Source organism: Podarcis melisellensis, assembly GCF_964234715.1.
Source record: "Podarcis melisellensis genome assembly, chromosome: 4".
Classification (NCBI taxonomy): Eukaryota; Metazoa; Chordata; class Lepidosauria; order Squamata; family Lacertidae; genus Podarcis; species Podarcis melisellensis.
In genome coordinates this window covers 48,335,852-48,603,403 of record NC_138531.1, presented here as the reverse complement: position 1 = coordinate 48,603,403, position 267,552 = coordinate 48,335,852, and the positions used below count along the sequence as shown (strand labels likewise).

The following is a 267,552-nucleotide window of genomic DNA, read 5'->3' as shown; positions in this document are numbered from 1 at the left end:
GGAGCTTCCTGCACCCAAGCGGAAGCAGCGGCGGACGTTTGGCTTCTGAAAAACTCTTTGTGGCATTCAGGAGCTGATTTGTTTGGCAACTAAGTCGTTTGAGGACCAAGGTACCACTCTATTCTGTTCTGAGTCTTGGCCTACCCCAACACAAAAGAAGCATACACAATACTTTGTTTTATTATCTTCCAAATTCTGCTCACCACCATATAAACATTCAACACTCTCTGACTATGTGAACAGGTTCAGAAGTGATAAATTGGGGGGGGGGGGGAGAAGTAGGATATGGTTGTTTCCATTAAAAGATGCTCCCTACCTTTGCCAAAAATGCTGAAAGGTGGAAGGGATTGCTTTGGTTGACAGCACAGCTCAACTTGAGGAGCCATTGGGCAGCAACTGAGCCATGGGGACTGACCTCAAGAGCTGTCTCTATGGGTTCATCCAGACTTCCTTTTAGGCACACATCCATGCTTTAAAGCTCTGTGTCTGAGTGGCAAAAATTTGAATGCCAATTGTTTCACTTCAGTGGTAAAACATGGGTTTTCCTGGGGAAAGCGCTGGGAAAAGAAAAATGCTCTGAACACAGAGTCCCAGACCTGTGCCTAGAAACACGACACAAAAGGAAGTCTAGATGAGCCCTCTATGTGTTGGAAGTGTTGGGATGCCACATAGCTTGGATTGAAGTATGGGAGAGGGGAGTAGAGAGAGGGGAAACACTCCTGATTCCTAGTTTTCCTGCTTCCTTCTCTTCTTCATGCCTCATTGGGAGAGGCTATATCTTTCCTTCGTCTCTCTCCTGCAGAGATGAAAGAGCAAGCATGGCTCTTTGCATCTCCACCTTAGTTAGAATCATAGAATCATAGAGTTGGAAGAGACCACAAGGGCCATCGAGTCCAACCCCCTGCCAAGCAGGAAACACCATCAGAGCACTCCTGACATATGGTTGTCAAGCCTCTGCTTAAAGACCTCCAAAGAAGGAAACTCCACCACACTCCTTGGCAGCAAATTCCACTGTTGAACAGCTCTTACTGTCAGGAAGTTCTTCCTAATGTTTAGGTGGAATCTTCTTTCTTGTAGTTTGGATCCATTGCTCTGTGTCCGCTTCTCTGGAGCAGCAGAAAACAACCTTTCTCCCTCCTCTATGTGACATCCTTTTATATATTTGAACATGGCTATCATATCACCCCTTAACCTCCTCTTCTCCAAGCTAAACATGCCCAGCTCCCTTAGCCGTTCCTCATAAGGCATCGTTTCCAGGCCTTTGACCATTTTGGTTGCCCTCCTCTGGACACGTTCCAGTTTGTCAGTGTCCTTCTTGAACTGTGGTGCCCAGAACTGGACACAGTATTCCAGGTGAGGTCTGACCAGAGCAGAATACAGTGGCACTATTACTTCCCTTGATCTAGATGCTATACTCCTATTGATGCAGCCCAGAATTGCATTGGCTTTTTTAGCTGCCGCGTCACACTGTTGGCTCATGTCAAGTTTGTGGTCAACCAAGACTCCTAGATCCTTTTCACATGTACTACTCTCAAGCCAGGTGTCACCCATCTTGTATTTGTGCCTCTCATTTTTTTTGCCCAAGTGCAATACTTTACATTTCTCCCTGTTAAAATTCATCTTGTTTGTTTTGGCCCAGTTCTCTAATCTGTCAAGGTTGTTTTGAAGTGTGATCCTGTCCTCTGGGGTGTTAGCCACCCCTCCCAGTTTGGTGTCATCTGCAAATTTGATCAGGATGCCCTTGAGTCCATCATCCAAGTCGTTGATAAAGATGTTGAATAAGACCGGGCCCAAGACAGAACCCTGTGGCACCCCACTAGTCACTCTTCTCCAGGATGAAGAGGAACCATTGATGAGCACCCTTTGGGTTCAGTCAGTCAGCCAGTTACAAATCCACTGAGTGGTAGCATAGTCAAGTCCGCATTTTACCAGCTTCTTTACAAGAATATCATGGGGCACCTTGTCAAATGCCTTGCTGAAATCAAGGTAGGCTACATCCACTGCGTTCCCTTCATCTACCAGGCTTGTAATTCTGTCAAAAACAAGATCAGGTTAGTCTGACATGACTTATTTTTCAGAAATCCATGCTGACTATTGGTGAACACAGCACTTCTTTCTAGGTGCTCACAGACTGTTTGCTTAATGATCTGCTCCAGAATCTTCCCTGGTATTGATGTCAGACTGACTGGGCGGTAATTATTTGGGTCCTCTCTTTCCCCCTTTTTGAAAATAGGGACAACATTTGCCCTCCTCCAGTCTGCCGGGACTTCTCCTGTTCTCCAGGAATTCTCAAAGATGACTGCCAGTGGTTCTGAGATCACATCTGCCAGTTCTTTTAATACTCTTGGATGCAGTTCATCTGGCCCTGGAGACTTGAATACATCTAAACTAGCCAAGTATTCTTGTACTATCTCCTTAGTTATTCTGGGCTGTGTTTCCTCTGCTGAATCATTTGCTCCAAATTCTTCAGGTCGGGCATTGTTTTCTTTATCAGAGAAGACTGAGGCAAAGAAGAATATATCCTACATCTAGTTACCTAGATGTAGGATATATTCAATATGTATATCCTATTATCAACTTAGATTTCTTATTTCCCATACTCAGAAGTCTCAGTGTGATTGCATAAAAAGTAAAGCATGCTCCTCCAAGCAGGTATTCCAGTGCACAGTTCAATTTCTGCTGATGCACTTTAACTAGAGATACCAGCAGCATCTCCAAAGTCCCTTTCTACCCCACCTCAAAGTTGAGGAAAATTAATTTCACTTCTCTCTCTTCCATACCTCTTTCCCTCCCCATCTGGAGTCCTCATAGGTCTGCCACTTTCTAATACCCAACACAATTCCTTTCCTTTTCCTTTTTCTCCTTTACAACAGATACAATGCCCATGCAATTCAAGGACCTCATAGTCAACCTGCTTTATTCTTTTCCATCAAATATTAAGCTGCCTGATTTGCAGATCTGGTGCAAACACAGCTCTGTCACTTTCCTTACCTTCATTCCCCTTTCCTCTGCAGCCTTGCCTCTTAATGCATTTGAAAATGGATGTGCCCTCAAATAAGAGCTATTGGCCTTGTTAGAGAAGCTGAGGCTAACACATCTAAGTGTATAAGGATATGATGATGATGATGATGATGTTCAGATGCAAAACTGGAATGCATGTCTTCCTTCTACTTTAGCTCATCATCTGTTATTTTGATTTATGGAGATGGATCCACAGAAACTACATGCCCTGTGATGTGAAAACTTAAGAGTCGAGGAGAGCGTATCACAGGACTTCCTTGCAGTGCACCTGCCGCACCTGAAATGTTTGGATGTTCTTGTTAAGTACACAGAGTTCTCAACTGGATACTCTGTAAACAAGAGCAGGTGGAAGGTTTTCACCAGTTTCTGCATTTTTCCTGTTCTAAGCAAATCATTTAGAGGGGGAGGAGATGCATTTTGTGTTTACTTGTGAAAGCTGTAATTTTCCAAGATGAATTGGAGGAGGGTGCTGGAAACAATAATTTCATTCTGTGCCCCTACATAAAATATGGTGTGCCTACCCAAAAAGAAGGAATGAATTAAGAAGCCTCTTTGCTTTTGTGCATCTCAAAGCAGACTTAAAGCAAGACTGCTTGGGGAATCTTTGTGCCTCCAGAAGTTGTTAGACTTCAACTCCCGTTGTTTTCAATGTGCATGGCTGATGGTCAGGGGTGATTTAGCTGTAGATCCAAGGGGGGGGGGCAAGGTGAAGAACATAAGAGTAGAATTTCAATGTATTTTTTAATAAAACAATATATGAGTTTTATACTTTTAACAAGCCAGGAAAATAAAAAAGCTTTAAATAAATACCAGGAGCATTTTAACTTTATGGTGGATTGTGACCAAGAGAGGCAGCTAAAAATGTAAGCAGCTATTTTAACATAAAAGTCTAATTCTGCTTATTAAATAAGATGATCTGGCAACTTCATGAAGCAGGCTTTATGCTTTAGTACTGGCACCACTTAATTTACAGCCTGTCTCATCCTGCATATCTGTTCTCTTCCATCTGTTAATGTTCTGCAGCTTTCCTTATGATAAATACTTGCCTATTAACACCCGTTCCCTCCTCCTAGCTTCCTTCAATTCTTTTCTGAATGCCCTTTGCCCTACCTGCAATTTCCCCTCTTCCACAACCAAGCTGCTTCTCTGAAGAAAGCTGTCTAGGTGTGAAGAGAAGGCCATGGGAAGGGACAAAGCTGGCATGAGTAAGAATAACTGGGCTGTAGCCAGAATCAAACTGCTTCAATAGCGTGGTTGCACTAACAACAGTTGTACGAGTTGTTGTGCTACCGTGCACTCATAAACTTCATACAAGTTGCTATATGTGATCTATTTTTACATCTTACTTACTTTTGACATAAAGCTTGCTTCACATGGTAAAAATAGATAAAAAGTAGACAGGGGTGGCTCCAACAGAGTCTGCCTGTGCTGCAGTATGTATTGTTTGCACACACAAAGTGAGACTGGCATTATAAAATCAATTATTTAACAAGCTGGAGTTAACATGAAAACAATAGGATGGAGCAATTAGAGCTACATGTTGCCTGTAAGAACTGAAGCAGGAACCATTAGTATCCACTTGCTCATTAAAGATCAGTTGTGTCGTAAATGCTGCTTAATAAGCAAAACAAAGTAGCCAAGAGTTGTATTCATAGCATTTTGAACAAGCCACATATATAAACAATTTCAAGAGGCTCTAAAAGTGAAATCCCTTGAGACCAGCATTCCGTGGCCTGATTTTCACATGTAAGATTCAGGTTCAAATCTCTGCTTATTCACTGAACTCACAGTCTGGGTCAAATTGTGTCATGTCCCAGGGTTCTTCCAGATAAGTGCTTATTATGGGATTGCTGCTCCTCATGCATGCAAATGTTTTGCTGCAGCCACATGACATGGTTGGCATCAAAATGCCAGCCTCTATTTCTCTTCCCCATTTATTCCCCATTTATACTTTCAGGGGGAAATCCAGGAAATAGTAACTAAAAATGCCATCTACCTCTTTGTGATATCTCAACTACCCATTTACAAATTAAGGCCCTATCTGGAAGCACCCATACCCTAACTTTCATGTCTTTAAACTCTGAGATTAGAATGGTATTTCTGTATTGACCAGGAAAGTGTGAAATTAACAGGAAGCATATTCACCACTGTTGTGTGACTGCATGGGTGATTCCAGTGTCTGAGCTTTCTCTGCAAGTTAGGAAAATGCACTGGAGCAGAGGAGTACAAGATAAAAACTAGCATCATATATTGGGATGTTGGGTAAAAAGCAAGCAACTGTTGAAAAATAGCTGATACAGTTTTTTGAAGACTTTCTGTAAAGAGGTATCATCTGCACAACTAATTAAAATTTTAAGAAGCAAAAATATAGCAGATTTGATAAGCCAAACACTTCAAGCAGTGGTAGACCTTGTGGTTTCAAATTTCAGTACAGTAGTGCCCTGTGCAACACCAAAATTTGGTACTCCCCCCACCTCTTGCACTCCATTCTAAGTAATAGTTGTGGCACCCTCAATGTTCCACAACCAGTATGACCAAACCAGTCACACTCCCCTAAATATGCCTCTGCTTCAGGCATTTTGCCTTGGGTAATAACAGAAATTAATCCCACAAAAGCAGACCAGAAGAGGGGCTCTGGATACATTACAAATAAAACTTTACACAGTTTTATGATACGGAGATCAGAGATGCTGGCAAACATGTATTCTAAATGGAAAGATGGGGAAACTTCACACAACAGGCATTAAACAGAAGATAATTGTCTCCAAGCACAGTATACATGGGCCAGAAATACATTGCCAATCATGGATGCCTAGAACATGTTCTCTAAAGCTTGGAGATGCATAGATCCCTTTCACAGTTCGTGCATTTAACACAGAAAACAACACTGTAGTTGCAGCAAAGATGGTTGCTGCTCAAAGGGTTTGGCTCCTTTATCCTAGGTGCATTAGACTGATATTGATGAATTGTTGTATTTGATTGAGGTTTAGCATTAGAACTTTTAGATCTCACACTGAAACCTGGAAATTATTTTCCTGGTAATGATTTTCCGTATACAGTATATGCCTCTTAAGTTCAGAACATACTGTGTCTCTGTTTAACCTATAAACCTCACTTAAACAGTGTGTGTTTACAGTTATTTATAAACACTGTATCATGTGAGCTGTCATAAAGCACAAACGCGTTCCTGAGCTGGGCCTCTTGCTGAATCAGGTCACTGACTTAATATTGAGTGTCGCCATCTCAAAGAGTAGAATCTGAACTCATTTGACTAGTGTTGATCAGAATTCTTTCTCTAAATTCACATGCAACACCTTAAGAGAACAGCTAAACGTTGTTAGCCAAGGGCTATCAATGCATGATGAAAGATCTGACTATATCCAAGACTAGTGATGCTGCTGGCTTACCTGATCAAGATGTGTCGTTCTAAATTGTTAGGTTTGTGCACTTTGCTTCAGAGATTAACAAATCCAAATAATGCTGTACATGTTCAGGTCTCCTTGCTTTAATGATGATCTTTTCAAACCATATTCTGAAAATCAAGCTGGAGGGCCCTGTTGTTAGCCAGGGTGAAGCAATCACCTTGGGCAGCAGAGTTTGGGTATCACGAAAGGACAGCAACTTGTGGTGTAGTAGTTAAGAGTGGTAGACTCGTAATCTGGTGAACTGGGTTCGCTTCCCCGCTCCTCCACATGCAGCTGCTGGGTGACCTTGGGTTGGTCACACTTGTCTGAAGTCTCTCAGCCTCATTTACCTCACAGAGTGTTTGTTGTGGGGGAGGAAGGGAAAGGAGAATGTTAGCTGCTTTGAGACTCCTTAGGGTAGTGATAAAGCGGGATATCAAATCCAAACTCCTCCTCCTCTTCTTCTTCATGATCTAATTCATTACGGTTGTGTTTTTATTGCCAGAAACAGGTGCCTGTGGGGTTTAGGGAAGAAATGTAGCTCTGTGGCAGAGCATCTGTTTTGCATGCAGAAGATTTAGGCTCAGTCCCTGGCATCTCCAGGTAGGACTGAGCATGTCCTCTGTCTGAAACCTTGGTGAGCCACTGCCAGTCCGTGCAGATGGTACTGAGCAAAATGGTCTAACTCATTGTAAGGCAGCATCCTGTGTTCCGTCTCAGAAATAAAATAACTTGACCAGCCTTATACGTGTTGCATCATGGTCTGCGGACACTGCGGGTGGAATGCATTATTTGCTGCACCACCTCAGGGAACAAAGTGTCTGGTGCTCACCCTATTTAAAGAAAAGGGGAGAAGTGACAAGAAAGAACCACATAATGAACCAGTCTGGGACATTTGAATGTTTGACCTCCACCAGTGAATATGGGTAAGTAGGGAAAAACATTTAATCACACATCGGGGGTTGGGGTGGGACTCCATCCTAGTAAGTCCATGGGTTTTCATAGCACAAATGGGTTAATATTGTTTGCATTTAGCAGTCAGGAGAGTATGCCAACTTGGAATGAGCTGTCTCAGGGTGTCTGAATACAACAACCCCATTAGTTTTTTTTTTAAAAAAATCTGATGTTCCTGTTATTTTAAAAAACAACAAATCAAAGTGGCATCTTTTTACAAGAAACTCAATACATTGAAGAAATGCAGCATCTCTGCTTCCAGACTCTCATCTGTATCTTGTGTGAAATGATCAATAGGGAACTTTAGCTTCAGGAAATTATTTCAAAAGGGGGAGGGGGAGAGACTGAATGCTTATATTTAACAGCTTGCTTATTACCACAAAACCCCAAATGATTTTATTTATTTGTAGAAGATCTAGAATATGCTAGAGTCCCTATGACTAAGGGATTTTTCCTCCAGTGTAATTAAGACTTCCTTGCTCACTCGTAACCATAACCACAAGGTTAAACTGTCCCCTCTGTTCTTGAGAATTTCATCTTTGAAAAATGCACTGAACTTCAGCCGCTGCCAAAATGCAGGGATGTGTCCTCCACAGGCATTTTCAGCCCAATGCAGAGCCACAGCCCAGGTATGTGACTAAGCCTTAGTCATATAAACAGAAAGTGCTCATGTTATATTAGTAATTGTCATCCCTTCTCAAGCTGGCACTATATAGTTTCCTTTTTTAACGAGCACCCACAGTGTTTCATAGCTGGTACACAAACCCGCAGACTATGAGTGCTAAAGACTCAAAGTACAGAAGCTCTTGGGGCAGAAGCATGTGGTTCTGAAACCCACAAGACCCCAGGAAGGCATTATTGGAGAGGGGATACAAATTTCAGGGGGCAGGGAAATGCTAATTGTCCTTACAGAAATGTATCCTCAAGAAATATATCCTCTCAGCCATCTGAGAGTTTTATCTTAATTTGCACCAAGCAGTAATGGGTAATAGCATTGTGTGAAATTTGGCAACAGGTGAAAAAAGTGTAGGGGGGATTGTTTTGTGATTTCCATTTAACAATGGAAAAGCCTACTGCTTTTTTAAAAAAATGTCATTTCTCACTGTCACTCAGCTGTATCTTATGAAGAAGTTTGCTGCCTACAAAAATAAGCTCACACTAGAGTAAACCCACTTCTGCTACAGGCTTACTATTTTCATTCTTCCAGAATTTGCTTCCAACAGATTCCATGTGTGTGTGTGTGTGTGTGTGTGTGTGTGTGTGTGTGGCCAACAATTATATCTGATGGGCCATTTGGAAGAGGGAGTGGGAAGCTGGCTAAAACCTAATTCCATCACACACCTGCACATTTTTCACAGTTCCCTAATGGAAAAATCCCACCCCCCTCACCATCCCTGCATATTCCCCTCCTTATTCCATATAGTTTGGGATGCAGTAAGATAATGCGAAAGGCTGTTGCCCAGCAACAGTCCCACATTTCTGGAGTTCTACTTCTGTCCTCGCTTGCCAAAAATGGTAAAAGACATGCAACATTTTAAGTGTGTTGGAAATGGTTTGAACACACATTCACCTACCTACTCATTTTGGCACTTTCTTCCCTCCTCCACCCTCCTCCCTCACCCAGCCCATGGATATCTCTTAAGCACTTCCATTTCCCCAGCTGCCTCTTGAAACAAGAACTGAGATGTGGTGAACATCACTCCTCTTCTTGCCTATTTAAAGAATAATTTATATTAATCTGACTGGTACGAGATCCAGCCACACAGAACTAGTTCCCATGCTCCTCAGTTAATGTAAGAGTTGCTTGAATTCAACATTAACAGGGCATATGACACCTGTCAAAGGGTCAAATATACCCAGGAAGTTATCAGCTGTGACTCATTGTGCTTACATGTAATGTAGATGGATGCTTGCTGTAAAAGAAAACTAGTTGAGCATTTTGTATATGTGGAAACTGTTACATCTCAACCCTACCCTGAAGAGAGAAGCCCTGAATTTGAACAAACTCTACTACAAGGAGTGTATATTTGGGGTGAAAAGTGAGTATAAAAGAAATGCCTGTTTCAGTTTGAAAGAAACCTAAAATGATAGGGTTCTCTTAGAAAGCAGAACCCAACATTTACAGTATATATTTCCTAGAAATTTATAAGGAGAAACTTAGTAAAAGGGCTGTAGTCCTTATGAGCTTGGAACATTCCAGTTCCGGCATTGAGAGAAGCTATTAAGTAAGAGCATCACAGAAAAAGCTACTTCCAGTCTGATTTTCATATTAGCTAAGGCACATTTAGCAGTAAGAAAGGGTCTCTTAATGCATTTCCAGAATAGGCCAAAAGACTTATTAGACAGGGAGAAGTTATGTTCACTGCAGTGAGCTGCTTCTGTTAAAAGTATATTTTTTTGCCTCAAACGAAAAGAAAACAAACAAGTGTGTGTTTGGGTTTATGAAGCTGAGCTCATCACCAGAAAATACACTCCCTCCACCACATGATGGAGCAGAAGGAACATGTCTAGACATGAAGCCTGTGTAATACCTGGGGCAATAGGTGTCTTTGCCAGAATTAACCAAGGTACTGAAGGAAGATGGCCAAGAAAGAGGAAAGGAAAGGTTTGGAATCCTTGACACTGAATCAAAACTAAATATTTTTGTGGGGAACAGACTGCCTCAGCATTGCACACATGTACTTATAGTTGCCAGAAGCAAAATATTTAAGACTCTTTACATCAGTTACCTTCAATATTCTTAAGATCTGTCAAGTTGTAATCTCTGTCTCTGTCTCTCTCTCTCCTTCTCTCTCTCTACATTCACCCATCTACACTTCTCTGAATAGACTGACAGACATAAATCGAAGCCCAAGCAAAATGTCGCAGTCACATAATCTTCCCCCCACCCCTGGCTAAAATGTGGAGAAATGAACAGTTTCCCAGGCCTCAACATGGTTGGTGCCAGCACATGGCAGGATCAGGCAGGTGCTTAGGGACCAGAATCACCTCTTCCAACAGTGAACTCAGATGGTGAGTGCTGAAACAAAACAAAAAGAAAGAAAGAACACTTTTTTAAAAAATGAAAGAGGCAAAAAGTGTGGAGAATGGATGAAAACTGCCCACCAATGCTTATGTATCCACCATGACGATTCATTTATTTCTTAAAATTTATGCACCACTTGATTGTAAAACGAAAACCCTCAAAGCAGTTTTTAAAAAGATAAAACAATAAGATTGAGAAATAATCACAACTATACTTTAAAAAGGGACGCAGGTGGCACTGTGGGTAAAACCTCAGTGCCTAGGACTTGCTGATCGTAAGGTTGGCGGTTCGAATCCCCACGGTGGGGTGAGCTCCCGTCGTTCGGTCCCAGCTCCTGCCCACCTAGCAGTTTGAAAGCACCCCTAAGTGCAAGTGGATAAATAGGTACCGCTTTATAGCGGGAAGGTAAACGGCGTTTCTGTGTGTGGCACTGGTGCTGGCTCGCCAGTTGCAGCTTCGTCACGCTGGCCACGTGACCCGGAAGTGCCTTCGGACGGCACCGGCTTCTTGAGCGAGATGAGCGCGCAACCCTAGAGTTGGTCACGACTGGCCCGTACGGGCAGGGGTACCTTTACTTTAAAAACATACAGAAGTTAAATCTGCTCATAGGATAACGGCCGTCTGGATTCACACAATGGTCATAGATTTTTATATTTCTGTTTTCTATTGCATGTGAATTTTATTTCCCTGGCAAATAAGTTAGAGCTGATGTATAGCTTTCCTGAATCCTAAGAGAGCACAGACCGAAAGATGAGAGTGGTCATTTTGGAGGAAACCTGGCACAGATTCCCTCTCTCCATCATTTTCTATTATGGCTGCTAAGTAGCCAGACAATATCTGGCCTAACTCACTCTAGAGCTTTTAAAAGCTGGTTGATATGCAGAACTCCAAGGGTGAAGCTTATCAGGCCTAGCAATAATTGCTGCAGGACAAGTGGCCCTTAAAGGCACAGATGGAGGGGCCAATTCAACATTTGTCAACCTTTTGTTCATGTAAATTTATTTGAGGCCTTGAAGTAATTTTTCTTTTCTTTTTTTGCCTTGAAGTAATTTTAAGATAAATTTGTCAGCTTGCATTTTCATCCTAATCAAAAAAGAAAATCTCATTCAGTAATTATTAGTAGCAGATTCTGACAAATAAATTAAAGCTGCACTGATCCCTATGTTTTGTTAATACAGTGGTACCTCGGGTTAAGAACTTAATTCGTTCTGGAGGTCCGTTCTTAATCTGAAACTGTTCTTAACCTGAGGTACCATTTTAGCTAATGGGGCCTCCTGCTGCCACTGCACCGCCACTGTATGATTTCTGTTCTCATCCTGAAGCAAACTTCTTAACCTTCTTAAACTTCTTTATTTCTGGGTTAGCGGAGTGTGTAACCTGAAGCATCTTTAACCTGAAGCGTCTGTAACCCGAGGTACCACTGTAGTCATTTTATGAACAAGACCTGCGTTGAAAAAAATAATCTGGTCCATTTTAGCATGTATTTGCTATGGGCTCTTGGGTAAAGGGGGGGGGGATCAATATATTGTTGTGTGCTACCTCAGTCTCCCAGCAGTGTAAGGTTCTAGGGATTTCAAGCCCTTACTCAGGATTCGGCTTTCTTGGAATGAGGGACAGCAGAGACTGTGGCGTCTTTAGGATACTGTATATGGTTTATTTACATGTACAACCTGAGCCTGCAGTGGAGGTGCTCACAGCATTAGCACCCCAATAAGTTCTTGCTTCTCTCATGTCCACAGTCTTGGATTCCAGTAGAAATCAAGCATGGCTCTGTCTCTCAACTGTCCAGCCAGCTGCCTGCTTCTATCTCATACACACAACTCTGACCTTTGTCTTTTGTCCTTCACACTAACAGCCAGTGAGGAGAGGGACCTACCCATTTGTTTTTTGCCACATTACCACTTCCTTTGTTACCTTAATGACCATTAAGGGCCTTTACCAAGAAACTTGCCTGGCTATACAAGCAACTGAATCCTTGTTGAATCCTGGAATTAGAAGAGACTCAGGCATACAGCCTACCCTCCCAAACTCTAGTGTTTAGCAAGTCCTATAAGCTAGCAGGCCAATAAGGAAAACAAATCCAGCTTCCTATTTAAAAGGAGAAGAGACTAGCAGTATGTCTGTTGCTAAACCTTGTTTCCATAGTGATTGCTAATAGATCCAAATTGTGTAACATGTTGCATTGTGTGAACTGTGTAGATGTTCTGTGTTCATGGTCACAAGCATTCTGATTTTGCTAAAAATGGGCATCTGAATCTGGTCCCAAGTTTGCCTTTGTGAAGCTGATACAGGATGAAATGGTTAAAGGTTAAAGAGGAGTAGAATCTGCAGTGCATCACAGAAATATGCTACCACATCACCTAAAAGGGATAATGTGAGCAACCTTGAGAAAGTGTTAAGACTGTGCCATTGTTTTTTCTTCTTCTTTCTTGCTCATATTTAGCTCTCTGATAAAGTCTGATTCAGACAGTATAATCTGTCAGTTTAGGAAGCAACACTTGTTTCACAACAATACACAGGTCAATGCATTTGTGAAGCATTGCCAGATCTTATGCATGCAACAGAAACACCCAATTATTATTCTGTTTTTCTGAGGTGAATGAGATCAGTAGTAGTCTGGTTGTGAGCTACCAAACTGAGACTTTACATGCCAAACTGCAGTCTTGTAACATCTACTCAGAAGTGGGATGAGCTGAGCTCAATGGGGCTTACCCCAGGAAGGTGGGTATATCAGATAGTATCCTTAGGCTGTTCCTATGGTAGCTGTTTAGCCCAGAATTACCATTCTTTGTTTGTTCACTTCTTATGGAGCAGCCATACGACAGGTGCTTCCAGATGGGTGTTTATTGCGGGATTGGTGATCTCCATGCATGCAAGTCTCCCCCCAGTATTACACTACATAATTGGCATTAAAAATGTGAACCCACATTCCTCACCTTAGTTTAATCTGGATTTACCCTTTCTAAGGAAAACTGAATAAGTTAAAAAACAACAACGCAACACAACCCACTGTCCGTGACCCATTTGCCATATCTCAAAGACCCATTTGCATATTAAACCCCCATCTAGAGATTTATAGGCACCCCACATCAGCAAACTGGTTTGTTGGGTTCCCCCAATTTTTCCTGTGTTCTTTTTTCCCTTTGGGGAGCTAATTTGATCTGACTCTTTTTTTGTTTTACACAGTAGAAGAGCAGTGCAATCCCATCAAGGTGTACCTGGAAGCTGACAGCAGCCAATGAAGCTTATTCTGAATCTTGTGGTGATTGTGTCTAATAAAAAGGTTCAATCTCCCATACGTGTGTTCTTCAGTTTGCATTTATGAGTGCAGCTAAAGGATGATGACATTTCAACACCTATGATTCACAATGATGGCTGATAATTTTTTTTTCCATGAGACTGTTAGCTGCCTTAAATACAAATGAACTGCAGTTCAACACAGGTCTTGGTGCAATACCTTAATTTCAGGTGACATTGAGATGCCATATTTTTTCTAGAGTAGTCTAATCATGCTGTAGATGAGCTAACAGTTTACTACGAAATTTATTTTACCATCCTTTGTCCTTAAAGGAAACCATCTAATTCAGCTTTCCAAGGTACGTAGAAGAACTGACTTAAAGTAACTGCTGTGGCTAATTATTAACCTCAGAGCCACCACAACTATAGGACTAAGAGTGCTGCTTTGCCCCTTTGCCTTTTCTTTTTAAAGAAATCCTTCTTATTAGTTGGGTTCCAGGTAGTGACTGTGGTTTGGATAGTGCTGCCATACATCCTGATTTATTTTCCTCCCTGGATTATTTTCCGGAAATCAGACAAATGTCATAGAAAGCCCTCAACAACTGTGGGTTCTCAAGAACTTCCCGGGTTTCCTGGTTTTTATTTTTTGAAATATGGGAACCCTAGGGTTTGGATACTGCTCAGAAGCTGTTTTGTAGTATTGTGAACAGAAAGTAAAAGTAGTAAAGTTTAAATTACAAAAGGATGCAGATCCTCATTGAGAAAAACCAGAAAAATAATGTCCAAACTATGCTTTGCAATTGCATCTTTCTATACTGCTTCTGCTAGTGAGACTTTACTGCTGAACCAGTTCAGATGTTCTAAATCTATCATGACGGTGATGGTTGCCAAGGACAATACAGTTTTTATTTGCATTTTCTTGCCTTTTTATATTTAAATTGTCGTACCGTATGTCTTACCTTTGTACTTACAGAGTCTCTAGTAGCATATTGATGATAAAAATTAGAATAATTTGACAGAGTGTTTGTGAACAATGAAGGTGATGAGGTGAAGTTAGAATGGTTCATAGGGTCTAGGAGAATAAAGAGTTCCAGACCATAATAGCAACAGAGCAATTTCACATCGGTGATTCAGTAAAAACTTGTTTACATTTATGCTTCCTTCCTTCCAGAAGGATTAAAAGACAAAATCTTCAGAGAAGGGCATTTCATGATTTATGTGTATTTAAATCTCTAGCGTGAAACACATAGAATCTCTCTGTGTACTGGAGAAGTGGGAGTCCATTGCTACAGCAGTGAAAGAGTTAAAAATTTCTGCACACTTACACACACAAAAAGCTACTTGAAATTCCCATATGATATAAATGATTATTTCCCATATGGTTAGATATTTATCCCAAATACCTGATGTTCAGTAAATGGCATGGCAATTAACAAAGGAAAATGTGTCGCAAATAGCAAAATATGTCCATGCATTGCTGGTGTCGCAAATTAGTATGGAACACTTTGTATAATTTTCTTTTTTTGCACTGCTGTCCCCTAATAAATATAATATTTCTGTAGAAAAATAACAGATGCTGGTCTCTCTCTTTAAAACCATTTCTCATTCTTATAAATAATATACAGTAAGAAACTGACAACTGTCTTCATTTAAAAAAAAAGAGGTATTTGAACCTTCATTGTGTTTGGACCATTTATCTAGAGACAATCTGGTTCCATAAGGGATAAGAAACCTGAAACATTTTTTTCATCATCTATTTTGTACACTGCAACTGCTTTGGTAATTCAGTGACACAATAGTAATAAGCAAAAGGAATATATGCGCTGAGAAGCAGTGTGGTGCAGTGGCTAGAGTGTCAGACTAGGCTTACATACACACATTTACCTGGGAGTTAGTCCTACTGAACTCTGTTGGGCTTCTGATTAGACATATATAAGATTGCACTATCATGTTCAAATTCCACCCTTGCTTGGACTAATCACTATCCCTCAGCCTAATCTACCTCACAAGGGTGTTGTAAAAATAAAATGGTGATCTGTGTGCATTAGCTTGAACTTCCTGGAGGAACAACAACAACAACAACAATAATTTTATTATTTACACCTCCCTCACCTGACTGGGTTTCTCCAGTCACTCTGGGCAGCTTCCAGCACATATAATAAAACATCAAATATTTAAAAATTCCCAATACGTCTGCCTTCAGATGTCTTCTAAAAGTTGTGTAGTTCTTTATCTCCTTGACATCCACAGGAAGGATGCCACTGCTGAGAAGGCCGTCTATAGGGTTAGTTGTAAATGAAATAACTAAATGGTCATCAATGCCACTATTTTTAGCTCTCTGGAACAGCTCTCTCTCTCTCTCTCTCTCTCTCTCTCTCTCTCTCTCTCTCTCTCTCTCTCTCTCTCTCTCTCTCTCTCTCTCTCCCTCCCTCCCTCCTCGGAGCTGACCAATGAGGCATTTATCCAATATACACACTTACTTTCCACCTCAAGAGGGTTTTAGGTAATTGTTGTTTGTCATTTAGCTCTGCGCCTGGTACTAATTTTCAGCTTGTCATCCTTTGACTCACAGGAGCTCTTTCCTCTCTGAAAAGGATGTATCTCCCAGCTGACCATGGAAAAAATGTAACATGCAATTCATCCTTTTTCCTGATAGCTACCAAAGATGAGAAGCAAGTTAGAACAACTTGATGAGGAAGTCCTGTCATTTCCAAAAGGAAGTGTGATTCACTGTGCAGGACATTTTTGGGAGCCTGAATCAGAGCTGTCGAGGAAGTGAGTTCTTGGACAGCTTAGCCTGAAACATCACATGGCTTAGGGTTAACTGTGACTTCTCCAGCAAGCATTCACGACTTCCTTCTGTAACCAGCAGAAGATCAGATTACAAGGCAGGGTGAAGAAGTGGAGGATGGGAAAGAAACGCTTCAGACTAAGAAGTGCTAACATTAACTGTTGAAAAACAGTTTATCACTCATTTTTGCAATACAAATAGACCAGGGAAAAACATGTTCCATAAGTCTGAAACATAAAGTCAGGGGGTGAATTAGAAAGGCTATTACTTTAAAATGATGTGATCCTGAAATAAATGCTAAGTAAATTGCTAAATAGCTCTACAGCACAGACTCCAAAAGGCAATATACTAGACCAGGGGTAGTCAACCTTTTTATACCTACCGCCCACTAATGCATCTTTCTTGGTGGTAAGATTTCCTTTACCGCCCACCAGTGCTCGATGGAAGAATGATTCAGCCTGTGCCGTAGAACCCCCTACCGCCCACCTAGAATCCTGAAACGCCCACTAGTGGGCGTTAGGGACCAGGGTGACAACCCCTGTACCAGACAGTGAAGACCTTCTGAATGGGTAATCAAATGTATGGTGTACTGCATAGCTTTCTTCACTCTGTCCTAACTTATTTTTATTTTTAGCTGCAAAACATCATTTAAGAGCTGTAGATTACTGTGGCAGAGTTTGGGCTTGTGACATGAGCACTGGGCCATCTTCTTTTCTGCCTCCCTGATTACTGTGGTGCTTGTTCCTTCTTTGTGCTGCCAGTCAGCTACCTCTCTCTATTCATTCCTCCTGCTTATGCACAAGGAATGCTAGTAGGCACTATGGAACTCTGAGGCTTACAGGCCTTGAGAGAGAGCGGTCATAAAGGGACGATAGCCTGGGACAGCAGCTCACTGTTCTGGTTGGCTCCAGCAAACGTCACAAGATTTTACAAGAACCAAATTTCCCATATAGGCATAGGAATACATACCCATGATCTAAATTTCACCGAATTGTTCTCCTCGTGGTAATGGGCTTGATGACTAGACCCTAGTAAAGTAGACTCATTACACACACACACAGACATGTCCTTGGGCCCTTCATGAGCAAAATACATAGCCATGTCAATTGGTCCTTATACATTGATGTATATACAGTGGTACCTCGGGTTAAGTACTTAATTCGTTCCGGAGTTCCGTTCTTAACCTGAAACTGTTCTTAACCTGAAGCACCACTTTAGCTAATGGGGCCTCCTGCTGCCGCCGCGCCGCCGGAGCACAATTTCTGTTCTCATCCTGAAGCAAAGTTCTTAACCCGAGGTACTATTTCTGGGTTAGCGGAGTCTGTAGCCTGAAGCATCTGTAACCCGAGGCACCGCTGTATTTTTTTCTAGGATAAACTATCAAGTCTTCTATACAGAGAGGGCACAAATATGCAGGATATTGTCTTATGCAAGCTCCTTTCAAATAGGCTAGCATGGAAGAACTTACTGGTGTGCTATGTCCAGAAAAAAACTGTGAATCCCCAAGTATGAACTATATTCTCTGAGTTAAGGGTGTCTACTAAGCTTTTTTTAAGATGTTGATTGGTATATAGCCACTGAGCTACAAACCTTGCATTTGATGAACGTCAACTTTCATGTTACATCGATTTACCTGACATTCAGTAGTAAATCTCCCAAGCTGTAATATATCAACAACTAGAGGTCTGATACCCACAAAAATAACTAAGGTCTTAAATGCTGGCAATAAGATTAATTTCCTTCAGGTTTTTTTTTTTCTGGGTTTGATGCAGCATTTAACTTCAAGGTACTCTGGGGGACAGGGGCATGATCATGACAAAATCTTTCTCAGACAATCTTTTTCAAAGTCCACCCATGATGCTGTCTAGCCAAAAGATTGCATCTTAAAACCAACTTACTTAAATTCCTCTTAATATTTATACACCACCTTTTTCCATAAGAAACTGCATATAAGCTATGCTGCCCACCTGCCCCAGATACCCCTGGTACTGAATTTAGACTAGTGTGACTACTATGGGGAAAGCAAAGTCGTTTTCATTTATTTATTGTTTGAATAGCCCCAGCTCTCAGAGTTTAGCTGATGTACTATCTAGCCCTGGAGAAGCTCAATTAACACTACATTATTAGTTTGCATATTTTACAGAGGATGGGCTAAATAAGGGTAGTTAAGTTGCTGCCAAGGAAACTAAGGAGCATTTCAGACAAGATCTTCTCTCTCATTCATTGCTGCAGCCCAAGGGAGTTGCAGATAAAAAGGGGAACGAGGCAAGTTGAGCTCAGGTTCAGATGCTTCAGACATGGCTGCTTACTCATTAGTAGGGACGAAAAGATATTCAATTCAATTTGCATTTAAATCTAAGAAATTGTCCCCTTCTGAAACAATATATGAACAGAAATACAGCTATCATTTGGAATTCACATCAGTTCTGCAACCAATATTTTCAAAAATGCAAGTTGGGCATGCAAATAAATATATTAGTGAAAACAGCATACAAACATGCACTATATTAGTGGAAATTGCTTACATAAATGTGTACATTAGTAACAAAAATGCATTCACATTAAAATGCTGGTGAATTTTCATGATTTTTTTTAAATTGCAAATTGCTATAGAAATGTGAAGAACTGAATTTAAGATTGGGAAGATTAAACCGGCAAGAATAAAAGAAAAAGCTTTCTGTGACTACACCCAGATTGTGCCACTTTCCATTAGCTATAGAAAAACATTCCTGTTCTGGCAAGCTTTAGTTGTGTCAGGCAGAAAGATTTTACATGGTGAGCCCAGTATAGGACTGTCTTTTATTTAATATTGTTTAGGTTTTATATTGTTGTTTTATTAGTGGTTGCAGCATTTTGATTGTTTCTAAACCATGCTGATTAATATAAATGCAGTAGAAGGATGGGATATAAAACTTTGAATAAATAAATATCTCTGTGGACATGGGAGTTCAAGCATTAAAAATCTGCTTTCAGCTCTGGTTCACATTCATTGCTATTATATTTTTTAAACACCAACTTTTTTTAAAAAAGGTTCTGTAGCTGGTTCAGCAACCTTGATACGTTTCAGATATTGTCAATTAATGTTAATGTCATAAAATGTTACTGATGCAACATAAGTCCTTTAAAATGAAGAGATAGATTTAATAGAATCGTAGAATTGGAAGGGACCCCAAGGGTCACCCAGCCCCCTGCAATCCAGGAATCTTAGCTAAAGCATCCATGACATATGGCCATCCAACCTCTGCTTAAAGGCATCCAAGGAAGGAGAGACCACAAGCTCCTGAGGGAGACCTGTTCCACTGTCAAACAGCTCTTACTGTCAGAAAGTTTTCCCGTATGTTTAGTCCGAATCTCCTTTCTTGTAACTTGAAGCCATTGGTTTGAGTCCTGCCATCCAGAGCAGGAGAAAACAAGCTTGCTCCCTTTTCCATGTGATAGCCCTTGACATATTTGAAGATGGCTATCATTTCTTCTCTCTGTCTCCTCTTTTCCAGGCTAAACATACCCAGCTCCTTCATCATCTTGGTTGCTCTCCTCTGCACACGTCCTAGCTTGTCAACATCCTTCTTAAAATGTGGACACGGATGTCAGGGGTTCAGGGAGAGAGGCGCAGATGAGGGAGGAGACTGAGAGCGAGGGGGAAGGATCCCAGGGCGACGAGGAAGAGGATGACAATGACCCGAGGTTGTCCATGAGTCCCTCCAGTGAATCGGAGGATTCCCAAAAGGGAGCCCCCCTGGTCAGGCCAAGGGGAGCCCAAGGGGGAAGTAGTCAGGAGCAGAGCAGTGGCAGGGGAACCCCCAGTGGGAGTTGGAGATCGGGACCGGCTTCTCCGCCGGAACGGAGTGAAGGGGGTGGAGCTACCAGTGTGTCAGACGGAGCAGAGCAGGAAGCAGAGAGGGGAAGGAGATCGGGGCAAGACATCCTGCCGGAAGGGGCGGAGAGTAGTACCGGGAGCAGTGTAACTGTCGAAAGGAAGGTCAGAAGCAGCGTACGCGCGCCAAGTTCAAATGTGGAGGCGCGCGGAAGTGAGGAGAGCCCGGGGAAGGAGCCTGGTCCCAAAGCACGAAGGAGGGGGGAACAGGCGTCAGAGGATTCAGCCTCTGGGGAATCCCGGAGGGAGGGAACCCAGGGGGGCAGAAAGACCCTGCGGAAAAGGAAGGAGAGGAAGAGGTGGTCCAGCACAAGCCTCTTAAACTGGTGTAGAGGCGGGACTGATTCAGAGGGGACTTCAGCGGTCTAAGCCTAACAGACGTAGGGCCACGGACCTCGGATGTAAAGCTGACAATGTTCTTCAATAAAAGCTTCTGTACATAAGCTGGACTGGACTTTGGTCTCTTGTGAGCTGGGACCTCGGGTGGCCTTGACAACAGTCTTCTAGTATGATCTGACCAAGGCAGAAAAGTGTGGTACTATTACCGGTATTTCCCTTGATCTGGCCTATATGTCTGTTAATGCAGCCTAGAATAGCATTAGCTTTTTGTTGTTGCATCACACTGCTGACTCATGTTAAGTTTGTGGTCCACCAAGACCCCTAGATCCTTTTCACATGTAAGCCAGGTGTCCCCTATCTTATATTTGTGCATCTGGTTTTTCCTGCCTAAGTGCAGAACCTTATATTTGTCCCTACTGAAATTCATTTTGTTAGCTTGGGCCCAGTTCTCCAATTTATTAAGGTCATTTTGAATTCTGATTCTGCCTTCTGCAGCATTAGCTACCCCTCCCAGTCTGCAAATGTGATGAGCATCCCCTCAGCTGTCCTCCAGTACAAGCAATATTGGCCAGGTGAACATGCTACTTTTTTGTAGAGGAAAAAAGGTTTTAAAACGAAATAACAGAATGAATGCAAGCATAGGACAGGGCACTGTCTTGGCACTGCTTATTTTTGATAGCTGTGGAGCAGAGCATGTTCTTCTAGTCTTTCCTTTCAATCGACTTCATCAGGAGGGAGCCAAAATCTGTGGCCATTTGTGTGGGAAACTTGGCAGGACTGAAATGCAGAAGCCAAGCTATGGAATGTGTTTTTCCAACAGCAGCATCTGGGCCCCTGGTTAACTTCCTGATTGATCTCTTGCCTGAGACAAGAAGCCAACCACAATAAATGCAGAAAGTAGTGGGAAAGAGGTTTGGACATAGCACATATCTTTAAAAATAGCAATGCAAATCCAAAGCATATTGCGAAATAGCATGCAACTTCAAAACTGTTCGGAAATGCATCCTCCTGCAGATTGCCATGTGTAATATTCCCTGGTTCATTTCTGTATCAGCTCCAGCAATAAAGCCATAGACTATAGCTTCATTCAGGGACGCGGGTGGCGCTGTGGGTAAAAGCCTCAGCGCCTAGGACATGCCGATCGCATGGTCGGCGGTTCGAATCCCCGCGGCGGGGTGAGCTCCCGTCGTTCGGTCCCAGCGCCTGCCAACCTAGCAATTTGAAAGCACCCCCGGGTGCAAATAGATAAATAGGGACCGCTTACCAGCGGGAAGGTAAACGACGTTCCGTGTGTGGCTCTGGCTCGCCAGATGCAGCTTGTCACGCTGGCCACGTGACCCGGAAGTGTCTGCGGACAGCGCTGGCTCCCGGCCTCTAGAGTGAGATGAGCGCACAACCCTAGAGTCTGTCAAGACTGGCCCATACGGGCAGGGGTACCTTTACCTTTACCTTTATAGCTTCATTCAAAGAAACAATCCGCAACTTCAAAATATTGTTTCAGATGCTTGGATTTTATGCAACTCAGTTTTTGTTGTCTAGTAGTAGTTGTTGGTGGCTGGGCATGACTTCCAGGCTAATTTTCTGAAGCACCCATGTCATAAGCATTAGGATATTGAATAATCCATTTTTGGAGGGGAGTGTGTTTTCCCACCATATTATATTATTTATTTGGAAGCCTTTTTGTACTGGATATCTACTGAAACTTTTAAAGTAGAGCATTCTGTATTAAATAGTTCCTGTAGCAACATTACAATGTCTACACTCTCTTTACAAGCAAAAACAAAATTGTTCATCACTATCCTTTATGTTTCCTAATAAGCTATCTATATCTCTTAGTTCCACAAGGCCTCTAGTGTGCAACTATAGTTTGCTTTTTTGTTCTGTACTGGGGTCAAGATTTAAAGGAATGAGATATATGTGATTCCATGTGTATATATGGTTGTACCTGGCAACAGAAAGGAGTTGGTGTTGGAGTGGTAGATTACTTGATCATTGCACAGAATAGATTTCCAATGGGAAGTGTTTATCACATCACATCCAGAACCAACTTTTAGCAAGGCTGAGACAGCCTCTTTTTAAGCCCTGTATAATAGCCACTCCACCACTTCTTATTTCACATACTCAGGGAAAACATGGAATTCTGTTGTTGACATTTTGATGGTTGATGTGAAGGAAAATATGGTGATATGGTTTGTTTGCTACTGAATCTGAGAACAGAAAGAGGAAGGGGATTGCCTGGCTACTCAAAATTGTTTTCTCTTCGATGTATGTGGGGGTGGGATAAGGAGGTAGGGAAATGGATCCCTGTACTTTTCCCTCACCCACAAAGAGAAAAAAAACTGCTGTTTGAGCAGATAATTGACCAGAAGGAAGAGCATTAAGCAACCCCCCTGCCTTTCCTCCTGTCAGATAACCACCTTTGTGAAGGCTGCTTCTGGTGAAATCAACAACAAAAATATGAAAGTAAATGGTGGAGGAAATGGTTTGGCCCTTGTGAGCCCTCTCACTCTTACTCCAGTCCTGTATTGGAGGTGTGTGTGTGTGTGTGTGTGTGAGAGAGAGAGAGAGAGAGAGAGAGAGAGAGAGAGAGAGAGAGAGAGAACGAATGTGGCTTGGAGGTTGTCATAGGCAGAGGGAAGCATCTGGTAATTCTTCCTTTCTAGACCCCCTTAGACACCTGCTGTGACAGGTTTGCAGGGCAATTTGAGGGTAAAGTTGCTTGCATTTGAACCACTCTTGATACAGTTCATAGGGAGATGTCCTGTGTACCATCTGGCTAGAAATTGTTTTGCCTATTTTCAGCTTGGGCAACCTTGGTTGCAGACACCGTGCTTGAATCATGTTCCTTGCTCTTCACGGCTGATATAGTCTAGCTGGAAAGGGTTAACTGAGTGGGCCCAGCATACGGTAAATGAAGCTTTATTCATTCATTCATTCATTCATTCATTCATTCCATTCCATTCCAGTTATGAATCACTTCCCATAAAACATCACAAAGTGATTTAACAATAAAAACATCAACAATACAAAGTTACATCAGGTTCATATGTAAAACAATTAAAACCATTTCATATATGAAATCAATTGCAGATCCAAGGCAGACACAGACTGGGATTAAAAACCTCCACTTTGCTTGAGTGAGTGGAGACTGCCATCCTTAAAGAAGACTCGTTTCTTAAGAAGTTGTTTCTGGACCCAGAGGTCTATGACAACTACCACCTGGTTGAAATAGCCCCTTCTTGGGGAAGTGCTTGAGAGGAAAATATCCATTCAACTTCAGATGCTCTTGGAGGATATAGATTACATTGACCCATTTCAGTCTGGGTACAGTCTGGGTTTCAGACTGAACCTTGGTTGCCCTCATGGGATGACCTTTCTTGAGAGAGGAACAGAGGAGTGTGACCCTGTTGCTTCTCCTCGATCTATCAGTGGTATTTGATACTATCAACCATGGTATCCTACTGAACCAACTCTGAGGATTGGGAGTCAGAGGCATGGTGATTCAGTTCTGCTCCTACTGGCAGGGTGATATTAGGGGACTGGTGCTCAGTTCATTTTGTCCTCCATGCTGTAGAACATGGACAAAGAATTAGCTGCACAATCTTATACATGTCTACTGAGCAGTAAATTACTCCCAGGTGTGTGGGTGTAGGTTTGCTGCCTGTCTTGGAGGAACCTGTTTGGAACGAAAGTGGGCTTATTTCGGGGGGGGGGGATGATTTCAGCTTGAACACCTATTAACTTAAGTGAGTCATGGGAAACCAGAAATTCCATGCTAACACAAATGTCATGCACTGCCCCACATTTGCAGTCTGATTTGCAGTCTATACATATCTTGTATTTTAAGAATTTAAGTATAATTCAATTGAAAAATGTTCATAATGCCCACTGAAATACAACAACAACAAAAACAATAACAACAACAACAAGTTATTATTTATACCCCACCCATCTGGCTGAGTTCCATGGGAAGACTTCAGATGGTCACAAATGGATTATTGAAGCTGTACTGATTATTTTTCACTCTTCCCTGAGAGGAGGACTAAATTTGTTCCTCTCTTCCCTTATACACTTTTCAGCATCAATGTATTCCTAAAAAAACCAAAAGTATAGGAGAGATTTAGAGCCATTTGCTCCTAGTCTGACAACACAAAGACCAACAGTAAAAATGAAGGAAACACCTCCATAAAATCCCTTATTGTAGTGACTGCTGAAATGCAATACCACCAGACAATTAGACATAGGTGTCTGTGATGTAAACAACACGACACAGAAACATTTTCCCATGAAGGGCAGTCTGGGTGAGGGTAAATAATAATAAAAAAGCTGGGACTGTTGAGGAAAATTAAAGAGGGTATATAATAAGAGCAATCATATCAGGTCATGCCGAACTACACATGATATAAGTGAGTTAACAGAACCCTAAAAGGGCACATTGCAAGTCATATGCAAGATCTTAGAAATTGGGTCCACTTCTGGGTGGGGCCGGGTTGCGGTTGGGCCACCTAGCCTCCTCCTGCCTCAGCATGGGGGCAGGATGGTGTCCCGTGTCCCGCTGGGAGAGACCCCGGCCACGTCAAGCTGCCCGGCAGCCAATCAGGTCGCTTGGGGATGTGGCTGGGGCCAATTTACGCTACGGCACGACTGTGAGGCTCCCCTTTCAGCCTCACACACAACAACTCAAAGAGTTTGGCATAACATGTTTGCAGATTTAGTTCTACTTTTTGCCTAATGTCTGGCATATGTGTTTCTGCAGGAAAGACTCATAATTGGCATGATCAGGAGAAAGAGTCTGGAAAGCTCAGTGTCTGCATAAGCTGGTATATTACAGAAACATGGTGGTTGTGCAGACCAGGTGCTGAGATAACAAAAATTCTTTTCTTGACTCTTTGACCATAAAAATGCAAGGGCAATTTCTTCATCTTTCAGAGGATATCAAGATTCTATTTGGCCTCAAATCCTGGTTTTAAAAGGTAGCTGAGGTTTGGCACAGAAAAACCTCTATAAAAGCTTTATTGGAGGTAAGCAGGGTGTCAAGGACAGAAATATTGTTATAATTTCGCTGTGCAGGAGATGAGGCTTTCCTTAGTCAATTAAGCTTGTACTTAACTGTATGAATAAAAGCATTCTAACCAGAACTGCGAGCTTTATTTAGGTTAATTGCTAGAGTAATAAACCAATTTGCAGTTGATAAATTGGGACAATTTTAATAGGTGCAGCTGAAACATAAAGCACTGGCTTGTTTATTTTCTGTGTTGTTGTTTTTAAATTCTGTTGTTACTGGAATAGCAGATGAAAAAACCAACGATGGCTTTTCTTCCTAACACTAAGCCGCAGCATTTGTTTCCTGAATTGTGAATTCTGACTTTTCCTTCAGCATCTGAGAAAGGCACCTGTGGTAATATGCAAATATATTTAATAAATCAACAATTTAGGTGAGATGCTTTAATAAACGGAATGCTCTTTTAAAAGTTTGAAAAATGTTTCAGGTGGAAACCTTGAAAGCTAAAGTTTTTAGTGTGCAGAATAATAATTTTATTATATATACCCTGCCCATTCTCTGAAAGCAGAGTTGGTCAAAGTTAATCAAACTTTTTGAGCTCTGCCCTGTTTCCTATTATTCCAGCTGTTTCACACCTTTATGAAAACAGTAGCAAGGGAAGACTGTAGTTCTTCAGCATTTAAATCCCATGAGGATACCATGTACCAGAAGTATGGTTGGCCTGACCCTTGTGCCTTTGCAGCCATGATGGGCTCCTAAACTCCTCTTCTAGGAACTGTTGTCTCCATGCTGAAAGTGGATCAAGTGCTGGCACAATAAACTTTGTTCAGACTGCAAGCTGGGCAATCAGTAAAGTATTTCCACAAGACTCTGCCTGCACAGATCCACTCAAACCGTATTCTCAGCTTCCCTGTTTGTTCCTGTAAACTGTTCCAAAGTTAAATTCAGTTGAAAACGATACCTGTTCCCCACAGACACTGTGGGCTATGAGCACAAAGGCCTAAGTGCTGCCTGCAGTGTCATCCTAGAAGTCCCTGATGTCAGCTGTAATGGCTGGGGCCTTGGTGTCCAATTGCATCGGAGGTCTGGAAATGTTTGGGGCAGCAAAGTAGAACAGCCTCTTGCCACAGAGCATTTCACATATTTTAGTAGGTGAAACAATTGCCTTTAAATCTTTGCAGAGGGAGGTGTGTCTGTCTGTCTGTCTGTCTGTCTGTCTGTCTGTCTGTGTGTGTGTGTTCTGGTATCCGAGTTCAAGACTTTCACAGTTCACACAAGCCCTCTTTGGACATTCTTCTCTGGAGTTCAGTAAACATTTGAGAGGGTTGGATTCAGGTGGCAGTGGAGATGATAGTGCTTGTTCCACCTGCCTCACTATTCCAGTTGCCCCGATCTGTTGAAGGGGAAACTTCTGAACTGGGAAAGACCTGTACTTGCGGGTGCTTCCTGCATGTTTTTTGGATTCAAGAAAATCAGGCTTAATTTGATTTAACTGCTAGATAAGTCAACTAAATTTGTAGTCTAAAATGCATGGGGAACTATTGAAGAAGGCTCTCAGATTCAGGTGTTCATTTTCCAGCTCATGGAGGGCAAATGGAACTGTGACAGGGTTATCATACTGGTTTCTGTTGCTCCCTTCCCCTGTGTTTACTTAACTTCAAAGAGGTATGCCCTTGTCTTGGATAAAAATCTGTTAGGTTGTTTTTTAAATTTGAATCAAAACCAATCACCTCCTCTCTATAGAAATTTGAACACATTCAATGAGTTTTATAAATAATAGAACTTGTGAATGGCAAGACAGAAATCCCATATGCATTTAACCCACTTTTCAAAGACTTTTCAGAACATTTCCCTAACTTATGAGTCTACTTCCCCCTATGGAAATCCATTTAAAAACTGAACTTGTTTTGACTAGTTCAGTAATGATGGTTGTGTGAATTATCTCATCACATGCTGGTTGCACTGGCTGCTCAAATATAAAATCAAAACTTAGAAAAAATAAGTCATTGTTTTCATACTGGCTAATAAAGTGTGGCTGGGTTGTTGTTTTTTCCCCTGTAAGTAGCTTTTTAAAGAAATGTAAATTTAGGGGGAAAGAAACCGTGGTCTTAGTTTAGTCCCACAAAAATATTCGTAGTAACTTCTGTTCCCTTAACTTAAAATAGCTTCTGTCTCTGATTCTAACCACATAAAGGCAGAGTTCCGGGCACTCGTCTTCCTTTGCCTTCATGATAATGACAATAAGAACATTTCTGCCCACTGATGTGGCAACGAAGGGATGTGTGTTTCCTGCTGGCAGTTTTTCCATTAATATGAAATTTTTCTCTTTTTTTAGCTTTTCATTTTGTTTGTCCTAAATCTCTTGCTCTTAGAATCATAGAAACGGTGGAGTTGGAAGGGACCACGAGGGCCATCTAGTCCAACCTCCTGCAATGCAGGAATGTTTTTGCCCAATGTGGGACTCAAACCCACGACCCTGAAAGAGTCTCGTGCTCTACAGACTGAGCTATCTGAAATCTTGCTAAGGTCTCTTCAACCATCTCAGTTCAAATGAAGTATCAATCATCTCACCTTGGTTCTAGGGGGAACATAATGTCAAATGTATCAATGTCACTATGGATTATCCATAGATTTGGTACCCTGTACTCTACTAGGAGCTGTTAGGGCTGGCACAGGGCACCTTCACACCTCTGTGTCGCTGCTGCAGTTTGGGACTTTGCTTTGACTCCATAGGCCAAATCTAAGTGACAATATTTCACACTTTGATAGTGTCTCCCCCTTAATCAGAGTTTTTTTTCCCAGCCAGAAGTCGCTGGAACTCTGTTCCGGCACCTCTCAGGCGAGTGCCATTGCCGTTATAAGAGAACAAGGGAGGTGTTCGTGGTAAGTTCCAGCATCACTATTTTTTAGGAAGATAGCACTGCCCTTAATAGTGTGTGTGTGTGTGTGTGTGTGTGTGCATGTGTGTGAGAGTGAGGGGGGGAGGTAACTAGAGCACCATGCTTTCTGTCATACAGCTGAAAATCTACTCTTCAGTTGTTTGTGTCCTTCTGCCTCCACGTTCCCAATCCTTAAGCATTTCAATGTTTTTTTTCTTTTCTTTTATAAGGCATTGTGGTCACACTAGTGTACACCTTTTTATTTTTTAAAAACTTGTACTTTTTGCTGACAAGATGTGAAATTGACAACAATGCTGACTATGTATACAACACAATAGCTTTGTACTGCTTGGGGCAGAAAAGCAGGTAATACAGAAAGGCAGACACAATATTTTAAGGGATTGTACCTGAGACTAGTTTGCAGAACACTATCAGCCAGCACCTGGCTCTGAGTAGCACAGTAGTGCCCTCCTACATTATCTGGAGGGATGTAAGGAATAATGTTTAAACCAGAAAAAGCATAACTTGTGAATGATTGTAATGTACATTAATAGAAATAAAGAACATTCCCAAGTGATAATTAAAGTGATTTGAAATGTTCATGTGATTTCGGCTTAAATCGAGAAAATCTACCTCCAGCTCATGTTGGCATTCACCTGCTCCTCTTACCTTCTGAAGAATTCTAATGTATTCATATTAGGCCTCACCTGAGCACCTAGGTACATTATGACAGAGCTGCAGCTGAAACAAGTCTCTTAGCAAAGACTTTCCCTTTCAGAGACATAGAATTACTCCATAACCACCTTGTCAGAACAAGATAATTTCAACATTTTTGGTTTATTAAATTCAGTGCCAATGTAGATTTGTAATATCTGTTTAAAATGAACTGTTTTTAAAGTCATTGCTTTGACACTCCTGGCTATTGTAGATGTCAGGTTTCTGAAAGGTCTAGGTTGTAAACCTGTTGAAAATGAGCAGATATGCCATGCTTCTCATTTATATTTTGCCTTGCTTCAGTTATGAGCCCGCGCATGTTGCCACTCAGTGCAGCAGGACAGAAAACATTCCTTCCCTCAGTTTCCCCTGACACAGAGAAGAGGTTGTTTGAACATGATTCCAGATTAGTGGCACTTGTGCTTTTTTTTTTTAGTTTAGTTTAGTTTGGTAGAGGCAGAAGCCAAAAGTGGCTTACTAACTGTGTGAGCTCAACAGGGTTTAAGGTTTAAGGCTGTATAAACATCAAGTAGCGAGCACAGTGAAGTGTTATGCAACTTGCCTTCAGGGGTAGTTATGTGTCATGAGAAAAATTCTTGTCAGGAAAGGTAATTAATGCATGGGAGTCAGGATAGATTATAATAATGGAATGTGAAAACTGTATCTCCCATACATAGGGTGTGTGTGTGCACATGTGTGCTAGTTTGCAGTTGCCTTGGGCAAAGAATGAGGACAGGCCAGCAATCCAGTTGGGAGTAAAGCATTTGGTCATTGCAATCTGCATTTTGTTCCTTAAAATAATGTTAGGACTTGGATTGTGCTGCCTTGCGAGGTATGGTTACTCACCACTATGTTCCACTGCTCCCTAGAAGCCAAGGGGGGCGGTGGCGAGTTTTTGGGAGACTTGTGCCACACAAAGAACAGAGACCTGCATCTCCTGAATTAGTTGGTTTCCATATTTGTCCTTCTACTATCTTTAATATATTGTATTGGTGGCCACACGATACAGTTGTGGGTATTATTTGGACCCAGATTTTGTTGGGACAAGAAATTTCCAGAGGCTGTTGGCTGGCTTTGCAGATCTGGGGGGGGGGGTTACCCTTCCTCACACTTAAATGGCATTCACACACACACACACACACACACACCAGAGAACTTCCTAAAGAGGTTTTGAAGGCAACATGGTTCCATGGCTTTGACTCTGAACAGAAGGTGGTAGTTGTCTAGAAGAGGTGGAACTGAGTCCTTCTTTCCCATAAACCCCACATTGGAATAAGACTCAGTCCCTGGTCTCAAGTATGAGACTAATGGTCTGAAACCCATGATACCAAACCACTCCCAGAGACAGTTCTTCGTGAGACTGACCTCTATGAGAAACCAAGTCCCACCACTCTGGACACTTTGCTTTCCAATGCCTGCTTTTCACTGGCACAGAGTCTGCACCAGGTAAAGAAAAGAAAAGGTGAAAAGTTCTATGCTTCAGCCCTGAAGACTGTTCCTTTAAGGTTCTCCACATCCCAGACTGGGCCATGAAGGATATAAGACATATGGAGTTAGGACCTGTTAGAGAAAGTTCCTTGCACCTAGTGATCTGTCCATGGTCCTGCAAGCCTTGTATCCAAGCCACTTGTTTCTTGTAAACTCTGGACCTGTATCAACTTCCTGCCTCTGGACTGTCCTGCTGGTTGACCCTTATTCTTGTTATCACCCCAGACTACTTGTTAGCTAGCCTGCCTCCTGGACTATCTGTTCCACCTCAGGACAAAACACATGGATCCCAGAATGAATCCTGGACCATTTGGGATGGCATCTCACTCCAAGAGGACTAGAATTAATGCTTTTCATCCAGTGTGATCTTATGTCACCACCTGCCAGTTCAAACTGTTGATGGGATTATAGGACATAACTACAGTACAAAAGGCTCTGCTGTTCTTTGCCCACCCAGATATTTTCTAATGTTTCAGGTTAAAAGGAGATTTGTGTATCTTTATTTTACTGTCATTCGCTTCCAGTGGCTCATCATGGCTGCAAATATAAACACTACAGGGAAGCAGCAGCAGAGCAAGTTGCCATTGAATTTCATCAGAAATGAAACTTGAAGTGAATGTATAAATTCCTTGGGCATCTGAGGAATTTGAAGGGATTTGGTAGAGTTTTGCTTTGGCAATTCTGCATGCCCATTGGGTGTCACAGCACTTGAGTATGTTGTTGGGACACACACACACACACACACACACACACACCAACCAATTGCAGGAAATGCAAAAATGAATTTAAGAGTTGCTTGTGAAAGTGGTTTCAGGTTGGTGCCAAGCTCTGTTCTAAGTGCTTGCTAATGGCTTGATAGCATGTCTGTTCGATATACACTTGGTAGGAAGCAGCCATTAAATATAGTACTAGTGGCAGGTATATCATCATCAAAACATATTCCTAGTGAAGACAAGATCAATATTTATTTAGATCTTCATAACTGGGGATGCCAAATATTAAGTAACCTAATTGCTAAGGTTATTGAAATCTCATTGACATTGCAGGTCGGCTTGCATTCCTTGCAGCAGGTTTGCATCTGCAGCCTATGTTCACACATGCTGAGTTATTCTGTGGCAAACAGGGTGTCCCTAGGCAAACAAGGGTGTGGTTTGGTTTCCATTCTCCTACTAGATCCTTTAAAAACAGTTATGTGAAAATCTTTATGGAACTTTCGCTTCTTCATGCAGTATGTTACTTTGAAGCGCATTGTACTATTGTTGTATCTGCTTATTTATTTATTTTTTAATAAGACATACTTCCTATGACTATCAACCCTAACAGCAAGCCATATTACTGAAGCCACAGCATCTCTGTGTAGTGTTTTATCACTGGATGCTAACCTGGTCCTGTAGGAATTAATAGGTCAGAAGCAGCACTTGGAATTATGCCTGGAAATTGGCATATCTTGTTAGGGCTGGGAGAGACCACTGCCTAAAACCCTGGAGGGCTACTGCTGAGCTAGATGGATGATTTCATTTGGTATAAGGCAGCATCTTAAATTGACGGCTAGCCAGTGAATCTGGAACCTGGAAATCACATTGTGAGGCCACAACATAGCAACCCAAACCAGCTACTCTTTCCATTGACAAAACAAAAAAATTCCTTCCAGTAGCACCTTAAAGACCAACTAAGTTAGTTCTTGGTATGAGCTTTCGTGTGCATGCACACTTCTTCAGATCTGAAGAAGTGTGCATGCACACGAAAGCTCATACCAAGAACTAACTTAGTTGGTCTTTAAGGTGCTACTGGAAGGAATTTTTTTGTTTTGACTATGGCAGACCAACACAGCTACCTATCTGTAACTCTTTCCATTGAGTTACTCTGTGAGAATGACACTGTGTAATCAAGCAGATGGAGCAACTACTCTATGAGGAAAGGCGAGAGAAGGTGTGTAAGATTAGACATGCTAGAGGTGTTTAAAATTATGGATAGTGTGGAGGAAATGGATTGGGAGAACACCTCTCCTGTAATACTATAACTGATATACATCCAATGGAATGGAATGCTGGAAAATCCAGGACAGACAAAACAAAGGACATCTTCCCACAGAGCATAGCTAAACTATGGAGTTCAGTCCCACAAGGGCCACCAGCTTGGATGGTTTTAAAAGAGGACTAGCTAGTCAACACTGGTGCAATGCACCCCACCTGTGTTTGCCATCAGTGAGCACCCCTTCAAATTACTCCTCACTATTCCTGCTTTTTGATTATATGACCAGTCAGTGGCCTGTTCCCATAAAACATCACAGCCCCAAGAAAAAGTGCTGACATCGTTCCCCCTTCTCTGGTTCTTTTGCTGTTAAGTAAAACAGCTATTGTGAGTTTGTTGTCTGGTAACTGTGAATGGTTCTATCACTGTGCTGTTGCCATGATGATGCTTGACTAGAGTGTGGGATTTGACAAAAGAATGTTTCTTAATGGATCTCCCTGTGAATGGACAATTAACCTGCAGGGGTAGGACCTAGTCATGTGTTTGGCAGATTGGGTATGAAAAACAACAGAGGACCATTTGGAAGGAAGACAGAAAGCCAGAAATGGAGGGAAAGAAAGAGCAATGAATGACTTGAAGGTAAATCTCCTTGGAGGGGATACCCAATTTGGGGGTTCGTAGTTAATGAAGCTGTTCATGCTTGTTGTGGTAAGGAATTCTTGTTCCGGTTATCTAAAGATTACCTTAGTTCACCTTCCCAGATGAAATGGAGATTTCTAGAGTCAAATAGCTGAGGCCAAGCCTCTAGGTAACTGCACCTGTGCTTGGAGGGGGAAATCCCAGAATTTTATTGAACATTTTCCAGTTATAGCAATCTTGTTCAGAGCAGTATGCTTTTCTGGACTGTTGTTAGTATCTCATTGAATATTTACTCCCTACCTCATCTTTCCCCAAGGCACCTGTGTATGTTTGTTTTTAATTTGAAGGAATTCTGCAACTAGTTAGAACTGTATATCTTAAAACTTTTTTTTTTTTGGTTTGGATTAAAGATCCCTTTGCACAGAAATACATGACAGTTTCCTTCTTTTGTTTATGTAAGAGCCATACTTGGTGAAAGATTTCCCTCATTAATTATCTTACTTTATAATCCTTGAATTGCCCTGCTCAAAATCACTTCTGTTTTGGAATGATCTGGCAGCTGTTCCCAATTCTAACAGCAAGTTCAGGCAGTGTTTCCACATAAACCTGCTTCCAGTGAGAAATAAACACAATGAAAAGTGACATAATTGAAACACAGGGCAATTCTACTTTGCACACTGCTGTTGTCAACTTGCAACAATACTGATGACTAAATACAGTTACTTGCTCTACTAACAAGCTAGAGTCTTAGGAGGTGGCCTTAGATCAGACCTTTCATTTGTCCATTGGACCTCAAGAGGCTCGCCAGGGTTTCAAAAAGGAGTCTGAAAAAGAAGAGGGAGCAGAGGTTTGGCTGGAAAATGTGGGTAATTGTTATATCATAGTTTTCATTTTGAGTTTCTTCATACCTGCTTTCTAATATGAAATGTCCAAAGTGTAAAGTGTATAAGCAATATTGATGGCTTGGATCCTAATTTAAGGAGGTTCATAGAAGGAAAGTTTCTCATCCACCCCTCCCTCTTGCAGCCCCCTGTGGTGGCCACTGAACAGAATCTCCAGCAAGTCAAGAGATCTTCCTGAGGAATTTGAGTTGGGGCTCAGGGGGCTATTGGAAGGATGGATAACTGGCCCATATGAAACAGAATAAAAAAACACACCTTCCAGTAGCACCTTAAAGACCAACTAAGTTTGTTACTGGTATGAGCTTTCATGTGCATGCACACTTCTTCAGATGCACATGAAAGCTCATACCAATAACAAACTTAGTTGATTTCTAAGGTGCTACTGGAGATGGGACGCGGGTGGCGCTGTGGGTAAAACCTCAGTGCCTAGGGCTTGCCGATCGCATGGTCGGCGGTTCGAATCCCCGCGGCGGGATGAGCTCCTGTCTTTCGGTCCCAGCTCCTGCCCACCTAGCAGTTCGAAAGCACTCCTAAGTGCAAGTAGATAAATAGGTACCGCTTTATAGCGGGAAGGTAAACAGCGTTTCCGTGTGCTGCGCTGGTGCTGGCTCGCCAGAGCAGCTTCGTCACGCTGGCCACGTGACCCAGAAGTGTCTACGGACAGCGCTGGCCCCCAGCCTCTTAAGTGAGATGGGCACACAACCCTAGAGTCGGACACGACTGGCCCATACGGGCAGGGGTACCTTTACCTTTACCCTTTAAGGTGCTACTGGAAGGATTTTTTTAAATTTTGTTTCAACTATGGCAGACCAACACAGCTACCTACCTGTAACTGACCCAAGTGAGAAAGGGATCTGTCCCTGATTTCCATCTTCCTCAGCAGCTTTCCATGCACTATCTATTGTACATTGTTCAGGAGGGCCCACAAACATCCAGAAAGGCTTTGGGAGCAGGGGGACAAAAGGATAGGAACCATTCTAACAATGCTGCATGCAGCATCTAGCCTTCTCCATCTCCCCACCAATCTGTTTGCTTCCCACTTTCCAAGGGTGCCCTATTCATATGCCATAACTCCTTCCAGATTCACACAGTGCACATTTTCTAGGCAATAAAGAATCAGCTTTGATATATACAGTAATAAGATGGCCAAGCTATCATGGGCTAAGCAATACAAATGTGATAGTGAACACTGTTCCAGGGACAGGGGGACCTATGGACCACCATACGCCATTATACTTCAATTCTCATCAGCCCCAGCCAGCATAGCCAAAGGCAAGCTGTAGCCCAATCTGGTGTGTGTGTGTGTGTGTGTGTGTGTGTGTGTGTGTGTCAGGTTAGCCAACAGTGTCATAGTCTATTGTTCTCAAAAGTCACTAATAAAAGCTGCTATAGAGCTATATGGGAACGTTCTCTATATGAACAGTGCTAATGTATGACCACACACAGACAGACACACACACACACACACACACACACACACACACACATCTAAATGGAAGCTGTGAAAGTGGTCTCATTTGAATATCTTCCCTACATTTTAACAAGCTATTTTTAAAAGTAATGTTTCTTAAGTGTGAGATTAGTTTTTCTTCTCCTTGAGAAAAAAAACTTCAATTTACATGAAGTTGTTAATGTAGGCATTTAATTAATATGGACAAGAAAATGCTCCAAGTCATCTGGATCCTGCTCCTTCCAACATATATAACGCAGCTTCCAACATATATAAACATCATACCCTCCTTGGTTATTTTTTCCTTGCTGGAACATATCTCTGAACTCTAATAATGACTCTTGGTTGGTTGCTTGGATGGATGGATGACAGAGAAGGGTATGTGGATGTATATTCAAGGATATGTGAGTGTGCATAGCTGCTGTTGTTGACATCCATCTGTCTCGGGAGATAATGGAGGAGTGAGGCTTTGGGGGTCAAAGTTAAACTGTTGGAAGGTTAGAGTGCTTGTTGTGGCTGTATTAAACTCAGTACATAACAAGACTGATATGGGAGAGCCATGTTTTGTTGCAGGTGAGGCAGATGAAAATGTCTGGTGGTGCTGCTGCAGGTACACCATGGCATTTCTTCTCTCTGGGCTCCTCCCAGCGGTCATTCCTCTTCTGGTCTCTATCACTCTGTTGCTCCTTTTCACCATCACTGTGTAACAGATTTCTCCTTCTCTTGCCATCCTCAGATTTAATTGTTCTTTCCCCCCAATTCCTTCCTGCTTTGAAGTAATTATTTTCCCCTTATTGCCCCACCATGGAATTAACTGCTCTTTTCCCTTGATGCAGCCCGCTCCCCATAAATTGCTTTCCCTCCAACCCCAAAAGGAACCCACTGGCCTTCTTCTCCCTTCGCCTGCCCCCCAATTCAAATGGCATTGTAATGCCATGGAAATGCATTGTGTCTTACACAAACAAGTTTTATTAATAAAACAGTAACTCAAGTCGGTTGGACTCCAGACAATCAAAGTGCCACACTGTGATTCAATTAAAAAGAGTTCTGCTCTGCACAACTACCTGCATGCTGCTGTGATGAGTCACTGAGGGAGGGACTGCCCCTCCCTCAGATGACTCAGAGCTGCAGTATGCAGGAGGTTCATGCAATTCCCTGCTAGAACCACTAACAGCAAATATATATATATAATGCAGCTTTACCAATCTGGTGTTCTCCAGATGTTTTGGAGTACAGCTCCTGCCAGTCCCAGCCAGAACAGCCATGTCCAAAATGTTTGGAAGACACCAGAACAGGGAAGGATAGTCAAATGCTCCACCACAGACTGAAGTTATACCAGAGGGAGCCATTTTGCCAGGCTGCAACACCACAAATTTATTCCTATTTTTTCTGAATAGGGCAATATGAACTCCCAGTTGATGTACATTGCCTGGAATAGAAGGGAAATGCACATGCCCAATTATTTCTAAATGCAAACAGGCAGCAGCTTCTCCTTGGAAAGCCAATTTTTATTTGCACTTGAGCTCTATTACTAAGGAAGGAATTGTGGCAGTACTTCAGATTCAAAAGGAAGCATAACATATAGGAATTGTATTAATTCAGTGTCATTACAGCATGCAGCATTAATGTAGTTCTGATGCAGAACCAGGTTCTGTGGTTAATGAATAACTTTGCAGCGCTGGAAAGAACCAAGTCTATCTCATTTCCAGAGCTTCAAAGGTGTACCCAACCCTGATGGAGGCAGGTACTGACTAAGGTATGGAGAATCAGAAGAGCCCAGACAGTTAACTAGGTTGTTTCCAAAGAGCTTGTGTTGACTGATGAAGCCTTTCCCTTTTAAAAACATACATACTGGTGGGTTGAGTTCAGACAGTTATTACAGTATCTTCTGCCGCCAGTGTAAAATGTGATCTTATTCATTATTTGGGAGAGATATTGGAATGAAATGTCAAAAACAAAAAACAAAAAAAAGTTTTTCTTCACTTGGCAAAAAGAGTTCATAATCCGTTTGCATACACTCTGCAACAGCATGGAAATTGTCTCCCCCTGAGCAATAATTATGGATTAGGTGATGTCAATATTTCTCAAAGAGATAAAGCAGGAGTGGCCATCTCCCAGTCGGTGGACCACATTCAGGGCCCCAATAATCTGACTACAGTGTCAGCAGTTCATTACTTTTTTTGGGTAGCTGATATTGTTGAGCCCCACTTCCCCATATCCTTTAACCCCAACTCCAAAACATTGCTTGCCATGGGATACTGTTATTAGAAGATCATTGGCTGAAAACTGTGAAAAGTAAGGAAGAACAGAACTTCCTGTATTGTGGAACAGTGGAATGAGTTCAAAAACAGTCCTATATCTAGCCCTGATGTATCATTGGCTGTGAATTCATCTATATTTCATTTTACTGTTCACTAGTATTACATGTAAAACTGAACATGTTATGACTACAGAAACCTGTGTCTCCTCCCTTTCCCCATCAAAAAGACTGCTGTTTACAATACTCTTTGAAATGCCTATTGACTTTATTAGCTGTGCATTACTTCTCATAGTCCAGCATTTGGGGTGTCCCTCTGCCCCTGGGCTAATATGATTCCCCCATTCATTGGGACAACACTGGCTTTTTAAAAGAAAGAAAAAAATACCTGATGTATTGCACAGAAATTTTTGGAAATTTGTATTACTGTCTTGCTCCAAGGGCTCAGTTTATCATTTTTAGGAACATGCCAAATTGCACATGGTGGTTTGGGACAGTACCTTTTTTTAATTGCAGATAATTACATGGCAGACTCTAATGAGTCAGTGGAAGGTTTTTCCCCTCCCTGCATTCCAATGAATTCATATGGGTGTGGAAGGGAAAGGAAGACTTGAGAAACAGTGTATTGGCAGAAAGACACAGATGTTGATTCTGAAGTATTACTATATAAGGCTTTTACTGACAATGGTACTTTCTTCCATGCTGAATTTGTAAGGGAGCCAATCACATTTCACCCAAAACTAGCCCTCAGCAGAACAATGGGGCATGTGCTTTCAAACTAGCTGACTTGAACATATCCTCTACAAAGAATCCTACACTTGCATCTCTTTTTATTCCTTTAAACTTATGGAACAAATATACAGCCAGATCCTATAAAATGCCATGGAAAAGTGGATGTTGCACAGAGGGTGCAACACTTTAAAAATGCACTGTGAGTGCTGTTCTATTTATGTCTGCTGATACTTTTCTCAGCTTGTTTTTCCAATACAAAGCCATGTCCCACCTTGGCAGAGTATTTTGCAAAAGGTAACCAGCTCTCATTCACTGTAAGAAAATCAACCAATAAAAGCAGTTGCCTCCAGGCAAATTTCTTGTCTTCATTATCAGAAATAGAAGCACATATGCTTGTTTCTAAATAAACAGCATGCTCTCTGCATTTCTCAAATAGTAGACCTCGTTTCAGTCTACAACGATACAAGCCATTTTTCACTCTTTGACACAGCATATTCCACTTACTACATAAACCAGGTGTAAGCAACATGGTGTCCTCCAGACATAGTTGGACTTCTACTCCCTTACTAATGTTAAAAATAAACAAAAAAAATTCTTTCCAGTAGCACCTTAAAGACCAACTAAGTTAGTTCTTGGTACGAAAGCTCATACCAAGAACTAACTTAGTTGGTCTTTAAGGTGCTACTGGAAGGAATTTTTTTTGTTTTGACTATGGCAGACCAACACGGCTACCTATCTGTAACTGTTAAAAATAAACTTTTTAGAAAGTACAAAATTGAACTGTCACATTGAAAAAAACAAAGATGTTAGATTTTTAGCTTCTTTGTATTGATAGATTTTATATGTACAGTGGTACCTCGGGTTACATAAACTTCAGGTTACATACGCTTTAGGTTACAGACTCCACTAACCCAGAAATAGTACCTCGGGTTAAGTACTTTGCTTCCGGATGAGAACAGAAATCCTGCAGCAGCGGCGCAGCGGCAGCAGGAGGCCCCATTAGCTAAAGTCGTGCTTCAGGTTAAGAACAGTTTCAGGTTAAGAATGGACCTCTGGAACGAATTAAGTACGTAACCCGAGGTACTACTGTACATAGCTTAAAGCAACAAAAGCCATATTTGGTCATATACCAAATGATGGAAGAACATTACTGTATCAGTTAGACATTGGGACTACTATCTGAATAGTTCCGTTGGAAATGGCTAGGGGTTATAGTGACCAAAGGATTTTGTTGGGATTTTTCTTTCTAAAGTTGGAGACTGTGGATGATAGTCAATATTAGTCAGACAGTAAACTCATTGAAATCATTGGGTCTCCTATGACACAACTTGGTTGGCTATCACTGAAGAAATTGAAATTTATTGAATATTTGATGCCGATTCCTATAAGCTAATGGCATAGTTGTGACTAATTTGCACAGGGGTTGCATTCCTGGGTCACATGCATGTCAGTGGAGTGTACATAAGCCCACCCCACCCATATTACGCCTTGTTATGCCCCCTGTTCTGCCCTCTTCTGGGTCCAAACAACCCATGCACCGGCTGTCGACCATCAATTAAACATGTGCAAAATGGTCTCTGCCTGTATTTTTTAAAATCTATAAATAAAGATTATGTAAAAGATACAAAAATGTTCTATATATTTGGAGAGAGGAGTCTTTTGGTGACACTACAGATTGGTGACACCACAGATTGCAGCCAATCAGGACCATCCAGAGCCAATTGCTGATGCAAACTTGCAAAGCCCTCTTTCCTGTGGTGTTTACCCCAGAAGATGAATGGCATGTTTGCACTGAATGCAATGAGAGAGATTTCATATTGGCCTCGCTGCTCTGGAAGTGTTACATCTGATTTCACTGCCAGATTTCAGTATCAAGTTATCGCCAGTTTAAAACTTACACAGCTTACCTTGCAGACTTTTTAGGAGCTCAGATTCCTGCTAGGTCATGCAAGTGCATACCACAGAAATGTCAGCTAGAGGTTGAAATGCAGAATAGAATAAGAGGAATGGAATCTGTGCCAGGAGACGATCACAGGAGTATAAGATGGTCACCAGGGGCCCACAAACTGTGGCTGAGTTTAGTAGCCAACCATTCTTTTCTAGTAGCCAGCTGTTTGTTAAGTCTAATCTTATTGCAATAATGCCTGCAACACTAAGATAATTTCTAGACTTATAATCAGAACTAAAGCAGTGAAAGGAATGCTAGATAGATAGATAGATGATAGATAGATAGATAGATAGATGATAGATATAGATAGATAGAGGCTACTAGCGTATGTGCTGCAAGCATTTTCATTTTCAGGGTCCCTCGCCAGCTCCTCCTCCTGTTGCCATGCTGACAGCCCAATCCTGAGCAGAGCAGAGGTTTCCAGCCTGACAACACATGGTCATTTGGCTCCTCTATCACTCTGCAGGATGAAAAATGTAAGTACTGTCGATGAGCTGGCAAGTGCATTTGTGGATCACTGATGTAATCTCTCAAATTAATACTAGCAGGGGAGACAGTTAAGAGTATCCCTTGGGAAATCAGGGCCTACCAAATTCAACCCTGTACTGGCCATAACAATAAATGATCTATCTGAATGTCTTGTCTCTGTCAAGACTTTCAGTAGATGTTGGGTTCTTGGGTGGGGGTGTTCCCCTATCGTTGAACTCATAAATTATAGTACATGCAGTCAGTGCTGTAGATAGCCTTGTGATATCTTGTTAAACATTGTGCCTTACCTTCCATACTATGCTGAAACAAGGTACGTGCTGTTTTGTCCCAGCTATGTACAGCAAAGGCATAGAATACTAACCATCTATTACTTGTAACTGTACTATTAGGGTTTTAAGATAATATTATTTTCACAAAGTTTCTTAACATTTACAGGCAAACTAAATATTTACTATCAAAGTCCTTTGTACCAGGACTCCCTTCACACGTCAGCTACGGACAATAAGCCCAAATCACACACCACAGCCTGAGAGATAAGCATGGGAATAAGAATATTTGCATTGGCGTAGGGCATAGTCACAGAAACCAGGGGTGCTGGAGGTGAGCGTGTGAGGCATTCCACTGAGGCTCTGGTGAGTGATTCCAACTTCAGTTTTGGAGTGAGAGTGCAAGATGACATGTTTGCTGAGCAGTCCACAAGACCAGAAATCTTTTCTCTATCATCACTATCTCTCTCTCTCTTTTTTTTTTAGTAGAGATAAAACCCATCCATTCTAAGAATGGCAAAACAGAGAGCTTTAGACTTAAAGATGTTTATCTACCAGCAAAACACTGTTTGAACGCTGAATAAAACACAATCTGAGGCATGTGGGAATAAGATGGCTATGCATTCATCTGGTGCACTATTCTATCTCTAACCCAACAATGAGAGAAAATATTAACAGACTTTTGATGCCCGTTGCAAAATTAGTATTGCAAGCTGAAAATGGCTATGAAGGGCAATTTTTTAAAAACCTATTATACTATTTGAACGTTCCACAGGCACCATATTTAGGCTTAAGAGAATGGGGGGGGGGAGAGTCATCTAAAGGAGGCACTAAAAATATGCAGCAATGGAATTTTATATGGCAAAGGAAACCCACTCCATCCCGCAATCCCTCTTATGTGGCCTTCCTGCCATCCTGCTCCGTGTCCTGACTCCTGAGCACCCAACCAACACAATACTCACCTAACCACTCCCCATTTACACATTCAGCCACACTATTCAGACCCCACCATGCAACAAATTCCCTACATCCACATGCCCTGACAACCCACCCTTACTCCACACACCACTGGCTCTGAAATACTGTACCACTGACCTCCTATAATACTTTAATCACTCATTAGAGCACAGCTTCACCAACAGGAAGATAATATTCCTCACAAAATGCCAGGCACCAAAAGAATCTCTCCATCTAAACAATCTTATTCTCTCCTCCCACCCTTCTAATATGTGACATCCAACTCTCTCTAACCACCCGTCAGAATCTCACCCTAGCCAGCTGCTCTCACCTGATACTAGATACTATCAGCTCTTCTGCAGAAATATAAACCAAGCCAAACCTCTCTAGGTGCTCCTAGTGAGAGGGAACTCACACAAATGTTGCATAGATGGCACTACAGACTGGATGACTGGATGATAGCAGGAATGCCAGTGGACTTTTAAGCAAAGCAGAAATTTTATCTCTCTCTTCAAATGCAGGTGTTGTTGGTAAGAGAAATGACTAAAGTAACAGGTAAAAACATATGCAAGTATCCTAAATTACTGATGTATTTTTGTAGGGGACAGTGTTTTAAAAATTATTAACATTTGTAGCTGTGGTGGCATATTTGATCGTATCACAATACTGGAAAAAACCAAGCTGGTTTTTACACACACACACACACACACACACACACACACACTATAGTGGCAGAAAAATTAACCCACCAGCTTCTTTTAATCTGTGGAAAAACAAAACAGGACTCCTTTAATGCAACATGGTCAGCTTTTATTTCTTATACAAATATCAGAGGCAATGCAAGACCTCTTCCAGACAAGTACAGGAAAATTTAGATCAATAGTTAATGTGTCTAACATTCCATCAGTTAAATCATTAGAGTGAATAGTGAATGCTTTCAGGTATGTACGACAGAATAAAAGTTTAATAGAGACACATCCTGCAACAAGAGCAAGTGCAGACCCCATGATTGCCGGTCATTTTTGTAATGCTGTTAATTCTGTTTTTAAAAACAATAGCCAAAAATAAAAAAGGGCATCTTTTCTGTTTCTTTGCTCAGTTTCTCTCCCCCCCCCCTCTTCTAGGCACTTTCTATATATAAATTGGACAATTGGAACCTGCACCCAAATGTTGCGGTGTGGAGTTTACACACTACATTTGACACCCATTTAAAAAGCATGGCTTTCTCTGTTAACCCTGGAAACTTTAACCAATCACAGAGCTATAATTCCCAGAACCAACTGCAGTTTCCAGGATCCTTTGGGTGTAAATATGCTTTAAATGTATGGAATGTACACATAGATTTCTGGAGATTCCTGGTGCAAAATTTGGATATTTTCAGCACATAATACATATAATCGTGGCAGAAAGGAACAATTGTTTTTTTAAAAAATTCAAAAGATATGTTTTAACTGAAAGTGGAATTCTGAGTCAGCTCCAATGACCTGGAGACACAGATGGACAGAGCATGCTCAAAGTTAATAATTTGCAAATTCTTCTGAAGCTATGTTGGACTGATCATGGATTTCATTGCATTGGTACTTCCTAGCATTTGCCACCTGTCTACTAAGCTTCAATTTCTCTTATTGACTGCTAATAATGATAGCTAAAATGGAAGCTTCATGGACTAAGGATTTGGGGTTTTGGATCCTGTACATACTGAATGAAGGTATCTACGAAAATACGAACTCCAAATTAGATATCATAAAAATAATTACCATATACTTAACAACTGTCTTGCATAGTATGTAAAGTGTAAATTTAAAATATTTAAAATTCCTAACATGTATAGTTTCATTAAACAAATGAGTGCTATTTTGAGAGAACAATCCTTTTTTTGTGTTCTGTCATGAATTTCATTTTGGCTATCAAATTCATGATTATAAATCCTAGAAGTGGAGGTTGTGCTTGGTAGTGTCTTTTCTTAAGCAAGCAAACTGCCTTTTTCTTGCTTCAAAGTCAAACCAGCACATAAGTGAGAAAAAAAAGGTGCTGGAAACTCATTTATCTCCTCCATGTGGTCAAATTTTTCCATTGTCAGTGTAAAGCAAGCAGTCCTGAACTCTCCCACTCAACCCCCAGCCCTGTGGTATTAAAGCTGGAGGTGGAAAAGTTGGCATTTTTGCTCCCATATGCAAAAGTGTTTTGAGTTGTACACGGAAATCGTTTGATCAAATGTGTTCAGGAGTATTTCATATGCTGTGTTGACTTGTATTGACATGGCACATTTCCCCACTGGGCTTCTTTGAGGAAGTGTCATAAACCTATTTACATAGCACTTTGTAGTGCTGAGTAACTCTTGCAGCAAGTCCCGACAGACAAAATCTATCTGATGCTTTGGTTGAGACCAGTCCATGGGAACATTTTGTAGTGAAAGAGTCATCAGGTTAGTGACTTTTCTCTCCGATATTCATGGGATCAAGTGGGCTTGTGAAAGGGCCCTTTCAGCTATAAAAAAGAGCAAGTTATCCTAGCCTGGAGAAATTACCCTAGTAAACAAGATTCAAATGTTACTTGTCCAAATATTTGCCATTATCTGATAGCGTGAGTAAAAGCTTGTGCAGCATAGCAATTACTGCTGGCACGTAAAACAGGACTGGAAACTCCAAGCTAGTGGACTATATACACCTCTGTAAAAGCTGTGCAGAAAGGGGATTGGGAGGATAATTTTTGCTCTTGCTAATTATTAAAGAGACATTTACATGCTCAAACACTAATGCATAAAAACACAAGAACTTGCTGGATCAGGCCAATGGCCCATCTAGTCCAGCAACCTGTTCTCACAGTTGCCAACCAGATGCCCGTGGGAATCCTGCAAACCATTCCCAGCAACTGGTATTCAAAGGCATACTGGCTCTGATGGTGCAGGTAGATCATAGTCACCGTAGTCTTTAGCTGCTGATAGACTTATCCTGCTTGGCAGTTGTTAGCAGTGGAAATAACATCTGAAGGGAACTGAACCCTGGCTTCACCATCAAAACTATTATACAATACAGAATCATCTTTGGTAGCATTCAGTTTACAGCTTCTTGTCTCTCACAGCTTTCACTTAGATCTGTTTTCAGATCTATTATTTGCTGAAGTAGGAAAACTGTAGCCTTCCAGATGTTGCTGGTGATGGGCACCAGAGTCTGGTCAACATTTGGAGGGCATTTTACCAACATATAGCTTGTCATAATGCCAGTGAGATTTGCTCCTTTGTATTGCATTGCAGCTGACTGTCATGGACGCAGTTCACTTTTACATTACAACACATTTTTTTACACCACGTGTTCCCAGCTGCTTTGGTTTGTTTTCTGGGACGTTTGAATTTTTGGTTGCAAATTGTTGTTATTTGGAAGATAACAAAAATACTCACAAAAACATTATTACCTTTTGTGATCTTATCAAGTACCTTGGATTTTATTTTCTTTGTGGAAAGTGATTTTTTTCATATTGAGGAAAAATTGACTTTTGTTGGCACCCCAAACCACAGCAGGGACCTTCTAACTTCTTTGGGGCATTTTGGAGATTTGGACTTTAAATAAAATGCAGGAAGTGCAAAAATTGAAACATTTCTGCACAAGCTTGTCATATATGAAAAATGCTAAAATGTGGAAATAGATACCTTTTTTGCAGATTAATCTCCTAGAGGCAACTGTATGCTATTTTCATAATAAAATTGTTGCCCAGAAGACCAAAGGGAGAGAGACAAATCTCCCAAATAAATCTTAAAGGTTGCCTAGCTCCAAAATCCTTGAAGTTATTTTTTCTGTAAATTGCCAGATTCATCCAATTAGAAGGTGCTATCGTTGCTGCATATTACATCCAATTCTAACATTTTTTTAAAAGTTGCAGATTGTGTTTTCATTTTGGAGGATTTTTTTTTAAGGTGCCCAGCACATAGACATAGACACATAGACACACAAAAAACCCCTAAAACTATTTGTAATTTGGCAGGCTTCCACTTTGGAGAGGGTACTATGTCTGCACCTTTCATCAAATTCTTCCAAAAAGAAAAACTATTTTTTATTTTTAAATATCCCAATAATAGTGAATGGGGAGGAATTGTGATTTGGATTCAGCACTTGAGCCAAGCTTCTGAAGTGCTTTGGAACAAATATTTCACTTTTCAAAAGTGCTAAAGGGAGCTCCAAACATATTAGTATGTTTGGAACCCTTCCTTCATTATAAATGTAACATATATGGCTTTCTGTTTTCTGAACAATATCTGTGTTTTGTAATTGTATTTGTTACCTGCTCTTTTGTGCCTTAGGCTCTGCTTGGGATGAAGGGTGGTTTTAAAAGATATGTATAAATGAATAAAACTGTATTTTATTTCCTTCCCTTTTTTGCGTTTATATCATCTTATCGCTATGCAACTGGATGAGAGTCTGTGTAGCCACATTCCATATACAAAAAAATTGAAACAACTTTCTGTGACTTTTTGTCAACAGATCCATCTTCCTAACTCACCTTTCAAATGGGCATAAACAAAGCAATAACTCCATTAGCATCTAGTATCCTCTACCAGAGATGGATAGATCATGCTCTTTCTGGTTCATGCAAATTTCACATGTGTTCTCTCCCCTGTCCACATTAATCTCTTTTTTATAATAAAAAAATCTGCATTAAAAATTGTATTTAAATGCATCTTTAAAGACTTGTTTTTAAAAAAAGAATTATGCATGATTAAAATATATTTATCTCAAATGTCACGTTTCTAAATGAATTTTAGCCTAAAGCACATATTTTTCATGTATTTTGCTATATTTTAAAGTCAAGAACTATATCACAACATGTGGATGACCGCAAAATCCAAAGGATGATTATACTTTGTTCTGCCTATTAGGAAGTTGTGGATCAGGTTAGTTTTTATTAGAATTTACAGAAATCCCTAAATAACACAACAAAATAGCTGAAAAAGAGCAAACGTTGGTGAAGACTGCATTAAAAATGTAATTGTTTATTTTCACAAAAACTTATCCTTACTCAACAGGGAAAGCCAGGGAAATGCCAGGTGGTTCCTGGACCCTAATAGGCCCAACAGGTTAAAGTAACATTAATATAATATTAGATGCAGGGGATATTCCACTTTCAAATATTCAGTGTTTTTAATTATGCTAAAGGTGAACTAAATTGTGTGTCTGAAGCTAACTGAATTCACACATCTTGGAGTAATCTATGAGGTTTGGTTCGTGTCACTAAGAAGATCCTATACAGAAAAGATGATCATATATCCAGTACCTCCACGGTGGTACTGAAGCATGGCAAATAAAAGCATCATGCAGTGATATCAAACTTAACATGATCAGGCAACAGAAACAAATGTTTACAGAGCAGATTTGTTATGTGCAAATGTAAAAAAACAATGCCTCTCATAAGAATTCGAAAAGATATGATACCGCTTTAGACATTTTCATTTTTGGCAAAGTGTGATTGGCATTGCTTTGATGTTGTTATGTATCCAGGAGGAATTTGGAACCGAGTAGGGCTTATAGGGGGTTGTTTATTTTGAAGATTTCTATTTTTAAATTATCCTAATAAAGCTTCAGGCACAAAAAGGGGGAGGGCTTAAGACAACAGTTCTGCTAATAATAATATTGGGCTGGATCCAGTCTCACCAAGTTAAACTAAGGCCCCATTGAAATCAATCTGAAAAGTAAGACCCATTAATTTCTATTGGGACTAAGTGCAATAGCTCAGTCTTGCCTCAACCCACTGCAGTTTTCTTTGAGTGTTTTTCAACTATGCTTTACTCAGCATAGACCCATTGATATCAATGAACATGATTAAGTTAGATCCACTGAATTCAGGGGGTCAGCTGTGAATAAAACTTAGTTTAATGCCACCCTTTATAACATTCCACCAGAGGCAATGTGTTTGGATATTAAGATTTCTGGAACCAGCTGTTAAGTGCTTAGACTGGTGGCGCATACCAACATGCACACAAGCTCAGCATCCCAAGTCAAAAATGTTCCCTCAGTACTGAATAGATGCTATCACAATGTCACAGGGCAACACTGAGATAAATGCATGGAGCTTGGGTGCCAAATCACATTAATAGAGCACAGCTGAATCCTGAGTACAATTGCTCAAAAGTGGTGCTGAAACCGGGAGCAGTAACTTGAATGAATTAATCAGTGGACATAGTTAAAATAGGGCTGCACCCCTTGATCAGATTGCTCAGGTAAACGCTGTCTTACTGTAATAAGGAATGAAAATAAAATATTGAAGATGGCTCCGTTCCTTGCCAAGCACTCCCTTGTCATTAAATAAATCTGTAATAGTGATTATGTGTGATTCTGCTGGTGAGGCTACCAGATAACAGCTTCAGAAAGTGGTGGTTCTTGACACCCAAAGACACTATTGTTGTATTTAATGTAATACCACCACCACCACTTGAGGTACTGTAATCAGTTATGCATGGCATCTGCAATATCCACAGGTAACAGCTGCAGTCCTGAACACTGCTGCTGGGGAGTATATTGATATAGTGATTTTACCCCTGATAGAACTACACTAGGAACTGAATTAAGAATACACATTTTATAACAGTTACAAACTATGAAGGTTTACAATATTTCCGTGTAACAAGCCAATGAAACACAAAGAAAACTGCAGGCTTCTAGCCTATTGCAACTGAACTTTACCAAGGCTTTTTATATTAATCCAGAAGTTATTAATCTCAAACTGTTGCATTTGGCTTCTGTTCCAATTTGACAGATGATCGTTTATTAAGTGTGCTCTCCATTCTCTCTTGAACATAGGGATGTTGCAAGTATTTTGAATGCTCACGAGCAGGTTCAAAAATGAGCTGGCCTTTATGAAATTGGAATCTTTTTCATTTAAAAAAATTGAATGAATATCTCACTTTAACTTTAACTTAACAACTTCTATCCTATCTATTCTATACCAGATGTCTACATCTGCTTATATTTCCCAAATTATAACAAATCATGCTTATCTATTGGCCCTTACCACATTCCCAGTGTTCTTCTTTCTTCAAATGCTTTGATATTTGTTATGTAGAGCACAAATAGAAATAAGCATATATGCTACGTTTCATGGAGTGGAGATGTTCTGGAATGGGAGACAATCCTTGGATTGAAAATAATAAGCTATTTGATGGAGTCAGTATCTCTCAAACTGGAAAGTGCACAGTCTCTGGAGGCATCTACAAGAAGAGGATCCTTGCTGAAGCTAAGCAGATCTGGTTGCTGCCTGGATGACAGAGCTGCAGGAACCACGTGGATTTTCCTGAGCTTCCCAAAAAGAAAGCAGAGGATAAATGTAACATACAACCTTTCAGAAAATCTAAGGAAAAAATTATCAGTAAACACCAAATGCATCAAACGGGCTGGCAGCATGGATGTCCACCTCTCGAGTACAAGCTTGGATTTGCAAACGGCATGTGAGTCATGAAGCTCACTTGTAAAGGAGGAGGACCATCTGCTAGTCATGAGCAGATGACAAATTTGATGCCTCAACACTGCTGCTTTTTCCAGATCTGTAAGTAAACACATTTTGTAACCTTGCTGATAACACTCTTCGAGCTTTCACTAATGGAAAAGTTTGAATTTATGCAAAGCATTGAAAAACATCTTATTTGAAATGCAGTTTTAAAAGCACCATCTCGGTTTTGACGGCAGAGATTGCGAACGTCAGCCTCCTAAGTGGAACCTGTTTTATTCAATCCATGAAAAAGTTATTCTGACTGTGACAAAGCAACGCACACTCTATGGAGACTTCTGATTTTGGAAGAAGCTAGGAGTGCTCCCTTCAGGGCGCTCCTTCTCTAAAAGTCAATGCATTCTCTTTTCAATGGTATGTTCTGTAGTGCAGCTCTGACCTCTGCTGGCCACAGACTTTAAAGACAACCCCAAAGGGAATAAGGCTGACTTCTTTTGCGGTTTTAAAGAAAACAAGCTATATTTGTATGAAACCACAGAATTCTAGTACTAGGACATCCAGTCCAATTCTCTGCACTAAGGCAAAGTCCTTTGCACCCAGACTTATTAGCCCACATCCACCAATTACTTTATCCCACATCCTTGGATTATTGCAGATTATTCCACAAGCAGAGTGCACAACCAATCAAGAGGCTCGGTGCCAGTAAAAAAAAGGGGGGGAGAGAGGAGAGAACATGTGTACTCAATCAAATCCAGATGGCTCCAGCAAAGGAATGGTGCCATATGGCAACATGCCACAGGGAAAGGCGGACATACGCCCCCATGTCGGGTCACCTGCCAATTTAAAGAGGAAGAATCTAATACTACTTAATATTTACACATGTACATGTGCTTCATGCACACTGTCAGAGTAATCCGTGCAAACAGCCAGCCATTATTATTCTACTATTATGGGAGATGGAAACAGAAATGGAGATACAGCAGTTGACGGCCACCCAGTTGTAGCAGGAGGAAAAGCTGACTTACTCTATGGCAAGGAGTTTATTTGGGGCTGGAGCATTGGAAGGTGTGCACAAGGGGAGGGGAGAGCAGAAGATGCCAAGGACAGCCACGACAGCATTGACTTTGTTCCTGGACTCTGCCATAATAGGGCTTCTATAAGAACATCATGGCTTCCACATTCAGAGAAATTCTTCCATTTGCTCAAGCTCTTGTGTAAGATTCTATACAAGTTCTTTTGCAGATCTCTTCAGGACCCATTAGAGTTTATATGCTACAGCCTTCTTCCTTTGCACATTGTTTCTCACACTACATTTCAGCATTGCACTGTGAGAAGGCTTTTGCTTGTTTTCAGAACTTCACACAACAGCCTTAATACAGTTTCCCCTCCCACTGAAGGTTCCTTTAAGGTTAAGGGATCCAAGCTCTTGTACCAACTTTGGGCTCATCCATGCTTCTGCTTGTGCCGTACCTTGTGGTTTTCCCCTTGACCCACACCTTTCCAAGGGAAGCAATGTCAATCCAGAGAAAACCCGAATTGCTATTTATTCTGATTGAGCACTAAAGAGTGGTTTCCCCCAGGAAAAAGCAGCAGGACAACTACTACTTCATCTGCTTTTCGATCTTATAAAAAGGCATGGGAGGAATTTGAAACCTACACTTCCAGCCTCTCACCTGCTGCTTTAAACAGGGGTCCTGTTTGGCACCATGTGTGCCAGGTCCACCCCCTCAGCACCAATGGAAGGGCAGGTTCTGCAATACCTTGCCCATCATAGGTCCATGGGCAATGCAGCCAAGACCTGAATGGTCCAAGCGGCTGGTGTTACTTTCTTTTCCAAATGCTTATTCTCCATTGATCCTTGCTTGGGATTCTTAGTTAAGAAGGGAATGGAAGGATGGCATAGATTGACTCCCCCAGCTCCAGATAAGCGCAGACCCATAACCTTTGACATATTAAAGCAAATTTGGAGATTATTGCCATCAATTTGCTGGTCCTGCTTTGTGTACAGTGATACCTCGGGTTACATACGCTTCAAGTTACAGACTCCGCTAACCCAGAAATAGTACCTCAGGTTAAAAACTTTGCTTCAGGATGAGAACAGAAATCGTGCAGCAGCGGTGCAGCAGCAGTGGGAGGCCCCATTAGCTAAAGTGGTGCTTCAGGTTAGGAACAGTTTCAGGTTAAGTACAGACCTTCGGAACGAATTAAGTACTTAACACGAGGTACCACTGTATAGGCTCTTCAGAGCAGTGTATTCCGTGGCCTTCTTTGGGGCACTTAGAGTGGGTGACTGTGTGCCTGTGCAGAATAGAACAGGTGGGGCTGGTTGGGGGCGGGGATTCTCATTACCGATATCTCTCTTTTCCCATCCTCTGTTTATATCAATATCCGGGCTTCAAAAATGGAGCAACTGGCCAAAGGTGCTTCTATTCAACTTCCCACAATCAGGTGTGTGGGCCCATGCCCAGTGAAGGATGTTAGGTGTTTTCTTCAGTTGTACCCCAGTGTTGATGGCCCCCTCTTCATTCATTCCCCTGGCCAGGAATCAATTCTCTAGGGCCCTGTGTAAGGCAATTACCAGGTGTGGCCTGCAAGCCCAGCAGTATGCCACACATTCATTCAGAATTGGGGCAGCCACCACAGCTTGAAGCTGCGGTGCTTCTATCAAGGATATAAAGGCCATGGGCAGGTGGTGGTCGGAGATCTACAGGAAGTATATACGCTGCCAGCATCAAAAACTCACAACCTACTTTATTGCAATTTCTTTGCAGGTTCTTTTAACAAGTATATCTGGATTAGCGGTCACAGTATTGTGGATTGGGCTCGGATGCACACCATCACCACTGGATTTGAAGCTGCGCTTGGGCTGCCGTCTAACATCTTGATCCACTAGTTTGGTCACCGGGGCATGAAGTGGCCTGCATTTATGCCCTTAATCCTGCTCATCCAGTTGGGGGAAAACAATTTGGGCCAATGAAAGATTGGTTAATGTGGGCCATAATTGAGGACTTGCAGATGTTCCTCAACTTGTACCCCTCCATAAGCCTGGGGTGGTCGGAGATGCTTGAGAGATGGCAGTGGCACAACCCAGACCCATTGGGTATTAACCAAGCTCAGAAAAAGGCTAATCACACAGTGAGGCAGAGCATACCCCAGTGGGGAGGTTGGGTAGTTTTCCACCACGAGATCACATTCTCAAATGAGGCATTGTTTTGGCCCAATGGCATGCATCTTTCCTTAGCAGGAAACAATATTTGGTTGAGAGATACAATTGAAGGAAACAGGGCATGGATGCAGATATGAGTGGTTTGGCGGTGAGCATTTGCTCGGTGGGTGGTTGGGCATTAGGGCAATCCTTTGTTTTGGATGGAAGGGAGGTTGTAGTCTCTGCCTGCCCCTCCATACGCTGGGGTATTTTGTTAAAGGGATCCGGGGGGAGTGGCCTGGGCCAGGGCCAAAGGCACTCCCCCAGACAGTGGTCCCTGTGGGGGTCACCCTAATGGATGTAAGTCTTAGGAATCTCTGCCTGGATTGATCACGCGTCACTTCCGACGGGCGGGCTGGAAGTATTTAGATTGCCCCATGCCCAATTCAAGCCTCTTTCATCTGTATTCAATAAAGTTGTGGCCTGTTTTGACCCCAAACCAGTCTCTGTGGTCTCTCATTATACAGGGGTATGGGAAGTCCGATGCCTGGTCCTGCAAGAAGAATTGTGGATAAGCTGTAAGTCTTTACATAATACTTGGATATAAGTATGGCAGTGCAAATTATAGTTGCAATTCTTGTTACACAATAGGAGCATCCAACATGTTCTATGGCAACCCGGAAATGGGGGAAAGAAAGGTGTGTATTATCAGGTTTAATAGAAATCTTAACGTAAGAATTGAACTCAGTCACAAGATTTCCCCAATGTGCCTCAAACTTGGCAAGTAGATTGGAAGATATCCAGACTATCTGAGTGCCCAGATCTTGTAGCACAGCCAAGCAGCCTGGAGGCCCACCTTTTATATCTGTAGCAAAAACCTTCCCTTGTATACACTTGTACTAGCTTACACAACAATCCAGTCATTCCTCAAGTATTTCTTTTATAACACGTTAATGAGTGTGCATCTAATAGCATGAGAGTAAGAGTGTTCTGCTTTGTATACAAGTAGTCAGCACCTGTAATGGCAGGTCAAAGGGAAAAAAGGGAGGAAGTGCTTTTTGAAAGACATGGAAGACTCCAGCTGGCATTCCTGCCCTCTGTCATGTGCCCTGCAGTGCTGTTGGGACCAGGCTCCAACAGAACAGGAAGAAACAGAAGAAAGGGGCAGAGTTGTGGGAACCAGGGTTGAAAGGGGGGTGGAAACTCCCATTTCCACCCCAACTTCAGTCACTTTGCAAAGGGGAACAGGAATGCTGACTGTCCCCTCTGGCCTTCCTATAGAACAGGAAGCCTCAGTGAAGGCTTGGCAGGACTTTAATCAGCTGAAGTGGCAGCGATTGAACAGAGGCATTAGGTTGCAGTGTTGTCACCTAGGAGCAGATACATTGGTACCTCTGGTTACAAACTTAATTCGTTCCGGAGGTCCGTTCTTAACCTGAAACTGTTCTTAACCTGAGGCACGCCTTCACTAAGGGGGCCTCCCACTGCTGCCGCCATGCCACTGGCCCACGACTTCCACTCACATCCCAGGGCAAAGTTTGCTACCAGGAGACCTACTTCCAGGTTAGAAGAGCTCATTACTGGAAGTGTTTGTAAGGAGGACGTACGTAACCCAAAGTTCCACTGTAATGCCCATTGCAGATGGGAACAGACCTATATGCCTTGACAGAGCCTGTGCTTATATTCCAGGTATTCTCACAAGGCAAGAGAGCCTTACAAGTAAGTAGTGCCTCATCTATAAAAGCTTGGTGGAATGGCGGAGAAACCTGTTGGGACATCTTTGTCACCTCTGTTCAGTTCTGAATTTCTTGCCTTGCTCCTGAATCATGACTCCTGAGCACTGCGTCTGCTGTGGAGGCTGTGCCGTTACTTGCCTGAATAAAGATCTCTTCCTTCCTTCCAAGTGCTATTCTCTGCCTGTATATGTTGCCGGGGAGCCAGGACATCACAAACCTTTGTTAATAAATGGGGGGTTGGTTGGTTAGTGAGATGTGTGACCTGAGTCTAAGTAAGTATACCTAGGTTTTTCAAACATGCCTTCTATACATCTCTGGCACACTTATAACAGGGCAACTAAGAACATCAGTGCTTTAAAATGTTTGCATAATAATTCCACTGTGCCTTTCCTCCTCTGTCTCCTGGCCTAATGACTATAAAAACCATCTAGGTCTGCCTTCCCTATTTTCCTGTCCATCACCTCTGAAAAAAACATGCTCAAGCCAGGAATGGAGAACCGGTGGCCCTCTAGGTGTTGCTGGATTCCAACTTCCATCTTCCATGACCATTGGATCATGCTGACTGGGGCTGATGGGGGTTGAAGTCCAAAACATGTGTAGGGCACAAGGGTGAAGAAGACTGGTTTAGTGTATAACATATTGTCTTCTCTCCATGTGTCTTCAGGTACGATAGCAGAACTGTTGTTATCTTGGGAACCACCCTGAGACCTGCGGATATAGGGCAGTATACAAATTTAATAAATAAAAATCTAAAAATATACAGTTACTGTCTCACACTTGTGTGCATGAAAAAGTTAACCTGAGCCCTGAACTCAAATTACCAGAGTGAGTGTGGCTTGGCACGTTTGCAGTGGCTTCTCCTCCCCCCTTTCTCTTTTTCTCTTCCTGCTTTCCTTGACAAAGGAGCCATGACGCTTGGCTCCCAACTCAGCACATGCTGCAAGTGAACTGAATCTCCCCAGAAGGGGGATTTTAAAGCCTGCATCTTTGCTAACCTGAAGACTGTGTGACTGTTTTTGTAAGGAAACCAAGTACTTTTCTTTTTAAGTTGTTTGGGACCTTTTCTCATCTTCACTTTTCTGCCAGCATATAGAGACTTGCTTGCTGAAGCTTCAGGAAACTCTCTGAGTAAAGCATACACTTCTTTGCAAAGTTAAGTGTCTGTGATTTATTCTAGCCTAAGTATTTTCACTTATTTAAAGACAAATGAGGGCAAATGTGCTCAGAGCAATCACCATTGTGCTTAACTCAGCTACTGGAGAGTAAAAATCTCCCTTCCAAACCTCTCTTCCCAACAAGAACATGAAAAATTTATACTCTGTGTGGAAAGAAAACCCAAGCTTTCATTGTTATTCACTGGAAAAGATGGTAAAAATTGGTCCCAAATAACTTTTAAATGGAAAGACAATTAAAATTATGACTAAGAAATGACAATGAAAGAAGGAATTAGAAGGGGAAACGGTTGGTGGGTAAAAACAGTTGCTAAAAACATTTGAGAGGAAAATACCAATCTCAAAAAACACCAATAACACAAATACTTATGGGGTTTCTAAAAATATAAACAATAAGCAGAGTTGTACATAAAAGGTTAAAAGTCACATTAGCATTGAAGTAAAGGGTAACTCTAGTTTTGAACAGGGCTTTCCAAGTACAGTTCCTCAGAAATTAACAGTTTTTTTATTGCAGCTATTATACAACTGAAATTTGTTTGCACCAAAATGTTTCCTTTACTTTGTATCAGTCTGATAAGTGATTTGTTCCACGGAGGGAAAGCCTTTTATCACCATAGTCCAGATGTATATTCTTGGCAAAGTCCACCAATTTAGAAGACTTTTTTCAGCTGAGAGTTTTGTTTGTGTGAGTGTGTGTGTTAACATAGGCAGCTCAAAAACGTCTTTTCAAAAAATCTGCTTTGTTGCTTCCCCTTCCCCTTCTTTCTTCCATCTTCCTCTGCTTCCCCTCACCCCTTCCCCCTCTTATGGTTTCACCTATAAAGAAGCCGCCAAGGGAAGCATTTAAAATATTTCTGTACCCACTCATCTCCCCTGCTGTGTTGAATAGATTCTTGCAATAACGTTTCATGAACATCCTGAACATCCAAGGGTGTGTATTCTAGGACGTGCAGGGAGTGAGCTGCATCTGGGCCCTAGCACCTAACAGCCCAATCCTTGGCATGTCTGCACAAATGTAGACACCAAATGTCCTCAGAAGTCCTATTGAGTTCTTTGGGAATAATTCCCAGGAAACATGGTGTAAGTTGTATCCTCATCTCTTTGGCTGTCAGCTTCCAGAAAATGAAATCTGAAATTACCTGTGATCTTCTTGAGTATTTTGGTAAAAATAAAGACAGAATATGGGACTTCATTCAGGGAAAGAGCTCCAAACCAAGGTTCTAGATCAGGGGTAGGCAACCTAAGGCCCAGGGGCCAGATGCGGCCCAATCGTCTTCTCAATTAGGTCTGCGAATGGTCTGAGAATCAGTGTGTTTTTACATGAGTAGAATATGTCCTTTTATTTAAAATGCTACCCTGGGTTATTTGTGGGGCGTAGGAATTCGTTCATTATTTTTTTCAAAATATAGTCCGGCCCACCACATGGTCTGAGGGACGGTGGACCGGCCCACGGCTGAAAAAGGTTGCTGACCCCTGTACTAGATTTTTTTAAAAAACCAAACATTTCATTTGTTTTAACAAGCATTATACAAACCCTTTTCTTCCCCCAGCCCAATATATTGGAGGACCCACTTTCCAGCTATATTTTCCAGTGCTAAAAAGTAAAACTGATGCAAAACTAATTCCAGTGACAAATGGCAAAAAATCAGGAAGACCAAATTTTTAATAAAAAATGGGGAAATTTTATAATTTATCTTAAAAACCATTGTAAACAGTTAAAATTGTTAGTAGGATTGGAATAACACTTGTAGTTTAATGGTGACTTTTGGATATAATGGAGATGTAAAATATTAGGATTATTATAAAAGATGCAGGAGGAAATGATTAACAATAGGACCCATAAAGGAGGGAGGGAAGTCCAGGAGATTCTATGGAATCTTGTCTTTATGTTGTATGTTGGATATGTGATTGTAATGTAAAACTGTAATTTGAAAAACCAACTAAATAGTTTTTTTAAAAAAAAAATCCAGTGACAAACATTGTTCTCTAGCATTCTCCACATTGACGATACTGGTTCATATATGAATTTTCCACACAGGTTGACCGCAGCATCAAGGGGTGACGTGTTTGTAAATGGGACATGGTAGATCAGGGCTAGTCAATGCAATGCTCTTCAGAAGGGCTATAACTCCCAACATTCTGGCTAGCGCTGATGGGTGTTGGAGTGCAACAATATCTGGAGGGCACAATGTTGACTTACCCTTGTTGCAGATCAAACAGTACCAACCAGAATTTTCATATCACCTTATGTTACTCCAAAAACGTATGTTCCTCAATAAACTCTATCTGTAGAACTATCTGTAGTTCATTAGATGTTGGTTGTGCCTTCATGTGTGAATCAGACTGATAACTTTGTAGATATGATGCCTTTATCTCTGAATCAAAATGTCTGCTTGTTCAGCAACTAGGTGTAGGTATATACAACCTCTAGAAACTAGAGAAGAATACATATCTGTTATCTGTTATCTCTTTGCCTGCTTTCCTATCAGTTTAAATGGGCACCAGGCACCACTGGATGGAAGTGGCTTCATGGTATCACAGGGAGCAAGCCATTCAGTGCTAGACACAGCTAGATTTGGCAGTAAACAGGTAGACTGGGTTTCCTTTCACTTTATCTATAGTAGGAGATTGTGTGCATGAAGAACGTGCACTTCTACAGGAGTCTCAATGCTCATTTTATGTACATCTGGGCATAAACAGAGCTATGGAAACACAAACACACATGACCCTCCTGCTGCCTGACTGAGATAGCAGTGCAGTGAAACTGATGGAATGGCATTGGCAGGCTCCGGCCACCATAGCATTTCTGCACTGTCAGGCCTCTTGTGTCTTTTTGTTTTCTCACGGTGAGAAGCAAGAATTCCCCACTTCTGTGACTTCAGCTCCTAAGCAACTGCTTCAGAGGAAGAAGGGGGCTTGGGCATTCCTCAAGTACACTGTGGTGTTCCCAGGCATTCAGTATTCCACAGGCCCAATATTCCTGCGCAGCCAGAAAGTGTTCCCACAAACTCCTGGAAGGAATGAGCAGACTAATTCAGGCTGCACTCTGTTCTGGAAACCAGGCATCATGGCAATAGTTAATGCAAATCCAAAGATTGATATTAATTATTGTTATCATTAAGTCACTTTACTCATAAAACTGACTCAAAGCAACTTACAATAGAAACACTAAAACCAATTGCAATAAGCACGATCAATAATACTTAAAACAAAGAAGCACTTCTATACAAATAAAAGATAAGTCCAGCAGATCCTGCCCCACTAAAAGAGGCCACAAATACTTAGAATTGTAGAGTTAGAAGAGACCATGACGATCATCTAGTTCAAATCCCCACACATAACATAGGAATCCTTTGCCCAACTTGGGGCTCAAACCTACAACACTGAAACTAAGAGTCTCATGCTCTACCTACTGAGCTATATTAAAAGCCATTCAAACTAAGGTCTGGGTGAAGAGGAAGCGTTTTTACCCAGTGCCTAAAATGGAGGAAAGACAATAAAGTACACTGGGATTAGGAGCTTCACCACCTGCTTGCATTCCAGTGGACAACTGCCACAACTAGGGGCAGGTGGGGTTGAAGCCACTCACTGCCAAGTAACCATAAATCAATAGGTACTAGGAGGCAAGAATATTCAGCTAAAGGCAGGCAACCCCCCACTGCAACCTTGATTCAGAACAGACTTAGACCATCTGAGTTATTCCAAAGAATACTTCTTATTAAAAAAACCCCTCAAGCTTGTCTCACTAGATCTTTGGGAACTCAGAAGTATCAGCCAAGAGTAGCTCTGCACCCTCTCTTCTGCCTTCCCTGCCACCCACTTTTCCCAAATGTAACATTTTAAAACAGAAACAAGCAGCAGGGGAGCTGGGGAAGCAGTGTGGGGGGAGTGTTCTTACATTTGTAATATCCTGGTGATAAAACAGACTCCAAGAGCTCTATTACTGTGACACATCCTGGGACCTATAGTTAATTCCTCTTAGATCAATAGGTTGAGGCAGGAAGAATTAGAAAGCATTGATTCCTGTGTTCTGGTTTCCTCAACAAAGGTATTTGAGTCAAGTATGCTCAGAACCCTCCATTTTGAGGTGCTGGAAACATGCCAAGTTAAAGGTGGGCCCTATTTTCAGTCTTTCTTGGCGCTAGCTTCCCGCCTGCTGCCACAGGAAGGTTTGAAAAGGGGAATAGGAAACCAGAAGGAGAAAAAGCTAGGGACAAACCTTAGGTTGGAGTTTGGTGCTCAACTTGTAACTTTCCAAACTGAGGGTGTTCATTTGTGTGTGTTCAAAAATTCAGTGCTATTGTTGAGCTTAGCCTTGAAGCTGCTCAACATGGGCAGACTTCATAGCTCCAAGTGCATTGACATTTAAAGATCTGCAAGTACTTTGCAACCACCTGACCTAGTGGCCTGTGGCTGGTTTGCTTTGTGGTGGGCCAAAGTGAAGTCACAGTAGACTTTTATGCTGAACTCCACACAAGCCATGAAGAACGGCCCTGTTGATCAGGCCAAAAGCCCATCTAGGACAGCATCCTGTTTCGTTTATGCATTTATTTATAGAATTTATATTCCACCCCTCATCACAAGTGATATTGGGGCAGATCACAATGTAAAAGCCAATATGGCAATAAAATATCATTAACACGTCCATCTGTCATCTCTCTCCCAAATGCTCAAGAAGTTAATAAAGGCCCAGAAAAAGAAAACAGTCTTCAGTTGGCACCAGAAAACTGACAAGAGAAGATTTGGATGCTTTGTTAGAGTGTTTTGCCTCTAGCTGCTGGTCCTGCTTGTTCTCACAGTAGCCAACCAGATGCCTATCAGAAGCCCTCACATGACATGAGTGCAATAACACTTTCACCTTGGTGGAAATAAACAAAAAAAGAGTGATCCAATTGCCCGATCGCAGCAGCTACCATTGGTGATATCCCCACCAGTGGGGCCCTGTGGAAACCCTCTGAACAGGTTGCTTTGGAGATGGGGAAGAGATGAAGCTGGGACAGTGCAGGATCTGCCACCACATGCCAGCAAAGGGCCCAATCCGGGCCTCTTCATTGTGCCAGGCTGAGAGCTAGAGTAGGTAAGATGTATTTCCCCCCCTTCTCCCTATCCTTCCGCTTTGGCCAGTGCACACAGAAAGGCTGTGGAAGTGGTGGTGGCAGCAATGCTGCTCCATTAAACCCACCACTGTGTGCCGAAGTCATCTAAATGGAAAATAAATAGATAAAGGGTAGGGATATTGTGTGATGGCAAGATTGAAAGAGAGGAAAGGGTGCAGCGGAGTCCACCAGCATCAGCATAAAGTTCAAGATTTGATGGTTCACTTGTGACTCACTAAGAAGAGCATAACCTACTGAATCACAAGCCCTCTTCCTTCTCCTTCCACCTATGTTTTCCTTGGCAATCTCCCACCTTGTAATGAATCAGGCTGACCCTACTCTAGGAAGCAACAACCAACAGCTTGAGGTGTTGTGGCCACAAGCTATACTGTCTGGTTCTCAGGAAGCTTCCAGAGTTCCAGGATTCACTATAACCCTCTATGCAGCCCTCACTGGGTCACAGTGTGACAAGAAGTTCTGCAATGTTTCCAGCCCCACCTATCTGGAATATTTTCCTGGAGAGGCAGTGAGTCACTTCCTTGTTAGAAATCTCACACCAAATTCTTCCTTTTCACTTGTGCTTACAAGATATTATTAATATTCTCTCTCTCTCTCTCTCTCTCTCTCTCTCTCTCTCTCTCTCTCTCTCTCTCTCTCTCCCCCTCCCCGTGTACAGACTTTTTAATCATCATATATGTCCACACTATCAACCACTGTGATAGACTTCAGTCCACATTAGATTACAAATCTTTCCACTAGCTGTATTTGAGACATCAGATTTTCTCTGGGATGTATCAGCTTCTATCAGTAATTTAAAATCCCAGATGTGCCTAAGTAACATCAACTTGTGTACAAAGAATTGTGTGCAAAGGTTATCAATTAACTACATGCTGCCAACACTGTCAAGTGCCTAGAGCTCAGGTGTTCACATGCTGAGTGTACCAGATTGCATAAGTGTACCAGATTGCTTGGACTGAATATGGACTATGCATGTACAGTTTGTACACACCTAGGTTCTGCTAAATATGTGCAGGTCAAGGGCAGGGCCAGCAGGCATTATATACATTTTGCTAATGCAGTGATCAAGGGAAGTAATAGTACCGCTCTATTCTGATTTGGTCACATCACATCTGAAGTACTGGGTGCAACAATTGAAGGAGGGTGTTGACAAGCTGGAATGTGTGTAGAGGAGGGCAACCAAGTTGATCAAGGGTCTGGAACCAAGCCTTATGAGGAACGATTCGGTATGTTTAGCCTGGAAAAGAGGAGACTGAGAGGAAATATAATAGCTATATAGAAGATGGAGAAAGCTTGTTTTCTTCTGCTCCATAGGGTAGGACCCAAACCAATGGATTCAAGTAAGAAGAAAGGAGATTCCAACTCAACATCAGGAAGAACTTTCTGACAGTAAGAGCTGTTTGACAGTAGAATGGACTCCCTCAGGAGGTGGTCAACTCTCCTTCCTTGGTGGTTTCTAAGCAGAGTTTGGCTGGCCATCTCTCACGGATGCTTTAGCTGAGATTCCCGCATTGCAGGGGGTTGGACTAGATGATCCTTGGGGTCCCTTCCCACTCTACAATTCTGTGATTCTATGATTCTATGAACTCCTATGCAGCTACTAGGTGGCTCCACTAGGTGGAGCTAATAGATTAACCCCAATACAAGGCATAGGTTTACTACAAATCCATGAAAAGTAGGCACTGCATTTTCTCAATTTGTGTTGGTTGAGACTTTATGGGTAGAAAGAGGCAGAAGGAGGGAGAATCAAAACAGCTTTGCATGCCAGCTCTGTTGGCCTCCCCATCTTTGATAGTGTCAGCTTTACTCCCTCCCCCCCACCACCTCATATCCATGTGAATCAAGCCTAAAATACTTCACTTAGTTGCACCTACCTAGAGAATGGGCTCAGAAAGAAAGAAGAATCGGTGGGGCAAGAGGAGAGTAGGGAGAACCTGGCAGTTCTTACACATCTTACTGCTGCTAATCTCCTTTCAAAAGAGTCAAATATAAAGTCATGTTCTTTCTTGTGAAAACATTACTAGCCTGTGGGTGTCAACACAACCTTCATTTCCAAGAAATCTGTTGCAGCCCACAGTGAGTCTAGAGAAATTACATTTTGATGACAGCGAAGACAGACTGCGAGCAAAACATTGCACACTTAAGCTGTGTAACAGCAACAGTCTTGTTGGCTTTTTTTTTTAAAAAAGACCATTATCTCCTGTTCTAAAAAGAACTACAGCAAAACAAGGACCAAAGGTGCATGTTTTCAATTTTTGCTTAGACCTTGACAGATACCCTTCTCTTTCTTCAGTTGCTATTCATTGAAAGGAAAAACCTTTCCTTCTCGCTTGGATGAAGAACAGCAAATGCCATTGCTCAGCTGCTGTTTCCTTTTACATGCTATGTATTATGTAATCAACTTACACAATCATCTCAGCTATAGCAAGTTAGGAGATAGCAATTCACCAAAACAACTATACAAAATACTTTGAATGGAATGAAGCTTTGCCGCAATAAGCTAAACTTGTGGAGAAGTATTGGTGGACACACTCAATTTCATGCATAGAGTTCAACAGTTCACAATATCAGCTGCCAGGGATTACACACACACACCAACCCTGCTGAAGTGAAACTGGATTTTTACTCTGATGTGTGCATGTGTGTATCTATCATCTGTCCCCTTATTTATCTAGCCAGCCTTCCCTTGTAATATGCAGCTAGCAACCCACTATCTTGAATAAATGGCTGATTATAGTAAACATAACTGAGTATCTAATATGCATGGCTCAATATCTACTCTGGCATAGTGCTACTCATGGTGAACTTTATATTCTTATTTTGGCATACTGCGGTCTAGATTACTTGAGTTAATCTGTAAAGGACTCATCAGTCCATGATCCCACTAGAGAACATAAGGAGAACTGATAATGGTTGAGGGCAGCTTTCACCAAATTAGTGCCCTCCATAAATTTTGGACGACAAATCCCATCCGTCCCTCCCTCCAGCCAGCACACTTTGAAAGCACCAGACTGGGGGAAGACTGGCCTAGGACTTCCATCCCCATGTTAAGAAAATACATTTAGTCATGATGTTCTTTCTTTTTCCCCCTATAGGAAATAGCATTGTGATAACATAGCAAATTAACTGTAATAAAAGCAATATCAATCACTAAACTATACTACATTTTAGTAGGGTTTTATTTATTTATTTATTTTGCCTCTAATGATATGTCACAGGTGGTACTTTAAAGTCCTATTTGACTCCAACATTTATATATTTTTCTCCATTTACACCCATGTGTGTGTAATACACACACACACACAACAACGGATGATCGTACTTCAATACTGCTGACAAAGTGAGCTCTAGCCCAAAAAAAGCTTATGCCGTAATGAAATTGGTTATTCTTTAAAGTACCACAAAACTCTTTGATTTGTTTTGGTGCCTGCAACAAACTAACATAGCTAACCCTCTGAAAATTTAACCTAAGACTCATTGCAGCATTACAGATTCATCGTGAAACACACAACGGCCCCGTTCAAGTGTTTGCGTTGTGTGTGAACTCTGCACATGAAGTGGGAGTGTGAAGATGAAGGCATGAGCTCCTCCTCCTAACTCTGCACCAGGAGGGGAGACTCCTGGGCTCCTCTTTGCAGATAGTCATGCTTCTGGATGGCAACAGGAGCAACGATGGAGGAGTGGAGCTAACACACTCATCCCCACGCATGTGGAGCTCAAACACAATACAAATATAAATAGGGCTGATATCACCGACTAACACTTAACCAATTTTAAATGAATCCCAACAGCGGTATTTAGAAAAAGCCAAAAAGAGAGAGTAATAATTGAAAATACCAGTAAATCATTTTAAACCACAGTGCAGTTTACAGGCAGAAATGCATAAAGCACAGTAGCCATGGCCATACAGCGTACACTAATACCCAGAGCTTCACCCACCCCATTCTTCTCCTCTCCCTCTAGCCGAGGTGGATTCCATCAATGTATATCACAAAGCCTGGGATGCTCAGAACCCATCTTTAACCCAAACATGCATTTGGGGACCATTTCTTTATTGATTTTAGCATATATTGTATGGAGGCAGCACTGTTGTTGTGATTCACCTTAGATCAGGTTGCAACTTAGTAATGGGTCCCAACTCATCAGCTAATAGTCTGCAGTGATGGGCAGTGGCTTTCCAAGGGTTTCAGACCAGAATCTTCCTTAGCTGCACACAGATATGCCAGAAATTGAACCCAGGGCCTTCTGCATGCCACTGAGCTACAGTCTTGTCCTCCCTTCCTGGCTCTCTCATGTACAACACAAATGCATGATTTTCAACAAGCAGTGCAGTGTCTATAGGAATATGTCCACAAAGAGCAATGTGGAAACTCAGGGGCTATGTAGTATTATTCTCCTTTTGATTTTGCAGACACTCCTTGTGAATTTTATCCTGTGGGAAGATACAACAATCTGCTACACTGAAAGTGTCAGCCAAGAATATATATTTATATAAAAGAATAGCGCTTCTTGCAGGACACAAATAATGCTTTAGAAAACAAGATTCCCGACAAAGATTTCTCAGCCAACACCACTAATGTTCACTGTGTCTGACAACAGAATATTGAAGAAAGCAGATAAACACTTTCCGGACATTATTTCAAACTGGAAAGCAAATAGTTATCAAGAGGCAAGAAATACAAGGACAATAGGAATGGTTACAAAACATCTTCCACAGGAAAAAAAATAATTGTTCAGCTTTTGAAGTTCAGATTGACTGATGGCATCAGCAGCACTCTCGTGACTTTGCCTATGTGTGGATCTGCATAGGCACCAATTCATTGTTTTAAAATACTTTTCTTAAAAAGAGGCTCAGATTATTATTTTGGGAAAGAGAGAAAATGGCAAGGAGCTGAAGGAGCATCAATTGTGTCCAGGCCAGCCAATCAAAACTCTGTTTCTCTAAAATGAAGCAGAAGGGGAGGAGCAACCAGAACGTGGAGAACAAACACCGATAGATCATAGAAGAAAGTGTTGGTTGCATCCTCCACCTAGTACCAATATCAGGAACAGAGGAGAAAAACTGCCAGTCTGGTTATCCCTTTACAGATGTGGCTTTGGCTCTCTAGATAGTTCAATCAGGTCTATCCTTTTGGAGATGCAAAATCAGTTCCAAGATGCTGAGTTTCCACATACTGCTGTCTTAACCATCTATTTCTGATGGTACCCTCCATGACTTGAGATGCCTGAGATTTGTACATAGCACTGGAACATTTTGGGAGAAGCACTTCTCTTTTTCTGTTACCAAAGACAAACAGCTGTATCCACTGTGAGTGCTTTCGGATGCATGTTTATTGAGGATGGGCACTTCTCATACATGAATGTTTATTGCAGCATCCACACATTGCCACCAGCATCAAAATGGCAGCCCAACAGTCCCTGCCTCCTGTTTATTCCAAAGTCACCCTGTCTGTGGAAAGTCAGGAAAGTTGTTGGTGACCTACCTGCATTATCTGAAGGACCTGTTTGTATTCTTAAGCACCATCTGGATCATATGGGTCTCACAAGCAACATTAGTAACTCTTTCTTAGAAATGAATCCACCAAGCACTGCCACCAATGCTTTGCATGCAGATGGTCTTGGGTCCAATCACTGGCATTCCTGCCACTTTCTGAAACAAGAGGCAAACCGAAATATAGCCATCCTTTGAAATTTGCGCTTCTCTGAATTTTGCAATGCAGTTCTTCAGCCATGTAAATATATATATATATATATATATATATATATATATGCATAAAGTGTGCATATAAATGCATATATTTATGAAAATAGCATACAAAATGTATTATATCAGGAAAGGCTGCTTTCAAAATTTGTATATTAGTGAAAAGTGCATGTAAAATATGCTTATTAGAAGAAATTCACAGTAAAATGCTGTATTTTTAATTGATTGGTGGAGGGAAAAAACACAGATCTATTGTAGTTTTATAAACTCCACCTGTTCTTCAGCTTTAACTCAACTTTTTACAACCCAAAAGTTTTTAGAATACAATTTAGAAACAACACTAAGCAACCTAATTGGTTTAAAATTATTTGGATCTGTCTTAGAACCTCTTGTGAATAGGCACAATATCTATTTGCTGTCCCCTAGGTGTTTTCCCATGGAATGATTGTGGTAGTAGACTGTCTAAAAAGGGAAGGGAAGTAAGCATGCCAATGCAATGAAGTAATTTTATTGTCAATAACATTCTTACACCCTCTCATCCCTTATCAAAGCCCAAAATGTAACTGAGCTTTTTCCAGGGCTGCTAAACCTAACTCCATCCATGACTGCCATGTGTGCTCATCTTTTTTAGGTTGCAATGCATTTTATACTCTCCACACAAATCTATACTGCAGCTGATATTTTCTAAATTATCCTCCCTCCTCAATTTCCTTATTGCTGCTGTTGCTAAAGTGTGCTTCTGAGCAGCACATGCACATCAAACCAAGCTTGTTTAATTTATTTAACTGGGTAGGCACCTTTAGAGATAATCACAAAGGGCTTAATTTCATGTGCTTTTGTGCCAAAGATTTCCAGGGGGTTTGAGTAAGTCAAAAATTGTTCTTACAGAAATAACATCCTAGGAAACATTAAAAATGAGTTTATTGCTTCTTGCACCGCTCCAATTGCAGCACAATCTTTTGTCTCCTTGGACGATCAAATTATCCAAAGGAACTATCACTAGATGCTTTAGACCAATTGATAAAATAGTTAATTGGGTTGACATGTGACCACTCTCTGGTCTAATAAGAACTTTCAAGTTCTCAAACTAAGAAGCTGCTGGTTGTGAGAATCATAAATCACTCTTATCCTTCAATCCAATATATGTATATAGATCCATTTCTGGATATTTTCCTGTCCCATTATAAACATGCAGATGAAACTTAAATGAAAGGGCAAGAGGAGACTGGCCTGCTTTATTAAGACCAGGGTTTTTGAAGTTCTGATGAATGAAAAGCTCAACGTTTCTGATGCATGACCCATTTTCTGATTGAACTTTGGGTATTCTGTATGAAAGCCAGATGCTCCATTGAGCTCTGGCCCTTTCCATTTCTTCTTAAGTTGCAGAATGCCCACAGATGTCTGATAATCTCCACCCCCTAATGCTCTTTGCACATCCTTGTTTAACAAAATTCTGGCCTTTGAATCCTACGGCTACCTGGTGTCTTCATCCAACTCCTAGCCACAAAAATATTTGTCCAATGAGACTTCTAAGCTTTAGCACCACTCTTGAGTTTTAGCAGATGCTATCCATGTGGCAGCTACAATCTTACTTTTAAAATGGGATTCCCAAGAAGACAAGGGCCCTATTCAAAAGTTCTCCCCCTCATACAATAAAGGGGAGAGTGGGAACATAATAGCTAGGTCTGCCCTCTCTTTGCCATCTCTGCTGCCAGCTTCACCACAATCCACATACTGGAGGGCAGGTGTCTGCAGCAGGGAATCCGGTGTATTCATTGAGTCTCCTCACCTGCTTTATTACCCTGCGTGATCAGACCTTCAGACTTGAACATACAGAAAACAATCAAATTGGATAGCTCAGTTGGTAGAGCATGAGATTCTTAATCTCAGAGTCATGGGTTCAAGCCCCACACTGAGCAAAAGATTCCTGCATTGAAGGACATTGGACTAGATGGTCTTCATGGTCCCTTCCAACTCTACACTTCTGTGATTCTATGCAGAGGCTGAAGAGACACCATGGAGGGGGCAGAGCTAGCTAGGATGTCTGCACTCTTCTCCCAAGCATGCCTGAACAGGACTAAGATGTCAACATAGGACAATTCTATTGTCCAGCATCTAGGTTTTTTAAGGGTGTGCACTGACTTTGAGAATACTCATCACCCTTAACTGAGCTTTGGTGAACCTGTTCTCAAAGCGCCACTGGCTAGTACTGGCAGAAGCACCGCACATGAATGCGCAGATAGTTGAAAGACATATCACCTTACTCAAATATCAGCTTTGATACTTATTTTATTATCTTCCAGATGCTCTTTCCAGTAACCTGGTTACTGTAAAGCTGAACCTCCAGAAATTGCTTTCTGAAAATTAAAGGAAGGATCACTGGCCATGCAGTGGCAACGCAATACTTCTTTCAATCCAGTAAGAAAAATACAGCTCACTAGGAAGGTCAAAAGTTAAAAGGAAAGCAACATTAAAGAGAATAGATACAACTTTTCTATTTGCTTTAACCTTGTGTGAAAAGCTCAAGGCAATCTCTGAACAAGTGTATTTCAGATCTTTTTCTTGACTGACATTTATTAGGTGCATTTGTCAGCAAGCACAAAATAGAAGAAACATGATTCTATGATAGGTGCGAGGAATCTGTTTACCACCATCAGGGAAATGTTGGAATGACTTTAAGGAGAGTTTATCATCACTTATCTTTGTGGTCTCATAATAATTTCACTTACCTTTTTATATCAGTTTGTTATAAAGATAATTTAAGGAAATATAGCATTGCTATCTTAATAACACCAGTGTTCTGGCATGTTCTATCAAATCTTATGCATGTAACACTATTCCCAAATAAAATAAGCTGTAGCTTATGATTGGCTGCAGCTGCAGGTGAGGGCTTCTCCTCCGCCTTTCTCCAGTGCCTCAGTGGTTTCTTAAAGAGACAGCTCCTCACCCTAATTTGGAGTTTCTTTAAACCTTTGAATTCACCCCTCCATCCCACATCTCTTCTAAAATGTGCAAAGATCTTTGCACACAGTTATATCTTCAAACATTCTGTTGCCGCTTCCTTGCTAGGATATGTGGATTGGGAAAATATCCCACATTGGCATTAGAGGTCTAGCAACATAAACCTAACCATTTTTACTCAGAAGTAAGTCCTATTGAATTCATTGATGCTTACTGCCAGGTAATGGGATTAGGATTGCAGCCTACAACAGGTTATCTGCACCTTCCTAAAGCTTTTGAATCCCTTGCTTTCTACATTTATTATACCTTTTGGGACTCCTCTGCTTAGCTCATTTCTTCTAAAATTCCCAAAGAGTTTTGCAATGCAGGTGTGTTTTTATACACTCTATGACCGGATCGGTGGGATACAACACTGACATTAGAAGTCTAGCAGCACAAACCTAGCTATGGCTACTTCTTCACCAAAAAAAGTTGCCATAAGGAAACCTTACCTTTGTCGATCTCCTGAGATGAAAAGTTTATGCAATGCTTGATTTAACCAATAGATGTCTCTGTATGCTTCAAAGTTCCTGGCAGGACATGCAGCTGTTAAAAGTTGGAATTTGAGCTGTGTGGACATTTTGACCCTGATCCAGAGGTGATTTGTGTGACTAGTGGTAAACCACTGTGGCTGGTATTTGGGTTTGATGAGGCCCTAAGCTACTGAAGGTAATGGGGCCCTTTATAGGTCTACCTGTCCTTCATCAACAACAAATTGTCGCTGGTTTTTTTGGGTTGAATATATGCTATATGCAAATTTATGGACCTAATAGTACCATACACAACACAAAACACTGTTGCTGTATGTAGATTTTATTTTATTTGTTTTTTATCTTATTTTTGGAAATGTACATCCAGTTTTTTCCCCTTTAATTTTTTTTGGGGGGGGCCCAAGAGAGTGGGGCCCTAAGCTATAGCTTATTTAGCTTATATGTAAATCCGGCACTGTATATGCCCAACTAGATGATAAGGCACTTCCTCCTTCACACCATTGAATGGGCATTAGGTGTCTGTCATTCAGATGTGCATTATAATGAAAAAGTCAGTCTTTACTGGATGTACATACCCACCTTATTAGTTCCTGATTTACCAGGAAAATCTGAGCATGAATGGCTGCTTCTGTGTGCTATTATTCCTTGTTGAGTAAGAAGCTGCATCTTTTATCCTGTTTTATTAACAAGCACTTAGCAGCTATGTGGACTGGAAAACTTCAGGTGACAAATATAGATAAGCAGCAAATGGAATAAAAAGTGGAACTTTTCGTACTACTATTATCTTGAAAAAGCTTGAATAAAATATGCAAGGCCTGCTGAACGTGAAAACATGGAGTGATGTACCTTTTTCTTTCATTTCTATCTTTAAAAAAAATTATAGTTGCAAGCAACAAGGTGTGGGTGTAGCAGCTGGGGCTGCATAAGTGCAGCTCCTTTGAAAAAGCTGCAAAACCCTGCCAATCTGCTCCTTGAAGGGGAGGGGGGTCTAACCCCTCCTTCTCTGCCTCAAACAGTCAATCAGTGCACTTGATTCCCATAAAAAGTGAGTGAACAAAATTTGGCAATTCCAGTGTGAGGGACTAGTGTGGAAGCCATCATCGCTTAAGTAATGGCTGAGACAGCACTGATGCAATTCAGGATAATTCTGCCTGAGGAAGCCTCATGCTCCATTGACTTGCATGTTGACTGGTTGCACTTTCAAATGCTCAAACGCTATACAAAACAAATGGATATGAAGTCAGACCTAAGTTGGAGCAGGTACGCCTGACTTTCATGTTAACATTCACTTTTCAGCTCCTTCAGGTCATACACACAGACATAACAGAGATATAATGCAATATAATTATATTGCAGGATCTGACCTGTCTATATACTAATGTCAATTCCAAGTTGCTCCACGCTCATGTAGACACCATTATTGCACAAAAGAGAAGTGCCAGCAGACTCAAGGCAACCCCAAGGTACGCATAAAGTACAAAAACAATTGTAGAGCTCTCACCCCACAGAGTAAGACCGGGGTGTGTGGATCTGACAACTGAGTGGAAGGGAGACTAGAATGGACTGCCTGGAACATGAGGACAGAGAAATATATATTAGTAGGAAAAAGCATCTCCCTGATTGGATAGATAACTTCCTGTTTTGCACTGGATAAACTAATTTAAAATGTCGCTAAGAACAGAAGTGAGATCTTCCCAAAGACATGGATAGAAAAATCAATTATTTTAATGTAGCTGTGACAGGGTATAAGTGCCTCTACCACACACCTTTTAAAAATCCAAACTTGAAGGGGGAAAACCAACCAAAATTGCAGAGATAAGAAACCCCAATAGCCCAATGAGGGCTGAGCAAGCCGAACAGATGAAAGGAATGTAGTGATTTGAACCCTGCGCAGGAGTACTTCCCACCATTTTTTAAAAAATTATTTTTTGCAGGAAAACACTTGTTATGATCTAAATTATTTCTGCTTCCTTTTAAAGTACCAGAAGCTTTTCCCCTTGGGACATACTATTCACTATAGTTTGCATTGCGATAATTAAAGCAAAAGCACGTACAAAATTATATATTTTACCCATAGCTATGCAGTTCAGCACTAAGAATAAATCTTCTTAGATAGAGTGAAACATAAGAAAAATCAGCAATTCTATCATAGTGATAATATATATCACCAAGAAGGGTGCCACATAAATCATTTTTTTCTCCGAAGAACTATGTACAGTACATGGTAAAAGCCATCCAGATAAATTGCTTTACTTCAGCAGAGAGCTTCACTAAACATGACAACTGAAATGGATATATGCCAATCATCTACCCTGCTGCTGAGCAGGTTCTCTGACTAAGCTGGCAAATTGTCACATAGGGCAGACCACACCCTTGATTCAGTTTTTGCTCCAGGTAGAGGAAGGGCTGCGTGGGTGTTACCTTGTTGTCATAGTCAGATCAGTTCCTGGTGAAGTTTGGACTTATGGCTCCAGTCTTCCCCTTGTAAGGGGTGGTGGAGAGATGATGGTATGCTCCCAGAGACTAAAGGAATCCAATGGATTCCTGAATGCCCTGGAAGATAGAGCAGGTAGCCCTGTTCAAGCTCTTGCCCCAGTGTGGGGCTTGATAGGGTTGCCCTGAGAGTTTCCTTCATTTGTACCTTGGTATACCAGTGAATTAAGGGCAGTGAAACAGTTGGGACAAATTACAGTATATAGTATAGTATAGTATAGTATAGTATAGTATAGTATAGTATAGTAATTACTACTACTACTACAAAATCATGTATAGAAATCCTAAAAGCTCTGCATACATCACATTTATATATACGGTATGAGATGTCCAAAATGTGTTGGATATTAAACTTTCTCTCATACCCCTTTGTTCCCTACTGCCCACCCTCATTTTTCTGAGGTTTCCCATTAAAGATAAAAAGGCAATGTCCCTCTTGTTCTTTCTTTGATAAACAAACAGCATCCCAGTAATCAAAGGTTTCAAATGATTTTCTTTCATGAGAAAGTTTCGAAGGAGCAAAAATGATCTTTATTGGAACTGGTTTAATGCCAGTGAGCTGGAAAACCTATTGCATAAGGGAGAGTAGCCTTCTGACTCACTAATTAATCTGTTATAGAACTACTGCACAACTTCACTTTTCAGTTTCTGGAATAAAGGTCTTTCCTCCTCTTGTTTCCCCCTTGTGACCCAGCGATGCTACCAATTTTCTTTCTGCTCTTATGAGGTCACAGTTTAAGTATAGCCACCACATGATAGCTGATAGCAAATCCCATTGTCATTTCATCTTTTTCTAGCTTGTTTCCTCTCAAGTAAATAAATATATGTGATGAGAATGAAGGTCCCATGGTTGCAGATCACATAAGATATTATTTACACATTCAGTAATCAAGCAATAACCATGATTTCCACATCAGTAAAAAGGTGTGAGCCTACTATCAGTATTGTTATTTTCACTGAAATCATTTCCAATCCTTTGGTTTTTCAAATACCTCAACCTGAGCTTAAGAAATACTCATCTCCGTAATTAAAGGTAGAAAACAGATTCAAGGATGTGCTGCAAACTCACCAAACGAAGAACAACATTTATTTTCTATAGTCTTGTGGTTTCTGGGCCTAGTTTCAGGCACATTCATGGGTTTTGGAAATGGTTCCTCAATACTTATTCTGACTTTAATGAGATTGTGGCTGAAGTTTTCTTTGGTGGTTTCATCTGGACAAAAAAAAGATAGAGATATATGTAGAGGAGTTCAAACATTTCGAGTATTTTCTTGGAAAGGAGATGAGTGAAATGAAATGTTTATGATTTGCAGCCCTTTATTTTTCTTGGGATGTATTCAGTCTTCAAATTGCTAAATTGAAATCCATTAAAATATTTGAAATCCATTAAAATATTCACATTTTGCAGCAGGAAACTGATTCTTCTGTTCAATAATTGCCACCGGAGTTAAGATATTCAGGCACTGAATTGGAGCACTTTACCTGCATGTGCAAAACAAGGTCTGCAAATGCCAAGGTCTTTGCTCTTCGTTTCCTTTCCTTTCAGCCTTTTTAATACTTCTGTCCTTGGTATGTTTGTTTACAGCTGTCAGTGAAAAGCAGCAACAAGCAGTCATTAACAGGACATTTTAATGCTGCCCAGGGAAACCACAATTGCTACTACCATTTGCCTTTCTATAAAACAACGCAACATTAGTCCCTGCATAAAACAGCACGAAATCCTTAAAGTTGTTATAATGTGGGTACATGTGAAGCTGAGTCAAGATAATTTCATTTTAGCAACAAGGTTGAAGGTGGCCCTTGTGAAAGCTAAAATGGATATTGTTTCCCCTAATGAGGCCACTGAACTGCTGACATTCACAGTGACTGTTGCATGGATTTATGTAGCACAGCAATGGAAGACTTTGAAGGATTTGAGTTTAAATCTGTGGTATGGAAACTTATGGGACCCGGCTAGGGCTGAAAAGCTTACTCATCAGCTAAAGCTCATAAAAGTTTTACAAATCATTAGAAAATTGGACACAACCCACCCGCTGCATCTTTTCATCTGGAAATCAGGTCAAGTGACAATGCATACTGCTGCCTCCTTAATACTAATGCTAGCACATTTTGCATTTTACAGAGCACGATAGTGAACCTGAGGTCCACCAGATGTTGTTGGCACTACAACTCCCATCAGCTCCAGGCAGCATGGCCAATGGTCAGGGTTCAGGGATGATGGGAGCTGGAGTCCAATGAAACCTGGAGGAACTGTAGAAACAATCAATTTATGTCAATATATAGGTATTATTTTGTGATCCATTTCTCCTTTCTGACAGCCATGTTGTGTTATGCCATGCACCCATGGCAGCCATTTTGTGCTGTGTCATGCCCCACTGCCATTAATTTGTGACCGGTGTCCATGGCACTTTCCCAAAATTCCAAATATGTCCACTGGACCAAATATGTGGTGATCCCTGCTATATATTCTCCCCTCACTCCAAATGCTGGCCCAAGCAAACGGAATATTGAGAGGATGGGAAAATCACACTTTGAATTCAGAAGCCCTGCTTCCCTCTTCCAGGAAGTCAGAATGGCACTTCCCTGGACACTGCAATGAAGGGAAAGAATGAAGGATAAAATCTGAAAGAAATAAGAAGGTATTCTCATGCCATTCCAACTGTGCTCCCCAATTCTATATATGCAGTTCAGCAACCTGAACACAACTAGATCCGTAATTCTAATCCTTATTTATTTATTTATTTATTTATTTAAAATGCACCAGACGTCTGAAAGAAAATAATAATAAAGACATATTGTAGGCGACTTTCACATCATATAAAGAATTATATCATTAAAATTTGGGGCTACAGAGTTCAGAAGCAAGATGAAAGCATTTCCCTTTTTGCAGTGGTTAGTTAAAACTGCCTTTAGCTTATAACAACAGTAATTTCAATTGTAATGAATAGTTTCAGCTAGCGTTTGGAAGAAGTATAATCCTTGGTATATAAATATCAGTAAGTCGTGCTGTCAGCGTCTGATGTGGTTGTTCTGTTTGAACATTGCGGCAGTTGTTCCTGCTTAAGTTGGACCTCCCTAAGATATCCTGTTTTCTGAAAGTTTCCTGCTGTGAGTAATTCTTAATCAGAATATCCCTCAAAAGCTGAGTAGTTCAAGAGTGCCATCTTGAGGTGCAATATGCTGAATGAATGAGCAATGACTGGCAGTCTTTGTAAGGTTGGAGGAATGTTTGCCAGCTCCTTAAATGGCGAATTAAGAATAAACAAACAAATGCACAGGTTCAACTCACTTCACTTCCGAATAGCCAGAAACCCTGGTCTTTGAACATTCTTGCTGGGCGTTTGGAAGCACTGTAATGTGAATCAAGGACCCACCCTATTTTCTACATTTGTAGTGTACAAGATGCCCTCGTGTAATCACCACCCCAAGTGCTTGGATTGCAGTGGGGGTGGGAAGAGAGAGAGAAGGATGCCATTTGGATAAGAGCAACTCTAATATATTCCAAACACCTGATGGAAATATAATATCCTAATAAACAAATAGTGGAGTAAAGAGAGTCAAAAGAGATGTTAATGGACATTTTGCAGATTAAGGGTTAGCATGGCATCAACAATCAGCATGGCCAAGCATCTACCAAGGGCCCAGCCCAAGGCCCAGGCAGAGTGCTCGGTCACAACAGCCCTGTGCACTTTTCTTTTACCGTTTCAACCCTTTTGTCCACTCTTTCTTGGGTCTAACAAATAACTGCAATGGTAACAAGAAGCACTCCATGTATTCCCCCCAAAAAACAACAACAACAACCCTGGCAATACATGGAGTCAGCACTGGTTGAGGCTGATGACTGGGAACCAGCACACAAATAAATATTCATGCAGTAAGGCCTAGCCACTAAATGACTATCTGGACCCAGTCTCAGCTCTAGTATAGCCCTGCATAGGCTCTACACCTCAGGTTTGTACAGTGGTATCTCGGGTTAAGAACTTAATTCATTCCAGAGGTCTGTTCTTAACCTGAAACTGTTCTTAACCTGAAGCACCACTTTAGATAATGGGGCCTCCTGTTGCCGCTGCGCCGCCGCTGCATGATTTCTGTTCTCATCCTGAAGCAAAGTTCTTAACCTGAGGTAATATTTCTGGGTTAGTGGAGTCTGTAACCTGAAGTGCATGTAACCTGAAGCGTATGTAACTTGAAGTGTATATAACCCGAGGTACCACTGTATGTTGGTGTGAGGCAAGTCAGTACAAAGTCTTGAGAACCCCAGGTTGTGGAAGGGCTGACCAGGAACATGGCCTATGATGAATCTGTAGCGGGTGGGGAGGGTTCCCACCTCCCTTACTGGCAGAGTTCCTTTCCAAAAAAAAGGAATAACAGGTTGCTCCCTGACAAGATGGCAGGCCTCATGCCTCCCTGAATCTGTCCAACTGCCTGGAGGGTGTATGTGCAGAAGGCTGCAGGGAAGAGAAGGGAAAACTTTCCATCTGTAAACTCGCTTATTGTATCTTAGGATCCAAGCCAGGGAATCTATCTTTACCTGATTCAGGTAGGTAGCTGTGTTGGTCTGACACAGTTGGGGGAAAAAATAAAAATTGTCCAGTAGCACCTTAGAGACCAACTAAGTTTGTTCTGGGTATAAGCTTTCGTGTGCATGCACACTTCTTCAGATACAAAAAATTTGCATGCACACGAAAGCATATATTTACCTGCTCTTGGATTTTCAAAAAATTGAAGTCTGACTCATTAAGTGACATTTGTGTAAACACTTCCCTTATTACAGCTTCACTAAAGCCCTGCAGACAGTGATTTGACTGGTATGCGCCAAGGGACACAGTCTCCCTTGTTCTTCCCACACCTTGCCAATCAGTGGGTCAAGAGACAATCCCTCCCCCCACATCCCTGATACATGCTGTCACTTTCTTATTTGCCTAAGGCTCCATCTCTCGTGCAAGCAGTATCATCCTGCCTCAATGGCCACTGTTTTCCCCACCTCTCTTGTACAACCACATTATCCCTGCCCTTGACTTGTGTCCTGGGGGGCTCTCACTACACCCCACCCCACTTTTCCCTGATGCACCCCCTGTTCGGGGCAAAGCATCACTGCACAAGGACAATACAGTACAAACACATTAATAGAGCCAATAGTAATATAAAAAAAGAAGTCTTTGTGGGCTCAGGATTTCTTTATTTTTTTTATTTTTTAAAAGCAGAGTATAGTACTCCCAACTGCAGAAGGGAACACACAGCCAAATATATATCAAAGGAGAATTTTCCTGCTGTAAACCTAAGAACAATTTGTCTTTCTCTATTTAAACCATCACTATTATAATTTGCTGTAGCAGATAAAAGAACAGTCTCTGAAAATGTTTATGAAGGAAAATAAACAACATCATTAGCATTTGTACAAAATGTTTCTTCAAGAAAGAAACCCAATTATTTTGTTATAATGCTTCTTATTAGCAACAGCTGTTTCCCAAAAGGCTTGTATAGTAGCATCAATCAACCAACATCAGAGAACATGTTATCTACTTAGCAGTATTTTTTTTTTTAAAAAAAAAGGCAAACACTTAATGCGAAAACAATAATTTGCTTTTGGAGGCTGTGAACATGCACAGCCACATAAGCCACTGATTTAATAAATAAAAACAAGAACCAGTATTTGGAAACAGGTATACAGAAAGGCTGTTCTTGAATTGCTGGAGTGCAAAAAATGGGCGGGGGGGGGGAGACACAACCGCTTATTAACAAGTCAGTGCTTACTACATGTAGCTACTTACCTCTAAGCAAGTAGAAGGGCAGTCCAGGCTCCCTGGGGAAGGCTACTTTCACCAGCATCACTGCTTTTGCAGATTTCCAAGTACTGTAGTTTCCAGGAGCAGAGAAACAGTGGAGTTACATTGTGGTTGGAGGCTACAGACAACTGCCTTGGTTGGCTTACAGTAAATAAATAAAAAAAATTCTGTGGAAAATGTTAGGATTCAATGTTGACTGGTGCATCAAAACTTTCAGGAAAAAATGTGTAAAATATTTGACAGAGATCTGGGAAATTGTCCTGGAAGGGTTATGATACCCCCTGAGAAGAAGGTTACATTTCAGGGGAAGTTTAGATTTTATGTTAGCCTCACAAGAAATTGCTTCTCTTCATTTTCACCAAGGTCAGATATACATTCGCTTTTATCTCCATCGGTATCAGAATTTAGTTGAAACTGTTTTATTTGTACAACTGTTTTAATATACAGTAATTGTTTTTACTGTTTTTGTATAGGCAGCTATTTAAACATATACGGTAATCTTGTATGGGGTTTTATTTTTTTGGTATTGTGTAATCACTTTGTAATGCAGCCCCCAGCCCTGCGCCATGACTGATGCTGGACTCTGGGGCCTCACGTCCTTCTGGCCCAAAGCCTTGCACCAGCCGTAATGGCTTCCCTCTTTCTGACAGTTTACTGCTTTGCAGGCCTTGGCTATGAATAACAATTGCCGCTTAGCTGCTGCATGTTAGGATTTGCTTGTGGATCTTGGTGAAACTGAATAACTATTTTTCTTAATTTCAAGGGGTTTACTAGGAAGACCGTGTATGCTCCTTAGGTGGTAGTAAAATGCTGGTTACTGTTTCATTGGCTTTCTTTTAAAGCAGGAACACAAAAGTTCATTTCCTTATTAATATTGATTTATGATAATAAAATTCACATTTTTTCAGTCCACCAACATTTCAACGTTGTAATCCAAGAGATTACTTACTGAACTCCTTGTTGTATTTTCCAATAAATGTTAAATAATGAGCATAACATCTTCCTGCAATAATAATAATAATAATAATAATAATAATATAATTCACTCAAAACAGAATCAATATATCTTGTTAAAAAGCAGCAATATTTCTAACAGCTTGGATAGAGCCAAATGTATAGTCAGAAAAGTGAAAGTAAAAGAGGCAGATCTGAAACAGCAACTAAAACAATTGTGAGGTGGGGGGGTTGAAAGACTGGTCTTATTTACAATAGCAACTATATTTAAAGTGGTCTGACATGGCTGATCTGAAAGCATCCACCAGATGAATCATAACACAGAAAATGCACAAGAATCTCAGCGCTGCAAAACGAAGCTGGTGTTCAAAGTTTTAACAGAACTAGTTATAAAGCTATTATCTGTTTACTCATCTTCCAGCAGAGTTATTTCCTCCTTGTTCAAAGTAGTGCCGGACTACAAAACTTGCGAGCAGGACTATGAACTCATCCATAATGGCGAAAAGCCACAGAATTTACAGCTCTCCTCTCCGCTAAACCACATCACACAATCACTGTCTTCATTGTGTGGATGAGTTTGGCCCACTTATGACTGAAACTCGTGTTTATTCATTGCTACCTTTCTGTCACAAAATATCTACCCACCTCTCCAGTGTGAGGCCACTGAGGCAATAAGTAAATAGAAGGCATGGCACTGTGTGTGGCTGACACATTTTCACCCATTAAGTTTTATGGTTGAGTGAGGAGAAGGGATTTGAATTCAGGACACCACAGTTCTTGTCCAGTTACTTTCCCACACTGACTTCCTTTGCATTCAGAGAAAAGGGGCAATGCCTTGGACCCCCAAAGGGTTCTTGGATTAGTCAAAATTTTAAAGGTTAGTTAATGAAAAGTAATATTATTTTCCCTGCTTGTAACACCTTTAATGTTTGCTTTTGTTACCTTCACAGTGTGATTTTGGGCTTCTGTTACTGATGCCACAAAGGCATAACATAAACATAGAGTATAATGAATCCAGAAACAACAGTAATAGCAAGAACTTCAAATGACTAGCTTGAAGAAGCAAAGCATTGACACTGGTGTTTTTTGCAAACATTATTTAAGTGTGGGTTTGCAGTTTATCCACAGGGACTATACCTTGTCGCAAAACATTAACATCCCTCATTGTACTCATAATCCCCTGAGTCATGGTACTATGGTTTGCTTGCAGAAATATTTGGCCAGTACATCCATTGAATACTTATCAGAAATGTATTGAAACCATAGTTTAGTGTTACAACGATGAGCCCAACCTTTCCCTGAACCATTAGGAGTTTGGAAGGCTTCCATTTTAAATTCACTCCAGCTTGTTAGTGGAAAGCAGCCAAGCTGGAAACCAAAGTTTATGACTATTATTTTCACAAGCCATAGGCTGCCCAAAACCTCACCCTTGGTTTTGCATTTCATCTGAATGCAGTCAGTGTCTTCTGTAAATTAGAAGAACCAGAAAGAACCGCCACAAGCTTTTACTATTCTGACATGTTGCACAATGGAGGGAGAAGGGTTTAACGGGTGTTTTAATTACTAACATACTTTGCAAAGAGGTTGACCACTTGGTCAATTTTTTTTTTTTGCATTTAATCACTTCCTCAAAATCTCTCTCTCTCTCTCTCTCCCCCTCTCTCTCCCTCTCTCTCTCTCCACTACTGCTCCAGCAGAGATTAATCCTCATGTCTAACAAAAAAAATAAGACATCATACAGCTATCCTAGTGACTCCATCAGAAAAGTTAGAATTCCAATTTAAGGAATACTTCAATTATAGCTAAAAACTCACCATGCAGAAGCAATTAGGATCTCCCCTGGCCAGTTTGGCGCCCAGCTTGCCTTCCACGTGTTTCACATGCAATCCCATTGATGGGAAATTTACTTTGTAGGTCACAGCCCTCGGTCTCCCCTGTAAATAGTTGGAAAGCATCAGAGTTGGTTGCTAGGTAACTCCCCCTGCTTTCTGCCTTCTCCTTCTGGAGCTGGCAGAGAAGCTAACCAGAGCGAGAGTTCAGCCGCTCTCCACTCCCAGGACGGGAGCTTGCTGCCTTCTCTCTTTCAACACAGCTCAACTTGCCTCTGCCAGATCTTGCAAGAGGCATCTTCCCACTTAGGAACTGGCCACAAAATGCCCCTCCAAGCGCTTGTCCAAGACGGGGCCTTTAAAATATAGACAATTCTGCCAAGTACAGTCAGGGAATCATAGCGCTCAAAGGCACCACCCCTGCAACAAGTCAAGCCCTTCCACTAACCACAGATCTGTGTCTACAGTCGAGAGGGTATAATGCACTGCTATTGTGATACAACTAAGCGAGGTTCAGGGTCTTTCTTCAACAAATGTATACAGACATACACATTTTAACGGGATATTTTATATTTTCAAACCAATGTATAACAATGTAGCACTTGGCTCACAACTTCCCTAATCCAAGGGTGATATCTGAGGTTAGTCATAGTCAGGGCAGACCCAGTGAAATCAATGATTTTATAGCAGTGGGTCGACTCTGAGTATGGTTAATACTGGATTTCACCCCACAGGAAAGAGAACTAGAGAGTAGAAAACACACACCATAGCAACCACCTTTCAAATCCTGCTCCAAATCATGGGAGTTTTACATTACAGTTCCCTTTACAGAGAAGTGAAAAATTCAAATCCAAACCAGCTAGGTTTCCAGTTGAACCCTGTAAAACAAAGATAGAACAGAGTACACCAAAAAAGCATATAAGATAAAAGCTTCTTTGAACCCACCCTTTGCTTTGTTTACCAGGCTGAGCCGAGCTGTTAGGGGCCTAATTATCCCAAATAAATAGATGCTGCTGAATTTCAGCAATATAAGTACCTCAGAAGAAGGAGGGGGAAGATTCCTCCTCCACCATCTTGGCATCCAAATGCCTCAGGGGAAAAAAAACTTTACTGAGCATGAGGAGCAAAACCTGCCCGTTCCCCACTTCCCCGCTCTATGGAATTCTGCAGCACCCACTATATTGCTATAAAATGCTCGTGCTGGGGACTGTCAGCCTGGTGTTCCTGTGTGCCCTTCTAGGCATCTCTCTCTCTGGCCTCTCCCTAGGCCGTGACCAACCTCAGGTCACGTCCCTTATGGATAATGCTGTTTAACACTTGCTCAGGTGCTCTTGCCGAGTTGGAATGTGTCCTTGAATTGTAAAAAGTCATTTTTTCCCCTAGATGAATAATAGTGAGGAGTGTGTTCCAGGACTGTGTGGAGGGTGTGTGTGCAGTCAGGTACACGCCCTGGACCCTGAAGGGCTATGCCGGCTGGTGGGGGACAGAGACCTGATTATTTGTTTGAATTTACCCTGGTGCACAGGCCTGGTGTGTGAAGAAACCTTTCAATTCAAATGTAGCCTACTGGACAAAGGTAAGAGCCACATCCATTGCTCTGCCCACTTTTGCCTCAAAATCTGGCAGAAATTTTGAAATAATTACTATAATCAAAGTAGAAATACAGGACGCGGGTGGTGCTGTGGTCTAAACCACTGAGCCTATGGTTTGCCGATCGGAAAGTCGGCGGTTCGAATCCCCACGATGGGGTGAGCTCCCGTTGTTCGGTCCCAGCTTTTGCCAACCTAGCAGTTCAAAAGCACGTCAAAGTGCAAGTAGATAAATAGGTACCACTCCGGTGGGAAGATAAACAGTGTTTCCATGTGCTGCTCTGGTTTTGCCAGAAGCAGCTTCTGGTTTTGCCAGAAGCAACTTAGTCATGCTGGCCACATGACCCAGAAAAACTGTCTGCGGACAAACGTCAGCTCCCTCAGCTAGTAAAGCGAGATGAGCACCGCAACCCCAGAGTCGTTTGTGGCTGGACTTAACTGTCGGGGTCCTTTACCTTTACCTTTTAAGTAGAAATACAGCACATATTAGTACTATTGTGGGGAAGACAAGGACCATGTGATCTATGGCTGCAGGCAGGCACACCATAACGTTTAAAGCACATGACTTCCCCTGACTAATCTTGGAAACAGTAGTTTGTTAATGGTGCTGAGAATTGTAGCTTTCTGAGGGGCAAGCTACAATTCCCGGTTTCTTTGAGGGAAGCCACATGCTTTAAAAATGTATGGTGTGTAGGTAGGTAGGCTGTCTGTCTGCTCAATTCAGGTACAAAGTGATGGTGGGCAAATTCAAATCCCCTGCTCTCCCTTAATTTGGCTTTATCTTTAAACCAAACTGGGCTTGGACATCCCTCCAAATAGAGGATTGTCCTCCATAAAGCAGGGCACAGGGCACCCTATAAAAGGCACTTCAGGCAGCAGGGCAGGAAACTAGCTCTGCTTCACGTATGGGAGAGCCCCCAGTAGTCAATGTAGGCAGACACAGAAGCCTTTTTCATAGGTTTATGGAGGGAAAGTGTGCTGGGGGAGGCGGGTATGTTGCAGCAGCTGGACCCACCACTGACCAGCATGCATTGAATCCACTGTGACCAGTCCCTCATGTGCATACCTACTGTAGTGTAGTACATGCTTGCCTATCTAGGGTAACTAGCAATCCTTCTTTCCTGATCACGTCTATAGAACTGATTGCACGGGCAATATCACATTGTGTTGGTGTGGTTGGATGTGACTGAACAAGTGAGAAGGGCTGTGGTCTAATTCAGAATAAGGCAGAGTCATGTATTATTATTATTCACGGAGGTTTCCAAACTGTGGTCTGTGGACCACCAGTGGTCCATGAACTACATTAAGGTGGTCTGCAGCATTTCTGTAAAAAAAGAAATAAAACTATTAAAAATCATACTGCATCTAGCATTGTGCATTGCAATTGCTGTAGCAGGCAGAACAATCATTCAGTTGTCCTCCAACACCTTCAGTAATTTTCAAGTGGTCCAATGTGGGATTGGGGAGCCACTTGTGTACAGGAATGGAGGAAACGGGCTGGAGACAAACTAAGGCTTCAGTCTTACACTTACTCCATTGGGCTTCCAGGTAGAGATGGGTATAAATGCCAAGACCAGTAATTAGGGTTACTAGTCCACCTGAAGGCATAGACAGCTTGCCTTATATGGAGTCAAATCGCCAATTTACCCTAGCTCAGAATTGCCTATATTGACTGGAAGCACCTCAGGGGTCTTTTCTAGCCGTGCCTGGAGATGCTGGTGTGTGTGTGTGTGAACCTGGGGTCTTCTGCATACAAATCATGGGCTCTAGCACTGAGGTACAGCCCCTTCCCCCCCTTTTTTAAAAAAAACTTTTTTAAAAAACTGCTCTTTTCAGTTCACTAATGAATGAACAGCATACCTAACAAGGCCCAACCTCTGTCAACCTCAATAAGGATCACTACAGCCTGGGTGCTCAATGAGGCATTCAGCTTGGAAGCGAAAGAAGACTAGAGCAACTTTAACTCTCTATAAAAAAAGAGAGATTTAACTGCTGTGTGTGTGTATTCCAGTCACTTTTAATACTTAAACCCAGGAGCTGAGTGCTAACAAAGCTTCAGCTAAAATGGAGCCACTGAGAAACAAGAGGGGAGTATCAGCATGCTTATGGGTACCACAAAGTCTTTAAAAAGCCTTTAAAAAACAACAACAAACCACCAAAATCTAAACGGGCAACCCTCCTCCCCAAAGCAGCTGAATGTGGAATGAGCATACAGTGGTACCTTGGGTTAAGAACTTAATTCGTTCTGGAGGTCCATTCTTAACATGAAACTGTTCTTAACCTGAGGTACCACTTTAGCTAATGTGGCCTCCCGCTGCCGCTGCATCGCCACCGTGCGATTTCAGTTCTCATCCTGAGGTAAAGTTCTTAACCCGAGGTACTATTTCTGGGCTAGCGGAGTCTGTAACCTGAAGCATCTGTAGCCTGAGGTACCACTGTACACAACAAGCACAGAATGTAGTGCAGAACTGAATGCAGCTCTCCAGACCATTCTGAGTGCTTTAAATACATTTCCATTGTTTCCTCACTTGCCGTTTGCCGCCCTGGCCTCCTTTGGGAGGAGGGGGGGTGGAATATAAGTTTGATTATATAAATAAACAAATTCCATCCTGTCCACAGTACGCACCCCAAGCTGCAACACTTCCCAGCCCCACCGCCTTCTGCACAATCACTGGCTCTGTTTTTCACCTTCCTTGAGTGTTTTTGCCCGACTGGAATATATCCTTGAACTCTGATGACGCTTACTGCTTGCCTGGAAAGAGGGAGCTATGTGAATATGTAGTGGAAAAAGCCAACTGTGCATTCGTTGCTCTGCCTGCTTTGGCCTCTGGTGGTGCCCATTACTGGCATGTGGACCCCTGAAGATTGGCATGTAGACAAAGTGGTCCTGGGTCTGAAAATGGTTCCACACCCAAGGTAAAGTGAAGGTTGGAAAAGGAAGAAAATAATGGCGTGTGGGCGAGAGGAAGGCTGGAATCCTGAACAGGAGCCCCCCACTTTTATGTGGGAGAATACAGTGCCCCATTGTGTAGCAAGTCCCTTTGCACAGTGCCAATAACGACACTATCCCAACTATGCTTGCTGGACTTTCCAACAGACAATCGACACTTGAAATCCACAGCCTTTGCTTGCTAAGTTCCTACCTACTAATGCTGCCCTAGCAGAAGCCAAAGAAAAACAAGTTCATAAAGCTGAACCAAAAAGTTTTAGATGTGTCTTGTTTTTTCGCATTTGGCCTCTATTTCCGTGGAAACTGAAGAACAAACTGGAACCAGCAGATGACATGGATTGTGCTGCTGGTGGCTTGTTCAACTTCCATTTCCATGGAAACTGATGCAAAACGGGGTGGAGAGAGAGGAGAGAAGGTAAAGGTTCATACAGACAACATTTTAGAAGTAGCTGTTTCTTCCTTCCACTTTTCTAGTCCTGTGAAATAGCAAGGCCTTGAAGATGCTGTACATGAGAGCCTGTGGACATGAAGGGTCCACTGTGCTTTCGCGTGATTAATTTTCCAAAGAAAATGCAGTATGCAGAACATTGCTTAATAAGCTTTGCTTGCATAGAAACCTTTTAACTGCAAACAAACAAACAAACAAAAAGAGGCGAGAATAGCATACAATCATAGTGTGAAATCAGAAACTTATCAAGGCCAAGTATGAAGAAATGTTTATATAAGCTTCATCATCACAGGTGATTATTTACACAACCTATTAAAAAAATTAATGGTGCAACATTACAAATGCTTACTCAGAAGCCAAGTCCCACTGTATGAAGTGGTGTGTATTCGAAAAGAAGCGTGCACAGGAGTGCAGCATCAAGCAATAAGAAGCTTCCCCTACCAAACCCAAAAATCAAAATAATGCTGCTTCAAGCTGTTTTTACTCCTTGCAACTGTTTTAATGCTATTTTATTCTTTTGAAAACTGTTACTGGATTTTAAATAGCTTTATGTCTACTTGTGAGCTGTGGCCTTAAATACCACTAATTTTTTTATTATTATTATTTCTGGTTTCCATTGCACATACCTCTCTTACTTTTTCTTTCCCTTCCACTTTTATTTTTTAACTTGCCACCACCGTTTTGTGCTGGCCTTCATTTTCAATGAATTTCTTCCCTTTCCCAGGTTGTAGTGCTATTTGTTCAGAGTTTTTTTAAGCAGCAGCAGCAGCAACAACAACAATACGATAAAATATTAATTAGTACTGTGAGAGGAGCCCATGGAAAAGCAGCTAAATACCTAAAGAACATCTCAGTCTGCCAGTCTTATATGCCCATAGTTAAGCCATGGAGGAAAAACTGTAAGCATGTGGAAATTCTCTTTTTAAATCTTTTGAACAACTGCTGGCCCACAGCTGAGCCTGTAGCGCCAAGAAAAACACCGGGGAAGCATCTTTTCCTCTGGCATCATGTACCTTTCATTTAAAAAAAACTAAAAGGCTTTGTGTTCCTAGAAATATGACCCTCTGCTATTTTGCTTCCTTTTGCTCATGTTTGTTTGCAGGGTCCTATTTGTTAGCTGCTTTGACGGCACATATTTATTTAAAATATTTATATCCTGCCCTTAAACAAAGTCCTCCGGGTGGCTAACAGTCAAAGACAACAAACGCAGAAAGTAAAAAAAAAAAAAATCATTTAAAAATATAAAAACAGCTTCAGATCTAGATATAGAGGTAACACAACATTTTGCAGAATAAATAATAAAAATAAGTAGTAGTAGTAGTAGTGGTAGTAGTTGTAGCTAAAAGGTCTAATAAGATTGAAAGGTGTCAAGAAAAACATAAAAGAAAGGTCCAAACAAGCCTTTTGGGGAGGACTTATTCTTTCTGGGGAGGTGCAACCACCAAAAAGACCCTATATCACACTGCACCTCAGTGTGGAATGGTAAATGGGCTTCTGCACTCTGGGCAGAACGTCATGCCTATCTTCACTTATGGGATGTGTCTCTCAATGTCATCTTTTGCTGCTGCTTGCAAAGGAAAGTGTGAGTTGCCCTCCCTCCCCAATAGAACTACCCCACTCCAGTGCACTATTTAATATATGTCTACATAGAAGCCTCACAGATTTCATTGGGACTTACTCCTTGCGTAAGTGGCCTTAGGGTTGCAGACTCAGGGATTTAATAACTATGTGTGGAGCTGTTGTTTCTGTTAGGCTAGTAGGTGGAGTTGCTGTCAGTCACTGAAATATATTTGACAGTGTTGCATGTTCAACCTTTCTTGTAATAAAATCAACGTGATGGACAACAACTAAGACAACAGGAAAGTGGAGCAGAGAAACATAATATGTTTGGACAGCAGCATGTGCTGTGGACCTTGGTTGGTCGCCTTGGTTGTCCAAGGGGCCTGGTAGGAATTTTTTCCACTTGGCAGATTGGCTCCAGCTACTTGGTTTTTCGCCTACCTCGTAGCAAGTCATCACAACTTTGTAAGGTTTGGCGGTTAGGCATTGGAAATGCGTTGTGTGTTGGAGGGGAGGTTGTGGCCATCACCTACCCCTCCCCTTGAAGGGTATTCCGTTAAAGGAATCCGGCGGTTGTGGTTCCTGTCCGATGCCCTGGTGGTGGCTAGGGCCATGGCACGACCCTCCGACCCTCCGGTGACTCTAGGGGAAAGTTGATTCGCATCAACAAGTTCCCTGTACAGGTTGTTAACCCTTGTGTGACTCCCTGCAGGGCGGGCAGGAGTCAAGTATCGTCTGTTCAGATCCAGTGCCTAAGCCAATACCACTCACATTCTGTAACCAATAAAGTTGTGGCCTTTTTTAGCCCATTAACCTAAAATACTTGTGTCCATGTGTCTTATTTCATCACAAAGCAGGGAGCGGGGTCTCGACTCACAACAACATTTTAAGCCAAGGAGCTGACAGTCACCAGCTATTACGTCAGATTTGAGATGACTTTGTTGTAAAAGCTGTAAAGTTTCACCCATGAGCATCCCAAAGCCACAAATGACTGTAATCCATGCAAATTGACTGGGTCCCTGTCCAGACTGATTGTGCAAGCAATAAAGCCTAAACAAATATGAAAGGAGCATAATGCACTTGACTCCCTGAAGCAAATGCATGATGGCAGCAGCAAGCTGGTGGCCCATGCATTTTCCCTATCACCCCAAGGAGAGCTCCCATGAACTGACTCTGTGTGGTTATTCCCCCATAACAGATACAATAAAAGACACAATGAACTTCAATCTCTCTCTTTTTAAGGTATATTCCCTTAACATAGTTGTACAGCTCTTCTTAAATATACCTCCTTACTTTTTATGCCTTCCCATGTATTTGGTAGGAAAATGCATAATTTGTTCCCAAAGTTTTTCTAGAACTTATACCCAGCTTTGGAAAGAAGGAAGAGAAGGAATGACAATATTTTTAGCAATAAAATTGGAAAGCATGTGAGCCAGCAACTGGAAGGTACATGACTGACCAAACCACACCAGTGTTTTAAAGGAAAGTGTTTACCATTGGCAAAAAATAAATAAATTCAGTTGTCAGAGAAAGAAATATGAATGAAATGGGCTTACAAACAACTTAGCAATCTGATAGTCTGCATTTTAATATAAATAGTACTAAAGATTAATTTTTCATTCTTCACATGCCCTGACTATAATTGTTGTCTGTTATCATGTTATCAGAAGCAGTTCCTGCTGGATTTCACGATGAATACTTTGTGCTCCTTCAACAGGATATCCTTCGTTTGTCCCCATCAACACTATGATGAGCAAAGCTTTCATTGCATTCTGTGTTTGGCGATGGGTGGGTCAACAGCTGCTCCTAGCAGAGGAAAGGTAACTATAGCAACAAAAGTTATCTGCATCCTCATGTATTTCCTTGTGCCCACCCCAGTCCATGCTCCTTTCCACGAACCTCTGAAGCCACCAACCAGCTGGCAAGATAAGAGAGCTCAAAGTCTCTTGGGCCAAAACTCTCCAGTAGAATAAAATGTTGTTCAGTCGAAATTGGAGACCATCAGAAGCTAGATAGGAGTGGCAGATGCTAGCAATGAGGCCTTGGCTGCATCGCCCTTGCTCTAAATGTGTGGTCAAGCTGTTGCTTCTTCTGTGCTTGAGTCTGAACTGCAGCACTTTCTTAGCAGCAACCGTTTCCCCATCTGCAGGTCCCCGGGTCAAACTCAGCTACAGTTTTGGCCGAACTTTTTTGGGACTTGATAAATGCAATGCCTGCATTGGAACGTCCATTTGCAAGAAGTTCTTTAAAGAAGAAATAAGGTCAGACTCTCCGTACCATGTTTGGGGTGGGGATAAAGGGAAGTGGAAGTCTAGCTCTGTTAATATTGCCAACTGCTTGGGGTGGTGGGCATTGGGAGGATGAGCTGAAGCATGTAATTTGTCGCCAGTTCACATGTGCTGTATGTGTACTTGTCAGTAATGAATATCACCTTTACAGCCATCATAGTAAATCCCCACATCGTCACCCTGTGTAATTTGTAGTTGAATCCTATGCCCACTTACTTGGAAGTAAATCTCACTGAACTCAATGCATGCATTCTCTTGCACAGGCTTCCACTGTTAAGTTGTCAAACGACTAACCTGTCTCAGAATCATTAGCACCAATACCATTTTCAGGAGCTCTTTGCTTATAGGCAGCTGTTAAAAAGTTTCTTCTTCTTCTTCTTCTTCTTCTTCTTCTTCTTCTTCTTCTTCTTCTTCTTCTTCTTCTTCTTCTTCTTCTTCTTCTCCTCCTCCTCCTCCTCCTCCTCCTCCTCCTCCTCCTCCTCCCCCCCTCCCTTCACCACAAGGTCCCAGGGTGGGCTACAACAATTACATATAAATTTTTGAAAGCAGATACTATTTTAAATACAGTTAAAACAGATTACAATCAGGAGAATAAAATCCTAAAATACACATCTCAGGTGCCAAATGTCAGGGTAAAGAAGTAAGCAAAGAATAAATTTTAACAGCTATATTTTAAAATATGAGTCCAACCACCACCTAGAATGTGCATAAATACATCTTGGCTGTGTAGAGTGAATCTGCTGCACTTCATTCACGCTAGGAAAGGTGTTAGAAATGGAATTCATGTGACCAGTTCTAGCAAGGTTAAAGTCATTTTGATTCCTATTAGCTCCATACAGTCTCTAGAGGCAGCTTACAGCTTTATTCTGGTTTTGTTTGTTTTTTTTAAAACAATATAGGCCAAAATATTGGAATTCCAGTATACCATCACCAGAAATCCCAAATAGCAACAGAGCTGCTAAATAAAACCAGTATATTTGCCTAAAGATAAAGGGACCCCTGACCGTTAGGTCCAGTTGTGGACGACTCTGGGGTTGCAGTGCTCATCTCGCTTTACTGGCAAAGGGAGTCAACATTTGTCTGCAGACAGTTTTTCCAGGTCATGCGGCTAGCATGACTGAGCCACTTCTGGCAAAACCAGAGCAGCACACAGAAATGCCGTTTACCTTCCCACCGGAGTGATACCTATTTATCTACTTGCACTTTGACATGCTTTTGAACTGCTAGGTTGGCAGGAGCTGGGACCGAGCGACGGGAGCTCACCATGTCGCGGGGATTCGAACTGCCGACATTCCGATCGGCAAGCCCTAGGCTCTGTGGTTTAGACCACAGCGCCACCTGCGTCCTTGTATATTTACCTACCAGACGCAAATGCCTTTCCTGAATAAATAGTTTCTAAGCTTCTAAAAGTCAGGAGGGCACCGGCTGCAGAGAAGGCTTGGGTTCTTTCAGCCAACTGCTGACCCTCTGATGGTGGTGGCATGCAAAACAAGGCCTCACCTCAGGATCACCTTAAGGCACAAGGGGAATATACAGCAGCAGGAGGAGGAGTAAGCAGGGTTCAAGCTGCATAGCACTTCAAAATGTCAAACCCAGCTCATAATAAAAGCTCTACTTTAGGTGGGCTGTGCCGAAGGATTTATTTTTCTTTACATTATCAAAATTGACTGAAGCATGAACGAGGCTCAAGCATTTTCATCTTGCCAGGATTTTGTTAAGCATGTCAGGACAATTGTCAAACATAAATATTCTTCTAGTGAGAGTAAAACATCTACACAAACCATTATCATAATCATTAGATCTATTTCAGATTCACAAAGCAGAGATAGCCAAGATAAAAGTTATTAAGGTAGATGACAGCAGGTAAAGAGTTTTAAAAGGGACGAGTTCACTCTCTTCTAATATGATTTATATACGGAAATGTGCTTTTAAAGAATTGGCAGCACGGTGGTGAAAAAATTGCTATATTAATAAATTATAGTTTTAATGCACCACTAGCTATATTATTACTATTACACCAAACAGAGTCAAATTGCATTTTTAGATATCTGCTTCTATATAAAATATACTTCACTAAAGCAATAAAAAGCCTTGGTGGAGTTGCTATAAAAGACTCATTTCGCGTTTTACATTTATATTTAAACCACTAAAATGCCTATCATTATGACAGGTGGGTCGTGACTCTAGAGGAAAGACCTATAGATTGCAAGAACCCTGGCAATGTACAGAATATCTACACCCTGCATATTTTTGCTAATATAATGGGAGAGAAAGTAAAGAGTTCATTAAGAACCACTCAGGAGTCAAGACTAGGTCTTCGTCCACTCTTGGTCTGGTGTGAATTTGGAGACAAACTGGACTTATTTATTGATTTAGTGACACATAACCCACCCTTCTAGTACTTTTGCAGAGTAGCTTGCAACAACTAAAATACAACATCTCCATAATAAAACACAATACAAAATAATATCTATCTATAAATGAAAGCAGACCCAACAGACATAAATCACAAACAACGTTCATCATATAAAACGTTATCTCCTGAAAGGTTTTCACCAGCTGGTGGACAGTTGCCAAGGAGGTAGGCAAACAAACCTTAAAGGGCAAAGTTTTCATATTATGGTTTGACTCTGCATAATATGTATAATGTCTGGAGAGTAAGAGCTCCACATTAAGGAAAGTATACAGAAGAGCAGATTTAACAACAACAACAACAACAGAATCAGTGTCTTGGGCACAAGCTAACCTAAATCTGCCCATCACCACATCACCCACCCCATCCTGGCTGAGGAAGGTGGGCACCTTTCCTAGCATCGTTGACTAGCAGTTAGGCAGACCCAAGGGAGTATTTGGATGAAGAGGAGAAACTGGAGATCTGATATATTATTTGTACTAAGAGGATACTTATGGGACCCTGTTAATTAAAGTGCAGACCAGTAGTTTTTAAAATAGCCATCATTCACACTGAATTACCTCAGAAACAACTTAGCAGGGATTTATCAATGCTCTCCTGAGTAATGATAAATAAGCTTTCCTGAAAGGCAACTTGCCTGCTTGCACTGCCAGTCAACCTAATAAGTGTAGCCAGTACTCCACATGAAATGAGTGTGCCTATGGTATGCTGGACTCCAGCTCCCTTCAACACAGCCAGCATGCTCAATGGCTAGGGATGCTGGGAGTTGTAGTCTGCAACATCTGAAGGGTGCCACATTGATGGTCCCTGTTATGCTGTTTTTTGCAGCTCATGGTCTTACTTTTCTCATTCTGATTAGCACTTTGCTACAGCTTCTTCACTGGATGGAAGGGTTTAATAGCAAACAGCTACCGTGACAGGTGCAGGGATGGGGAAGGGAGATGCTGAATCCCCCCCCCCCAAAAAAAAGAAATCCACCATGGGAGGAGCATAGGTATGCTTTATTTATTTCACTTCAGGCTGTAGTAGATTCTGCTGATTCTGAGTATATCAAAACCATTCTGAATGAAACGTATCATTCATTCTGAGAAGTGGTAATTCATACCTGTTCTTTTATCATGCAACTTCATGCTACTCCTCTTTTCTTATCTTTGTCTGGATTAACTCTCATTAGCAAAATGGAATTACTAGCTCCCCACCCTGTTGAGTAATGAGTTCTGGTCTATGTGGTAATATTGCTTTTAAAGCCCGAGATTAAATAACTTGATGTAAGAGTGAACTGCTATTCTGGCAACACCCATGATAAGCATTTACAAAGCATGTCAAGTCATTGGTGGACTGGTTAAATGCAGATAGAGTCATGTTCCCAGAGCTTTTTACCTTTGCCCTGCAGGTTTCCGGGTGAAGACATCCGTTTGGGTTAATTTATGTTCTTGTTGGTACTGAGTGTTAATGATAGGATGCAGCAGTTTTAATTGATTGCCATGAACAATGGCAATTATGAATCACTGGCATACAAACCACTTCACAACCTTCATAAAGTTTGTCCTCAAAGGAACTCTGTTAGGCTTGCCTTGGAAATTCCCATTTCATAGTTGGAGAACTTAGGCCAATAAGGAGGCTGCATCAGGTTTCATGGCTGAACAGGGGGCTTCACCCCACCACCACTCTCTCAATACCAAATTACCCCCTTGGACCTGTCCCTGTTGGCATCTATCTGTCTGAGGAGACAATGGAAGGGTGTGCCTTTAGGGGTTAAGTCTAACTGTTGGAGAGTTACAGTGCCTGCTCTTGCTGTAGACCACATTGACTCTTATTTAAGGGCCGCTTAAAAGTCCGCCCCGGCCTCCCAATATATACCTATAGGCATCTTTACATATGCTTAAAGACGCTCTTGCTTCATTAGGTTTAGACATGAAAATGTGAATCCTGTATTAACCATAATGTTCATTGGCATTGCAAATGCCTCTCCTCTGTCTCCCTTGCATGAGCAACAATCAGATATTAAAATAAATAAAGTAAAGTTAAAATGCCCCTCAGATTTCCTGGGTCCTGAAATGAAACACAACTTTGAATTCTCAAAGCTGACATGAAGACTGCTGCCCAGCTTGCTTTTAGTCCCTCCTGCGCTTGTGCCTGAGGTGCACAAAAGTAGCAGGCAAAGCTCTTCCCATCTTTGTAACTCCACACCAAGTTAGGCAAAGCATCACTTATCAAAAATTCTCCATGTCAGGTTGCTGTCAAAGTGAATGGAGCAGAGTCAGTAAAAGGGGGGAAAGTGCTGAATATCTAAGAATTATTCCTCATTTAACAGGTTGCATTCAGACAGCACTTTATTTTGCTTTCATGAAGTTACCTGTTAACTTCCACATTTTATGTGATCTTTCACATGATATAAAAAAGCCACTGCTGAAAAGCTAGTGGAAGTCTAGCACTCATTTCCGGATTATTTGGTTCCAGGGGGGGGGGGGAAATCAAGTGGCAACCCCATTAATCAAAGAAAATTGTGGGAGTTCTGCATTCTAATTTCATGCAACCCCTTTAACGGGGAACCCTGGGATCACTGCCGCAGGGGGGCCCGGGTCACCGCTTCACGCCCCACCCCCCATAGGGAGGGGGTGCTGCGCGCAACCATGCAAAAAACGCCCCTCATTTGATGTGGGGAGCAGTCATTATTTCTGTTTAAGGCTGTGGTAGATTCCTTGCAAGTCAGGCCATGTAAGGTGCTGAAGGTGGCATAAATGGTTCCTCCCCATTTTATCCTGTCATCTTGCATGTGGGGTACTCTAGGCTGAGCAATAGTGACTTGCCCAAGGGCACTCAGTCAGTTTCATAGCTAATTTGGGATGTGAATACAGGTCTTCATAGTTGAAGGCAAGTCCTCTATCTCCTACACCACAATGATTCCCTGTGTTCCACAAGTAGGCTCCATGGAACACCGTGGGACTTACTTCTGAGCAAATGTGCAGAGGATTACACTGTCTCGGTGATCATTCACAAATCTAACTTGCCAATTCAACATTCTCCCAAACTCAGAGGAGATAAAGGATTAGATTTCATTCAGTTTTGTAGAGGAGAAATGAAATCAATTTTAAGATACTCATGCTCAAACCACACACTTCGAAGGGATTCTACTAAAATTGGTTTTAAAGCAAGGGATTCTGTGCCTAAAACTGTACACGTCTCTCAAGATCCAATTTCTCAAGATCCAAAGGAAGATATGCATGTGCATTCTGAAAATTAAATTTATGCAAGGGGGAGGGAGGCAAGTTTTAAAGCATGGAATCTAGTTTTGTTTTGTTGATGGATCTGCATGAGCTTGCATTCTAACCCAGCTGTAACCCAAACAATCTTGCCAGACTGTCTTCAGCTCTCAATGATTAACATTAAATTCATGATGGGGTTAGATAAGGATATTTTTTCTACATTCACATGGAAAATTGGAACAATTGGGAAATTTTCTTGAATGCCTGCCATTAGACTAAATAAAGAGGAAGTTCATGAGGAGTCAACATTATTTGAATGTTTTATCTATGCATCTGCTGCCCCGGGCTCCTTTGGGAGGCAGGGTGCGATAAAAATTGGATAAATTGTAGTAACAAAGAATAATTCTTATATAAAATAGCTTGTAGGAGAGAGAAGAAAGTGTTTGTGTACATGCACACAACTGATTGAGGGGCATAATGAAACAAAAGAATCCTGAATTGGCTCCACTTACTTCCTCAGGAAAAGCAGAAAAAAAGGAGAAGGCTCCCTCTCATAAACAATAGCAAATGAGAGAGGAAAGCCCCATAAACAACATGCGTATAAGGCCAAAAAGTATGCTGTCGTGAACTACATCTGAGTGAATGTCACAAATATTGGCTGAGCATTTGACTGTTTCCAGTTGTCTAGGTACTTGGCAGTCAGAAGAATGGAACAGTCTCCCTCAGGAGGTTGTGGACTCTCCTTTGGAGATATTTAAGCAGAGGTTAGGTGGACATCTGTCATGGATGCTTTAGATGAGATTCCTGCATTGCAGGGGCTTAGACTAGATGACATTGGGTCCCTCTTCCAACTCTACAATTCTATAATTTATGATTCTATGAAGACATAGGCGATTCTCCCTTTTCAGTTGCACAAAGGAACTTAGTGTCTGTTTCTTGTGCCCAATCATTATCATCATTGCCAGATTTGTATTAGGAAATGTTACGGACTGAACACCTTTATCTTGACCACTGGCCCAAGTCAACAAGGCCAATGGTTAGTCTTCCATCTACGCTCAGAAATAGCCCTCCTAGTATTGTTTTTGAGGCAGAAATAGTAAAGGTAAAGGGACCCTTGACCGTTAAGTCCAGTCGTGGATGACTCTGGGGTTACGGCGCTCATCTCGCTTTACTGGTCGAGGGAGCTGGCGTATGTCTGCAGACAGCTTCCAGGTCATGTGGCCAGCATGACTAAGCTCCTTGTGGCGAAACCAGAGCAGTGCACGGAAACACTGTTTACCTTCCTGCCGGAGGGGTACCTATTTATCTACTTGCACTTCGTGCTTTCAAACTTCTAGGTTGGCAGGAGCAGGGACCGAACAACGGGAGCTCACCCATCATGGGGATTCGAACGGCCGACCTTCTGATCGGCAAGCCCTAGGTTCTGTGGTTTAACTCACAGCGCCATGTAGCAAGCTTTAAACACCTCTGGAAGACCCATCAATTTAAGCAGGTTCCTCCCTGGCTTATAAGATTCAGCACACTGCTCTGTTTTGTTGTTGATATATAACTGAATGTTTTATTGATGATGTCTCTGTTTTTACCAATGCATTTTGGTTATATACAGTATATAGATTTTTTTAAAAAAATAATCTTATCGTGCTTTATGTAAACTAGGAATTTTTCATATCAAGGGGTATGTAAATATATTATTATTACAACAACAACAGACATTTAGATGTTATAGTTGTTTCTTTGGTTTGTTTTATAAGCACTCCTTCTGTGGCTGCTTTCCAATTTAACTTCACTCCTGGATATTATTGTGTGGAATTGGAGTGGAGGGGGGAAAAGTGATAGCTTTATCCAGTTTCAAACAATAGAGCCTGCTTGATAAAGGCTTTGTGCCCTAATAAAGAGTGGATACTACTTAGCCACCTTATAGATTTGTTTTGGAATCCTACCTGGAAATGTGAGAATTTGGCAGGCACTGCGGTCTGCTGGTGCTTAGCTGGGCAAAGGTAGATTAACAACATTGCATGTCTTGATTTGATGGCAGGTTTGACAGCTGGCTTTCTTCCAGTTTAAAACTCCCTCCCAACTACCTCTCCTACTACTCTGGGAACTACTCAGATGATACCATAAGTTGGCGGCCAGTGGATCTCTCCAGATTAACCACAAAATACCAGCACGACCAAGCAGACAAGAGGATTTGCACTTTTCTTACCCACACGAAAAGCTGCAGCATCGAGCGAGTCTTGTGGAAAACAGAGAGATTCCAGAAATGGCTAAAAACAAAACGCCTCACCCCTAACCTGGTCCAGGTTGGTATACAGGGCCCTGAGATATGGGATTTACACAACAGAGTGTTTAACGGGAGTAAAGTGTTTTATTTTTATGGGATCTGGTTCTCTTGTATACACCCCACCCCAGCACACATAACACACCACACATCACAAAGAAATCACTTGTAATTTGCTGGATCTGGCTCAGTTTCTACTAGTTTTCTTCACTACTTGGATACAGAAGGAAGCCATATACATACCACAGTCACACCTGAAACTAAAGTTAACATATGGATGGGGTGCATGCCACCACTTAGTAAAAGCCATCCATAATATTGTGCAAAGAGGTGAAGAAAATCTTGCCACACCCCTGTACCTGATCAGAAACCAAATCCAGGAAAGATTCTCTTCATGCATGCACACTGTCCGAATCCGCAAATTGCAAACACATCAGAAAATAATTATTCACCTTAGCCTCTTGAATCTGTATGGTACGGAAAATCAAGCAAGAGTTTGGCAGTCCCTTAGAGACGAACAAATTTATTATGACATAAGTTCCCATGGACTGCAATATGCCATGGATTTGCTTTTGTTTTTGTTACTTCCTCTTAACGCTCCCACCGACTGCCATCTTTGAAGGCTAGCCATTGTTCAGTGCTTACCTCCTAAACTGCATAAGCTAATGTGGGGTGACAGGGTTATGAATTTGAGCCAGGCATGTTGGAACAAGCTGGTGACTGGTCTCTTCCAATCTGGGAGAAAACGCCTATTGCATAAGAAGCTTCAGCAAAAGTAGCAACCTCATCTTTACGCTTTTAGACCCATCCCTGCTAGGTGTTGGTGCCAGTGACTTTCCTTAAAGGGCAACCAAAGCATCACCTGCTGCTCAGCTGATGCCAATGTCTGTGGGGGCGTCGTGTCAAGGTAGGGCAGTGTCAGGTCGTCCTCCCCCCCCCCCCAGATTCTGGCAGACACAGCCACCCTACAGAAGAAACTTGCTATCCTCCTAGAGTATCAGACACTCTCTGGTGGCCTCGTGCCCAGAGAGAGGCAGGCACCAGCCCAGCACTGAAGTGTCTTTCATCTCTCTCACCCAACTATAGTGATGCATGTCATGCGAGAGGAAGTCTGTTGGCCTTTTTACTGAATTCCTTCTGAGTCACGTAGGTTGAGTGAACAGATAAATCTCATCTTCTGGCCGTAGTTCCTGCTGTTTGGGGACAGTTGCTGGGCAGTTGCTGTCTCCAAGGAACAGGAGCAAAAGGCCAAGAATTGGGAGGAGGCAAGCAACAAAACAGCAGCAAAGCATACTAGCAGCATTGAAGAGCAAAGGAAGGAAGGAAGGAAAATGGAAGCAACAGCACTGGGCAATCAGGCATTGGATACCCAGAACTCTTTGTTGGGGGAAATGTACTGTGAATACTTTAAATATATAGGGTTTATGCAGCAGGGGCCATCTTATCCATCTGTTGTTGTTGTTGTTGTTGTTGTTGTGCAATTGTGGAGAAAGAAAGATGCTGACCACTAGTTGTACCAAAGAGGCTTCTCACATTGGGTCAGCAGATAAATGGTGCTGGTGTTAACAGCTAATTTTCAAAAGAAGGAATCGTCTATTTAAGTAACTGAGATGTTTTGCCAAAAGGGAGTTATAGGATGGGCTCTTTAGAAACTTTTTGTCCCTTACTTGACTCTGTCAAACAAATGCTGGCCTGTTTTGTTCTTTCCTTCTTCATTCCTCAGAGTTGCTACAGGTAGGCATGTTCTTGGGTAGGAATAACATTCCAGTCCTTAGGATAGAGCAAGCTCCACAGCACCCACCTGCATGCCCAGTGGCAGATTCAAGGAAACAGAGGCTGGTTTTCTATCATATGACTGAGATGCTCAGAGGTGCAAACAAACAAAGGTGTTAAAGAAAGGCACTGGCATGGCTTCCTACCTTACCACTCACAAAATAGATATGAGACTTTGAAAAGTTACAACCTCCCTCACCCATCAAACATTTTCATGATCTAAAAGCAATATCCTTTGCCAGATCAGAAAAAATAGCTCACTTTCTAATATCTGAGCGATTTTTCAAGGGAAATTCCAAATGATATTTTAATAATATAATAATATTTACATACTACTTATCATTGACAAAGCAAACTGAAAAGGATTTACAAAGATTAAAACCAAAATTAAATGCAGAATCTTCTAAGGCCCTTCTTCGTGGGCCTTCTCCTCGAGAGATCCAGAGGGTGGCAACACGAGAATGGGCCTTCTTTGCCACGGCCGGCTCCTCATCTGTGGAATGCTCTCCCTCAGGAAGTTTGCCTGGCACCTTCATTATACACCTTTAGGCGCAAGGCAAAAATGTCCTTTTTTAACCAGGCCTTTGGTTGATCTGATTGACATCCTATGCCCTTTTAAAATGTGGCTTTTTGGGGAGGGGGGTTATTATGTTGTTGTTTTTATTTTTATTATATATTTTGGTTTTATATTTTGGTTTGGTTTTGTGAACTGCCCTGAGACCTCTGAGTATAGGGTGGTATATAAATAGTAGTAGTTGTAGTAGTAGTAGTAGTAGTAGTAGTAGGGAAAGCTTGAGCAAACAGGTGCATTTCCAAGAAAATTTGGAATCACAAACAGTTGTTACCTTCCAGATGTAAGGAGGGAGGGCATTCTAGACGTAGGCTTCAGTATGGAGAAACTTTTCAGGGAGGTATGCCAGACACCCAGCAAATACATATCACATCCACTTAGAGGGTTTTAAAATTATTTTTACTTTTTGAGCCAGCTTAGTCATTTATTGACCCTTTCTCCCTCATAAAGACACTTAAGTATAAGCAAGCCCATTTGTGCTACTATTATCAGAAAAGTAGACAACTGATATATTGTACAAGCCAAATAACTTTTTAAATGAAAGATAAGCGGCTCTAACAGAGATATCAATATAACCAAATTTCCCACAGGGGAGGCCTCATCACCTGCAACAAATTAAAATAACACAAGATGAATGAAGAACAAAACAAAAGCATGGACACTGAGGCTTTGACACTTTACACATTTACCTGGAAGTAGTCCTCTGCAACTCAATAGAGCTAACGTCTGAGCAGGCAAACATAGGCTTGCACTGCCAGCTCTATCTTTCCAGCTTGTAAATCAAGGAGAGCATCACTGTGAAGAAAAGGACCCTGCCTGCCTGAGCAGAGAAGTGTTTTAATCGAGAATCTCACATTTCCCTTTCCCCTCAAAATCCCCTTTGCTACTCCAAGATTTAAAACAGTTCGGATTTCCAGCCCCCAGAGGTCCTCTCCCTTACTCCACAAGATGGCAGCATGAAACATGTCACCAGAGCTTTGTTGGCAAAACAGAACTGCAGCTGTGCAAGAAGTATGGGGAATCCCCTCTAGCAAGCGACCAATATTTCCTATTATGAGCATGTAGGTTCACAACAGTAGAGTTCCATTGCTTTAACGTGAGGGCCACAGCCAACTTTTTATTCAGAAAATGTAGGAATGTTTAAGTAGAAAAATTGACATGGCATATATTCACCGCCTCCTTCTACGCTAGGGCAAGCTTCACATTGCTCCGAGTAGCTTCTGACAGAAGTTTACCACAGCGAGGTCCCTCCCCTCTCTCTACTCCCTTCTCTCCCCTTGTTCAGTTTGGATGAAACCCAATCTCTGCTGGCTGCCTTGTGCCACACAAATATCTCCCAGAGTGCAAAATCTTTTATGCATACTGTACTTTCCATTTGAGCACTCCCTAGAGCGTTGGAGTTGAGCCAATTTCTCTCACAGGCTAAAGTTTCCTCTCTGTGCTGAAGGCGCCTGCCGAACTTCTAAGTAGGCTCGACATTTGCTGAGAAGTCAAACTCATGGTGCCAGACGGAAAAATCAGTCAGAACTGGGGACAGCCACACACTAGATAAAGTTTGGGGTTTTTATTTTGGTATAACTTTTTAGTGGGCACAATAGCTTTTTCTCCACTTGCCCCAGTTATTTATATGCACTAGATTTCAACTAAATAATGCTACATACCCAGTTGGAAGAAGACCAGGTGTTTTGTTTTTTTATCAACACTCATTTTTCTTTCCTGGCTTTGGCTACCATTTTACTTGACTACCGTGAGTACTGAAACACTGGATATATTAGCAGACCTTTGCGAAATATTGGCAAAATATACTGCTGTGTAGTCAATGTTCTGGGAAAAGGAATTGCACATTTTGAAGCTCAGTCTTCCAAATAAAATTATTCCAATGTTTATTTATTTTTATAACCCATTCTGTTCCAGAGGCTCAGTGCAGGTAATCTCAGAGGGATTATTTGTTTGTTTGATTGAATGATTCAATTCCATTTATGGATCATTTTCCATGAAATATGCTGAAGCAATTTCACAGTAAACAAAAAACCAGAAACCTATCAACAATTAAAAAAACCAATTACAGTGTGTGTGTTTGTGTGTGCATGCGTGTGTTTGTATGTATATATATGTGTGTGTGTGTGTATGTAAAAACCCTTTAAAAAAATCCATATATAAAAACAAATATATATATATATGTAAAAACAATTTCAAATCCATTAAAGATACAGATGGGAATAAGTATTCAAATTCAATACAGGCTGGGAGAAATACTGTTTACTTCAGGCTTGATGAAGTCCTGTGAGAACTTCACAAAGTCCCTCAAGACTTGGGCTGGGTGCAAACCATGGAGTATTTGGCTGGGCAATGACTTCTACTGTCTGTCTCTTCATCGTCACAAGTCCTGGCTAGGCAGTCACTAGACATGGGCTGCATCTAGACACATCAAAGAAGCGTTTCAGTTAAACACGTTTTAAACTTTGTATGACAAATCGCGTTGGCAAAAGTGGAACTCCACACCACCACCTGGTGTCACAGTGTTATAATGCATATACAGTCAAACCTCGGTTGTCAAACGTAATCTATTTCAGAAGCCTGTTCAGCTTCCGAAATGTTTGACAACCGAGGCAAGGCTTCCGATTGGTTGCAGGAGCTTCCTGCACTCCAGGGGAAGCCGCATCAGACGTTTGGCTTCCGGAAAACGTTAGAAAACCAGAACACTTACTTCCGGATTCTTGGCATTCAGAAGCTGAAACGTTCCAAAATGGGGGCATTTGGGAACCGAGGTTTCACTGTGCGACACTTTTTCTTTACCGATCTAGCTGAGTCCTTACCCCCCCCTCCCCAGTACATTAAAACCCGGGGGGGGATGTTAATACATACGACCCAGTCTAAAAGGTCATAGATAGTTACGAGTCAAAGGCCTGGTTAAAAAGGAAGGTTTTTGCCCAGCACCTGAAGATACATAATGATGGCTCCAGGTGCACCTCCCTAGAGAGAGTATTCCAGAATGCACCAGGAAACTGCATCAGAGAATCCAAACACAGTGTTACTCCATTTAGGAATACTGTGTTTCTTTCCCTTTTCTTTCATTCTAAATAAAAAGGATATCTACTGCCATGCAAACAACAATTCCTGCATTGCAGGGGGCTGGACTAGACAACCCCTTGGATCTCTCCCAACTCTACAGAATCTGTGATTCTGATTCAAAGGTCTGGAGTACTCTTAGGATTGCACTGTGAATGGCTGTTCCCATGGGTTGGTTTTTGTTTTTTTTAACCCGCAGCAGAAAATAGGCATTGATACCCTTGCCTAACCCAGTAATCCTCTTTCATTGACAGGCTAAGCAACTGCAAATAGCACATTTCAAAGAAAAGCATCTCTAAAGTACACTTACTCCCACTGCTGCATCAAGGTAGTTGTACTCCCTTGACGGCTGTGTCTTCCCGTATGTAGTTTTGGATACAGAGGAGACTTGACAGAAGTTATTGGGCTCAAGTAATTTTCTTTTATAGTGCAAAGAATTATGACAAGCCTTAACATACTTGAATCAAAATGACAGACCATGAAATAATGTTTTTCACTTTACGCCGCCTGCCCTGTCTGACCCAGCTATCAATTGAGTGGCCTGCCACAATGATTATTTCGTCTGTCACAATGAAAATCTTTATTGCAAACTACAAATGCTCCTTTGCTGAAAAGCCTTCCCTGCCCCAGAGACAACCTCCATTTAACTTTGTGCTTATATGCAGCTCTGAATGGAACACAGCAGCTTATACAGGAGTAAGTTCCAGGTTATGTTACTTGCATTTCAGTTCCAAATAAACGTGTGTGTTTAATGCCTGGAATTATCAAAAATGTGAGTTTTTTCTTTTGACTCTTTGTTTGGAGGGATGCTTTTCTTTTTTAGCATTTTGAGTTATATCCAATGGACTCAAGTTAGTCCTGTCCATTAATTGTAGGGAGCCTACTTGGAGTATGACTAATATTGAATTCAATCCTACTATCTTAAGTCTTTTTTCCTAATATTAATGGGGGGGGGGGAGTTGTGTTGCAGATGGACAATGGCTACCATTTAAATTTTCTTTTAAAATAGCCCCCCCCCCAATATTATGATAGAAGTGTTTTTAGAATTAGATCTGCTGTGGGAGTGAATTGCCATTTGATCTGAACTGAAAAGTGTAGCTACCTTTCTTCACACACCCCTCCACTATAAAGCAGGTGTGTGTACCAAGTCAAAACAAATCAATAAATTCAATCAATTAAGTTTATTGTTCTGCTACAGTGAATCAGTATATATCAACTATTCAGTCAACTGGCCAATCGTTTTGGTTACACAAACTTTGACATTTGATTTAAGCTGCTAATTACGGAAAAGAAAACCCGATCATCTAATGCTCAGTTGCAGAAGAAAAAAGGGGAAATCAATAATACATTCACACACAGCAAAATTCTCTCTAAAAAATGAGAAGGAGGCCTAGGCCAATAAATGTTACAAAAAGCAACATCAGCTTCGATGTTAACAAATAGGAAAACCTCCCCCTTTAACCTCTAGATCCCTTTGAGCCATTACAAATAGCTGCACCAAAGGGCAGCTGTGTTATGTTGCCCTTTGGCACTCAGCTCTGGTGCCTGGCCTTAGTTTCCAGCTAACTAGTTAGGAGTGGCCCCAGGTGGGCAGTGCCACAGCAATAACAGTCCTACTTGCCACGGCTAGTCATTCCAGAGACCAGGGGATCAGGAAGCCAGGGGTGCCCTAGCAGCTAAGCAAACAGTTAATTGGCTCAGGCTACAAGTTGTAAAAGCAACTGCAAAACCCTGAAAATATATTTAAGTGTTGCCATCAAATTTTAGGAATTACAGATCTTAACAAAAAAATATTACAAATCTATGCACACTGAATCGCCATGTGACAGTATAAAAAGGTTCTCTGAAACAAACATTTGCACCAGCCATCTGAACAACAACAGAGTCTGGCGAGTCTTTGTCAAAAGAGAGTTTCAAACGGCAGGTACCACCAACAAAAGCCTTACAGGATTCTCATGTTCTAAGAATATGCCAGATGCCACTTTCCTGACATTTCCTGATCCCAGTTCATTCAGGGTTCTAAAGCTAAGAACCTCTGCCTTGAATTCTGTCTGGAAACTAACTGGCAATTAGTGCTGTTCTTTTAGTGCTGGTTTAATTTGAGCTTTGCAGTAGGTCTCAGACAATATCTTGGCTGACACATTTTGAACTAGGGTTGCCCGGTTAGGAGCACCCCAAATCCAAGTGATACTGGAGGCATTTTGACACCTGTGCGTATTAATGTCAACACATATGAAACCGATGGCAGTGCTTCTTTGTAGCTATTAGGCTATTTTTGCTTTCCGTTTCCCAAGTGAGGGACGCTGTGGCAGTAGGACAGCATCTTATCATTTCGCCTCAGGAGGCAAAACAGGGTGTGCTGCCTCTGCAAGTACCCAATCTGCCCCCAATTCCCAGGGCTAAATAATATCCTCTAGTTATTTCAGAATAAATCTACTATTGTTGGGAGTTTTCACTGTGCAGTGGGATGTGTTTTTCATATGGATCCATTATAAATATCATAAGCAATTTATTCATATTTCTATTATATAAACATGCCTGTGCATATGGGTTCTTTTGTACATCACTTTTCAGCTATGATTTTAATTAAAATAATAATTAAGCAGGGCCATTGAATTTCATGTGTACCTGCTTCTTCAGATGCTCTGTTTAATTATATACAGCAGTGGTAATTTGTAGGGTCAGGTCCTAACCATACAAAGGGACATACAAAACACAGGCCCATTCAATCAAAGCCCCTGTGCTATATGCAGAGACAAGAATGACCCTTTCCCCTTCTCTTCTTTTTAGGGTCTGAGTACACCGATGCTTCGCTGCCCTTCACAACGGCTGCTGGACCGAATAGTGCGGCGATATGCTGAAGTGGCAGATGCTGGTAGTGTCTACATGGACCATTTCACCGACCGGGATAAATTGCGCCTCCTCTACACACTCTCAGTTAATGCACATCCCATCATGTTACAGGTACAACTCCATCTGTCTTCCTGTGGGGTAAATTACCACCCCATGACCCAAGTTCAAGTCATTTTGACCAGCTGGAGCTACAGTAAACTTGGTTCGAAAATAGGGATCAGTAGGTTTCATAGCCACTCTGCTGCACAGAGAACTGCAGGAGCCTAAATTTACAAGCCAAGTGGACTGGACACTTGCCTTGACAGAGATCAAGAACAACCTCGTAAAATTGGAATCAATGCACACTATACTGTGACTCCCTCTCTGAGAAGCTGTGCTCAAATGAAAAATGGCATTGGATGGGAGTATTATTTTGTTTAGCAAAATTGTGTGATACTTAACCACACAGGTTCTGGTGAACTGAACAGCCATACAGTGAACAACAGCCATACAGACCCACACCCTTTCAGTGCATATTGAATATAGGCACAGCAAGCCAGACCATTTGAATTAACCATTATTAAACTCCCTGAAGTATGCAACATGAACCGAGTGACAAAAATGCACACTAGCCAATTCACAGGCCAATTCACACAGCTGGTTTCCAACGTGCACACTCTAGCCATTCAGAAAGAGAAATTAAAAAGTCAGTACAGACTAAAAAAAGAAGTCCCAAAGTGGTGTTGTCCATCAAACTTGAGCCTACATCTTACAAAACCAGAGGGCTGTATTTTAAGCTGAGAGGGTGTTTTTTAAGCAATCAGAAATCCTGCTAAGATGCTGAATGAGGCCTTAGTGATATATTACATACAACCTCTTGATAGTCAACATTAGGTGCATAACTTGACAATCTTATATTTGGAAGAATCTAAGAGGGCAACATGTTCCATTTTATTAAGTCTTTGCTTTTGGAAATCATGGGCATATTTGACCAACTTCTAGTGAACGAAACCAATGGTTTGTATCCCACAAAACTATGGACTATTACTGACTCATATGATTCCTTAGGGTGTATATCTAAAGCCTTGGAGTAGCTGTTAAACAGTTTAAAGCTGACCCTTGCGTTAACTTCAGCCCAGATTGTTGAAGGGGTGCTTAAATTGGTCTTAACGTTTTATTTCAGCGGGTTGGCAAGTTCATATGGGAGAAGGGAGTCCTGTTAATATAGTTCCTTCTTCTGTTCCCCTTTATGAATATTGCAAAACTTAATAATACATGTTTTATCTTTATGTTTTACTTTGCATTGTTACCTTCACTAAGTTGGTGTCTGAGAATACCTTTGTCAACCATGTTATCAGGATGGACAACCCTGTTGCACAGTCTTTGGTGGGTAGTGGCTGCCCATCAAAAAGGCTGAGGTGATCAATCAGCATTCATTGTTATTTAACAGGGTAATTGGAACAACTATTTATTTCTTATAAAATCTTCCTTTTACTGGCCATTACCAGTGAACACTGATTTATGGCTGATCACCTCAGCCATTTTGATATCTGGGAGGAGACTGTGACATTGGTTTGCCTGTTCTGAGTAAAGAGAGGAGACCTCTGGCTACCTCAAGAGAATAAATTTTACCATTTTGGAAGTGGCTGGCAGTTTTTGCATGAATGCTGCTGTTGCACTGGGATGAATACTGCTATTGAAGCTGTGCACTAGGTTGGATGAGGGCCCAGCCAAATCAGGCATATATAGAGGGTCTCAGATGAGTTGGGCACACACAGCCATTGGTCAGGTTGGATTGGCCCAGAGTGACTGGTGGCTGTAAGGAGGGAGGGCATAAGGCAGAAAGGAGAGCTGGGCAGCACATGAAATAGGCCAGTGGATGCACCTTCCCAAAAGAAAGTAGGCCCAAGCAGTGGCTCTCCTTCCTCCTTGATGACTTACAGGATCAACAGCTGTAGAGCTGAGGCATAGATCCTGCATAGGACAGCTGTTAAACTGTACTACCCAATCCAGGCATAGGCAAACTCGGCCTTCCAGATGTTTTGGGACTACAGCTCCCATCATCCCTAGCTAACAAGACCAGGGGTGATGGGAGTTGTAGTCCCAAAACATCTGGAAGGCCGAGTTTGCCTATGCCTGATCCAATCTTATGCTGTGCTGGGGCCCTAACAGTTTAAAGGGGACTTAAGGGTTAAACAAAATGGTGATGGGGAGACTTAGTTTCGGGGACAAATCAGGGATGGGTGGCCCCCAGGATAGCATATTGCCCTGATATGGGGGCCTCAGAGCAGGGACACAGGGTGGATTGTTTGTGGACAGCCCTAATTGCTGTGAATGATCTTGCAGTGTGTTTGCTTTGACACTTCATAATATACCTCCTTGGAAGTTATGAATTCGAGTAAACAAAATATGACAAAACCTTGCAATCCTTCAGTGCTCACTTCTTCAAAAGGTGTGGTGGAACTTCTGGTGAGGAGGGCAAAACAATGCACAAGTTAAGCCAAGATCAAAGGGGCTTTTTAAAAGGTGGGGTGTATTCTTACCTTCACATCATCGCATAAATAGTCCCACATTTGCACTAACACATTTTGTGTCCCCTCTGTTGGACAGATTTTCCCTGGAGCAGAAGGGTGGCCATTTCCAAAATACTTGGGGTCCTGCGGCCGGCTGATAGTCACTACCAGCACCAGACCTTTGAAGGAATTCTATGGCTCGTCTTCTGATGTGGCAGCAGACCTAGCTCTTCAGCTCCTTGCTATCATCAATTCCATGAGGAAGAATGACCTGAACTATTTATTCTACTTTACCCATGTCGATGCTGGCACATTTGGCGTTTTCAACAATGGACATCTGTTTATCCGGGATGCCAGCACACTGGGAGTCATTGACAAGCAGGAAGGTACTCAGCTTCATCTTTGAATAAGCATCTGTCACAAGAGGATATGATGAGGCAGGAGGGGGGGAATAGATCTTTAGCTTCAAGCTTTTTGATGGTAGATCAGTTAATTAAAAGGGACGAAAGGTGACAATCTGTATACCAATAAGATTCTGTGCAACTGGAAATTAGCACATTCAGCATAACTCAAACACACATACATGAACATTCATATTATAGCAGAAAATTGTCAGATTACCAAAATGAGCACATGCACACTCTAAGTGTACCCACCTGAAGCAAAGCCAGAGAGCTCCAAAGCAAAGCAAGACAACTAGACGTATAAGTTTGGGGAAAAGGAAGAGAAATAGCTAGCTTTCAGCTAGAAGAAAAAAACTGAGGATGGATGGTAAAACAAAAAACCTATAGTCAAAGCAACTGGGGAAAATGTTCTACATGGTCCAATCCTGGGCACCTGACAAGCACAGGTAATCAGAGAGAACAAATATGGGCATAAATATGGGCAGTAAGCAATCAAAGCACATGAGTTTACCAAGGGTAATATGGAAACTAAAGGAGAGATACTCCAGGTTCCAGCATTTTAAAAATGGGCAACCTGCCCCACCCATCAAGAGATCCTGGGACCAGCTACTCACTTTAATCTATTAAAAGTATGCCCAATGTCTCTGGAGAAATATGGAGAGAAAAAGAGGTTTCTGATTAATGCCTGCTCTGATGTTTGCTGGGCAGCTTGATGGTTTCCCTAAGGACAGATCCCCCATCCACAAGTTCGTAGAAACAGCTGAGGCAGCCTCAAGCAGCTTTCACAAAAGGTAGACCATTTGACTGATGAGGCTCGCATTTCCTGTACATTTTATAGCTTTTACCTGAAACCCAGTCCTACCAAGTTTAGATCAAATTTCAAAATGTAAGATCAAAGTCCAAATTGAGAAACGTTATGTACAGTACAGTCCTTCAGAGGACCGTCTCATTTCAGAGTTCAAGGAGAGTCACATGACTGAATGCTCAATATGTCCCTGTACATGGAAAGATAGCATGTTAGGGAGAGGGCTGGGACACAACTATTCTCTCAGACATAATATGTAATATGGGCAGGGTAAATAATTATTCATCATCATGGAAGATCCTTGTTCTTAGACAGGCATAGGCAAACTTGGCCCCCCAGATGTTTTGGGACTACAACTCCCATCATCCCTGACCACTGGCCCTGTTAGCCAAGGATGATGGGAGTTGTAGTCCCAAAACATCTGGAGGGCCAAGTTTGCCTATGCCTGTTCTTGGAAGATGAGAAGAGATGGAGGCCTCATACCTTGCCAAAGACCTTGCAGGATAAAACTTCTGTTCTTCTACTAGCTCATACCTTTTCCCTGTGGAACAGTCAAGACAAGTTGATCCATTTGTAATTCAATTGACCATCTAATCTAAACACTGCTGAGGTGTATAAAGATAATATTTGCTCACATAAAATTGTGGCACCTGAAAGATTAACAAATTATTACTGCATAAACCTTCATGAAGTACAGCCCACTTCATCAGATGCTTATGCCATAATAAATGTTAGTCTTTAAAATGCCCTGAAATTCCTTTGCTGTTTTTGCTGCAATGCAGACTAACATGGTCCTCCTTCTGGAATTTGTTCATATATGTTTATAATCAAAGCTTCTCATTACCTTCTGTTAGGCAAGCAGCTGATGGACGGACAACAGGAACATAAGGACATATTCAGCTGCCTGGTTACAGACTGCCAGTCTGAGCTTCCCTCCTGTAATTCCATCAAGGATACACGAAGCCTCATCATGGTTTGTGAGGAACTTTTGCCTAAACTCTTAAAGGAAAAATTTCTGCCTCCTGTCCAGGAGAAGATTGACAGAGCTCTGAACAGATGTGCAGACAGCTTTCTAAAGGACCAAGAAGTCATCAGGGCAGCTCAAGTGCTGGAAGAGATTTTGAAACCTCTGCAGACTTGTGATCCTCGTTTTGCCTACCGCTATCCTGATTGCAAATACAGAAATAAACCCTAAAAGGAAAGCTTGCTGCCATCTACCTACTACTTCTACCTTTGAAGTCAAAAGAATAGAATCATCCGGGAAACACTGAGTTTGCCACCATTAGACATTCACTTTGCAAACATTCCATGATAAAACTCAGTGGTCCTGTTGGGGTTGCTCTTCAAAGGTTCACAGCACCTCTATGAGCTCCTTGTTATTGACCACCACATTCTAACTTCTCACATTTACCTTGCTTTTACAAATGCCTTCAGCAAGATCAATGCAAATCTTACAAGCTTGTTGTTTAAGAGCATGCTAAAGATGAACCAAGCCGTTGTTACAGTGGTGACTTTCTTTTTAGGAAGCTGCTCTCTATGGCCGCACAGACTTTGCTGACTACTTGTAGGTGATAGAATCAATTGTCCCTTTCAGGACAACATAGACATCCCTGCCCTGTTCCCTCTCCATGGTAGCTCCATCTTTCCAACTGCAAGCTTTCTACTCCTCATTCCCTTTCCTTGTGGGCTTTACCTTCATCCATCATACGTGCTTGAAATCTTGCCTTTCTTTATTCTATCTTCATACCCAGAGCCATTTTTTTTGTTCCTATGACAAATGAGCCAGGATTCTGTGGAGAGACACAGTACATTGACTGAAGGTGTTGCCCACTCACAGCAGGAGTGGGAAGGAACTTTTGCTGACACCTCTGCTCTTCTAGAAAGATAGATGAAGACCACAACCACTGTAATGGATTACTATTGATTTAATGTGAGATGGGATCATAACAAGAGGTACTTGCCCAGATGGGGAAGATGGAGATAGGGTGAAGGGCTTGAAAAATGAGAGTCACTTGGCAATGGAAGATGGTGAATGCATAAAGAAAGGCATTATTCAAGATGATGGTTTGATGTGTGAAGGAGTGGTCCAAGTATATGGAGCAATACAGAATAAGTTATAGGGTATGAGGAAGAAATAAAGGGAATTGGAAAACAAATGCATTATCTGTCCTTTTATAATATGGGCTGGGAGCTGAGCTTGCTACCCCTCTTTAAAAGGGTCATCACTGTCTGATGCTGAAGAGCATCTGGCGGGAAGTGGTGGACTGTGGCATGGTGAGGACAGGCTACTGAGGGCCCTTTCCAAGCCCCTGGAGTCCTCAGCCAGCATCTGATCTGGCCAACTGCTGAAAGCAAGTCTGACATCAGGGATGGGGAACCTGTGATTCTCTGGAAATTGTTGGAGTTTGCCTTGAAACATATTTTGAAAATTCAACTAGTGCAGAATTTACTGGGGTGCCAGTAAATTTGGTTCCATTACAACCGGATTTATGCAAACTGCACTGGTTGCCAATTCAGTTTAAGGAACCTGGGTACCTCAAGGACTGCCTTCTTTCATGTTTTCCCCCACCTGAGCCAATCATCATCCAAATTTCTGTTCCAGTTCCCTTGACCCTATGAGGTGACACTAGTATGTAACAAAGTTAGGATTTTCTGTGTTGTAGCACCCACCTTATAGAATGCCTTGTCAAGCAAGGTGCATTGGACACTACCATTATGTTGCTTTAGACCGGGCATGGCCCAACTTGGCCCTCCAGCTGTTTTGGGACTACAATTCCCATCATCCCTAATCACTGGTCCTGTTAGCTAGGGATGATGGGAGTTGTAGTCCCAAAACAGTTGGCAGTCTAAAACCTGTTTTAGACTGTTAGTGAAGATGTGGCTCTTTTAAAGCTGGCTAATTAATTTATTTGCTGGGGCAGTTTTGTACCATTGGCTGGTTCCTTTAGAATTGTTGTTTGTTTTTAATGTTAATATTTTGATTATAGAATTAGGCTTAATTTGGGGTTTGCTGCCTGTTTTATAGCATTTGTTATTGATTTGATAGCTTGACTTGTATGTTCTTGGGAAATTATGTTAAAAATAAACAAATGAGGCTCCATCAGCCCTAGTGAGCATGGCCAATAGTTAGGGAGATGGGAATCATAGTCCAACAACATCTGGAAGATCAGATTCCCTGTCCTTGGAATAAAGCACAGCAAAATCACAAGCAGGTTCATTTGGCTTGAGAAAACTGAATGCCTGTAATTCCTTCATCAACCAATGAATGGGTTTATGACTTTTGAGAATAATCATAGTCTTAAACTCAAACTCAATTTTGGCTCTAAAAGTAGCATGCATGTTTACTCCTGCTGTTTTCGCTCTGAACAAAAAACCCAATCAGCAACATCAGACAATGAAACCTTTGCCACTACTGATTTTTTTTTAAAAAAACAACAACAACACGTTTTAAAAAATCATCTCCAAGCCACTGGAAAATTCATTTATGAATTGCAATTATCTTAAGCCTTTCAAAGGATTCTGTCTTGAGATAGAATTATTACTAACCACAGATTTGTGCTTTTAAATATTTACTGAGTTTGCTTCCACCTTATTCTGAAAGGAAAACTAAACTGGGGTGGTGCCAAGAATAAAGTTTTTGAGGGCTGGGGTTAAAAATCCAATCTAGCCTGCAGCTGTACTGTCATACCTCATGTTAGGAACGCTTCAGGTTACGTGTTTTCGGGTTGCAGACCGCGGGAAACCCGGAAGTACCAGAACAGGTTACTTCCGGGTTTCGCCACTCATGCATGCGCAGAAGCACCAAATCACGCTTTGCGCCTGCGCAGACACAGCTTCAGGATGCGAACGCTGCAGGTTGTGGACGTGCCTCTGTCACGGATTACGTCCGCAACCCAAGGTTCCACTGTAGTGAGTTTACCACAAGCTGCCATTTTGAGTTTATCACAAGCAAATATAAGAACTCTGTGTCTATCAAAGAGAGATACCTAGGGTGCCATAGGATAAGGCACTGAAATAACTATTCCTATTTTTGAGCCTTTGCTTCGAAGAGTCAACCAACCAACCAACCAACCAACCAACCAACCAACCAACCAACCACTTCTCTTGCATTTGAAAAGTTATGGCTGAACCCATTAATCCAACTTGATGTGCAAATGTTCCTTACTGTAAGTAAGCATACCATGTGCCTAGAGGCCAGTCTCTATCCTGGTACCTATGGGACCGCCTCTCCTGGTATGCCCCACAGAGAGCCTCAAGGTCCATAAATAACAACACCCCAGTGGTCCCAGGCCCTAAGGAAATTAGATTGGCTTCAACCAGAGCCAGGGCCTTTTCAACTCTGGCTCCGGCCTGGTGGAATGCTCTGCCTCATGAGACCAGGGCCCTGCAGGATCTGATTTCTTTCCACAGGGCCTGTAAGACAGAGTTGTTCCGCCTGGCCTTTGGCTTGGAGCCAATTCGATTCCCTCCCTCCCTTTCTTTTTTCTTTTCTTTCTCCTCCTGCGATGAGGCTACATTTTAATATTTTAATGTTCCAATATTTTAATGTTGTATTTTATTTTTGTTTTTAAGTTGTAATCATTCATCTTGTTTTTATTATTGCTTGTAAGCCGCTCTGAGCCCGGCCTTGGCTGGGGAGGGCGGGGTATAAATAAAAAATTATTATTATTATTATTATCCTTGGGAATAGCTCCTCCTCCTGTTCAGAAGATAGGATAAAATTCTTGGCATCTCCTGCATGAAGTACTGAGTCTGTGAGCTAAATTCTAGACCAGAGCTGCAATGATATTGACTTTTATGTAACTTCCAGATCATAGCTACATGATACTGAAACTTTCAGGCATGAACAATGGCTCTCAAAGCTCTACCTCACATAAGGTGATGTTTAAGAGCTATAGATAACATGAGTGAAAATACCAACCTACTAGAATGAAGAAACTCCATGAAGGCAAAACCAAGAAACAGACGGCCTGATCCAATGCTTTGTGGAACTATCCTGGTGGAAAGTGAAGTGGGCCCCTGAACAAAGGATCTTCCCTGTGTTGTCAAGCAATGCTCAACCAGTTTGTGTCCAAAGCAAACAGAGTGAGTGCCAGGTTCTTTTCCAGGCTTTTACAATTTGGGCATTGCTCAACAAAATTTGGTCCTTGTCTTTATGTATGCTAGTCTAACTCTCTCCAATGAAAGCATCCATGGCAGATGGCCATCCAATCTCTGCTTTAAAACCTTCAAGGAAGGAGAGTCCATAACCCCCCTGAGGGAGTCTGTCTGTCAAACAGCTCTGTCTGTCTGTCTGTCTGTCAAACAGCTCTTACCATCAGAAAGATCTTCCTGAGGTTGTGTCAGAATCTCATTTCTTGTAACTTGAATCCATTGGTTCGGGTCCTTCCCTCCAGAGCAGGAAAAAACAAGCTTGCTCCGTCTTCCATGCAACAGCCCTTGAGATATTTGAAGATGACCATCATATCCCCTCTCAGTCTCCTCTTCTCCAGGACAAACATTCCCAACTCCCTCAACTGCTCCTCATAAGGCTTGGTTTCCAGACCCTTGATCATCTTGGCCACCCTCCTCCACACACATTCCAGCTTGTCAATAGCCTTCTTAAATTCTGGTGCCTAGAACTGGACACCGTATTCAAGGTGTGGTCTGGTCAAAGTGGTACTATGACTTCTGTTGATGCAGATTAGAATAGCATTAGCGTTTTTTGGTGCTGCATTACCCTGTTGATGCACCTTAAGCTTGTAGTTTACTAAGACCCCTAAATCCTTTTCTTGTGTACTACTGGCAAGTCAGGCATCTCCCATCTTATATTTGTGCAGCTGGTTCTTCCTGCCCAAGTGTAGAACCAGACATTTGTCCCTATTTAAATTCATTTTGTTAGTTTGGGTCAAATGGCAAGAAGACTGAATCATTTGGCACTATATGGCCAAAGGGTTCTTTTCACTCTGAAGGGTACCTCACCTGTGGGGCCTACAATAGCCTGAGAGTTGTGATAAGCAGATAAACTGCTGGGACTTTAGTTCATTTCTTCATGGGCTATAAAGCAAGGATTCCATCATCTCATCAAATGCAACCTATAGAAAGCACTAGAGTAGGTACAGGTAAAGCAGCCATATTGAAGTAAGTTGCTCTGCTTCCTCCAGCACAAAGTAAAATTAGACTTTCTGTGAACAATCAGTCTGGTCAGTGAATAGAGCCAGCCTACATTCTAATACTTGAGAGGAGATTGGATTGGATTAGCTAGGCTGGTATCCATTTACTTCTGTTCTACTCCCCGAAATGTTTTCTGTGTTCCAAGCTGGTGTTCATGTTAAAGTAATTGTATCTGATACATCAACGTATGTAAACTCTGGCTTTCAACAAAATTCTGGTTTGGGAAAATGCTGCTCATCCTTTTAACTAAAGAGAAGCATTTTAAAACTGTTAATGTAAAAAGGAGGGGGTGCTTTGTTTCAGAAACATCAAATAACACAGTTAGGAAGCTGCAGTTATCAGCACACTTGATGCAGAACTTTATGAATCAGTAAACTAATCCACTGGGATGAATAAAGATCTTGGATTTAGATTTAATGTGTTTCCATGTAACAGTTAAGAAAGTATGGAAGCAAATTAATAAAATAAAATGCTATTATTAACTTTAAACTGTAAACAGATAAGATGCCCTAAAGGATTATAATGTCTTTAAAATTTACAATTGAATTTGAATTACAAAATAAGCAGTAATAGAACATGATTTGTACTTAAGACAATATAGCCTTACACTTGCTCAAAAAAGCAACTGGAATGTACAAATCTTTTTTTGGTCATCTTCTCAGATATCAGTCTCATCAAAATTCTATTTTACTTGATCATACCTTGCTAAATTTCAAGGTGTCTAGAGTTAATCTTCAAAATGCTACTATTTTTGAGCTGTTAGCTAGGTAGGCTATTTCTCATTTCTTACTACTACGATTTGGCATCAGCTATATTTGTCTGTAATTGCAAGAAGTGCAATTTAACAATAAACCAGTCTGAAGGACATATCATATCTTGAGGATACATACCATATATATTTTTTAAAAATATTCATACTTTTGTAAGCAATACTTTACAGTAGACACCTCAAATCTACCATAGATGTAAAACTTAAAACGAGAAAAATTTAGGCTCTAATTTTTATACATATATTTATATTCAGTTTTCTATATATATATTATATATACACACACCCACAAGAGTATATATAAAATATATATAACCAGATTCAAAAAAATCAACAAAAACGGGGCAATGTACATAAATTCTTTTTAAAACTCAAACAATACAAAAACTTTAAACATTAAACAATTTTAATAAAAGTTTCTGTACAATGCTAAGCAGTTTTATGTACATATAGAAAATGTAATAGGAGTAGTGTTTGAAATTACAGAACTCCTTAAAATTTCAATGGCAGGTAATCTGGAAAAAATAACAGCATTCCATTCACAAATATTTTCAAGCAATAAATATGTATTTATAAATAGTGTAAATTTACATCAAGATTAGAAACAAAATCACAAATCTGAAGTTTATTCTTTAGTCTATGTGCAACCCATTTATCTTTGTGACTTGGCTGTTAATTTTTTTAAATTTCATTTAGGAAACAAAAAGTAACCATCATGGTTTCAAAACAAGACAGAATAACATAAAAGCAGTAAAAAAAAAAAAGTATCACCTAACCTTTCACATTAAAAAAAAAAAGTGTAGCCCAAAGAAAGACTTAAAATTCTAACTACCTTACAAAGAAATGACCAGCTATGCTAGTACTTTCCAAGAGAAAACTCTGAAGGGAGGAAAAATAGATGAAACCAATTCATCAGCCCAGAAACAGAGAAATACAAAAGAGGTGGTCTTCAAGTCAGTAGTCTGTATAATGTTGCCAGTTTTGTCAGATATATACAAAACGTGGAATTTTCTTTTTAAAAAAATCAGCTGAATGAGCTTTCTATATTTCAAATTCTGGAATAGGAGCTGTGCTCTCTCCTGTCCAGTTGGTTGACACTCCGCACTTGGAAGGTTGCATAGACACAGCTTTCAGCCAGCAGCCTTATGGGATCGCTACAAAAATCAGTGGTGCAGAACTGGGTCACTTCCTGAATATCAGAAAAGTTTTTATGTAAATGTCCTTGGAAAAATGTCAAGATGAAGATGATGGCAATGGAGGTGCCTGAAAAGAGATAACACAATACATTACCTTTAAAAAAGTTGTATTTACTGAACGTGTCTTTAGAAAGCGTTACTGTTCAGTCCACTGGCTCATAGTTTGCTTCTTTATGTATCTGGATGCTGCAATACTATTTTCTGAACATTTCACACAGAACATTGCTTAAGACTTCCCTTATTCAATGGGTTTCCAAGTTTTATTGACAAGCTTCAGTTTACCCTTATTCTTTAGCTCCCTCGAAGGCACGCATTCTGCAAATTCTCACCATCACACAATGGTTTGGACCCAAACTTTCAGTGAATGAAAAGAACATTCGTAGAACATGCCTTTCCCATCTCTCCTTCCCTCTACAGTCCATGAATATCTGCTCTTGGGGCTGGCTAATTTTTTGGATAGGTTGGAATAAGGTACATTGGGCTACAGTGGCCCCCACCCTGATAGAGGAATGATATATGATCCAAGCACATCCAGCTATTAGTAGCACTGGAGTCCTTGTTTTTCATTTTAGTGTTCTCTTCCAACCCAATCCATGCCAAAGTAAGGTCAGTAAGCAACTTCCAACCTATCTCCAATGCTCATATGTGTTTCCTTCCCAACACCACACATTCCAACTTAGGAATTAAGTGAGCAGGTTAAAAATGATTCCTTCCCAATAACAAATACACTTCTTCAATCCATGTCCCTGAACCAGTGTTGTCAGGGCGAGTGCTGAGGCCTTTTTCAGTTCAAGGTTCTTACACTAATTTACAACTTAGGGCCAGGGCAGCTCAGGGATAACCTGAACCTTTGAATCCCAGCTCAGTCACCAAGATCATCTGCTGGAGCATTGTTGGTTATCCCCTGAGTTGGTGAGGCTCATTTGACAACAAAGAGAAACAGACTTTAGTGTCCCTGGCCCAGTCCTGTGGCATCCTCAGCCAATAGAGATCCAGCAGGCACCTTCCGTGCCAACTTGAAATCTTATTTATTCCACCAGGCCTATGCAGGCAATTAAGAGTATATCCCCAACAAATGCTTTATTGACACTTGTTTTTAAGTGTTTTGCTTTTAAATTGTTTCTAATTTGTTTGTGCTTTCATTGTATGGTTTCTATCTTTTTAATGTTGTAAACTGCTTTGATATGTTTTGTGATATAGAAGTACATACATATTTTTATTAATAAATAAGTAATATATATTTGCTTATTCTGATACCTCATCAGTTGCAAATGAAGGATTCCACATGCTTTACATCTGATATTCTAGCAAAATTAATACAATACAGTTGCTCCCAAGATTTTGCTTAGTATTAAATCAATGAAATAAATTAACATAACCCAGGATTTTCCTGAAGTTCTAATTATATTATATACAGTAAGCGATTGCCTAAATGACACTAGTTTTTTTCTTGTAACAAGTAGAACATATAGTTACACAAGAATAGCACAACCAGTATGTTCAAACTGTTGGCATATATTAATAAAGTACTGCCTCACAAATACAGTTTTACTTACTAATGTAAATTGGTCATAGATTTGCATCAGATCCTCCATTTTGTACTGTTCTAGCACCACAAAGTTTTCCAGATTCCCACATATCTTTCGTGCACAGTCTAGGCAATGTACGACATAGGTTTTTCGACAATTACTCTCATTTGTGACAAAAAGCAAATTGAAGACTTCCACCTATGGATACAAAAAGGAAGCAAAACTAAGCTGTAGCAGAATATGAATGTGACAGCAGAGCTAGACCTGGACTTAATTTGGCATCACACATATTATATAGGCAGCTGAGCTAGAATGACAAAAACAGTGTTGAGACTTGGCTGGGTAGTGGCAGCAGGAAATTAAGGAGGTAATTCTAAATGAAACAGCATAGCTCTTTTGAAATCTAGTAGCCAGAATCCATCGAAAGCCGAGCTTATAAGCTGCTCCCAGCCATGAAATGACATGCTATTTTATGTGTGGAGCAAGTTCTAAGTTTTCAAACCCTGTATGAATATTTGGCCATTGATAATATATTGTACAATGGGAAGTAAGAACATCTTGCTATCAAGACCCAGCATATTTCAGAAGAATAAATTCTACTGATAGCCTTCACATAATAAAACCCATATTACACTTTGTATTGGAGGTGAAAAAAACCTCACAGGTCAGTCTAAAGATCTTTCTTTGATACTGAAGGCACAAAGAGCAATAGTAGAGTATAAGGCAGGTCAGGAAATTAAAGGACTGCCTCTCCTCTTAAAGGGAGATGCCACTAGTCCGGTAACTTGAAATAGACCTATGTAAAAAACAAACAACACTAGTACTACTATGGATGAAGTAAAGCCAGACCAAATAAATCAATAGAGTAGATCAAGACAGGGACTTGGTTTGCACATAATGAGCCTTGGTTTCTTAAACTATGTTTTATTAAACAGTGGGTTTAAAAAAATCATTTGAACCCTGCCCAGCAGCTTACCTACTTCTGGTTTGTCTACTGCCAACAAACTGCAATCTGAAGCCATGCTTTGAAAGCCTTTCTTTTAACTATGTCTAGGCATTACATGTAAACCTAGCACTTTCCTTAACTATGATTTGTTTGATTACTTCACCTCATGTGCTCACTAAGCAATATGCAATATGGGATTAGCTGGAAGGAAAGTCAAATTCTGGAGAAACAACCCATGGTTTGTTTGATCATCTGTTGGAAAACTTGTGGTTAAATCACTGACCTCGTTCGCAGGACAGTATAAGGTGAACTATGGCCTACTGGGACTGTGCAAATGTGTGGGGTCACAGCTGCTTAGCTCCACAATGAGCTAAACCAAGTGTTGGCTTAACATGTAGTCTGAACCTAGGCTCATGGTTAAGCTTTCTATTCACTAACCACAAGTTGGGCTCATGTTTAAGCCATGGCTACAAGTTTGAAAGACAAGCTAAGCTCAGTGTAGGAGCAAAAAGAACCAGGGAGGAATGACAGGATCCTGCATGTTTGTCAGAGTTGGGTGAACCAGGCCAGTTTGTTAAGCAAATGGATTTAGCATTATATCAAACTAGACCCGTTAGTTGCCTCAATTCCTTCTGAAATAAGTGAGGCAAGTTAGCCATGACTTGACTTGTGTTCCACCAAAATCAAAGTTCAACTAACTTAGTCTGAATAAAACCCAGTTATATACACATGCAGCCACACCTTTGCTTCAGGAAACAGAAGAAATCCAAGAAGCATCAATTGCCCAGAAATTCAGAGTGTGATGATTTCTTCCACTGCAATATTCACCTTCTTACTATCTCTGTGATGAGGGATACTAGAGACATGTTCTAATCTGGCATTCTCCTCCTTCAAACCAAGAACTTGCACAGTCTAAAACTTTCTGCTAGTCACTATCCACCCCTTAGCTTCCCTTGCTGTGCAAGTGATCCACAACGCAGTTGCAGTTCTGGGACTGCATCTCTAAAGAAGAAAGATTTTTAGTGTTTCCCAGTATCAGCTGCATGACTCGTCTGCGGAATGGTTTTGACTGATTCAAATGAGCTAAAGATGCCATTCACAGAAGAAGAGGAGTGGGATACTTTACCACTGAAGTGCAAACAACTGGGGAAAGGTCTAAGAGATTAAGTCAGAAATCAGATTTTAAAACTGTAAGCAAATATTAACCCACAGCACATACATATTTACTAACCTCACATATGCTACAGTAATGAGCTGGTTCTTCCTTTGTTCTCTCATGCCAAACAATCTCCTTTCCTGCAGCAATTAGAGCTTCCCTCAAAGTTTGACACTGCTTGAGAGTCCTCAACAGGCAATACCTGCAACAGATATTAGAATAATTCAAATGATTATTCATTTTAACACCGTTTTATGAATTAGTTGTTTGAATTTTATTGTTTTTAAAACTTTGCTACTATGAAAGGCCAAACGACTGCCTCTCCTGTGGGATATAGGAGTACACCAGTGGCATCACAGAATTTCCCCCCCATTTTTATTGTTAAAATACACACATATTTACTGTTCAAAATAATAATCCCAATACATAAAAGGATGTCATTTTAAAAAAAGAATTAATACACATAATTTCCCTCTACAAACCATATTTGTTAGTTTGTCTATTCATGCTATTTCCAACCCCTTAAATAACTAATGTTAGAAATAGTGGCTATCCCACAATACTGAGTATTGTCCTCACAACTAACAAAAAATGAACTATCAAACATACAAATTTTTTAAGGCACCTTCATTATATTATTTTGCAGCATTCTTAATGCATCAAATCTCACACCATTCTTTGTTATTTGTATAACTATTTGTAGGACATGAAGCCAGTAAATATGAACTTCAAGATAAATATACAATCTGACAGTGTGCATTTCTACCAAATATTCATTTATAAATTATGTTGATTTGGGGGGGATGTCCTCTGCAATCGATGGATAATCTTAAAATGGGTGTTTATAATAACTTGGCCTAGGTATCTTTCCCATTTGATGTGGTTATGGTGCAATATAATTAAGTGAAGCGTGTTTACTTGACAGCTAAAGATATGTAAAGTTTCTTCTGTCTCTTACTTGTTTTAGACTTAGTTTTTGCACTTTCCTCGAAAGTGTTCAAAGTACCACATGTCTTATGAGTACGTGCAAGAAGACTGCAAAAAAAATAATTTTAAAAAATCCCTATCAATTCTCCCCCAAAATCCCCCTGCCCCTAACAGTGGGATGGGGGCATCTTCAAGGCCTCTTTCTGTCTCCATCAGTCTTTTAGGGTGCCAATAAGAAAGCACCACCAGCAATATATTGGGTGCAAAGAACCCTTGGAAACATAGTTCTCCAGGGCCCCTACGTTCAATAGTTATTTGACTCAGAAGCCCTGGAAAAGTATGGGAGCCACGGACTCCAGAGCCTAAAGGCACTCTAACGAGAGAAGTAAGAGAGCTCTACCCCCTCTCTAGCAGTTAAGTGATGAAGGGGTTAGCAAGAAAGCATGACTGGTTTTCCAATGGTGGGTGTATTAAACTAAGATGGCATAAACAGAATCAGGGCTCTCTTCACATTGGTAAGGCTTTTCAAAGTGTTTGTGTTTTAATCTTCCCTAGGTCAAACTCACCCATTACTGAAAACTTTTTAAAAGTTTAACTGCCAATGGAATATCAGTGATAAATGGTATTATATCCCTGCATTGCAGGGGGCTGTCCAAGATGACCCTCAGGGTCCCTTCCAACACTTCAGCTCTATGATTCAAATAATGCTGGGCTCCATCTCAACTCAAATTCTCTCCCTCCCACCAATCATATTTCAAATCATTGCTGACAAAAGAGGAAAAAAATCAGCCGTGCCTTAGAAAAGAATAGGGCTTTAATTGTATGACACAATAGCATCTAATCAACAGTATTTTCAATATACTAATCTCAGTTTGATACTTATTAACCCCTTGACAATATTTAATGTGACTACCTTTGAGCTATTATTCAATATCTAAAAATGTGTGCCCTCTTAGTGTTGTATTTCTGCACATTCTACTTAACAGAAATATCACCCCAAGTTCCCCCCCCTTTTTATAATTTGTCAAAAGTTACTTTCATTCTATAGACTCAACTAAAAAATAAAAATCTTAACAAAAAGCACCTGAAACCCAACCACTCCTGTATGACACAAAAACAATTTATAATACAGGCTGATGGGGCCAGAGAGCAGGCAAATGTTACTCGGAAATTACAGCTAGGAAAGGTCAACACCATCAGCTAACATATCTTTCTCTTGAGGCAGAAATGGAGAATTATTGCTTATGTCTTTATTTCAGTGCAATCATTTCCTGTTCTTCTCTCTATTGTTCATTCTGTTCTGCCCCCATCTATTTCTCTGAAGCCCAAAGTATTACAACAGTGAAGAATTTATGCTCAGCACAGATGAGAGCTACTTAGTTGAGTTCCTCAATGTTTAATGACAGAAGATTCTATGAGATACAATAATTTGTGATGGGAAATTACCAACCCTTGACCTCAAGGTCTGCTTGTCTGTCCTGACTGTTGGGGAACTTGCAAAGTTACAAATCTTTGTTTCAGATTAAAAGAACAGTGTAGTTAATGGCTTACTGGGTTCTGGCAACTGATATTTGCTCTGACTACTAATAATATACAGTAGGCTGAATTAATGTTTGTGTGCCCCATCTATTTGGTTAAGTGATACATGCCTGATTATACACACATCTATCAAGAGAAATACATGCCAGTCAAAGAATGTTGGAGAAAGGCCACAACAAAGCAGACTGAGTGGCTGTTTAGGATCCTGTTTAGGATTCCTGACAGAGGCTTCACCCTCAATCCTATTCTCCCTCCACAAGCCTTCCAAATAACCTACAGAACCCCCAATTTCCTGTTATAATCTTTTTAACATTGGATCCCAATTGCTGCATGAAATATTTACTAGAATGATCTTCCTAGAACCACCTTTTGGTGTTGTGTACTTATAAGAGGCCACTTTACTTTTCCTGACACCTCTGTTGTTAGCTTTTATTTCCAGATTGCCTTTTTTGTACTGCACTTGGTTTCTTCCAAACTTCAGGTTCCTCCCTCTTTGAACGCTACCCCATTATCTGCTCTGTCTCCTTTTTATTTCTTTTAGAATAATGTTAGGTTGCATTTTAATTATAGGCTCTTTTATAATGCTTAAGAGTCTTCCAAATGCAACTTTTTTTTTTTACTGCACCAATGTCATTGCTGATAACTACATGAAAACATGTTTTGAGTCATATTTAATTTATTCAATAATATCCTGAAAATGTGAACACAGTATGCTATATTATGGATAGGCAATTTTATTGAGTTGTACACTGAAATATCTGTCTGTCTCTCTATCTGTCTCTCTATCTCTCTCTCGTTTTTGGCAATTTAACCGGTACCTTTCTTCCCCTTTTTATTCATTTCTTCTAATTCCCAACATAACATTGGGGGGGGGGGGGAGAGAGAGAGAGAGAGAGAGAGAGAGAGAGAGAGAGAGAGAGAGAGAGAGAGACACGGAGGGAGAAAAATGCTCTCATGTAAGGAGGGGACGGAGAAGGAATGAAAAGCATCCGCACCAGTCTGTCACCTGAGGAGGATCAGCAGAAACTTCACCACCTTTCACCAAGCTCTATAGCCAGGACAGTTTGGAAAGAGTGGAGAAAACAGTACCACGCATTCTACAATCCTACTGGGAATTTAACTCTTACGCCAGAGAAAAGAGTTCCTAATGCTTCCAAGTTAGAAGCCAAAGAAAATATAGACACCCTGCCCCTGTGAATGGCCATCCCAACAATCTGACGTACAGACCCAGAGGATTTTTCTTACAGCTATTCACATACAGAACATAAAATCAGAACAGTGAAAGCCAAAGGGGATGGGGGTGGGGAGACTGCAGTAATTTCTAGTCTTTCAGCTAAAAGGGAAAACTGGTGTCGGTTCACTAGGTGTTTCTACACTGCAATGCTGCTCACAGCCACTAGAGTGTAGTATGCTTGCTGTTGGCCAGAACACTTTTGTTTGTTTGTTTTTTTCAGGGTTTTTTGCTACTGGTGTGGATGTGTCACCTTTTTATATAAAAGCAACTGTGGGGTTTCTTTACAACTGAAATGTATGTAAAATGGTGGGAATGATGGGTGTCATGTTTATTTAACATTTTATTGCAAGTTGTACTTTGGTTGCATTATTCATTCAGAAAGATGCTTAATATTTAAAAAACAAAACATATATTTAATTTAGCAGCAAAGGCAGAGTTATCATTAACATTTGTCTTATCAAACTAATGCTCAGAAATAGCCTCCAAGTGATCAGGTGAAGACTCTGAGCCTGCAACTTACAGCACATTTTCCACCAAAGGGTCATGCCATTTTTAAAAAAATATATCTATCCATTGGATATAGCTAGTTTGCTTCACCAAGAACTCTGTTCTTTGTACCTTTGTATCAATCAGTAAATTAAGGTAATAACTCTGTGTTGAACATTTACTTAGAGTAGACTAATTAAAATGAATGGACCTAAAGTAGTCAAAGTCATTAATTTCAATGGATGTACTTCAAGTAAAAGTTAGTTGACTACCACACTCTGAATTAACAAGCATAGTGATTTAAAATGTACATACTTGATCATTTCAAAAAGCTTTGGATCTGAGACTTTGATATTCCGTGCTATGTTCCAAGAAAGATGAACCATAGGTACTATTGACTTCACACTCTGCAATTTATTCCACTCGTACCGTTCTACAGCCAATTTATATTGACAGGCTGCAATAAAACAAAGAGAGAAAAATAAGGGTACCAATTAGATATGAAAATACCACTGTAGTTATTCTCAATTAAGAAAAAATATATATACAGCCACATTCAAAACCTCTGAGCAGTTTCCAAAATAAATGATTTTGGTAGACTTTTTCTTTGTGTATGTCACACCGAAATAGAAAACAGGGGAGAAATATGATAATGGCAGTCCTTTCTTTAGCAACAGATAAAAGAACCAAACTGAAATTTCCTTGTCTCTTAAGTGTAGCCTTTTGAAAAGAAATCATATTCCTGCAGAACAAAAAATGTTTTTAATTGCCTCAGATATTGACAATTTGTGGCTTCATTCAGATATCACATTCTCCAAACTATGATTTGGGACATTAGAAAAAGCTGTACATCTATCCTCCTCCTCTAGTATCCAAAACAGCAAACCTCACCAACCTTGGCTTTAAATCACCTTTCAGTATTGGTCTGCAAGAAGCGCTTTTGCCAATTCGGACATCACAGCAAGCCATGGTCTGAGGAATCAGGATGGATGATGGATGGCAATGTGCAAAGGGAGGAGGCATGTGTGCACACAGCATATTCACAAAAAGGGAATATGACATCTGACTTTGCTACTTCATACAATACTACCAGGTCTTAATAAGCAGAAAAATGAATGAGTCCTTTCTTCACACATGCAGCCTGTTTGTTCCTCCCTTTGTACAGGGTGTGATTAAACCTGGAAGCCTCTAATCAACGATAGTTTCCTGTTTCGTCTGGGGAATTATGGTTACCAGTTTTGGAAAAAGACAGGATATCAAGCCAACTTCAAACCATGGAGGAATTCCCTAGCTTGTTTCAAAGCTGGTAAGCAGCTTCCTGGTTCAGACAAAATGAGACACTATAGTTAACTGACAACTTTCTGGACTGTTCCTGCCATGAAGGGTGAGCAAAGGGGTACACAGGCAGAAAGCTTATTCTTACTAGTCTATTAAATTGAAATATTATCTAAATGCGGACGAATCATGTTATTCCATCCACAGACTCCTACATATATGACTATAAATAAATTAATCCAAATTTGTTCTGTTACAAACAGGTACTTTTTGATGTAAAATTACGCTGGAGAGCTGATCTCAGAAAAGTCTATTTCCTCTGGATTTTTTTCAGAATGATTGTTAGGCTCTGAAATTGTTATATGCATTATTCTAGTTCATGCCCTCTGCAAAATCACACAGTCTAAGGGCTTCTTATTTTGAAAAATGTGGGTGGTCTGTTGAAAGCTGTGTCAGTGCTTTTATGAAGTATTTGTGTAACTGTAAAGACACACTGTCATACCTGTAAGAGGGCCAACATTCCAGGCAATATTGTTACACCAGCCAATAGCTTGAACCCAATGTACAGTCCCAGCATTTATCCACACCAAATCTCCAGGTCTCTGAATAAATCTATATACTGGGACATTGGCTTCATACAAATCTTCCAAATTAGGCCACCAAGAGCCCAAAAGAAAATTCATATTGTTTCTGAAACAGGAAAAGATGAATGTAAATATTTATCAACCGAAATATTCTATATACATCAAAAACATGTCAATCCAAAATGCTGTACACAATAAAAGGACAAAAGATTATTATAAATAATCTTAAGAGGTAAGTTTGCTCAAACAGGAAAACTGGAAGCCTCCAAGCCAAAGTGAACTGCTACATCCTAATGTTTGCAGAACTTACTAACTAAATTAGGGGGTTTATTGCACTAAGTACTATTTTTTTTTAAGCACATTGCTGCTTCCAGGGAATACAGCTTCAGTAATACCCACTTTAGTTGTGACAGAATTTCTGCTACAATCACTGGGCTTATTCACAACTGCTAGTTTTAGGGATGTCCAAGGTACAGGAGTTTTGTGTCTTTTTCTTTGAACAGCAGACCCTCTTACCAAATCACATATAACCCTTTCTATCTAAAAGTTTGCCATGAAGATTGAAAAACCCCTCCTGAAGAAACACAAGCCCAAAAGCTCTCAGGCTAGCCCAGGGATGGGAAACTTGTCATCCAGATGTTGTTAGATGACAACTCCCATCGTCCCCGACTATTGGTCCTGCTGGCTGGGGATGATGGGTTGGAACTTGCAGCAGTTCTTTAGATTCTAGCTGCAACAATGCATATCTACATTTCCACATCAATATTGCTGTTACACCATAACATACAGAAGGTGGCAGAAGAGAGAGACGAAAAAGTAATATATTAGGACAAGAGTTGCTAATGTGTTTGGGCCAGTGTGCATATTTAGAATTTTTAAAAAGTGCTGTGGGTGCCAGTCACAAAGTGGCTGAAAGGTGTGGAGCGTGGTATAAAGCAAAATGGTCTCCATGAGAACATGCTATAATGGCTACCACATCCAAAAGGAAAAAAAAGAGTCAGGACCACACAAAAGTCCAGGTTTGCCCCCTTCCTGCAAAAAAAACCATCAATGAGGGGAAACCATTGCATGCTTGTTCACAGAGAGAAGCTTTTTGTACCTCTGCTTCTGTTTAGAATGGAAGGAAGGGTGGGCAGCCAATGAAATGTGTGCATGTTTAAGGGGGCATGTGCAGCGTAGAAGAAGCTGAGCCACTGCAAACAGTCTTTTGTGTGTTGTGGATTTTTGAGAGGATATTTGCCGAGCCTTTTTGCAGGCACCATAGGAAATACTGGCGGGCACACTGGTGTCCACAGACACCACAATGACAACCCCTGTACTAGGACAAACCAAAGTAATATATCCTCCCAAATAAGCATCACAAATAGCACTGTTTAGAGACAGAGTGGATTGTGAAATAATTGGAAGCACAGCATATGGCGATGGAAAATACTGAACGTACTTTTCACAGAAGTCATTCATGACGCCCCAATAATTTTCTGGAACAACAAACCATTCACAGTCACCTGGACCTATATTTATATTGACTGAGCAAAAGTTGTTATTTTCTTGATGACCTGAAATTAATAAGAAAAAAACAAAACAATAATAGTGATGATTGATGTTTGCAGGGCACTATAAAAATATGGAGCATAACATGCAAACAAAAATGATAAGAGTCCTGTGGTACCTTAAAGATTAACAAATTCATTGAGGCATATGATTTCATAAGCAATATATTATTTCATGTACCAGAATATAATTTTATCTCTTCTTAAGGTGTTGTAACATTTTTTGGTTGCTGTTCTGCAACACACTAGGACTGGTACTATTCCATCAGTTTAACTTACTATATTTACAAATTAATACCCCACATTTCATATCTGATATTGAAGACATCTAACATACATCAATTATAAATTAAAATATCTAATTGAAGACAGTTGCAGTCAAAAACCTAATCAGAAGCTAGATAGATGTTTCTCATGCAGGAAAACCAGAAGTTGAGCTGCCACAATGCACTTAAGCATCCAGGTGAAAAATGGGATGTTCAAAACTGCCTGAAATCAGAGCTGTCAGATTCTAGTACTTTTATAACTTTAAGTATTTCAGCAAGTTATAGATTATATAATAATGGATACGAATCATAGAATTTAGAGTTGGAAGGAGGATATTTCAAAAAAATATTGTAGGAACTTTGATGCATAGTTAAGTTCTGATGAAAGCTGCAGTAATATGCCTCCATTACCAATTCATTTTACAAATGTAAGGAGGATTGAGACAATTACATACTCCTTGCTATTTATCAGATAATGTTCTGAGACACACGTGTTCCAAGCAAGCTTTGGGATTTAAAGTGCAGCTCTGAATTTATATTTTATTTACTTTAGAAAATTTATATGCCACTTGATTGTAATAAAACCTCTAAGCGGTTTATACAAGTATTAAAATAATCAACAAAAAAAGTTAAAGACACATCAAAACATTTTAAAGTACACTAAGAAGAGATTAAAACATGTCTACACTGACATGCCTGGATAGGCTTGCCTAAAGAAAAATGTTTTAAGAAGGCCCTGAAAGGACCACAGAGAAGCTGCCTGCCTGGTGTCAATAGGCAGAGAGTCCCTAGGTGCTGCCACACTAAAAGACCAATTTCTTACAAGTGCAGAACGATTATTATGTGGCCAGTTCTGCAGAACAAACCAGTCAAGTGGGTACATATGGGGTAAGGTGATCCCGCAAGTAAGTGGGTCCCAAGCTCTTAAGCGCTTTATATACCAATAGTAACAACTTGAACTTGGCCCAGTAACAAATCAGCAACCAGTGCACATCTCAGAGCAGAGGTGTTTTATGCTGGCAGGGTCTTAATCCTGTCAGCAACTATGCTGCAGCATTCTGTACTAATTGTAGTTTCCAGGTTAAGCCCTGCACAGAGTACACATTCCTGGCTCCTGCGCGTATTGGCACAGTACGCATAAGTGCCCCCGACACAGCTTTTTCTAGGTTCAAAAGGACCTGCACATTGGTGATGGCACACTGAATGCTCCTAAAATGGTCACTGCCTGTACTAATGGTATCTTGCCACAACAATCCTATTAACTGCTCCCAGTGGCTTCATATAGATATTAAACTGCATTGGGGTTAAAATACTGCCCTGCAGCACCTCAAAGCATAACTATGACAGAGGTCCTCTGACAGAGGACTGAAAAGCCCTCTCTCAATGCTACTGTCTGGACTTGCTCCTGTAACTGGGAAAGGAACCACTGTAACATAGGACACCCAATTCCCATTCCATGGAGTTGGTCCCAGAGGATCACTAGTATTGACAGCCACAGAGAGATTAGGAAGCAACTACAAGTTCTGCTTGCCCTCCTCTCTGTAAAGGTAATTCATCAGGGTGATCAAGAGTGATTTTGATGTAGTTTAGTGTACAAGTATTATTATGATTATTATGATTGGGACACAGGTGGCACTGTGGGTTAAAGCCTCAGCGCCTAGGACTTGCTGATCGAAAGGTCGGCAGTTCGAATCCCTGCTGCAGGGTGCGCTCCCGCTGCTCGGTCCCAGCGCCTGCCAACCTAGCAGTTCGAAAGCACCTCCGGGTGCAAGTAGATAAATAGGGACCGCTTACCAGCGGGAAGGTAAACGGCGTTTCCGTGTGCAGCTCTGGCTCGCCAGATGCAACTTTGTCACACTGGCCATGTGACCCGGAAGTGTCTCCGGACAGCGCTGGCCCCTGGCCTCTTGAGTGAGATGGGCGCACAACCCCAGAGTCTGTCAAGACTGGCCCGTACGGGCAGGGGTACCTTTACCTTTACCTTTATTATTATGATTCTTTATATAGTATCATACATGCATGTGACGCTTTATAAAGAATGAACTGGTGGGTCCCTGTCTCAGGGGGCTTAACATCCATAAAACTAAGGAAGTGAGGGGAATGGCGCCTTGGGTAAATAGGGAAAGAATATGCCATTATTCTCAGCTGCAGTTGGATATGGGGACTAATGAGTTGTGTCAAAAGCATCATTTAAAAGGTGGGGTTTGAGGAGGAATTTGAAGAAAGCAATAGAAGTGGCATCACAGACATTCTATTGGAGGCAATTTCATGCATAACAGGCAACATGGAAGGAACAGCAGCCATTCTGAGGGGAACAGGTGGTCTTTGAATGGCTGAGGGTGATGGTGCAGAACAAGTGAAGGGATATGTTGGGATGCAAGGGCAGATATAAAGTGACTCAAGGCCATGGAGGCGTTAGAACAGGGGGTGCCAACCTTCTTAGACCAGCAGGCACATTTTGATAGAGTGCTATTGCTGCCAGTCACAAAATGGCTGTCAAGAGGCAGGGGAACATAACACGTCATGGCATAGTGCAATGTTAGAGAGAGTGCAGTCACTGCTTCCCCCCACCCCACAACAATCTTAAGTTTACCACAGGAAGTTGACTATGTCCTCCTGGTCCTGACTGTGAAGCAAAAGCTATTAAAGGCAAAAGAACCTTATTTACCCCAGTTCCAGCACTAAACCACAGCCTAGGCTGCCATGCAATTAAGCAGTATATAAACTGTTGATGAAGAAATAAAGCATAACTATCGGCACCCACTTACCTGAGAGTAAGTCCCATGAAACACAGAGACTTACATCTGAGGTAGACATGTATACCACTGTACAGTAAGTTAACTTTGCAGTGAATTCTTAATGTGCACCTAGATATCACTTCCTGCACAGCAGGAGACATGCCTAAGCCTCTTTGCAAGGTCTTCACATTCTGCATTTGCCATTTGAGGAGTGGATTATTTAACATCCACCTGAATTTATGTGTGGTAGTATTTGCAGAAAAAAAATTATTGGATGGATCTGATCTCAGATGAACCTACCACAGGAAAGATGCTTCCTGGTTTCTAGAAGGTTCCACAGACTATTAGAAAATTAAATGCACATGGGAAAATTGCACTAAATGGGAAGAGAAAGCCAAGCTAACTTATTTTCTAAGGGCATCCAGACATTTTACTTCCTAAGAATCTTCCTAAAAGGATTAGAGACTTAAGGAAAAGGAAGGGAAAGCTCACAGTCTGGGGCTCCTTCCTGTGGGTGCAAATGAAGGTGCTGTGTTAGTGATCCCCACATTAGAAACTAAGGAAGAAAAGCTAGTGAAGTATCCTGTAGCAGACAGGAAGTCATCATAGGAACTTAAGGAGCTGCATCATGTGGCCAGAGCAGCAAGAGCAAGAAGAATGGATTTTTATCCATTTATTACTATTGATTTCATTTACACTCCCCCTCCCCCCCCCCCCCGCAATGGAGTCCAAGGCAGCTTTTTAATTGTTGGGTTTTATTAGTGATCTTATGCTTGTTGGAAACTGAAATCAATGGCAATATTATATGGTCATCACTGCAGTCAAAGAGCCACTATGAAAGTAGCTGCAAGCACTACTAAGAAAATCTTCAGAATCAATAGGATGTATAAATGTATAATTCAGAATTATTAATGAAAAGTAAAGTTGCAAAAAGAAGACAGAACAATTCAGAAATGGTAAAAATGAAGAGGTTTTTGTGTCAGTATGTAGCACTTCACATGCTCACCCGGTGTTCTGCTGCCTGGCACCTTCATATACAACTGGACTGTATTCATTCCCAGGATTGTATGACCAACATGACTGAGGAGATTTCCTGCTGATACCACCCGCACAAAAGCAGGAAGCTTTGTAAGTTCATGAAGCTGTAGCTTCCACCTGTTGTAAAACAGCAAATTAATCCATGTGGTATTTGGAGAGGCAAAAACCAATTACATTACTTACACTTTTACCCTAAAAAGCCCTTCATATTTGTACACAAGTAAAATCTATTGACCCTTTTGGGATGCTGGATCAGATAACTAATTTATACTGTCTTGATTAAGCCTTTTTCATGAACAAAAACCCAACACCCAGCCACAATAGGCTGCGTAGGATCGCAGAATGATTATGGTGGTTTGCGGGTTACGAGAACTAACAAATCCAACTGCTTTCTTTTTACTGAAAGCCTCATGCTCTGCTTCCATCTACATACATTTGGTAGTCCTGTGGGTAGCCAATGTACTGGATGACCCCCAGCAAAACTTGCACCAGACCTTACAAAAGGTTTGGTTGTAAGTTGCTTTGGCTTGCCTTGGGAAAGATAAAGCGACTATCAAATCAAATCATGTCAAATCCAATCAACCTCTAGGACCATAGCCTTCATAGCTGATGCCACACTGGACACCACTCAATTCTCCACAAAAGCCATGGCTCCAACACTGAGATGCTGACACACAAGCATGCACAAGGTCTTTCACCTGGACCTTTCATGAGCAGAAAGCTGTTTGAAGATTACACCTTAATGAATATGTTGGTAGACCCCAAGGAAGAAAAGAATACAGTCTCCACCACATACATGGGAGGTGAAAAGTGATAATTTCACAGAACAACGTTCCCATATCAGGCACCTTCACACTCCCTTTGTATATCCATAACCTCAGGACGAAGCACAGCAATCTAGAGTTTTGGAACTGAATCTCACCATGTCTCTCCCCTCTTTACATTAGGCTCAGGTGAGGCAGTGAGCATGTGAGATCAGTGTTCAGAATCAGTAATGGATAGTCTAGTAAACTGAAGCCCAATTCTGCTAAAACAGAAATTATTTTAGAGTATGGCTCATTTGCACATGAAGGTGCTGTTCAAACTGTTCTGGATAGTCCTGCACTCCTGAAAAGGACCAGATATGCAGTCTGTGGATGCTTGTCACTGGAGGTCCAGTGGTATTAGTCATAGGGTGCCTTTCACTGGATGAGGCTAGTTTGTTAACTGTGTCCCTCTCCTGGGCAGAGATAACCTCACTGTGGTTACCCATGTTCTGGTAATCTCTCAGGTAGATCACCACAATCCATTTTATGTAGGGCTGCTTCTGAAGCCTGCTCAGAAACTGTAGCTAATTAAAAATACAGGTGCTGGGTTATGAATTGAGAAGGAAGCAGGAAGGGTTCAGTCTCCTTTGCTCTGGATCACATATCCTCAACCTCTTCCCCTATCTGTGTCCATCTAGCTTGGTGTACCATATTCATAACACTACCTAAAATAATCAGAACTTGCTAGATTCAGGATGTTGTCGAATCCAGCACTGTTCTATTAATTATCTTACCTAATTTATAAAATAAAGGTACAGCAGTCAACACCCCATATTATTGATCCAGGGGATGCAGCTCAGTAAAAATTAATTTAATAATACAATCCAGGAAAAAATATTCAAAGTTTGGTATCCTGAGAAGATTTAGTCCCCTATGGTGACTACGTACATGTTGATTTACTTACTTTTTGTCATCTGAAAGATCAATGTTGGTCCCAAATTTGATAGTTTTAAAAGGTCCTTTTTTCCTCCTCCCAGAGCTATAAAATAAATACATTAATTATAGTTATAAATTTTAACTATTTTTTTTAAAAAAACCAGCATCTTAAAATGTGACTTTCATAGCCTGTGTGTATTTTAAACCTAAGTGATCACCATAAGCTGGGAATGCATTTTTGTGTGAAAGAGCTATGAAACAATGTAACTATTTAATCTGAAGTCAATTTGTAAAAATTTGGTAATTCAATTTTTTAAAAAATATTTCAAAAGAAAAACCATTTTCTTACAGAAATCAGATTACTGGACTGAGCATGTGCTATTAGGTACCCTGTTCCTTAATTCTAAGGGTTTGTCTACCTTACCCTGCCATTATTTTTTGCATCTCACTGATTGGTGAATCTTGGGGTTCTAGTAAAAAAACACAACACAGATTCTACAAGGCTACAAGTTTGTTCATGCCTGTGTTGGGGGTAATGTAAAATAGAAAATATATTCATGAGTTATGCATATATAAGATTAGAAATGGAAACATTAAGAATACAAAACACACAATACATATGTATCCAGACATAAAAAAATCAATGTAGTTCTGGAAATATATGTGGCTGAGAAAACCCTCTTCACCAGTGTGAAGAGCCAGTGTGGTGTAGTGGTTAAGAGCGGTAGTCTCTAATCTGGGGAACCGGGTTCGCGTCTCCGCTCCTCCACATGCAGCTGCTGGGTGACCTTGGGCCAGTCTCACTTCTGTGAAGTCTCTCAGCCCCACTCACCTCACAGAGTGTTTGTTGTGGGGGAGGAAGGGAAAGGAGAATGTTAGCCGCTTTGAGACTCCTTAAAGGGAATGAAAGGCGGGATATCAAATCCAAACTCTTCTTCTTCTTCTTCACCAGTTAAGGTCTGAGGCGACTACATTTCTTTCCATTGAAGATGGTGAGCCGATGTATTAATACACTTACTCTATCGCTTCTCCTTTCACTGTGACCTAATTCATACATGCTTCCAGATACTTCTATGTGGTGTAATCCCATTATGCAGGATGCATGTATGTGAATACCAGTGGAGCTGATCACATTGGTCTTGACCACATTCTCTCACCTCGCTAAATATGTGGAAAAACCACATGTAATCAACCCCACTCATTCTGGAGTATGGATTGCTTTAAGAATCAGCTCCTATGCTGTTGGGAGCACATGTGAAGGGGACCTACTGAATTCTATCCACTCACTTATCAGAAGATGTTGATTCACTATCTGAATGGTCCTTATGGTGACTTTTTTTCTCATTTTCCTCCTGCAAAAGTCAAACATGACATTTTTAAAAATCAAATTCTACAAATATTTGGTAAACATGAACAGTACAGCATGGAAACCTATTGATACCTCTATGAAAAGTGATTTTACTGGGAGGTGCCTAAAGTCATTGCATCCTCTTTTGACCACAAGAAAAGCCACTCAGCTCATGAAAGGCTTAGTTTACAGGATAATTTTAATCATCTCAGTGAACAACCATAAAAATATCATCCCCTGAGCAGCACCCACATTTTCATCATCATCATCATCATCCTATCTGACTGGCTTGCCCCAACCACTCTGGGCAATATCCAGCAAAATATAAAAACACAATAAATAAAAACACAACGGCATCAGTATATCTAGAATTCCAACAAATGTAGGGCACCGTCTTCTACAGTTGATTCTGATTTGCACTATTCTTTCTTGCTTCTAATTCCAGAATTCTGTTAGTTAATGGGAGAGTAAATCCAAAGCTGGCTGAAGGACCTGTGGAAGCAGCATTAAGTGCCACTGTATCAATAATATGACCTGCCAGCGGGTTGGCACTCAGGCTGTTGGATGCCCTCTGGTATACCCACAGAAAGCTCTGCAGTTGTACACGTCCCACCAGCCATGTTCTGGAAGTGATTTGCAGGAGAGAAAGGGAGAGCATTTCAGGGGCATGCCGAGAAGAATGTGGAGCCAAAAGATCCTAAGACTTCATTCCCCCAACAGGTCCCTTAAAAAGGCCCAGATCTACTCCTGCCCTGGGTTAGTGCAACCCTTCTTTTCTCCCAAGTGTGTCAACTGGAGTGGGAAAAGGGAGAAAAGAGAAGCAGGTCTCTGCCTCAGCCACAGTTAGCCAGTGGGGAATTGGATGTGGTGGTTGCTCCACTACAGAATCTCCACGTTTTAGTATCTAACATATGAAAAACCAGAAAGCCTAACAGTAATATATTTGTCCAAAAACTATTCGGACATGTGTTTCATTTCCCTACGCTTTCCACTTGAAAAAGTAGGGCCCCACTCATGAACCACCCAAAGTGCTATTGCGCTCAATGCTTTGACACATTCTCTGATCTTTCTAGCTTACCTTTTTGCCCTCAGAATCAAAGAGGCTTAATGCTTCTGGAAGCCCCCACCCTCCAACAGCGTTGGAATTATCTGGGAGAATACAATGTTGGCTCCCTTCTCCAACCAGCGGCCGAAAATCTTCAGTGGATATCCCATTTCCCCCATCACCATTGGCAATCTAGAAAAATCCCATTTGTGTCCCTGATCAGCCCAACAAAGTACTATCAGAATCTCAGAATGTACCCACCCACCAAACGAGTGCAGCTTCCATTTCTTTTGACACCATTTTTTGCCTTGCTCACAGCCCCTGCTGGTTCTTTCACATTCTTCCACCATATGTAACCCCAGGCTACATTCTCTTAGTAAGTATTTTAGATTTAATATTACAGTGTCTATCCTTTGTTTCTCAGTGTCTATCCAGTGTTCCTTTTATTTCTCATTTCCTACTGCAAGCAGTAATCTAAACCCCCCTCCAAATAATTTCGCACAAATAATTTCAAATTGTTATCTATTTATCAAGCAAAGGTCGTTTTTCACTGTTTCTCTTATACGTGCATCAGCCCGCTGATATTACTGAGTTTGTATACCTCTTAAGCTCTCTCAAGGCAGCCCATGTTCCAAGACTGTGCTAGATATTAGTAGTTAGAAACACAGGCACACACCCCAGTATAGTTTTCATAAAGCATGAAACAACTTGGCAAACAGAGTTTTCTTCCTCAATATGGTAAATGTTGTAGCAACTGCATAAAAACGAACAGAATGCAACTGCTAACTTATAGCAGATTGCAGGTTGTTGTGTACCAAATATAAAAAGAGTGCAAGCAAGCATGATTTCTCCACATTTAAGAATAACATTTTCAATATATAAAAATACTGGGGGAGGTGTGGTTTTTGTTTGTTCATACAGTATGTATTTTTGTGGTTTTATATTGTAAACCACCTTGTAAACTTTGGATGAAGGGTGATATAGAAATTTAATAGGACAAACAAACAAACAAATGTTAGGTTGTTTTATAAAAGTAAGGAAGGTTTATTTTCTAAATTGTTAATAACTTTTTATCATGCTTAGAATAGTTATAGATATTTGTTTTATAACCTCAAAGGAGGACCTAACTGCAAACGACAAGGTATTTTAGCCACCTTGGTTATCCTGCTGTAAATGACTGTACATATTCTACTGTATCTCAAAAACCTATGCTTTTGGAGTAAAGTTAAGTGTGCCTATATGATACAGATCAGGAACAGATCTTAACTGACAAATAAATTATAATGCCCTACTTACCCTTAATGATTCCTGGAATGAAGAGGCCTGGTACTGTGCATATTTAGCAATGGTAGTTTGAGATTTACTGCTTTCACAACGCCATATTTTCTTTGTTCCAGTGGGGTCCCAGTTTTCATCCGATGGTTGTAATAGCTGTGTCCTTACTTCTACTAAGTGTTCGTTATTAGCTTCTACCAATGTTTTGGTAGAGAAGAGTCCTAGATCTAGGGAACAAGCATGCACTTAAACTGAGAGCTCTTTTGCATGCACTACTGCTGCATGAACAGCAGTAAGCTGTTTAGCAAGCTAAACTTTAGACAGTACTAGCTATGAGCACATTAATACATGATCAATTCAATAAATATTTCTCAGCTGAATCAAAACCTGCTTAACAGTTTCAGGTTTTCAGAAAACTTTCTTCAGCCAAATCTCCTTTAAATGCATGGTAGATTTCACAAAGCAAAAAGCTACCAAAACCTGTGGCAGATGTCCAGAACCCTACCCAGCAGAATCAGCAGAAGAGCCCCTCAGTGCAGCAGAACTGGCTCACCATATTTTGAAATAAGTGACATAATACACATCTAAAGGCCAGGGGAGCAGAGCACTGTAAGTCCAGAGTCTAAAATTGTGTACTGCAGTATTGGTTAGAGATCAATAAAAATTACTGAGCAGTTTGAATTTGCAGAATTAGATAGGCAGTTGAGTTCGTAGAATATACCTTACCAGTTCCAGTTCAGTACATTTTTACTGTTTTATGCATTGGCCACTAAAAGACATGTAATCATAAACTATATGAAAACAAAAAAACACAGACCAAGTGATCTGTAAGTACTTTAGGAGCACCTCCACTTCTAAATATTTGTATTAAAGAAAAATATCTAAATATAGGGCCTTGCACAATTAAATCATACATAAGTAGACACTTAAAAATCAATGGACAAGTCAACTGATTTCCATGGCCATACTCTGCATTTGTCTTAGTTCAATACAGCCCAAACAAAGTAAATCTTTCTAACTCAAACTTACCTAATTTAAGAGCTCCAGCAAGGCCACGTATTACAGTAACAGGATTGTTCGGATTTGTACAAAACTGATGTAAAGGTGGGAAGAAAGCATCGCGCTTGTTTTCCAACTACAAAAGTGAAGAGAAAGTTCAGTATTAATGCAAGGAAATAAAATGCAGAGTTGTATCAGTCCCTTGTCATAATGCTTCCTAACAATTTCATGCATCATGGCATGGTATTGCTACTCATTAGAAGTTATTTATGAGTTGGTAAGGATACTTCAAGAAGTATACTTAGATCAGTGCTTTTTTTCTAAAAAAAATGTTTAGGGGTACTCTCATTTTGACTCAAGAAAATCAGGAAAAATACAGTAAATGGACAAAAGTACAAAGATTCACAAAATGTTTAGGGATATGCATACCCCTGCATATCCCCAGAAAAAAAAGCACTGACTAAGATGATATGCAGAAAGCAGTAGCAGCTCATCATGCTGTTCTGCAATGATTCAAGATGTGTGCTCTCTAGTGTGTGGTTGTTTTTTCCTAGATGCTATAGAAAACGTACTTATTGAGTATTGAGAAAGTTACAAGGGTATGTATGTTATAGGAATATGTTGGCAACTGAAATATTTATCAGAGACAGAAACAAAGACATAATCTGAATTCCAGAATATAAAATGTTAAGCATACAATGACTGCATTTGAACATCCTGCTATACTATGGTTCTCTGAGACCAAAATGAGTCCAGCTTCGTGAGTCCTATTAGGATCACATAATATTTTGCTTCTATTTTTGGTTTGTAATGACAAACTGTAGTTGACATTAGCTATGGTAAGTGTAAAGCAAGGGTGGAGAACCTGTTCTCTCCAAACATTGTTGGACAAGTTCCATCATCCCTAAATACAAACAGTGCTTGTTGGATCAGCCAGTTGGAGTCTAAAACCATCTGGAGGACCACAGGTTCAACAACCCTAGTTTAAAGCAAGCCCACTTTGAACCATGGTTTTTGAAACTGAATGGTTTGAACTAACTATTGTAAATGTAAACCAAAGTTCTGGGTCTGGCTGTGTGGAAGGAGGAGAGGCAGATCTGGGAATGTGCAGATGTGGGAGGAAGCTAGGCTTGTTCACTGCCTGCTAAACCATAGTTAATATCACATACAAACATAGACACTGAAAGATTTATTCCATGTTATAAACCTGCATTTCCTGGTGGTTTCCAAAATAGGTATTAAAATAGCGGCCAGGCCATGAGCCTGATGAGCTCTTTTTGTTCAGCAGAATTCCTATCCCTTTACAGTATTTGCATTTAATAAGTCATTTTGCTTTATAAACCACTTTGAAAAGCTGTTTAAAATACAGCACTGGGAGGTGGGTACAAGACAATATGCTTTGTGGAAAATGTTTTGATGCGTACTAGGCCCTATATAAATCTAAAGCGTTTTATAGATTATAACAAGAATATTTCTAGTAAAACATGATCAGCATATAGTCTTTTATTTTAAAAGGCAACAAAATGTTCTTACAACTGTCTAGATGATACTTACATAAATACTAGGTGTAGGTGGATTAAGCTTGTCCTTTGGCAGGGGAGGATATGGAGGTGGTGGTGGTCTTGGAGGAGGACATTTATCCAATAAAATGCTACTGTTAGATAAGCCATTTTTACCCAGATTCCTAAGGAGAAACAAAAACAGTTATACAAACACCTAATGAATGCAGAAAAATATGAACCTTTAATTACTATAAATATAATTCAAAAGTGAACTGATTATCAAGTGTGAAAAACACACACTCTCTCTATACATATATATGAGCTTTTTATATTTGAGTTTAAGATCAATTTCAATAGCAGTTATCTGAAAAATAGATTATTAACTTGAAACATTAAGTAGATTATTGTCTCCATTTTAAAGGAGCATTTGTTCACATGGGGCTGTAGCCAATGTTAGTTCTACTCAGAGTTGATGAAACCAAGTTAAGTCATGTCCATGAATTTCTTTGGTTTTTACTCTGAATAGAACTAATGTTGGATGCAACTCTTGGAAAGTTGGAAGACATCTAATTAGGTTCAGAGAGCATCAACATAAATATATTCAAAGGTATCAGTGCACTCAGAGGAGTAGGAAACAGAGCAAAGGTAGATGCGCGCATCTAGTTGCTAAAAGCAAAGAGCTAACTGGGAACTTCATTCACCTCCCCATTTCATAGCCCAGAAGGGAGGGATAGAGAAGAACAGCAGGAAAGAAGGTAGATAGCAAATAAAACAGCTATGTGACCAGTAAATCCTTCTGATAGAATACAGGAAAGCACATGCACATGAGTACATGGGCACACATACACATTCAAAAGGGTCTGCATTCATACAAATATCAGAGTTATGCCATGGCTGGGGGTGGCAGAAAATTTGAAGTCCAAACCCAAATCTTCTCTTTAAAAACAACACACAGTAAAACTGGTACAGCTTACGAAAGCTGCGGATTGTGAATTTTTGGAACGTGGAAGTACTGGAATGGGTCACTTCTGGGTTTCGGCACTCGCGCATGTGCAAAATCACAAAATGTCACGCACATGCACAGAAGCGCTGAATCACGTCATGCGCATGCACAGACATAGTGCTTCAGGCTGCAGAATGCAAACGTGCCTCTTGCACAGATCACGTTTGCAACCAGAGGTATGACTGCATTACAATAAATCTATTAAAACTTTAAAAAAGGAGTAATTGTGGCCACTAACTATGGTCTGATCCACCATAGTAAAACTAAACTGTGGTTTAAAGGTGCTGTGGTTTACAGCTGCTGTGCTGCTAGGAGACAGGCAATGGCTTAGTTTAGTGTAATGTCTGAACCTGGTTCATGGTTTGTTTCTTTCCAAATAAACCTTGATTTTGTTCATGGCTTACCACTCATGGTTTCAAAGTAAGCTAAACCACCAATATGCTACCAGGAGCGTGACACCAGCAGGAGAGGTGGTAGAGTGAAGTGGTGCATGGAATGAACTCATGAATTTCAGCAGTGTGCTCTGGGGCTTGATGCACGACCACATTTTAAAGATTGTTTAGTTTGACTATGGTTTAAAGTGATGTGCAAATAAGCCCTACTGTGTTTTGCAGATCTCCTGAGATAAGCTTTATTCAATTTCAGAAGTTTCATAACAGTATAGGAAATGTCTAGAATGATAAATATGCTGCGGGGTCTTTTTTGACATCTCTAGAAACATTCTATTTTTATAATATTTGATGTGAGGTAGTCAAAAGATTTAATTAAACAGCTGTGACTGCATATAGCAAAGAACAGATGAAAAAGAAGTATTTGGGGAAGGAGTAGTAGCTGGATGAAAACATCAGCATTACATTATTATTTACTTATACAAGCCAGGATTGAACTTTTAAACAGATCACGATCAAAACACCCTTCCCCAACCTATTGCCCTCTAGATATTTTAGAATACAACTATCACCAGCCCCATCCAGAATGGCCAATGGTTGGGGGTGATGAGAGCTACAGTCCAACAACATCTGGAGGGCACAAAGCCAGAGAAGAATGGTCAAAAGGAAACCTTCCCAGCCCATATTCAATATCAAAATTCAATATGCTGCTTCTCTCCAAAGCAACCCCCAAAGCAGGGGGTCCAATTCTATGCTGACTTTATGCTAACAGGAGATCATCCTGAGAACTGTCATCATCACCACCACCACCACCACCACCACCACCATATCCCACCTTCTTCTCAAATGAGCCCAGGGAAGCAAACACTTAAGTGATAAAACAACAGAAACATTTAAAACAAATCCAATACAGATACAGATTGGGAAAGATGTCAGCTTAAAAGGCAACTGAAAAGAGTATGATCTTCAGGAGGTGCCAAAAAGAGAACAGAGATGGTGCCTGTCTAGTAGTAGTAGTATTAGTAGTGGTAGTAATAAGAATAATAAATCAAGGGGAGGGAGTTCCACAACACTGAAGGCCCTAGTCTGACATGGTGTGGATCTGATAAGATCTTCATCTGTAGAGTGCAGGGGGTCAATTTGGCATATAAAGGATGAGATGATATTTCAGATATCCTAGCCCCAAGCTGGGTTACAGATGCGTCAGGTTGTGCGATTTTGTGTTGCGCACTGCGCCGAACCCAGAAGTTCCAGAATGGGTTACTTCCTGGTTTCGGCGCTCGCACATGTGCAGAACCACTAAATCGCGCTTTGCGCATGCGCTGAATCACGACCTGCGCGTGCGCAGACGCGGCGCTGCGGGTTGCGCACGTGCCTCCCGCACAGATCACGTTCACAACCCGAGCGTCTACTGTATACACCAAAAGCACCACCTTGAACTTAGTCCAGTAGATAATTGTCAGCCAGTGCAATTGTTTCAACAGTGGGGTAACATGCTGGCAATATCCTGCCCCAGCTGCAGCTTCTGGACCAAGCATCAAGAGCAGCCCCACAAAAAGTGAATTTGAGTAATCCAACTCAGAGGTTACCAGTGCATGGATGACAGTGGTCAGGCAACCCTGGTTCATAAACAACTGTAGCTGTTTTACCACCCAAAGCTGGCAGAAGGCACTAGCCACTGAGGTCACCTGAGCCTCTCGTGATGAAGATGGATCCAGAAGTACCCCAACTACAAACCTGCTTTTCAAGTGAGTACAACCCCATCCAAAGCAGGCAACTAATCAATTGTCCAAAAGCAACAGTTTCTTTGATTTAAACACTACAATTCAATAGATGTGTTATAAAATTTAATAATATTTATTTAATTCTGGAATCTATTCTTAGAATATATTAATTGTTAGAATATATTAATTTCTGGAGGGTTTGATATGCTAAGTGAACCAAAATAAAAATGAAAAGCTACAGAGAAAAATGGTAATTGTAATTATAATTATTCTTCTATTGGTAAGGTGTTAAGAGAACTTTGTTCAGTGCTTCCTGCGTTGTCTGTTAAGAAAAATTAACAAAATAATGTGCTGCCAAAACAAAATAACCTCAAAATAAGTTGTCAGAAATAATATGTCTTGCAGAGAAATGTCAATGAAATCAGAATATAAAGAAGACCAACATTTAGTGTTATGAATACATTTTTTTTTTTTGCCTAAAATATAAAGCATCTTTTATTCCTGAAGAATCTTTGAGGATTTCCCAATTCACCTGGAGCAAATAACAATTGCTTCCAAGGGAGTAGACAAATTGTAGCTACACCAACCATTCTTCTGCCACACCGCTCTATCTTTTCTGTCTTTCCTCTTTCAGGCCATTTAAAGCTGCATACCAGACAGCAAGTAATATGGTAGAGCAGTATTGTAATAGTTGCATGCACTCTCCCCAACCCTCTCATCTTAAGGAGACAGTAGAATTGTGTGCATAACACTACAGTGACGTGGGCGGGAAGAGGATGAAAAGTTTGGGATGTGTATGTCTGGCTTCTGTTTAGTTATTTTTTAAGGCTGAATTAACCACAGTATTAACTACCTTTCTGCATTCCACTTTGTCAAACAATATGTTATTTTTCTATAACTTCTAGAAATAAATCTGAAATCCTTTCAATCTTCTCGGGCCTTACAAGTATATGCAAAGGGGGAAAAATGGGGAAAACAAATTATATTTAAGGAAGATGAACAGAGATGCTTAAACAGGTTTAAACTCTATTAAATATAGTGTGAAATCCCATGTTCCGCTCACACTCGCAAAATGACTGTCCATCCAGAGAAGGCATTGCCTAACTTAAAGGGAGGGGATGGGGGAATATTTTCCCAAACTCTGCTAACCTATTCAGCTCCCTACATTTGTAAAATATCTGTTCTAGAAGGTTGGGGAACCCTCCAGAACAGTATGGAACATTGTAGGGAAGGTTGAAGGGCGGGGAGGAGGAATTGAAGAACACCCGTACCCTGCTGGACTTCCAGTATGGAAAGCCTCTGCTAGTTCACAACTCACTGAGTGAGCAGAATGGCAGCAAAGGATTCATTAATCAACAATATATTAATAAGCTCTGTTGTTAAATATTTACTAATATGCTGCTATTAAATTAATAATGGCCAAGTTATTAATTAGCTGCTGTGGAACCATTTCAAATAGGGAGATAACATTTTAGATGATTGCAAGGCTAACATTCAAACGGATTTTAAAGATTTTGGTAATCACAAGAAACAATAATAAAAGAATAAGGATGGGAAGGCTTGGAAAGTAAGGCAATATTGAGCCCAGTAGGGCTGTATCTATGCTAAGGTCCAATGTGTAGATTATATATTTGCTTACAATTCTCTTTCCATTTCCGGAAGTCACACCTTATTTTTAAGTAAAACAAAATATAAGATTTAAGTGAGATATTAACTAAGCCTCAGCAATGACTTCTATTCACAGACAAGCTTTGAAAAACAAGTTCTAATGTGTCTAGGATAAAACATATATACTACTAATACATAAAACCCTTTACTCACATGCTACTGAGGTTATAAATATTAAACATAAAGCTACAAAGCTACTAAATATAAAATGGAACACAGAGCTATATACAAATGTTCTACACAGCTTGTCTCATGTGCAGATGGAGTTCCTGGAAAGCAACCGTATCTTTATTTAATGCACTATTGGGGGCATGGCAGTAAATGAAAAGGGTGTGTAACCAGTCAGAAATGAAATTTCATTGTTGCTAACAAGTTTGCTCAGCAAATTAGGAGTGCTATACTTTTACCGAGCATGATAAAAGAATGCAAGGATATTAACTGAATATTTAAAATCTAATAAAACATTTTACCAATATTTATACTAGGAATTACCTGGTAAATATTTTATTCAAGTATTTAATTTTTCTCATTGATTTTAAACTTGTTGTTTGCTGCCCCGGGCTCCTTAATAATCAATGGAGGGTGAAATAATGCAGAATATATCATAAAATGCCTACAAGTGGTAGCTCATGCTTCCAACAATATACAGTTCTTGTTAATCTCATCTTAATAGAGCACATCGTAGAAAAAATGAACAGAAATTTAAAGGCAAGCATCCTTCAATGGAACATCTTTCAAATAAGAATAGGTTTAAAAGGACAGATTAAAAAGCAGAATACAGGTAGCAAAGGGATTCCCAGCAATTAAGACAGATGCTGAAATTTAGTAGCTTTACAACAAATCTTTACACATAATATACACATGACTATAGAATTCAGTAACATGACATTAGGAATCTTGTTGCACCTGCTGCTCTATGATCTCTTAGATTATCGGTCAGTCCCCAACACTTTTCTTCCTTCTCCTACCCTACTTTATATTTTCTTGTCCATTCTAATGTAAACAAAGAATATTGTAGCACTTTAAAGGCTAACCAATTTATTATGGCATAAACTTTCATGAATTAAGAGCTGTTTATCAGATGCATTGAACGTTATCCTTAGATGGCAGGATAATGGGTGCAAATTTTTAACCTCTCTCTACATCCATTAGTCTTTATACCTGTCACTTGAGGATAACATTCCTTGAATATGATTAAATAGACGCTAATCCAAGAAAGCTTATGTCATAATAAATGTTAGCCTTTAATCCAACTTCAGGGTTCTGGACCCTCTCATTTCTAAGGCCCAACTGTGCTTCTGTAGTAATCTTCTTCCCTCTGTGTTACCTCAGATGGCAGGGAGAATGTAAAAAAGAGTAGGGGGAGAGCACATTACATACATAAACACTAGGAAATTTTTTTTTGGGGGGGGGGGGGCTGCGCATCTGTTAAGAGTCCCTGAAAGTCAACACTACTCCCCTGCATCTAATAGTTGCAATTATTAAGGGACAGAGTAAATGAGGACCACATTGCACACAAAAGTTCTGAAGCACTGTGACATCTACTGGGCAGGATCAAAAGAGCTAGTTTAGGGTTGACCAGGAACTTATATTACCCAAGGGAATTTCCAATTTTCCTTTGAATTGAGGCCAACTACCCTTTACTATACAACTGTGTTAAAAGACATCTGAAGGCAGCCCTGTATTGGAAGGCTTTTAATGTTTAACGTTTTATGACGTTGCCCCGAGTGGCTGGGGCAACCCAGTCAGATGGGTGGGGTGCAACTGCTACTACTACTACTACTACTACTACTACTACTACTACTACTAATTCAATACTACCCTTCATGTGAAGATCATGGGACAGTTTATAATATTAAAAACACAAATAATGCATACCATAATAACAAACAAAAACAATACCCCCCGAGAATTCAAAATAGATGGTTTAATTGGCCAAAGGCCTGGGAGAACAGGAATGTTTTTGCCTAGCATCTAAAGATATGTAATGAAGGTGTCAGGCAAGGCTCCCTGGGGAGAGCAATCAAGAAGCAGGGAGCCACTACAGAAAAGACCCGTTCTTGTGTTGCCACCCTCCAGATCTCTCGCAGTGGAGCTACACAAAGAAGGGCCTCAGAGGATGATCACAGGGTCTGGGTAGGTCCATATGGGGAGAGGCAGTCCTTGAGGTATTGCGGTCCTGAGCCATTTAAGGCTTTATAGGTCAAAACAAACACTTTGAATTGAGCCCAGAAACTAAGGTGAGGATTCCGAACTATCTTCAGAGGCAGCCCCAGGTATAATGCATTGCAATAATCTAACCTGAAGGTTAAGGTAAAGGTAAAGGGACCCCTGACCGTTAGGTCCAGTCGTGGATGACTCTGGGGTTGCGGCGCTCATCTCGCTTTACTGGCCGAGGAAGCCAGCGTACAGCTTCCGGGTCATGTGGCCAGCATGACTATGCTGCTTCTGACAAACCAGAGCGGTGCACAGAAATGCCGTTTACCTCCTGCTGGAGCAGTACCTATTTATCTACTTGCACAGAAGTTAGACTATCCTTGTCCAGATAGGGGCACAGCTCAGCCACCACCAAAGCTGATGAAAGGTGCTCCATGCCACTGAGGTCACCTGAGCCTGGAGTGACAACAATGGATCCAGAAGGACCCCCAAGCTGAGTACCAACTCCTTCAGAGGGACTGTAACCCCATAAAGAGCAGGCAACATACAATCCATCTGGTCTAGGGAACCACACTCTTAAATCAGGATTAAAGGAGGAGCATAGCTGGATGCCATCAGTACATTGCTGACAACTTACTCCAAAGCACTGGATGACCCCACTCAGAGGTTTCATGCAGATGTTAAACAACACAGGGAATAAAATTGAACCCTGAGGAACCCAAAATTGTAGGTTCCATGTGGTCAAATAACACTCTCCAAACATCACCCTCTGGACATATACATCCCTCACCCCTAATTTGGACAGCCATTCCAGAAGGGTACCATTGTCAATGGTATCGAAATCTGCTGAGAGGTAGAGGAGAATTAACAGGGACACCTCTCCCCTGTCTTTATCTCAACAGAGGTTATCATACAGGGCAACCAAAGCTGTTTCTATGCCAAAAATTGGATATTTGTTTATGCAATTCAATATGCCAGGCAGCAGTATGTCATACATAATTTGTAGATTCTTTAGAATAATGAAACTAATTCCATGGCCCTTTGTTTCCTAGCGTTAATCTCTATAATAGACATCCTAGGAGATTCTAAAGTCTGACAAATAAATATTCAAGTTCACTAATAGGTCACAAATACATATTTTCAGTATATACATTTCAAGCTAGTTATTGTTCAATATACTGACATAAATTTCATTTAATTCTCTCCCCCCCCCCCAAGTTATAGCTAAAGCTAACTTTATTCTAAACAACTTCAAAACAAGACATTCTCAAATAAGATCTACAGTATGTAAAAATAAATTAATTTATAGTTACAGCTGAATACTTCATATTCCTTTAAATAGCAACTTCAACCATTTTTTTTTTAAATCACTTGGAACATAAAATTACAGATTTTCTTTTAGAGGAGTTTGATCACTTACCTGCATGCTTTTAGAACCTCTGCAGAACTGGGATATATAGATACCGACATTGATGGTATGATCTGGGGATTAGTCTTGTGAACAATAAGAGGAGGGTTGGTTTTTATGGGGCTCTGGGAGTCCTCCAACGCCTCTCCGTTAACTGCATGTCCACTATGAGGGCTGTTAAGGCTGGTAACACTGTTTGTGGTAGTCTGTTCAGTAGATTTTGGAGAAGGTGTTGCTGTGGAAATGGCTGAAGATGGTGAGGAGGCAACAGAATTCTCAGTCTTTGTATGAACAGGTGGATGAATGTTATTGATTTTGTCACAGGTTCCAGTACCCACATTGTTATTGGCTTTTCCCATCAACAAGGCAGAGAGCTGAGGATTGTCTGAACTAAGTAAACCTGGTGACTTAGAATCTCCATGGCTAGGGCTAGAAACAGCATCTGCCGTCACCTGATGGACATGATTAGGAAGTCCTTCTACACTGGCAGTGCTGTTAGGTGTCTCTCCAGAATGCCTGTTTGTGTCAGGCACTGCTGATGTGTTTCCTGAAGGCTTGCTCTCTTTGGTTAAGGTAATGCCTTGTTGTCCACCTGAGGTAGCAGTGTGAGAGGGGAGGTGATTGAGAGCAGCCCCCTGTGTTACTGAATTGCTAGGCATGGTAGGATGTCCATTCTGATTTTGAATACCAGTGCCAGCTGCCTGGAGATGCTGGGAAGGCCCAGTGGAAGAAAGAGGTCGTTCACTATTAGGACCTGCCAAATGTGAACTCTGACCTTTGTGAAGCCCCTAAAGAAAAGAAAAATAGTTTAGTATTTAAATATCTCTATCTATAATAACAACCTTGAACATCCCTGGTTGTATGTAAGTTAAATACTTGCACAAAAACACTGCATGACAGAAATCAAATGTAATTTGCACATTTTCATTAGTTTTAAACACAAATTTTCAAGTAAACAGAAAAATGTTGTGTGCTCACAAAAGCAACCTTGAAATTAAAATGTCAGTGGGAAGAAGCTGCCTTCACATCCCCAACCTCTTGCAAAGGGAGCTGAGACAGCACTACAGAACTAACTGTTGAACATGAAGCTCATTTTGAGAAGGGATAAGGACAGACAGCCACCTGCAAAGATCCCAGAACACTACATGGCATTAACTATTAACTAGCTGAATGTACACTAGAAACTCAACTGTTTGCCTTGAGGGCAATTCTTATGTGCCATAGGCCATAGAGCAAGTGGCTATTTGCAAAATACATTAAATGATTAACAATACATAGCAAAGCAAATACCTTTAAGTCCCATCTATAAAACAAGTGGATTGCAAATATTGAAATGTCTTATCTCCCTCTTAGTTAGTAAAACCTAAGAGCTTCAAAACTATGGATATTATAACCACCAGGCCTTAGCAAGACATTTTTGCCCCTTAGACTCAAGATCTGACATAATTCTACAACTTTACTTAAACAAGAATAATTGAGAGAACAACCCATGTGCCCTGAAATCTCTATATGGCCTAAAAACACCCTAGAAAATAACCTTTTCCAGTCAGCTATGAAAAAGCATTTAATTGTCAGAAATTTATAAATCTGAGGCAGCCTAGCAATGAAGACAATATCTGGATTCATCACAGTCCCTGTGAACTATATGCACATGTAAACAGCTTTGCTATCAAGAAATTAACATTAAGGCAATAATACACCCAACTAAGGAGTCCCAAAATGGAGAGATGCACCCGTAAAAAAAGCTGCATGGTTCTTTTATGACACTGAAGCAGTGTATTACCATCCAGGTGTTTTTGACTATAACTTTTCTTCAGTTACAAGCAGTGTGGCCTGTCGCTTGATAAGCATTCTAGCTTTTCTAATGTGCAAATAACTTGTTTGTGCAAATAACTTTTGTAAATCAAGATACTTTCATATTCAACCCATATATAACCCTCTTTTCATACTTCCTCCCCTGATCTGTATCCTCTTCTCTCCAGCCCCCTCCACCTACCAAAATTATCTCCAAGCGATGCATTTCCCCCTTCCATTTCTTTTCCTTTTTTGCCAAATAAATTTTTATTAGTTTCCCAATATTTCCCCAATAATAGCCCAATTATAACAGTATCAATTAATTCCCAATTAATACAATTATTCAAAACCAATTAATTCACTTTAGTTAGTGGCTCCCCGCATGGTTAAAGTTTAGCCCTTCCATTTCCTACTGCTTTTTGGAAATGAGTCACTACCCCCCACCCTCATTGCTTTGTATTTGAGAGCCACTGAAGCAGGGATGGCAAAGCCTTTTGGCTTCAAGAGCTGCATGTAGAGTAGGCAGTGGGTTGTTCTTTAAGAGTTCTAAATTAAAAGAGTTTGTCTGCTTCTACTGTCATTCAGATCCAAGAGTCCGAACTGTTAAACTGCCGCAGGTAATATTCTTCCATATCATCTTAGCAAGGACTGCCTGGCATTGCCCAGGAATTCAAAGAAACTCCAACCCTACCCCACAAAAAAATGTGATTTTTAAATGGATAATGTAATTTGCAGTTTAGGGCTATGCCACATACACTGGCACATATCTCATTGCATCCAACAGCATACAAACATAGACAAAACCTCCACCTTGGGAAACTTTGGAACCAACATGCAAAACTGGGTGAAGTCACATTTCAGTCGGCCATCTTGATTCAAAATGGCATCAGGCATCCAAATATAAACAAGGACCACTGCCTCCACCTCAGGAACCATCACACCAAGTTGAGTGACAATATCCCAGGATGCATCAAAATTGGCACACTTGCAACCTTTCACACCAAATACTTTCACAGTCTTTAAAATATTTAGAGGCATCCACATCAGCATACATTGGACCCATCACACCCCAAACTGGCTGAAGTGACAGCCAACTCACATTTCAAAACCTATCTTGTTTCAAAATGGTTCTAAGCATTGAAACATAGACAAAGTCCACCACCTCAGGAGCTCTCATTCCAAGTTGGATGACAGTATCTTCAGAGGTATCCAAATTGGTGCAGGCTGGAACTGTCATTCCAAAGTGGGTTACAATATCTTCAAAGATGTCTATGTGAGTACAACCTGGGTCCATCATGTGATGGTATCTTTGGAGGCATTAAAATTGGCGTAGTTTGGACCTGTCACACCAAATATTGGGTGAAGTCATACTTCAGGCCACCAGCTTGATTCAAAATGGTGCCCAGCATCCCAATGTCAACAAAAACTGCTGCCCCCAGCTCAGGAACCCTTGTGCAGAGTTTGGCGATGATATCTTCAAAGACATCCAAATGTATAAAGAACAAATGGCTAAACCACTTTACAAAATATATAATCGATTGTATGTATGATATTTTGCGGTGGGTTTTTAAAGCCTGATTGCTGAGGATATAGGTGTTGATCTTGTTGATCTTCATTTAGCAGCTCTTCAGAGTTTATTGTAAGAAACACTAAATTTGGCAGAAACTATTTGACCTTGACATAAAATCACATAAAAATCAGGAACAAATGGACTTTGAGAGACGGAGACTAAACCCCACCTTTAGTTCAATTCAAAGCTCTACTGCCTTTGTTACATTATTCTATGACTCCTGGTGTTGACTTCTTTGCTATCCCACAGTGTTTAGCCTCTTGGAGAACTGCCAAATTTAAGAGGCGAACACTCCATGTAATGTAATAGAAAGGCAACTAAGGTGGCTTAAAAATCAAACTTAAAATCAAACATGCTGGATTTTGTAAAGCACCCAGCAAAAGAAGTTAATCACATTCATGTAAGGAATAATGGTAAACGGGTAAAAGCAGGGCGGGAACAGTGCTACACAATAAAGCTGTCTTCCGCCACATCGAAGTCTAGCCTGCAAAACCACAGCAGGAAGTGATCTCCATTTTCAGTGGGGTTTGTCTTAATTGCCTTTAAACATTCCACACATACACACAAACACACACACCAATTGCATCCCACAGTCTGTGGGAGGCTCTCATTGAAGAGGGGTGAGAGCTATCATGGTATGGTTTATTCTGAATGTGTGATATGAACCCAGTGCTGAACGTAGGTGCCAATTAAATATGAAGATCATCCTTGAGATTAAATTAAGTTGTTTAATGAGAACATCTGAGAGATAGGCAATGTTAATTTCAGAGGAAACTCTCAAGGTGTTCCAAAGTATTTCTAGATTTTTGTCCTGGTCACTTAAAAAAAAACCATGGCTCCAAACTACAAAGAAATCAACAATAGTATACCTATATGTTATGTGGCTGAACAGTGTTGAATACTGAAACAATTTTTCAACCATTCACTCTTTGCACAACTTTTTATAGCACTTAGAATTTAATTGTTGTGCTACTACCAGGAAAGCAGACATGCATGGCCAGTAAGTAACCTCTGTGATTAACCGCTACTCTAGTGATGAATTCAACACTACATTAAAGCCAAACATCTTAAAAAGCAAGAAACAAAGACAGCTGATAAAGATTAATTGTGAAACTAAAAACATATGACTATCCAGTACAAGTTATTACACGGCTAGAAAATACTGAAGCCTGGCTTTCCGATTTCAGAAAAACAACAGTGATAGTGCCAAGTATTTAACTAAGTACTTATGCTTTGTATTAATTGCTGCTTTTGTGTGTTTTTTTAGAATTAGCCTGTAATATTATTTCATTATTTTCCTGACAAAAATATTTATTACCAGTTCCTTATTGCCTTGGAAAACAAATCAGGATTAAAACAGATGCTATTTTACCAAACCAATTAGTAGACCATATTATTTTTAAAACTTGCAATTTTATACATCAAGCATCTGTACAAAAATGAAATGATAAAATAATTACACTCTATTCCCTTCCCTTCCCTTTATATATATAAAGAAATAGCTTTCCATTATAATGTGCAGGTTTGAATGTTTTCTGGTCTTTCTGATCACAGAATGTGATAAAAACCCTGCAAAAAATATATTCCTGTACTCACATTCTGCTATACAACATAAAAAATATAGCGCATACCTGAGTGGAGTTAGATAGTTGTTTTTTCCACGGCTCCTCTGCGCTGCTGGTCAGGTTTGTGCGGTTATGAGGTAGAGAGAGTGCGTTTCGCTGCAGGTAAGGCACGTTTCCATTACTTCCACTTCCTGTTATGTGATTATTGCCTATCAAAATAGTGTCTGTACTACCCAGCGTTCTTGCTGTGCTGCAGGGAACTGAGCCTGCTGGAAAGGGTCCATTTGCCATAGGCTGCCCAGGGCAGGTTGGACGGATTCCATGCTGCGTGATGTTAGGCACTCTGGTTAGAGCAACCTGAGGCTGCTGACCAGAGACAGAGTTTGTAGGCAAAGACGAGTCAGCTGTTGGCCCATTAGCAATTCCAGTAGATCGTACCTGTGCAACTCCCGTCTGCCTCATCTAATAAAAAGCAAGTAAAATATAAAGATGTTAGCAGAATAACTTACAGAATCATGTATTTCATTAGGGTTTTTTTTTGTTAAATAGATATGACACACTGAAACTATGATACTCAAGAAAATGCTCTTAGCGGATGTAATATTTTCTTCTGATTCCTGTGAATCTGTCACAAATGGCGCTTCATACATTACAAGCAGATAGAGTGACTTCTTAATAATGCCATGTTTCTGTTTTTTCCTCTGAAATAGCACATACATTAAGGGTTAAAAGGTCAGAAGATCATTTGTGAGTCTTTTGTAAGCAAAAGCTGCAATTTGCAAATATGTGTGCTGTTCATAAGTCATCTATGCACTTGTAACACAAGAAACATGGAAACCTTGCTTAAGCTACATCACACACACACATGTACTCAGGTGCAAAACAATCTTCTATTCATAAGTATTTGTGAACATTTGATGCTTCTTTTTCCAGGCACCGTGTGTGTGTGTGTGTGTGTGTGTGTGTGTGTGTGTGTCTGATCATTCCTGTCAAGTAGTTAGTCAACATGCAGAGTTGACATTAAAACTAGAAACACAAAATACATAATAAAAACCAATTCACATGTCTAAAACAATTAAAAATGATCCATAATTATTGCTTATTTTTGCTAGATTTTTATTAACAGTGCCATCAGTCAGCACAAAACTCAAATAAACTAAAATCAGTTTTGCCCAAAAGCTTTCTGGAAAAGCACAACACCAGGGCCTGGCAGACCTCTCAGAAGAGGGCATTCCACAAAACTGGCAGCCTCACCAAGAAAGATCTGCTCCTAGTAGACATCAATGAAACTTTATTCAGCACTGCCAGCTGGAGCAACGTCCCCAATGCCAGAGTATATGATGGGGCACATATGAAATAAGGTTGCCCTTAAAGACACCAGGTGACAATAATTTAGGGCTTTAAATGTCAAAACCAGCTCATAATATGGAGCCCAGAAACATATGGATCTCAAGTGGAGAAAATGGGGAGAGAAGTGATAGCATGTAATAAAGGAGCATAATAATGTACGCTGCCTTGCTGGTCCTTTCCCTTCCAACAGAAGGAGTCTGGAGAAGTCTGAGGCAGTACATACATCATCATGTAATAAATATGATTTCAGAGGAGAACAGTTCCTCAAAATGATTGTTCCAGTCTGCTGGTAGGAGCTGCAAATGAAACTGTTCTTCTTTCTCAGCATTTCCACCTAGACACCATATTGTATCATATGGTGAAGGAAGTCCTTGACCTCCAATCCAAGAAAAATTGAAGATTTCTTTATTTTTATAAAATTCTTGATCAGATCTAAGGACTGAGTTCACACATTACGCTAGTCATATGGGTTAAATTTCATTGTCTGAATGCATGCTACTATATCAATCATTGTGTGATGAGTTATTGCAGGACACTAACTAGTTGCCATATTCATCTTAGCTGGGAAGCAAGATGTTTAACACTAATTACAAACCTTCTAACTGTCACTTAGTGGCTAGCATGTCTTCAACATACACATTTTAGTAAAAAGAATGTCAAAAGTTCTCGAATTCACAGAGCTCTTGAGGCATGACTATGGGTTGCATCCAACACTTGCCTATGCGCATGTCAACATACAGACTTCCACTAGTGCAAGGGACCACCTTTTCCTCTCCCCTGCAGCCTCTAACACACACTCCAGTGTTGGAGAAATCCCCTGAAACAGATTTGGGGGGTGCAGAGGGCTGCAGGGGAAAATAAAGGAAAGGAAAATTCTTGTTGTGCAAGGAGAAGCCAGCTCCTTCAAGACTGGATTCCACCCTATGACTTCTTCAGCTTGTTGGCAATTGTTTGGAAAAGAAAAAAGATAATTAAGACAGGATATGTACAAAACAGAAACAAATGTTTTTTGTTGGCACCTGCTGGTGTTGCTGCATCATGACACACTGACTCTCCAGCTGTTCCAGCAGAAGTTTCTGTGCTGGATTTAAATTATTTCTATTTGCACGCAGCTGGTCCAAGTGCTAGAAAATAAATTTTAAAAAATTACTTAGGCCCCCTGCATAAGTTTAGATTTGTTTATAACAATTCACGTGACAAAAATCTTCTGACACTATCTGTTTATTATTATATGCACCCCATTCGGTCCATCAATTCCTTTCCTTGAAACAAGTTGTACTAAAAATAAACACATACACAACCTACTCAAATTAAGTAAACCATAGATAAGAAATCAATGACTACAATTCCCATCATCTCTGACCAATAAATTCTTATCATACAAGCAGATAGTGAAGCCTGGGAAAATTCATGCTATTTTGTAGGCAACAGCACATCGGTTGTGTAAGCACAGTGACAACTGTTGAGGGCACTTATTTATTTCCTAAATTTATTCAGCAATTCTCTCTAAAATTTCCCTTCCTTTGGGAGAGAAACAATTTTGTTGTTGGGGAAGGGAAGCAATAGCTACAATCTAGCCCTCAATGAGACAAAGGCTGCCCTAGGCTCTGACTCAGAAGAAGGAAGAGAAATGCATGAAGTCGTGGATATTTATTATACAAAGCAAGTGTATTTTGTTTTTAAAGCCAAAACACAGTATATAACTATTATTGTCCTGCTACACATTCAACTATATTTTACCATGATAAAACTATAAAATAAAACAATTTTTAACAAAAAGTTCTACAAAGTGTTTAATGGTTATACCGGGGATAGGTAACACAGTGAATTCCATATGTTGTTGGACTCCATCCCCCATCAACCCTGACCATTGCCCATGATGCCTGGGTTGGATGGGAATTGTCCCACAATATCCAGAGTAGGGAATGCCAACTTGACACCCCTGAAGGCTTTCCTTGGGGGCCCTGGGCATGTGACTCTCATGTATTGTTATAGATTTGGGAGGGAGGTGAATAAGCAGGCATTTTCTTTTCCCATTATAGGGCTTTTCTGAATGGGGTGGTGATGGTTGCTCAAGTATGCACTGTTTGTGTGTGTGATTGAGAGAGATGCACTGCAGCAGAGATAGAGAGCAGGAGATGTTTTGTGGTTATGTATAAGTGAAGTGTGTGTTTATGAATGAGAAAGATGCTGGTTTCATCTATCATCTGTAGGTGTGAGTGTATGCAAGAAAGAATGAGTGTGGTGTGGCTACCTTGTATATTCTTCTTAATACTGGCGGGGGGCGCGCGTTCCCTATTATAAGACAGCAACAGCACCATTTTGTATGCATGTACATCATTATTGTGAGTTTGCCACAATCAAGACACAGCTTTCCACATGAAGATAGTGGGGGTTGGGAAGCAGTAATAACTGCATTCTCTAAAATTATGTAACTAGCGCTTTTTCAAAATTCAAAATGTGCCTTCTGGTCCAAAAAGGCTGCCAACCCCTGATCTAGAGAGCACCATGTGCTGCTCATGATTTATATAGTGCTTTAGGGTGCTCAGTGAAAGATATAAAACTGCAAATATTTTAGATAAAAAATATGAATTAAAAGGAAATAATTAATGAAGGCTTGGAGGTATGTCAGAAGATGAGAAAAATATGATTGTGCTGCATAGACTTAAGTACTTTATGAAAAAATTACAATAGGCTTTCTGTAGATTTACCTGTAATTTCTGTGGTGTCAAGCACCAAGAATGTACTTGTTGTTGTACTGGAGGATGTGACATTGGATGGCCACTGCTCCAAGCTTCTAAAGTGTTCTAAGGAAAACATTAACATTAAAAATGTGACTATAACGGTGAAAGAATTTATTAAAACTGTCCACTACAAGTTAAGAATATTTCCTTTAAAAATACTGCTATATATAATTCAGTATTGGTTAATATAATCATCATGGAATAAAAAGTAAAAGATAATCAACTGTGATGAAGAATTAAATAAAACCAAATGGTGGACTTAGAAGTTTATCAAAATTCATCTTAGTTCTTACAATATTATTAATGTGATGATTAAGCATTCTAAATATAAGCAAAGGTGGTAGACAAAATGGCATGATCCCCCCCCCTAACTTTTAGTATGCTATTGTTATAGCTACTGCAATGTTCAACTACTCCTAGTGCAATGTCATCATTGTGAACATTGCTATTCTGATTGTCATTTAAAAGAGTTATCTGAACAACAGACTCATACTCCTAGATGCCAGATTCTTGTAATTGAGTGGGGCTTTTTATGAGAATATATACCTTTGTTGGACTAGATGTTCTTTTCCTCTTGGCTGGACTGGACAGGTCATCTACATGGCTAGAAGGAATCATGTGTAGTGGCAATTGCTGTGAAATAGGTGTTTGACTGAGGCCTAGTACAGGTTCAGTATTTTGATGAGGTTTACAAGCCTAGGAATCAAAGGAGGAAGAAAAAAATATGGTTCTATACATTTTTAAATGTTCCTTAAGCTACATATCTTTTACCAGCTGCACATTTTAATAAGGGCTGTGTGACTATGCTGATCTCATTTATTGAAAACCAATTTCCATAGCATCAAAGGAGCAATGTGTACCTTTCATGGGGGTGTTTTTAAAACAAAAGTCTGCCGCAATTGCTATGTGGGATGAAATCTTTCTGATAATCATGAAAATCCACAAAGGTTCTAAATTGGTTCCCCCATATTTCCTCCAAATCACAGGGAGCCTATTCTTAATCTCCCTTTGATAATTAGTCTTGTTACCACTGAAAACTAGCCCTGTGCTACAGCAAAATACGCTTTACTACAGATTGATTGAAAAGAACCCTTAAAAAGCTGGGCACCTGCAGAACATAACCCAACTTCTCACCTGCTGTGCTGTGTTCATGGCACCCTGCCTGGAGGTAAGCTCTGCGGGGATTGGTAGGCTCCATGCCTCCTCAATACTAGGAAGTAATTTAGTTTTATTCTGTAGACTACCTTGTGGTAGGTTACACAACTGAGCCTAGGAAAAATTATGTAAAAAGTAAATTTAACACACGCCTAATTTAGTCAGATCAAGTCCATGAAATCTTCCTAAATTCCGTATTCTACTGTGTCTTAGAAAGAATACATTTTAGTTCTGGGGTTTCAGAGAAGTGCTAAGGATAAAGAGGGTAACCAGAATATAAACCTTTGTGAGAATCAGAACAAAGTTGAGCTCTGATTTCAGAGGTCTCATTAGCGCTTTGGTTCTGAAACTGCAAACAAGAGCAAAGGATAGTGTGTGTATTCTCACTAAATGCTATGATAACTTAAAATGTAGACAACACAAAATATGCATAAATTATATCAAGGTAGAAAAAAATACTTAAGAGAGACCCACTTAAAATGAGAAATTAAATGAAACTGCAAGCTATGATATGTTTAGAATGTATATGGAAACAGATCACACAATTCACAAAACAATCACATATTATATTGTGTCCTTAGTTTTTTTCATTCCTTCTCCCTACCCAGGTCAGTTAAATGTGTCCCTCTTCTTAGACCCAAGTTTTTACCTGTAAATACTTTATCCGTGCTGCAAGTGCAGAGGTATTACTACAATTTTTGCTTCTGGTTGCATTTAAGTAGCATTTAATGGCATCCTGAGACTGGTTGCAGGACTCATAGAGGGTGCCAAGGTCCATCCAGGCTGCAGCATGACCGTGGTCCAGCTGTACAGCACAGATATAGGCCTGTAATGCATCCATAGGCTGATTCTGCTGCTGGTACAGCACACTGAAGAGAAAGATGAATACAATTATCAATGACAAATATCACTCCCAGCCCTTTGGTGCGTCTCAGTATACTAACCAAGCTCTTCTAGATAATAATAAATAAAAGACAAGTGCATGTTTCACATTTGGAAAATCCAATAATACAGCTTTATAAATTGTATGATTTTTGGAAAATCCAGAAATTGTTCTGGAACCATCTTCCTGAACCCAATAGCTGCAAACCTTAATTTGCTACAATGAAATGGGTGGAAGCCACTCCCAAAAACTTATTTTAAACTGAATTATACAACTGTAATCTTAGTCAATTACATCTAAAAGTAAGTTTTAGTGCTAGCTTTTAAGAGTACATACTACACATTATATATAGCAATAAGGAAAAATTAATAATTTTGTATTACAGTTAAAATATCACTGGGGGTTTAAAGTTGTACTGCTCAAACACATGACTTTATTACGAGGGGGAAATGTAGTTACTTACCCTATAGAACACCATGTGTCTGCACTTGCTTCTGATTTATCAATAGACTGCCTATAAGATATAAAGGCATCCTGAACTTTCCCAATACTTGAATAGCACCTGCGGGGAAAGAAAATGTGTATTTATCAATCTACATATCTGAGCACAATTTGGCAAAAGTTTACCTTTAATATCAGTGGTTAACCTACATATTGCAAAAACCTGCTGTCTCAATATGTATACACTATACTTCATATATTTAAACGAACTCCAGTGGAATGTTCCATCTACTAAAGAACATTGTGAAAATGAAAGTAGCAAACTATCAATTTCAGGACAACCAAAACTGGGTCACTTCATGAAATACAAAAAGATTACCTTATTTATTTGTTCTCTAAATAGAAATTTAGTAAGTAAGCAAATAAATAAATAAAGAAAAGTTGGGGGGTTGTTACTATGTTATGTACTGTATTTATGTATTTTTCATATTGTAAACCATCCTGTGATCCTTGTATAAATAATAAAATAAAATAATAAATAAACTACGTTTACAGTTTCATCTGTGATATGCTGTAGTCTGAAAACACACATGGACTTTAATATATGGGTCCCTGCCTTCAAATAAACAGCCTATTGGAACAGAATAATTTTTAATATTAAATAAAAGGAAGTGACATGAAAATGCCAGGGATTGATAAATTCTAGAATATTTACTAAAGTAGAATAGACTTTGCCACAATAGTTTATTTTTTATCTAACAGTGTTCTTTCCAATGTAAGCACCCATGTTTTTTCAACAATAGTACCTATACAAAATTAGCCATTCGGATTTATTTTTCAGTTGCTGAGATAGTGTAAAAATACTATCTTCAAGTATCAGGTAAGGTAAAGGACCCCTGGATGGTTAAGCATGTATGCTGGTATGCTTTCGAACTGCTAGATTGGCAGGAGCTGGAACAGAGCAATGGGAGCTCACCCTGTTGCGCAGACTCAAACTGCCAGCCTTCTGATCAGCAAGCCCAAGAGGCTCAGTGGTTTAGACCACAGCACCACCCGCTCCCTTCTTCAAGTATTAACACCATACAACACAGGAAGAAGCAGGCATTAAACAACACAGGAAGATGTGGTAAGGCTAGAACAGGTCTATCAAACCAACACAGCTCACTAACTACACACTGTGGCCTCAGCCCAGTATACCTGAAGGAGCATCTCCACCCCCATCGTTCAACCCGGACACTGAGGTCCAGCTCTAAGGGCCTTCTGGCGGTTCCCTCACTGCAAGAAGCGAAGTTGCAGGGAACCAGGCAGAGGGCCTTCTCGGTAGTGGCACCCGCCCTGTGGAACGCCCTCCCATCAGATGTCAAGGAAATAAACAACAGTCTGAGTTTTAGAAGACATCTGAAGTTTAGGGAAGTTTTTAATGTTTGATGTTTTATTGTATTTTTAATATTTTGTTGGAAGCCGCTCAGTGGCTGGGGAAACCCAGTCAGATGGGCAGGGTATAAGTGATGATGATGGTGGTGGTGGTGGTGGTGATGCAAGGTGCTTTGACATCCCCTTTGTTTTCTGCATTCTCAAGCAGGGAGCAAAAACAGTCTTATTAAGCTGGGAACTGTGTTACCTAGCGTTAATGTTGAGCTATGTATGGCTTGGTATCTACACAGTTGTAAAGGACTGGGTTAGAACATAAAGAGGATACTAACAACATCACTTTGGGTAGATTACAAAGAACACAAACGTCTTATCTCCAAATAATGATCTAAATAATGGTTTTGCTGAAGTTATTTTGCTATACTTATAATGAACAATGTCATACATGCTACAAAGGCTATATTATCCTAGCAATGACACATTTCCCCAAAAAATAATTAACCTCAGATAAAGTACTAGCTCTGTGGTTTTCATACTAAGATTAAATCGGACATTTGTTCTTTCAGTGTATGCATGTGTTAATATCGCACTTTCAAAATGTATTTAAATGGTATACCACCCATTTTTACCTTCCAAGGAAATACCAGGACTGCCCAGAATTGGGATCTGCCTCTAGAGACTTCTGGAGACACTGAATAGCATAGTTTTCCTTGGTGGCTTTATCTCCTAACTGATCCACTGTGTGATGCATCCACCCTAAAAAAAGAATATATACATATATATGGCTATTTGTATTTCAGCAGGGATGTTATTGCTACTCACTAGCCTGATTCAGACATCAACTCATGTTGTTCAAACAAGAAGTTGTGGTTAATTTTTTTATTAATTTTAAACAATTTATACTACTTAATTACAATCATCTCCAAGAGGAGACTCAATACAATGAAATTAAAAATTATTTATGGCTATAAAATCAGAATTCAATTAAAAGCCTGAAGGAAGAAAGAAAAGTATTCAGTAGGCACCAGATATTCATTCAGCAGGAAGGGGGCCTCTCTAACCTTCAAACTATAGTTTGAAACAAACCACTGTTTTGGCCAAATCAGTCACATTAATATTAACCCTAGTTTGTTGGTTCGGATGACATAAGTTGTGGTTCAGCAAAGAAGCAAAATCTTCCAAACTATTCTGAGCAGCTGTACTAGAGAACAAGGTGAGGGGGAACATCAAAGCTTAAGGCTCAGTGTGGCTCACTTTAGTCGTGCTAAGCTATGGTTTAGCACAAGGATTGGAAACCTGCAAGCTTCCAGATGTTGTTGCATTCCAACTCCCACCAGTCCCAGACAGAATACCCGGTGGTCAGAGATGATGGGAACTATAGTTCAAAAACATCTGGAAGGCTGCAGGTTCCCCAATTTTGGTTGAGCATGACTTGCTAATGCAGTTATTGAGTGCCTACTGCATGGTTTTTAGAATTTATAAATCACATAGAATAACTTTTCTAAGCAGAGCAAACAAAAAACCCTACAGGTGCACAGCCTAATATTGAAGTTAAGCCACTATAAACATCTAATAAGGAGAGAGAAAAAACACGTACCTGCTCATAGCTCAACACACAATATTGTAACAGAACACTCTTGTAAAGTCCTATATTGAATCAACCAAGCCAAGAGTCCATTCAGCCCTATAATCTGCCTCTTAACCATGGTAACGAACTTAAAATTTGAGTATTAGAAACACTAGGAATATTAGGCTTCAATGGCTGGTGGCTTCTCCTCCTGATGCCACTACTTTGACTCTCCTTCCCCTTTGCGGCAAGAGGAGGAGGAGGAGCCAGCCACTGGAACCGGGACACACCTGGCTTCTGTACTTTCAGAATATTGGAGGGCACAACCCCCATACCAAAAATGTTTGGGGGCCCGAAATGGCTCAGGCCCCAGGAGTTGGCACCCCTGTGTCTAGCATTGAAAAGCAGTACAGATAGAAATTTTAAGTAAGCAATTATATATTTCCAAACAGAACTTGCTACTGTCCAGTTCTACCTCCTACTTTGTGAAGTCCTTGAAGTCAAAATATAACCTCTGCTGAGTGTAGCAGCTTTTCATATAATGGTCAGGTACAATATTCCCATAGAAGAGATAACAAACTGGGCAAACTGAAGCACTTTTGGCCTTTGTTAAGGCTGTCAGGTAAGGAAAGGAATGCTTGTGTACATAATATCTGACAAATGGCTCTGAATTTGACCTATAGCCCACCAGACATATAAAGCAACATTTTATTGCAGGTCCCATTTGTTTTAATCTGTTAGCATCTGAACTAAAAAGGAACTCCTATATTTAATTCTAGGCAACTAGCAGCTAGAGGTAAACAGTAGCTAAAGGTAACTAAAGATAATCAATACTTAATAAAGGAAATATGAAGTATCTCAAATATTAACACGCAAACAAACAGCAATTACAGCAGTGTCAAAATACATCCAAGCTACTTTAGAAGCAGTAAGACCTGCATAAGACCTGGATTCATTAAATCAATCCATTCAACAGAGAAGTTAATTTTCATTATTAGTCTCTGTGTAAAAGTATAAACTTTTATAGAAGAAAATCTTTTGAAAATACATGTTAAGGTTACTTTAGGAAACTAAAAGATTCATCCTGTATCATTTGTTGCAACTGGAGTCATATCTGAACTGCACCTCTGAGCTTAAGGATTCAACAACAAAGTTCCATGCCACCCTATAGACAGCAAATAGTTGTAGAAAATCATGTACAATAATTCCTTTTCCCTCACGTACCCAACTTCCTTTTACATACCTAACTGCTGTAAGACAGTTGCTTTCACTTGTGCAGGGAGATTTTCGGTCTGCAAAAGTTGTTCATATTCCTTCTTTGCCAAGTGATATTTTCTCTAAAAAGGAGCAAAGCATGCTTATAAATGCTGGATTTTTTTTACTGATAATCTGGATTGGTATTATAGTCAAAAACAAGAACATAAGTGAATTTTAATAACAATTAACACACAGCCGTAGAATACTGTTTTCACTGATAAACACAAGTATGAGGAATAGTAGCTGCTTGTTCAGTATTTACATAATAAAATATGAACATATTACTCTTGTGAGTGGCTGATCTATTAGCTATGATTTTGATAAAGATGACCCTTTATTCCTATTTTGATAAATTAAGAAGGTTCTACTGTGTTAGTGTTGGTGGCATCTGATGGTTAAGATGCCCATAAGTGACTCCAAAATGGGGAAAAGCTATTGATCTGGGTTGATAAAGAATCAAAGCAAATTGACAAGAGCAACTAAATGCTGCACATTAAATAGGATAACATAGCTAATGATATTTGGTTCTACTACTAGCTAATTAAGTACGCTTCAAACCTTGTCTCTTATCTGTTAGTGCTGATGGGGAGAGAAGATATATTTCATGACACAAACAAAATCCCTCAACTGAGAAAACGTCCCTTTTTATGCTTTCTGCCATCATGTCTCCTATCTGCTACTTCTTTTAGACCATCTCCCCATCTGGTTAGAGTGCCTTTCTCCTTCCCAAATTGAGTCCAGGCAATCAGAAATTACAAAATGATTGTGAAGGTATATAACAAAACAGGTATGCTGATGTAGTGATGTTACTAAAGGCAAACAAGGTTGACCCAGAGTAAGGGCAATGCTTCCTGAGTAGGTGAACATTTCTATCTCATTTCAAAAATCACTAATGGGAGTAGCTTCTCAATTCTGACAAATATGTTTGCTAAATCACATTTATTCAAGCTTAAGTCTTCTTGCTATATAGCATAGTTCTACCTTAACCACATTTAATAACAAAAAAGTATTATACACTTACCTGGGTTTCGTATAAATGGGCAACGTGAAACCGAACTGTAAAAGCAGGGAGATTCAAGAGAATTAAGTACTGTAGTATATATGTATACACATCTGTTGGAACATTTATGTGTTTGTGAGTGGGTGCTGAACGATAAATCAGGGTAGAAGAGAGTCTACACAGGTGCTAGAGACTCAATTTTTAAAATTTATTTTATTTATTAGATTTGTATACAGCCCTATACCCGTAGATCTCAGGGCAGTTCACAACATATTTTTTTAGTTTTGTGAAACTAGACTTGATGCTAAATGTATCACTATCAACCACATAATTTGACAAAAAGATGGCAGGCATGGGAGGCTGGGTATGGGGAAGTTTAACCCTTTCCCTCCTAGGCATAGTCCCAATAAAAATCACACAACCCCCATCTGCTATTAGCCCCAGAAGGAATGTTCCCATTAGCACAGGGGCTTCCCTTCCATGAATAATAACAGGTGCTGGGGTACAATTTCCTAGTGGTGAGGGAAAGCCTCTCTTCCCTGTGCACTGTAGTCTTTACAAGCCGCCATCCCCATTTCCTTTCCAATGTCATTAAGTTTTGAAAAATGAACAACGTTCACAGATTCTTCAGAAACATCTGGTGGCCCTAGTTGTTGTCTATGGTACAACACTGGTCATTTCTCAAAACATCAGGATACAGAGTGAAATCAGATAAATTCTAACTTAAAGCGTTTGCAGATGACTTAGTTTTGACATTACAGGAGCCAGAATCTAGTACGAAAAGAGTATTACAACTGATTCAAGACTTTGGCCGGGTGGCGGGATTTAAACTAAATAAGCAAAAAACTAAGGTGTTGGGAAAAAACTTGACAGATATTGAGTCGGAACGGTTTCAGAGAGAGACAGAGTTAACTGTGGTTAAGAAAGTCAAATACCTAGGGGTAAACATAACAGCAAAAAATCTGAGTCTGTTTAAAGATAACTATGAAAAATGTTGGTCTGAAATTAAGAGAGACTTGGATAGCTGGTCAAAATTAAAACTCTCATTGTTAGGCCGAATAGCTGCTATCAAGATGAATGTATTGCCAAAAATGTTGTTTTTGTTTCAGACATTGCAGATTGTAGACAAAACGGAGTGCTTCCGGAAGTGGCAGAAAGATATTTCTAAATTTGTCTGGCAGGGCAAAAAGCCCAGAATTAAGTTTAAGATACTAACGGACGCAAAAGAAAGAGGGGGCTTTGCCCTGCCAGACTTAAAGTTGTACTATGAAGCCGCAGCTTTCTGCTGGCTAAAAGATTGGCTACTTCTTGAGGACACGGACGTGCTGGATTTGGAAGGTTTTAACAATGCATTTGGATGGCATGCATACTTATGGTATGATAAGGCTAAGATTAACAAGGTCTTTAAGAACCATATTGTCAGAAAAGCAATATTTAATGTCTGGACAAGATACAAAGACTTATTAGAGAACAAAACACCGAGGTGGCTGTCACCCTTGGAGGCTAAGGCCCGAAAAAGACCTAATATGGAGGCCAATTGGCCAAAATATTGGGAAATATTAGAAAGAGATGGAGACAATTGGAAACTGCAGAGTTTAGAGAAAATGAAAGATAAAGTGCGAGACTGGTTACACTATGCTCAGATTAAAGAAGTGTTTAAGAATGATAAAAAGTTAGGATTCCAGGTGGAGAAATCGAAATTGGAAACAGAATTGCTAGAATCTAAGACCAAGGTACTTTCAAAAATGTGTAACTTGCTGCTGAAATGGAACACACAAGACGAAACGGTTAAATCGGCTATGATAAAGTGGGCTCAGGATATTGGGCACAATATTATGTTTGAGGACTGGGAAAGGTTGTGGACCACTGGGCTGAACTTCACAGCATGTAATGCTCTGAAGGAAAATGTAATGAAAATGATATATAGATGGTACATGACCCCAGTGAAATTGGCTAAAATATACCATTCGTCTGATAATAAATGTTGGAAATGTAAGGAAAATGAAGGAACATTCTTTCACCTCTGGTGGACCTGTCCTAGAGTGAAGGCCTTCTGGGAAATGATATATAATGAGTTAAAAAAGGTGTTTAAGTATACCTTTACCAAGAAACCAGAGGCCTTCCTCCTGGGCATGGTCGGCCAGAACGTGTTAAAGAAGGACAGAACATTTTTTATGTATGCTACAACGGCGGCAAGGATACTTATTGCTAAGAACTGGAAAACTCAAGATCTACCCACACTGGAAGAATGGCAGATGCAGCTGATGGACTATATGCAACTAGCTGAGATGACTGGCAGAATCCGTGACCTGGGAGAGGAGAGGGTAGAAGAAGACTGGAAGAAATTTAAGATTTATTTACAAAAGTACTGTAATTTGGTTGAATCCTAACAAGGAAGTCAGAGTAGAAATAACTGTCTACCATTAAATTATAATTTTATATTTGAGTTTAACCTAAATACTGGATTTAAGATCATAAACAAGATGATAATTTGCTTGGAAAAATTTGTTTGTAATGATGAAAGTGGAAGTGGGAGACGTGAGGGAGTCCACAATTGAATGAAAGGATGTTATGAAACTTATTTTGTTTGTTAAATAAGCATTTGTATGAAAAAACCTTAATAAAAAATTATAAAAAAAAAAGAAATCAGATAAATTCTTCAAGCTAATAGTAGTAATAGTAGTAGCAATAATAAACCAAGGAGCTACTAATGGAAATATTTGTGCTTGGACTTAATCTCTCAGTCTCACAATATAGCCTGCATAATAAATGCAAATACATACATTCCTGAATGTCAGATATTTGTGAGTATATATAACTATAAATCACAACAGCTTTAAGGCAAATAGGTAACTTTTCCTGGAAAAAACACTACAGATTCTGAATTTAATCCTAATAAAGAATTCTTTTCCTCCCTGTCATATTTCAGTTATTTTTTTCTCCACTGTTGTTAACACTCTTTTTCATGAACCAAAATGAGTATTGTGGCATCTTGAAGACTAACAAATTAATTATGGCATAAGCTTTTGAAGAGACTGATTTTAGTCTAAAACCTGGAATCTCTATCCACCATTTGAGAGCCAACAATATAGACTTAAAGAGTAACATGAGAATAAAAGACATGTTCCCTACTCTGGGGAGAATATAATCTAAATCTTGACAGTAAGGGAGACAAAAGGAAAGAGAGCAAAGAACAGAGAGAAGGAAAAACATCTGCCTGAAAAAGCACAATAAATATTTTTTAAAAAAATTGGAAAGATAATAGTATGAAGAGATCGAGTTGAGAAGATGTGGTCTGTGATAAGAAGGAAGACGAGGAGAAAATGAGCAAATACAGTAAAAATCTGCAGAGGTGACGAATATCATATATTAAATCTGAAATAACCAGCCAAATCTCTCTACAGAGCTCTAATTACTTTGTCATATGGTATAGGGAATCTAATGTTCAATAGAAGAAAATAAAAATCCTAACTGGAAAAGCCTAACATAGCCTTGAACCCAAATAATTGTAAACAAAGCACACAATCAAAAACAGCAGTTCTAACTCTGTAAACACCAATTTGGCTTTCCATTGGACAGTTTAGGGCAGAGCTTTCCAAGCTTTTAATGTTGGTGACATACTTTTTAGACATGCATCATTTCACAACATAGTAATTTAGTTTTACTAGCAAACTGGACATTAAACTAACCCCTTTACAGGCCTGGGAGGAACGTGGTGAGCGTTCGCGTGATGCACCAACACACTTATGCAATGGCTTTCAACCAGTGTGCTGTGGCACTCCGGGTTCCTTGAATGATGGTCAGGGGTACCGTGGGCAACCCTGGCCTCTGTCCCTATTTCCTTCCCTCCCTCCCTCCTCTGATGCCCTCTTGCATCTCGGCTGACCAAAGGCTTGCACAGATGTTTGTTGAAGCAGCTCTGGCTACAAGCTACCCAGGCAAATTGTGCCTCTGGGGCTTCCCAAGTCCCTGTTGGGCAGTGTGAGGAGGAACTTCTCTTTGGGGTGGCAGCTGCAAATTCCTGGAGGACTGCCAAGGAGAGGAGAGAGGAGAGGAGGAAGAGGGTACACTCCACCAGAGAGGGTTTTCAAAAAAAGGGTGAGAGGCTGCCAGCTTTGCAGACAAGGGATGACATAACTGGGCTCCTGAGCCCCACAGGGGTGCCACAGAAGGAACGTACAGTGGTACCTCAGGTTACAGACGCATCAGGTTACAGATGCATCAGGCTACAGACTCCGCTAACCCAGAAATAGTACCTCGGGTTAAGAACTTGGCTTCAGGGTGAGAACAGAAATCGTGCAGCGGCGGTGCGGCAGTAGTGGGAGGCCCCATTAGCTATAGTGGTACCTCAGGTTAAGAACAGTTTCAGGTTAAGAATGGACCTCCGGAACGAATTAAGTTCTTAACCCGAGGTACCACTGTAGTTGGGTCAAGGAAGCCATGGACTCAAAAAGGTTGAAAACCTCTGCACTAACATCTTGTGACACAGTTTGGAAAGCTCTGGTCTAAGGAAAAGATTATCTAGACAAATATGAAACAGTAACTAATTTCAAGCGTAATGGGGGAATCTAGTTGTTTTCCATGAGAAGTTTGCCTTCACAAAAGGAAAGCCTGAAACTCTCCAACATGTTACAAAGAAACAACTACTTAAACCATTTAATATTTTAAGAATTCATTTTAGTTATTTGCTGATAGTGATGCATTATTATTTTCAAAAGAAAATAATAAGTAGCTCCAGTGCACTAAATGCTACATGCACACACACACACACACACACACACAGAGAGAGAGAGAGAGAGAGAGAGAGAGAGAGAGAGAGAGAGAGAGAGTGTTCTCCTTAGACTGATAAGACAGCAGTGAAGTGGGAAAATGGATTAATCATGACACTAGGGTGATATAGACATAAATCTAAAATGTTACTAAGACCACAGATAAATTAAACTACTTACTTTCAGCATTGGACAAAGTGCAAGGGTTGCAGTCAACCAAAGCTAACTGAAAATGCTGTAAAAGAGAACAGAAAAATAAATGTTTTTCCCCCTGTAAAAAGCTAAAGAAATATTTGGTAGATATTTACTTTATATAGATTCAGTAGAAGATAAAATGATGCAAGCAATACATGCAGGAAAACGTTAATGGCATACAGTACATCCAACCACTGAATCTTTTTTTATTGTATGTTACAGTGAAGCACGTACAATATATGTCAAAATCATAGGGAAACATAAAGCAATTAAAGGTTTATGTAGACAAAGCAAAATATAAGATTCAAAGAACTAAACGTAACAAAACTAAACCAAAAAATATGTAACCATTTCATAAAAACAAAACAGCAATGCTTAAAAAATATATGAAAGGTCATAGAAGAATTCAACTGTTACCAGGAAAATGCTACAGTCAATGTTTGTTTTCAGGGGGGGGACTAATCATTTCATTATTTTTATACCCCACCCTTCCTCAAATTAGGAATATAGGGCAATTAACAACTAACTAGCCAAAACCAGGCAAAATAATAAAACTATCATAAATACTATCATAATAAACTGCATCCGAGCTTACTAAAGTTGCAAGAAAGGAGATTCCAACTAAACATCTGGGAAAACTTTCTGACAGTAAGAGCTGTTCAACAGTGGAACAGGTCTCCCTTGGGAGGTGGACTCTCCTTCCTTGCAGGTTTTTAAGCAGAGGTTAGATGACCATCTGTCTTGGATGCTTTAGCTGAGATTCCTGCATTGCTGGGGGTTGGACTAGATGACCCTAGCAGTCCCACTCAACTCTAAAATTCTATTATTCTAACTCAAAAATTACAATCAACAACAATTATTTCTTTATACCTGCCTGGCTGGCTGGGTTTCTCCAGCCACTCTGGGTGGCTTCCAACAAAATATTAAAATACAATAGTCCTTCAGATATTAAAAGCTTCCCTAAACAGGGCTGCCTTCAGATGTCTCCTAAAAGTCTGGCAGTTGTTTTTTCCTTTGACATCTGGTAGCGGGCACCACTACTGAGAAGGCCCTTTGCCTGGTAGCACTAATTATCCAACAAATATCAAATTCAGCTCAGATCCAAAACACTAGAGAAATAAAAAAATGTATTTAACCATTACCAAAATGTTTCTATTTTAAGTGCCAGCTAGATTACAAGCAGCAAGGTGCCTTGCCACATGACAGAATACCCTGTCATCATCCTACCAACCACTCCAACAGATGGGACAAGTGGGGCTTCCCCTGCTGATTGTAATGCACAGTTGGATGTTACTGTGAAAGGCTCTCAGGTACTTGAGTCCCAAGTCATTTCGACTTTATATGCTAACAACAAATCCCTGAATTATATCTGGTACCTCAGCAGCATTCAGTACAGTGCTTGGAGGTTTCAGGTGACATGATCCCTCCTTGCGGATCCCAACAACAGCTATAGCCCACTGGAGACAGAAAACTTTGATCTCTAAAGTTTTCATCATCCCTGATGGGATATCACATTTCTGAACAAAAGGTTTGCCTACTGGAGTTCTCCTATATACTCAGTAATCCAACACTAATACTGAGTTTCATGATTCTAAAAATATGGAAAAACTCCATGTACACAATGAAAAAATCCTGAGCACATATGAAACATTTCCCTTTACAGAAACTTGAGGGCCCTCTTTATAGACACATAAACATATGAAAAGCACATGAAATCATTCAAAAGTCCATATTAATTCAAAAAGTGTTATGTATTTTGCACTTATTTTTTCCTCACTGAAACATCCAGGATTTTCAGAAGTAAATTTGCTACTGCTAACATTTTAGACTATTAATAAAACTGCATAGTGGTATGTAATTTGTTAGCACAATTTAACTAACTGTATGCTGTTACCTTGAACACAAATCAAAAGAAAAATAGGAGCAATTAATTACGCAAACAATTCAAGGTTCAGGGTAAGTAACTGATACTCACCCACTTTATCAGAATGTCATAACAGAATACTGCAAACATGCCTTCACCCTCATCATATAAATGAAACATCACCATACCAGGGTGGCAGTAATGTTAATGTTTTTAAACAAGCATTTTTCATTCAAAAGAATTACAAAAGTATTCATTAATCAACTAAACAAGCAAACCAAGAACTCCAATGGCATCACAATGCAAGATGAACTATAAAAACTAGTGCTAGAGCGACCAATACATGCATTCACAGTCTTACAAAAAAAGTCAGTTTTGCTGATGCACAGCTTTATTTTATTTCTCTTTTAAACAATAAATAATCAAACTAAACTGCTTGGAATTATTTCTACGGAAAAATTGTATGCTATCTCTAACTTGCAAATTATAAATTTGACTCATTGTGCATAAGCTACCCTTTTCCAAGACTCAAGAATGGCTGCAATACTATTTATGCTTGGAAAGATTTAAGGATGTTGATAGAGATAAAATTTCTGAAAACTCTATTAAACAAAACCTATTCAAAAAGACCATCATACAGCTTTTCAGATTCAGAAATAAGCAAGCCTGCATCTAGAGGCCTTACAAAAATACAAAAAACAAAAACCAATTACAGAGATAATTGGCACCTCATATAAAAAGGAGAGAGAGAAAGAGAAACCACCCAAAAGGGCACTGCAGATCTGTCAGTATTAAATAAAGCTATTTGAAAGCTACATATAAATAACAAATGTTCAGTGTTGAATTAAGAGATGGCAGTGGGAGATACTAATGAAATGCAAACAAAATCACTATTTCTAAATTTCAGCTTCAAAATATTTAACAATACTGAAGTCTTTCTACAGTACCACTATATTCTGCACAATTTCAGAACAGCAGCATATCAAAAAATACAAAACATAACATTTGCCAGGACCATTTAGCATAGAACACGAAAAGCTATGTCGATGACCCAGAACATGAAGGTAGGTAATGCAAAAATAAGAAAGAAAGCATCTATCAGAAAGCTGCATATTTAATTACTAAAGCTCATACATGAACAACCTATTCATCTTGAACAATCCTGCATATCTGCCCTACAAATTAAACACAGAAATTCCCTTCTGAAGTATTCAATAAAAAACAGCTATGTAGAAAAACAAAGCTTTTTTTTGTCAAAAGGTTAACAGTTTACCGTCTCTAGCACTATAAGCAACAAATACATCACATTAAATATCCAGCTCCAAATCTCTGCAGCAAGCCGAAGCTACCAAACATCTGCACCTCGTACAAATATTGCAGTACTGAAGCTGGCTGCTGCTGTGTGAAATAGTTATTATGCAGGAGAGGCCACTGCAGTTCAGAGACGACATACAATACCTCAAGGCAGACATCAGTCTACAGAAAGTCAAATCACGAGTAAGAGGATTTACCTACAAGGAACTAATCTGAATGTTTAAACGTGGTGGCATCTTTTTAAGCACAGCAGCAAGTCAATGACATACTTTTGATTTGTATGGAATTATGATTGTGCAATTAATCAGGAGACTTCTTCAGAGCCCTTGGCTGCTGATGTGATTGTGGTAAAAGTCAATGATGTGACCTTTACAAAGAATTGTAAATTCAGTGTTTGTGTGTCTACAAAGCTACTACCACACACAGAAGCAGTCTCCTATGGCATTACACATGTTTAACAATCCACTCAGGACTACACAGTCTATTTCTTCAGGATTTTATTTTATATCAAGAGGCTTCAAAATGACACACAGTAGTACTTAAAAGAAGAAGAAATATTAGAAAAGTTACTGGAAAACCTTTTGATTTTTACATACACATAAACTATAATGATATTCTGAAACTGTAATTTTATTATATTTTTCATCCCTAAACTGCTGCAAAATTTCATAATCGGTAGTTTAAAAGTCTATGTTACACAAGTCAAGCCATCATTAGAAACCTGACAATTCTGACATGAACTTACCATAGGACAGCATTAACCCAGCTGAGTATAACTCTTAGAGCTGTCTTTTCTAACTGTATGACCTAGGTGTGATGCCTGATCCTGAGAAATGTCTTTTGTTGAGATAACTAGGACACAGAAAGCCTTGCGTAATCAAAGTGCTGGCAAATAGCCAAGGCTCCATCTGACAGGCATGTTGAGAGTAAGGGTGGGAGGACGTGCAGCACGCGCTGCTAAGTCAACTCATTAGTTTGCTCTCCAGAGTCCTTCAAAATCGGAATTAATTCATCTTTCTAAAAGAAAGGAGGCTTGTAAGGCGTAAGCGCTCTCTTTCACTCTACGCTGCACAATCCAAACAGAATAATCGACTACATAAGCAAGACAAAAGAAGTTGAACAAAGTACTTAATTTGCATAATATGAATAAAACAGGCCTGGTCCAAATGACCGCATGCTAGACCATATATTTTCCCCATACTTGCAAAATTCCATGCATATAATGATACTGTAGTAGAGCACTTGGATAATAGTTTTGTTGAACACTGGTGGTTATTAAGTGCCAGCAAAAGAGCATTAATTTTTTTACGAGAGGCAGGAGTTTCAGGTGAAAGAAGTTTGCTAACTCCATGCTCTAGCTCCGGAGTTGCCAACATGACACCCATGGACACCAACATGCCTGACAGTTTCTCCTATGGTGCCCACAAAACATCTCAGTAAAGATCCCCTTTAAAAATCTACAGTACACAAGACTTTGTTTTGTCTTCCTGCTCAGTTCCTGTTTACATTGGCTTGGTCTGTCCTGCACTGAATGCTCACTGCATGCCAGACTGGACACCTACCTCATTTCCATTATGAAGAGAAGTACAAAGAACTTCTCTCTGTGTGTTAAGTGTGCTGGTAGCTGATGTAACTGCCTTTTCCTATTGGTTTTTTATTTTTATTTTTTTGGTGGGGGGTGAGAAGGGGCATGGCTGGATCATTTTGTGGTCTGTGTTTTTCTGTTCTTTTAAATATGTTTGCCTTCTTTTGAGATGGGCACCGAATCTGCTACAGGCAACCCCTGCTCTAGCTTTTAATGCTACATCTTTCTTTATTCCATGTCTCTTATCCTCACATTGTGCCCCCAACACAAAGGGTCCCACAAAGTTATTCTCATACACCATCCCTACAAAGAGGCCAACAGCAGTGGACTTATTACGGACATAGTGAAGTCCCTTGCAGACATTACTTTTCCCAGGAAGCAACTTGTAAATGTGCAATATAATCACTTCTGGTTATTCAGGTAAGAAGTCAGCAGACTGAACACTTGCCAACGTTGTGCTTCTCTCCCCAATAGGCTACATTCAAATGCAACTGTACAACTGTATAACTGCCCCACCTCCAGCTTTGAGAGCAGTTTTCAAAATACTTTTTAAGTCATAGGCAACTGGCGCGTACAGGAGTTGGATTTTCCACCCAGTTTAAAGGGTTTCCTACACTTGAGGTATGGGCAGGCCTCCACAAAGCTTAACTTGAACCACTTGTGATAGATAAGAGAGAATAATTACTGGGCGGGGAAGGAAACGAAAAATAGCTCATCAGAAATTATTCATTTGGAGAGAGAGAAAGCAGTGAACTGCTGAGGTGCTCATTCTGCAGTGGATGGGAGGCCCTGCCCAACAACCCAATGGGTCTGCACAACACAACATCAATCCACAGAGAAGCTGTCCTGCACATACACACTTCACCACAAAAGACTGCAAAAATGACACAAAGTAGACTTTCAATGAAAATATTGTACATTTTAATGATTAGGATAGTCATATTTAATACCTTTTATGGTTCATTTTACTTTATATGCAGACTTGTCATACTTTAATAATCCTTATATTACAAAATAAATGATAGACAGGTTCAATATAAACTGCTGGAAAATCAGTCATGCTCACCTTCCAGTAATAAAAAACCCTTTAAAATGTACTTCATACAAGTCATGAACAACTTCTCAACATGATAAACCTTACACAAGGTTTCTATAAGTCAAAATACTTTATCTAAGTCTATACAGTCATTATGTGGCTCTCAAAACTCAATACATGATGAAATAGGACTTGGACACACCCTCCCATAGTCCCATGTGCATAGAGAGTTTAAAAGCTAAACTTGCAATATCTCACATTTAATTTGAAGCAGGACCTCCATGAAGTGCAAAATAAATCCTAGCTGATAGCAAACTCCTGGTCTCATTCCGAGTAATAACGGAACAGGTGAAATGAAAGTGAAGGAAACTAATACACTCTCTTGTAGTGCAATGAAAAACAAGTCCAAAATGAAGAAAATGTTAGCTATCGTTAAAAAGGGAGACACTTACCTTAAAACTGGACTCAAAATCTGTGTTCACTTTGAACATAAGCCCAAGTCGTAAATGAATTTCCTTGGCGCGGCAAAAGCTGGGATCAACATAAAGCACCTCCCGAAATGCTTTAATTGCCCTGGGGGGAAAGAACACTGAAATGTTTAATCTAAAATATTCTTAAAGGGCATCTGAGAAGACCAACTCATTATTCCTTGAAGAAAATTACTCAGAAAGAAAGTGCAAAGGAATTCTGACAATTCACAGTCATACCCAGATATTAAATTAAAACATGTACATCTATTCCTCTAAGACACCTTAAGTAATAAAATATTGAATAGCTATGATATACCTACAAACAGAGTGTTTACATTGGTTCATTGAGTTTAAAAACCATTTTAGACTTTTTAATATTTTCATTTTCATTTTAGAACAATAATCTGTTGAATATATTATTAAATACTAGTAACAAATGAATAGCAGGCCTTAAGTGTCCACATCATCAAGAAGAGAAAGATTTAAATCAAGTTTCCTATTTTCTAAGTCATGTATTCTGATAAAAATATGCATATTAATTGGTTGCTATAGCAATTAAAATATTCATTTACAACTAAATAGTAGAATTTATAATGCTAGGAACATACCGTATTTTCCAGCATATAAGACGACTGGGCGTATAAGACGACCCCCAACCTTTCCAGTTAAAATATAGAGTTTGGGATATACTTGCCATATAAGACTACCCCCGCCTGCAACCAACTAGAGGCTGCCAGTCTTTTCATCCCTGTATGCACACCGCAGCTCTCGCAGGAGCCTCGCACTGCAGTCTCGCAGGAGGATGGGGGGGGAGGGATGGGCAGAGGGAGGGACTTCAAAGCCCTGCTTGCCTCATCCCTCCTCCATCCTTGGCGGCAGCCAGCCCCTTGGAGCAGCGCCCCCCCCCAATGCTGGGCGGGAGGTGGCGAAGGCGTTTTTGGCACTCGCCAGGCGTCTCTTCAGACGGGATGGGAGGGGAAGTTGCGGGGGGGGGTGTAGAGAGAAAGGAAAGCGGCCGGCAGAGTGACTGTCGGCTGGGAAATGAAAATCAAGCCTCAACCCCCCCCCCCCGTTTCTGGTCCTCTTTGTGGGGTGGGGGCGGAGAGGAGGGGCGGGGCGGGGACTGGCCGGCTGCTGCCACCGCCCCATGCAGCGCCGGGGCTGGCGGCGACCCCAGTGGGCTCCCCGTGCACTCTGTGCCCCTCTTGTCATGTTTGTGGTTTGGGACGAGGCGGCAAGTCCATGCACCAAGAAAAGCTACACACCCTCAAGCCCCGCTGCAGACCGCGGACAGCACGGGCCCTGACTCCCAACGCCTCTTTGCTCGCCGCTCCTTGGAGCGAGGGAGATGCGCCCAGAACTGCCAGACCCGAGGCGAGGAGCAAGCACAGGCCAGAGCCCCCCAACCTAAAGCCTGCCAAGCGCCGCCAGGGGCAGAGCACTCACCCCTCCGCTGCCTCTGCCGTCGCAGCAGCAGCAGCCCGAGGCAAGGTGAGCGAGCCCCGATCGGCTGTCCAGCAAAGCAGCAGACTGCGCTCACCAGCTCCTCATCCATACCAACAGGTGATTCCGCATCGCCACACTCATACCCGGAGTATAAGATGACCCCCGGCTTTTGAAAAGATTTTCCTGGGTTAAAAAGTCATCTTATACACCAGAACATACGGTAATTCTACCATTTTGGTCAAATTGCTCATATGCTTTTCCCACTACAATACATCTTCTTAGGGAATGAAGACAATTGGGAAGTGAATGAATTTTGTTTGTCTCCCTCTGTAACATGTAAGGTCAGTAAACCAAGTCACTCACTTGAAGATTTAATACCCAGAACTTTTGAAACTACAACACACGATGCAACAAGATGTTAGAAGTAGAAAGTACGTTCATCCACTTACCACTGAAATGCATTATAATGGAAGTAGACCAAGCCAAGGCCATACAAAAAGGCAGCATTCTGTAAAAGAAAACACATTTTTAACTGACACACATAAATGAATGCCTGCATTTTTCTAAGAAAGTATCGAAAACTGTATTGTAGTACAAAATGATATTTTAGGCACTGCTTGGCAGAATGAATGGTGATCAGAATAAAATGTTACTCATATTAGCAAATTTTACAGTATTGCTACATTACTAAAATAATGGGGCATGTGAATTGATAGATCAATAGCATTTCTCATTCATTTAAATTGAAACAATGAAAAATTGCTGTCATAATCCAACTTGCAATCTAGTGGCCTGCTTTCCTTAGACAGAGCATATGTTTAAAAACTGTGGGGTGACAAGAGACACCCGCAAGATACAGGACAGAATTGCAGTCAAATGAAAGGAAGAGGCTCAAGGTTATACGACACACTGTTTTATTATCTTAAGTATTCACTCTGTTGACTAGGTGTGTACTCTGGAATAGCCATACTTTGCTTATACACCTTTCATGGACCTTCCTCGTGACACCATTATTTAATTATTGTTCTAGTGTCTCCATTGAAAACTGCCTGGAAGCCAGTTAGTACTCTTGCAGCTATATTGTGTGCCAACTGGAACCACATGCTACAGACATATTGCCAGTACTTTATCACCTTCACTGGCTCTCACACAAAACCTAAGATCATCAATGAATGCCCTTCTCTAAGTGCTCAAACTGCACTAAAGAAGGAAACTAAGTACCATATTGACCTTCCTGTGGAAGGACTTCTGCTTGCAAAATGTGGATTCCCCTACTGCCCTTGCATATTTGGCTAGGGAGGAGGGCAGGAGATCTCCCAGAACAGGGTCAGTAGGAGAGGGTGGGATCATTCCATCTCACAAGTTGAATTCCACCCTCTGTATTTACTCAGCCATTGCAGCTTCTATGGAAAGCAAAGTTGTTTTGGCAATTGCAACTAGAAGAAAATGTCTTTAGCTCTGACTCCAGAAACAGCATTACCCTCCCTACAAGTTTATGCATCTCAAAGTAACACGTACTCTCAACCACCCAAGAAAGGGCTGCACATAGTTTGACAACCACTGTTCTCTGACCCTCCAACATAAGCTGAAGATTAAAAGTGAGTTAACACAACTATACTATATTGAATAGTGCACACTTCCTTTTTAAAGAGTCAGGCCAAAGATATAAAGCAGTGGTAGTATGGAGACCCATTTATGCAATGGGTGGATGAGCTAAAACAAACACCAGGGTTGATGTGGATATAGGAAACAAACAACAGAGAACACTAGAGAGAAGAGACATATATCCATAGACAGATGTAAGACAAAGAAGTTGTGAGACAAAAGAAGGTTAAGAAGAACAGGACAATTTATGTTTAAAAGCAACAGCTCATCTTTCCAGTCTTCTAACACCTCATCTAATTGTTTAAAACCAGAAGATACAGAAGGTCAAGCATGACAACCTGTCATTTACAGAACTTTGTATCTACTGCTCAGAACTAACAGCAGCTGTCATAAGAACATAAGAGCAGCCTGCTGGAGCAGTCTAAATGGTGGCCAAGCAGATGCCTATGGGAAGCCACGAAGCAGGAATAAGTGCAACAATGCTCTCCCAACATATGATTCCCAATAAGTGGTATTGAAAGGCATAATGCACATCACTTGACACTTGCTCACATTGAATCACATTTACCATTTTAATTCCGCTTTACCTACTTTGGAAAGATGCTTTCAGAGCGCCTCACATATCTCTTTTTGTTTTAATCAGCTTGAATAATTCTGCATCATCAATGAACTCCACTTCCTACATCACTCCATTGGGAGAACCATCCATTTATACTAATCTCCACTTCCTTAACCAGCTACTGCTCTATCAACCTTCATTCCCACTTTCCTGATACTGAGACCAGGTTAGAATGAAACATGTAAAGAGCATATTAAGTGTAAGCCAGGCCTGAGGAGGGGTACAGAGAAGACCAGGAAACATTTCCCCCCCAAATTTGGTAACTCCAACAAAAATTCAGCCAAACAATGCTATACTTGACTCAACAGTTTCTGATCTAAATCAGTGGTATAAAACAATGGGGTGGTTTTTCATATAATTGATATCAGTTCTATTCAAGCAACAAATTTTATTTACACGAATTCATGAGCCACACAATAACAGGACTGTAAAGGTTGCATACAATTTCAAAACAATAAAATCAAGAAGAAAATCTTGATTTTACAGCATGACCAAGGTGGCCTTCACTGGTCAGCAGCCATCTATCTTCAGATGACAGCTGCTACTGGTGAAAGAGGTTCTCAGATGAATGAAGCATATGGGCAGAGCACTTTGAATTGTGTTCTGAAACAAACTGGCAAAAAATACCACTTGTGAGATGTATTCCATATAGCTAGTCCCAGTTAAAAATTCAGTAGTTGTAGGTTATATTGAATGCACTGCAGTACCTCATAATGCTTTTGTTATTTATTATAAAGATGTTATACTCTGCGCCTTTCCATCCATCATTAAACTAACAACAACAGAGATAAAAATAAGAGTACAATGGTTGTTGAACTAGCTTTGTATTATCGTACTTCCTTCTAGAACAAAATAGATCCAAAGATTCATAGGATTGTAGAGTTGGAAGGGACCGGAGGTGATCTAGTCCAACCCCTGCAATGAAGGAATCTTTTGCCTAACTTGTGCCTCAAACCCATGGCCCTGAAATGAAGAGTCTCATGCTCTACATCTTTGCACTCTTTGGCTGCCGAAGATGAGCGGTGTTTCAAATCTATCAGTCTGTATTTCTCTATAGCATAAAAATATCCTGGGCATTATAAAGAGGTACAATTGAGAGCCTCTGCCAATATGTAATGAATATGTGCAATATTCATTACATATTCAACAAAATTCTTAAAGCGTTACCATGGTAAAGTGTTATTTAGTTCGGAATCATGGTCAGGAAATTTAATCCAGGGTTGGTATTATTCAAGAAAAGTGTGCTATACAAATTTTCAACTCTTCTCATTCTAAATCCTGGAGATTTGTAACAATAAGAAGACATCCTATTAAAATCAGTTTTACAGCATCTATAAAGCCCCAAAGAGGTTAAGCCCTATTTCAACAAGTTCCAACTGCAATTCAGGACACTTTGTTACCACTTCCACACATACATGGTTTGAATTACTAGCTTATGTATGTTTCTCCATAACAACATTTCAGCAAAAGAGGTCATGAATAAATGTGGGCATACAATGAGCAAAACTATTTCCTCTGATATAAAACTTAAAGAGTCCATGCAAGGATTTATAGAAGCAATGAATGCTCCATATCTTCTGCCAATATGAAGACAGGGGGCGGGGGGTTTCCTACTAATTGTGTAAGGAATCCCCCAAAGCTAGGTCATCGAGACAGAATAAAGTATTGATGGAGAAAGAAATCGGGAAGCATCCAGTAGATAAGTGCTGTAATAATAAATTACTACAATTGCTTTCAAACTGACTACGTAAATGCATTTTCAGGTTGCACAGATAAACATTCTTGAAATCTTAATCAAGCTTGAAGTTTACCACTTATCTGGTTCACCCCCCCATAAAATTGTGTAAAATCGGGAGCACCCTCTAAAAAGCCTCTAAATACCCAATTCAAAATATCTAAAAGGGATGCAGGTGGCGCTGTGGGTTAAACCACAGAGCCTAGGACTTGCCGATCAGAAGGTCGGCGGTTCAAATCCCTGCTCCTGCCAACCTAGCAGTTCAAAAGCACGTCAAAGTGCAAGTAGATAAATAGGTACCGCTCCGGCGGGAAGGTAAACAGCATTTCCGTGCACTGCTCTGGTTTGCCAGAAGCAGCTTAGTCATGCTGGCCACATGACCCGGAAGCTGTACGCCGGCTCCCTCAGCCAATAAAGCGAGATGAGCGCCGCAACCCCAGAGTCAGTCACGACTAGACCTAATGGTCAGGAGTCCCTTTACCTTTTAAAATATCTAAAGTTGAAGCTCTAGGGCTGGCTGGAGGATGTATTGGAAGGCGGCTACGCTGCCCCTCTACCCCACACGTCAGCTGTTACACAGGGATGCTGAGCAGCCTAAACAAAGCCCTGCAACATGTCAGGTCTCTTCGGGACTTCCTCCACCTTCACTGACATCCTCTTTGGGCTCCAGGAAGGGTCTTGTCATGAGCCACAAGGACTCTCCCGATCTTTCCCCGCAATTTCCTACTGCGATTCTCTTTATTTCCTGGCGCTACACATATACACGGTTGAGTAGAACACATGTAGGTGGGGGTATGGCCGTACAAGAGAGACATGAGGTGCAGCAATATACATTATGAAAGGATTTTGAAGTTCCTTTCCTGTATTTCTCTTTTACCCTTCAAGTATTTTTGAACCAAATCAATTTTGATCAACTGCTACAGTCACTTTTGTGTGTTTATAGAATGACATAATTAGCGGCAGAATAATACAGCACTGAATTCTCAACTATCTCTGGAGAATGGATTCTTAATTATTTCTCTAGGCACTCAAGTGAGACTGCTACCTGGAAGATTTTTATTGCATAAGATGTTCCATCCAGATTCATATATAAACAGTTTTACTCTAAGGGAATGTGTAAGAACTACGATGATAAACAGTACAGCTCTCCCTTACACTGTGCAAACTTGACTGTATCATTATCAGATACTGAAACCTTTTCACAGGTCGGAATGGGCACTTTCCTAAGACCACCAAGTATGTGATGTGAGTCTCTGAGCTACTTTTGTAAGAAAAGCAACCAATATGTTTAATTAATTATATATTGTGAATTTTGAATATGAGAAGGGAGAGAAGCCCAGAAAGAGCCTCAATTATTGCTATATTGTTACAAAATATATCAGATGCATACCCCACATGTAAATACTATAAATTAGAACAGAATCTCCTTCTGAAGATGAAGGCCCTGAAAGCAACATAATAATGGGACTGCATTTCAACATCTGTTGCCTGAGGGGATATCCATGAGAAGAGAAATGCTTTCCCATTATCTTCACCCAGTTTGCAAGAGATGTAGGAAGTGTGGTGCCACTGATAGATCAGGCCAAAGTACAAGCCATACTGATCATCATCCTGAATGGAAAATAATGCTAAAAAGAAATGGCTTATGGAATACTGTACATAGCCCACCTAGTTTTCAGTATCATCAGTATATTTTAATAAAGCTCTTAAATGTGTGGAAAAATATGTTTTCAAGTACAGTGTGTCTCTGGAAATTCTAGTTAAGTACAAAACACCTAGAAAACACCTGCTCAGTTTTACGGAGTGTAAAGATGTGTATTCTAAAAGGAGTCTTTAAATCAGAGTTACATTCACAATTTACAGGCTTAGACAGATTTATGGGCAGCATACACTATTTCTACAAGCTCTGCATGAACAGTTAATTTTACAAAATTTGATGAGATCCCACTATCTATCGTTGGCATTTCTAATCGGTACATTCCGAAGTAATACATATAAGTGGAATGAACCAAAAATTCACAGTAATTCCATTATTTTTAATGCAGACTTCACCTTGCAATTTCAATTTAGTTGTACAACACGCCTGCATAAGTTGAAGGTGGGGAACCGCTGACCCTCTAGATTTTGCTGAACTACAACTCTCATCAGCCCTAGCAAGCATGGTCAGTGGCTACGGATGATGGGACTTGTAGTTCTGCAACATCTGGAGGGCCAAAGGTTCCCCACACTTGGCCTAAGATAATACCTGCGACATTTCAAAGTCCTCCAAATAAAATACTTCAAGGTAAGAAATATTACAGGCAATATCCAACTAAGTCATACTGTGAGTACACCAACTGAAATCAACGGACAAGTTACTTAAATCCACAAATTCCTATGGGTCTACTCCAAATATGACTAACAGCAGATATTACCCTGTAGAGCAAACTTTGAATTTTAGAAGGATACTTTACTTATGGTCAATGTTTGCTTTGTTGCCAAGTGCCAATTCTCACTGCAAAATATGCCATTTAATACTTTGAGATACACCTCCAATATCTCTGTTCATTTAGTTATATACCTGTAGTACACTCAATAAATGGGGTACTGGAGGCTTATCTCCAAGTAATGTGGAACTCCTAAATTTGGGAGGAACAAATGTCATTTCACCTTACACTGTTACTTTACAACGTAACAGTGGAAACCAAAGAACAGCACCAATGCTCTAAGTGGATATGAAGGTCCCACCATCCAAAAATTCACTTATCTCCACAAAACTCTACTATAAGCTCTGCAGCCACTTATACCAACAGCCTATTTTCTTAGTTCCTTGTGCTTTGCTGGTTTGAGGCAGCCATTTTCCAGCAGAAACTATGGAGGGAGGGGTGAAATTAATGAAGAACCAAAACAAAGTACATATTTTATTGGCATCAACACCTAATGACACCCCTCTTTTCATGTTCTTTCCCTTTCTTGCAAATACAACTTTTAAAAATGTAACTTCTTCCAAAATCACAAATGTGCAGGCAGAATTAAAATAAACCAATTTATAAGCTCCATTCAATAAGAATGCAAAAAGTCTTAACCTGTTAAGCCAAATCTAGCATTAATATTTTATGCACCATACACCACAGTAGTTACTGTTTTCTTTATTCAGAGTGGCAGATCATATCAACCCATTTATTTTTGTTTAAAATCACCTCAAAACCAGAACCACTGCAGAAGATAGGTATATTCATCACCATTGTGACTTAAGTTGAGCTGATATCTTAAAATTCCATCATGCACAATCCAGTAATTTAAAGCTCCAACATAACTGAATGATTCTAAATATATATGATTGTATATATGATCAAACACATTTTAATTGTGTCTTGAGACACCCTGAATGCCTAATATTGAGGCAAAAAATAGAAATGATTTTTAAATATATATTTTATTGTGGGGGTTGAAGCTCCCACAATCCCTAGGAGCTGACTTCTATGACACAGGCAGAAACCTGTGTCCACACTGAGTAGCTGAAGTCTCAATCACCAGACAAGCAGAATATCCCAACACCCATCTGCTGCCGCTTGCCAGTTCTAAGGTGGTGGAGGACAGCATGAGTACTTCAATTTATCATCCTGTGTTGTGAAGATGCTGTCTAAAATCAGGGACCATACCACCAAGGCCATCCAAAATTGATTGACCCTCTATGAAGGAAAATAACTGCAAGTTAACTTGGTAAAGAATAATACATTGTACAACAATGAACGCAGAAAAGAAGATAGTGTAAGAAAATGTTGCCCAGTAAATTTTAGCAGCAGTCTTAGGTTATCGACTGCTGAACACTTCAGACCTGAAACAAGCAAAAACAAAAAGCAGGCACAGCCAGCTACATAATACCATCACTGAAGTTTGGTAAACAACAGTGTAGACAAACAATATAGCAAAACATTGTGGCATTGATACATATAATCTACTATGTATAGAAACTGGAGTACTGGTTTGAAACAATATTACTTTTTAGAAGTATAATTTATACATACCTTCCAGTAGTCAGATTGTAAACTGTAGTACCTCTGGTATGCAGATAATGCTGCAATAGAAAGAATATTTTTTACAAAAAAACCTCAAAATTTTAGTAGTTATAACAAGGTTATTTGCTGATAAACCTTGATCAACATAGTTAACAGGACAAGATCTAACCATGAAAAGTGCTCTTCCTCCTCCCACCCCTCTTCTCTGGAGCACAAAGTCCTCTTTCCTGGTTATCTGTGTTTTATGAAAAATGTTCACCAGGTTTTCTATTTAATCAAGGTCCAGAAACCATGGGTTAATGCTAAGTTCCATCTTTGGTTAAATGGAGACTCTGATTATCAGTGCCAGTTAAATGCTTTACTACACTTAAAGCGGGTATTCATTCCCAAAACAGGAAAGGGGAGTGCTTATTTCTACAATGGGTTTCAATAGACAATGCATGTTTACTCAGAAGTAAGTTCCATTGTGTTCAATGGAATCTTGAATGAAAGAAAATATTATGTCTGCAGCAGTCCAATGTAGATCGCAACCTCACCCAAACATGTTATTTAACAGATATTTACAGTGATAAAGCCACAAGACATCAGCCTAAAATCTTAAATCAAAACTGAATTGCTAGGAATAATAGAAGGATAAATGAAGAGTAGATGTTTTTATGTACTGTCATAATTTAGGAGTTTGTTTCACACATACACACATTTTCAAAACTGCTTGCATACTTATACTCTGAACAAAATAACCACACAAATATGAACAGTGTTGATAGTTCTTTCACTTTCCTATCAGTATTTTTTTATTGCTCATCATTTCTACACAGTCATTATGAAGCACATTATGTCACCTAGCTCAAGTCATCTGATGAAATTAACTCTTGCTAGTTGAAAGGCATAACATTAAATTGCATTTGCTCAAACTATTTGGTGAGGATAGTTTTCAATCGAAATCTGTTCATCATGACACAGGCATCTAGGATATCTAAATCCCTCCATCCATACTCATAATAAGTTATGGGAAACCCAAATGCTTTCCTTTCCTTTATTTTTTAAAAAGCATAGTTGAAGTACTTTTCAAAAGCCAAATATTTATGTAACAATCTGAATAGAATACAATCTATATGAAACAGATTTTTAAAAATGAAATTAGGCCTAAATTGGTTGCTTTAAAATAATTGTTTTTTAGACTTACAGTTATTGTTTTGAGGAATAATAAAGCAAAAATAAAACAAATTCTTACAGGTAATATCCAACCAAATATTCAGAGTAGGCACATTTAAAATGATAAACTTAAGTTACTATAATGAATGTTGGGCATCATCCTATATGACTAAAATAATACATCTTAAGAAGAAAATGGACACAAAATGTTAACTGAATAATTAGAATCTGTTTAGGTGTGGGGGAACCTCTGGCTTATGCAATGAATTTGGGCCGAAAGGTCTTCCCATTTGACATGCATTTGGTCATTTCCCACAAAGCAAGACTTCTGAGATCGTATGTGACATCAGGTGTAAGAAAGCAGGATGGGATTCCTTATGCATCAGCTGATACATGGGAAATTAACTCTTCCTTGGTTTAGGTGCCGAGGTAGGGAACTCTCACACACTCAAACCTTGCAGAAAACAGAATTTAACTCCAGCACCCATCAGCTAATGGGTGGGGTCTCAATCCTGTTGTCTCTATCAATTCTCACCTTGCTGGGCAACTCTGACAGGTGGGTGATAACCACCTGACATCATTATGACATAAGAAAGTTGAAAAGTGGATAGTCCTGCCACCTGTCAAAGTTGGTTCACAAGGTGGGGAAAGATCTGGCTCACTGGACCAAACAAGTTCTCTACTGCTGGATTAAGGGATTTGTCTATTATTATGAAACAGCAAGAATACAAAAGACAAACCTGAAACCGTAGCTAGAGTTTATGCAAGTACTTCACACTGCTTCTCATACACAATTTACACTATTCAAGATATTAATGGTGTATCTATACCACAGACAAACTAACTGAATAGTAATTCACTACAGCAAGGAAATCCTTGGAAATGTAATAACACTAAGAATCATTACTTTTCTACATCTTCCAGAATTCTTTGGGGGATGCCATGACAGTTGATAATGCAATTCTTTTCATGTAGATAACTCATGAGAGGTCACAGAATCATGTATTTCATAATCTTCTGTGGGGAACCTAACAGAATTTCAGCAAATATCAAAAGGAAATTATATACATGAAATCCAAAATTACCAACAGTCTGTGGATTATTCTTAGCAAACTCGTGTTGCAATAATTCATATATAAAGAAAAAGCAGTTCTCAAGTTCTCATTGTATTCTAGCATGCCCAAGAAACAGAACCCAAGGTTCAGTTATATATATAAGCATTGGTAGATAAGCAGGTAAAGTCCTCATTCAAATAGTTTCTTTAACATCCCCCTTAGCAATCTCCATAGAATGGCAGCCATTCACTTGACTGCCCAATATTGCACTTGTGGACATTTTTCTGGTGGTGAGAAAAACAATCTTTGTTCAACACTGGTTGATCATTGCTTACTGACAGGGATCTCTAAAGGAAGCATTATGCCTGTGGATTTGCTAGTATCATCCCCCTGATCAGCAAAGTGCTACCACATATGAGCATTTTCAATGCTAAATGGACTTAAGAAAAGTCAGAAATGATTCCCTGTTGTCCTAGGGCAAGAGAACCTACAGGTTAGCAATCTCAAGTCTTTCATATAGGGAAACTGGGAAAAGGAGTTGGGTTCCACATGCACAATTGGATGTTTCTCAGGATGAACAGTGGCAGATTAAAGCTTCAAGAATGTGCAAGTAAAGAGAGCAGGGCTGATGGGGGAGGAAAGCCTTCTGTTCAGCCTGAATACACACTGGGGGAAGAGAGAGAAAGAGGCATGAAACTTGTATTAAGTGAGCACTCCATTTCTCCAGACCTTTTAATTATAGTCTGTGTCAGTTTTATTTGATAACATAACCTGAAGACTTTTTGTGTGCTTTAAGAATAAAAAGTACATTATGTGTAATAATGCAAGCCTCCATTTCTGAACATGTACAGAGTGTTAAATGAAGTTCTGACAGTGTTGGGAACTGGAAAATATGAGGACAAACAGATCAGAAAGACAGCAGAGAAACTTGGGCAAGAAATAGTTGATTTGACAAGCATAAAATCACAGAATTGTAGACTGTAGAGTTGGAAGGAATCCCAAGGGCCATCTAGTCCAACCTCCTGCAATGCAGGAATCTCAACTAAAACATCTATGACAGGTGGCCGTTCAACTTCTGCTTTAAGACCACCAAGGAAGGAGAGTCCAACATCTTCCAAAGGAGTTCATTTCATTGTCTGACAGTTCTAATCATTAGAAAGTTCTTCCAGTTATTGAGTTCGAATCTCCTTTCCTGTAAATTGAATCCAATAGTTTGGGTCCTACCCTCTGGAGCAGGAGAAATCAAGCTTGCTCTATCTTCCATGTGATATCCTTTTAGATATTTGAAGAAGGCTATCATATTCCCTCTTCTCCAGGCTAAACATACCAAACTCCCTCAACAATTCCTCATGAGGCTTGGTTTCTAGACCCTTGATCATCTTGGTCATCCTCTGCAAACATTCCAGTTTGAAAAAAAACCTTATTAAATTGTGATACCCATAACTGGACACAGTACTACAGGTGAGGTCTGACCATAGCAAAATAGAACAGTACTATGACTTCCCTTGATCTGGACACAAGAACTTATGTTCATGCAGCCTAAAATATCATGAGCTTTTTTGGCTGCTGCAACACACTGTTGCAGCATTTTGCTTAACATGAGGTCTACAAAGACATCTAGCGCTTTCTCACATGTATTACTGGGCAAGCCTTTTCACATGTACTACTGTCCTTCAGCTTATATTTGTGCAGCTAGTTCTTCCTAGATTAGTGTAGAACCTTACATTTGTCCCTATTGAAATTCATTTTGCTAGTTTTGGCCCAGTTCTTCAATATATTAAGGTTGAATCCAAATTCTGTCTTCTACAGTATTAGCCACGCCTCCTAATTTGGTATCATCTGCAAATTTAATGAGAATAGCCTCAAACCCTTCATCCAAGTCATTTATAAAGATGTTGAACAACAACGAGCCCAGAACAGAACCCTGTGACACCCCACTTGTCACTTTTTCCAGGATAATGAGGAACCATTAAGGAACACTCTTTGGGTTTAAAAATCCACCTAACAGTTACTTCATCCAGCCCACATTTTACCAGCTTCTCCACAAGAATATCGCAGGAGACTTTGTCAAAAGCCTTAGTGAAATCAAGACACACGATGTTCACAGCATTCCCCTGATCCCCCAAGCTTGTAACTCTATCAAGCAAAAGAAATGAGTCATCTGGCACTTGCTTTTGAGAAACCCATGCTGGGTCTGAATAATCACAACGTCCTTTTCTAAGCGCACATAGACTGATCTGTTTAGGACCTTTCCCGATACTGACGTCAAGTTGATCAGTCAGTAGTTACCTGGGACTTCCCCTCCCCTCTTTTGAAGATGGAGACAACATTCGTCCACCTCCGATCTGCAAGGATCTCACTTATTCTCAAAGAATACTCAAAGATTATAGACAGAGCCTCAGAGATTACATCCACAAGCCCCGTTAGTACTCTTGGGTGCAGCTCATCAAGTCCCTGGAGATCTGAATTCATTAAAAGTAGCTAGGAATTCCCTTACCATCTATTTTCCTATCTTGGACTTCAGGTTCCTCCTTGCATTGTTTGTTCTGTTATTTTTGGGCACTGATTTCCTTTTAGTGAAGACAGAGGCAAAATAGGTGTTGAACAGTTCCACCTCTCTGTTACCCAACAATTTCTCAGTCTTATCCATTCAGAGGACCTACTACTTGCTTGTTCTTCCTCTGAACACAGCCGGGGGGGAAAAACTTTAAAAATTTATTTTTAACCTCTCTTGCAAGCCTGAGCTCATTTTGATCTTTGGCCAGTCTGACCTACCTGCAACTGTTGGCTACTCATGTATACTGTTCCTTCATAATTTTCCCTTTTTTCTATTTCTTATATATGCCTGTCTTCAATCTCAGTTCATCTGTACGCTCCTTATGCAACCACAGTGGTTTCTTTAGATGACCCCCCCCTTCTTTCTTGTTGGAACTGTCTGCATTTGTGCCTTGAATATTTCACCTTTAAAACAACCTCTCATCCATCTTGGATTCCCTTCTTTTTGAGTATTTCTGACCACGGGATCTCACACAGTAGCTCCCTAAGTTTTTTTAAATTGGCCTTCTTAAACTCCAGAGTGCATGTCCAACTACACTCAGCTTTCCCTTGCTTCTATATAATAAAGCCCAAGAAGACATAATCACTTCCTCCCAAGGTTCCTAGTTCTTCCACTTCATCAATCAGTTCTTCCCTGTTGGTGAGGACCAGGTCCTTGATCCCTTTGTTGCTTCTTCCAACTTCTGAGAAATTAAATCGTCAGGTAAGCAACTGAGTGTGAGTCCTAAATCAATGCAATCTTCAACTATTGTGCTGAGACTGGCCAAATTATATTCAAACATAACCAATTATTAAAAGCTTTATTAATTTATTTTCTAAAGTATTTCTAAGCCACCTGTCCTTCCTCATATTGATCCCAGGGTGGAGTACCACAAAAATAAAGCCACAGTACAATTTAACAGTCTGTGCTTCAGGGCCTCCTGCTGGTCCCAATAAGTCAATTCACTCAATAATTGAATGGCTGCATTCTGCACAAATTGCAGTTTCTGGACAGTCTTCAAGTATAGCTCCATATCCAGAATGTTGCAACAACTGTACTTAAACCAGTCAGAGCTTGCAGAAGGCATTACTAGTCAACAAGGTCATCTACGCCTCCAGTGATGGATCAAGGAGCATCTTCAAGCTACATACCTGCTCTTTAAGGGAAGTACAACCCTGTTCAAAACGGGGCTGCCTAATTTCCAGATCCTGGAGCCACCAACTAGAGTCTCAGTTTTGTCAGGATTCAGCCTTAAGTACGGGCCTTAAATTCATCCCACCCCTACATCTGGTGATCTGTCCAGGACTCACAAGGCCTGTCAAGGACTCACATGACATCTGATTCAGAAGTCAAGGGGCAGGTAACACTGGGTGTCATGATCATGTCGATGGCACCTTACAATAATCTCCTGATGATCTCACCTAGCAGCTTTTTATAGATGTTAAATAGCAAGGAGGGGAGCAAAATGGAACCTGGACTGACCCCAGACCACAACTGCCATGGGATCAAGTAGCTGTTCCTCAGTGCTATTATCTGAAACCAAAAGCTGGTAGGAGTGGAACAACTGTGTCACTGTGCCTCCATCTCCCAACCCAACAGAGACAGCCCAGCAAGATACCATGGTCTGTGGTATCAAAAGCCACTGAGAAATCCAGAAGGAACAACAGAATAGCACTCAACCTGTCTGTCTTCAAATAGAGGTTATCCATCAAGGCGACTGAGGCAGTTTTGATTCAAAAACTGGCCCAGATACCTTATTGAATAAATAAATCAGTTTCATCCAGAGTGCCTTAAGTTGGGTGTACACCATCTTTTCAATGCCTTTCCCAAAAATGTACTACTTAGCTATAGATGTCCAAAACCTCTAGGTGCAGGTGTTGGGAGGGGCGTTTAGGAGCAGAGACAGCATTTTTTGTTTAAAGAAAGTGGAGGCCACTGTCTCATGCAAAGAAGCATTACACACACACACTCCATCAAGATCTAACTAGCTAGGAAGGGTAAGGATTGAGAGCATAGGAGGTTGGACAATCACCTTCAAGTTTTGTTCATACCAACCTGCAAAATCTACAACTGATCCTGTAACACCTGGTCAGCCAGAGCACAGGACAGCTCCCCAGACACTGAAGCAATGGTAACAATCAACTTGGTATGAAACTGAATGGCTTTACCCCCCAAGTGCCTTGCAAACATGTCACAAGGGGAAACCAAAGCTCAAGAACTGCAAAACCTGAGTGGATCTCAGCATTTTTTTTATCACATAGAACAACTTTGTCAGATGACTACCCCAAAACAAAGACCAAAAAATACTCAAACCCCATTTGCAAGAAAGAACTGAGAGATTTAAAAGCAGGGAGGCTTTTTTACATTACTGCTTGGTGCACGCAATAATCCTCTGTGTCACATAACATAGTCACATAACACATGCAACAAAGATCGCAGCAAAATGGGGAGGGGAGGCCATTTCCTCTTTCTAAATCCCTCAAACTTTAAAGACATGTAGCACATTTTCCTAATTAAAAAAGCACCCATTTTTGAAACTTGGGTTTCATTCCCACAAGTACTAAGCCAGAAAGTTTCTTCAAATTCTGCCCCAAAATGGAGACATTATAGGTGTTTGTTGATTTTACAATTCAAGTCAATGGAGACCTCGTACAAAGCTTTGGAAAAGCAAACTAGCAGGATTCTGCCTTGAATTAAAAACAAAACAAAATGTCAGCCCAGACCTCAAAACAGAAGAAGCGCACAATCTGAAACATGTTCCATACCAGTTTGGTTTTATACAGAGCCCTGGGCACTGTACAAATTAATCTTTTTTCTTGGCAATGTAATTATTTAAATTGTCAATTTAACAGTAAGCCACTCTTCCTAAATTAATCTTTTTTTTTAAAGAAAAAACAGATCAGTTATTAGTTGTTAACATTTCTATGCCTTGTTGTGCTCCTGTTAGGCGTGAAACTTCCTGATGTGACCCCTGCTTAATTTTATCGTGTAGCTATTTCTCTATCTTTCTGAGTTACAATACTTACAGCAATACATATGCTTTTATTTATGTTCTCTATTTAACACAATAAATGCAAAAACATAATTAAAACATCATAAAGACAATACCAAAAGAAGACCTAAACCCAAAGGCTTGGATTTAGACACTGTTGCATATGCCCAGTGCATCAGGCACATTTAGAGGATCATGACTCATACATACCACACCTGCACAATAGCTTTTGAGGTAGTGTTAAAGCCCACACTCTTCCTGGTCTGGATGAACTGTCTCTGATGCCCACTATACGTAACAAAATGTGTACAAGAGGGAAAGTCCAAGCAAAGCTGAGAAATATCTAATCGAGGTTTGGATTCAGTTAGCCTCAAGGCTGCTTTACACTTTTAGTCACATTGCTGGGAGCATGATGGGGCCTAGGGATTTTAAAGCTGTAATTCAAACACTGAACCTAGGCTAAAAGGGAGATAAAATCAAATGGGTGGGTCAAGAACTGCTCCAGACTCATCCTAGCACTATTCTAATGAGTAAAGTATCCAACATTTGCAAATGAAAAAACAACCTCTGTCACTGCCAGGGCACCAAGGATCACAGAGCCTGGGAGGATCCCTCTCAGGAGGGTCATCATAGCAAGGGGAAGACCATCATGGTCCTATTCATCAACCAGAGATGGAGCAGCAACAAGCAGCTTGCTTCCCCAATCCCTGCATGGCACTCTGCTCCAACTGCCAATTACCGCAGAACTAAAAGGATCATAGAACTAAAAGAAGATACATGAGCTAGGTGACGTAGGGGCACTGGGAGGCTGCTCCTCAGGAAGAACATTATGGCAAGATGGGCCCCCATCAACCAACCAGTGAAGCAACAGCTGTTCCATTGCTTGGTTTCCACCCTCTCTTCCTTCCCAATCCTTTTGTTCATGCATATTAGACTGTAAGCAAGGACTGTTCAACCTTTTGGGAAGCCACATTTAGAAAGTTTTAGGCATTTTGTAAATGTTAAATAATAATTCCTTCATAAATATGTAAGGACATGAGATCCTGAGCAAAGACTGCTAAAAGAAATGGCAATGGACTTACCTTTTGGATAATCCTCCAATAAGAGGTTGAAGTGACCTAATTGGCAAAAGAAATCGGATTCGACTTTTCCTTCTGCTTTCAATATTAACGATTCATAGCAGCCAACCGCCTGAGGGGGAAGATAACAAACTTTATAAATATAATGTACTAAATACAATATAAGTAAAGTGCTTATAAAATAAGTCATCACTTTAGGATAACTTTACCATTGCATTAAATATAAATATATATATATATAACCATTTTGGAACACCGTGTACTATTTAATTTTTCTTCTGTGGAAATGAACATGTCCCAATTCTATAACAGCAGTGTTCATACAATAGTGCTTCATCTACATTTTAAAGTTAGCAGCTTTTCTCCTGGTGTACACTGCTGAAAGGTTCCCATGCTGCTTTTCCTGTGTCACAAGCAAAACAAACCAAAACTTAGCTTCCTGTGTCACCTGAACCCAGGCAACCAAGGGTTTAAAGAGAAACGAACCACGAGCTCTGCTTCAGATGACACAAGCCACTCAGAAAGGCTTGTTTGGTCTACAACAGGCACATCCAACTGAATGTGATCTACTCCCAGTGTAATAAAACTGGCAGTGATCTACCCAGTGTCATTGACCATAGTTGTTGAGCTTTTTGGGAGAGGATGGACCACAATTGTTTAACTTTTTTTAGAGAGAGATCACAGTTGATGAGCTTATTTTACAGGGAAAGACAACATTTTGGGGAGGATGAGCTGAGTTGTTGAGCTTTTTTTAGGTGGGGGAAGAGTTGTTGGAGCAGGGAAGACCAGGTTGGACATTGCTGGTCTACAGGGCAGAGGAACATCACAACAATTTAGAAGAGAATGTACCAGCAGATCATGCATTTTAAATTATAGATTGTTTCGAACAATGGTTGTAATCTGACATATGAACTGTGTGAATAAAATAATACAACTAGGCACCACAGCTATTGTTAAAATATAAAGATATTTTGCTTCAATACGGTCAAACACAATTAAAGGGCTGAATTGATATTGTTTGTTTTGTTTGGATTTTCTCATTTTGCAGGGAATCAATTTTTGATCAAAACATTAAACCCATACTCTAGCATAAAAGACAGTACTAGAATGCACAGAACGATTTATGGCTCTAGAAAACTTAAATTATGAATAATCTTGCTTTAAATCCATTGATCTGAGGAGTGTCTTTCTCCAAACCTGCTCACCCTGTAACAGTAGTGGCTTAGCGATGCTGTCAGACCAAATTGGAAGAGGAGAGTTAATGTGCCACTTACAGCAAAATGGCCCAGCACTATCATAAGACCCCTAAAATTGCAGGTGTATCAACAGAGGTATGAAGGAGAACCCAGACGGAATCTCTCATTGGCCTGGTTTAGACAACACGCTAAAACATGGTTGAGTTAACCAGGTAAAAACAATCATGAAAAATCAGCCTACATTTTACTAATTATGGTTAACAGGTGCCCAATTGTTGTTGTTGCTGCTGCTGCTGCTGCTGTTGTTAACATTTGTATACCGCCATATACCCACAGGTCTCACGGCAGTTCACAAGATAAAATTATAAAACACAAAATAGATAAGAAAAATAAAAACAAGAACAAACCAATTATCTCCCCCTAACAATAATATCCAATAATCCCAAGATTTATAGTTGGTTTACACATTTTGGTTTATATTATCTAGCGCTTAGCATAATGTCCAGACCCAGACCTCTTCTTGACTTAAGTGGCTGGAGCCACAATAAGAACAAGCAGCTAGTACAGAGCAACTTAAAAAAGAAGGTGTGCTCTAGGTTCAGCAGCTCTCACTGGTGCCTCCCACTGTGTCCAGCAATAGTCACTCTTCCCACTGCAAAAATTGCCCCCCCCCCATATCATATTTGGAAGGCAATTCATTGTGTGCTTGTCTGAATCTGTAATTTCCAGGATCCTCCCTGGATCACTTTTTTTATATAAAAAAAATTGATATTGCATTAACCACTTCACTTTCCAACCCTCAGGTATGGAGGCTGATCTGAGGGTCAACTTATGTAGGACTCTTTTCTCAACTATATGCCCCAGTTCCTTTGAGATTCCCATCCTGCAACACTTAGTTCATGCACAAATCTGTCCTATATCTTCTGCAGTGAACACAGATTCAAAGAATTCATTCAATTTCTCTGCAAATCATAGCCTTCTTTAGCACAACTTATCACCTCATGTTCCAATCACCTTTCCAGCCAGCCTCCAGCTACTGATATATTTAAATATATATTTTTGTTGGTGAATTTAAAGGGACAAATTCTCATTTAGAGGAATAAATTCTCACTCCAGCCACACTAGAGTCCAGCATGGAATGCAGCTTTTATGGCTTTGTGGTACAAAGAATGAGAAGGGCAGCTAAGTTAATTCTAAAAGCTGAATATGGATGCTACTGTAACATAAGGGTGATGCTATTCATGCCAAAAAAGGAAGCACTAGCATTTTCTTATTGGGGAGATTAAAAATAAAAATTTAAAGTCTTCTGTTACTTGTTGCCTGCATGCAGTCTGCATTTTACAGGGTCTTCTATTAAAACTAGCCTTTATGCCTGTTGCTTTCACAAATGAAATGAAAAGAATCTGTTAATAAAAGGGAAGAGTGCTACAGAAGACAGTTCACTTCCTTTCCTTTGTTTAAAGAGAGGGAAGCAATGTTGGAAGAATTTAAGTTGGCAAAATGACCATCAACAGCTGCCTTGTTGTGGGCATGTGGGTATGATAACTAGCGCAGAGGAAGGAAGCAAAAGAAATGACTGGAGAGAATGCAATTCAGTCTAAAATATAAAAAAATCATTTGCGTTATTCTGCCACCTGCTTGCTTTTCATGGGCACTGAACTAAACACTAGTTCACTTGTGCTGGAACTTGAATTATGATAATTCTGCTGCTTTAACATCTAACTTTGTGTAAATGTAAAGATGTGTTTGATAAGGAATGCACCAACAGAATAAACAAAGATAAGAATTCTAACAGTGCTCATTTTAACTGTACCTAAATAAAACCCAACACTGGGTTGCACAATCCTCAATCTCCATTACAACAGGGGACAATGGTGGGAAAGTTCATATTTAATTCATTGATTCTCTTGTCTAAAATAAAATCCATAGATGACAGAAAGAGAATTAAAATAAGAGTCAGAAAGAGTAAAAATTACGGTTACATTTTTTACAGTCTTGTATAATTCACTTCGATTTACTTTTTTATTATTATTAAAGGATGTTGCTGATCTTTGAAAATGCAGGGTCAGAGAGAACCCTAATAAACAACCATTCCTGTTATAGATACAGGTGTTTTAATGAAGTTTCCAGTAAACGGGGGGGGGGGGTGTTTCTGTTGCTATTTTCATTCAAAGTTACCTAACAAGTGCACCCCTCACATAATCCCCCAACCAAAGCTCACACTTATATTGTCATTGATTGCCAGGACCTGACCTCACATAATCTGCCAAAAAATCATGGAAGAGAGAAGTTCAAAATACATCCAGTGTAACTTTTCAAATTAAAATTGTTGTGAAGGATATCCTTTAGCCTTATGTGCACAGGAGTGCTTCTAAATTAGTGAGGGGATGGAAAAGACAGTCTCCGGATTAATTCCAGTTATAGGATTCTCTACTTCTATTCAATCCATTAATATCTAGCTCAATTAATGTGATTTTATCTTTTCCTAGCCTTAGAACAAAAATGATTTAAACATCAATGTAATTTCTGTTCTTTCCCTTCATCATCAGCTTTTTAATAAGAAAGGACTGCTAGATTCAAGTAATTCCCTCCCCTCACCCCAATTAAATATTCATTTTAATTCATTAAAAATAAGAAATAAGTTTTAAAATGATGCAGTAATTTCTGAACAACAACAGGTGTCTGGTCCACAAGCCCACACTGCATCAAGTCTGCTGCACTTCTTCATTTCTCTCACTCTCAACAGTAATACTTAAGAGAAGGAGACTCTGACTGGCACTCTACTGCTTTGAATTAGTCATGGAGAGGAAAGTAGTAATAGTTGGAAGCTCTAACCTTTTATGACATTTTAGACTGTGAGTGTAAGACTGCTACTAAAGTAAGTTCCACAGGCATGTGGGAGCTCTTCAAAGTGGAACTGCAAGAAGAACTGGGAAGGGGAACTGTACACACAGCAGCTCAGACCTACAAACACCCAGCCACCAAAATTAAGAGACAAATCTTCTCACATTATTTTTACAATTTATATCCATGGATTTCCATTCTGTGAGCCACCATAATATGAATATATGAAATAATTAGGAAATATAACAAGTTTATTAAATATGGGCACTAGTTTGAATCTTCTTAGTTTTTCACTTGTTTCTGAACTTCCTAAGAACTAAGGATGCCTGTGTTCACATGGTATCCACATTATTCTAATCCAGGTATAAGATATTTACACACGGTACCTATGTATAATTGAACTTTATGATAATGAAAACTTCTGAGGGATCCACTACCCCTGTTCTTTTCAAGGTATGGCTCATCCATCCAGTGTTCAAAACTCCCATTGTTCTAGGCACATTTTGCGACAGGGAATTTCATTAGTGCAAGCTGTTTCTGAGCTCTGGATGCAGTACTGCACCTAAGATTTCAGACTAAAACTGCACAGTGGAAGGAAAGGAGGACCTTTTTACGCCTCCCAGCTACTCTTAAGTATATTAGGGGGGTGAGAAGGATTAGACCATGTGAAAAATGAACATAATATTTTAGCTGCAGTGCATTCCTTTTCAGCTTTGTATTCTTATTACAAAAATGTGCGCCTATAAATTCTGTTGTTGCGCCCATAACCTAGGTTTAAGGTGCCATTTAGCTCCTAGCTTTCATATCTCAGTTTCTAACACTGCATCCATCAGGGCAATCAAAGCAGTCTGCTTCATCTAGGAGCAACTGATAAAAAAGAATCTAGCTCCAAATTTGAATCATATTTAAGCACTCAGCATGCAATAGTTGTTGAATTGAAACCTGTAAAATTAAATACAGTCATCTAAAACAACTGAGATTACACTATGAGCAATGTTCCAAAAAGTAAATCTTGCACAATTTGTGCGTTCTGCACAATTGTACATGCTTATATTCCTCTGAAATCAATGGGGTGTTAAGTGTGCATAAGTACAGCCAAGACTGTAGTTGAAATAAGAATAACACATTATGTTCCTAATTGATACATAGGTTGTAATGTTTAGTGGACAAAACAAACTTTAAAAAATAAATCAAGTCTAGTTTATAAAACTCTGGCGATATCTGCATGCTTTAGACTTAAGGCTAAGCTTTAAATCAACATTTGATTAAATCAATTCTAGGTGATACATTCAGGTATATTGTTGTATCTTTGCAACCAGTCAAAGATGCAGGGCGTTGTTATAGCAATTGGAATAAATGCCTTTAAAATTAAATACACAGGGAGTTGGTATTATCAGTCACAACTAACCACAAGAGCAGCTCTGGCCTTCCTTCTAGCAGAGAGAAAGTATTCTGCGTATCATCTGTAGCAAATTCAGAGAATGATGTTATTAAAGTTATGGTACTCTCTCTGGAAAATGTCTGGAGAAACAAAAATGGAAGATACTGAAGGAGGAGATTGGGATACTATTGTAAACACAACAGGAAATGGAATTTGATCATAATGGGACATGAACTAAAGGATATATAGTTTTAAAAGAAGGAATATTAGCCCAGTATGAAATCACAGTGGAGAGATTTTAAAATGGACATGGACAGAAGAATTTACTTTCACTCAATATGGATTAATGGTGGTGGGAAATAATGAAAATAAATCCAATATAAAAATATGGTTGACATTTATCAATAATAACAACAATTAGAGCCCATTTCCGACTTTGCATTGGGAAAAGCAATGATTCTGAGATACCTTGACTTGACTTAAAATAAATATTGTTTAACACAAAGTGGAGAAGATGGATGTTAGCATGGACCAAATGTTTCAAATAAACCTTTTTTTTTATTTTATGTTAACTGGCAGATGGAAAATGAGAAGTTTTCTTTTTGTATCTTTCTATACCGTTTCCTTTTCTTTGTCTCTCTCTCTCTCTCTCTTCTTATTGTCCCTTTCCTTCTATTTTTTCTTCTTTTTTTTGGAGTTCCACATCTGGGGACTTTATAATAAAGTCCAGAGATTATATACTCATGCATGGCAAGCATGTCCAACTTGTGGATCGCGATCTACAGGTCGATCGCAGGTGCCTTTCAGGTTGATCGTTGGACGCAATGAAGAATTGGGGGCAGGGGGATCTCAACAACTCTTGGCAATGATAATGGGTAGATCACTACCCATTATTATCACTACCCACTGAGATTGCAGTCTCTTGGGAGTTGGACGTGCCTGATGTATGGGATAGCTGCATATTCTTGCACTGCAGAGGGTTGGACTAGATGATCCTCAGGGTCCCTTCCAACTCTACAATTATATGATTCTATGGCTGATGGAAGACCCTGCGTGAAAGGCTGGGAGGAGTGAAAGGCTGGGAGGAGAAAGGAAAAATCCCAAATGAGATCTGGGAGGAGCTACTGTTCCTCTGTGAGTGGAAAGGGACGATAATTGCTTTAAAGAGAGGCCTCCATATTTTACTTATATGATTTGTATTTCTTGTAGTTGCTTTTTTTTTACTGTATTATGAATTTTTTAAAATAAAAATCTCATTCAGGGAGGAGTGAGAGAAAGAAACTACAGAGCACAATGAACAATATCCAGCTAAGTTGTACTTAGAGTAGACACAATGAATTTATCCACCTATTTTAATTGGTCTGCTCTGAGTATGACTAACATTTGATATTACCCATTGCACTTAGTAAAATATACTAATAGTAACCATACAAATGAAGCCAAAGAGTCACTGAGAGCTTCAATTAATTTGAATAGAAAGATGTGCCAGGAAAAGAAGACCCTTTTACATTTGAGTCTGCATTTATTCTCTAATGCCTATACTGTACTACCTTTCTGACTACATAGGTTTTTTTCTGGAAGGACTTGCATACAACACTTTTCAAAGATGTGCTTGTTGGAGTCATAAACAATAATGTCTGGCTTCTTGAATCATTACACCAAGCTGTTGGATAACATACTTCATTATAAATGCAATGTATACAGTAAATATTGTGATTAAGCAACTAATTAAATAACAGCCCATTTCATGAGCTGCTGCCCCAAGGATTGGCAAAGACTTTTGCATATGGAAATGGTGAGCTCTCCCAAGCCTGCCATGGATTTACTCAGAAATAATATAATTTATTCTGGAAAAGCAGGGAAGAAATATTTTCCAAAGCCAATCTGAGGGCTTGAGAAAATGTCTCACTGCCCCTGACAGTCCCCTGCCTTACCTAGTCAGCTACTAGAGAGTTTTGGGGCTTGAAAGGCCCATCTCTCCTTTGAGGCAAGCTTTAACAGGTCCTCAGAATTGTTATCCAAAGCCAAGGTTGGAGACATTACCAGCACTTCTAAGTATCACAATGCATTGTACACCAGTGTTGTCTCATTAGCCAGGGCAATGCACCAGAACAGAGACATGGTAAGCTTCTGCTCAACTGTCTCAACTTTGATATGACTCTATAGCATATATCCTATGAATTAATACTATGAATTTATAGTATTTAGGGTTACGGTGGATTTTTTCAGTCTTAAGTATATGGTTACTCAAAAAACTGAAATAGGTGGAGTGAAAAGAGAATTGCTCTTCATATATGTTGTCCCATATTACAACATATATGAAAAGCAATTCTCTTTCCACTCCACCTAATTCAACTTTGGCCAAATAAAGTATGTTGTTTCCATTTTCTAAATCATCCTCTAACAAGAATACAGCAGTAATTATTCCATTATCTCCCTCTAAAATGTTCCTCAAAAATGTGTTGTGGATCTGTTGTAATAGGCATGTAAAATTAAAAAAGGAATGAAACACACACATTTAAGTAAGTTCATTGTTGCATTCATTGTTACAAATCCAACCTAGAGTGTACCAGAACATGGATCACTATAGCCAGGCTATCCCAGTTGGAAAAGGCTGCAGCTGAAGAGCTGCCTAAATTTGCAAAGATGTCCACTTTGGGTCTTTAGTGACAAAGTGGGATCAAAAAGCACCCCCAAGATGCATACCTATTCCTTCAGAAGGACTGCAATCCAATCCAGCACACCTAATTCCAAGATTGGTACCTACCCACAGTGCCTATATCTCCTCAGGTTTCAACTTCAATTTACAGGCCAATTACCAAGCCCAGGTAACAGTTCACCACTTCCTCACCTGATGCAGATGACAAGGAGAAAAAGAGCTATGTTTCATCAATATGCTGATGACACCTCACTCTAAATCCCCAGTTGAACCTACCACATGGCAGCTTATAGATGCTTCAGAGAATGAAGGAAAAGGTGGAATCTTACAGGAATCTACAGCTGAAATGTCATGGAATCTAACAGAATTCCCCCAATGCTGTTTTCTGAAACCAGTGAGTCATGCAGGCACAAGTGGAATCACCATATCACCATGGCTCCCAATCCAGAGAGTTTGTCAAGCAAGCTCCCATTATCAGTATGGTATCTATGCATTATACACAATATTAAAACTGTTAATAAATCCATGATTTTGTACAAGCAGATTATGAAAACATAATCTGAACCCATTTTATATATTAAGGAATGAAAGTTACAAACAGAATGAGTAATAAATATTGCTCCCTCAGCAAATACATTAATATTATTATAGCCCTGAAATTAAACATGCCTGAGGTGAGCAAGAATTGCCTCTAGGATGCTAAGAAAAGCCCCGCAGCCTAGAAAGAGCACATAAATGCAGTGCAGTACTGCTCCCCACCTAAGGGAATACAGAATTACCATAGATGCTTCCTGCCTTTTCCTCGTCATCTGACAGTGTGCAGCCTGACTGAAAACAACCATAATGGAGAAACACAGCAGGGTGCAATGGCCTCTACCAATACAGTTCCCCCTTCTGCTGCCTCTGTAATATGCCTCTGTTGGGGGAGGAGGGCACTGACCAAGATGAGGAAATGCAAAACATGCCAGTTGCCACTTCCCAGGGTTTTAGCTTTAATTTCAAAATTTAAAAGGTAGGAAAGAAGCTGCAAGAGCAGCTACTTTAGCACTGCTTCATTTCCTTAACATAACTACTTATTCCATACCTTTCAATTCTTTCTAATTTCCCTTCTCATTGTCTATATTTTCCTTCTCCAAGATCCATGCTTCTAATTGCAAAATCTTCTGCCAAGCTCATCTACTGATGTTCTTCCGATCGTTCCACGACACAAGCACTGCAACTTGTCATATTAAACTATCCCTGCTCTCCTCCCACTGTGTGTTGTTCTGGAGGTTCTACTGACCCACGCAAGCCGAATTCAGCAGGGCGGGGGAAAGAAAGCCCACAGGGCTTCTGCTGAGAGGGCTGGTTAGGTGAATCCCGCCCTCAGTTCTCCATCCCTGTACTACAGGAAATAATGGTTGTACAAAAATATACATGACCTGTTTGTTTAAGTGTTGCAGATGTACAGATTTCAACTTTAGTGACATGCATATCCACCCACCCACCCTATCTAGAAATTTAACAACTCCACAAATGTTGAAGCAGAAGGAGGGGAACTGTTTTTTCTCCAGAGTGCAGGGAGGAAATTTTGAGAGAAATTGAAATATACACTATATTTACAGCCCCAAATGCATAAATGCTTAAGACTGCAATCCTATGTGAACTTACCTAGGAATAAAGTAACTTATGAATGTACATGTATAGGATTTTGCTATTGGTATTATACAAACAAAATTGTGAATGTGGCCAATATTAAAGAGTTAGGGCTCCAAATTGTTGCAGCCTATGTTACCTAAGCACATGTATCTTAGTTTTTGCCATCTGAGTTGTTAGTAAGAATAAAGTTTGAATGTAGAAACCACACTTTGTTTCACAAATGAAAGAAACAATTATTTGGGCAGAACCAGTCTTAAAGAAGGGCCTATATAGTCCTTTCCTAAAGATGGCAGAGCCCTCTAGGTGCAAAATACATCTTAGATTTAAGTTCTGTACAGGTATACAGCAAAGGTGGGGAATCTGTGGCCCTTCAGAAGTGGTTGGACTCCAACTCCCATTAGCCCATGACCAATGAGAAGGGATGATGGGAACTGTTGTCCAGTAACACCTGGCGGGCCAATGATGCCGTGCTCCTGGTCTATATGTAGGAATTATCACTCACTAATGTGCTGGTAACCTCAGGTTTTGACTTATGTAATGTGCTCTACATGCAGCTGGTCTGGCGGTTGCAGCTGGTACAGAATGCCACAGCCTGGTTGGTGTTCCTTATCGGGCAAATATCACGCTAGTGAAGGATCTGCAGTGGGTGCCTAACAGCTACCAATCCAGGTTTAAGGTTCAACTATTAACACACAAAGCCCTAAAGAATTATTGGTTGTTACTGATTTTATTATTTAAATTTTTTAAACTGTTTTGCCATGCTTTATAACTGACTTAATTCATTGCAAATTTTGATTGCAGATGTTCTAAGGTTCTGATCAAATTGCTGTGCAGATTTCAATTATGCATTTTATAATTTACTTTATAGCTATAAACCATTTCAGCATGTAAGGTGAACAACAACAACCAATGCTATAGGCTAACGTACATAAAAATATTCTTATTATACATTTTGAGTGAGTAAAACCTTGCATTAAAACAAATTTCTGTCATTCCAAAAGATAAATATATATATTGGACTATATTTGGTTTTTTCTTTGCAATAGTCCCCCAAATCCCCAATTTTTCTATTTTAAACAACTGGAAAGAAAGCTCTCGGGTGGGGGGTTCTATTTCCCAAAGCCCATTCTTTTCATTTCACCCCCAGACCTTTCAATCTCTCTCCACTGTTCACAAAGCTAAATATCTGATAAGAGAGTGATCCTTCTTGTACAATATTGCCTCAAGTTGAATTATACAAAATATTTAGTATCATCATTGGGGTTTTTTAATGACTTAAACATTTGCTGTCTCTGGGAATCTGCCTGAACGTACAATGTTGCAAACTGAAGATGGGGGCAGGGATGGCACATACCGTTATTTTTTGCACCATAACACTCACTTTTTTCCTCCTAAAAAGTAATGGGAAATGTCTGTGCGTGTTATGGAGGGAATGCCTATGGGTGGCATGCCTACGGATTTTCCTCCTCTAAAAACTACATGCGTGTTATGGTCGGGTGCGTGTTATAGAGCGAAAAATACGGTAATCCTTAACTCCAACATTTGCAGGTGAACTGATGCCCTTTAAACATTCATGGAATAGGTGTGAGAGTCTGTAGAGAGATTCTAAGCATGTTCAGTTTAGCATACATAGAAAGCCCCCCCACCAGGAATTCTGATAAAACAGGGATCCCAATCACAAGGAAGTCCCTAAACACATTCAGAAAATTCTCTAAACCTTTGCATCTAAAGGGCAGCCTATACACCCAGGGAAAATACAGGCATGGCTCACATACACACTTCTGCCTCTCATTTACAACATTACATGTTTAAGCAAAAAAACTGAATACCACTAGAATATGTCTGTCATTTGTCATGTTGGAGTTACAGTCTTGATTCTATGCATGCTATTTGAAAGAAATCACCACCAAGTTCAATGGTACATAAGTCAGTTAAGAGTTCACTGAACTTCAATCTGAAAGACTTATGATTAAAAGATGTAAAGATCTATGAATGTATATACAGATGTGCTTGTACAAAGATTAAATTGAAACATTAATATTATGTAATAGATCAATACAAAAAGTTAGTTTGTACATAATCACCAACAATCACATTCTCTAGGGGATGTGGCATCTCTAAGGTAAAGCTTCCATATGAAAATTTTTGGGATATGGGGGCCGGGGCAGGGACCAGAAACAGACCCTTACAGATTACCAGAAATAGCCTGCCTCTGAACAGAATATGAATGGGTCAGAGCTAATAACACCAATCTAAATTAAATAGCTTATGAACCACATCATATATGATGTTGGGTGAGGGGCAAATTAAGGTGTAGCTGAGCCAAAAGGGGGCTTGCCATGTCTTACAAAGCCACATGCATTGTACTCCAAAGCACTTGACAATCAGATGATTGTCAGATTACACCAGACAGATCCAATTACATACCCCTGTCCTAGAGTAAAACGGAGTAGAAATTTTGTGTGAAGCAACACATGCATTATGACAAAATAAACTGTGGATAGGCTTTAAATGTGCATTAATAATTTGTGTGTTGTTAATTGTTTAGGACTGTAAACTGATATTATTGGTGAAGACCAGAGTCTAGCCGCAATCAAGACTCAGGGTCCAAGGCTGCTGAGTCTTTAGCTAGGAGCCACACAAAGAGCAAAACCAAGTTCAGAGGTCTGATCCTGCTGCTGGAGATCAGGAGACCACTGCACCCAAGGCTGACAGAAAGCTTCCAGAAGAACTACCGGACCACCAGGTCCTGTAGGACCAAGGCCCATCATGTGAGTTTTCCCAAGACTCAAGAACCAAAGGCCTCCCGCAGTACCTAACCAGTCCAGCTGCATAGAGAAACTATAGAAGGGAGGAGTATCCATCTTCAGGCAGGAAAGTTGACCCTTTAAGAATCTGAAGTCTCCACAGTGGGGGAGGGTAGACTTGAAGCAGAGGCTATAAAAATCTGTCTGATCTCAATCTCTGTCACAGTATGTTACTCAACTCAGAACTATCCTTGGTCCTGCAACTCTTTACCTGTCTTGCGCCATGAGACTAGCATCAGACCAGGACACAGCATTGACCTCCGCAAAAATGTTCCACACTCAGTGATGGAAATCCATATTAGAATCTTAGGGTGATACATGAAGATGCTCATAGGAAGCAAAAATACTGAAGATTGAAAGTCTCCAAATGTTTATTATAATTAATTAGAGCCCACCTTTTAGGAATCATCATCATCATCATCACTATTAAATTTCTCTACCACCCTTCATCTGAGGTTCACAGGGCAGTTTAGAACATAAAAACACAAAACAGAGTAACAAACAAAACCTAAACCTACCCCACAGAGATATGTAACGAAGGCACCATGTGAGCCTGCCTGGGGAGAGCATTCCACAAATGGGGATCCACCAAAGAAAACTTCTGCTACTGTTATTATTACTACTATTTATTAAATTTCTATGTCGCCCTTCACCTGAAGTTCACAGAGCAGTTTACAATAAACACAAAAATGCATATCATAGTAACAAATCAACACAAAACCCCCAAACACATTGTTTAAAAGGCCATTGTTTAATTAGCCAAAGGCCTGGGAGAAGAGGAAAGTTTTTTGCATTCAGCTTTATGTGCTTGGCCAATAAATAAATCGATTTTTTTTCCCAGGAAAAAACGATTTTGCACCAGAGGAAGAGTTAGGGTAGCACAATCAGTTCTGCCACACTCAGCACGAAGCTAAGGAGGTGCCACGGGGCTTCACAACTAGTATATTTAGCTGAATGGAAGGCTAGAGGTGCAGTTGCTGAATTTTGGACTCTCACAGGGCACTGCTGAAATTTGAAAAACCTAAGTTGCCCCTGATTGGACCCAATGTGTTTTGATTACAGGCAACAACCAATCAACACACGTCCAAAAGATTTGTGATCACGCACATGGGTGTGATGGCAAACTTGAACATGACTTGAAAAAGTCATGAAAAGGGCGGAACAGGGGCGTGACGTGGTGGAACAGGATATGACATACTTATACACGCTTGTGGGCCAGGAACAGAACTCCCACACAAAATGGTCGTCGACTGTGCAATTTTTGCTTTAGGAGTGATCCCCAGAACATAACCCCCAGATAAATTGTGGGATTACTGAATAAGAAACCCTGTATATGTTTCAGGTTAGGCAAGGCCCAGCTCTAACATTTATACAACATCTGTATAGCTACTTAGTTTAAAATATTTTTTAAAAAATTACAAAATTTGCTATTAATTTAATTTATGCTCAAGCTTTCTTCATGCAAGTGGACTTAAAACTGAATAAATTTTCACTTTTTTAAAGTAATAAGCTAAATGGTTTTCCAAGGCATTTCCAAGCTGGAAGAACTCTCATCCCCCAATGCTTTTTTCTACCTCCTCCATCTTTCTCCAGCTGGAAAGGCAAAGTGGTTGAGAAAGAACCACAATGATCATCCCTGTACATGCTTCTGTCTCTCTACCTGGACACATACTTTATTCCCCTCTCTGAGACTTTTCAAGAGAGACAGAGCAAATGCCCACATTTGAGTTTCTGTTATTAAAAGACAGACTATAAATTGCAAATAAACTAGCTTGGAAAGACAAGATAGGATAGAGATGGAGAGGTGAAGAGAAATGTCTTCCCCCATGTGGCTTTAGCCTGCTACTTATCGGCGATGGTGCCAAAGAATAGTGGCTAACTCAAAACAACTCACAATACTGTGAAATATTGCTAGGCCAGTGAGACTAGTTTATTGAGAACAGTTCAAAAATGCATGAATCAATGCAGGTGGTGCAGTCTTATAGATGTCTTCTCCTGCAGATCCAGAAAAAGAAGAGGAAGGAGGAAAACAGGCTTCCTGAAGTACATACTTTGCTGAGCATCAAATGGAGGAATATGAACACAAAATCTTACAACCTTAATATCTATTTTAATGACCCAGGTACGAGAATCAGCACATACATACATGCCCTGGCCCTTCAATCAATGACAGCAATTAGCCAAACATATGGGGGTAAAATTTGATACCTTATGTCCCAATTTGCATAGGTTCCAGTTTGGGTATTATCAAATATAGTAAGATCATGAAATAATACCCACATTTAGAACTTGGATACTGGAGCCATTTCTGCTTGTTTAGGGAGTTACTTGTACATTACTGGATCTCAGATACAGTCATACCGTGAGTTGAATGTGCTTCAGGTTGAGCGCTTTTGGGTTGCACTCCAGAAGTAACGGAGCGCGTTACTTCCGGGTTTCACCACTCGCGCATGCGCAGACGGTCAAAATGACGTCATGCGCATGCACGGAAGTGGCAAAACGCGACCTGTGCAAACACACAGCCGCGTTTTCTGTTCCATTCAGGATGCGAACGGGGTCCGGAACGGATCCCGTTCGCATCCCCACTGTAGTTTTGTTGTGTTTTTCTCACTCTGAAAATATCAATTGCGCTTCATAAGATGGCTCCTCTGCACCACTGTTAAGTGCCTAGTCCTAACTACTACTAGCAGACTGACAATAACGTAACACACCCCTAGTTACTTCCTGAATGAAACATAATCAGGAATACACAGAAACAGAACAGTGTATGGAAATTATTGTCCTCATATACCTGTGCGTCTCAGTCTAACCCTTCCAGTAAATGGCAATGAAGTGAAGTCAGACATGAGCGTGAAACAGGAGGAGGGTTTACCCCGGCTTCTCACTCCTTAGAATTTTCCTCTCACTTCCATCTATTTCACACAATGAGTTCAAACTGTGGCTAATCTTGTCAGCAGGTACATGAGGGTGGGGGTTTGTTCCCATTCTCTTACTAAATAGCCTGTTGGGTTAGATTAGTTGCGACCATTGATTTACAAGATCCAAGAGAAGTGTTCACAAGGGAACGATGAGCACCACTATAGTCCTTTAGTTAACTGCCACTCCTCCTACAACCAAGGAGAAAAGGTCTTTTAAAAATAAAACACTGGTTTCCCTCACTCACTGTGGTAACCACAACTGTAAGAACTGCTGAGGAAGTTCCATCCACAGGTTCTTACAAACAACTAAATGCTTCACATCATAATTTACCATACACACATCGCCAATGAAAGCCTTCAGGAATCCATAACGCTGGCCACAGAGAACTCAAGAAATTATCCTTAAGGAGTCTATCCCTTCTATGATCAATACCTTCAATCTATATTAGTGCAGCAATCTGAATCCTGATAAGAAAATATGTTTATTGTATGAAACGTAATAATTTAAGGCCTGTAATTCCACCTTCAGCTTTCAATAGTTTGGCAAGCAAATTAAAACTGCAGTCATTCTAAACTTTAGCTTTTTAAGGTGCTCCCGCAACACATTCATCAGAGTGCTCCCAAATAGTTCAGATCTAGTTATCATAGCAAGTTATAAAACTGTATATATAAAATTATTATATAAAATTATATATATGTGTGTATGTGTATGTGTGTATGTGTGTATGTATATGTGTATATGTATGTGTGTGTTCATATATATGTTTTATATATATATAAAACAAGTAGAGATTAAAAGGCTGAATTATTATAATCATTCAGTATACTTCCTATTACAGAAAAATATTAATGTGAACAAGAGATCTAAAAATTGTGATTCTCTTAAAAATATATACTCAAATGAAATACAAGGTGTAATTCTGAAAATGCAATAGCAGCCTGTCTAAAAATGATGTAGCTAATTTATGGCCATATGCCGAAACATAAGGTGGCTGAAAAGAACTAGCCAACTCCAAGATTTATACTTTAACATACAATGACAAAAAATGACCTAGAATGATGTATATATTTATTCCTTCATATTTCCATGAACAGACTTTAAGAAAAAGATCCCTATTGATGCCCCAAAACAAAAAAGACTTTTTTGGATGTGTGGATATATTAATTGGAGCGTGTCAAAGCTTAATTTAGGGAGCACACTCAGAGTTTCTTATGCATTTTTACATATTTCGGCTACTCTTGGTACATGTGTACACACACATACACACTCCCCAAATAAAGTACTGGCCTAAAGTATAGCATCACCTCTTAGATTACAATCTTTGTCTGTATGGGTGTATCAGTTTTGATGGTCCAAAGCTTATTTAAGGGTGCACATCCCTAGTTGTTTATTCTCTTATTTAGGCATGATGGCACCATGTTCTTGATTGAAAGAATGAATGTTTTTAACTGTTTTTAGACTGTTTTTATTGTTATTGATATGTTTGCCACACTGGGAGGAAGAGACGGATATAAATGAAATAAAATAAATGATAACTAGTGAAAATGATAATAATATAATGAAATACTCCCTAATTATAGTTTGATATAAATTTTACGGATGTAGATGCACAATAGGAGGATGACCAATGGCCATTTTGGAATATTGCTTCCTTAGACCTGTGCCAACCTGCATATGATATCTATCTAATTTTGATCATTCCAGACTTGCATTCTATCAAAGTATAAAGTGCCACCAGTAATGGCATTCCTACAGAAATCTCTTACAGGTACAGGACTATCACTGGTATCTCAGCGATCATTCTGATTCATAGTGTTTGTAGGAAAGTTTCCATTTTTGTAGCTAAATTAGGCCTCAATCCAGGGAGCCACAGAATGAGCTCCACATGAGAAGTTACATTTCTAAGGCTGCAGTCCTATGCATTACCTAGGAGTTAAGTCCCTCTGAAACCAGTAGGACTTAATTCTGAGAAAAGAAGCATAGAGTTGCAGGACATTTTCCAGAACTCCTTGTATAAATGCAAAAGACTTGCAGGATATTCAGAAGAGACTTCTGAGCTGCATGGGGAAAGTGAGAAATCAAATTTCTGAAGGCACTGTCTAGCTTATGTCACAATGAGAAGTTGATTCTGTCCTGCAAGAGATATTTCCTTTTTTGTTGTTAAACCATCAATTCATAGAATCATAGAGTTGGAAGAGACCACAAGGGCCATCGAGTCCAACCCCCTGCCAAGCAGGAAACACCATCAGAGCACTCCTGACATATGGTTGTCAAGCCTCTGCTTAAAGACCTCCAAAGAAGGAGACTCCACCACACTCCTTGGCAGCAAATTCCACTGTCGAACAGCTCTTACTGTCAGGAAGTTCTTCCTAATGTTTAGGTGGAATCTTCTTTCTTGTAGTTTGGATCCATTGCTCCGTGTCCGCTTCTCTGGACACGTTCCAGTTTGTCAGTGTCCTTCTTGAACTGTGGTGCCCAGAACTGGACACAGTACTCCAGGTGAGGTCTGACCAGAGCAGAATACAGTGGCACTATTACTTCCCTTGATCTAGATGCTATACTCCTATTGATGCAGCCCAATTCAATTTACATTGAATTGTAAATTGAAATGCAACAAATAAATAAATTACAGAATATCACTGTCTAAATACCTCAGATCACAACATTACCAAAATATGACTAAGCGAAATCTATTTTTAAAAAATATTGGCTTTTTTAACCATCCTGTATCACCAAACAGGGGGGGAAAATTCCACAAAAAATCAATCTGATTTATTTCCAAATAGAAGCAGTAAGGACCTAACGATAAGTTAGTTACACATTCTCTGATAATCCTAGTTACAGATAGGTAGCCGTGTTGGTCTGCCATAGTCAAAACAAAAAAAATTTCTTCCAGTAGCACCTTAAAGACCAACTAAGTTAGTTCTTGGTATGAGCTTTCGTGTGCATGCACACTTCTTCAGATATCTTAGTTGGTCTTTAAGGTGCTACTGGAAGAAATTTTTTTTGTTCTGATAATCCTAGTCACACATGTGTTTGCAAAACTAGACTATTATATTGAATAAGTGCAAAAATAAATTAACAGAATGAAGCTTAGTGTATCCATTGCATGAACAGTATGTCCATTACATTCTATAAAAAAACATTGACAAACTTATTGGTTATGGCCTAATTTTATCAATACACTAAATAAAAACATAGTCAATTACCATCATACTAACTTCAGTCAATATGACTTCTGTTATACAGCGGTATCTCTGGTTACATACTTAATTTGTTCCGGAGGTCCGTTCTTAACCTGAAACTGTTCTTAACCTGAAGCACCACTTTAGTTAATGGGGCCTCCTGCTGCTGCCGCGCTTCTGCCGCGCAATTTCTGTTCTCATCCTGAAGCAAAGTTCTTAACCCAATATACTATTTCTAGATTAGCGGAGTCTGTAACCTGAAGCATCTGTAACCTGAAGCGTATGTAACCCAAGGTACCATTGTATACACACCCAATGTACCAACGAATTGTTGCCTTAAATAAGGGAAAAAAGAAAATAAACAGAAGACTAAAATGCATGAAACTGTAGTGGAGACCTTAAAATAAAATACATTTCACTCCATGCAACTGTCTTTGAAACAAAGTTGTTCCAACAGTAAACAAGAATTCCCATGAAACATTAGGGTAACAAACCATAAACATTATACAAAGTACTGGCAAAAATGACTGAGGATGGATTCAAAGTGCACTGAATATATCTGATGGCAAATTCTATCTAACCACACGCATAGGCATACCTCTCATTGCATAACAGTAAAACCTTACTTAATAGCTTGCTTGGCAATATATTATCACTGACATTAGCATATAAACCTCTGGGTATGAGTGAGAAAGAAGTTGCCCTCTGCTGCAAGGAGAAAACACCAACCTACAAACATGGGTATAGATATTTAGATATTTAGGCTTCTGTCCTAACATACAACAAACATTACCTTTACACATACTTTATAAGGAAATATAAATGCAATGTATTTACACAGTTATTCAACATACTGAATTTAGTTAGCACACTAGTCAGCAGTATAAATAGATTTTATACTATAATTTCTTATATTGAATTGAGAATGGGGGGAGGGGTGACCCATGATAATATTGGGCCTATCATACTTCTTTAACATGCCCTTTAAGTCTGAAAGGTTCGAGCACCATACTATCACAAATTTCATTAGAATAAGGTCTACAGTATAACAAAACAATTGCTGCAGCACAAATAGAAACCAAGCATGTGCACAGAGGAACTAGAAGATCCAAAAACCAAAGTGCAATACCAGAAGCTTGCTTATCATATACACCCACCAATGCCTAACTGCAAGCCAGGAAGTAAGAGTCATCATACTGCCCTGCCCCCATATTAAGAACAGAAGCAGATGCACTAGCCTTATCCAAAGCAGGGTATCAGGAAAATGTTTGCAACACCTTTTTCCTATCAGCTCAATGCTTCAAATGAAGAACTGCTTGTAAACATTAAATCGGACCCTGAGGATTTGTTTACACTAGTATTTCACTTGGTATGAGAAGTACAAAATGCATATTCCTGTGCTGTCCCCCCCCCCCGCCCCCGTACAGAGTAGAGAATGCATTCTGCATGGGGAAATTAAGAGCAGAATCAAACATATATCATAGTTTAAATATCCCTCTCTGCACCTTAGATCAAGAAGCATATAATTTTCATATCCAACAAAAACAGTGGAACTTCTTACAACAGGCCTAGAAAAGTGCTCCTGAGAGACTGCCATTGTTGTCACTAGGTACCATACACTTAAATGTTCTAAAACTGTACTGATTAGCAAACTTGAAGCAACACTATGTTTACATAAAAAAACTAACAGTGGGGGAGGGGGAGTAAAATAGACTCAGAATAATGACCTGTCATAAACCACAAGCTTACCTGAGCGAGTAACTATGACAAAAAACTTAAAGATGCCAATCCATAGGACAGATATCTCAGGATTATCATGGACCCAAGAAGTAACCCAACAGGAAAGTCGTTTAGGTTCCCCCACAATTCAGTGATACTTTGCTCAATAGCAAAATAGAACCTAGTTATTTTCTGACACAAAAGTCAGACTCTCCACACAGGCAGTTTTTCCTCTGAAATTGTTCAGCACCTCATAGGCCTGGCCTTGTGCATCTGAAAAGGCCCACAGCCCTCACCAGAACTACTGATGAACAATGTAAATGAACCCAGGATGAAACCTAAAAATGACTGAAGTGTTCACCTGGCTGCTTAGATCTTGCCTTTTAAAAAACTATTATAACTCAGAGGAAGCAATTCGTTCCCAGATGGTTTGGATTGGTGTTATCATCTAAGAATGAAGAGATCTACACCATGACCATTACCTACTACACATTATCACTTAAGGCATAAATTGTTGCACCATCCATGGTTTTGACACAAACTATTGGTGAACTTACTGGCTTTTTGCTATGTCAGCCATGAGCTTTACATTTATACACGTTTGACTATGACCAACTTTCAATGAAGCTCTTCACTGCAATCTTTGCCTGGTGACAGCTCATTCTGGAAAGTAAGCCCCCAACCACATAAGGCCTGGGACATCACTCTTTCAACAGAACCCATCTGTTTTAAATACATCTGCCCTAGTTTGCAAATTCTGCATACTTTTAATTTAGGCTACAATACTGTCCCCACTTACCATGGAGTAAGCCCCAACCAACTCAATGGGACTTATTTTGGAGTAAGCATGCATAGGATTAACCTTAATATTTTTTCATATTCAGAAATGTCAGTCCAAACCATAGAATGACAAGATAACAATATACTATCCACTTTCATGTATACTTTAGCAATGTTACCCAATTGTTGCGCTCTGCTCAATAGGAAAAGAAACCTCATCAGTTCTAACCCTTAAAATCCACATGTACCAAACTCTGTTTTAATAATGTCACCAGAACCTAAGCCTCCAGTTATATACAAAAGATAAATACACATTTGAACTAAATATACAGGAAAAATGAAAGCACATTACAGTTATATTGTGTGATATTAAAAAGAACACAATACCAAAAGTAATCAGGCTGTTCATCTTTGCAGATTGCGGCCTAACATTTTAAGCAACAGAAAATCATCCATTTTTTTAAAGGTATGTGTCTCATCCTAAAACAGTTTTCAGTAAGATTTCAGATTCTGATAGTCTCTAACATACCAGAAACTATATATGCACAGCAGATTTTTTAAAAATTAAAATAACTACTTAAACATTAAATGCTTTGGAGAACCTGTCTATTTTAACACTGCAACGAAAGCCACTAGAACAGAGGAAAGTGCCATTACATAAAACAAAACAGACATACCCACATAAAAAATCATTCACAACATAGTAAGTTCACCAGTTACACCAAAAGGAAAAAATATCTAAGCAAGCATTAAGGTCTAAAGTAGACTATTAAATCCAAATGGGAATGCCAATTTTAAAATAAGGAAATAATTTCATTTATATCCAGTCCAAAACATTAAGATGTCAAAATATAGACTCTAGCTCTGAAAATGCAGTGTCAAATGAATCAGCATTATACCCTTTCTTGCAGCATAATAATGGTTAAATCTGTCCAGAAAATTAAATGGTCATATCTAGGTGCCAGACAGCTGCATGTTCCACAGGTTGATGCCGTTTATCCATGCTGTAAAAGTGCAATATTCTGCTTTAGAAAACCGGAGGCAGGAGCTCTCAGTACATTAGTGGGATTTGCAGCTCCAAAAAGCCACACTCTTCAACTGATATACATATTCATCCCTACTATTTATTTCCCTGTTTACCTCCTCCCACCCTGTTCTTTCCCCTCCCTATCCGGCCATCTTGGGCAGTCAGGAGCAGCCATTAGTTAACTAAATGACAGGACCAAGAACTTTTTTAAATATAGGAACAAGATTTCTCTTCACACGCTCAGGTGAGCAGCAACAGCCTCTCCCCCATGGCCTGACAAAACAGCATGATGAGGCGAAAAGCCTGGGAGAGAAGACTCACTCAAGGAAGATGCACTTTGGGAGGAAGATGGCTCGAGAGTAAACAAATCACTTGGCGACTGACTCCCCAAAGTCACACACCATGGAAGAAAAGGGATCCCGCTTCTTCTAAAGCCCTTCTTTCGTGCTTATATGAATTAAGTTGGGTCGCTTCGGTCCTGTCCAGCTTTATGAGTAAATATGAGCAAAAGGGCTTTAAAAAACCAGGAGGAAAAAAAGGAGGTCCAAGGTGGCCAATGGCAGATAAGGAACGCCCGATCTCCCGATTATTCGCGAGGTTGCTCCCAGCTGGAGGGATTCAGGCCAGATGCGCAGGCACTCTCTGTCCTACTTTTTGGACAAAGCCCAGAAAGTGACCGAGAGCAGCTTTCCACGCCACGCGCCCCTCTCTTCCCCCTCCGCGCACAGGGGAGCAGAGGGAGGCACCTCCGGGCACCACACGCGCGCCAAGAGAGCCATTCCCGTCCGAAAGCCAGGGAAAGAGGTGGTGGCCACGCAGGGCAGGCTCGACCCAAGTCTCCTGGCGAGTCCCACGGGCGCGCTGCGGCGGCGGCGGCGGCGGTTTAATTCCTCCAGCTCTGCTCCCCACACACATACAACACACACACACACAAGCCCACACAACACACGCGAGGGGAGGGTGGCTCCCTCGTCGGTTGCCTCCTCCCCACCCCCACCGGAGCCCAATCCCCCCTTACCTTTAACAGCAAGGCCTTCGTTCTGGCGCCATCTTCATGAAGCCTCTGAAATCCGAAGAGTCGGCTGCAGAAGGGGGGAGACGGGAGAGAGACAGGCTGAGAAAAACAGCCGCGTCCGCCGAGAGGCTGCCCCCCTCGCCCGCCCCGCACGGACGCCTTCATCCGCTCCCTCGCGCTCGCCGCCCGCGCTCCGACCTGACGAGAGCACCACAACCGCCGCCGCTCTTTTTTATATTCCCCTCTCTCTCTCTCTCCCACACACACACGCGCGCACACACAAGACACACTCACACACCCCGGCCGAGCGAGAACACCGGACGAGCCCGAGCGCGGAGGCTGCCGTTGGGGGTACCTGTCGAGGCCGGCGAGGACTTCTCTTTCCTCCGCTGTCAGGCTGGCGAAGTCCTCCTCGCTCTGGCCGCTCGCTTTCCCCGCCGCCATTTTCTTTTCCTCATCACCGAAAGAAGCAGTAGAGGCGGCGGCGGCGGCGAGCGACACTCCACACGATTTCATGGAAACGCAGCGCAATTAACTCGCGTTCGCAAGGCCCCCCCTCCCCGCGCGCCCACCCCAAGGCCCCCCCAGTGCCGGGCGGGGCGGGGTGCCCGACACACACACGCCACCAACACAACTTTTATTACAACAACAACAGCCGGCAGGGAGGGGGAGGGAGAGGCGGGGGGGAGCCCCGCTGCTCGGAGGAGGAGGAGGGAGGGAGGGAGAGAGGGAGGGAGGGAAGGAGCCCCAGCGCTGGAGACGCGGGGGGGGGAGGCAGGAGGGGGAGGAGAATAAGGAGGAGGAGGAGGCGGCTGCTGTTGCTGCTGCTGCTGCTGGCGGCGGTGACGGCGGCGGCGGAGCAGTGTTTACATCGCTGCTGAGCCGCCAGCCCCGGCGGCGAGGAGTGAGTGGAGTCGGAGTGACAGGGGCCCGCGCGCGCCCGCGCGGGGTGTATTTGTTGCCTGTACAAACTTCCCCAGCAGCTGCACAAAGTTGTTGTAATTGTGTCACACAGCGAACCCCACGCCGCCACCGTGACCCCCCCCTCCCCACCCCGCTTGCCTGTGCCCACGCAGCCAATCGCCGCGCCCAGCCGCGCCCACGTGACCTTTGTTGACTTACGTCAGTCATAGCGCTCCTCTACCGCTACGCTCGAGCTTGGTAGCCGCGCTGCCTTTCACGTAGCGGCTAAGCTGCGGAGTTGGGAAGCTGTACTTCGGGTATCCCGATTACAGCCGGAGCGCGGAATCCTCCATGTGTGGCCGAGGCGGGGCGGGTGGCGTTAGAAACTTCATCTACTTTTCTAAAAAGTAGAAAAGGAGCCAAACCTTCCTCACACTGTCGGCACAGCATGTACATTTTCGGGACAGATATTCAACGGATAGAGACGCAGAGACAGCAGAGGTTTCTGCGGAAGCATTTCTTCATGTCATTCAGAGTCTGGCTGGGCTTTAAAAGCCTTATGACCTCTCGCGCGGAAGAAGGGCAGGGATTGAGAAGCCTAGTTACACAGGATTTTAAAACGTTGGCATTTACGGTACTTTGTTGTTGTTTTTAGGTAGTTCTGCAGGCAGAAATTCAACGGATATGGCCTTTCCCTGTTCATAGAGATGTAAAAAGCTGCACTGTTGAATTTTTACCTGCTTTGCCGACTTTAAAAGTGCAAAGTGGTTATTGGACGGACGAACAACACAGGATCTGAAAAACGAGAGATTATTTCTAATCAGGAGGCTCGTAGATTCATTATTCCGTATCAACCCGTTTCAGTTCTGTCAGGGCACGAGGTCAAACGTGTACCTTTGTATATTAAAAATCTATACACCACCCCTCTTCATTTATGTGATCAAATACACACTATCCTTTTCTGTTCAGTTTTTTAAGCGATCCACTTATTTTATTTGTTTACCGAAATTTATATACTGTACTGCTTTATTGACGGGTTACATAACTGGTTACAAACTCGTTTCCGTCGGCCTAACGAATCATACCGTTTGCTTAAGAAGTGAAATGTGCTTTAAATTCTCTCAGATGTGTAGCACGACTTGGGAACAAGACGGGGGAGCACTGAATTTCCAAAACTGTATTAAATAATTTTAAAAAAGCAATTCAACACTGAATGAGGGCGCAGGCCCATCCAATGAGCAGAAACCATTGTGGGGGAACTGTCACGATAGCTTTAAAACAAGCAACGAAATGGGGCCATGTAACCCCGGTCCTATTTTATCTGAGGTTGGTTTCCGCGCAGTCCCTGCGTCTAGGACTCTTTCCCCGCTAGTGGAGGAGTTTTCGTCAATCGAAAACCGGAAGCTTAAGTCGCTTTCCTCCCCTATCTCTTCGGCTTCCGCCCTCATCACTGGCCGTACGCCATTGGCCGAGAGGGCGGGATTTATGTACACTATGGGCTGTTATTCAACCGTCAGTGAGTCAATCAAGCGACTTTGTCAGTTACCGAAGTAGCAGCAAGTTTGTATGCGGCCTTTAAATTAGGTGCGGGGAGGCCCCAGCGGCGGCGGCGGCGGCGGCCAGCAGTTGCTCGAGGGGGAATAGGTTTGGGATTGCGTGCGCATAAATGGCTGCTGCGCTTAAACAGGCGGCTGGTCTGGAGACGCTGCTAGGGAGCCTGTGCGCGTGAAAACACGGGTGGCCGTTACTGCCCCTGTCGCTGGCCGCCTCCTGCGCAGAAGGGTGCGGGGAGGGGGCGCTCTTCTCGGCCAACGGCTGCGACCCCCGCCCTGCTTTCCTCCCGCCTTCCCTTGGGCCGGGTCTGGGGCGTGGTTCTTCTGGCACCAACGAATAATAATGGCTTCCCTTGCGCGGTGCGTGTGCGCGCGAGGAGAGAGAGGAGTGGGCCGGGGCTTGGAGCCGAGCCCGCCGGGACGCCTCTGAGGGGGCGGTTCGCGAAGCGGCGGCGGGGCGTCCCCTGCTAAGCCTGTGCGCGGCCGCCTTGGGCGCAGTGGCTCCGCTTCCTCGGCGGCGGCGGCGGCAGCGGCTCTTCCCCCGAGTCCCTCTCAGCGAGGGCGAACCGTTAAGTTGCCGCTTCGGAGGAGCGACCCGCCTGCCGGGAGCTCGCCTTGGCCGCGTGAGAGGCGAGGGGGCGACTTCCAGAAAGGCAGCCTGGGCTCGCGGCTCCGCTGGCAGGCGCCTTCCACTTTCCTAGGAGGTGGGGTCAGGGAGCAGCAAGTCCTGCATTAGGCCTCCCCACTCCCCCCCCCCACAAAAAAGCGACTCCCGAGTTAATGTGTTTCCTCAGCCCGAAGCAGAAAGCAGCCTTTCCGTGTCCGTGGAAGCCTCTGACTCCAGGGAGAACGTGTGACAGAGGCCGCCTCGAGAGGGCTTCCTCCATTTTCCTTGCTGATTACCTTTCCTGAGAATAGACACGTGTTAGGGTGGAGAGCGGCGGGCCTGGGCTGTGAAAAACAGGGCAGCGCAAATATAAATCTTTCCTGGCGCTTACGGGGGGAAAACAACAAACGCCATACTCGCACACACGTACACATACCCTAGCTAACGCACTTTCACGCGTCTTTAGTTCCCCTCAGTACACCCGGAAGGAAGAAAATGCAAAGTTGAAATGTTTTGCTTCGCTTCCCCCAAGGACCGCTCTGGGAGACTTCTCGTATTAATAATTCTGTATTTATCTAAAACCGTCTGTCGAAAAAGTGTGTGTGTCAATAGTTTTACATAATGGAAACATAGGCTTTTTCAAAACTGCCCAATTTCCTAAAATATCAAACACAGCCTAATACTGTATACACTTACCTGAAAGTCAGCCCTGTCTACCTCAACAGGGCTTTCTTCTGAGCAACCTAACTAGAATTTCCCTATTACACTATAATAGCTGTGTGCTACATTCTTGTGAATGAAAATGGTCCTTGTGAGAGTGAGCTGGGAAATAATAACTTTGTCTCCAAGTACTTTTAGATACAGTTACTAGTGTAATGCCTTGTTTTTGTGATGTTCAGGTAAGAAAGAATTTCATCCAATGAATTTTTATGAGCTGCTGTAGAGTTCTTGAAATTGACTTAAAGGTAGACCAAAGGCAAAATAGTCTTTACCCTAGTTCTTTATTTTCCAGCTGCACGTAGTACTGCCACACCTCATAATAGTATTGTGAAGACTTGCATGTTGAAGAAGTATTCTGCTTCAATACTGTATAGTTTCGTTTGTGAAATCCTTTGAAAATACTTGGTCATTTTTTCTTCTCATATTTGCATATTGTATTTTTCCTCGGTTTTAATTGGTGAAAATGGGAGTGGTGCTTCTGAAAATTGAATTGACTCTGTATTTCTGCTGAGCCATACCACAGCCATTGCGTTATGCTGTACCACATTAATTTATAAAGCCTGGCGTTAATTTTGGAATGTAAGGACTTCATTCACCAACTTTCTGGAAATGTGAAATTTGGAAGAGCTGTAGGCACCACCTTCTCTGCTTGTTTCTCTTCTCCCTTGGTTCACTGTTCCTCCCTCCTCCCCAGAGCACATGCACACACACAGCTTTTCCAAGGGTCTGGGTAAAAACGGCATCCAGTAAAACTGAAATGGATCTTGAATTTGCATAATTTTACATGGCACCCTGCCATATTGTTTTAGGATTCTGGTGTTGATCCACATATCATCCTTGGACTGTGGTTTTATATATGAAACTATAGTAGAAGGAACTGCTGACATGGTGAAACCAGTCTCTGTTAAGGGCTGACCCTAACAGAGACTATTAAGTGTATCTGTGCATGACTATGGAGTTTGCAAAGTACAGGTGCCATGGACATGATAAGCTAGTGTGGCATAGTGGTTAGAGTGTCGGACTAGGACAGGCTTCCTCAAATTCAGCCCTCCAGATGTTTTGAGACTACAGTTCTCATCATCCCTTACCACTGGTCCAGCTAGCTAGGGATCATGGGAGTTGTAGCCCAAAAACATCTGGAGGGCTGAGTTTGAGTAAGCCTGGACTAGGACCTCAGAGACCAGTGTTAAAATACCCACGTGGCTAGTTACTGGGTGACCTTCAGCCAGTCATTGTCTAACATACCTCACAGGATTGTTTTGGAGATTAAATGAGGAGGGGGGAGAACCATGTACACCAAATTGAACTCATTGGAGAAGAAGTGGCATATGAATGCAATAAATAATAAATTAGTGATGCTTCTAGAAGCGGACATGCTTCCCCATGTCTGCAGTGACGGAGCTGCATGCTCAGGCACCGGGGATGGGGAACAGGTGGGGGTGTAGCTGGTGCACGTCCCGGGGGACATGGCACATGTCCCGGGGGCATGGCATGTTGCCTGCGGGGGCGTGGTGCACTGCTCACAGGGGCGTGGCGCCTGCCACAGGGATGTGTGGCACGTGCCCCAGCAGTGTGCGGCATGCGTCGGGGAGGTGGCTGTGATGGCACCCCACCCTGGATAGTACCCAGAGCGGACCGCTCCCCTGCCCCCCTTCCTCTGCCAGTGCATGTCTGGAGATGTTGACTGGTGGGTGTAAGAGAACAACAGAACAGGATTCAGTCCGGTCTCTATGGAGCTGGGGAACACAAGCTTGACTTGCTGTCTGTGCTGAATCCAGGACTATAGGAGGGGTGCTATAAATCTAATGGGGGAACAAAGCCGTTGGACTGTTATTGCTGTTCATAAATTTGTTCTTAAATTAAGCCTATATATATATATATGTATATATATATATATATATATATATATATATATATATATATATATATATATATATACACACACACATACGTATATATACATGAAACCATGTATCAGTCACCACTGTCTCCAGTGATCGGCAGAAGTATTTGCTAGCACGTTCGGAGTCTCACTGCTCAGAGATAGGGGTGCCCACAACAATATTAAAACTTACATTGGTATATTGCACGGGACGGGGGACAAATCTATTGGAAAGCAACAAAACCACCAACAAATCACAAGACCCATCTTTCCTGTTTCCCCCACCACTCTGTTTTCCTCCCCTCAGTCTCCCAGAATATTATTTTTTCTCTCCTACCCTCTCTTATCAGTCCATTGCTGTGCAGCTAATGTGACCTTGAAAAGCAGAGCTGAAAGAGGATATGGAAAAATGTACCCACTCTTCTCTCAGTCTTTTTGCTCTATGTACTTTTCAAAGGGGGAAATTGTAATCACCCTCACCATCTTATGTCAAAGGAGGCAGTGGGGTGGGGGGCTCAGAATCTTTGTAGATGCCAAAGGATGTTCTGGTCAAATTAATGGATAATTAAAGGGCTTTTGTAGCATGAAGTACTTTCCATGAACTTTGGCCTATTAGCTGCACCGCTTCTTGGAAAGAGATGACCTTGCCACAGTTACTAATACTCTGGCTGCATCTAGGTTAAATTTATATACGGGGCTTCCCTTAAACTTCCCTGTAAACTTCAGCTGTTTCAGAATACAGCAGGTTGTTAACCTGATTATACTGAAATATTTGCATTGGCTGCCACTTTGTGTCTGGCTGCTGGATTGAAGCTATACGCTCAAAAACTCTTGGGATACGGTATCTGAAGAACCACTTGCTCCCATAACATTCTTCTTCTCAGAAACCCTCCTCCAACTGACCTTCGGAGGCAAGGCACCTGGGGAGATGGCCTTTGAAACTGTGTGCCTCTCTTACTCAGGGATGGTTTCCAGACATTTAGATGCTTCGTAAATATTGGTTCCTGACACCTATCTGTAATATAGGTATAGGATGTATATAGTGTGTGTTTCTTCCAAAATATGTACTGAAAGTTCACCTTTGACACCAGGGAAGTGCTTTCACTTAAAGCAATTTTGTTTAGACAAGCCTTTCCAGACGAATAGACGTTGACATGTCTTAATATTTTAATTCTAATTATATTTAAGTGTTTTGAATTGTGTTAACTGATTCCTGTTATTATATATTTATATCCTGTGTTTTCCCCTGTCAAGGAGTCAAGGTGGTTTACAGATAAAATATGAACCGCTAAAAACGGGGAGGGGGGGTAATTAAAAAACTTTGTTCATTGAAAATTTTAATATTGTAAAATTTAGAGGTTTTACTACAATTAAGTGGTAAAAATATTTTGCTAAATAACTAAATTAAAAATACAATTTTGAGATATGCTCACTATCTGACCAACTGGGATATACTTTCAAAATCAGGTTCATCACATGGAAAGCCAGAAATGAAGGCTGAGGGTTTTGGAGAACATATTGTTGGTGGTGATTGGCTCTAAATAAGTACCGTTTCACTGTCATATATAATTTCCAGTTGGTGAAATAGGAGAGAACTGATTTCACTAAGTCTTCATAAATGAAAGTACTGTATATTCACAACTGATGGATGGGCATCCAGTATACAGTCATCAATAAACTTTCTGTAGTAAACACAGTACTAAAGAAAAGCAGAAACCATCCCTTTATATTTGTCATCCTTGGCCAATCGGCAACTTAATATATGCTAGAATTTTTGAATAGCATGTTGGACCAGTAGACCTTGGTTTGATTCAGGAAAGCACAACTTCCAGTTACCCTCACCACCATTTATTTGTTTCGTTAGTTACTCAACACAGGACAGTTTCTAAGTGATGTACAGACAATTTTTAAAATATACAGAATTGTTAATAACTGTAAAGATGTAAACATTCTAATCAATACATAAAACACCAGCTGCCCAAGAAGTAGGGCAGCAGCCCAGAGCAGTGCTCGTATAAAACACTTTAGGAAGGAGGTCATTTAATACAGGAAAGCTATGCCTCATTAAGAGATGCTGTACTGTACAACATACCTTCTAGTTTTGTCAATTTGTATAAGTGGAATTAGACAAGGCTGAAGTTATCACACACCTGAGATATGTCTTTAAGGCTCACCCGTGCATAAGTTCTGTTGCACTCAGTGAGTAATGCTTTTGAGTAAATATGTATAGAATTGTACTGTAAATCTTGTGTATTACTTTGAGAATTTCTTAATGGAAGAAATGTTATAAATATATGTTAAATAGTTACCAATGCAGCCTTATGCATGTTTACTTGCATGTATCCTGTTTTTTACATATAGAAATTAAATGCTTCATGTTTTCTGCTTTAAGGCACCTTGTGAGCCCAATTTAGATTTAAAGACAGGTTAGAAATTTTACAATAAATAAGAGTTTTGTTTTCTATCATTGTTTACAAATCTAGGATATTAAGATAAAACCCTACTAATTTTTAATTCCTTTAAAATATTCCCAAAGCTGACAAAAATAAAATAAATTTCAGAAGAAAATCTACATCAGGGATTGTTCCAACAATTGTGGATTAGCCACTAATAATGTTTCACTGGGTGACTTTCTTATACATTGGGTACATGAATGGTTATGCTAAGGGGTGCTCATTGTTATTTTAACAGTCATGATAGGGAAGGAGGTAGTCACTTTAGTGAACAAGGGGTTATAGGTTAATCTCAATAGCTTGTATTATTCCAGGACAGTTGGAGATCTGCAAATACAAATACTTAACATAAGCTCAGAAGGAACACTTTCTTCGTGATTCATTCTGACCAACAGGTAAGTCACTCGATTCTGCACAATTTACAAAGCAATTTTCAAGGACAGCCTACTGTACTATAATTTCTGTCATAAATTTCTTAGAACAACTTGGTTTCCTCATATTACTTTAATATGGGGATCAAAATTCATTTTGGGTAGGTATTGGGAACATACGTGTGAACATCTGATAAGGGAAACAATTATCTTTGTAGCATGCAAAAGTCATTAAGTGATGCACGGGGTTTCCCACAAAATGTGCACTAAAGATGGAACTACACATTCTGCTATTTTATCCCCCTTCTGCCTCTCCACAGTACAACATCCGGAGAGTGCAAACCCTAGGATAAAAATCGACCAGTAAAAGGCGCGTGTTTAACCCTCACCACACCACCTTCCCCTCTGCAGCTCCGCTACCACTAGCTAGGATTTCTATAACAAGTTAATCATGCCGCACAAGTTTTTTTCCAGCTGCACTTAACAACCAGAATGAAGAGTTTAAACAAGAGACTTGAAGATATCACTACCTGCAGTAGTTAACAGTAATAACCAGCATATTTCAAGACTTCCTGTATTTTTCCTTTATCCTGCAAATGTACAGTACTAATTTGATCATCTCGTTAGTTTTCCGGATCTTACCTCATCATTCCCTAGTTGTGAGTCCATTGTTCACCATTTCAAAGTTGCTAAGATTTTGCTCTTTTGAAAAGATTCCAGAATTAGATTTTGTGCCCAATACTAACTGAATTACCATTTACCCACAAAACATTGATGTTTAAATGAAATGTAATTTATCATTATTTGAATAGCATAAATGTTTGTCACTCAAATCTCTCTTTAGGCATATTCACCATGCATAATCTCAGGTTATTACAATGCCAACAATCATCCTGGCCATCTTTATTTCACTGTAAAATAGTAAAATTCCATTACCTGACCAGAGTTTCTTGAGACTAATAATAGGAAATGCTTCTGGGCATAGTAAAAAACAAAGAAACCCAAAACCAGTTCTATTCATTCTCTGTTGTTACCTTCCCAGTGACTTTTCCCAGATAATTTCCTAACTTGGTTTTTAGATGTATTAAGAGACAGTATGTTTTTGTCACATTCATATTGACTAATTCATATTAGTTTATTAAAAATGTTCTCATACTAATCTTAAAAGTCTCATTCCTTTTGTTCATCCTGGATGGAAAATATTGGGACCACAGATTATCATTATTACATATCCTAATTATATTCCTGCTGACTTCTAGAATGTTTAAAATTTCCTCCCAGGATTTTGTTATCTGAATTATTTCTGCTATTGTGAAAAAATGCCATCTTACTTGTTTGTAATCCTATGCACATTTAACTAGTGGGAAACAGCCTTGTTACTTATGAGTAAACAAGATGGCACAGTTACTCCGCTCTCCAGTGCCTTGATGTGAAATGACAATGAAAGGTTGACATCACTAAAATCTTTATATGATCAGACACAGACTGAATTTCTATTTCTGTATTATCTTTTGACATTTAGAGTCATCAGAATCCTGTCTGTTCTTAAATAATTTTGATGTGGTGCAGAATAAAACATAACATCGTTTGAATATCTTAAAGGAGCAATAATTAATTGTAAAACCATTATTAATTACAAACTATCCACTCCTCTTTGAAAATGCCTAGGTGAAAAGTTACTGTCTTTTCCTTCATTGATCTGCTGAAAAATGGCATTCACCACTCCTTGGGATCGCTTCACGTTGTTATATCATCTACTACAATTATTATTATTTCATTTATATATTGCAAACTCACATAAAAATGTATCTGTGTGGTGGGTGGCGCTTCAGTTTAAAAACCATATCATGAGCAATACATTCAACCTTTACAAAAATTGATTGCACATTATCGAGTAAAGCAAAGCCATGTACACAGGCAAAGTTACCCTAAATGTGCCTAAGGTGAGTTGCAAAGCAAATAGCACCCACCCTTCTTCTATTTAAATCACCACCACTCCCAGTGTGCTTTACAGATGAGAGAAGGCAAGAGGGATTCGCTTAGCATGTGATACTCTCAGAATGCGTAGTTGTGTCTTGAGCTGAATTCACAAAGCTTTATGCTGTCAGAACGTTGATCCAGCCAGCCAGTGATGCCTATTCTGACTGGCAGCAGCTGTCCAAGGAAAGGTTCTTTCCTTTTACCATACCACGCGAGAACCTCTAAACAGGAGGTGCCAGCGGCTAACCTCACTGTCACAAGCAGTATGCCTCTGCAGAGCAATTGGGAATCACAATTGGGGAGGGTGCTGTTGCACTTGGGTCCATCTTGCAAGGCTTCCAATAGCCATCTGGTTTACATTGTGAGAACGGGATGTTGATCTTCATTTTGACCCAGTAGAGTTCGTCTCACGTTCTTACGACATGCATGCAAAACATGTGCTTTACCACTGAGATCTACTACTCTTATCCTTACACAAAGGTTCATTCTACTATTATTTAGAATTGGGAAACTCTGGAAAGGAACAAATAGTTACTGCATACCGAAGTTTTATATGTGGCTTTTTATATTTATGGCATGCTGATATGCGTGTCAGATTTCAAAATAATCAGATAAGTTCGAACCCTTTCCCCTCTAGCCAGGAAACAGCAGAAAAACATCAGAACAGTTGTTTTTGCATGATTTATAGTATTTTGTGCTGTCGGTTGCATCAGAAACAGAAGATTGTGCTATATTTGTCCTTTGTCTCTGCTCCAGCCAAAATCAGGAAGCATCTCGGCATGGATTTGCTAATCTTTAAGTCATGGCCATTGTTTAAAACTGATTTCCATTTTTTTTTTATCAAATTGATTTGTGGTTCAAAATGTAGTTCTGTCATGGAAATCCATTAAAAAAAATGGTCACTGCATTTTTCTCAGTTAAAACCTTCTCTGTGTTCTGTGCTTTAACACTATTCAGACTAGAAATTAAGAGGAAACAGTTATTCCCCACACTGCTAAAAACTTTATAAAGGTAAAGGGACCCCTGACCATTAGGTCCGGTCGTGGCCGACTCTGGGGTTGCGGGGCTCATCTTGCTTTATTGGCCAAGGGAGCTGGTGTACAGCTTCCAGGTCATGTGGCCAGCATGACTAAGCCGCTTGTGGCGAACTAGAGCAGCACACGGAAACGCTGTTTACCTTCCCGCTGGAGCGATACCTATTTATCTACTTGCACTTTGACATGATTTCGAACTGCTAGGTTGGCAGGAGCAGGGACTGAGCAATGGGAGCTCACCCCGTCGTGGGGATTCGAACCGCCAACCTTCTGATCAGCAAGTCCTAGGCTCTGTGGTTTAACCCACAGCGCCACCCACATCCCTTTAAAAACTTTATAGCAGATTATTACTAACAAAATATTCCTCCAAAGCCCCCTTTGTGATTATTCCCCCCAAGCCCTGCTCAGATCTTATAGTTTTACTGTATGTAGATTGCAAACTACACTTTGTTCTCTGCTTCCTATGTTAAAGGACCAGACTTACCCCTATCTAATGAGTTGTATTTGATTATCATAGTTTATATTATTTATAAGATCATTCAAATGCAAAGAAATGTTTTCAGATTTTGAACAAATAGCTGAAAGCATTAAAATATCTCTGCATCAATTGACCAGAACCTACATGGAAACTTTGCTGCAAGAGTGTCTTCCTCCATACTTTTCTCTTTTTTATAAAAAAAATATTATTGGTTTTACAAGATTTTATACATTTTAACTTTAACCATTTCAAATATTGAAATAAAAGGTTCTATTGAACATATTTCCCAATATTCAAGAAAATGAGACAGCCCCTGCTCACCTGTGTGCATAAAAGGCCTTGATGTACACATTAAATTAAGATGGATAGATTGTAGTAAAACAGGATAAGCAGCGCTGAATCAGTGATGGACTTTCATCCCACTAGTTTCATTAGGCCTGGCAGAGATCCTAATTTGGCCTACAAAACTGTTTTTCCCAAGTCACAACCACCTGACATCATATAAATTTAAATTTCCTAAATGCCTATTTCTTTTTTTTAAAAAACTCAAGGCATCTTAAAACAGACTATTGAGGCTGTATCTTTTGTCACCACTCTCTGAACCTGCAGAGCATACCTTGAGGGTGTTTACCACCTTAGATGTTGGTTATTTGTTACTGTGCAAATTCTGCTTGCTTGATTGGAGGTTGAAAAAAGCTGTTCCGCAGTTTGAGGTGTAGCTTTCAAATCAAGTCTGGGTTTTTGTTGCTGGCAGGCAAAAAGTCTTGGCATTCCAAAAAAATAAGGAAGTGGAGAGCACAAAATATATAAAAGGTTGATTACATGTTTAATATGTACTTTTTCTGTTACGGATATTGGTTCAAATAAATCTTAGGTTATATATTAATCTTCTTTCAGTAACAGCATGAACTTGAATAAATAACATTTGGATAAAAAGAATTACCAAGCTGTGTAAAAATTTTGAGTTGAATAAAATCTTGCTTTGCTGCTTCCCACCTCAAAACCTTCTGCCTAACTCTGGACTACATAACGCTTTGTTAAATGTCACTGCACCAGAAACTATAGATGGTGGCTGTTGCTGCAACAGCAATACAAGTTACAGTGTTAGCATATTACACATTTAGACATCTCATTAGCATAACAACCATTGTACCCAGTTACAGATAGGTAGCCGTGTTGGTCTGCCATAGTCAAAACATCTGAAGAAGTGTGCATGCACACGAAAGCTCATACCAAGAACTAACTTAGTTGGTCTTTAAGGTGCTACTGGAAGGATTTTTTTTGTTTTAACCATTGTACCCAGTCACTCATATAGCAGTTCTTCATAGGATCAGTCTGCTAATTCAGAAAAAGCATTGTCTAAAATTAAATTATTGCTTTCAAATAACACAAACATATATTCATGAGTCCATGAATTCAATCACTTTTTAAATAAATGACATGAAAATGCTGCATGGTGAAAATGCTACATAATTGTTTATCTGTCAAGATGCTCTGTTATATCCAACACTGGTCATACTCAGAGTAGATCCATTGGCAATAGTACACATGACTAGCTTAGGTTCATTCATTTCAATTAGCCTACTATGAGTAGAACTAACTTGGACATAACCAGTGCTTTCCCCCTCTAAAAATGTTTAGGGGTACTCTCATTTTGACTCTAGAAAATCACAATTTTATAGTTCAGTTCGGGGAAAATAAATACAGTAAATGGACAAAAGTACAAAGATTCACAAAATATTTAGGGGTATGCGTACCCCTGTGTACCCCCAGAAAAAAAGCACTGGATATAACCCATGGCTCATGTCTACATCATTTGTCTAATTTTTGCTATTTTTCTTTTTGTCTTCCCCTCATCCACTTTCTGTAGCGTCTTGCCTGATAAAGAATTCTAGAGAATGCAAACGCTTTTGTGACATTTTGGATGGAAGCTATTGCCCAACTATGACTGATCAGCTATTCTTCTCCTATTTTCTCAGAATAAGCAAGTTTGTTTCAGGTTCCAAATCCAGATTGCCAGTTCAGGCATCTCCATGTACACATTTAAGAGAAATGTTTTGACATATAGGCTGTCATCATCTGTGAATAATAGTCATGGCACTCAGAGGAACGAACACCTCCATATTAACTTCCCCTAAAAGCACTGTACTTAGTCCTACGAAAGAGTATTTCTGGAATAGCAGACTCCACTAAGTATCACCTGCTACAACTTGAGGGTACAAATGGCAGTTGCTCATAATTGTACAAAATCATACACAAAACTATGAGAAAGCAAAGTGCACACATTTGATGGTGGGGCTTGATTATGCCCCATCCCATCCATTTCCCTAAAATACTACCCTTTTAGGAAACAACTCTTCCTAGGAAGTCATTGTGTGGGAACCTCTGGTGGTTGGGGGACAGGTTTTAATGAGTCCTGCCATGCATTGAAAGAGCTTGTGAGCAGGCCTTGCAGGCTTCCATTCACCATTCACCTCCACACGGTCACTCACAAGTTGGCAATCCTTGAGGAGAGACTGATGGCACTACTCGGGATCCCACCTCATCTGTAGTAGCTCTACACATGTACATCAATATGCACATAGGGCCCTTTGTGGTTACTCAACACATGCCTGAAGGGATGCTTGTTTTCAGTGCATCTGCTGGTTCATGATTTGATCTCACCAAAGGAAAGGGCTCCTTTAAAATTTCAAACATTTTTCCTAGCTGCTTTTCATCACTATGCTCATCATTCCCAATGGAGAGTCTCTGAATCTTTCTGCACATCCATGGCTCCAATGAGAATCAACTTCCTAGATGATATTATTGTCCCATTCAGCCACCCAGCCACCCATTGTAGCTTTACAGCAGAAGGACCTGTATCAGTAGACATAGCTTGGTGCTTTGAAGCAAGGAGGTCTAATTTGTGACCCTCCAGGAAATGTTGGACTCCAGTTCCCATGAGCCTCAAATGGCATGGCCAATGGTCAAGAGTAAAGGGACTTGCAGCACAGCCACATTTAGAGGGTCACAGGTTAGTCAGTCCTGCTTTAAAGAGTTGGTATTCCTGGGATTCTTGCAGACATGCAGCAGTGATTTTAAGTGCCCTGTGAGCAGTTTTACCCTCTTCACAGAAGCCAAGACAGTGACTTACGCTTCCTGTGCAATGTGTGAGGTTTATAGTCACACATCACTCCCAAAGCAAAATGCACAAGTCCCAGATTGTGTGATGCTGACACATTTTACCATGGTGGAGACAGGGACATTCTTACTTGGCATGTTTCTACAGGAAGCACAAAAAGAACTTTGTGTTGCTGCGCTTCCTGTGCAAGATCCAAAGCTGTTCTTCCAGATGCTTTAAGCATAGAGACATTATGTGAGGTGAATATGAACTAGAATCATAGAATCGTAGAATTCTAGAGTTTGAAGGCACCACAAAGGTCAACTAGTTCAACCTCCTGCAATGCAGGAATCTCATAAAGCATCCATAACTGTTTGGGAGCATCTGGAAGACAAAAATGTATTAAGGAGTTAGTGCTCTGACAGGGTTACCTTTCCTGCCTCTGTTCCTTCCCCCTCCCTTGCTCTTGTTAAGTTTTTTTGATGGTGTGAGAACAGCCTTTAATGTCCTGAGGACATTGGGAGGAGAAGCTGTCTTCATCAGTTGTGGAGGATAATGCTGGGTACCTTCTTTGATGTTGGACGTTGTTTTGAGAAAAGGAGGCCTTGGGAGGGGGTGGCTAATGGATGGTCTGCACGTAGCCAGTCTTGGAAGCCACACAGGCTACCTATAAAATCAAAGTTTGGGCAAAGTTTCTTTGAAGCTCATGTACAGACTGATTGCCTGCAGGGCCGTGCAAACTGAGGCTACCTGGGGGAGTCACTTCGCTGCTTCTTGAGGGCTTCCCAGCAGTGGCGTAGCGTGAGGGGTACAGGGGGGGCCGGCCGCACCGGGCGCAACATCTAGGGGTTAGGGTTAGGGGCCGCAAATCCACGGGTTAGGGGGAACAAATTACTTGCCTTGCCCCGGGTGATGACAACCCACGCTACGCCACTGCTTCCAAGTGGCAGGTTGAAGTGCTTGCTTGGTATGCATAAATTGCTTGCTGTTTTGGAAGAAAACCTTTAATCTTCTCACTCACTTGTGTATTTTGTATTGCTTCTGAATCTCATTTTAAAAGAACCACCTTGCCTTTAACATGACAAAAGCACGTGGTCATCCAGCCTCTGCTTAAAAGCCTCCAAAGAAAGAGAGTCCACAACCTCTCGAGGGAGTTTGTTCCACTGTCAAACAACTCTTACTGTCAGGAAATTCTTCCTGATGTTTAGTTGGAATCTCCTTTTTTGTAACTTCAATCCATTGTTTCAGATTCTACCCTCTGGAGCAGGAGAAAGCAAGCTTGCTCCATCTTCCATGTGAAAGCCCTTCAGATATTTCAAGATGGCTATCATTTCAGTCTCCCCTTTTCCCAGCAAAACATACTCAGCTCCCTCAACTGTTCCTCATAAGGCTTGGTTTCCAGACCCCTGATCATCTTGATCACCCTCCTCTGCACATGTTTCAGCTTGTCAATATCATTCTTAAATGGTGGTGCCCAGAACTGGACACAGTATTCCATGTGTTGTCTGACCAAGACAGAATAGACTGGCGCTATTACTTCCTTTCATCATAACACTATACTTCTGTAGATGCAGCCTAGAAAAGCATTCACTTTTTTGTTTCTGCATCATACTGTGAACTCATGTTAAGCTTGTGGTTTACTAAGACCCCTAGATCCTTTTCACACGTACTACTGGCAAACCAAGTGTCCCTCATCTTATATTTGTGCAGCTGGTTCATTCTGCCTAACAACCAGACATTTGACCCTATAAAAATTCTTTGTGTTCATTTTGGCCCAGTTCTCCAATCTGTATACAGCAGCTGCCTCAACTTGCACCCAATGTGGGACCTTATTAACCTCACAGGCTGAAGGAGTTTCTTTTCGAAACTGGGATCACCGGGCTGCAGTCCTATTTGCTACAGCTGCCCCGCCACCTCCAAGATTTCCTTGCATCAGAGATAATGAAAATATATTGTACTTATTTTGCTGATTCTGGAGTAGCCCTTATATGTACTGCAGGCCTTATAATAGTGGGTACATGGTGAAGAACACATTCTTTGGACTTTGCTTGCCATATATTGTGTCTTTGTATGTTGGCCTGATCACCTGCTTTTTTCTATTTGTGTATGTTTCTGTACAGGGATGTGGGTGGCACTGTGGGTAAAACCTCAGTGCCTAGGACTTGCCGATCATATGGTCGGCGGTTCGAATCCCCGTGGCGGGGTGTGCTCCCATCTTTCGGTCCCAGCTCCTGCCCACCTAGCAGTTTGAAAGCACCCCTAAGTGCAAGTAGATAAATAGGTACTGCTTTATAGCGGGAAGGTAAACGGCGTTTCCGTGTGCTGCGCTGGTGCTGGCTCACCAGAGCAGCTTCATCACACTGGCCACGTGACCTGGAAGTGTCTTCAGACAGCATTGGCCCCCGGCCTCTTAAGTGAGATGGGTGCACAACCCTAGAGTCGGACACGACTGGCCCGTACGGGCAGGGGTACCTTTACCTTTACCTTTACGTTTCTGTACAGTGGGTTCCTTATTTTTTGTGCCCTCCAATCCATTAAGGACATCTTGAATCCCAATTCTGGGAAGTTTCCTTAAAAACAGGAAGGGATGTTGAGGTGGGAGCCCTGCTGATGCAGACTGGTAAAACTGGAACATGAGAAGAGAATAGCTATGAGAGATCATGATAAAAGGAAGATATCCCATATGGGGATTGTGTGTGCATGCTTTTCACAGTTCTAAGAGTTATGCTGCAGTGTTCAGAAAAGGATTTTCAACAGTGCTGTACTGTTAAGTGTGAAGGTAATGAACCACATGCTGATGTAGGTGGAATTATGCCATCCCTGGGCTGCTGCTGCTGCGGCTCACAGCTCTCAATGTTGCTAACATTTCTGTAGGACACACAGACAGCAGGTGCTTTAATCATCCCCAGACACCTTATCTTAGGTGGTGGTTGTTTGTGGTGGTTAATTTGGTAAAAGGGAAAATAAAAAGGCTGACCATTAGGTCCAGCGCGGACAACTCTGGGGTTTGGCGCTCATCTTGCTTTATTGGACGAGGGAGTCGACGTACAGCTTCCAGGTCATGTGGCCAGCATGACTAAGCCGCTTCTGGTGAACCAGAGCAGCACACGGAAATGCTGTTTATCTTCCCGCCATAGCGGTACCTATTTATCTACTTGCACTTCTTGCTTTTGAACTGCTAGGTTGGCAGGAGCAGGGACCGAGCAACAGGAGCTCACCCCGTTGCGGGTATTCAAACCGCTGACCTTCTGATCGGCAAGCCCTAGGCTCTGAGGTTTAACCCACAGTGCCACCCACGTCCCATAAAAGGGAAAATAGATATACCTTGTAAATGAGGTTTATAAAATAAAAATGAGTATTCCCTGGATGCCTAAGTTCCAGGTTTGAGGCAAGTACTCTTTATTGAGAGAGCCCCAGCTGAGATTTAAGATAACAAAATGTGCAGAAAAGTGAAGAATGGAAATATAGGCCTTAAAAATATCCCCATCTAAGTTGCTCCCAAAGTTTCCCACTACCCTTAGCATAGAAAGAGACCACATGTTTAGTAAGTTAAAATGGTTTCTTGCAAACTCTTCAAAGGTCAGATTAATGTGTTTTTCCATACATCAACAAGAAAAGACAGGCTGCACAACTTAAGTTCCAAAACGGTACATGTTTCTAAATTATTTGTATAGAAACACAAAGATGGCTTGCTTAAGCCATGCAGCCTAAATGTGGAGCATCCAGCTTAGACCTCCTTACTAGTAGAGTTTACATGGTGGAAAATGAGAGAACAAAGTGTTTGATAACCCTTCCTGTCAAGGTGAGGGTGTGTGACCTAGCTAAGCCTGGCAAAAAGTTTACTCTGTGGTCTTATCCCCTGCATGCCTTAATTAGAATTAAGCATGTTGATTATATGAGACTGGATATCCCACAGTTTGACCTTCTGGGTTTGTTTTTAGCTTCCCCATCCCTTAAAATGCCTGGGCCATTTTCCATATCCTGGATATAATTTTAAAAAGTTGGTTGCACATTCATGGGAGTCTTTGCCATTGATTATGACGAGACTTGCTTTCTAAAAATATGAGAGTCATGGTAAGCAACACTGAAAATATTTATTATACTACAAATGTACCAAAATGTATTCAAAACATATTATTACATTTTTTAAAAAACTGTAAAAAAAAACCTAGTAAGTTCTTCAGCGCTTTAGCTTTAGCTAGCATAGATTTCCCTGTTCATATTGCTATTTTATTAATTATTTATTTATAGGCCACCTTTATCTTCCAAGGAGCTCAAGGCAGTGTACCGGGTTCTCCTCATCCCCATTTCAGCCTCACAACAATCCTGTGAAGTAGATTAGGCTAAGAGAGTGTGACTGGCCCAAGGTCACCTAGTGGGCTACATGGCTGAGTGGGGATTTGAACCCTAGTCTCCCAGGTCAAAGTCCAACACTCTAACCATTACACCACACTGGCACTTTTACACTACTCTTTTACATTACAGTGGTACCTCAGGTTAAGAACTTAATTTGTTCCGGAGGTCCGTTCTTAGCCTGAAACTGTTCTTAACCTGAAGCACCACTTTAGCTAATGGGGCCTCCTGCTGTCGCCGCACCACCTCAGCACAATTTCTGTTCTCATCCTGAAGCAAAGTTCTTAACCTGAGGTAATATTTCTGGGTTAGCGGAGTCTGTAACCTGAAGCGAGGTACCACTGTACTCAATTGGTGTGGCAGCCAGCACAATGCTATTCATTCCTATGTCATCAGTAGAGAAGTCCTAGATTGTATGATGGACCCCATGTTGTCAGTGCTCCCAACACCAGCTTCCCCCCAGTTTCTGGGGGTCCAGTGCTGGCGTGCAGAGGAGGAACATCTTGAGATCCTCCCAGTTGGTTCAGAGCTACATTTACCCAAACATGATACAGAAAGAGCAGCATTGCAACAGCTTCCATTTCACTGGAGTGAGGAAAACCCATTGGTCACCCCCATCCCATGGCCCCCATATGACATGAGAGATATGTATGGGAGCGGGAAGAGAATTAAACTCCTTCCAGTTCATGGTTTAAACAATAGGATTCTCACCACCACCTATAACTCACCAGAAAGCTTACATCATAACTTCTGTTTCAAAGGCTGAAATTCTGGCTCCCTTGAAGTCCAATGGCAAAACTACAAATGGCTTTCAAGCAGCTGGAGTTTTGCTTTTTACTATCTCCAATATCCTCAAACTTGTTAGTGCTTTGTGAAAAACAACTCATTAACAAGATTTGGAAAGCAGCAGGGTATGGGAAGTTTCTCTTTTATTATTAGAAAACACTTCATTTTGTTTAGATTCGTTCATGATAACCCGTAACAGCCGTACACATTTGTTAACTTTATCTTCTGAACTTGCTTTCTTGGGTTTCCAAAACTTTTTCCAGCCAAATGAGACCTAGGAGAGCCAGATGCATATATCTTGTTTAATTACTGTGCCGATGAGGCTGTTCTGTTATCTCTGGTTACAGGATAAAAAACAGAGACAAATGTTCAGATTGAAGCCTCCTCCTTTAGCTGGAGCATGTTTTATTAAAGATCATCCTGTTTCCCCTTTTCAAAATAAACCTTGGGGCGCTCACTTAGAATAAATGTTTCCTTGAAAAGCTTGCTATTCTTAGTACTTTTCAATAGTTTGTGCTTTTAATCTTGATACCTCAATAGTGTTTTCGTTGATTTTTCATAGCAGGAACTGATGTATTTTATAGCTGTTGCCTTTCCAGCTATCCATCTCCTAAATAACTGCTGTGATCATGATTCCACCCATCCCCCCCGACAAATCATAAAAATAAATTTGGAATTATACAATTGCTTTGATGATGAACTCACAAAACTAGCAGCTGATGGAGCAGTGACTTCAAGAAACAATTGTCAGTTTTCAAACATACATTTAAACATGCATGTTTCAGTTGCTCAACTGAATCTAATCAATATTGCCACTGGTGGGTTTATTACAATGTTTCTTTTGTGGATTATAACGGGAGACACACATCACTCACTTGCAAAAAGATACATGCATATATATTTTTTCAAGTCAGCTTATTGAACAATGGGCAGAACGTCTCCTTTAAATTGCAGGGTAGTTTGATTAATATTAGTTCTCCTGCATCCTGCCCAGTAATAGATTTTGAATGTTCATAACAGAAAAGGTATTCAAAGCTTATAGACATAGCTTCAAATCCAGTTGTTCCAGTGCATGTCCAGGGACTTTCCTTGTTCTCTTTTGCAAGCAGTTGGCAACTCGCTGGATTCTTAGTGTGGGGAGCAGTAGGCAAGAAGCTGTAGATGCATCAGTGTTTGCATTTCACGGATATACTGAAACACAAGGAGAATGCGTGAATCTGGATGCAATACAAAAAGGGAAACCCCAAGAATCTAAATATTTTATGGGATGGAGGAAAATATGGGCTGCAGTAATGCTGAAGGAGACTTGGGAATAACAAGAGACAATAGACCACATCCATTTACAGTGTAATGTGGTGGAGAAAAACATCTACAGCTAGTTTAATATAACACAGGAGCAGAATGTACTTTTTTTCCGAACAACTCCTTTGTAGAAAGAACAGGGGTCTGCAGCCGAAGTCTTGGCTGGTTAGTTCAAAGCAAACATCAATATTCCTCTCCTCCTAGCCACATGCAGCTCTCCTCTCTCTCCCCAGGGTCTCCTCCAGTTTCCCTCCTCTCAAAATCTTCCCTTTGCCCCCTGCTCATCCTTTTGCACCACTCCTCACCCCCAGCCTTAGCCTTTCCTATCCCTTTTCTTTGACCTTTGCTTCTTCTGCTGGTTACTTCCTAGGTCTTTCCAACTGTGATGCCCCTCATTAAGATCTGACAAGCTCCACAGATTAAAGACATGGACACCCATGGAATGTTCCTCCTAGCGCCATGTTGAATGCAGCACAGTAATCATACTCTGGGGAGAAGAGAGGAAAACTGTTACAATGGGGAAGGAATGGATGCCAAGTGAAGAATTTCCCAGACATATACGGAACACTGTATTGGCAGCAGTGCACGTCTTTGGCAACTGGCAATTTCCCATAAAAATAGCTCCAAATCGGGAATTTGGGCAATTTTTTTAAAAAAGGTCAACAATTTTCACTGTTTGAAACATGGTAACCCTAGGGGACCTACTAGCTATGGGGCATGTAAGGCACAAATCAAGTGTGAAAGGTGATGGCGGCTCAAGAACTTTGCAATACTAAGCCTTATTTTCTCTAAAAGTAGGCATCAAATGTTTCTAGCAACCAACATGACAGAACAATATGCTGCTTGACAACTTAATTGTTAACAGTGGGCTGTGAGGTACAAAACTGAAGTTGTCCTCTGAAATATAGGCTAAATATATAGAAAGCTGTGCTAAATATTTTATATCTATATGTGGGACACAGCATTATTAGTCACTGCTCTTTGTTTCTTTTCTGGAAGACCAGAGACCAAGCCAGGCAGGATGGTGGAGACTCTTTAAACTTCAGCAACATAGCAGCCAGGGGAGGAGGAGATTTGGAATAAGATGGAGCGACTTTTTTTGGGGGGGCATTTAACCCTTTCTCTACTGCTGCATTTCATCCCTCTTCACCTCTCTGCTCTCAATTCCAACCTCCTGATGCTGCATTTCATTTCAAAAAAGTTTGGGCTTTGTTACATTTTTGGACCCTTCCTCCAGGCTAGAAACTACCTTTAACATCCTAGGATAATAAAACTGTCTTTACCCGGAACTGAAAATAAAACAGTGTTGATGTCAGGAGAGTCTCTCTGAGGAGAATATTCCAGAAATGGGGCATCACCACCAAGAAGGCTTTTTCTCTGCTTGCTGTTGTTTAGTACATTTTAACTATGTATTTTATATTGCTGCTGCCGCCACCAGCTGCCAACAAAACCTTGCCGAAGGGAAGTAAATAAATCTTTCAAATAAATAAATTTAAACGTCTTGGGCTGCACACACACCATACATTTATAGCACCCCAAAGAATCCCGAGAACTGTAGTTCACCCCTTACAACATTTTAAACAAACTACAGTTCCCACAATTCTTTATGGGGGTGCTTAAAATGTATGGTGGGCACCCAACCTGAGCATAATGTGAGGTTTTCCCAAAGGGTGGCTCCTGACATAGGGCACGCTATGATTTATTTCCAAAAGTTAAATAGTCATGTAGATACAGTAAAGACCTAGCATCTCTAGGTTTTGCCTACATGTTTGGAATCTTTAATATTTCTTCTTTGTTCTTTAAGAAAAAATCCACATAATGTACCAATCAAGCATTCAGCACACACCTTTTTGAGTGCCTGGCTAAAACCCCTGAATGCACCTGCCTGAATGGATTAAATCATTCTGCAACCCTGTTCCTATTATTCTTTTTCCACCTCACTTTGCTGCCTCCTTTAATTTTTTTTTCCACCTATGAAAGGAGGAAGGAGTTTTCCTCCTTTTAATTTTACCACTTTTTAAAGGATTTGTCATGTTTCTGTTTCTGGCTGGATAATTCTGGATGTCAGTTTAGAATCTGGCCTGAAGGATTCCCCTACTTTAGGTTGTTCTGAAGGGGGCTCTGGTTTTAACTCAGCTCCAACTAGCAGAGATAAAATGCATGTGATCCTACACTCTTTCATAAGGAAAGCTTTCTATGCAAAGTGCATAATTTAAAATGTCAAACTGAAAAACCACCAGCTGTTCTAGTGAAGTTTTGTCCACTCTTCCTTTGAAGATTATATTTTAGAGCTTTTAGCAGTGTGGAATAGGCAAAAATGCAATGTGGGGTGGACAAATGCTATTTTTTTTATATAGGTAGCACTGCCATCAGAGGCTGTAGAAATAACGAAAGAGAGAAACAGTTGTGGCTTATGGGGTAGGGTACAGTTGCCCTCCCGTCACCAGCATCAGGATGTGGCAGGGCAGTGACAAGGTCAGGGCTGTGCAGGTGCACTTGCAGAATCTTTGATAGACTCCCTCAGTGCCCTGACCTTGCAGACATCTTGCCCTATCCAGGCAAGCTGCAGCAGTGCCATTCTGGAAGGGGAAGAAACTGGGATCTGAGTTCTGAAAGAGAAATTAGGATATATCCTTGGAATCTTGCTGATTTCTAGGGAAAGTGCTTTTGCATTCACACAAGAGAAAAACATTTCTTCTGGAAGCATCCTCTCATGCCTCATGGGGGTGGCTTTAAAAGACTTGCAAGCTGGGATGGGTGTCATTATTCTGGCCCTGAGCAACAATCAGGCCTCTGGCACAGAGGAAGAGGAACCAACTGGACCAGGAAGATTACTGGCACAAGCCATGGAGGCTCTGAGCCAAAATCAGAGTGAACTACTTTTAACAGGTAGGTAGGTGTGACCACCCTCATATTAATCTCCTGGCATCATATGACATCAGCTGACTCAACTTCAATGGAAAAATTGGGAGCACTCTTTAAGTACATTCACAATTCTTCCTTTGCAGCCCACACTTGCATTAAAGTCAGGGCTGTAAAGGAGGAATCTTATAATCTGTGACTGCAAAGAGAAAGGAAAGAAGGCTGACACTCTACCAGCTAGTATCAAAGGGAAGTGGGTGGTGCTGTGGTCTAAACCACTGAACCTCTTGGGCTTGCCAATCAGAAGGTCGGCAGTTCAAATCTGTATGATGGGGTGAGCTCCTGTTGCTCTGTCCCAGCTTCTGCCAACCTAGCAGTTTGAAAGCACGCCAGTGCAAGTAGATAAATAGGTACCGCTGCAGCAAGAAGGTAAATGGCGTTTACATGCGCTCTGGCATCCGTCATGGTTTTCCATTGCACCAGAAGCACTTCAGTCATGCTGGCCACATGACCCGGAAAGCTATCTGTGGGAAAACATAGGCTCTGTTGGTCTGAAAGTGAGATAAATACCCCACCCCATAGTCACCTTTACCTTTACCTAGTATCAAAGCCAATGCAGCAAACAATACTGATTTCTTAAAGGTCCAGAAGTCATTATCAATGTATTATTATTACTATTATTATTTTTATGATGATGATGAAAGTAACAAACAATGCATGTTGCCACTTTAGTTTCCAAAAATAATGTAAGACCCTATTTGTATGCTACAATAGTAGGGTGGTAGTGAATTGAAAAAGTAACTATCTGGGCATCTTTCCATGTAAAAAAGCAATTTCTTTGAGCATTTCCCCAAGTAATTCATTTTCAGCCAAGCCAATCAAGATGTGATAACATGGTTGTAACAGTGAAGAGCAACTTAAACATCAAAATTTTACCAAAAATTCACTTTACAATGTGCCCAAAGCAGTTTGCATATAGCTTCTCACCCAACTTTGCAAGATAGGCTAGTGTCATTATTCCACTGTTACAGCTGTAGTGGTTTGCCTCAACTTTTCATTGAGTTGAGATCTCATTTGAACTAGGCATTTCCCAACTTGTAGCTCAAGCTCCTAACTACTAACTACCTTCAAGCTGCATGAAAAACCGCTTCATACAAACATCTTTGGTAGAAGTTGCCCATCATGGGACGACTAATAATCTGGTTGGTGACATGCCACTTGGCAAGATTATGGCTTGCTATGCCTGTTGTGGGGGAGCCCTGCCGAATTCAGGGTGAGTCAAGAGCTAGTAATTATATTGTGTTTTCAACCTATTACTTGCCCTCAGCTTCTTGAGCTCTTTAAGATTAAAGTATGTATGCATTAAGTGCATGGTTTAAAATATAACAGAAGCCCCTGACATTTGTATAATTGAGCAAGTCTGGGAAAAGATTGGGAGAAGCACTAAACCTGTTTCTCAAAGTCCTGTGCTGGTTCAGGTTCTTGACTTAACTGGAGCATGGGCTGACAGAGAATTAAACTGTCTGATTATGAGCCAATTCCCAATATAATGTGTATATCCACAGGCTGACTATTGGAAGGCTTCCACAGAAGCAAATCACACACACATGCAAAATGTAATTGGAAGAAGTCATCCATGCAGCTTGCTCAAAGCCAATTGCATGAGCAGAAGCTGGATAAAAATACCAGATCCAGTTTATGGGATAATCTTTGAAGAGGTGGGCTACATAACCCATTCAAATGAATCCCTGCCCCCATGGTCTACTGGGAGCATTCCAAGAAGACATCCGTGTTGCTACATGCCACGCCAATCTCCAAGTGGTGCAAGACTCCAGGGGTTCCAGGTGCTTACTCAGGGTCCATGTTTCCTTTTGGAAATGAGAGACAGCAGAGACCGTGGTGTTTTTATGATATATGGTTTATTTATACATATATCCAACCTGAGCCTACAATGGAGTTCAAAGCATTAACACCCTGGGAGGGCCTTGCTTCCTCCATAGCTGCAGCCTTGGATTCAAATAGAAATCAAACATCTCTCTCTCTCTATTCCCAGTGTGCTACTTTTTCCACTTCTAGCTCACCACTCACCTTTCCCTTCTCACCTTTGTTCTTCTAACTACCAGTGAATTAAGAGAAGGCCATCTAGGACAGTTTCACTACCTTTGTTCCCTAGCCTGTGTTATATTTTTACACTTGCTGGATCCAGGCATTAGCATGCAGTCTACTCGCTCCCCCCTTAACCTCATAACACTACAATTTACAATAGAAATAATTGAGAAGGATGTGTATTGCAGACTAAAGGCTCCTCCAGATGACTTATTTATTGAACATTCATCCTGATCTGCTTCCACAAAACTTACACAGGGGTCAAATTATATCCGGTCTTAATTGAGCATTTGTTCTGATTTGTTTATGGAATGGGTATACCGCAATGGACATTCGTTCTGCATTCATCCTGCATTGTTTGGAGGGTGTTCATATGTCTTTCCACCCTTTTCCAGTGCAGTTTCTTATCACTTTCCAAACCACAAAGGGTCCAGTTTAAAACAAAATGGATTTGTTGTCTCCGCTTAAAATAGCTCGTCTCCAACTTGGATTGTAATCCGAGTCTGGACTGTGCATTATGGGCACCCTAATTTCTGCATTGCTTCCTCTAATTTTGCTACTTGGATCCTTTTTACTAAATCAGGTTTCCCTAAGCTTGGATCTGACAAGATTCTGAAGTAACATATATAGTCCATATAGCTTGCTATGAGCTACTTCATAAGGTTGGCAGATTTCAATAGCCTTTTCAAAGCTGAGCTTTGGGCTTCTTAGTAGGCTTTTCTAGAGTACAACTACTCTGATACCAAGTACAATTTGGTGTCTTATCATACGAATAATCAGCTCCCAAGAATTGCACCTGAATGCAGGAGAGATCATATAGAATTCATCTATAGGCTCTCCCCTCACTTTCTCATACATGAACACTATTCTTCTTAAAAGCTTAATTGCTTTTTAGTACTCTTTCCCCAGTATATCATAATTTGGAGAGGGTGGTGGAGCTGATGTCAGTGTTTAACTTAACTGGACATGTTTGAACAATTTTTTAACTTTACTACTAGCTGTTACTCAGCCTCTGTACTCAGATTATCAGTTAGGACTCTCTTGGGGTATCCCTACTTGAAGGCTTAAAATAATAAAAGTATTCTCTAACAAAGGCCATCCTAACCTTCCTTCTTTCTCTTCCAATGACATCAGGAAGATGACACCCACTTTCCTCAAATATGCCAGGAAACAGACCACTAATCAACATCTGCAGATGAGCTGTTAGATTGATGAACAAGGGGAAAGCCTCAAAATTACACAGAACTCAGAAGGCTAATGCAATTAAAACTGTTCGTTGCTGCAAAGTCTGGATATGATTGGTGATGACAAAGCAATAACCTATTAGTGATTTTGAGTATAACCTATTATTAGAGTGAAGCAAAATTACAAATGAAAAGACTAATAATCATCCAAATGATTAATTGCCACCTGCCACTGCCACCTGAATAGCGTCCCCAGGGAGCTGAAGAATGTAATAATGTAAGTACTATCCTCGATCAGATGAAAAGCCAGATGCTTCTAAGAAGTCCACAAAGAAGGCATGGGGGTGGTAGCCCGTCTCTGTTTTGTCCCACAGCAACTGACATTTGGAACCACAGCTCTAGCCCTGGAAAATAGTGTGCAGTACATCCATCATGACCAGCAGCCATTGACAGCCCTTACCTGGTTCTACCTATCATTTGTTCTGGCTCCAACTATTGGTAGTCTCCCTGTCTTCTGCTCTACAAATGCCAATGGGCACCAGCCACCCATGGAACACGCAGAAAGCTCAATGCCAGATTTCATGAGAGAACCTTCTGAAGTGACTTTCTTCAGAACATAGGAGCATAGAAAGCTGGGTCAGATTATTGGTCCATGTAGCTCTGTATTATCTACAGTGACTGGTAGCAGTTGTCCAGGGTTTCAGGCAGAAGTCCTTTGCCTCTCTACTTGGAGATGGCAGGAGTTGAGCCTGGGACCTTCTGAGGTTCTAGCACTGAGCTACTGCTCTTCCTCAAATACCAACTTTGAATCTTATTCATATCCAATGCAGAACCTAGCTAGTAGTGCCATACTAATTTGTTATGTGACAAGTGCTAGATTTGGGCAGTATATTACCAAACTTTAAAAATAAAATAGAAAATTAACATTTATTATCCAGCTCCCTAGGGAAGATACTGAGAATTAAATCTGTGCTTTAGATAATTTAGTGTTTAATGATATTAAATATTATGCAAGTATATGATCATTAAAGCAATATTACCCCATGGAAGTTTGCTAAAAATACACCTTTGATCTGCTGACTAGCTTCCCCAGCTGGAGCAGACCTTAATCTCTACAAGAAAACTGACATCTAAGAACAGATCCAATTCCACTAATCCAAGGAATGCATCAGTATCATAGCCTTCTAGACAGGAAATGTTATTCTGGGATCTGCATATGACAAGGAGAAAGAAATACTGAGAAAGAAATGGGGCTTTTGGGAACAGCCCTGTATAACCTCAAGGCTGACAACACCAGCAGTGCATCTGCTTTCACATCCTGAGAGCAGCCTGAAATCGCAAAAACCTTTTCCTTTGTTGTGAACAAGTAAGTCATTTTTTAAAGAGAGTTTGGTGCTTCTCCTCTTCGTAGTTGCTGGGGACAAAATCCTTCTGCTATAGAAGACTTGCTCCTAAAGCAAAGTATGTACAGATCCCGTGTATTGCCTTCTGTAGACAACGCTGTTGAAAAGATGTGGCATTTAGGACCACAGGACTGCAACAGCCGTCAGAACAGGTATGCCAGTTTCCTTTGATCCCACATGGAACAGAACAGAGCCGGCCCTCCCATGACACGGGGTGAAGCACTCGCTTCAGGCGGCAGAAGTGCAAGAGGCAGTGCTCTGCTCGCCCACCCCACTTCCACTGCCGAGAGGGAGGTGTTCTGGCATGTGGCATTGCCAGTCATCTTCCCCAGCCCCGGTCAGAGAAGCCCAGCAAGAGGCACAGCTTGGAGGAGCTCCCTGGCTCCTGCCAGGATTGGTAATAGCTGGGGTGTCCCTGCTTGTCAGTTGCCACTTGGCTCCCCCCACCCTGGGGTGGGAGGAGGTAGCTGATTGGCAACACTTGGAGAACCAGGGTGCCACAGCAGTGGAAGTGGGGTATGGTGGGTGGGGCCAGGAGGGGGCAATTCTTCTTTTGCCTCAGGTGGCGAAACAGGACGAGCCACCCCTGTAACAGAGCCATATACGTTAAGTGACCAAAAGCAGAATTGTAGACAGATTTGGGATGAACAGTCTAGAGCAGGGGTCAGCAAACATACTGGTGTCTCCAGCGCCGAGCACGCGGCAAGCCAGTGCGCATGTGCACGAGCCTCCCCCGACCCGGATGCGCACTGAAAATAATGCTTGCACATGTGCAAATAACGCTTGCGCATGCGCAAAAGCTATTTCCGGTGCTCCTCCGAGCTGGAATTGGGCAGCTGTGCAACACAGCGCCAGTAAGAGCAGCCAGCGGGGGTCACCACGGGCTGGATAAACGAGTCCCTCGGGCCTTATCCGGCCTGTGGGCCTTAGTTTAGGGACCCCTGGTCTAGAGGCCCTCAGCTCACCATTGGATCACTAGTGTCATCAGAGCCCTCCCTAGAACTGATAGAATCTGAGGGTCCTTCCAGATCTGGACAATTTAGCAGCACCCAGTCATTGTTTTAAGCTGGAACAGGGACAGCAACTTTGCTTCCAGACTTCTGATGCTATATTCGGGGACACTGCATAGCTATTCCAGTTAATTTTTAAAAGTATTGTCTTCTAAGAGGTGGGGGAGCAGAAGTTGATCAGGGAAAACCTGAGAGGTCAAAGTTCTCAGCATACAGGAAGTGAAATAATCTGAGACTGCACATCATATTATATTAATGTCTTTCTGTTACAGTTTTTTGAAATTGTTTTGGGGGAGTAAATGCATGAATACCTTGCTTTAAGCATTTGATAAATATTTCATAATCCAAAATTTCAATTTTCCTGGTTTTTTGGGGGGCGGGCCAAAAAGCTTTAGAAAAAAATTGGAAGGGGAGTGTTTTTTGTATTAAAGGGGGATTTTTTGCAGGCCTTCACATCTCTAGCTACAGCCAGCACACCCAATGGTCAGGAGCAATGGGAGCTGTTGTCCAGTAACAACTGGAGGGCCACAGGTCCCCCATGCCTGTTCAAGGCCATGTGCCATACATGAGATTTATGTTCCAAGCAGCTACCTCTAAATTTCCACTCAGCTTTATGCATAAAACTCTTTTTTTCTGTCAGCATACCAGACCTCAACAGTTCCCATGGTGACTTTCAGGGATGCAGCATTTAAAAGGAAATATCTCCACCACCACAAAAATGGTTCTGGGCAGAGAGTTTTCTCTGGTGACCTCTCTCCATTGTGGTTACAGCAGGCTGCTCCTTTCCTTACATCATCAGCAGTTCCACTCTTCATTGCAGGGACTCTTCCTTCTCCTTTCTTAAAAAGCACTTAGTCCAGTGTGAGTGAACCCACAAACTAAATAATAAATGGGGAATAATAAAGCAGATGCAAGGTGATGAGCAAAGATAAAATAAGTTTTCTTTTAAAATTTAACAGAAAGTGCAGCAGACTCAGAATAGAGCATGATTCACAAAGCATTAGAAAATACATTATTAAAACAGAGGGGGAAATCACTCCAAACATGCTGGGAAAACAACTTATTAACCAAACACAATCAGAACTATTTCAGACCTGTAGCTTTTTAGACCACCCTGAATACACCATCTCCCTATCTGCTTTGATATTGTGCAGAACTAAATGTCTTGTTCTTTATTTGCACAGGAACCCTGAAGGTAGGTAATTTAGACTCCATTTTATCTTAACAATCCAACCTTTATTGAGTTTTGGATTTCTCCACGATTAACCCTAATGAGTCAAAAGACCCAAAGAACTTGGGTTGAGAAATGTAATAGCAGTTCCTCCACAGTTAAACAGTGCTGAAAATGTATGTTCGTGTGTCAGCAATGGTACTTCATAGAATCATAAAAAGAGAATGGTAGAGTTGGAAGTGACATACATCACAGATGGCCATACAACCTCTGCTTAGAAACCTCCAAGGAATGAGAGTCCAGCACCTTCAGAGGGAAGAAGAAGAAGAAGAAGAGTTTGGATTTGATATCCCGAAGGAGTCTCAAAGCGGCTAACATTCTCCTTTCCCTTCCTCCCCCCACAACAAACACTCTGTGAGGTGGGTGGGGCTGAGAGACTTCAGAGAAGTGTGACTGGCCCAAGGTCACCCAGCAGCTGCATGTGGAGGAGCGGGGAAGCGAACCCGGTTCACCAGATTACGAGTCTACCACTCTTAACCACTACACCACACTGGCTCTCAGCTCTTAGCTGTCAAACAGCTCTTAGAATCAGAAATTTCTTCCTGTTGTTTAGTCAGAATCTCCTTTCTTGTAATTTGAAGCCATTGGTTCAGGTCCTACCCTCTGGAGCAGGAGAAAACAAGCTTGCTCCATCTTGCATGTGGCAGTTACCTTTGTACACTGCTACCTTTGTGCACCTCTGCAGGGAGTCACCTGCCGCCACCACACATTTCTTCTTTCTCTGGGAAACGGCAGGATATGTTCTGTACACTGTACCTTCCATAGCCACCTCGGTGTGTTCTGAGATCTGCAACTGCCGTTCTCGCTTCACTGGCCGAGAATCGATGTCCAAAGTGAGGGCATGGAATCGAGACACAGCATAACTCCTGACAACCCCTGCTTTTTTGTGTCACATTCCTCCACAGGTTTGTCTCCCACATTGGGCAATCTTCCTTCTCCCTAGGGACACCCTGCCTGCATCTCTGTTCCACTCTGGTCTAGGCAGAATTTCTTCATCTTAGTCTGGTAGCTCCAAGTGTGGACAAATGAGCCCCAAGTTGCCGTACCTTCTCTTCCAGCAAGGCAACCAGCTTGCATTTGCTGCAGGTGTAGTTTTGCACTTTCTCAGGCAGGAAGACAAACATGGCACAGGTGTTGCAGGTCACTGTAGCAGCTCCTTATCTTACTTTAAGCTCTCCACTGGAGCCCAACCTGTAGAAAGTGAGGCCACTTCTCTGCAAGTCTTACCATTGCTAAGCTGGTAAAGCTTGTTTTCCTGGCAGTAGTTCACACCAATTAATTTATAGCCACTGGGCAATCTGCTCTGGCAGAGTGGGACAGAGTGTGGGTCTTGTTCCCAGAAAATCCCTTCAGCATCCCTTCAGTTAGGTAGCAAATACCTGGGGAATGCAGTCTGGCACCTTAGATGTTACGTTAAATTTTTGCATATCTATTCATTCCTTGGTGAGCTGAAGAAAAGGGCTCTCTTTCACAAGACCTCTCAAGACAAAAAGCCTTTTAAAACATTGCTTTCTCCATTCTTTTTCATCTAAATGCAATATTTTATTTAGAAATATATTTTAGGAAGATATATTCAGAGCCAGTGGGATGGTGTCAATGAACAGGGTACTGCAAAGACCCAGATTTAATCCTGTGCTTGGCCATAAAGCAACCTTAGTGACCTTGGGCCAGGGACTCTCTTGATTTAACCAGCACTGCCCAGAGTTCCTTGCAGGAAGAGTGGCATACAGTTGCAAGAAGTAAATAAATATCAAGCCAAATTTAAAATAATGTTTAAAAAAATCATTAAAGATGAGAGAAACAACAATAGATTCAATAAGGAGAGCTATGGGAACACAGGAAGATTTTTTGTGTTAAGTCCAACAGTTGATCCATTTAGGACAATACTGGGTACGCTGGATTGAAGTGGCTCTTTAGGGGTCTCACTCAGCCCTACCTGGAAATGTGGGGGCTTGAAACTGGGATTTTCTGTTTGCAAAGCAAATGTTCTACTGCTGAGCTGTGGCCCTTCTGCTATCTAGAGGGCTATTTAAATAACACAAAAACTTTAAACATTTAAGCAAGAAAACAATGTTGTTATAAGTATGCCCAAACAAATAAAGAAGAATTTAAGAAGAGAGAATCAATATTTGTAAAAAATCACAAGCTATAAACAGTAATGTGTGTGAGAGAGAGAAAAGTAAGCATAATTTGTAGACAAATAAAAAGAAAATAATTCAAATACTCTAATGCCAAAAGTTTACACAGCCACACTCTATCATGAATATCTAATTATCACACAACCTTTGTGGATTTACATTATTACAGAGCTGTTGTTGGTATCTGTTTGTCTCAAGAGACAATGGAGTGTGGCTCTGGGGGTGAGGTCAAACCGCCTCACTGGCAACACCAAAGGGACCTTCCCAGGGCACAAGTCTGGGCAGTGTGTATGGAGGTGCTGGGCTACCCAGACAACGACCCCACTCTTGGTCTCACTTATGTAGTCCAAAGGAAAACAGAGCAATACATTTGACACCAGCTTGGCTACAGGAGTTGCCAGAAAGAGATGTACAAAGCACTATCCAAGTGTTTTAGGAATTCCATTCCAGATTTGTGTTGGGTTTACTCCTTAGCCTTTTCTCCTCCCTAAGATATCCTTAAGGGCAGTGGAGGTTTGGTATCAGACTTTTCCTTCTAGATGGGGTACCTTCCCAGGTCAATGAGCCCCATCAGCCCCTCACTTCCCTATGCAAAAACCACCTTCTTGACCATTGGACCCACTATTGGTCTCATCCACTCAGTCCTCCAGAGCCTGTCTTCATGTGCAGGGGCGTCTCTAACTTACCACGGGTTTGAGCCCCATCAGCTACCTTCACCTGGTTTAGCCGGCCAGTCGAAGCCATTGCTAGGATGTGGCTGCTGTCACACACAGACAGCTTCTAGGAGCCACAGGGTGAGAGCTGAGAGCAGGGTGATGACCAAAGGTGAACGAACTACCGTACCTCAAAAGGAGCATGACTTGTTTCCCACCAGAGGTACTACCTCTCCCTGACACCCTATATACCCAGTGGCGGAGGAGCCCTCTCCGGCACCCGGGGGAGGGCAGCCCATACAGAGTGAACATGTGCAGCATCCCATACAGACTGTGCATGTGCAGCATCCCATACGGAGTGCGCACGTGTGGCACCCTGTACGGATGCCCATATGGACGGCGTGTGCGAGAGGCAGCCCATACGGACAGTGCGCGAGAGTGGCAGCCTGTACGGATGCCACGTGAGTGGTGCCCATATGGACTGTGCACGCCCTCGGCCGCTCTACAGCTGGGGGGAGGCGGGGCCATCTTATCACCCCAAGTGGCACCCAGAGCGGCCCACCCCCCACTTCGTACACCCCTGCATACACCCCTCACTGGTGCTCTAGAAGCGCACATTTTGGACACATTAATTGGGGAGTGCCAACTAGATTAAAGATTACCTGTGGATTGTTGCGGGTCTGTCATCTGCTCAGAACCCATGAAGGGTGCAGGAAAGCTGCTTGGACAATCTATTTTTCCTTTGCACAGGCTCTTGTAATGACCCTCTGGATCAGTATGAACTGTGTTGCAGGTGGTTGCAGTGGGAGAGAGGAACCTCTCCAAATCAGGCAGCGGTAGAAGTGTTCCTTCAGCAGATTTTGAGTAATTTCCCTATACCACCACTACTGTTGTTCCAATGGTGATGTAGTCATAGCTCAAACTGCTCAGGAGCCCACATCCTATCCTTCAGAGAGGCTTTCCAGTGGCAGAAGGATGGGTGTGTGACTGACCTTCAGCTCATGCAACCATTTAATAACTTTTAATGCTAATGTTAAAAGTTAGCTTGAAAAGCATGAGAGCTTTTCAAAATGAGATAAATGGCCTTGCAGAGAGAATCTGACACGTGTTTGCCTTTTGGTTCCAAAAGTTTGCATTTTCAACTACCGGTAGTTTAAGAACCTTTCCTTTCCTTGTTCACTTGGCACGCATCCTGTTACTTTTCTGTTCCTCCCTTACCAAGGGTCATTGTGTGTTGACGATAGTTTCACCTGCAGCTGACCTAAATTCATCTCATTTGCTTATAATAAATAATGAATTCACCTTGCGCTTTGTGTAGCTGAAGTCAGAACCCATGCGCTAAAGTGGCTCAAAGTGCACAGCCACAAGCTACTGCAGACTTCCATTATGCATTCCCCATGGCAGAAGTAGTTGAGTACCAAACACTGGTTTGCCTGGTATGGTATTGTGGCTATTTGTTGCTCAGCTGTAGAACAGAGCAAGATACATTAGTTTTAATAAGGTTGTGGGGCATGTATGGTGGGAATGTATGGAAGCTCATGGGAGAAATGGAATTGAGTTTATCACAACCACCTTGGGCAAAGGACTGTAGAGGGTTGAGGACTGGGGTGTTTGAAGGCTTAGTGGTCTGATCCTGCTGTTGGCCAAGCTCCCTTTTATGCTCTTTAAAGGGCTGTTGCCCAATTCTGCCATCCTTGGCTCCTAGTGTGTGGGGAAATAGGAAGGCACTGGGAATGTGTCAAACCAGTTTCTCTCTTTTGCTCCCACACTCCTGCCACTGCTTAAACATCTAGCCTGATAAACAATTCTGAATATCAGGAAAGCTTGTTTGCTATTTTTTGTGACATTTTGGTTGGTCCAATGAAGGTATGAGCCTATCCTGGCATTTGGAAGCAATACTAAAAAGGGACAGTGTTTCTGTTCTTTATTGTACAATCTCTTGGCTCTTTTGTAGGGGAGTGACTCATGATTTACTAATGTTTGGATTGGCACAGAAAATGTTTTGGGAGCATTTGTATAGCATAGAACATGGTTCCAAGCAGAAGTAACTGCATCAATTTTCCCATGGGAATTGCTTTCTTAAGGTTGTATGTTGCATCTCACTGAAGTGCCACCAGAGGAATATCCTATGTGAAAGGCAATGTATTGAACAACTTGCCACCGTTTCCCCTTTGCCCCAAAATTATATTACGTCGCACTGTGGGAAATTAAAAGGATCCAGCCACTCGATGCTTCTTGCAGTCATGGCTAGAAAAAAACATTTATGGTAGGCCAAAGATAGGCCTTGAGAGCTGGTTCAAGGCTTTCAGGTGCTGGTGCTGCCCCAACAATGCCTAAGCTCAGCATTACTATTTCACTTAGGAATTAAAACGGAGGACAGGCATGTTTAGATTTTTGGGGTGGTGAGGGCTATAGGGCAAGACCTTTGGTGAAAGTGGACTTGGGCTATGTGGCACTGTAATAAACAACATAACATGTTTACAACCATTGTTTCAAGTGATGTTAATTATCATCAAGCATCAGGCAGGAATATTATAAAATGAAGAACTTCATACAACCATGACTGTTTAATTATTTCTAAGTCAAAGTTAGCCACACTCGCATCCTTCCAACTGTAATTTTGAAGATCTCTGTTAATGAACTTCTCAAATGCTGTTGTCTCACTTTTGGTTGCTTCTTGTGCTTTTGATAGTTCTGGCCCTTTAGTTGATTTACTTATCCGTTCATTCACATGATCAACAAGAAGGCAATTTAATTCAGGGATGAGAAAGAATGCTGAATTGTAGTTGTAATCAGAAGAAGCCTGAGATTAATAATTCCTACTTCACTCCCAAGAAACACCAAAACCAGGCAGAAATCAACTCCTCCAAACAACCAGAAAACAACAACACTGCATCTGAAAAGTTGATTCTTGGTGTACACGTTCAGAGAATCCAGTGTATGTGCATGTACAGGGAATTTCCTACCCAGCAGCCTGTGAAGTAATATACTGTAATGGGCTCTAGTGATCATGTGCTCCTTGCCAAAAGCCTAATTCAATTCTGTTCCACCTTGCCTCCTACACCTTGCCTTGGCGAGACTCATCTAGTGCCTACTCTGGGGTCTTTTTATTGTCCAATCCTTTTAAACTCTATTTCATTGTCTGGTTTCATTACTTATTTATATACCACCTTTTTCTTCCAAGGACCTCAAAATGGTATACCTAGTTCTCCTCCACCCCATTTCAGCCTCACAACAGTCCTGTGAGGAAGGTTAGACCAGTGGTTTTTCTTGGGGGGGGGATGCAGGAGTACACATACCCCTAAACATTTTGTGATTCTAAGTTTGGCCTCATTGAATATGAGTATTTCAATATGAGTAGGAAACTGAGAGCACACCTAAACATTATTATTTTTTTAGAAAAAGAAGCACTGGGTTAGAAGGGATGAAGACTTGATCTTGCTGCTTCTAATTGGTTTTCGCTTGTATTTTGCAGTTTCACCCAGTAAACCAGTCTGTGGCAACACCGCGTTCTACAAACGTTTGGGATTCAGGGAGATCTGCGCTGCTTTGCGCGCTCCAGAAACATGGGGCGGTTGCGCAGCGCTTCGCTTTCACATCACCCAAGGAACCCGGATGGTCCGGTTCTCCGGGCAGGCCCTCTTCCTCGGCACACTCTACCCGTTTCGCTTGAGGGAGAAGGGAACTCAAAACCACAACTCCCATAATCCCGCGCGAGTAGCTTCTGCGGCGACGCGACTCCAGGACAGCCGGGGGCCCCGAGGGGAGTCTTACAAAAACGCTTTTACTGGTTTTCTCCTCAGGTCGCGCATGCGCTGCTGCCACAGCCCTCGATTTTTTTTTTCTCTGAGGGGGGGGCGGGGGTGGAATGTTGTAGAGCGGCGAGTGGGCGGAGCAGTTGCGGCTGCCTCTCTCTCTCTCTCTCCCCCCCCCCCCCGCCCGTCCTCCCCAGTTGCTAATATGGCGTCTCGGAGAGCTCGCTCCGCCTCAGGTCAGTTGAGAGCCCGGCTTCCTCCAGGGCCGCCTGGCGCAGTTTCCATGGCGCTCGAGCCTCCCAGAGCGGAGATGGCCTGCCTTGCGCAGAGAGACGGAGCCGGTTGATGGAGGAGCTGGTCAGTCGTCTCGACTTGGGAGCCCAACTCGCCCGCCTCTTCCCGGGCTTCTCTCTCTCAATCCTGTCCTGCCCTTTCGCCCACCCCCAATCCGTGGGGCTGGGGCGGCCTGGCTGGATGCGCGCGGCTCCAGAGGAGGCGGGGCTTGCGCAGACCCCTTGCCCAAGGGGGCGGAGGGTGGGGGGGCCCACAAATGTAGAGGGCAGGCTGCCTAGTTAGAGGCGGAGAGGGCCAGGGCGCTCTTAGGGGCCTCCTCCAGCCAGGACATTTTCTCGCAGTGCCAGCCTAATTAGGCTTACTCGGAAGTAAGGCTCTCTGTGCTAAGTGGTTCTCACTTATTTAGTAAGTGTGCTGAGGGTTGGCCATAATAAGAGGCCTGCTGGGTCTGATTAAAAAAAATGCACCTACTTTAGGATCAGTGGCTACCCAGATGCCCATAGGGAGCTCACAGTAGGTTGGACTGGATGACCCTTGGGGTCCCTTCCGGCTCAACAATTCTATGATTCTAACAAGCAGAGCCATTTCCTGCTGGTACCTTCCCAGCCGCTAGCATTCAGACGCATGCTGCTGACTCTGGAGGCTCTGTGGCTTGGAGTATTAGCTTTTGGTAGGTTCATCCAACACTAATTTACTTCAGTCAAAGCCTCATGACGCCTTAAAAACACTTAACTGGTGTATTTATTACAACATAAACTTTCATGGTCTCAAGCCCACTTTGTTAGATGCATCCATGTGGGCTTGAGTCCACAAAAACGTACGGTATAATAAATACATTAGTTTTCACGGTGTTGCAAGACTGATTGTTTTGACTCAGATTTTGACTCTGATTGAGATTCAACACAAAAAATTAACATCCAGGATAGTGCAACAATGCAGTGTATTTGCTGGAGAAATTAAGAGGGGGAGGATTTGGTTTCTCCGAGGACAGTTGCTCTTTTGTCACCCTATCCACTCTGTCCCCTAGTCTAGTTTTCAGATTACTGCTTTTAGGTGTACGGCTATTCTTTCCCCTCATGAGTCCCCTAAAATTTAAAGCGTGGCTGTGATAGACAGGCACCAAAAAGCATATATATCATACAGGTGTGCCTGCCTGAGAGAAGAGATTGGCTGGCAAATGGGTTTGTTTCTCTACCATGAGTGAAATGACTCTTAGGGTAAGGCTGTGCAGTGACTAAGGTGTCACATACAGAGAGAAGATGGCTACATGTGGAACAGTTATCACTTGGCATATTTTATGTAGGTACTAATATGAAGTCAGAATAGTAAAAAATTTAAAAGGATAGATTCCTCTGCTCGCTCCATTTGTTCTTGTGGGTAAGGTGTGTGTTTTCTAATCCGTGTTAATGAATGGTTGTAGTTATTCCAGATTTTGTAATGTTGCATGCAAGCTGTTCTGGGAATGTGTTAACGGCTATCTTTTATTTTACGTTTCATCTCTTCCATCCTTGATGTAGCTGCCTGTGCTTCCAGCTCCATACAACATTTACCTGAATTGAGTCTTTTCCCTGTATGGTAGGGGAAGCCAACTTGGTGCCCTCCAGACATGGTTGGACTCTAGTTTCCTCCAGCCCCAGCCAGCATGATGAGAGGAATGATGAGAGCTGTAGTCCCAACAACGCCTTAAAGGCGCCATGTTGGCTACCCAAGTTCCATAAGTATTCCCATACTGACGGCAAGAAAGTTGATGCATTGTCTTTGCTGGTCTTGCCCACATGGGCAGACAGGGAATCCATATCTGGTGTTTGTGTGTTAGTAGAGCAAATGTCCTCCATGGCTCAAAATGAGAAATGGGCGCTCAGCCACTTGCCATGTTTGATGCCACTCCACTCCCCTTTATTCAGAGGTTGAAAGTTGCTCCCTTTGGCTGCCTTGCAGCTCTTTGGCTTGTCACTGCTTTAATTTTGCATAACTGAGGTTAGTGTTATTTACACTTCGAATGCCTTAGGCAGAATTATTTTATTTATAATTTTAAATATTTTAGGTAGGTGTTGAGGAAATGTCAGCTGTGAATGACACTGGAAAGCATAGATAATTTAGGGCTCACACTAAGCCCATGACATTATAAGTTATGGGGATTTTGAGCTCTAGACAGAATGGCATTGGTGTCCTTCACCTAATGACCCTAAAAACTTACATCCTTAGGGATCACGTTTGACAGATTTACTGCACAGGAAATGAAGGCTAGTGTTCATTTTCATCCTAGCTCTTTTGATTTTCTTTGCTGTGAAATCTCTTTCGAGTATTCTCCCATTATGTTGAAGTACAAAATACAGACTTAATGCTCCACCAATCCATGACATGATTGCCTGATCTTAAAAATTGTGAGTGTCTCGGCTTTCCTTTTTCAGTTTTTTAAAAGAATGTGAAAATCTGGCTGCAGTAGGGGCGTGTGTGTGCATGCACATACATATACATATCTCGCGCATATATATATATATATATATATATATATATATATATATATATGCTTTCGTAGATTTTCACGGGTACAGGAATGCAGGTTTTGGTGTCCTCGGGTGTCTTCCCGTGTAAAAGTTGGGGTGTCTAGGCGACGTATATATATATTGCTTATGTCTCTTATGTACCTTTGTTTTCCCTTTCTTTCTTGCACGGAACTTCTTCTGAGTACTTTGGTTGTTGTTGCCATCTCTGCATTTTGGTAACACTGCAGGGATGTGCCTATTTTTCTATGCTTGTGTGTTTAATGTGTAAAGAGCAGAACTGGAGGTAAACCTGCAGGTCAAGGCCTTGGAATGGCCATGGAGACTAATGGTAGGACATGTTCAATGATTGCATGTCACTGAAACACATATATCACATTGCAGAAAATGAAGGGTGCTATCCAAAATATTTACAGTATTGTGGCCTTAGTTGACTTGCTAGTATTCTGCTTTGTGGATTCCTGAGAGAGTGTTCTTAAATTAGTGCCACATAAGCAAACATTTTATATCCACAACAACAACAGTTGTTGTTGCTGTTGTTGTTGTTATATCCACAAGATATATATGCATATGCCATATATTTCTTAAACTGAATGGGACCCGTTATCTAATAAGCTTAGAAATCTAGAAGTTTTGTTGCCTTTCCATAGTACACTCAAATTGTACATTAGAATGTATAGCCTTTTTATCTTTATCAATATTCATATAATTAAGAAAATGCAGTAGGTGAGATCCTGCATAGTGTGAGGAGGCATCTACTTGTGCAACAGGGCTTTTCCTTCCTCTCCTGCCCCCTGCAGCCCCATAGGCACCCCCCAAAATCTGCTGCAGGGGGTGGAGGACCCTCTAGAGCAGATTTGGGGAGCTTGAAAGGGGCTGGAGGAGGGAGAAGGAAAAGAGAAACCAGAAGTCCTGTGGTGCAAGCGAGTGGACATCATTGGAACAGGGCTTTATTATGACTGCTCCTGTTCTGTGGAACAGTATGCAGCCACTCTCTCCACTTTCCAGAAACAATTGAAAACATTTTTGTTTTGTCAAGCTTTCCCAGATATATGAATGGGTCCCTGCCATAGGTGTCCAATTCGTATTGTTTTTAAACTCACCTCATATTTTTCGTTTTAAAAAGCTGCTGTTCTTATAATTTGTACACTGCCACGGGATTTATGTGGAAGGAGATTAATATAAATAATTAGAGTAATATCTCCCAGTTGTTTTTATATAGCTTGCTCTTCCTGAACAGCTGGATTATTAGTGTGTTCAGTTAAATCACTTTCATCAGGCATGTTTGTGAATTAGCATTGCTGAGAGCTGCAACGCATTTACTCTTTTTTTAAAAGTGTAGAGGGAAACTAACTATCAATTTCTCTTTTAAAGAGCATGACAGTGATGAGGATTCATACGAAGTACTGGATTTAACAGAATATGCAAGGCGCCATCATTGGTGGAACCGAGTGTTTGGCAGGAATTCTGGACCTATCGTAGAAAAGTATTCCGTAGCTACTCAGATTGTAATGGGTGGCGTATCAGGCTGGTGAGAACCAACTGTTTTTAAATACTGTAGTGTGTTTTTAATAGATAGAACAATTTTCTTCTAAAAGTATTTTTAAAGTGATATAAGTTTTGCATTTCTGAGATCACACTTAACAAGCAAAAGAGGTTTCAAACATTCTTATAAACAGTTTTCAAAATATATTGGAGAAGAAATTGCTATCTTTTTTTAAGATAGGGCAGGGATGGCACAATTGATTATGAGACTGGATTTGAATAGTTGGCGTTTTTAACTGTGACTAAAGATAATGGGTGATATTCAATGTCAGTTGAATTGGACTGGGACCAGTGAAATCAATGGACTGAAGTTACTTTAATCCAGGCTTCCTCAACCTCGGCCCTCCAGATGTTTTTGGTCTACAACTCCCATGATCCCTAGCTAGCAGGACCAGTCATCAGGGATGATGGGAATTGTAGTCTCAAAACATCTGGAGGGCTGAGGTTGAGGAAGCCTGGTTTAAACCATTGATTTCAATGGACCTACTCTGAGTGTGACTTCATACTTTTACATTTACACCTTGCAACCTACAAATGCTTACAAATGAGGTATTATAGTTCAGTATTTATTTAATTAACTTTGGTTTCATTAAAAGATTTGGAAATAAAAGTGGGTTGGTAAAGTGAAACCACCCTCCTGTGGCACCGTAATGTTGCCGTTCAGAATGCAAAATAAAATAGAGCTAGATATTAAGGATTGTTCAAAGACTAGGTAGAAAAAATAATCTTCACAAGTTCCACAGCATTAAGGGACCTAACCTAAAAAGAAAGTATTCAGAATAGCGGTGTAAATTATACTATGACAATGCAGTTTATATCCATCAGCATCTTTATTACAGATTAGTTTGATCAACAGGATCCACCTATAGAAGTAAACAATCAAGTACAGTGGTACCTCACGTTAAGAATTTAATTCGTTCTGGAGGTCCGTTCTTAACCTGAAACTGTTCTTAACCTGAGGCACCACTTTAGCTAATGGGGCCTCCCGCTGCCGCTACATGATTTCTGTTCTCATCCTGAAGCAAAGTTCTTAACCTGAGGTACTATTTCTGGGTTAGTGGAGTCTGTAACCTGAAGCGTCTGTAACTCGAGGTACCACTGTAACTGATTGCATGCAGTACTGTCATGTAGGCTTATTTATTCAGGAAAGTAGATTCTAGCCTCATATTTTGCAAAGACCACTAAATCATATCTCTTGTTGTGCTGTTAGTCTCATGTTGCTCTGTCTGGGTTGCCAATGAGAATAATGAGAGTTCCTACATATTTCTCATCCCATGAGATTCTACACTTGCCAACAGTATTCAGTTAGGGAGTTTCAAAATGCACAATCTTGAGCACGAGAATGAGAATTCTGGAACACAGTAACCAATTATCAGATTATCCTCATTGCCTATTCTCCTGTGCACATTTACTTGAAAGTAAATATGTTGTGAGCCCAGTAAGTATGCACAGTTTGACAACTCAGACTGTAATCCAATAACACTTTCCTAGGAATAAACCCTATTGAACTTGGAGGTTCTTAGTTCTGAGTAGACGTGTATAAGATTGCACTGTTAATTTGTCTTTTCCTTTTTTTCTCTCATTTCTCCAAGGTGTGCAGGATTTTTATTCCAGAAGGTTGGAAAACTTGCAGCGACTGCAGTAGGCGGCGGCTTTCTCTTGCTACAAGTATGCAGACTTTAATTATTTAGAAAGTGCTATGATTTGAATATAGGGAAGTTAACTGCTCAGTAAACAGAAAGGGAAGTGGAGGCTGTAACAACAGCTGAATGGTTTTGCATAAAGTGGTCCCTGGAAGGTATTTCCCAGATCTCCTCTTGCTGGTGCAGCTCTGCTAAAATCCATGTGAGAAGAACCACAAAGTGCCCATAATAAAACGTTAAGAGTTTGGGTTGATGAAGTGTCGTTCAGTCTATCTTATCTCATTTACACACGCACACTTTAAAAATTAAAGTCTCTGTGAAAATCTAATTATGCTCATTTTGTAAATATGACTACACAACGTGAACATAGTTACCTTATAATACCTAGCATTAAGAGTTTTCATGTCTCTTATTTAAGTATGAGACATTGAGGGGGTGTTTTGTAAAATATAACATAGCTATCATAAGTGGAAAGTGCTATTTGCTCTGGCCAAGGTGGAACATGAAAGGCATTTTTTTTGGTTGGGGGGTGTTCCCCTCACTTATAGTTTTAAGCCCTACCCCCAGTGTTGGGCATGAGTTTCAGGCTGGCTCAGTTAAGGAAACTGACAAGGAAGAGAGAAGACTTTGGATTCAGCATTCCAGGGCAATATGATATGCCCCAGAATGCTGCTGACTGAGTCCCACTGCTGGTGGTACTTCTGTGCCAGTTGAGCTCTGTGTGGATGTACCAAGGGCCTCCAGTGTGGATGGACCATCCAACTAGTACAGCTTTTCCTTGCAAGTGGAGCCACACTTCCACCCCATCCTAAATGCCCCCCCCCCCGCTGCAAGCTGGCCTTCAGCAAAGATTAGGATTCCCGTATGTAAATATACCATTAAAGACATTATGACTGTAAGCCAAAAATAGATTCTGTAAACAAACTGATAGGTTTTAAGTGGCATGCCCATAAATACTATTCTAGACTTTAAATATTTATTGCAGTCTCTCTGCTGATTTATCTTAAAATTAAAAGTTTAAAGATATATACAGTCTAGGGGGATTATGTTGTTACAAAATGTGGAAGGTGACCTATTTTTAGCAGATAATAGTTTCCTAAATGAGTACATTTCTTTAAATGCATTGAGAATTTTTTTTGCTCTAGCTGCTCAGATGTCTGTCTTTCACTTTTCCTAGATTGCTAGTCATAGTGGCTATGTACAGGTTGACTGGAAAAGGGTTGAAAAAGATGTAAATAAAGCGAAGAAGCAACTCAAAAAACGAGCAAACAAGGCAGCTCCTGAAATCAACACATTGATTGAGGAGGTAAAGCATGTCTTACTTGCCTTTGAATATTGATTTTGCTGCGGCCTTGATGTGATGTTGGGTTTCCAGGTGTTCCGTATCTTAACAACCTATGGTATGTTAGATGACCCTTGTCTCTAGGAAAAGGGGTGCTGAGTAAAGCTTTGGGCTGCACACTTCAAGTGCTGTGCCCCAGATGGCCTTTGTTTTACCCTGGACTTCAGCAAGAAGTTCCCCCATGGGAAGAGTCCTTCACTTGGGTATATTGCCTGACTTGAATGTTTGACTGTTTGGTGCCTGGAGGCCTTTTGACTGTTTCTATAGCATATTTTATTTATTCAATCTTCCATTGGCCCTTAAAGAGTCAGATGTCTGTATCCATGAAACAATTATATTTCCTTAGAAATAGGTTTTTATTTGAGAACAAATGCCACCTTAAAAAACTAAAAAAATGTACTTTGGCATAAACTATCAGCTTGGACGAAGGGAGCATCAAATGCACAAAACTGTATGCCACAATACATTTGTTAGCCATTCAAAGGTGCCTAAGGACTGCAGATTTTCTTTCAACATACTACTCCTCTGGAATTTTTATTTAGGGGTTCATTATTTAAAGTATTTATGATAAAACATTTTAAAGCATTTGAAATGTCACAGGGTGGTTGCAGATGCCTTCTACACAAGCATTATGGACTTATAATTCAAGACTAAGGTAGATAGTTCCTTTTTAAAACAATGAACAATCTTTCCACAACTAACAAAGCTCTGCCTAGAGTTACAGGACTCTGTAACTCTGGTTATCTGAGTGCAAAAGGTATTTGTTTATTTTAAATTTTTTAAAAAATTTTTTTGCTGTAATGCCATTTCCACAGTCTATAGTGAACTCTCTTTCCTTTTCAGACAACAGAATTCCTTAAACAGAACATAGTTGTATCTGGCGGGTTTGTCGGCGGCTTCTTGTTGGGCCTTGCATCTTAAGGACATTTCTCTTCCTGCTGGCTTAACCATGATAATGAAGAAGGGTAGCAACGCACAGTTCTTAAGTGAGGCAGTCTGAGTCGCTCTCTAATCACTCCAGAGCAAGATGGATGGATTTGCCAGACAAATCTTGAGTATTTTGCATTTTAGGCTTTTGCCTCCTTAAGCTTGCTGAAACAGGTTTGCTGAAAAATCTACAGTGTGTTGCATAGCATTCCTGAAGGAACAAGAACTGGCTAACTTTTGTCATGATTTTTATTATTGTATCTCCATGCAGAATTCAGCATATTTAATAAGCTATCTTTTGGCTCTACATCTTTCCCCCCCAATTTTAGGGATATATTTTTATTATTGTTTAAGACAATCCCATGCTGTGTTTAATCATGCCTATGACTAAATGTGTATATTGTGCTTCAAGCGCAGAACTAGCCATCTTCTGTAGAAACCACTGCAATAAAAATAACGTATACATCAGTAATACCTTTTTGCAAAGATGAAGTAACAGGCAATTGTGAACCTATTAAAGAGTGAAGATCAATCAATGTCTGATCTTTGCTTTCGTGTGTTTTCATATGTTGTATCAACTTGATGTGGTTCCATCATCAATCACACAGGCAGATTGTGGGCAATAGCAAATGTAAAAATCAGAGGAACAGAGGATCGTTTATAAGCAAATTGCAGGAATGACCCATTTCCAGGAAACATTTCAGTGGTAGCAGCTTTTAGGATTGCTCCAGGAACAGCTTCAAGATGCAAACAAGTGTCCAGTGGAGAAATACATATGAAAAGATCCCTATGTGCAACCAGGCTTTACAGTTTACTTTCTCAGGTGCAGTACAGTGAGGGAGCATTCTTAGAAAGGTGGCTTGGTCAGGACAAGTGGTGTTGGAAACTGCTGCCAATATACTGGGAAGACAAGGAGCAAGTGTTCAGAATACAAAAGGACATGTGCATGTGTATAATGGACTTGCAAGCAAAGATGCAGTAAATGGACCAGTGACCAAGGATGCAGCTAAAACTGTTATTTGTGTATGTAAGAGTTGGCTTCTCTCCTGCATTTCTGTGGGCCCAAGAGCTCCAAATCACACACTCCTTTTTAACCCTCAGAAGCTAAATAAGGATTAGCTGTTAAATTTGGGAAACTGTAGTTCCAGTATCCAAGAGGACATGAAATGGTTGAGAGTGCAAGCTTGCAACAAACCAAGAATCTTCTGCCAAAGGACTTGTACAGAGCAAGCTACAGGTCAAATTATTATTTTTTTTAGTCTACTCTCCAGCTCACAGTGATATTAAAGGCTACTGCCCCATTCTCTATTCTAGTGCTGCCACCAAGTTACACAGTTCTTGTGAAGACGAAAAGGGAAAAAAAACAATTTGATGCCTTTGCTTAAAAGTTTTCATATGCCACTTTTGCTGGGCACTCTTCACTTTTTGGTTCTTTGGAGTTTACTGGTCCTCTCTTGCATTCGCTTCTGTCTTGCAATACATTAGCAAATACTTTAGAATAATATAACGTTGTTTTCCCAGTTCTTGTCTCTCTTGCTGTCCCTCAGGACTCAGTTCTTGGCCACCTTTTCTCTCTCTGGTTTCTCTAGTCTACAGACTTGATTAATTTATTTTGGCCCGCAGTCTCATTGTGATGCTGATGAGAATTCAGCTCTTTTTCTCCTCTTCCTCTGCTCATTCCAACTGTCTTACAGTTATTTCTATTTGGATATTGAGTAATGATTTTTAAATACTCAGAGGAGAAAATTTGTGCCATCATCCTTCCTCCCCCACCAAACCAATGGTTGGAACTCATGATAGGAACCTGGATAGCTCAATTGGTTAGAGCACGGTGTTGATAAGGCCAAGGTTGCAGGTTTCATCCCCATAGGGCTGCATGTTCCTGCATTGCACGGGGTTGGACTAGTTCAGGCACCCCAACCTTTGGCCCTCCAGATGTGTTGGACTACAATTCCCATCATCCCTGACCACTGATCCTGTTAGCTAGGGCTTATGGGAGTTGTAGGCAAAAACATCTGGAGGGCCAAAGGTTTGGAATGCCTGGACTAGTTGTTCCTCAAGGTCCCTTGCAACTCTATGATTCTATATCCATCCATCACAATTCTATGATTCTATATCCCTCCAGTTGCTGGACTCTTATTTACTATCAGCTGCAACCAACATTAGCAATGGATGATAGGTGTTGTAGTCCAAAAACATCTGAAAGGCAACAGACGTTCCCTTGCTCTAAACACTTAATTTGTTATCCTCCTTCTTCATAAGATAACATCCCTCTTCTGTTTCTCAGCAAGTTAAGACTTTAGGGGTGGTAGCCCTTTCATTCTTGCATTACATTACTCCTCTGGTTAATATTGGCTTGCAGGTATCCCATAGGCATCTGGTTTGCCACTGTGAGGACAGAGTGCTAGAATAGATCAACCTTTGGCTTGATCCAGCAGGGCTCTTATTTCTTAAGAACTTGGAATGTTAGTTCAGCTCCCAAATATTAAAAATTACAAAACATGTAAAGGTGATATTTTATGATGGACCTACACCACAAAAAGATAGTTGATTAATAAATGCTTGTTTTTTCTAGTTACTGAAAACCTATGGAAGTGTACACCATCACCCCTGGAATAAATGCTTCTAAACTAT

At 40.8% G+C, this 267,552-nt stretch overlaps 3 protein-coding genes and 3 long non-coding RNA genes across 12 annotated transcripts; 4 read left to right on the top strand and 2 right to left on the bottom strand.

Annotated features, from left to right (window-relative positions):
* The first annotated feature begins 52,006 nt into the window (after nt 1-52,006).
* On the top strand, nt 52,007-54,818 carry LOC309368045. The gene is made up of 2 exons (XR_014167511.1): nt 52,007-52,218; nt 52,927-54,818. It is a non-coding gene; the product is annotated as an uncharacterized lncRNA (long non-coding RNA).
* Nucleotides 54,819-55,265: 447 nt separating this feature from the next.
* LOC309368044 lies at nt 55,266-81,612 on the bottom strand. Of its 5 annotated transcripts, XR_014167506.1 has the most exons (7): nt 81,180-81,612; nt 79,361-79,414; nt 78,397-78,479; nt 74,108-74,210; nt 73,695-73,838; nt 66,421-66,587; nt 55,266-55,359 (listed from the first exon to the last, which is right to left on the bottom strand). It is a non-coding gene; the product is annotated as an uncharacterized lncRNA (long non-coding RNA). The 5 variants fall into 5 exon arrangements; XR_014167507.1 differs by lacking the exon at nt 78,397-78,479; XR_014167509.1 differs by lacking the exon at nt 79,361-79,414.
* Nucleotides 81,613-89,660: 8,048 nt separating this feature from the next.
* On the top strand, nt 89,661-111,576 carry DIPK2B (divergent protein kinase domain 2B). Its single transcript, XM_081907803.1, has 5 exons — nt 89,661-90,002; nt 97,684-97,948; nt 106,130-106,303; nt 108,782-109,070; nt 110,748-111,576. The coding sequence occupies exons 1-5, from the start codon at nt 89,767-89,769 to the stop codon at nt 111,086-111,088; spliced, it is 1,305 nt and encodes a 434-aa protein (XP_081763929.1). The 5' UTR covers nt 89,661-89,766; the 3' UTR covers nt 111,089-111,576.
* Nucleotides 111,577-117,203: 5,627 nt separating this feature from the next.
* On the bottom strand, nt 117,204-219,390 carry KDM6A (lysine demethylase 6A). Of its 3 annotated transcripts, XM_081907801.1 has the most exons (31): nt 219,155-219,390; nt 218,803-218,866; nt 195,633-195,741; nt 186,822-186,871; nt 179,305-179,363; nt 177,392-177,512; nt 171,126-171,180; nt 166,198-166,232; nt 165,163-165,256; nt 162,982-163,108; nt 161,004-161,102; nt 160,307-160,526; nt 159,637-159,771; nt 159,049-159,198; nt 158,470-158,565; nt 156,778-156,882; nt 154,475-154,870; nt 149,492-150,267; nt 141,183-141,312; nt 139,659-139,764; nt 138,651-138,856; nt 137,388-137,546; nt 136,249-136,313; nt 134,990-135,064; nt 133,248-133,396; nt 129,129-129,243; nt 127,606-127,793; nt 126,144-126,285; nt 121,718-121,844; nt 119,568-119,738; nt 117,204-118,078 (listed from the first exon to the last, which is right to left on the bottom strand). In XM_081907801.1, exons 1-31 carry the CDS (start codon nt 219,313-219,315, stop codon nt 118,049-118,051), a joined length of 4,515 nt encoding a protein of 1,504 aa, XP_081763927.1. In that variant the 5' UTR covers nt 219,316-219,390; the 3' UTR covers nt 117,204-118,048. The 3 variants fall into 3 exon arrangements, with proteins under 3 accessions (XP_081763927.1, XP_081763925.1, XP_081763926.1); XM_081907799.1 differs by lacking the exon at nt 137,388-137,546 and having other exon boundaries at nt 219,155-219,379; XM_081907800.1 differs by lacking the exons at nt 137,388-137,546; nt 159,637-159,771 and having other exon boundaries at nt 219,155-219,377.
* A 5,150-nt stretch (nt 219,391-224,540) lies between these two features.
* Nucleotides 224,541-228,447, top strand: LOC309368048. Its single transcript, XR_014167515.1, has 2 exons — nt 224,541-227,312; nt 227,609-228,447. It is a non-coding gene; the product is annotated as an uncharacterized lncRNA (long non-coding RNA).
* Nucleotides 228,448-256,482: 28,035 nt separating this feature from the next.
* Nucleotides 256,483-265,450, top strand: FUNDC1 (FUN14 domain containing 1). Its single transcript, XM_081907805.1, has 5 exons — nt 256,483-256,899; nt 260,836-260,992; nt 262,599-262,674; nt 263,827-263,955; nt 264,835-265,450. The coding sequence occupies exons 1-5, from the start codon at nt 256,524-256,526 to the stop codon at nt 264,910-264,912; spliced, it is 816 nt and encodes a 271-aa protein (XP_081763931.1). The 5' UTR covers nt 256,483-256,523; the 3' UTR covers nt 264,913-265,450.
* The last annotated feature ends 2,102 nt before the right edge of the window (nt 265,451-267,552 follow it).

Excerpts from the sequence above, each read along its gene's own strand:
- FUNDC1 (XM_081907805.1), top strand. The coding sequence starts at position 256,524 with ATGGTCCGGTTCTCCGGGCAGGCCCTCTTCCTCGGCACACTCTACCCG. Across the intron at positions 256,900-260,835 it reads GAGAGCTCGCTCCGCCTCAG|AGCATGACAGTGATGAGGAT; the intron begins GTCAGTTGAGAG and ends TCTCTTTTAAAG. Across the intron at positions 263,956-264,834 it reads TCAACACATTGATTGAGGAG|ACAACAGAATTCCTTAAACA; the intron begins GTAAAGCATGTC and ends TTTCCTTTTCAG.
- KDM6A (XM_081907801.1), bottom strand. The coding sequence starts at position 219,315 with ATGAAATCGTGTGGAGTGTCGCTCGCCGCCGCCGCCGCCTCTACTGCT. Across the intron at positions 186,872-195,632 it reads ATTGGAGGATTATCCAAAAG|CATTATCTGCATACCAGAGG; the intron begins GTAAGTCCATTG and ends TTTCTATTGCAG. Across the intron at positions 163,109-165,162 it reads AACTGTCTTACAGCAGTTAG|GGTGGATGCATCACACAGTG; the intron begins GTATGTAAAAGG and ends TTCTTTTTTTAG.
- DIPK2B (XM_081907803.1), top strand. The coding sequence starts at position 89,767 with ATGCTAGCAATGAGGCCTTGGCTGCATCGCCCTTGCTCTAAATGTGTG. Across the intron at positions 90,003-97,683 it reads TTCTTTAAAGAAGAAATAAG|GTTTGACAGCTGGCTTTCTT; the intron begins GTCAGACTCTCC and ends ATTTGATGGCAG. Across the intron at positions 106,304-108,781 it reads CACATCCCATCATGTTACAG|ATTTTCCCTGGAGCAGAAGG; the intron begins GTACAACTCCAT and ends TCTGTTGGACAG.